General features: G+C 42.0%; 10 protein-coding genes and 2 long non-coding RNA genes across 15 annotated transcripts; 7 read left to right on the top strand and 5 right to left on the bottom strand.

Moving 5' to 3' along the window:
• Positions 1–18,782: 18,782 nt before the first annotated feature.
• On the bottom strand, positions 18,783–33,254 carry LOC105027526. Of its 2 annotated transcripts, none has more exons than XR_829298.2 (3): positions 33,141–33,254; positions 18,982–19,030; positions 18,783–18,817 (listed from the first exon to the last, which is right to left on the bottom strand). It is a non-coding gene; the product is annotated as an uncharacterized LOC105027526 (long non-coding RNA). The 2 variants fall into 2 exon arrangements; XR_004575926.1 differs by having other exon boundaries at positions 18,805–18,839.
• Positions 20,722–32,928, bottom strand: LOC117594710. The gene is made up of 2 exons (XR_004575927.1): positions 32,482–32,928; positions 20,722–21,340 (listed from the first exon to the last, which is right to left on the bottom strand). It is a non-coding gene; the product is annotated as an uncharacterized LOC117594710 (long non-coding RNA).
• A 27,273-nt stretch (positions 33,255–60,527) lies between the features above and the next one.
• On the top strand, positions 60,528–62,773 carry c7h17orf97 (chromosome 7 C17orf97 homolog). Its single transcript, XM_010899659.3, has 2 exons — positions 60,528–61,118; positions 61,786–62,773. Exons 1-2 carry the CDS (start codon positions 60,911–60,913, stop codon positions 62,199–62,201), a joined length of 624 nt encoding a protein of 207 aa, XP_010897961.2. The 5' UTR covers positions 60,528–60,910; the 3' UTR covers positions 62,202–62,773.
• Positions 62,774–74,361: 11,588 nt separating this feature from the next.
• LOC105027535 (apoptosis-inducing factor 3) lies at positions 74,362–95,073 on the top strand. Its single transcript, XM_034293069.1, has 18 exons — positions 74,362–74,421; positions 74,700–74,809; positions 75,321–75,430; positions 77,296–77,340; positions 77,479–77,560; positions 77,690–77,802; positions 85,424–85,510; positions 86,845–86,936; positions 87,068–87,198; positions 87,324–87,439; positions 87,540–87,611; positions 88,786–88,849; positions 88,978–89,054; positions 91,173–91,290; positions 91,663–91,761; positions 91,847–91,922; positions 92,048–92,152; positions 92,546–95,073. Exons 2-18 carry the CDS (start codon positions 74,701–74,703, stop codon positions 92,583–92,585), a joined length of 1,536 nt encoding a protein of 511 aa, XP_034148960.1. The 5' UTR covers positions 74,362–74,421; position 74,700; the 3' UTR covers positions 92,586–95,073.
• Positions 95,074–108,178: 13,105 nt separating this feature from the next.
• Positions 108,179–137,389, bottom strand: LOC105027536 (F-box only protein 40). The gene is made up of 7 exons (XM_020047904.2): positions 137,257–137,389; positions 133,444–133,495; positions 132,098–133,278; positions 130,280–130,566; positions 111,098–111,229; positions 110,670–111,018; positions 108,179–110,541 (listed from the first exon to the last, which is right to left on the bottom strand). The coding sequence occupies exons 2-7, from the start codon at positions 133,460–133,462 to the stop codon at positions 110,311–110,313; spliced, it is 2,199 nt and encodes a 732-aa protein (XP_019903463.2). The 5' UTR covers positions 133,463–133,495; positions 137,257–137,389; the 3' UTR covers positions 108,179–110,310.
• Positions 137,390–138,026: 637 nt separating this feature from the next.
• Positions 138,027–144,526, top strand: LOC105027528 (F-box only protein 40). Its single transcript, XM_010899660.3, has 9 exons — positions 138,027–138,090; positions 138,202–138,243; positions 138,868–139,495; positions 139,599–140,149; positions 140,700–140,882; positions 141,437–141,678; positions 142,115–142,246; positions 142,385–142,721; positions 142,844–144,526. The coding sequence occupies exons 2-9, from the start codon at positions 138,238–138,240 to the stop codon at positions 143,063–143,065; spliced, it is 2,301 nt and encodes a 766-aa protein (XP_010897962.2). The 5' UTR covers positions 138,027–138,090; positions 138,202–138,237; the 3' UTR covers positions 143,066–144,526.
• Positions 144,527–152,031: 7,505 nt separating this feature from the next.
• Positions 152,032–155,515, top strand: si:ch211-274p24.4 (neurofilament light polypeptide). The gene is made up of 4 exons (XM_010899661.3): positions 152,032–152,404; positions 152,921–153,095; positions 153,412–153,459; positions 154,180–155,515. The coding sequence occupies exons 2-4, from the start codon at positions 152,966–152,968 to the stop codon at positions 154,959–154,961; spliced, it is 960 nt and encodes a 319-aa protein (XP_010897963.1). The 5' UTR covers positions 152,032–152,404; positions 152,921–152,965; the 3' UTR covers positions 154,962–155,515.
• Positions 155,516–158,119: 2,604 nt separating this feature from the next.
• LOC105027531 (clustered mitochondria protein homolog) lies at positions 158,120–194,150 on the top strand. The gene is given in 32 exon segments (XM_029120677.2): positions 158,120–158,468; positions 159,041–159,153; positions 159,584–161,059; positions 161,528–161,691; positions 161,839–162,010; positions 162,232–162,372; positions 163,246–163,373; positions 163,766–163,920; positions 165,104–165,229; positions 165,395–165,542; positions 165,723–165,815; positions 166,050–166,268; positions 166,947–166,980; positions 166,983–167,121; positions 167,321–167,626; positions 167,842–167,996; positions 170,082–170,183; positions 172,999–173,099; positions 173,184–173,336; positions 173,412–173,474; positions 173,696–173,955; positions 177,759–177,843; positions 178,394–178,547; positions 178,664–178,803; positions 178,891–178,971; positions 179,063–179,188; positions 184,455–184,576; positions 185,478–185,571; positions 185,722–185,874; positions 191,905–191,978; positions 192,562–192,603; positions 192,821–194,150. Coding segments are annotated over 32 exon segments (5,451 nt in total). The 5' UTR covers positions 158,120–158,448; the 3' UTR covers positions 192,933–194,150.
• Positions 194,151–196,264: 2,114 nt separating this feature from the next.
• pafah1b1b (platelet-activating factor acetylhydrolase 1b, regulatory subunit 1b) lies at positions 196,265–213,668 on the top strand. The gene is made up of 11 exons (XM_013132162.4): positions 196,265–196,440; positions 203,994–204,177; positions 205,670–205,754; positions 205,862–205,936; positions 206,625–206,831; positions 207,259–207,427; positions 208,676–208,778; positions 208,919–209,147; positions 209,630–209,731; positions 209,901–210,057; positions 212,401–213,668. Exons 2-11 carry the CDS (start codon positions 204,146–204,148, stop codon positions 212,472–212,474), a joined length of 1,233 nt encoding a protein of 410 aa, XP_012987616.1. The 5' UTR covers positions 196,265–196,440; positions 203,994–204,145; the 3' UTR covers positions 212,475–213,668.
• Positions 213,669–219,571: 5,903 nt separating this feature from the next.
• Positions 219,572–232,448, top strand: mntb (MAX network transcriptional repressor b). Its single transcript, XM_013132157.4, has 5 exons — positions 219,572–219,900; positions 223,251–223,830; positions 224,196–224,349; positions 228,370–228,562; positions 229,531–232,448. The coding sequence occupies exons 1-5, from the start codon at positions 219,828–219,830 to the stop codon at positions 230,346–230,348; spliced, it is 1,818 nt and encodes a 605-aa protein (XP_012987611.3). The 5' UTR covers positions 219,572–219,827; the 3' UTR covers positions 230,349–232,448.
• A 260-nt stretch (positions 232,449–232,708) lies between these two features.
• Positions 232,709–261,226, bottom strand: sept4a (septin 4a). 2 transcript variants are annotated; one of them, XM_013132160.3, is made up of 13 exons: positions 260,901–261,226; positions 260,554–260,561; positions 258,981–259,379; positions 258,738–258,834; positions 255,141–255,227; positions 252,306–252,429; positions 252,029–252,163; positions 251,749–251,866; positions 251,480–251,581; positions 251,200–251,296; positions 238,206–238,368; positions 237,762–237,873; positions 232,709–233,171 (listed from the first exon to the last, which is right to left on the bottom strand). In XM_013132160.3, exons 1-13 carry the CDS (start codon positions 260,947–260,949, stop codon positions 233,103–233,105), a joined length of 1,560 nt encoding a protein of 519 aa, XP_012987614.2. In that variant the 5' UTR covers positions 260,950–261,226; the 3' UTR covers positions 232,709–233,102. The 2 variants fall into 2 exon arrangements, with proteins under 2 accessions (XP_012987614.2, XP_012987615.2); XM_013132161.4 differs by lacking the exon at positions 260,554–260,561.
• An 8,957-nt stretch (positions 261,227–270,183) lies between these two features.
• Positions 270,184–285,234, bottom strand: LOC105006774 (septin-5-like). 2 transcript variants are annotated; one of them, XM_020048492.2, is made up of 13 exons: positions 285,150–285,234; positions 284,857–284,877; positions 284,619–284,644; positions 283,990–284,229; positions 283,187–283,283; positions 282,954–283,040; positions 282,523–282,646; positions 280,392–280,526; positions 279,805–279,922; positions 279,349–279,450; positions 279,101–279,197; positions 270,649–270,794; positions 270,184–270,263 (listed from the first exon to the last, which is right to left on the bottom strand). In XM_020048492.2, exons 1-13 carry the CDS (start codon positions 285,163–285,165, stop codon positions 270,234–270,236), a joined length of 1,239 nt encoding a protein of 412 aa, XP_019904051.2. In that variant the 5' UTR covers positions 285,166–285,234; the 3' UTR covers positions 270,184–270,233. The 2 variants fall into 2 exon arrangements, with proteins under 2 accessions (XP_019904051.2, XP_019904052.2); XM_020048493.2 differs by lacking the exon at positions 270,184–270,263 and having other exon boundaries at positions 270,655–270,757.
• Between the last annotated feature and the right edge of the window lie 3,124 nt (positions 285,235–288,358).

Here is a 288,358-nt window from a genome sequence, read left to right as displayed (position 1 = left end):
CAATAAGGACTGCATGATTCCCGGGCTGTTTTTCTGAAAGGATACAGCAACTGGATCGAGGGATATGTGCACGACGTGGAAGGTAATGCACGGACGATCCCTGCTTTTTTTCTGAAATCAACATTAGTTAACGTTATACTTTTAAAGTTAGCTTGTTAGCTAGATAAAACAACAGGACGTGACAACATTACAAGCTGATGCTAAGCATTGTTAAGATAAATTAACCACACCAGACTGACTGTTATTTTGAGTGTTAACAATAAATTATTTTACCGACAGTCAAGAGACAGTCCGTGTGAGAGCTAAGTCTTTTCGCTCAAAGCGAAAAAACGAGGCACCTTACAACATTCAGGTATCATGACTGTGGATAAACTGCTCAGTTTGAGGAGTGGTGCCACTGCTAGAACAAATACGCTTACTAAACGTTCAAATGTTCATCTTGATCGTTCATATCAACAGTTCATCTTTCCCTGCTAGACTAAAAATAACATGTTATGTGCAGTTGATGTGATCTTTAGCTAAAAGTGTATTGGAACCATCAGTCAAAATAGCTTGTTTCCAAAGTGTCACTACAAAGCAAGGCAGGGTGCTACTGTTGGTTATTAAAATGATTAAATATTAAGTATAAGTTAATTTGTTTACAGGCATGGGTTGCTCAGTTCACATAGCGATGTTACGTAGGGTTGGGGAAGGTACTATTCAGGTCTCACAGGTAACACAGATGTTAAAAACGAATCAGTAATGTCCTCTACTGCGATGCACAAACCCAGTAAAATGGATGTTACTGTTTATACGTAGTTGTGTGCTTAACATGGTCTAGATTAGCAATGGTTATTATCATAAACAGGCACAGATCACGTCTTGTTTATATTTTGCTGTAAGACACTGCTACCCACGGCAGGACGTTAGCTGACCAGGCTAGTAAAAAGAGCAACAACTTGCTTAACGTTACCCCCGAATCAGCCCGTCGCTTGTTATAACTTAAAAAGGACGGGTGCGTGGCTAATCAAGTAATGTATATTTAGCCGGAAGGTTTAGCTAGCTATCTCTATGACAGTTAACGTAAATATGGCTAACGTTAGCATTGTAAACTAATGTTAATATCTTACCTTGAAATGGTGACCGGGATCTCTTCTTATTTTATGAATCCATTCACGGCAAAGTACAGGATCTTTGGGGAAACGATGGAAGGGTTTACCTGTATAGGATTTCTTTCTCTTTGAAGATGTACATTTGGGAACGCAACAATGCGGCGGCATTGTAGGTAACGTTATGACTGAAGTCTACAGATGGGCGGGCCAAAGTTACTTCCGTACCCCACAGCCTCGTTTTGGTTTAAAGGAAGTGCGGTAGGTGAATAAGGCGAATACAACGAATTACTTCTTCAAAGTCCTGCGACCGGCTTCTTCTCCACCTACACTCGTGACACTGCAACTGTAAGCTAGTGTATTAATTATTTAGTATAATAAGTATTTTGTCAAAACTACCCACCCTTAATAAAAGGATTTGGGTGAATTCTGACGTAATTTTCTGTTGTTATACGTTCTACAGGCTACGTCTCGGTCTCAGCGCTCCGTTTTTCCATTGAGTCAATGGCATCGTACCACCTTCACTCGTTCCATCTCTTTCCGTTCTGAGTCTTTGCTTCTCTGTACTGTTGCTTTATTTTCTTTATTTTTTCATGGATGTGTTTGTTAGATCGGATGAAAACCATTAAGAGAAGCCTGAAGCAAATGGTACACATCGTTATTCGAAATGGACAACATGCTGCGTTTTCACCGCACGCATTGTGCCAACCCGCAAACCTCGCCCTAATCCTATAGTCCGGGGCTTGGCACCAATTGTTGTGAGAGCCTGGGTAGTCGCCCACGCTGGCCCGTGTCAATGGAAACACAAAAATTTCTTGACATTTGGGTAAAACACCTGTGTTTGGTACCAGTGGAAACGAGGCATGGTGCAAGCCCCGGACGTTAGGACTTCAGGCGGGTTTGCGGTTGATGCGTTACATGATGTGAAAACTCTGCATGTTGCACTATTCGAATAGCGATATGTATCATTTGCGTAGTCTTAGGCATTTCATAATGGTTTTCATCTGATATAACAAAAAGATACCTGATAAAATAAAAATAAAACAATAGTACAAAGAAGCAAACTCACAATGGAAAGAGTTGGAACGACCCAATGCCATTGACTCAGTAATTTTTGGAGTGTGCCGCTACTTTCTAGCCAATTCTGTTCCAGCAATCCCTTTCTAGCCATCCAGCCAATTGCCTTCGGCGAGGTGGGTCTTCTTCTTTGGCTTGTTTTGTGAAAGCGCATTTTATATCTGAGTTATGGCTTTTTTTTTTTTGGAACAGATAATTATATTTTTCACATTATTATTCAGAACTTCATTCTCTGTTGGGCATTGGTGCAGAACTGCTTTCTGACCAGTGAGTAATTGCAAAATGAATTGCTGTCATTGTTTTTTTACTGAAAAAACCCTACCAAGTGTAGCTTTAAAAGTTGAAGGAATGGATAAAAAACTGTTGCTGCAGCTTACAACTATTATCATAATCAATTAATCCGGTGATTATTATTGCGATTATTCAATTAATACAATCAAAATGTAAGATTGAAAATGGATACATTTTGCTCTATGTACCTATCCAACCCACTCTCTTCCCTTTGCGTACATATACCACAGGTTTACACTTCACAATTTCGTGCTATGCATACACCAAAGTACTTTTTTGCGTGCAGTTCAGATGCGATCTCCTCCAATTAAGAACAATGGTGAATAAATGCGATATTCAAGTTTTACCTTTACCCTTTTACGTTCTTTCAAGAAAAACTGTTAATCTACGGCTTTTAAACGATTAGTCACTCTTCGGGAAATCCGTGCCTCGATGATGGTGACGTCAAATAGGTTCCAGTTGGTGCGTGTCAATGAAACGATTTTATTGACCACCATTATTATTAATGGGAGGAGATTGCGTCTCAACTGCACGCAAAAAAGGACTTTGGCGTATGCATAGAACAACATTGTGTGAACCTGTGTTATATGTACGCAAAAGGAAGAGAGTGGGTTGACCTATCACACAACATAACGGCTGTGGTAGGAGTAGCACCACTAAAACTGGTAGTAGTTTATTTACAGTCGAGCAGCGCATGCTAACAAAGTCTTCTCTAATGCAAAGTTCTTTAACGCATTGTTAGTAGTGCAGTAACATAAAGTTTGTAGTAGTATTACAAAACAGTTGGCCTGCTTTTGCATGTCTAGTTTGTTTATAGTAGAGGATGCTAACTAAATATTCTCCAAATAAGATATGTGGGTCATGCCATTAATGCACAACCCAACAAGCAATCAAGAGGAAACTTACTGCTTGATGCCAAACTAAGGAGCTCTATGAAAAGAAGGCAATTGTTTTTTACACAACTAATCAAAAATGTAATTAGTTTAATTATCTTATATCAACATTATTGATTTTTATAGATTAGAAGCTGCAGCCCTAAATTGAAATTTATGGAAATGTGTTTTAAATGTTGGGTTGCAAGTCAGCAAGATGAAAAAATCTGTAGTCCTGTCTCTGAGTAATACAGTAAACCATTATTGCTCTGCAGGCTCCCATTGTGGCAGCCAACATCTATCCACTTTGGAGGGGTTGGTCAAAAGCAGCAATAACATGTTGAAGTGATCTTGAGTGAAAATAATGTAATCTATTACATTATTTTCAATATTCTATAGTCTATATCCATAGTGATGTATAAATTGTAAACCATTTACATTTATTTTCATTCTCCATTTAATTCAAACATGTAATTAAAATGTAATTCTGATTCCTAAGTGGAGTTCTTTTATACAAAACCTTTATTATTTCAACTCCACAGAAGGAACAGTCACTGCTTACCACACTGCTCAGACAACTAGGAAGTTGCTAGTACACACGCGCAGTAAGGAAAAAGCATTCCACAGCCAACAACCCACAGTTGAGGCCACAGGCATCCAACCCATAAGGAATCTCTAGAGTGCAGAAAAAAAAAGGCAGCCCTGTCTGATATTTGGAGTTAAAGAGTTATTTTCAACTCAATTCAAAATTGACCTCAATCCTGCTTGACATTGTGAAAAGTTTCAACCTACAGGTTTTAACACTGTTGCACTAATCACATCCTTCCACACCTATTGTAAAGAATCAATGGGTCACAAGGACCTTGATTAAACAAACATTGTTTCCAAAATAGTTGGGACGGTGCGTAAAATGGAAATATAAACAGAATGTAAAGATGGGCAAATCATTTATCCCATTTATTTAATTGAAAATAGTACAAAGATAACATTTTAAATGTTGAAAATGAGAAATGTTATTGTTTTTGGAAAAATACATGCCCATTTTGAATTTGATGCCCATTTAGAGTTTGATGCCTAGTGTCCCAGCATCTTTTGAAAATGGGATTGTAGATGACTCATGTATGCTAGAATAGGGCTGGGGCAAAAGCCATCCTAATACAACTCTAGTAGCAGGCTTGGCAACATCCCTAGTCCTACTCCACAAAGCCATTGAAGTGCAACTTGCTACACCCTCTAGTCCTAAAACCTGCACACACTGAAAATGAACCAATTGGTGGCAGACAGATACATTCAAGAGACAAAACAATAGTATTCAAAAATGATATTAACCAAGACAGTGTCATTTTCTGTTGGGAATTCAGTCTGCTAACTGATACGAATACATATTAATTCTCCATATTCCAGGCTATTTCCTTGTAAGAAGACTGTTACACCAGGTCCTGGCAACCAATCGTGTCCTATGATGCCATCTAGTGTTTATTAAGTGCTACAAACATTTTGACTCCCATTTTGACTGATCTGGCTTAAAGGGGGCCAACTTTAATTCACCCCCCATACACTACATACTGTATAGCAATTGTTTGAGTCATGCCCACTTAACATTTGTCATTGACCTTACGAATCATCCCACATTATCAATTTCTTACTGAGCTCTTATAGCAAGCCTTTTTGTTAGTAAGGTGGAAGGAGCTGTGTGTCCAAGCATGTTTCCACACTTCCCATTAGCTCCAGAGTAAATGAAGCAGGACAGAAAGGAGTTCATGTAAGAACTAAATGATCAGAATGTTAAAAACATGAGTGTAATTTAGCAAGGTTAGTTTTTGTCACATTGAGATATAAATGCTATTGGAATGCTGACAGTTATATAGCACACATAAAGATTCTACAATCGACAGTCTCTCTCTGTATCTTTTGTGAGTCTCTTGCCATGTGGTTGGTCTATTTTGCATCTGGGTAATTCTACGAAACGATTGCCCATTTACTTTTGAAAAGTTTGGGCTTTAATGTACTTTGTTTGACAGAGTATAACCTTAAAGTTATTGGAAATGTATTGTGCCACATAAGGATGTCTATTTAAAATTATTATTAGAGATTATTGATAAAATAATGCATTTTTTAACATTTACTTTTTGAGTTCTTAAGGATTTTAGATGCCAATAATAATACTAACAATAAGGTTTCTCCTACCAGAGAACCCCTCATAATAGTCAATGACTATTTCTGTCAGAGTATTTATCATTATAGCTATAAAAATGTACAATCTAAATATATGCCAAATGATGGAGGCAGGGATAACGAGGGGATGGGAGACACCTGGTGGGGGTGAGACAAGACAACACAGGTGAACACAATCAGGATGTGACACTGAAGGTGTCTTCCAATTGTGGAAATGACTTATCAATCTAATAGTCCAATACCAGAATGTTTTTCAAGGGACATAAACAATCAAGCGTGTTTGGCACCCTCAATTTGTCGGTATCATCTCAAAGGCAAAGGAAGTAGTTTTCCTAGTTCCAGAAAATCTTTGTTCTTTGGGGAGTTACTTTAAAGTAAATTCGTCTTTAGTTGTGATTTTCAAGATGTGATTTCAGATGTTCATCTTTTGTGCCATCTTCATTCTTTTTTTTAAAGGCATCCTTGACATATACTGATAGGGGGTTTGATTTAATGCGCTAAAAACTTTAAGACCCAGTTGTTAGATTTGGCGTTGTGAAATAGGAGGCTATTTCACAGTAGCTACTAATTCCGAATCACCTCAATCCCACCCCAATGTGTCCATCCCCCTTAACTGCATTCACCATTAAAAAACCTGCAAATAAATGTATATACAGCTTTGGAAAAAATTATGAGGCCACTGCTAAATTATCAGTTTCTCTGGTTTTACTATGTGTTTGAGTAAAATGAACATTTTTGTTTTTTCATGGGAGAGTATTTTTTAAACAAATTATTCATATGCCTGTCTGGAAATATATATTTAAAAAGGAAAAGACAAGTGTAACTATCTATAAACTTTAAAATAGAATCACTACTTTTTTTACATTGACTATTAGACTCTTGACAATTATCCCTGGAGAAAGGTCAAAAGTAGGTTGACACCCCTACTTGTCACGATCCCTCCCCTGTGATATTGTGTGTGGATACCTGTTCCCCTTTCTGTCTGTGCCTCTGTTATGGTCGTCCTGGCAACCTATTAGGGGGCGTGGCGTCTACTCCGTGGTGTTGCCGGTGCCAGCTGATTCCCCTTGATGATCACGCACCTGTTCCCTATTCCACCACTCACCGGCAGCATTTAAGCGGTGCTTTGACGTCTCGTTCCCGCCGGATCGTTAGTCGTATCTCGTACGTCCTGCTCAGTAAGAAGTCCTGCCTGGTCCCACTTACCTGTTTGTTTCATATTCTGACTCTCCCTGTTCTCCGCTCCGTCACAGGATTCCGCATCTCCATTCACCTGCCTGGACTCTGCCTCGACGACCGGTTCATCTGCTGCATCCTGACCCACCTTCTCATTCCTGACTACCTGGACTCCTGGAATCACCTTCACTCCATCTCCCCTGCGTGCACTCTGTCCATTCTCCATTAACTCTCTCTAATAAATCACTCTTCACAATCTCTACTTGTCCTTGTCTGCTTTTGGGTTCCGCCTAGGCCCTGACACCTACTAATTATTGAGTTCAGGTGTTTCAGTCACACCGATTGCTCACAGGTGCATAAAATACAGCACACACTCTTAGAAATAAAGGTGCTATGCAGAACCATTTTGGGTTCTTCGGCTTGTCGCCTTAGGAGAACCCTATTTAGTTCCTTGTATAACATTTTATAAAGGTTCCACCTGGAACCCTTTCAGATGGTTCTACCAAGAACCCAAAATAAAGGGTTATACCTAGAACTGTCTGGGAAAGGTTCTGCCTAGAACCCTTATGAGAGGTTCTACAGAGAAACTTTCTATAGTGTGATGGTTTCCATAACCCTTTCACCTTCTAAGGGTGCTAAAAAGAACCCGCCCAAGGGGTTATACTAAAAACGCTGTTTCATCTAGCCTTTTATATTCCATGGGTTTCATCAATAACCCACCCAGTGCTCTAAAAATAAAATATTTTTAGGGTTTCACCTATAACCTTCGTCTTCTGAGAGTTCTACTAAGAACCATATTGTATTCTACAAGGCAAAATAATGTTATCTCATATATTATATATTATGGTCATCCATCGTTTTAACTATCTATGTTACAATTACCAATGTTTACTTGACATCAATAAAACAATCAAACAATACTTGATGATAATTATTTTATATACTTATCTTGGAACAATGATGGATAAGAAGGGGAAGACTCAATGATAAGCCAACAGAACATGAGAGGATGTGTAGGTCCCATGGAAACAGGTCAAAAGTGAGCATAGGCCCAGTGGAATCAGTTACTTGACCGGACACAAGCCAGGCACACCAGGCTGCCCTCAGCAGATTAAATTATGTAATCTCCAGCAATGGTGACATAGCACAGAGGGAAGAGAAAAAAAACTGTTAATAGCATCATGCCAAGGTCCACTTACTACACCAAATGAAGCCGGAAGCCATTCACAGAAAACAAAGTAATGCAGGGTACTTTGTTGGGAGCAGATTGAACAAGCCTGTCCTCTAACTCCTATACTAACAGCCTCCAATGGCACACAATCAGGTGCGGAACCCCACAGTTTTCTCATTAATATATTTAAATAATGTTGAAATACTTTTGAGTAAAAATAAATTCCTGTTTTATAACAGGTACAAAAATACTTTGATTACTGTAACTTTAATCCATAACACACCAAATGCACCACTTGAGGTGGTGTGACCACTGAAACTTGAGAAAAAAAGACAGGATCTCTTTTAATATTTGTTTTCACTTCTACTAGTTCAATGTTTTCCTGTTGTATTGTGGTGCTGTGCATCTGGGTTATGTTTTCGAGTGATATTTTTGTATATTAACTTGGGGCATCCATTTTGGCCACATTCAACAACAAAATTGGTTTCACTGTGTTCTGGTTTTAATAGGACAATGCGGACATTGATAATGCATTATACCATCTCACCAGAAAATACATTTGTGTTTTAAACCAAACCCTCTTGTTCAAGCCACTGGCACACCTTATTGTTTGTCCAGGCTGTATAGCCCATTTCTATCAAAAATGCAAGAAACAAATGCAACCATTAAAATAGTCCACCTTTCACCATAAAGTCCTTAGCTAAACTCAAACTTGCTGAAATAAGATATTAGATTTAGCTTGCCTACTGTAGATTTTCTGAAGATTCTGATCTTCTGTCACTTCAAGTCCAGCTTGTAGTATTTATTCATACAGAGATAGACAGGTGATCACACACTGGGCCCTTTCGAGAGATAAGCAGACTGTGTGTTAGATCTACATACTTTATACCATTAGAATAGAATTGATAGAATAGAATACCATGCAACACATTCAGCCAGTTTCCCAGACATGGATTAAGCCTAGTCCTAGACTAAAATAACAATTCAACAACAAATCTCTCCTGAAAAAACATTTTCAGTTTAGGACTAAGCTCAATCCATACCAATAGGCTCTGTGCACAAGCGTATGGACAAGGTTCCGCTTTAGCCAGATGTCGGCATGTCAGTTTCCGGTTTACTTAAGGCGATCACCCGCGTCGCACAAAATTTCAGTTTTTAGTAGATGTCTCCAAGACCTGCCTAAAATAAGCATTATTGATGTCCATTGAATTGTTGATGCCTGGTCCCCTGCTCCAACAAGCAAACGGAACAAGGGATTCAAACTCTACGTATCGAGTTATCTGCACAAGTAAGAGTGTAAGTAGTTTACTGTGGTGTAAGCTAGTTAGCGCTGTTTTTTTTTTTTTATTATTAGGCAGGACATAAAAATTCACCATAGCCTCAAAAACGACAAAAGAACGCTGGCTGAGCTGGAACGCTCTTCTAACCTGAATAAAGCTTAAAATTCCATAGTCTCAAAAAGCACCAAAACAGGTCTCCTCTTTTATTTTACTTCTGTAATCTCATTTCACAACGAAACTGAAAAATAACAACTGGCATAGGAAGTAAACATCTGGTCCAATATGATATTAATTGCGCTTAAACCTGCGTTACGTGGAAGTATATAAAAAATTGCCTTTTCTGACTATTTCTAATCTAGCATTTGAAGTCATTGAATGGCGCAAGCCATATTTTATTAAAAAGAGGACATTCTCCTGATTAAAATGATGCCCCGCTTGTACCTTGATAATTAAATGGGTCAGATACATTATATTTCATTTTTTTCCGTACAACAGCACCACTCATCTTGTTGTGAGTTTAGGTGTTTACTAATGAGGATTAGTAATAGAAAGTAAACCGGAAACTGCAATGCAGACTTCTAGACAAAAGCGGAAGTTCGTTACTACGCTGGTGCACAGAGCCTATTTGGTAGTGATTCTATTTTAAAATTTCAAAGCCATACCAGATCCTGGTACATTTTGTTTTGACACCCCAACTGAGTTAACCCTGAGTAAAGAACGTGCACGAGGAGATAAAAAGCCATCATCAATGGAACACAGATAACGTGATTCATCATGGAAACAGGAGAAAAAGGTCTTGGGCTCTGTACTTCTCCCCAGTGGAGTTATATTAATGAATGCACATGCAGAATATTAGTATATATTCAAGAAAAAAGCAATGCAGCAGCAAAAGAACGTGAGCTAGCATGGAAGAAAATTGCTGACCAAGACAATGTGTGAGTATTAATTGAAAAAAATGAAAAATCTCGTGTCTACTACTCATTAAACATTTATATCATGTGTGTGTGTGGGTGTAATATCAAGTTCAGAGTTTATTTTTCAAACGCACCGAATAACACAGCGTCATTCTGAACAGTGACATTCTTGTGACATGGCACACATCTACAGTTAAGCCCAAAAGTATTCATACCCATGCCAAATTTTGAGCTATGGTGACACAAAGGGTTCTTCGGGTTAGGGTTAGGTGACTGAAAATTATATAAACAAGTGACAAAACACTGTAAGCATTGTGCTGGAGACACAAATTAATAACGTAACTATTTCTGTTTTTAGCCATGACTTGCAGCTGACTAGTAACTGACTAGAGAACTACTGCTGTTCAGCTGCTCTCAGGTTATAGGTGATTAGAATGCTCACTCATGGTGGAAATTACAAGACCATTGTAAATGGTATATAAACTTGAATTTTCTCAAAAATTTGCAAACATTTCGAGGGGTATGAATAATGTTGGACATGGCATTTTTCGTAAAAATTTGAAAAAAACTGAAATAGCTATGTTATTCATTTGTATCTCCAGCACAATGTCTTACCGGCAGCAATTTTAAAGAGATTAGGATGGGAAATATGAACAATATGGGTAGAATTAATGAAAATTATAAATGTAATGTGAGTGTGATATGTCTGTGTTAAAATAATATTATAATGTACATTAAATGTACATAGAAAGACAAAGCATTAGGAATGTTAATGTGTGATCAATGTGATCATGGATCAGTGTTGCTGGTAGAGGAGCCTTATGGCCTGAGGGAAAAAACTGTCAACCGATCACTATCTGGTGGTGAGTTGGGTCAGGGGGTGGGGTAAGACTCTGGACAGACCGGAAAAACCCAAACGGGTAGTACGGGTGAACTGGGAATGTCTGGAGGAGGCCCCGTCCGAAAGATCTTCAACTCACACCTCCGGCGGAGCTTTTTTGGCATACCTGTGGAGGTTGGGGGCATTGAACCTGAGTGGTCGATGTTCAAAGCCTCCATTGCCGAAGCTGTGGCGGGGAGCTGTAGTCTAAAGGTCTTAAGTGCATCAAGGTGCGGTAACCCTCGAACACCCTGGTGGACACCGGTGGTCAGGGAAGCCGTCCGACTGAAGGAGGCCTTCCGGGATATGTTATCCCGGAGGACTCCGGAGACGGTTGCAGTGTACCTACAGACCCGAAGGGCTGCGACCTCTGCTGTGAAAGAGGCAAAACAGTGGGTGTGGGAGGAGTTTGGGGAAGCCATGGAGAATGACTTTCGGTCAGCACCAAGGTGCTTCTGGAAAACCATCCGCCACCTCAGGAGGGGAAAACGGGGAACTATCCAAGCTGTGTACAGTAAGGATGGGACACTGTTGACCTCAACTGAGGAGGTAATTGGGCGATGGAAGAAACACTTTGAGGAACTCCTAAATCCCACTAACACGCCCTCTTTAGTGGAGGCAGAGCTGGAGGCTGAAGGGGAAGCTTCGTCAATCTCCATGGCAAAAGTCACTGAGGTAGTCAAACAACTCCACAGTGGCAAAGCTCCAGGGATTGACGAGATCCGTCCAGAAATGTTGAAAGCTTTGGGTGTGGAGGGGATGTCTTGGATGACACGCCTCTTCAACATTGCGTGGGAGTCGGGGAAAGTGCCTAAGGAGTGGCAGACCAGGGTGGTTCCCCTGTTCAAAAATGGGGACCAGAGGGTGTGTGCCAATTACAGGGGTATCACACTTCTCAGCCTCCTTGGGAAAGTCTACTCAAAGGTACTGGAAAGGAGGGTTCGGCAGATAGTCAAACCTTAGATTGAAGAGGAACAATGCGGATTCCGTCCTGGTCGCAGAACAACCAACCAGCTCTTTACTCATGCAAGGATCCTGGAGGGAGCCTGGGAATATGCCCATCCAATCTACATGTGTTTTGTGGATCTGGAGAAGGCGTATGACAAGGTGTTGTCATAGCTGCAAGTCATGGCTATGACAACACCTTGACACGCCTCACAGCTTCTGGCACACTGTAATTTCAGAGAGGGGTCAACAAGGCCTATAGTGAACAGAAACCAATCCCACTGTGAGGCATGGTGGCCCACAGAGTGTGAGCTCTAAATGCACAGGGAATCTTGTGAAAATGTATGGCAACATGAATGCAGCATGTTATCAGAACATTTTGGCAGACAATTTGCATTCCTATGCACGAAAGCTGCACATGGGACACTCTTGGACTTTCCAGCACGACAATGACCCTAAGCACAAGGCCAAGTTGACCCTCCAGTGGTTACAGCAGAAAAAGGTGAAGGTTCTGTTGTGGCCATCACATTCTCCTGACCTTAATATCATCGAGCCACTCTGGGGAGATCTCAAACGTGCAGTTCATGCATGATGACCAAAGACTTTGCATGACCTGGAGGCATTTTGCCAATACAAATGGGAAGCTATACCACCTGCAAGAATTTGGGGCCTCATAGACAACTATTACAAAAGACTGCACACTGTCATTGATGCTAAAGGGGGGAATACATAGTACTAAGAACTAATGGTATGCAAACATTTGAACAGGAGTCAGTTTTTTGCCATATTTTATGATTGTGCCATTCTGTTAAAAGACGTGTGTTTTGCCTGCTCACTCATGTTTTCTTTACAAATGGTACATACAGCTCTGGCAAAAATTAAGAGACCACTGCACTTTTTCTTTCCTTTCCAAAAAAGTGGAAAGGAAGGTTTTTGAGTGAGGAACAGAAGGGTTAAAATTAAAAGACCAATGCAAATTGAACACTTCTGTTCTTCTCTCAAAACTTTCCTTTTCAGCCTTGGAAAAGAAAGAAAAAGGTGCAGTGGTCTCTCTTTTTTTTACCAATTCTCCAAGGTTATGCAAACTGTATATCTCACTAAAGCATACAAATTACATATGTTGGCTTAATTGAGGGGATTCAATATGTGTCTACATTTAAAAATGTCATTTAAAACATTGAAATATTTGAGGGAGAGCATAGCATAGCATAGCATCATCTTCCGCTTATCCGGGGCCGGGTCGCGGGGGCAGCAGTCTAAGCAGGGATGCCCAGACTTCCCTCTCCCCAGACACTTCCTCCAGCTCTTCCGGGGGGACACCGAGGCGTTCCCAGGCCAGCCGGGAGACATAGTCCCTCCAGCGTGTCCTAGGTCTTCCCCGGGGTCTCTTCCCGGTGGGACGGGACCGGAACACCTTCCCAGGAAGGCGTTCCGGAGGCATCCGAAACAGATGCCCAAGCCACCTCAGCTGACCCCTCTCGATGTGGAGGAGCAGCGGCTCTACTCTGAGCTCCTCCCGGGCGACCGAGCTTCTCACCCTATCTCTAAGGGATCGCCCAGCCACCCTGCGGAGAAAGCTCATTTCGGCCGCCTGTATCCGGGATCTTGTCCTTTCGGTCATGACCCAAAGCTCATGACCATAGGTGAGAGTAGGAATGTAGATTGACCGGTAAATCGAGAGCTTCGCCTTGCGGCTCAGCTCTTTCTTCACCACGACAGACCGATACATCGACCGCATTACTGCAGAAGCTGCACCGATCCGTCTGTCAATCTCCCGTTCCATCCTTCCCTCACTCGTGAACAGGACCCCTAGATACTTAAACTCCTCCACTTGAGGCAGGCACTCTCCACCAACCTGAAGTGGGCAAGCCAACCTTTTCCGACTGAGGACCATGGCCTCGGATTTGGAGGTACTGATTTTCATCCTCACCGCTTCACACTCGGCTGCAAACCGTCCAAGTGCATGCTGAAGGTCCTGGCTTGAAGGGGCCAACACGACAACATCATCCGCAAAGAGCAGAGACGAAATCGTGTGGTCCCCAAACCTGACACCCTCCGGCCCCTGGCTGCGCCTAGAAATTCTGTCCATAAAAATTACGAACAGAACCGGTGAGAAAGGGCAGCCCTGCCGGAGTCCAACATGCACAGGGAACAAGTCTGACTTACTGCCGGCAATGCAGACCAAGCTCCTGCTTCGGTCGTACAGGGACCTGACAGCCCTTAGCAAAGGACCCAGGACCCCATATTCCCGAAGCACTCTCCACAGGATGCAGCGTGGGACACAGTCGAATGCCTTCTCCAAATCCACAAAACACATGTGGACTGGTTGGGCAAACTCCCATGAACCCTCCATCACCCTGTAGAGGGTATAGAGCTGGTCCAGTGTTCCACGGCCTGGACGAAAACCACACTGTTCCTCCTGAATCCGAGGTTCTACTATCGGCTGTATTCTCCTCTCCAGAACCCTGGCATAGACTTTCCCGGGGAGGCTGAGAAGTGTGATCCCCCTATAGTTGTAACACACCCTCCGGTCCCCCTTCTTAAAAAGAGGGACCACCACCCCGGTCTGCCATCCCAGAGGCACTGTCCCCGACTGCCACGCGATGTTGCACAGGCGTGTCAACCAAGACAGCCCCACAACATCCAGAGACTTGAGGTACTCAGGGCGGATCTCATCCACCCCCGGTGCCTTGCCACCGAGGAGTTTCTTGACCACCTCTGTGACTTCAGCCCGGGTGATGGACGAGTCCACCTCTGAGCCCTCATCCTCTGCTTCCTCAATGGAAGACGTGACGGCGGGATTGAGGAGATCCTCGAAGTACTCCTTCCACCGCCCGACGACATCCCCAGTTGAGGTCAACAGCTGCCCACCTCTACTGTAAACAGCGTTGGTAGGGCACTGTTTCCCTCTCCTGAGGCGCCGGATGGTTTGCCAGAATCTCTTCGAGGCCAGCCGATAGTCCTTCTCCCTGGCCTCACCGAACTCCTCCCAGGCCCGAGTTTTTGCCTCCACAACCACCCGGGCTGCAGTCCGCTTGGCCTGTCGGTACCCGTCAGCTGCCTCTGGAGTCCCACAAGCCAACCAGGCCTGATAGGACTCCTTCTTCAGCTTGACAGCATCCCTTACTTCCGGTGTCCACCACCGGCTTCGGGGATTGCCGCCTCGACAGGCACCGGAGACCTTACGGCCACAGCTCCGAGCGGCCGCTTCGACAATGGCGGTGGAGAACATGGTCCACTCGGACTCAATATCTCTGCCGGAGGTGGGAGTTAAAGATCTCTCTGACAGGAGACTCGGCCAGACGTTCCCAGCAGACCCTTACAGTACGCTTGGGCCTGCCGAGTCTGTCCAGCTTCCTCCCCCGCCATCGGATCCAACTCACAACCAGGTGGTGATCAGTTGACAGCTCCGCCCCTCTCTTCACCCGAGTGTCCAAGACATGTGGCCGCAGGTCAGATGAAACGACAACAAAGTCGATCATCGACCTGCGGCCTAGGGTGTCCTGGTGCCACGTGCACTGATGGACACCCTTATGCTTGAACATGGTGTTCGTAATGGACAAACTGTGACTAGCACAGAAGTCCAATAACTGAACACCGCTCGGGTTCAGATCAGGGGGGCCGTTCCTCCCAATCACGCCCCTCCAGGTGTCACTGTCGTTGCCCAAGTGGGCGTTGAAGTCCCCCAGTAGAACGATAGAGTCCCCAGTCGGAGCACTTTCCAGCACCCCTCCCAGAGACTCCAAGAAGGTCGGGTACTCTGCACTGCCGTTCGGCCCGTAGGCACAAACAACAGTGAGAGACCTATCCCCGACCCGTAGGCGCAGGGAAACGACCCTCTCGTTCATCGGGGTAAACTCCAATACATGGCGGCAGAGCTGGGGAGCTATAAGCAAACCCACACCAGCCCGCCGCCTCTCACCATGGGCAACTCCAGAGTGGTGAAGAGTCCATCCTCTCTCAAGGAGTGTGGTTCCAGAGCCCAAGCCGTGCGTAGAGGTGATCCCGACTACCTCTAGTCGGAACCTCTCAACCTCACGCACTAACTCAGGCTCCTTCCCCGCCAGCGAGGTGACATTCCACGTCCCTAGAGCTAGTTTCCGTGTCCGGGGATCGGGTTGTCTAGGCCCCCGCCTTCGACTGCCTCCCGATCCTCTCTGCACCGGCCCCTTATGGTCCCTCCTGTGGGTGGTGAGCCCACGGGAGGGCGGCCCCATGTCGCTCGTTCGGGCTGGGCCCGGCCGGGCCCCATGGGGAAAGGCCCGGCCACCAGGCGCTCGCGAACGAGCCCCAACCCCGGGCCTGGCTCCAGGGTGGGGCCCCGGCTGCGCCATGCCGGGCGACATCACAGAACACATGATTTTTTTCTTCATTAAGGGGTTTTTGAAGGGAGAGGATTTTCTTAAACCCATGAATTCAACAATCCTTGAAGAACTCTTTCTTCCTAACAGGGTTTTTTGGACAAAAAGTATTCTAAATGGAACCATTTGAAACTTTTCAGAACACTTTCTTCAAACAAGGGTTTATCAGAAGCAAATGGTTCTGGGAAGAACCTTAACACTTCAAGAACAAGCCTTTTGGATCCCTTATTTCTAGGAGTGTAGCTCTATGAATTCTCCATCAAAAAACATTGGCAGTACAATGGGTTGTACTGAGGAGCTCAGTGATTTTAAAACGTGGCACTGTCATTGGATGCCACCTTTACCAGTCAATTTGAGAGATTTCATCCCTACCAAATTTCTGCCCCAGTCAGCTATAATTCAGAAGTGTCTAGGAGCAACAACAGTGCCACCATGAAGTGGAACTCACAGAACCTGTTGCATCACTCACCACAGAGTTCCAAACTGCCTCTGGAAGCAATATCAGCACAAGAACTGTGCATTGGGAGCTTCACAAAATGGGTTTCCATGTCCCAGCAGCTGTACGCAAGCCTCACATCAACATGCGCAATGTCAAGCATTGGCTGGAGTAGTGTAAAACACACCGCCACTGGACTCAGGAGCAGTGGAAGCGTTCTCTAGGGTGATGAATCACATTTCACTATCTGGCAGTCTGATAGATGAAACTCAGTTTGGCAGATGCCTGGAGAACACAACCTTCCGAAATGCATAGTGGGTACTGTAAAGTTTGGTGGAGGAGGTATGAGGTTGCAGGGGGAACTTGAGTGGCGAGCACAGATCCTTAACCTCAACCCCATTTGGATGAATTGGAACAGCGACTGTGAGTGAGACCTTCTCATCCATTATAGGTGCCTGACCTCACAAATGCTCTTTTAGGTGAATGGGCAAGAATTCCTACCGAGACATGATCTTGCGGAAAGCCTTCCTAGAAGAGGAAGGTTTTGGAATTGGATGTCCAACAAGCTCATGTAGATGGGATGTTCAGGTGTCCACATACTTTTGGCCATATACAGTAGTGCAAAATCTTTTCATATTTAATATCTCTATTTCTCAAAACAATCTATAATTATTTTCCACAACCGTTTTTTTGGCCACAGCATGTTGTTTGATTTAGTCGAGGTTAACCATGCAAATCAGTTCCTTGAGGACCGGTGAGCATTAAACCTCAACATACCTGTACAATTTACAAAATGTATACATAATGTTCGCAAGAAAGCTAGCTAGTTTTTCAATGGACACAAGTTTTACAAGAATCTACAATGTATTCCCGCCTCACTCATGGTCTGTAGACCAGTTAGATAGATATGGTAGCCAGTGCTATTCTGGCTGTGCTAGGTGAGATATGAATACATTACCTTTTTGGGCCACATGCATTTTTGCCAGACTGCGTAAGCAGAGCCAGCCAGGAAAACCAAATGTCTCTTACTGATTGACTGAGTGAATGACTGATTGACTGACTACCCACATAACCACCCACCCACACCCACGCAAGCGACCGGTTTTTGAGTCTCACCACAGTTCAGGATAGACAAAAACTTTGCTGGCTACAACCTTCAATGGCTACGTTATAGTAAGCCTAAAATAAATCTGTTTACGGTTATATTGCGACTATTTCTAGTGGAATTTTGGGGTACACATGTCTGCATGCTTTTTTGGGTAATAATCTATAGATCACAACCCCTTGAGCCGTGAAAGAGGAGGGGTTTCCACAATTCTCACTTTTCACTTCACAAAAGAGTCAGTGTCATTTACAAATGAAAGAAAAACAAACATTGTTCCATGAAATGAAATAGCTTTGGCTGTGTAAAGTTCATCTTCAGTCTCGCTAGCAATTGGTCAATTTTATGACTATTCCTATTAATAAGTAAATACCAGTAGGCTTATTACCGGCTAATAAAAGCCAAACAGTTCATAGGTGCTATTTTGTGGTGGAAGTAAACCTATTAAGAAACATTCCATATAGAAAATAAATATATTTTTGCTATGCAAAATGCATGTAGAATGTATGATGAATATGTGTCTAATACATTTTGTTTTCAAAAAACATTTAATGTATGAAAAGGTATTTCACCTTTTATTCTGAAATGCATTTAAAAATGTATACATACATTTAACTTTATTCAAATTACAATTCAGGTATCAACATGTATTTCACCTTTTATTTCTGAAATATGTGTCAAAATGTACAAGTACACTTTTTGTCTGAATGTATTTCTAAACAATGAATGTTCACAGTCCAAAATGACATTCATGTAAGACTTTTTTCACTTCACAGCAGAACTGAAAATGATGTTACCGTTATTTCAACAAGGAACTCAAACTGAGACCAAGATCTCTTTTACAGATAAACACAGGTGTTATTCCCTTACAGACCAGATGAACAAGGACAGGGACAACACGGGGGAGAGGGAGGTGTCAGCACAATGACAGCTGAAATCGTCAGGCATTGTCTCGATCTGCAACACAACCAGGAGGACTCTGGACAGGGACAGTAACAAGTCCCCCAAGCCAGGTACTCCGCAGATGTGGGCCAGGACTTCATGCCATCCTAAGTTCAAAACAGGAGGAGACTGGGAAAATATATATAAAAAATATATAAATATATATAGATATATTTATAGATATACATTTACAAAATGCATTTAATTTTGGGGTTACTAATATACATGTACTCTAACATACTGTAGCAACCTTGGTAAGACCATAACTTACCCTTTGGCAACAGGTGTCCCTGTTTGGTGCAGTGGTTAGCACACAAAACCTGGAACAACAAACATCGCATCGCATCATCTTCCGCTTAATCCGACAACAAACATTATGGGTTCAAAATGCGGCCTGCCAAATGTTACTTTTTTAAAATGCATTCAAAAATATATTTCCCAAATGTATTGTAAAATATATTTAGTATGTATTTTCCAGAGCCGGCCAACAACCCGCCAAGAAGAGCGAACGTCTCTGACTGACTGACTGGTTAAATAGCGTAATGGTTAGGGAAGCGGACCTGCCTACTATAGGTCTCGACTTTGTATCTCCTCACAGGCGAAGTCAAGTACTTATTATGACATGATAAACCTGATTCTCTTGTCTTTTCACTTGATGAAAAAGTTAGTTATCGTCACCTTTATAGATAGTTATTGTATAAATGTCATTCACGAATGAAAGACAAAAGTACGTTGTTTTGCCATGAAAGAAAAAATACTTTCTTTTACCATGAAATGAAATACCTTTGGCAGACTCGCTAGCAACTGCTCAATTCTTTTGACTATTCCAGTAATTAGTAGATACTGGTAAAGCTTATTATTGGTTAATACGCTGTTAAAATGGCCAGTGGCAAACGGCATACATAGACGCTATTTGTGGTGGGGTTAAACTTTAGTCAGTTTAACTATACCAATGCCATTCACAAATGGCCATATAACAGTTAACACGGCCAGTGGCAAAAGAGGATTTGTTCAGGATAGAGACAAGAGGCTATACGGACACTTGGCCAACATGCTCCATGGTGTAATGACACAGCCTTTCATGTGGGCAACTTGAGTTTGAATTTCAGGAGGACAACATTTTCTATTGTGGGCCGGCTGAACTATGCTTGCCTGGTTTCTTGTTTCCAGAGCTGTATATCCACTCTGTAATACCATGTATATCCACTCTGTAATACCAAATTACCCACTCTGATAATTTTTTAGTAAATGCTTAATAACGGTTGAGACTTGAGTTAAGATTCTACCAGCTGTATTTAGCACTAATTGAAGCCTATTTAGAGCTTTGCCACGTTTCATTGATATGTACAACTGTGTCGTCTGCATAGCAGTGAAATTTGATGTTTTTCAAGATTACATCACTGAGAGGCAGTATATACTGAAAACAAAAGTGGCCCCAAAACTGAGCCCTGAGAAATAGCATAGTATACCTTTGATTTGTCAGAGAACAATGTGATTTGGTACTCTCCTCTACATTCTAAAATGTTTTTCTCTTTACGCGTAGTTATACCTGTTGGTATAATGTGGTGTAATATATTGAAAGGGAAAAGTAGCTAACAACCACTAGCTAGCTTAGTTCATGCACACACACACACACACACACACACCTTATGCACGCAGCAGTGACAGGAATGATGAATGTTGAGCAGGCACATACATTTTTTTATAGGTAAACAAAATGATGTACAGCGGCACCAGGAAAGCTTTGAATTACACCATGTAGTTACTATAACATCTAGACCTACAGCATGTTTCTGGATACCAAGAGTGTGGTCATGTTTTTCGAATGCCATTGCAGCTTCAGAATTTTGCTCAGAAATGCAGAACCTTGCTCAGAAACATATATAGTAAGAGATTGAAATTGAATTAAAAAAGGTATTTAGAAGGAATGTATACCTTCAGGACCCTAAATAGTGAAGTTGTCCTTAAGGTCAACACCTGTTGTTAAGAAAGTACAAAGCAAGACAACCAATTGACTAACAATTCACTTTATTGTAAGGCATAAAGGCACTACAGTAAAAAAATAAAATGACAGCTATATCAGTTATACATAACGTGGCAGATTCACAACAGATCTGACATACTGTATTGTTTGATACCATACATTACACTATACCAAGTATATATATTCCTATATTCATCTATAAGCCAATTTGTCTCCAATGTTTGATTTGCTGGATGGAAAGATATAAGTATACAGTTATAGTACTAATATAAAAACTATAGTAAACACACTAATTCAAACCTAGAGGAATACATACGGAGGAATAATCATGTATGTGTGGGTAGGATGAATTTGGGCCAAACTCCCCCTCCTACTCCTTTTCTTTGTCTTCATGTTCTTCCTCCTCCTCTGCTTTTTATTCTCCCTTGGCGCCGGACAGAGCTGACCAGAGCAGTTCTTCAGCTGGCAGCTTTAGCGTGTTTACAGGAACATAAAGCTTGCCAGTGAAGAACTGCTGTGTGTCGGCCATTTAGGGCAAGAGTGAAGCACTGCGGTGCAGTGGCCATTAAGGGCGAAGTATACTGTAGGGTGAGTCAGCAGGAGTGCCTCATCCGCAGGGTCGGACAGTGAACTCTGACCTCATCGTCTTAAAGAAAGAAAGAGAGATACAGAGATGGTTTATTGTTTTTTCTTTGCCAACAGTGTGTGTGTTTTCACAGGTGCAAGATTGTGTAAGCGAATGGGTGTAAGAGAGTGGTTGTGAAACTACCAGGATCATACAGACTTCTAAAGAACAAGGAGAAAACTGGTTTTAATCAGTCAAATAAATAAGCATTGAAAAGATGTTGGCTCGTTACATAGAATGTAGATTAAGCTATAGGTTGAAAAATAAAACAAAATGTAATTAGACTGTAAACATTTCCAAAAAACTGCCTCTTCTTGCCCACTTGTTTTAAACAAAAATAAATCTCTGTAGCCCTTCAAAATCATTATTCACTCCAGTACTAGATTAAATGCAGAAAATATTAATCCTCTGTTACAAGGACAAGAAATTATTTTGCATATTATTTTTGTTTAAATAAGGAGAACCATTTTGTTGGAATTTTGTTACAAATTCAACAAAAAACAAATTCCTGAGATCCAAACAGATATATTGTATTTGAGGCCAGATACCTCAGATATGAAAAACATGATTGTTATTGTGTTTGTAAATGGTTTTTCCTAGCAATAGGGCACTTCTATGGTTTGTGGTATATTGGCAATATACCATGGCATGTGTTTTCTAACACCCCTAAACTATGGTATACATTTCCCACGTGTCTTATTCCCTAAATATATAGCATTGAGCAACATTTATCAAGGGCAATTTGGACAACAGAAGACATGATTTTTACTTTGTATTGCATTAATGTTTATTTAATGTTATATTGTATTTTTAAGAGCAAATAAACACTGCGTGTTAAAAAGCTTGAAACTACTTTCTCTGGAGGGCTAACACTTCTACATATCACTTTACATACACCGATCAGCCAAAACATTATGACCACCTGCCTAATATTGTGTAGGTCCCCATTTAACATCAAAACAGCCCTGACCCGTCGAGGCATGGACTCTACTAGACCTCTGAGGGTGTGCTGTGGTATCTGGCACCAAGACGTTAGCAGCAGATCTTTTAAGTACTGTAAGTTGCGAGGTGGGGTCTCTATGGATCAGACTTGTTTGTCCAGCACATCCCACAGATGCTCGATTGGATTGGGATCTGGGGAATTTGGAGGCCAAGTCAACATCTTGAACTTGTTGTTGTGTTCCTCAAACCATTCCTGAACCATTTCTGATTTGTGGCAGAAAGGCATTGGCCTCTTTCAGCAGGAAAGAGGCCAATGCCATTAGGGAACACTGTTGCCATGAAAGGGTGCACATGGTCTGCAGCAATGCTCAGGTAGGTGATATGTGCCACAGTAACATCCACATGAATGGCAGGACCCAAGGTTTCCCAGCAGAACATTGCCCAAAGCATCACACTGCCTCCGTCGACTTGCCTTTTTTCCATAGTGCATCCTGGTACCATGTGTTCTCCAGCTAAGCAACGCAAAAACACTCGGAAAACATGATTCATCAGACCAGGCCACCTTCTTCTATTGTTCTGTGGTCCAGTTCTAATGCTCAAGTGCCCATTGTAGGCGCTTTCGTCAGTGGACAGGGGTCAGCATGGGCACCCTGACTGGTCTACAGCTATGCAGCCTCATACACAACGAACTGCGATGCACAGCATTCAGCATTAACTTTTTCAGTAATTTGAGCTACAGTAGCTCGTCTGTTGGATCGGACCACACAGGCCAGCCTTCGCTCCCCACGTGCATCAGTGAGCTTTGGCTGCCCATGACCTTGTCGCTGGTTCACCGCTTTTCCTTCCTTGGACCACTTTTGATAGGTACTGACCACTGCAGACCGGGAACACCCCACAAGGGCTGCAGTTTTAGAGATGCTCTGACCCAGTCGTCTAGCCATCACAATTTGGCCCTTGACAAAGTCGCTGAGATCCATAGACTTGCCCATTTTTCCTGCTTCTAACACATCAACTTTGAGGACAGAATGTTCACTTGCTGCCTAATATAGCCCACCCACTGACAGGTGCCATGATAACGAGATTATCAGTGTTTTTTACTTCACCTGTCAGTGGTCATAATGTTATGGCTGATGGGTGTATCAGTGTTATTCACTTCACCTGTCAGTGGTCATAATGTTATGGCTGATCGGTGTATCAGTGTTATTCACTTTACCTGTCAGTGGTCGTAATGTTATGGCTGATCGGTGTATCAGTGTTATTTATTTCACCTGCCTGTGGTCATAATGTTATGGCTGATCGGTGTATCAGTGTTATTTATTTCACCTGCCTGTGGTCATAATGTTATGGCTGATCGGTGTATCAGTGTTATTTATTTCACCTGCCTGTGGTCATAATGTTATGGCTGATCGGTGTATACACCATTGCAAAACTGCTAGGGAAAATACTGGAAACAGTTCAGTTAGTATGAAATGGTATAAAAAAACTCCACTCAAGTAAAAAGGCCAAGCACATAGCCAATGAGAAGTGGTTTTTGCGCCTTTGATAAACTGCCGTGTGTCTCCATGGTGATGGGGGATTGTCTGTGACCTTAAAGCAGACCTAACAGTAAGTGTCAGGCACCAATGCGCCAGCTCCTTGTTGCGCATGTGCACAAACACCCAGACACACAAAGTTGATTCAACAAAAAAAAGTTGTAAGGCAACCAGGTACAATAGGCTTTATTCTGACTTTGCATGTGAACACCTTACAAAACAAATTCACAACTCTATTGCTTTGCACACACACAAGGGTGTAGCAGAAAATTATGGGCCCTGTACATAGGAGGCGTCTGAGGGCCCCTCCCTTCTTTATTCAAAATTCAAACATTTTCAAGGGCCCCTCTACATGTTAGGGCCATATTTACGGAGTACATATGAGGAGTGTACACTTTACATCCCCTTTCACAAGGCAAATTGTAATAATATACAGTGCAGTTACTATGTATTTGGACAGTGACACAAGTTTGGTTGTCTTTGCTCGGGACTCCAGCAATTTGGATTTGAATTATGATGGGCTTAAAATACAGACGGTCAGATTTAAGTGAAAGGTATTTGGATCCATTTCCGATGAACCATTTAGAAATAATAGCCCTTTTGTACAGCCCTGCATTTATGGGTACCAAAAGTATTTGGAAAACTGGTTTCCCAACACTCTCTCCAATTAAACAGATGTATTTGTTTGCATCATTAGTCCATTTACAAGAGTCAATATTTAGTCTTGATTATAGGCTTTGCATTTGCAGTCTGTTGCTGGTTAAGTGTCAATGCATTGCAAGCAAGCTATCATGATGCAGATGATTCAGAATAAATCAGAAAACATTTGGATTGCCAAAATCAACTGTTTGGTTAAATAGGAAGCAGAAATCACTGATTAGTTAAGCTACGTCAAATGCCCTGGTAGACCAAGGAAGACATCCACAGTGGATGACCAAAATGCTCATCATAATGGATGAAAACAACAAAGAACTGTCTGTCATATCAGGGACACTATTCAGCAGGTAGGTGTGGATTTCCCAAGCTGAACTAGAGACTGGACTGCAAGGGGCAAAAACATTAGTTGGAGTAAAAACATCGGGATGGCCTAGAAATACCAAAAATAAATTGCTGAGAAAAGGTCATTGTGGACATATCAAATACATTTTAACAAGTACGGTCTGCTTTGTTTTGGGCATGTACAACTGCCAATGGAACTGGCTCACTTGTCTTCATTGATGTAACTGCTGACAGCAGCTGTAGGATGAATTCTGAAGTGTACAGAAATATCTTGTTTAGGCGTACAGAAATATCTTGTTAAAGCAATCATGTTTTTTCAGGGTTAAAAAGTGATTTTTTCTTGAATGACCAAGTCAATCACCTGACCAGAATTCAATTAAGCATGCTTTTGACTGGCTGAAAACAAGACTGGTAAGACTAGCAAAAATGCCCTGGAACAAACAGAACAAACGATGGCTGCAGTACAGGCCTGACAGAGCATCAACCGGGTAGATTATTCATTTATTGCAAAGTTGCAAGAAAGTTCTTAACATGATAACTTTATTTAAAATTATGTCAATTTGTCAAGTTAATTTTGAGCCCTGTTGTCAACAGAAAGTGCAACAAAATTTTTATTTCTCAAAGAATACTTCCTATAATTTATTATCTATGAATATAGAATCTTCCTAAATTGCATATCATTTGTGTTAGGATTTTATTTCATGTTCATTGGTCCCTGCCTTGCTGCTTCAGACTGCGTCCTGCCGATTCAAGTTTGCAGTAGTAGGCCATAGGTTAAGCGTGAATGTGGGGCTAGCCCCTCTATCACAATGCAATGTATATTGTATGTGTGAAAATATTAATATGCATGCTCAGAATGTTAATGTGATCAATGTAGAACACACAAATTTGATGCCAAGTGGGGCTGATAGCCGGTAGCCCCATTTCATATTTCAGACCTGATTGGCTGTCTGTCTGTATGGCGGCAACATTAGTCGGCAAGAAGAGTGAGGGGGGTAGATTGTCTTACCTAGCTTGTTAGCTTCACAAACGCAAGATAACTTGATAAAATGTATAAAGTGTAATTCATATTTGAGCACTGGTTTGAAACCCTTAATTTGGAGGAGAAGCTTGAAGTAAAGCGACTTGGTACCCAGCAGCCACGGGATATTGTCATCACTCAAACTGCTGGTAAAAGTAACCGAGTGGTTTTTGAAGAAAAAGTGGCTAACGATTAGCATACAAAAGAAGGCACACTTCTGTTTTCCATGTCTGCTATTTGGTGGAGATTGTACTTGGTCCAGGATGGGTAACAAAGATTTGAAACATCTTTCTGAGAGGATTGCAAAACATGAGAGCAGCGGGAGTCATCTGGACAAAGCTGTGAAATTGGGCTGACTTGGAAGGGTAAATGTCCCAGCCCAAGTTGAGAGTGCATACAGGCGCTCCATTAAGAAGCATAACAAACAGGTGGAGGAAAACAGGAACGTTTTCAGTTGGATCATAACATGTATTAAACTGTGTGGAAAATGTGAAACCGCACTGCAGGGGCATGACGAGTCGGTGGACAACCTGAATCCTGGAATATTCAGATGCATTTTCCAGACTATGTGTGAGGGTGATTCGAGACCTCAGAGGCACTATGACACCCATCTTCAAAGGGACATCTAGCACTGTACAAAACGAATTGTTAGACTGTATGTATGAAGTGTACAGGGAGGAGATGGCCAAGCAAGTGGACAAGACTCCTGTCTCCTGTAAATCCCAAATGGTGGTTGTGTTGCCTGACAATACAGTAACAGAGAGGTTTTTGGAGTTTGTGGAAGTCAAAGATAAAACTGGACTCTGCCTCTCTAATAGCATCAAGGATGTGCTGGAACCACTGAAGCTGGGAGAAAAGCTGATCGCTCAGACTCATGATGGTGCCTGTAATGAGTGGAAATGTCCGAGAGGTACAGATGCTAATGAAAGAAACATACCCACATGCCCAGTTTGTTCACTTCTATGCCCACCAGCTGAACCTGACCTTGCAGCAACTTTGTTCAGCAAGGATGAGCATCCTGAAGGTGTTTTCTGCAGATTTAACTGCTTTTTGCCACCTTTTTTCCACTGTACGATGGAACTTTAAAACTAGAACTGTCAATGCGGTTTGGGAAAACTGCGCTGCGATACTCCTGTGTATGGAGGACATACACACACAACCAGAATGGGATGAGGCCACCACAAGTGAGGCATACGCCCTGTCAAAAACCCTGTCTGGGACCGAGCCTTTCTGCAGCTGCTGGAATTTCCTTTCTTCCTTATGCCAGAGGTTTATGTTTTATACAACACTCTGCAAGAATGGAGCATCGATGCATCTGGGATTAGCAGTGTGCTCACCCGTTTCAAGGAGAATGTCCAGCACATGCGGAAGCAAACTGATGAATGGGCTGCCACCGTTCACGATGAAACAGACGAGCAAGGCCGGCGAGTAACCAACCCAGCACCGGTGATGAAGGAGGCATGCGACACAGTCGTCCCGCCACACTGAGGTTCACACTGGTAAGACGGCCCTGTCTCTGTTAAGATCCATCCATGACAACAACCTAGAGGATGCTTTTGCTGAGACAGTCCCCTTCTCTTCAAGTGAGACCTTAGCCTTGGTGAGTGAAAACATGTTTTATCATCCTGCCTTTGTGGTGTTGGTCCGTCCATTGGTCATATATTTGTGCTGGATCGATTGATATAGATGGTGACGAGTGTCAGCGTCCATGCTTATGTATTAAGGTTGTTGTCATAGAATGGATCTGTACCCCTAAAATGTTTTTGCTTCGTTGTGGCCTTCAGTGGTGTTGAGCTCATTGCTGTTCCCGTATGGCCCTGTAGGCACATTAATCTGAGCTTGGTTGCATTCCTAATTTAGGTTTGTAAATGTGACAGTGGTAATTTTGGTAATGTTTGTGAGAGAGAAGGAGAGCAATTACACAAGGTCTCTCTCTCTCTCACTCTCCAGTATGTGTACTACAACACCTGGTAGAAGCAAGCCGCTCTGTCGTTAAAAGTGTTTTGTGGAGCCACGCTGTTTGTTGATATGTTAAATAAACACATCAGTAACAAGAGGGAGTTTTGTAGCTTTACTGGTATGTATCCTATATTTTGAAATGGTTTGTGCCCCACCAATTTTTTACATATAAAAATGCCACTGGGTCTGCATGACAGCCAAGCGGATGCCTGACAATCTGTCTTCAGGGCCCTTGATTGTACTGGACAGGAATTTAAATGCAGATACCCATTGGGTGATTGGGTGACTTATAACAACCGCATACCTAGAAACTAAGACAGGATTAATGAGTTAGTGTTTTGTTTAAAAGTGAAATGTTTGGTTGACTTAACTTGACTTGACTTTTTATTCATTTTTACAATTAGAAATGTGATGAAAGTAATATAAAAAAAATGTTTTAGTTTTTTATATCCAGAATGCACATAAATAATTAAACATGTTAATTAACAAAAGTATTTGGTTATGCTGTAACGCCGATAAATTACAACATTTGGAAGGAGGGATGTTTAAAAAATATATAAAGTATTGGGGTCAGTAAGTTTCAAACCCTCTGGCAAAAATGTTTAACGTTGAGCCCAGCTGGAGCTATGGGATGTATGGGAGTGAAAGGAAGAAAAACAGACAGGCCAGAACCTTTAATGCCGCAAACCGTGTCATAGCACGTAAAATTAGAAACCAAATCTATTTGTCTTGTGTCTATGAGTAATCCTGTGCTGACACATTGACAGTTTGTGCACTGTTATTTCTGAAATTCAGGAATAAATGTGTTTTAGAAAATTGTGTGGTTAGTTTAACTGACAATGCCAATATGAAAATCACATTGTTATTGATTGCGCTGGAAATCACTTATGGAATAGAGACTTCATTGAGTCTTTGTAGAAAAATATTTAAGAGGAATTCACCATATAGGGTATTCCAGAAAACTGCATTTATTACTTAGCAAGCTCTGGCAAAATAGATCTTGAGCAAATTCTGGGTTTTTTGTTTTTGTTGCCTGATCAGAAACCACAGCACCGAATTCTCTGAACCAAACATGCTACCTACTAAGTCAAGTGGATCTTATCCAATGAAAGTGAATAAACACAGACCTCTTCCACCAAATACTGTAGATTCTATTCCACCACAATGTCCTGTCCCTTTGCAGAAAATCCCATCAACATTACAGCCTGCATTGTAAAAATAGAACAAATGATTATATGACCACTAATAGGCCTTTTAGACCATTCAAAATAATGTATTTGTGAATGTTATAATTTTTCCACACAATCAATTATCAAACCCATATAGTTCCAATGTAAACCAAAACAGCTTTGCTTTGACTATACAAACTCTTCAGGAACCAAAAACTCAGCAACTCACAGGTTAAGAAAAGCCTTGTGTCTTCAGGGAACCCAGAATTTGTTGAGTCGTTTTTTGCAATACCCCCCTGATCTTCTCTATACCAATTAAAATATTTAAAATATAGGCTGTTATATTGGGAAGCATATTGAAATAATCTGCTGCCTTAACTTCTTTATTTTAAAATTGCATGCAGGAAATCTTTAGGAATTTAGATTTCAAGAACAACTTTTGGCTACATAATAAGGGAAATAAATGTTGTTCTTCATAAATGGTTCAGATTGATAGCTTTTTAAAAGTAATAGTCAAAAATATGGTTTCATGCAAATATATGTTATGTTTGACAGATAAAACAAGCTAGATATTGGCAGCTAACCAACATCACAAGTTCAAAATATCTTGTGAAATAATTTTGTCAACGTTTGCCTCCTGGGCGTTTTCACACTAAGTCATTGTTTTATTTCAAATACAATGTGCTGTACAAAGCCAAAACAAAACATGTCACTGAAGCTCCAGCTAGTTAAAAACTGCAAAAAAAAAACATTTGATAGGGACATATAAAGTGATGATAACTGTACTGTATGATTTCACATTTTGTGAAGAAAAAGTTTTTTTTCTGTCTTTTGCTTAACGCTGAAGACGTCACTGTAATTTAAAGGTTCAAATTCAATGTTGTCTACATTGCTCTTCCATTCTCACTGCCAACCTCCTTCACTGTCACCCATCTCTCAATCTTTCCCTTTCTTCCGTCTTCATTCCTCTAACCCTCTCTTTCCCCCTCACAACTTTCTCCTTGCCGTTTTCCTCCTCCCTCCCCCATTCAATCGGTCATATCAGAGATTCCTGCATTCCTGGCATTCCGGTTGCGTATGTTAGACATTCCATCCGTCTGCTGTGGCCTCTGTAGGCTGTGGCTCTTCCACTCCCTCAAATCTATCCTTCCCACTCTCACCCCATCCATCCCTCCATCCATCCAGCTGTACTGGCATGCAGAACCTCTCTTCATCTTCCCTTCCCATCAATCCTCTCCCCAGTCCACCAGTTTCCTTACTGTCATCCATCTTGTCTATCATTAACCCTCATATTGGCCAATATCTGCTCCTGCAGTGTTTTCTTGCTTTCACTCAGTTCTTGTTGTGTATCACTTCTCTGATTTTTCCAACCGTTTTAGCTTCCCCTCCTCCTCTCTCTAGGTCTCCATACTGGGTGAATCATCAGCCAGACAAGGCCACAGTACAGAGGAACAAGAAGACCTTGAGACAGTCAGTCAGACAGACAGACAGACAGAGGGAGAGTGACACACAGACAGACAGGCCAACATACAGGCAGACAGACTTGACTCAGGCCTTGACTCAGAAGTCCCTGACATACAAGCAAACTGTAACATTAATACTGTAAATACATGGAATTATGGAAGCTGTTGTTGAGCAGAGAGAGAACAGACTGACCCCTCAACAGTTGGTACACCTGGACTAACAAATACGCACACACGCGCACATACACGTCAGTGACGGCAGCAAAGTGCTTTGAGGTATTCAAAAATCTATTGTAAGGTGTTACAAAGCTAATAAAGGTGTTATAACCTGCTAATATAGGGTTTGTGAAGGTACAGTCTAAGCTCACTAGGATATCAGTGACCTACGTCAGTAAACAGTCAGTATGCAAATAAGGACACTTTGTACATGTACACACATGTTGACACACTGTGTGCCCTATTGAATAACTTAGTCAATGTAGGCCTACATTATGGCACATAACATAAGCGTGTTAAATATAGGCCTGCACAGCGTACACAGTTGTTGTGAGAACAAATTTGTGAAAACCAGACAGAGTAAAATAATAAGAATAATACAGTTGATTGAGCCTTTGTACTAAATTAGATCCCCCAAAGACTGTAAGATCAGGTTATGTGTGTCCATAGAATCACATTTATTAGCATCTTAAAGGCAAAACTGATCCTATATCGGCAGCCCTCCTTGTAAAGAGGCTTCATAAATATAGGGCCAGATCAGTGTTGACTCCAGGATGTGGCTGTGAGTGACCTAGGCTACAAGGCGACATACCCTTCATAGGCTAGACCATCTAACTCAACCCCACATCTAGAATGGGGTTAAGTAGCCTGTATTTTGCGACTGGAGCACCATCATAAATCTTAATAAAAAAGTACAGACTTGAAAATAAATTATGATACACATTTACACAAATGATTATCCCTCGTTTTGTTAGATGCTTAAATCTGTCTTTTTATGTAAAGACGAAGCTCCAGTCTACCCAGACTCGTGGGCGCTTAACTGTAGTGTATAACATTGGGTTAAAAGGCCATACACGATGTTTGCTGTACTAGTAACATATATACAAGCATAAATGACCAGAATAAATCTGCATTTAATGTTTCAAGTTCATGTTTAAATTTTAATTTCGACAAAATAGAACCGAGTAGCCATTCTGAGATATTCCCATTAAACTTTCTCTCCGGTCCGTCAATCAGTTTGTATTGACTTTCAGTCTCATATTCGCTTTAGACACTTGCAGTAGCCCCCCCCCTCTCCACCCCCGCCCACTCCCACCACCCTAAACCACCCTCGACTAGCTGATACTATTCCGGTCTCGTTCCGTGAGAGAAGAGGACCAGAAAACAAGTCTGGCTATTGTTTAAATTCAGTCTTGTAAACGTTACGTCCAGGATTGTACTGTGGCCCTGTAAATTAATTGTGTTATGCTACGCAATAGATGAGCCATTATAGCCAATATATAACGAACTAAATCGTTCGACACAAATCGACCTGGACAACTATAATGTGAGTGTGAAGTTTTACTCCGTGGCTGGGAGTTTTAGGCTAAAGTATATTTTAATCATGAAGGATAGTCTAAACTCTACCGGATCTTTATGATAACGTAGGATATGAACAATCTAGAGCACATGAAACGAAGGCTGTTCATCGATTTATATGTTGCTCAAGGTTTATCCTAGCCAGGAATGATGGGTGTTTCCCGGCTGAGGCCTCATTGAACTAATATGGGCATTACAATCACATGCAATAGGAATATTTTACCATAAGCCTACTACAAATGATATGCATGTAATAGTTATTTGGTTTCACACACATGGGTCAGATCGAAGCACGCCGATGAAATACTTAACACAAAAAGGCAGCTCGTGATTTTATAGAACACATTCCTGCCTGCGGTGAAACCCCAGATGAGCGATTATGTAAGATTATATCCGCCGACCGCTGGACGGAGAAATGGGACAAAGTCCTGGCACGGATCGAAGTGTGCGTACTTCTCAATTCTGAGAAAAGGCTTGGTTAACGCCGCATATTTTTACTTACTTTGGCTGTACTGACCGCGCGGTGGTTTCCAGAATGCCATACAGGTTGTCACGTCGCAAGCACAGGGCTGTTCGTGTGAGCGAATATCTATCTATGTGACTTTACCCAGTGTTCAGCAGTGACTTTTAGGTATGAGTGGATGACTGCGAGGCTCCCGACCCACCCCTATTCCCATGACACCAAAGATGGTTTATGATGGCACTCTTCAACTGCCAGGCACAATATAGCCTGTGTGACGTTGAAAATATTCCCTATAGCAACATGCTGTCGAATGCTGAGCTGCGGAATAAGCGGAGATAATAATTTAAGTAAATTGATAGAAACAATTGTATTACATCCAACGCGAGTTATTGCCTAATCGAATGCAGTTTATGCAAAGTCAATTTTAGGGCAAATTTCTGGCATAGACTAAGCTTTCATTTTGAAAAGTGGGCCATCAACTAGTTTTTCACTTGTAACCTGGTACTAACGGTCACGACCCGTAAACCGATACCGAGACCTAACTTTTCTAATCTTGGCCCCACCTTGGCCATCGATTTACGGTAAATCAGTCAGTTTCACCCCTCACCCAAACCCCACAGCAACGTTAAATATCATTCAACCTTCCACAAGCCAATAGTCCAATCATATTAAATCACATCAATATTGATATGCCTTACTTTTCGTGGTTTAAACACAGCGGATGAAAGTAGTGGTTGGTCGGCTTTTTAGGTCTCTTGTCCGAATACCCGTCTCTCACTCCCGGCTTCTCACTCGGATCAGCTGGTAGCGCAATGACGCAGTCTCTTTAAGATGGCCAATGAGAAACCCACGTCAAAGGACAGATTTGACTCAGCCCACGCCTCCCTTAGCATATAAATCCCTCTCTTAGCACACAGTATAATGTCTCACAATCTGACTAACGTCCAATTCAAAATAAAATCATTTGACAATCTAAATCCAATTACATATTTGGATCCAATTACATACGTTTTTGTGTTTGTGCATGCAATATATTGGCATTAAAAGTACAAGTGTGATTAAATATTTATATGTGAGCTGACGGCTTCAGTTTGACAGAACGGCACATACTTCAGAGGTCTAACCTAAGTGGCCCCTGGAGACATCAGCAGATGAAGGTGAACTTGTTAGCCTTTACACACACACAACATACAATCACACACAAACACAGAGAGATTGTAATGTCAGGGTGCCGCTGAGAGCTCTGTTCAAGTGGTGTTTCATTCTTTTTCATTCATCCTCACTCCTATTTTTAACTCTTATCTCTAATTTATTTTAATCGTCCTAATTTACCTTTTTTCAGACACTTTTGTCCAGAGTCATTAGGGGAAAGTGGCTTGCTCAATGGCACAAAAACATCATATGTTAAGTAATTTAGCAGACACTCATATTCCAAGTGACTTGGAATATGCCTGACTTAACTTTTCATCCAGCTCATTATTAGAGTCAGGTGTGCAAAATTAGGGTTGGAGTGAAAACCTTGTATAATTGGCCGGAGAATGTGTGAATTAATTGTATAATTGGTTGGAGAATGTGTGAATTAATTGTATAATTGGTTGGAGAATGTGTGAATTAATTGTATAATTGGCTTGAGAATGTGTGAATTCATCGTATAATTGATTGGAGAATGTGTGAATTCATTGTATAATTGGTTGGAGAATGTGTTAATTAATTATATAATTGGCTTGAGAATGTGTGAATTAATTGTATAATTGGCTGGAGCATGTGTGAATTCATCATATAATTGGTTGGAGAATATGTGAATTCATTGTATAATTGGTTGGAGAATGTGTGAATTCATCGTATAATTGATTGGGGAATGTGTAAATACATCGTATAATTGGTTGGAGAATGTGTGAATTCATCGTATAATTGATTGGGGAATGTGTAAATACATCGTATAATTGGCTGGAGAATGTGTGAATTCATTGTGGTAGGTGAGGGAGGTTTTAAAGAGGATTCATGTGTGTGCTGCCAAGAAAGAGTTTTAATTTTGCCACGCCTCAATATGAATCAGTGTTTGTTTCAAGTTAAAAAATGCATGCAAACATTACAAAACCATATGCTACAAAGGTTTTATGTACTGATCTATATTTCTTTTTATTTATTTATTTTGAAAGGCACCCCTGAAAACATGCTTGATGATGTGTTAAGTATCACCCTATATAAAATGTCATCAAGCAAATTAAGTTTTCAGGGTAGCCTTTATAAATAAATTAATAATAAAGCAGTTATTACCTTCTAAAAGGGGTAAGAGTGGAGGAAGAGAAGACATTTTACTGTGAATCAATGATCCATGCAGTACTGTATCCGGGTAGAGCTCTCTGCTGTGTCATCCGCTATCCCGCCTGATGGTGTGAACACAACTCAGTCTCCCTCACACCATTGATTCAGCCAACTACATTCCACATCACTCTTAATTCCCCTTCTTCCATTTTCCATTTCAGAAGTCTAAAATGGCTGAACAGCAAGTCCGTTGCCTGGACCGCATTCAGTCAACATAATCTTTCTTGAGGAAAGCAATTGAAATTGTGAATAAGGAAAAATCTAAGTTGTAAACATATACACTTTTCATACTATTTTCGTCCTCATTACGGTTTGGCTTGGAAACCTGTGCTATTCTTAGCCCAGGTGGGCCCAGATATGATGGCCTACAGATGGAACATAGCGCCCAGGAGCCAAACTTAGTGGTGGCTAGAAAGGTTAACTGTGTGTGTGTGTGCATGCATGTGTGTGTATGCGTGCGTGTCAGGCATTGGGGCAGAAATAGGATGGAAACACAGGCAGCAAGCTTATTTGTTTTTTGGATACCAATTAGCTGATCCCATGGTTATTATGAAGAGACATTATATATTGTCTGGATCTATTCCTGAATGCTAATTGACTAAAACTATGTTTTAGCTGGTATCATTTTCAAAATTGCAGTTCATGCCCTGAAAGCTGATTGGCTAAATGTTGAGGTATGTGACCATATACGATAGGAATGATAAAAACAATAAAATATATTTATCCAATTATGTTAGTAAACAGTTTATAGTATCATTTAAGGCATCATGAGAGTGTGTGATATATTACTAATATACACTAACATTCAAACATTTGGAAATGTCATGGTTTTCAAAAGAAAGCACAGTTTTTGTCCATTAAAATAACATGAAATTAATCAGAAATACAGTGTAGATATTGGTAATGTTGAGAATGACTACTGTAGCTGGAAATGGAATATCTACATTGGCAAACAGAGGCCCATTATCAGCAACCATCACTCCTGTGTTCCAATGGCACATTGTGTTTGCAAACCCAAATGTATAATTTTAAAAGTCTAATTAATCATTAGAAAACCATTCTGCAATTATGTTAGTACCACTGAAAAATGGTGTGCTGATTAAAGAAGCAATAAAACTGTCCTTCTTTAGTCTAGTTGAGTATCTGGAGCATCAGCAATTGTGGGTTTGATAACAGACTCAAAATGGCCAGAAACAAATAACTTCCTTCTGAAATTCATCAGTTTATTCTTGTTCTGAATAATGAAAGCTATTGCATGCTATTGCCAAGAAACTAAAGATCTAGAACAACGCTGTGTACTACACACTTCACAGAATGGAGCAAACTGGCTCTAACCAGAATAGAAAGAGGAATGGGAGGCCCCGGAGCACAACTGAGCAAGACAAATACATTAGTGTCTAGTTTGAGAAACAGACACTTCATAGGTCCCCAACTGGTCCTCAACTGGAGCATCATTAATTAGTACCCGGTAAACAACAATCAGGGTTGGGTAAGTTACTTTTAAATGTAATCCGTTACAGTTACAAGTTACCTGTCCACATTTGTAATCAGTAATGTAACTTTTTGATTACTCAAACTCAGTAACTAATCTAATTACTCTGAATTACTTTTGGATTAGATTAGTTTAATATTAAGAGGCATTAGAAAACAAATAGGAATTGCCTATAACCAATTGAACACCTTTTGAGGGATCAATCAATGTTAGAGTTTGCATAGCTGGCCAAAAATGGAATTTGCATTATACCTTACTGGTTATGTACAGTGCCTATGTAAAGGGTTTCTAAACCATTGCATTCTTTTTCAATATTATCGGGCTACATCTTTACACACACAAGGTCTGGCAGATATTCAATCATTCCAATTAATCCAATAACCCTTGTTCTTCCAGAATCTGACTTTTTATCTGAACATAATCCAAAATCTAAGGATGTGTTAACCTGTTCTGTTATTTGTGTTGTATTCATGTTTTCTATTGCTTCAAAACATAATTGAAAAATGTAAATTTGCCAAAAAGGGTATTGACATTATTGTAAATAAAAATCTGGATATCTGTAGCTTTTCGCCATGTTACAGCTATCTAACAAACAGTTGCCTAATCTTCTTAACAATTCCTGTCTGAGTTGTTCAGTGCAACCTACCTATCATTGTTCTGAGAAAGATGCGTCAAGTAGATAACTGTATCACATTTTATATGGGTCGGCTTATATTATCGTAGATATACTCTGTTTTTACCAGCCATCCAAACCAACCAAAACTGGAGAAAATTAAACTAGCGCTTCATCGGTCACTAATCAGTTTTTTCGCTCCCACCTTTGCGTGCATGATGATCTGAGTCGCGCAATTGTAATTTTGGTTCAAATAACAATGTTTTTAAAACATGAAATAAAAAAATCAAACACGCAAGGTGTCAAAATGATTTCTTTTTGGAATGAAATAATATTTTTTTGGTCTGGGGGTGCTTTGGTGCTGGTAAAGTGTGAGATTTGTAAATGGTAAAGGGGATCTTGAGAAAGGAAGGCTATCACTACATTTTGTAGTGCCATATCATACCCTGTGGACAAAGTTTTATTGGAGCCAATTTCCTCATACAACAGGACAATGACCCAAAGCACAGCTCCAAACTATGCAAGGACTATTTATGGAAGAAGCAGTCAGATGGTATTCTGTATGACGGTGAGGTGAGGGACAGCCCCATCATTTCCTGCTTTTCCCGGTTTTCCTTTCATCCACGAACACATCCCAGACTTATCATGTGTCTTGCCTCTGATTGTCACTCACACCAGGTCCTATTCAGTCTTTAGTATGTGTTTAAATGTTGCTCCTCTGCTCCCCTCATTTGTCGGTCATTGTTCCTTGTCTCCGTATGTTTCGTGTCAGTGGTGAGTGTTCTGTTTTCGTTTTGTTTAAGTCTTTATTTTCGATTCAGTCTGTGTAAGTGCTCTGTGTTATTTTCCATTAATTCACAACATTGACTGCCACTCTGCCTGCGCCTGGTTCCTCCATTCCACCACAACACCATCGTGACATTCTGTCTATAATAGAGTGGCCAGCACAGTCACTGGATCTCAACCCTATTTGTGTTGTTGTGGGAGCAGCTTGACCATATGATACATAAGAAGTGCCCATCAAGCCGATCCAACTTGTGGGAGGTGCTTCAGGAAGCATGGGGTGAAATCTCCTCAGATTACCGCAACAAATTGACAACTAGAATACCTAAGGCCTGCAAGGCTGAAACGATAATGTTAGAATACCATTTCAAATGTATCCCACTCCACAAAAGGGGTGAAGAAACATGTTAATCTAATGGAATGCAAAACATTATGAGGCCCTGGACAGGGACCCCCTTACATTTATTAAATTAATTGAATTAACTTCAGGGTAGATCTGCCTGCAAGACATGACTGGTTAAGTAAAACTCCCAACTCAACATGTCTCTCAGGAACCTAATTGGTAGCTTATCAGTCATGTAATATTACTACTGCTAAACTTAAATTTGATTGTCATTGAACAGTACAAGTACAGTACAACGAAATGCAGTTAGCATCTGACCAGAAGTGCAAATAGAGGAGGGCAGAAAATGTACAAGTATTAAGTATATGTATATTACAAGTGGAATGCGTAGATGTGCAATGAAGGCAAAGGCAGTACAAATGGCAATACTAAATATGCAATGAGGCAAATAGAGGAGGGCAGAAAATGTACAAGTATTAAGTATATTACCAGTGGAATGTGTAGATGAGCAATACTAAATGTGCAAAAGGCAAATAGAGAAGGGCAGAAAGTATTAAGTATAGTGTATGTTACGAATGGGATAATAGTTGTTCGGGTACAAATGGCCATTTCAAAATGGCATTCAAGATGTCCAAACGAGGCAAATGAAGGAGTGATCTATTAAGGTAGCTTGTGCACCCAAGATGCAGAGATAGCAGCAATGAGGTCCTGAGGTAGACATGCGTGTGTAACAACTGTAAAAATGCAAGCACAATGGCAATTCTAAATGTGCAAAGAGGCTAAATGAGTTATCAGCAAGGCAGTGTCAGAGTAGTACAAAGGGAATTGTGCAACAAGAACCTGAGAGTCGTGGGGTATGGTAAGTGATGGGTCACAGAGGTGACAGAGTTCTCTGGGTTACAGAGTTCAGCAGGGTTAAAGTAGATGGGAAACTGTTCCCATCTACTTTAGATGGAAACTGTTCCTGAGTCTGCTGGTGCGGGATCAAAGAGACCTGTACAGCCTGCCTGATGGAAGGAGGAAAACAGTTGGTGTTATGGATGTGAAGGATCCCTGATGATGCCGCATGCCCTTCACAAACAACCTTTCCGCTGGAGGTCTGCGATGGCAGGAAGCTGGGCTCCAGTGATGTGCTGGGCAATTTTTACCAACATGTTGCAGGGCCTTTTGGTCGGCAGCTGCTAAACCACACTGTGGCACAGTTTGTCAGAATGCTCTCGATTGTGCAGCGGTAGAAGTTCACAAGGATTTTGGTGGAAAGGTGGGCTTTCTTCAGCCTCCTCCAAAAGTACTGCACCTTTTTGACCTGGGCTGAAGTGTTGAGGAACCAGGAGAGGTCCTCGGAGATGTGGAAACCCAGGAATTTGAAGCTGGTCACATGCTCCACCTCAGTACCATCAATGAGGACTGGGGCAAGGCTGCAGCTTTTAGACTTCCTGTAATCCACAATGAGCTTCTTAACAAATGTTTTAAAAAGAAAGAGTATTACTTGTAAAACAAGGAACCAGGCAAGCCTAGTTCAGCCGGCCTACAATAGAATGTATTGATCATGGATGCCCTCTCAAGAATCGAACCCCGGACGCCAATGTGAAAGTCAGTGACGTTTACCATTACACCACCGAAATGCTCACTTGCTGAGTATTAGTATAACCTTGACATTATATAATTGTTACTCATTAACATCACGCCAAGTTTGAATATTTTGTTAGATAGTGTTAAACTGAGTAACGTTTCTTATTAAATTTACCCTCAACACAAATGGCATCTATGAACTTTCTGATTATTGCCACTGGCCGTTTTAACAGCTTACTAGCCATTCGTGAATGACATTGATACAATAACTACTGTATCAATATAGTTGACGATAATGGACTTATTCGTCAAGTAAAAAGACGATAAAATTGTGTAGCCAGCAAAACGTTTGTCCATCCTCAACAAATCCTGACATATCATTCAGAAAACCACCAGAAATAGTCGCAATATAACAGTAAACAGTTCATTTTAGGCTTCCCATAACGTAGCTACCTAAGGTTGTAGCCTGCAAAGTTTTTGTCTGTCCTGAACAAATCCTCTTTTGCCACTGGCCGTTTTAACAGCTAATTAACCATTCATGAATGACACAGATACATTATCTATCAATATAGGTGAAGATAACTAGTGATGGCCATTCAAGGCTTCATTAGCATTATTTTAGCAGCAGGATATTATGCTGGCAGCACTCAGATTTTCTTTATCACAACAAAAGCCATAATTGAAATATATACGGCAATATAGTTAACAATCTAGTCTGTGAAAAAGAACAAACAAAAATCACATTGGAATGGACATTAAACAAAAAACTTACAGACTAGATTATTTTTAAAAAGAAAATCTGAGTTAGCACTGCTAGCATAATATCCTACTGCTAGAACAACGGTAATGAAGCCTTGTACGTCCATCACTAACGATAACTGACTTCACAAGAGAATCGTGAGGCGTTTGTCTATCCTGAACAAATCCTAATATCTACCAGAACCGTTTTATGTTAGGCTTCCTATTACGTAGCTATGTTGGGTTGTAGCCAGCAAAGTTTTTGTCTGTCCTGAACCTCAGGCATAATGTGTTTCGACTGTTACAGGACGTGAATGCAGGACCTGTTGTTCCGGAGCCCGCGTCTCTAACCACTATGTTATTTAACAAGGGGTACTCAGTCAGTTAGTCCATCAGTCAGTCAGGCACTCACTCAGTCAGTAAGATACATTCGCACTTCCAGGCCGGCTCCACTTGGTTCGGCAAAAAAAGTATTCCCGAAAAATGCATTTATATAATTGAGCATAAAACAAAATGGGTGTGATAGTTGAACAAACCACAAAATGGAAAGTCCACTATTTAGTTACCAGTTAAATGTTTCTTTCTTAGTTAGTATAGAAATGTGTCCTAGTAGGTTTTCATTGGAATGTTTATGGTTAACAGATGTTTCTGTAAGGTTGGAATGCAGGGACAACAGAGCTGCTTTTAATGGCTTAGCCTGCTTGATCCTTGAGCTAATACCCCTGTGCCATCTCAAGAGCCCGGGGAGGTGTCACTTATTGATAAGGGGTATTTTCTACAGGTCTAGTTTTGTTTTCCTTAGGTCAGCTAACCAACCCCCACTACTTCAGTTTTAGAATATAACCAGAGTGAAGGGGGGGGAAAGGTTTCTTGCATTTTCCTCCTGAACTCTGCATGCTTCTCTGCTCTCGCAATCATCTCAAATCTCTGCAGAACTTTAAATTTATACTGTCCTTGTAACACTCTCTTTATACATTAAATTAATTTGTTACATTCATTGGTTGACTATTTGGAATTAATCAGAAACGGGTTAAAATCCAGTTCCACCATAGTCTGTTTAAATTGTTATTGTAGTCCAACAGTAATGAACATCCCGGTGAGGTGGGAGGGATCAGAATAACAGGCAGCTTCCTTTAGAGAGCCCAAATCACAATCATTTTTTTATGTACTGTATACAAAAAGGTCAACACATATTTTCACTCTGAATGAAGAAATAAACAAAAAACATGCAGATCATGTCAAAGTTGTTTCAAAAGGATGGTGATGAATAAAAGAACATGAAACCAGGCAAGCCTAGTTCAGCCGGCCCGCAATTGAAAGAGTTGCCTTCTTGAGATTCAAAAGGTCGCCCACATGAAAGGCTGTGTCGTTTACCACTGCACCACAGAGCTGAGCATTTGCATGGTGTCAGTATAGCCTTTTGTGTATATCCTGAACAAATTCTCTTTTGCCATTGGCCGTTTTAACAGTTAATTGGCCATTCGCAAATTACATTGATACTGTTAAACTGACTAAACGTTTCTTACTAAGTTAACCTCCACCACAAATAGCGTCTATGTATGCCGTTTGCCACTGGCCATTTTAACAGCATATTAGCCAGTAATAAGCTTTACCGGTATATACTAACTGCAGCAGTCGCTAGACTCCATTAAAGATTGTGTTAAACTGACTAACGTTTCTAATTACCTCCACCATAGCGTCCATGAACTGTATGGCTTTTGCCACTGGCCGTTTTAACAGCTTATTAGCCAGTAATAGGCTCTACTAACTTCCTAGGAATAATCATAAGAATTTAGCAATTTCTAGCAAGACTGAAGATTAACTTTTCCAGGCCAGAAACAGTCGCAATATAACCGTATACAGTTTAGGTTAAGGCTTACTATAATGTAACTACTATGTTGTAGCCAGCAAATGTTGCTGTCCTATAAGAAGACGTTGAATAGATGTCTTTCTGGTTGAAAAGACATTGAAATTATGCCTTTCAAATGATTTTGCTCAGTCTTTTGGACGTCTTGTGCCTCACTTTAATTTTGACCCATTATTGACTTGTTCTTTATTTGAAATGTTAGCCTATCCCTGATTTAGTGCACTACTTTACACCAGTGCACTACTTCTGACCTGATCAAAATGGTGTACTATATAGGGGCCAGGGTGTCAATTGGGATTCTCCCCTGGCCATGTTGACTATGATGAGAAAATATCCTAAAATATCCTGTGCTCACAGGTCTCACGCCACTCTGGTTTCACCTGCAGTTTCACATGGTTTCATTCTACCCTGACTGACTGGCTGAGAAGAGGCCATTGATATCTACGTTACTCTAAGATGGATAGGGCAGTAATGAAGATGTATGCAAGCTATAGCTCTGCAGACATGGAACACTTTGGAGGTGCTGAGACCGGGGAGTAGGTCTCCTTGACGGTTAGTTACAAATACGTATGATGTATATTTCTTTAAAGGTTCACGAAAGGTTGAGCAGGGTTTATGTAAATGTATGGTAATTCCTTGGTTTTGACTCAACCAGGCAGTGTTAGCTAATCACAGATTTGCTCAGAGAATGCAGAGGGAGCTGATTTTTTTACAATGTTTCCTGTATTCTGTGTTCTGTGTTTGCAAACATTGCCACTCATAGAGAAGCAGCTCAAAAAATGTATCCATGTACATGCAGCAAAAGAGTACTTTAATTTGATTTTAAGGCTTACATGAATGTCCTGCTTAACCTAAAGCTAGTGTCAATGCTTTTAGCATTCTAGCTAAAATTACTACATACAACATTTATATTTTAGTAACTTATTTATGTTAACAACTGTTCAAACAATAACAAAAGACAACAATCTATTTCTCTCTTTATCACTCTCTAACACACAAAAACAGCCAATTGGCCTACATAGGGCTGCTCCTCATTATCTTGTGTGATTGACTCTTTCAATTAAATAAGATGAAAATGTTTCCAATGTAATTTATTCCTTCTTGTGGTGAGTTCTTTTTAACATTTTCTTTTAATAAAAAGGGGCATTCTTTAATCCTTCCCTTTGGGGTTTCCCAATGATTTAATATTTTATTTTGATAAGGTCATTGTGCGTTGCCATTCTCAAATAAATTGTGATGAAGCTCTAGAGACAACTCCTATTAATATAGGAATTTGTTTCAATCGATAGAGGTGTACATAGGCTAATATGGACCTGAAAACAAGCTGTTGGATATATTTCTCCTTTAGGTAAGCTCTCCATCAGTAGCAAGTTAGCCATCTAGTACTAAGATGCCCACGCCAATTGACTGGGACAAGTATACAAAAAGCACTTGTTCTCTTGTTTATTGTCATACCAAGGGCATAACATGCTATAAAAATGGGAATTCCCGAAACCACATGTTGTATAAGGTCAGCTAAATTAACAAGCTAGCTGGCTGTTATCTTGTTAGCTCATACAGGCTTACTACAGTCATTCCTTCATTGAAAAGCTTAGCTGACATTGTGTTTTCACAAACTCTAGTCTGACATTGTGGAGACAAGTGTGTTCCTGACACTTTTTCCACAGGCCGTCAGAAGTTAAAGGCCATCTATGGTGGAAGTAAGTAGTCTGTCTTCAGCTATTTTAAAGGAAAGGTTTGTGACCCTGTGGCAATTTTTTTGATTATCTAGACTAATCCTAGACTGTGCAGAAATTCTTTTTTGGAATTGACAGACTAAGATTTTTCCTGCCGTCTCTCTCTAAGCTAAAATGGAACTGAACAGGGCAATCGATAGCGTCCGAAAATATATGATACATTCGGTTTTCCAAAATGGGAAGCCCACGGTGTATTGATATACACTCACCTAAAGGATTATTAGGAACACCATACTAATACTGTGTTTGACCCCCTTTCGCCTTCAGAACTGCCTTAATTCTATGTGGCATTGATTCAACAAGGTGCTGAAAACATTCTTTAGAAATGTTGGCCCATATTGATAGGATAGCATCTTGCAGTTGATGGAGATTTGTGGGATGCACATCCAGGGCACAAAGCTCCCGTTCCACCACATCCCAAATATGCTCTATTGGCTTGAGATCTGGTGACTGTGGGGGCCATTTCAGTACAGTGAACTCATTGTCATGTTCAAGAAACCAATTTGAAATGATTCAAGCTTTGTGACATGGTGCATTATCCTGCTGGAAGTAGCCATCAGAGGATGATGGTCATAAAGGGATGGACAGGGTCAGAAACAATGCTCAGGTAGGCCGTGGCATTTAAACGATGCCCAATTGGCACTAAGGGGCCTAAAGTGTGCCAAGAAAACATCCCCCACACCATTACACCACCACCACCAGCCTGCACAGTGGTAACAAGGCATGATGGATCCATGTTCTCATTCTGTTTATGCCAATTTCTGACTCTACCATCTGAATGTCTCAACAGAAATCGAGACTCATCAGACCAGGCAACATTCTTCCATTCTTCAACTGTCCAATTTTGGTGAGCTCGTGCAAATTGTAGCCTCTTTTTCCTATTTGTAGTGGAGATGAGTGGTACCCGGTGGGGTCTTCTGCTGTTGTAGCCCATCCGCCTCAAGGTTGTGTGTGTTGCGGCTTCACAAATGCTTTGCTGCATTCCTCGGTTGTAACGAGTGGTTATTTCAGTCAAAGTTGCTCTTCTATCAGCTTTAATCAGTCGGCCCATTCTCCTCTGACCTCTAGCATCAACAAAGCATTTTCACCCACAGGACTGCCGCATACTGGATGTTTTTCCCTTTTCACACCATTCTATGTAAACCCTAGAAATGGTTGTGCGTGAAAATCACAGTAACTGAGCAGATTGTGAAATACTCAGACCGGCCCGTCTGGCACCAACAACCATGCCACGCTCAAAATTGCTTAAATCACCTTTCTTTCCCATTCTGACATTCAGTTTGGAGTTCAGGAGATTGTCTTGACCAGGACCACACCCCTAAATGCATTGAAGCAACTGCTATGTGATTGGTTGATTAGATAATTGCATTCATGAGAAATTGAACGTGTTCCTAATAATCCTTTAGGTAAGTGGATACTGTAAAATCCAAGTTAATTGTTGACATCGGACAAATATATACACTGCTCAAAAAAATGTATGGGAACCTCCTAAGACCTGAGCTTTGTAATGTATGCATTTTTAATTTCTCTTAGCTATTTGGGATTGGTGGACCTGATAAGTATACTATCTAAACATGGTGCAGACAACTGTCCTCCAATAAGGACAATAGGTTTAAGTTAAGCAGAATGAAGTACATTGTGCAGGAAGCCTAAAACAGTGTCTTCATATGTAGACACAGGGTGTTGAAAATCAAAATCCTTACTGTCCATTATGTAATTTGTTGAGCATGAAATGATGTAACAACAGTCAATGGAAACCATAATCACCAGCTAATTGAGGGCTGGATTCAAACTCACACCAAAAATCAAAGTAAACTGTTGAAATCACAGGCTGTTCCAACTTGCATGAATTTCATCACGGCAACTCATAATGTGTCTCAGTAATGTGTATGGCCCCACGTGCCAGTATGCACTCCCAACAACATCAGGGCATGGTCCTGATGAGACAGCAGATGGTGTCTTGGGGGATCGCTTCCCAGACCTGGATCGGGGCATCAGTGAGCTCCTGGACAGAATGTGGCACTAATTGACAGCATTGTATGCATCAATACATGCATTTAGGTCTGGGGAACGTGAGGGCCAGTCAATGGCATCAATGCCTTCGTCATCCAGGAACTGCCTACACACTCTGGCTGCATGAGGCCAGGCATTGTCCTGCACCAAGAGGAACCCAAGGTACACTGCACTGGCGTCAGGTCTGACAATGGGTCTGAGAATTTCATCCTGTTACCTAACAGCAGTCAGGGTACTGTTGGCTAGCACGTGGAGGTCTGTGCGACCCTCCAAGGAAATGCCTCCCAAGACCATTACTGACTCACCACCAAAGCGGTCATGCTGGATGATGTTACAGGCAGCATAAAGTTCACCACGGCATCTCCAGACTCATTCACATCTGTCCCATGTGCTCAGTGTGAACGTGGTCTCATTTGTGATGTGAAGAGAACAGTGCCTTGATGCTGCGTTCATGGCTCAAAATTATGTATCAGAACATGCATGTTCTACATCCGAGTTATTGGGTAACATTTTATTTGAAGGGGTGTGCATAAGAGTGACATGACACAGTCATGATACTGTCATAACCATGACATGACACATCGAGGAATAATTTTGAATGTTTATGAATGTTGCCATTAGGTGTAATTTGTTTGAGTATGTCATTTTGTTATGCAAGGTTGACATTGTTTGGGATGTCTTTGTTATGACAACTTGACATTAACCGAGACAACATAACCTGCATAATGTCGTTTTTATGACAACTTGACATTAACTGAGACAAAATATTCTGTCAATGTCTTTGTTATGACAACTTGACATTAACTGAGACAACATAACCTGTCAGTGTCTTTTTTTTATGACAACATGACAGTAACCAAGACAACATAACCTGTCATAAACATGGGCCTAATTATCAAGCTTGAAAAAACTATTTAGCCAGTATTCTGTCTGCTATAAAAGGAATTTTGCTGATCCTGAGGCTGGTGCTCATACTCAGTATATTGAGCATGCATGGCAGAAATACAAGTTGGAAATATGGAGTCATAAACGTAATCACACTCCTGAGTCACTGAAGATTCACCTCAAAATTATAATGGCACCACTGGTTAGCCAATACGCCATTATAATGGTGTCTTGGGCATACTTTTACATGATGTGAAAAAACAAGTCAAGTTAATATCAAAGTTTTTTGCAGGAACATAGTTTGTACTGTAATTTTGTTAATGTTGATGCAGGACATCCATTCATGTAACTAGTGGTTTGCATGAACAATAGGCTAAGTAATATACATTTTTCAAGAGATAATATACATAATCCTGTTTGTTAATATGATTACAGTGCAGTAGCTATTATTAAAAGGTAGACTGGCTACTTGAGTCTTCAAATAGGTGTGACACATACAAAATGTATGGTCGCATTTGGGGTTGATACAGAATTTTGAAGGACACATTTATATTGAAGGACACTTTGACGTGGTCGTGTTGCGTTGGGACTGTTAACGCCATGTCTTTCTCATCATTTATCCTGTTTTCCTGGTCGGTAAAGTACAAATGTACACTGGTCTTTTCGATAAAGTTTTATAACCTGCCTGTTAAAGTGTATCTAGAGGGTTGGAAAAGCGTGGTAATTAACTATAACTACGACAGAGACCCATGTCTATGTAAAATGCCATTACGGTGGTGCATTCCTTTGGAATTTATTAATTTTTTCTTCGAAAACAACACTCCTGACAATATCCCTAGGATTAATATAATAGAATTTTGTAACTGTATTGTTTAGTAACTCTGCAATCGTTGCACTGTAAGGGTTAGCGATTAGTTCCTTGTAATTAGCTGGCTTTGGTTGGAGCTGGCTCCAGTTAGCTGTATGCTAGCTCCAGTCAAGTGTTTGTCAGTTCCAGGTAGCACTTTGCTAACTTGCTCAGCCATATTCTATTTGTGTTAACATGAAGGTAATTTGTTAAACTATCACTATCTAGCCTACTTTATAAATAATGTTTTCAATGTGATTATATTATGAATTGTTTATTACTTTGGCTATTGTTCATGCAAAGAGGTATTGTACATGAATGGATGTCCTGTATCAACCTAAACAAATTGCAGTACTGTGTTCTTGCAAAAAACAACATGAGTTTATGTATTGTGTCAACATGAACAAATGACACTACACTCTATTTCTTAATGCATTTGTAAACCATAAATAAAGTAAGGGTTATCATTGTTACTGCTTGTTCATGTCTTGTTCATCATTGTTCACTCAAGGTAACTACTGCATTTGTTAATGCTTGTTCATGTACCCTTATCGGAAAGTGTAACCAAAGTAGGATTGTTGAAAGTGTTTTTTTTTTTTTTTTTTAGGAAAACATTTGTTGTGCAAAAACAATATTTATATTTTTTTATTGATTTTGTTAAGATATTTAAAAGCATTTGGCAGACTTAATTACATCTTTTCGACAATATTTGACAAACTTAATGACAAGTCCAAATTGTACCACTGTACTTGAGGTCTAGAAACATATTAATGACACTGTTATGAAAGTCTTTGACAATGTTATAACACGTCATGACATCTTTATGACAAGTCCAAATTGTGCCACTTTACATGAGGTCAAGGAAAATATTAATGACACAATTATAATGGTCTCAAGACAACCAATGCCAAAACCAACCACACGACAGTTGTATTTAATGCTAACACATAAATCTAAATAGTTTCTTCAAGTTTGATAATCAGGCCTGCTATGACATGTTTATGACAGGTAATGGTTCTGACTAACTGTGCCACAGCATGGTTTGGTGTTTGCTCCGTAGCGGACTGGTAGGCCCTGCAACGGGTGATGGAAACCGCCCAGCACATTACTAGTACCCAGCTCCCGGCCATCATAGATCTCCAGCACAAGCAGTGTCTGCATAGAGTGTGTGGCATCATCAGGGACCCTTCACATCCATGCCACAAACTGCCCTCCTTCCATCAGGCAGGTGGTACAGGTCTCTTCATTCTCACACTAGCAGGCTCAGAAACACTTTCTTAGCAATCTGCTGTAACCATGCTGAATTCTGTGACCCATCACTAACCATATTACTATATGTGACCCATCACTAACCTTTGTACTACTGGACGCTGACACTGCTTTGCCAAGTCTGAAGCTTTCAGTTGTTACAGCTACATGTCTACTTAGGAACCTCATTGGTGCTATCCCTGCATTTCAGTTACACATGCTACCCTACTCCTTCAATTTCATTGTACTGTACTTGTTCAATTAGAATAAAGTTGAATCTAATCTAATGTTGTCGTGGTTAATGTCAAGTTGTCATTACAAAGACATTGACAGGATATTTTGTCTTAGTTAATGTCAAGTTGCCATAACAAAGACATTGACAGGATATTTTGTCTTAGTTAATGTCAAGTTGTCATAACAAAGACATCCCAAACAATGTCAACCTTGCATAAAAAATGACAGCCAAATGACACCTAATGACAACATTCATAAACGTTCATAATGATTCTTACATGTGTCATGTCATGGCTATGAGAGTATCATAACACTGTCATGTCACTCTTATGCACACCCCTTAAAAATAAAGTGTTACCAGTTATTGTCTGTGACAAGGTGATGTTAGGTGCTATGCTAGATAGTGGATCCATGGCCTGCACTATTAGTGATTTGGCAGAGACGAAGTTGTTAGATGCTAGAGTGATCAGAGTTAAAACCAGTTTAACTCTGATGATGTACTTGTCGCTTGTGGAGGACACTGCGTCAAGCCGAAGTCAGCTGTCAATGCTGAAATGGAAGTCTATGGCTGGAAGTTGGTGGTTCCTACCTTGGTGGTGCAGGGTCAACATGATGATCTAATTCTGGGGACAAATGGTATCAAGCACGTTCAATATGGAATGGTCTCTTAATTTTAACCCTACTGTTCCTCACTCAAAACCTTTTCAACTTTTTTGGAAAGGAAAGAAAAAAGGAGATCCCAAACAAGATTGGCACAGGCAGATGTAACTCAGCCACCTGTCTAGATCCTGGTCTAGTACCTAGTGAGGGGAATGCTAAAAAAAAATGATGTTGCAGTGTCTCCAGGCAGTGCAGTGATGATAGAGCCTAGCACCTTGAGATCAGCTCCAAGAGGGCTTCTGGCTGATGTGTTCCCATGTGTGGCATTGGAAGACTGAGCCTGCTCCGCGGCTTGCCACCGTGCCCAGCCCTGCTCCGCGGCCCACTGACACCCCGGGGGGGCTATGGGGCCCATGCCGGAGGGGGTCCTTATGGGGCCAGAGCCGGAGGGGGTCCCCAAGGAGCCACTGCCACCATGACCACCAGAGTGGTTGGGGGAGGGGTTCCTGCTGCCGCTGAGACCCTGCCATCCCCCCAGCTCCTGTCCCTGCATCCGGTCTCACTCCTGAGGAAGGGCCACCACCTCATCCTGGTTCCGGGGTGGGGCTGCGGTCTCTTCTTCCTGCTCCTCTGGCGGGGCTGCCACCTCTTCCTGCTCCCGAGGCGGGGCTGCCGCCTCCTCTCACACCTCCTATTCTGGAGCCTCCAGCTCCCCTAGAGCCCCTGACTCCTCCCGTTCCTGCTGCTCCCGCGGCGGGGCCGCTGCCTATTCCCTCTCCCGAGGTGGGGCCTGCCGCCACTTCTGGCTCCCGGTCTCCCTCCACCAACTCCCGGTCCCCCTCCACTGGCTCTTACTCTTCCTCCGTCGGCTCCTGCTCCTCCGCCGGCTCCATCTTCTGGTCCTTGCGCCAAGGCGGAGCCTCAACCTGCTCCAGTTCCCGGTCCCCATCCTGCGGTGGTGCCTCCGCCTTGGTGTCCTTCCCGCCCTCCCCTTTGGTGTTTTTTTTTGTGCAGCCGGGAGTCCGCATTTTGAGGGAGGGTACTGTTAGGTTCTGTTTTTGTTCTGTTTGGGTTTTGCCTTTCCTTTTTTAATGTAGCCCCCTCGTTGTGTCCCTATTTAAGTTCTTGTTTGCTGTCGATGTTGCCTGTACCTTGTTTCTGCTGTTTTGAGCCGTTTTGTTTTTCAACCAAATCTGTTCATTAAAATACATTTTTTTAAGCAACCTCTGCGCCTGTGTCCTGCTAACCCTGTCGCATCGTGATAGCAGCTAGTGTGTATTGATTTCTGGGCGGCTGAAGACTCCCGCAACAGGTCCATAGATGTTCTTGTGGTGACTGACCACTTTACCAAGCTTGCGCAAACCTTCCTTTGCAAAGATCTGTCAGCCAAGCAAGTAGCATGAGTTCTCTGGGATAAGTACTTCTGTGTGTAAGGATTTCCAGAAAGAATCCATAGTGACCAAGATGCAAACTTCGAGAGTAAGTTGATCAGTGAGATCCTTCGTATTTTAGGTGTAAAGAAGTCACAAACAACTTCCAGTCATCCAGTGTGAAATGGCTGTGTTGAGAGATTCAATAGGTCTCTTGGTAACATGATCTGGGCGTTGACCTCTTGCAGGATGCTATGGTGTTAGCTTAGGAGCATGCGGTCCAGCAGGTGAACTGCCAGGCGGAGATTTACAACAGAAAAGTAAAAGGGTCTGACATAACCACTGGTGACAGTGCTCCTGGCAAAAAAGTTAGAGGGTGGCAAGAGGAGAATTGCTGATAAATGGGAGTCCACAATTTACACTGTGGTTGACACAAATGCAGAGACGCACACATACAAGATACTTGACACTGTCACCAGATGAGAGAAAGTGGTTCACCGCAACCTGTTAATACTAGTTAATTTCCTCCCTGTTGATACCGGCAGTATGGCGTCTGTCCCAGCCTCATCCTTATCTCTTGCTCTGTCTTCGACGCCCAGTACTGGTGATGTATTGGAGGCGGCCCAAATGGGTTCTTTGCCGGCTCAGCGAGATAGAAACGCAGTATCAGGCAATGCAAGAGATACCAGTATTGATTTGGATAGTGAGGTGCATCCATGTGAGGAAAGACGGAGAGGGCACTATTCAAAGTTGTGCGAGGGATGATTCCTTACCTGATCAGATGCCTGTTGACGTATCTTCATAGGCCAGTTCACAAGCTAACCCTTAGCTTCAGGCGCTGCATAGATGCAGACCAGTCAGGGTGCCCCTGCTGATCCCTGTCCACTGCAGAAAGCACCTACAGTGGGCACTAGAGCATCAGAACTGGACCACGGAGCAATGGAAGAATGTGCCCTGGTCTGATGAATTACGTTTCTTTTAACATCACGTGTATAGCCAGGTGCATATGCATCGCTTACCAGGCAAAAATATGGCACCAGGATGCACTATGGGAAGGAGGCAAGCGGGCGGAGGCAGTGTGATGCTTTGGGCAATGTTCTGCTGGGAAACCTTGGGTCCTGACATTTATGTGGATGTTATTTTGGCACATATCACCTACCTAAGCATTGTTGTAGACCATCTGATCCCTTTCATGGCAACAGTGTTCCCTGATGGCATTGGCCTCTTTCAGCAGGATAATGCATCCTGTCACAAAGCAGAAATGGTTCAGGAATAGTTTGAGGAACACAACAACGAGTTCAAGGTGTTGACTTGGCCTCCAAATTCCCCATATCTTAATCCAATCAAGCATCTGTGGGATATGCTGGACAAACAAGTCTGATCCATGGAGGCCCCACCTCGCAACTTACAGGACTTAAAGGATCTGCTGCTAACATCTTGGTGCCAGATACCAGAGCACACCTTCAGAGGCCTAGTGGAGTCCATGCCTCGACGGGTCAGGGCTATTTTGGCTGCAAAAGGGGGACCAACACAATATTAGGCAGGTGGTAATGTTATGGCTGATCGGTGTATATCATGTCAAGACAAGACGCTGTGAATGACTCAGAGCGCAGTTTTAGGGCTGTTTCTAAGTCTATTTTTCTGAGCTTTAGGATGCTGGGTCCGATATGAGATGTTTCCCTCTGCCCATCATCTATTAGTACTTTTTGTGTTTTGTATATATATACACACACACACAGTGGGGAGAACAAGTATTTGATACACTGCCGATTTTGCAGGTTTTCCTACTTACAAAGCATTTAGAGGTCTGTAATTTTTATCATAGGTACTCTTCAATTGTGAGTGACGGAATCTAAAACAAAAATCCAGAAAATCACATTGTATGATTTTTAAATAATTAATTAGCATTTTATTGCATGACATAAGTATTTGATCACCTACCAACCAGTAAGAATTCTGTTTCTCACAGACCTGTTAGTTTTTCCTTTAAGAAGCCCTCCTGTTCTCCACTCATTACCTGTAATAACTGTTGGCGCAATTATTAGAAAATGGAAGAAGTTCAAGATGACGGTCAATCTCCCTCGGTCTGGGGCTCCATGCAAGATCTCACCTCGTGGGGCATCAATGATCATGAGGAAGGTGAGGGATCAGCCCAGAACTACACGGCAGGACCTGGTCAATGACCTGAAGAGAGCTGGGACACAGTCTCAAAGAAAACCATTAGTAACACACTAAGTAGTCATGGATGAAAATCCTGCAGCGCACGCAAGGTCCCCTTGCTCAAGCCAGCGCATGTCCAGACCCATCTGAAGTTTGCCAATGACCATCTGGATGATCCAGAGGAGGAATGGGAGAAGGTCATATGGTCTGATAAGACAAAAATTTAGCTTTTTGGTCTAAACTCCTCTCGCCGTGTTTGGAAGAAGAAGGATGAGTACAACCCCAAGAACACCATCCCAACCATGAAGCATGGAGGTGGAAACATCACTCTTTGGGGATGCTTTTCTGTAAAGGGGACAGGACGACTGCATCGTATTGAGGGGAGGATGGATGGGGCCATGTATCGCGAGACCTCGGCCAACAACCTCCTTCACTCAGTAAGAGCATTGAAGATGGGTCGTGGCTGGACTTCCAGCATGACAACGACCCGAAACACAAAGCCAGGGCAACTAAGGAGTGGCTCCGTAAGAAGCATCTCAAGGTCCTGGAGTGCCCTAGCCAGTCTCCAGACCTGAACCCAATAGAAAATCTTTGGAGGGAGCCGAAAGTCCGTATTGCCCAGCGACAGCCCCAAAACCTGAAGGATCTGGAGAAGGTCTGTATGGAGGAGTGGGCCAAAATCCCTGCTGCAGTGTGTGCAAACCTGGTCAAGAACTACAGGAAACATATGATCTCTGTAATTGCAAACAAACGTTTCTGTATCAAATATTAATTTCTGCTTTTCTGATGTATCAAATACTTATGTCATGCAAGAAAATGCAAATTAATTACTTAAAAATCATACAATGTGATTTTCTGGATTTTTTTTATTTATTCCGTCACTCACAAGTGAAGAATACCTATGATAAAAATTACAGACTTCTAAATGCTTTGTAAGTGGGAAAACCTGCAATATCGGCAGTGTATCAAATAACTCCTCACTGTATATACATACATACATACATACATACATACATACGCACACACACACACACACGTTCTGATAAAACCTTACTGTTATATATATATAAATACACTCACCTAAAGGATTCTTAGGAACACCTGTTCAATTTCTCATGAATGCAATTATCTAATCAACCAATCACATGGCAGTTGCTTCAATGCATTTAGGGGTGTGGTCCTGGTCAAGACAATCTCCTGAACTCCAAACTGAATGTCAGAATGGGAAAGAAAAGTGATTTAAGCAATTTTGAGCGTGGCATGGTTGTTGGTGCCAGACGGGCCGGTCTGAGTATTTCACAATCTGCTCAGTTACTGGGATTTTCAGGCACAAAAAGGGAAAAACATCCAGTATGTGGCAGTCCTGTGTGCGAAAATGCCTTGTTGATGCTAGAGGTCAGAGGAGAATGGGCCAATTGATTCAAGCTGATAGAAGAGCAACTTTGACTGAAATAACCACTTGTTACAACCGAGGTATGCAGCAAAGCATTTGTGAAGCCACAACACGCACAACTTTGAGGCGGATGGGCTACAACAGCAGAAGACCCCACCGGCTACCACTCATCTCCACTACAAATAGGAAAAAGAGGCTACAATTTGCACAAGCTCACCAAAATTGGACAGTTGAAGACTGGAAGAATGTTGCCTGGTCTGATGAGTCTCGATTTCTGTTGAGACATTCAGATGGTAGAGTCAGAATTTGGCGTAAACAGAATGAGAACATGGATCCATCATGCCTTGTTACTACTGTGCAGGCTGGTGGTGGTGGTGTAATGGTGTGGGGGATGTTTTCTTGGCACACTTTACGCCCCTTAGTGCCAATTGGGCATCGTTTAAATGCCACGGCCTACTTGAGCATTGTTTCTGACCATGTTCATCCCTTTATGACCACCATGTACCCATCCTCTGATGGCTACTTCCAGCAGGATAATGTACCATGTCACAAAGCTCGAATCATTTCAAATTGGTTTCTTGAACATGACAATGAGTTCACTGTACTGAAATGGCCCCCACAGTCACCAGATCTCAACCCAATAGAGCATCTTTGGGATGTGGTGGAATGGGAGCTTCGTGCCCTGGATGTGCATCCTACAAATCTCCATCAACTGCAAGATGCTATCCTATCAATATGGGCCAACATTTCTAAAGAATGTTTTCAGCACCTTGTTGAATCAATGCCACGTAGAATTAAGGCAGTTTTGAAGACGAAAGGGGGTCAAACACAGTATTAGTATGGTGTTCCTAACAATCCTTTAGGTGAGTGTATGTGCAGATGCAAGTGGAAACTTTTACACATTGTGATCTATTGTATTTCTTTAGTGTCTCCAGAACAAAAAGTGTCTTGCTGAAAGATATAAGAGCACAGAGACGGAAAGTTCCTCATCTCCTCGATTCTATCATCACACACATAATGTAATATTTGCAAAGAACACCAAACATTTTAACTAGGTTGTAACATTACTTTCCTGCAGGAAATGGAATCAAGGAGTGTCTCCTCGGACACATAACTTAGCTTATCATCTCAAGCAAACACTTTGGAGAAACCTTCCTAACACATATCTGTACTAATAAAATGAAAAGAAAATAAAAGAAACAAGAACATCAAATTATTTTCTCAGTCAAAGAATTGTTTCTCTCTCATCATCAACCTAGCAGTAACTTACATATTACGGCTAGAATTGCCATTCGTACTTGCATTTGCCTTCATTGCACATTTTCAGAAGTTACATGTACAGCTCCAGAAACAATTAAGAGACCACTGCACCTTTTTCTTTCCTTTCCAAAAAACTTGAAAAGGAATGTTTTGAGTGAGAAAAAGGTGGAGTGGTCTCTTAATGTTTTCCAGCGCTGTACTTGTCTAACTCGGGATCCTCATTGCTGCTATCCATGTATTTCATTTGCACATGCACCTTCAATTTGCCTTCATTGCATATTTATAATTGCCAGCTGTACTTGTATTTGCCTTCATTGCACATTTATACATGTTCTTAATTGTTTCACTTGTACATTTTCTGCATTCTTCTATTTTCACTTCTGGTTAGATTCTAACTGCATTTTGTTGTACTGTACTTGTACAATGACATTAACGAATGTTATATAATGTAGCTTTCATTTTATAGCTAACAAGCTACACGAAGCATCTAATGTATTTGGCCAGTAGAGAGGTTGTCATCTCTGTATCATTGTTCATACATTTTTCAAACTTCCGCTCTCGCCATCTAATAAATGCAAATTCCAGATTTACCCTAGTTATACTCTGTGATTTGTCTGATAATCTGTATATTTTCGTTTCTGTTGCGCTCAGTGTACAGCAACCCAAACAGGTTTTGTCGTTGGCCCCCACCGCACACACACGACCAAGGAAGTACACGCCCACGAACATCCCGATCTTCAACGTTTTACTTGAAACCATGGCAGTAGTGGGGCAGGGATTAGCGTCATGCTGGCAACATTAGAGATTCCGTAGCAACAATCAGACTTCCGGTTTTCGGATTTTGCCTTTAAAATAGAAGTCTGCGGTAAAAAGCGATTTTAATAATATTAAATGTATCGATTTTGACACTTTGCTTAGTGTATATTGTAAAAATGTACTCTAGGAAATGTTCAGGAGAGTGGGTAGAATAATTATATGCAAAGAAATCAAGGGGCACTGTGTATTTAAAATTGTTGCTGGCATTTTACTCCACCCATCCTAGATCCTATTGGCCACAATGTAACTCAATGGATATGAAATACATATTGCCCTATAGAAAAAAAACTATTCTATACGCCGCAGTGAATGTATTGTAGGAAATGTTCAGGAGACTCCATAGAATGATTATATGCAAAGAAATCAAGGGGCACTGTGTATTTGCAATTGTTGCTGGTGTTTTACTCCGCCCACCCCATTGGCCACAATGCAACTCAATGGATATGAAATACATATTGGCCTATAAAAAAAAACTGTTCAATACGCCGCGGTGAATGTATTGTAGGAAATGTCAAGGAAGGTGGATAGAGTAATTATATGCAAAGAAATCAAGGGGCACTCTGTATTTGCAATTGTTGCTGGTGTTTTACTCCGCCCACCCCATTGGCCACAATGCAACTCAATGGATATGAAATACATATTGGCCTATAAAAAAAAAAACTGTTCTATACGCCGCAGTGAATGTACTGTAGGAAATGTTCAGGAGACTCTATAGAATGATTATATGCAAAGAAATCAAGGGGCACTCTGTATTTGCAATTGTTGCTGGTGTTTTACTCCGCCCACCCCATTGGCCACAATGCAACTCAATGGATATGAAATACATATTGGCCTATAAAAAAAAAACTGTTCTATACGCCGCGGTGAATGTATTGTAGGAAATGTTCAGGAGACTCTATAGAATGATTATATGCAAAGAAATCAAGGGGCACTCTGTATTTGCAATTGTTGCTGGTGTTTTACTCCGCCCACCCCATTGGCCACAATGCAACTCAATGGATATAAAATTTATCTCCGTTTTTAAGTAATTCGTTGGTCTCTTTTATTTTGAAAAATTCCAGTTTTTCGTGACACGGAAGTGTTTCTTTAATGTTGCTCACAAGACCAGTCCTGACCATAGACATAATAAAGAGTAGACGCCGCATCGACCGCTACTACCTACTGGCGCTGACGAGCCGTGGGACCGCCATCTTGGACCGGTCCGCCACTCCACTCAATGTAATCTGTTTTGGCAGGTGAAACGAGCTGTCAGCGCATTTAATTAATCATACCTCAGTGAATACCTTTTTTTTGCTGCAAGGGTCATATATGTAGCTATGATACAGGACACATGGTTCGACGTATTTTAATATTCATAGTTTTAGATTCATCAAAACTGTGAACATAATCCCCAAAAAGGGAGAAAAACAGGAACATTTCCAGTTTGACTGTCATTCTGATTGAAACACCTAATGTGTAAATAGTGGCAGTAAAGTCAGAAATATATATTTCTCTCTCTCTCATTTCACAGCCCCCATCCCAACATACACACATGGGTCCCAGTCTAAAATAGCAGGATGAAATGAAAAGTGACAGTTTTTATTTAAACTGCACATTTACTTTGTTGAAACTCCCTTGAAAAGTCTGCAAACTTAATTAATGTAGCAATTTTCAAAACACAGTTACAAGTGCTTTTCAGAACCCAGAGGGAAAGAGATCAGGGCTAAGACAATCACAAACACAAGGACTTAATGTAAAGATAAATTTAATTATACACAAGCTCACAAACCCAGTGTATCCAACATTTGGATTCCTGGAGACACACACCATGAGGCTAGAGTTCATGAAACACAAACAGAGGTATTTACAGACCCACCAACACTTACAGCAGTATTCACATAGAATGTGACAGACCACTGTTTTCAGGCAGTTTTAAGCCATTGCTTTCAGTTTCAGTGTTACTCTTGTCAGAATGATGACAGATATGACATAAAGATACTATGTGTGATGAGTAAGGTTAAAGTACAGATATAAAGCTTAGAATTAGTTTTGGGATGCTGGAATTTAGGATTAAAGTCTTGAACTGTCATGGAACCACACACATGCACACGCTCTAAAACCCCTGAAAGAGGACAGTTCTTCCTCGTGCTCCCTTTCTGCAGTTCAAGAGAGGTGAGTTTGGTAATGTGGTGCAGCCTTATTTTGAGAAACACAAACACAACCAATGACAACAAGTCAGTCATTTTCAAAATTGTAATTAAAAGAACACCAACTCTACCTGACGCTCTGATTGAATTAAATAGGAACTCCAAGTGATCTTGGCTGAACCTGTAGGTGAGCACATACCGCTGAACTAAATAATAAGCTTGTTTGAAAACCATTCTACTATCAGATGTTCTGTTGCCTTTATTTTAAGTGGGGTGGGTATGAGACATGAGAGGTAACTTACTTTCGTTAGGGTGAATTACACGTGAATAATACACAGTGTTGGGCAAGTTACTTGGAAATTGCAGTGAGTTAAGCTATTAGTTACTCTGTCATGAATAAAGCTTCACTACACAAAAGCTACCACCCAGTCAAATGTAGCAAGCTAGGTAACACAAACACAGCAGTAGTTCATTACATAGGAAGCTACTTTAAGTTGTGCTAATTTCACATGACAAGAAAAGTAGCTTGTGTGGCCAAGCTACTTGGTAAATAAAGGAGTTACTACTACTGAAAAGTTACTTGATTCTGGAAATAGTGAAGCTACCACCAAAATACTAAGTTACTAGCTAAGCTAGTACTGCCCAACAATGATAATACCGTCTTTTATTTATGTAAATATATAATTAGCTGGCCAATGTTATACCAGTAATATTTGCTTTATTTCTACAATAGCATTTTTGAGTCAGTTGTAATCAAAGTCAGTGTTATAGAATATGACTTATCAAGTCTCAGTTCGCTGGGTGAACACCGGTGCCGGCTGGCAGTAAACATAGCCTAGCTAGCTGGATACGATTTCAGTACAGTAATATCAAAGATCCTTGCTCCTTCTCAACTCTCTGGTAATATTCTAGTCACAAAATACAACCAATAATACGGTAATGTTCAATCTTACTTGTGAAAAGTAATCCCCCGAGCCCTGCTTTCGATGGTCCCCCGATATGAGCAGGAGTATGCTCCACAGTGCTCTGGCATCGTTGCTTCTGCTGCTACGCAAATAGGAGTATGACCGGTCAAAGATGGCGGCCGTATTTCTCGCGCCCCAGCAGCCAATGCGGCGTCTGCTCTTTATTATGTCTATGGTCCTGACTGTCAGATACTTTTTTTTAACGTTAACTGATGATATAAGGAATATCATTGGATATTTTAAACGGAAAATCCTACATGTAAGTGTTAAAGGCAATGAAACTGAAAATGCCACTTCTACCATGTGTTTCCACTGTAGCTGTTTTAGGAAAGGTCGCAGGCAAGAGTGTACTGTTTACTGATTTTATGTCATGATTATCGTCATAATAATCCCAAATAAAAGTGTGTCTAAAATGCTGCTGGATTTGTAATTCCTAATTTTGCTAGCTGTGTAAATCCCTGTATGAGAGGATGAAAATTAATGTCGAGTTGGTGCACTGCGCGCACATTAATTATTTGGTGTGATGCATCGATAATCAGTACATTCGTGCATGTGTATGTGATCTTTATGTGATCTTTTACGTTACTGTAAAATAAGTTTACAGTAACGTCACATTGGACAGACTACCAAAACATGGGCTGCAGCCATGGTTTAGGGAGCGCAATCACCACGGCAGCTTGGGAAGTTTTGCTGTTTCCATGGAGACGCCTCTCTTGGCAGGAACATGCCTTGCCTTCGGACTCTGGTAGCCTATTGAAGAGCTCTTTCAAACACTTGAAGCATGGAGAACATCGAACGTCACAAAAAGCTTTATGTGGAAACAAGTATACTAATGTTTTGGCAAAAGCCGTTGAAAAATTGTCCCCGGAAAGATATCGTTTGAACAGTCTTTTTTGATACGCAGAAGTGAGATTTTATTGTTTTTTATTGGTCAATGACGACAAATCTGGCGTGATATTGCAAATAACAAGAGATATTATTTGTGTTTTTGGATAAATTCTATTTCTGCAAATTAATTCACGAAAATGTATAAGGTAATACATTTTAAATAGACGGATAAAGCCGTTTTAAAAAAATCAGCAATGAGCACACATTTCCTGTCCGTTAAGAAAGGACCCGGGGTAGTTGTAAACAACATGAGACCGGACGATAAACTCCGACTGCTGCATGCAGAGACCGAGACAACAGAAAAGCATAAGAAGAAAGACGTCAGCATCAAAAAGAAAATGAAGCAGACGAATATGTCAAAGAAGAGAGGGTATTCCGGCACTCCGAATTCAGAAGTCACAGGTTTGCCATTTAAATTACAAAAATTAAACGATTCACATTGAAGCTATTATCCATTCATTCATCATAATGATTGGAGACTTAACTAATTATAAATGTCACTTTAATGAGTAGACAGTTTTTACAAGTGGGCCATGTAATCCTTGCGGGAAGAATTGAATCCACAACCTTGATGTTGCACCCCCAAACTGGCAATTCTTCACCTAATCACTGAGCTAAAGTAAACAACATATTTTGTGGGGTCTGTGATATGGACAGTAATAAAGCCTTGTCTTGGACAAAATAAATCAATATCAATGGAGAATTACCAATACGTTTAATTTTTTAGTTCAGGACTAGGCTTAATTTGTGTTCTCAAATCCGACCCCATGTGTCCCTGTAGAAATTGCTGTCATTAGACATTAGTTTAAAATAAGTCATCTCAAATCTTACTCCAATCCTACACAGAATCATTAGTTAAGTTATCTATTATTATCTTTTTCATCCTACCTTTGACAGACTACTAGAAAACTGTGTCCCACTATTCCCTGGTCTCTCTAAAGTTGTGCACTATGGAAAAGTGGGGTAGAATTTGTGGTGTGTTTGATCGCTGGATCAATTGAGTTTTTTCAAGCTTGTGTAGCCTATTTTGCTGGGTAATCATCTGATCTTTTTCACTGATGTCCCACAGAGAAACCCCAGATTGCACCTCCCCTTAAAACCACCTCCACTTCAACACCACCCACTCAGGATTCAAGAGACCAGCCATCCAAGTTGAAAGGTCAGAGGAGTGGCAGGAAGAGCAGGAAATCGAAAGACATGACGAAATTGTCTTCTTTGGGGTCGGAGAAGAGCACTACCAGCAGCTTCAAAGGAGCTCCAGCCCCATCATCTGAAGGGGTCTCATCAGAGCACAGTGTCCAGGACATGGAGAGCCTGAGGTGGGAAGGCATGCTAGAGGACCCCCTGGCAGAGGAGAGGAGGCTGGAGGTGTACCGGGCTAACAGACGCCAGCGCTACTTGCTCCAGAGACAGGAGGTAAAAGCAGTTGGGAGCTCAGGTCATCCTGAGAGCAGAGACTTAGTGGGAACCAGAGAAACTGAATAGAATAGAACATGTGTTTGGCAATACATTATACTTTTTAATGTATGTGTACATACTTGTAATGTGTGTACTATTGTCGTGTAATGTGTTGTTGAACGTTGACCCACTGGAAAGTAGAAAAAGTAAAAGCAGAAAGTAAAAGCAGGAAGTGAAAACTGTGTACCCATATGATTTGTGCAGTGATTTGTTCAATCAGCTCTATTGACATTACAGAAAATACATTCCATTAAATGAGCCACATCTGTTACCCTGAATCAACATTTTGAAATGCCATGGACATGATTGCATTGCAATAACAGACAGCCATTAGTCAAATTGCCAAGGCTAGCATGACCAAGCCTATTCTATTCATTCCATTTTTATGACGGCAATAATTTTCCACTGCTGTGGATGGGCTTTAGCTACTTTCACCGCAGGACCAATGGCAAATCTTGCATTTACAGTTTTTACAGTATATGTGAATTTAGATTTTTTATTACTCATGTAGAACATTGGGCAAATGTTTTAAAACTCAGGAAATCCATTGGAAGTGTGAAAGTTTAATGAACCACTATATTATAGCAATATGTTGTTTATTCTTTAATTAAATCAATAATTATGACTTAAAAGTAAATGTAAATGTTTTATATCTCAGGAATCCAACTTGTCAAATAATGTTTGCCTTGAACAGAGTTAATGTTTTTTTTTCTACAAATTTCTCATCATTAAAATTTTTCAAGTACCATTAGTGTTATAAAATACAATACAATTTCCAATGACAAAATGCACTTAAACATTGCAACAAAGTTTATTGTAGTACCTAAAAAGATTATTTAGAGGGTGCTATAGGACAAAATAGCACAGTGTTGACTGGCAGCTTAATTACCACCAGAGTCACTTCCTGCCTGTTGGGTTTATTGGGATCCCCGTTAGCAATTGCACATGCAGTAACTATTCTTTGTGGGGTACATGTGAAAACATGTGACAGTGCAGAAAAGTTAATGAAAAGACAACATAGCATATTACTTACATAATATGATTTTTTTTTAATTACCAGGTTATTGTAAAGTTTTTATTTTTCATTTTTCCCCCACAAAGATTTCAGTTTGTTTTTCAATTGAATTGTTCACATTATAGGTCACATTAAAAGTGGAAAAAGTTCTGACATGAATTATCTTTGTCTCATTCTTTTACATCACAAAAACCTGGGATTTTAACATGGGTGCAGACTTTTTATATCCAATGTACTGTAAGGTCACTGTAATGTGTTGTTGAACATTGGTCATTACCTGGAACTAGGGTTCAGAACAGATGACAACAGATTATATTGTGATGTAAGATAGGAAACAATGGTCTGTCAATTAGAGGGAAAAGGGGGGAGAAAAAATTTAGAAAAAAGGAGGAAAATGTTTTGGAGAAAAGTTGAACGTTTTGGTTGAAATTGTATATGCCCAATAGTCTTGAATTATCATAATTTGCACCAAAAAAAGGAATATATATATATTTTCTCTCCATAAATTCAATGGTCCGTGTTTCGATACCTGCCTCAGTAGAGGATAATATTTTCGATACATTATATTGGTGTTGTAATGTTAGGAAATGTATCATCACCATAGTTTATCTGAATTTGGTGTGGCATAATGTATAGAATCATTTCAGTTCGGACTACACATGGTTGAAACAGGTCAATGTGTAAACCTAAAGACATTGTTAAGCAAGGGTGTTATGAAAGTATTATGCTGTGTATATATATATGGTGGTGGTAGGGGATTGTCCTCCCACCCCTCCAGGGAGGCTCAGGGCAGGGGACTGGCGCTGGAGTCTTGGTGCAGGGGACCGGCACTGGGGGTACCGGACAGGGAAACGTTACAGGGGGCTCCAGGCTGGGGACCGGTGCAGGAGCCCTGGTGCGTGGTCCCCAACTGTTGAAGGAGGAAGAGGCTCTTGTTCCTCTTCCTCCTTCAAAAGGACCACGTAAGCGGAGCCGGCCAAGAAAAGTGAATGTCTCTTACTAAGTGAGTGACTGACTACCCCTTGTTTAAAAATGTGTTGTTGTAAACTACTGTTATGAATGGTACTGAATTGTATCCAATACAGTTTTACAGACATGTTTTCACATGACTTCACATGCCCAGAACAAAACGCACAAGTTCACGTATGTTTTCCCCAAAACTTTCCTCCTGCCATCATTCTTGTACATGATAATATTTGTGTCACTATAACTTTTTTCTTGAAGTTTCTGCTGGCTCATTTTGGGTTTTAGACCATTCAGTTTTTGAGGTTCACAGCTATGTTTGGACCTAGCAGTCTAGCCTCTAATTGACACATCCACACATATCTCCTGGAGGATGTTCCTGTTCTGTCTGGACAGTTCAGTGTTTTTCTCTAACACTATGGTAGGCATTCTTTTGTCATCCACTGTAGAGATTTTCCTTGGTATACCACGTCATTTGACATTGCTAACCAGTCCTTTTTTTCAGTTTTTGGGTTTATTTATTCTGATTCATCTGTATTGTGATAGCCAGCATGACTTGTATTAAAATGTTGCCAGACACCAGAAAAGTTAATGCAAAGGCTAGAATCAAGATTTGACGTTGAAAGCTCTCATGTATGCACTCATGATACAAACAAGCACACCTGCCGAATAATAGACAGGTGTTAACACAATTGTCCAAATACTTTTGGTGCCCGTAAATGCGGGACTATATACAGTGGGGCAAAAAAGTATTTAGTCAGCCACCAATTGTTTAAGTGTACCTCTCTCAAAAGATGAGAGAGGCACACTTCAACTATGAGAGATACAATTTGTAAAAAAAATCCAGGAAATCACATTGTAGGATTTTTTATGAATTTATTGGTAAATTCCTCTGTAAAATAAGTATTTGTTCACCTACAAACAAGCAAGATTTCTGGCTCTCACAGACCTGTAACTTCTTCTTTAAGAGGCTCCTCTGTCCTCCACTCGTTACCTGTATTAATGGCACCTGTTTGAACTTGTTATCAATATAAAAGACACCTGTCCACAACCTCAAACAGTCACACCCCAAACTCCACTATGGCCAAGACCAAAGAGCTGTCAAAGGACACCAGAAACAAAATTGTAGACCTGCACCAGGCTGGGAAGACTGAATCTGCAATAGGTAAGCAGCTTGGTGTGAAGAAATCAACTGTGGGAGCAATTATAAGAAAATGGAAGACCACTGATAATCTCCCTCGATCCAGGGGGCTCCACGCAAGATCTCACCCCATGGGGTCAAAATGATCACAAGAACGGTGAGCAAAAATCCCAGAACCACACGGGGGGACCTAGTGAATTACCTGCAGAGTGCTGGGACCAAAGTAACAAAGGCTACCAACAGTAACACACTACGCCGCCAGACGTGTCCCCCTGCTTAAGCCAGTACATGTCCAGGCCCGTCTGAGGTTTGCTAGAGAGCATTTGGATGGTCCAGAAGAGGATTGGGAGAATGTCATATGGTCATCTCATCTTCATCCGCTTATCCGGTATCGGGTCGCGGGGGCAGTAGCTCCAGCAGGGGACCCCAAACTTCCCTTTCCCGAGCCACATTTGCCAGCTCTGACTGGGGCGTTCCCAGGCCAGTGTCGGAATATAATCTCTCCACCTAGTCCTGGGCCCACCCCGAGGTCTCCTCCCAGCTGGACGTGCCTGGGGGCATCCTTACCAGATGCCCGAACCACCTCAACTGGCTCCTTTCGATGTAAAGGAGCAGCGGCTCTACTCCGAGTTCCTCACGGATGGCTGAGCTTCTCACCCTATCCATAAGGGAGAAGCCAGCCACCCATTTCAGCCGCTTGTACTCGCGATCTCGTTCTTTCGGTCATGACCCAGCCTTCATGACCATAGGTGAGGGTAGGAACGAAAATTGACCGGTATATCGAGAGCTTTGCCCTCCAGCTCAGCTCTCTTTTCGTCACAACAGTGCGGTAAAGCGAATGCAATACCGCCCTCGCTGCTCCGATTCTCCGGCCAATATCGATGTCATATGGTCAGACTTTTTGGTAAAAACTCAACTCGTCGTGTTTGGTGGAGAAAGAATGCTGAGTTGCATCCAAAGAACACCATACCTACTGTGAAGCATGGGGGTGGAAACATCATGCTTTGGGGCTGTTTTTCTGCAAAGGGACCAGGACGACTAATCCATATAAATGAAAGAATGAATGGGGCCATGTATCGTGAGATTTTCAGTGAAAACCTCCTTCCATCAGCAAGGGCATTGAAGATGAAACGTGGCTGGGTCTTTTAGCATGACAGTGATTCCAAACACTCCGCCCGGGCAATGAAGGAGTGGCTTCATAAGAAGCATTTCAAGGTCCTGGAGTGGCCTAGCCAGTCACCAGATCTCAACCCCATAGAATAACTTTGGAGGGAGTTGAAAGTCTGTGTTGCCCAGCGACAGCCCCAAAACATCACTTATCTAGAGGAGATCTGCATGGTGGAATGTGCCAAAATACCAGCAACAGTGTGTGAAAACCTTGTGAAGACTTACAGAAAACATTTGACCTCTGTCATTGCCAACAAAGGGTATATAATAAAGTATTGAGATTAACTTTTGTTATTGACCAAATACTTATTTTCCACCATAATTTACCAATAAATTCATAAAATATCCTACAATGTGTCACGGTACGGTGAGCAGCAGTGCCACCGTTCCGTGCACTCGCAGTTCCCATTACTCCTGAACACATCCTGGACTTGTTTTGTGTCACATGTCTTTAATCATGCACACCAGGTCCCTCTCACATCATTTGTAAGTGTTTAAATGTTTCCCCTCTGCTCCCCGCATTTGTGGATTATTGTTGTTGTGTTTGACGTCGTCGTGTGTTTTGCCATTGAACGTAAGTTTCTTTAGAGCTATTGTGTACCATCGTTTTGCTGCTTCAGTCAGCTTTTTTCTTTTGTTGTTTGGTCGTGCTTGTTAATTGTTTATTAAAAGCTGAAAATCAACTGCATTCCGCCTGCGCCTGGTTCCTTGCTCCCGCAACACAGATGACACAATGTGATTTTCTGGATTTTTTTTCCTCATTTTGTTCTCTCATAGTTGAAGTGTACCTATGATGAAAATTACAGGCCTCTCTCATCTTGTGGGAGAACTTGCACAATTGGTGGCTGATTAAATACTTTTTTGCCCCACTGTACAAACTTCCCTGCTTAGACTGCTGCCACCGCAACCCGGCCCCGGGTAAGCGGAAGATGATGGATGGATGGATGGATGGATGTACAAACTTGCTGTTATTTCTAGACAGGGTACTTTAACCCCATCGTCACTTTATTATTTCCAATTCAAGGTGCTGGCTACTGAGCCAAAAAAACTAAACTTAAGTCACTGCCCAAAACCTAGTGACTGCAATGTAACTTACCTTGATTTTGCTTTTACTGTTTTTTTTTAAATATTATTTTGTAATCATTAACTAGGTTAAAACTAGTTGAAAAGTGAAGATTCTAATATTTTTGGTGTAGGTTCCACATGGGAAGGATTATGTACTGTGGCTGGAAATAGATTGAGCGGAACTTATCTAGAACTTACTCAGCCTTTTTTTAATATACATTTTTGTCCTTCTGCATGGACTAAGAACTGAAAATTCTAGCAAACAACTCAGAGTGGTGCTTCCAGGGAGAAATTGACAGGTTTTCACTGAAGAGCAGCCCGAACTACCTGGACTTCATTTCAAGAGAACAAAAGCTCTAAGCATTGCCTTCAGATAAGACAAACCTACTGATGATTAACAGACAGATAATTGAACAAGTAGAGGATTCTAAAAACCCGTCACAGTTCTTGGCACCCATGTCCATTTTGTTCATCAGTTTGATCTTACAATCAAAATTGGATTCATAATTAATGTAGAATTATTTTAAAGAAAAAATATTTTTCTAAAATATTATTGTCTCAAGAATCATTGGCACTACATGAAATTGAGCAAAAGTGAATGCAAAAATTAACAGCGCAAACAATTACTTATATTCTTGTCTCAAACATAAGGCGGAGCTCTATACTTTTACTTTCAATTAAATAATTTCTGAAACACAAAACATTTTATGGAGTTAAAGAGAGTATGATTGTGTCTGTAAAACATGGGTTTCAAACGTGTTGTATTACTAAATATGTATTTCTTGATACAAATTTCAATTTCATTTCAATTAAATGTTTGATTTCTCTCATTTTGAGTACTAGATCAAGCTGATGAACAACAACAAAATAATGTATACAGTAAGGGTTGTAGTAATATTGGAAAGCACTGTTTGTCCTCAACCATTATTTACTGTGAATTAATTTCTGGGGGAAATGTGTTTTAAATACACAGAAAACAAGACTAGTGCAATGTTTTTGTATACCTACCAGATGGGTCCAAAGTAACAAAAGTGTTCAATGTCTTATTCATAAAATTTTCAAATGCTTGTTTTTAAAAACATACTATGAGACTTAATTTCATGTTTCACATCGATGCTTTAAATAAGGCTATTGATTCAAGTTTTGCAAAACCCATGTCAACATTCACAGAAGTTTGCCCAATAATATTATTTTGACTAATCTCTCTCCATATAACTGTAAACAATAAAATTCAACACGTTTTTATAGGGATGTAAGGATTTGTCAATTACCATTTTCAGAGCATATTCACATGTAAAAAGACTAGAAACCTGTGAGGCGCCTGTTTTTCAAACTAGACTCTAATGTATTTGTCCTAATTCTCAGTTGTGCACTGGGGCCAACTCCTCTTTCTATTCTGATTAAAAGGAGGGAGCAGGAGGGAGTACACAGCATTTTGCAAGATCTTCAGTTTCTTGGCAATTTCTCGAATGGAAAAGCCTTAATTTCTCAGAACAATAAGATTTAAGACAAGGCACAGAGCTAAGGAACATTGTTTTAACTGTAAAAACAGAGAACAACAAAAGGAGAGGTACGGAGAATGTTTGTGTAACTTTTCTGAATATCTTGGGTGTGTTATACATGATAACACGAGAACTGAAGTTACCCGTCCTTAGACAACAGACTCTTTGCTTTCGTCGCACCATGATGCCACTGCGTCACATACAGCAAGGTGTTTGTCCATTTTGTGATAACTCTTGTTAGCATTTGAAAGGTATGACAGATTAAGAGGAACTAGCTAATCACCAATCCGGTCAATCCAGTGGTAGTTTCTCTTTGGGTATGCCGGTGGAATCGAGCAGTCGGGGTCAGGGGTTCCGTAGAAGGCTTCAGCGTTGGGTGTCTTCAATCACCGCTTGGTTGTAATCTTGTTTTGTAAATTCTTCTGACTGCTTGATAGTCACAGGTAGTCTGTCTGTTTTTATGCTGTGTTGAGGACGGTGTTAGCTTAAGGCGGGGCTTCAGGGTCTTACGTCAGTCGAACAGTCCGCAGTCACAGTCACAATCTAACCCGCTGACATTTTCCGGAAATAGTTCCAATCTAACAGAGTCATACTCTTTCAGCCCCTTGACAACTTTAAACAGTACATCTACCGTATTATGTGGGCCTTGTTTTGGCCCCAATTAAACACTTTTCGAAAGGTGCCCCATAATCTGGCATTAAAAACCATTTGATCAGTCACACCAGCCTTAAACTCATGGCCTTCGGGTAATTCATAAAATGCCACCTCCGGTAGCTCTGGGTTGAAGATGTATCCCCCGAACCGACCATCGTCCAGTTTCCATTCCTGTGTCAACATATCCTGGTGTAGTTGATAGATTCGGGTTAAACTCTGCATCGGTTTCTTCGGGGCTGGCATGTTGATTGCATCTCTGCGGTCCATTTGTAATTTCTTACCAAATCACTGAGCTACATTTAAGATATTAGCTTTCACCGGTGTTTCACCCAAAACATTGATCGCCACACAATCCGCCATGTTTTGTATTGTGTAGATAAGTTTGCTCAGGCAAGACTGAATGACCATCACCGATGTCTGTATGGTTTAAATACGGACATCAACCCATTAAACATGAAAGGTTAACAACCACCAGTTGTTGGCCATCTGATGCACCACTTGTCAGTAGATAAAATGGGGGGGGGGGGTTTATAGAATTGCCGAACACCATTAATTAAACACCAAACATCTTACCACTGACACAACACTTATTTATTGCCTGGGAATTTAACATTCCGGAACCCTAAGACACATTTGTTAAACATCAAACATAACCCACCTGTTATAACACTAGTCTGGTTTGCTCATCAGGCGTTGTAAAACATCAAACACTGACACATCAATGTAATCATTAATCACAAAGTCACCGGACATGCATACGTCACTCCTGAAGCCCTGCCCGAACACAGGAAGTCCATACGTCATACAGGAAGTCCCACCCTGCAAACCGGATGTCCCGCCCACCTGTCACATCGATCTGGAAGTCCCGCCCACCCGGATCATAAATCACCATTCTGACACATTCTACCCTACTGGTAGCGACTGGAGGGGCACATCAGCCCGCCATTCCGGAGGTAGTATTAGGGCCCCCCCCCATCAAGCCACTCCGGAGGTGGTGGCGGTAGGGGATCGTCCTCCCACCCCTCCAGGGAGGCTCAGGGCAGGGGACCGGCGCTGGAGTCTTGGTGCAGGGGACCAGCACTGGGGGTACCGGACAGGAAAACGTTACAAGGGGTTCCAGGCTGGGGACCAGGGCAGGAGCCCTGTTGAAGGAGGAAGAGGCTCTCGTTCCTCTTCCTCCTTCAACAGGACTGCGTAAGTGGCCAAGAAGAGTGAATGTCTTTTACTAAGTGAATGACTGACTGATTTACCCCTTATTTAATAGTGCAGTGGTTAGAGAAGCGAACCTGCAAACTACAGGTCTCGTGTCTGTATCTCCTCACAGTCTAAGCGAAGTATTCATTATGAATTGTTCCGTATAGACGAAACCTTCGCTGTCTATAACCGTTAGTATCCACATTATAGTAAGCCTAAAATAAAACAGTTTACGTCTATATTGTGACTGTTTCTGGTGGATTTTTAAGTACCCATCTGTGCATGCCTTTTGGGTCAGGATAGACAAAACTTAGCTGGCTACAAAATTCTGTAGTTTTTGTTATAGTAAGCCTTAACTTAAACTGTATACGGTCTCGCTAGCAATTGCTCAATTCTTATGATTATTCCTAGGAAGTTAGTAGATACTTGTATGCAGGGACGTCACTAGAAATTCATGGATAGCGGTGCTAAGCCTCATTTTCTGGGCATAATCTCCAAAACATATTTTCATCATGTACTTTTGTGTGCAAAATCTATCAAAATAAGATTATTTTTGGTCACGGTTGGCTAAAAGTATACCTGTCTCATAGTTTGTGTTAGACACTGATCTAATATGACTCATATTTTATCCAAATAAAGAAATTAAAGTCCACTCTGTCCTCATCCATCCAACACCAACAAAAGGCACACAAACAGCTGTACTATGTAGCCACAGTTCATAGTAAAGGAACATCTACATACATATTCAGTTTCTAAACGTGATTTATCTGAATCATTAAAACATTTAACATACGTAAAAAATGTAACATTTAATAACTATATCTCCTTTTCTTCTGAACAGAATATGTTGATATATGTTAACTTCAAACCCAAACAAACATGAATCTGTGCAGTTTTGCAACTGTGTTCCATTGAAACTGAAGAATTGAACGTAACTAATCTCGTAGAATTCCCTATTATTGGCAGTTGTGAAAAACATTCATCTGGTACTGAGTAATCATTTCATCAAGTCATCAATGTTTATGATGATTATTTGTGACATAAAAATGTTAGCTAGTATGTCATCAATGATCATTTTCGAAGTTTCTGTTATTGGCCACCTTACTATTTTGTAAGTTACAATATTATTGCTTTATATGTGTATTACAAGTGACAGATCATAGTCTTCTCTGAAGTGTCTACTAGAAAGTTGTGGCTAGCTGGTCTGTCATGCAAGTCGAATTTCATAAATTGCAACTTGTCTAAAACAAATTGCAATTTGTTTTGCAAATAGGCCTAATGACGTTCCTGCTAGTAAGCCTATTACTGGCTAATAAACTGTGAAAACGTCCAGTGGCAAAAGCCATACAGTTCATAGATACTATTTGAGGTGGATGTAAACTTAATAAGAAACATTAGTCAGTTTAACAGAATGCTCAATGGTGTCTAGCAACTGATGGACATGTAGTGTTGTGATGCATTGGTGAAAAACAGTGCCTTTAATGTGAAAGACCTGCCTTCTAATCTAGTGAGTACTTCGACTTTATTAATTTTATTTGCGGGCTGCAATAAAACTGTTTACGGCTATATTGCAACTATTTCTTGTGGATTTTAGATGTACGCAGCCGGCATGCTTTTTAGGTCAGGATAGACAAAAAAAAATAGCTGGCTACAACATTCAGTAGCTATGTTGTGGTAAGCCTAAATTAAAACTCTTTACGGTTATACAGTATTGCAACTATTTCTGGTAGGTTCCATGATTCTCTAGTCTTTTGACTTGATGAAAAAGTTAGTTGAAACGTTAGTCAGTTTAACTGTATCAATGTCATTCACGAATGGTCAATTAGCTGAATGTCATTCCTGAATGGCCAGTGGCAAAAGAGGATTTGTTCAGGATAGACACAACTTCGCTGGCTACAATCTTTTGTAGCTACTTTATGGGAAGCCTGAAATGAATTGTTTACTGTTATATTGCAACTGTTTCTGGTGAATTTTCAATTCATGTCTTAGGATTTCTTCAGGATAGACAAACACTTCGCTGGCTACACTATTCTCTCGTCATTTCACTTGATGAAAAAGTCGGTTATCGTCACCTATATTGATACAGTAGTTATTATATATCATTCATGTCATTCATGAAATTATTAAGAGAAATCAGGTTTAGAAACAGAATATGTATGTAGATGTTCATTTAATATTAACTGTAGGCCTAATTGACAAAAGTACATATTCAGTTTTTGTGCCTTTTGTTTGTGTTGGATGGGGTTAACTTTAATTTCTTTACTTGGATAGAATTTAAGTCATTAGATCAGTGTCTAACACAAACTATGAGACAGGTGTACTTTTAGCCAACCTTGACCAAAAATAACTTTATTTTGATAGATTTTACACCCGAGTTACTCTCAAAATACATGATGAAAATATGCTTAGGGGTGCCCAGACCCCCCAAACAAAGGCTTAGTCCCCCTATTCATGAATTTCTAGTGACGCCCCTGCCTTATGTTATGTTAGAAGTGCTCATCAAGCCAATCCAACTAGTGGGAGGTGCTTCAGGAAGCATGGGGTATAATCTCTTCAGATTACCTCAACAAATTGACAATTAGAATGTCAAAGGTCTGCATGTAATTGCTGCAAATGGTGGATTCTTTGACAAAAGGAACATTTGATGGACACAATTATTATTTCTATAAAAAAAAACATTATTTCTAACCTTTGCATGGTGATGTCTATTATTATGTTTTTCTGGTGAAACACATTTTCAAATTTCTTTACCCAAACATAAAACAACAATTTTCCAACGATGAATTAAATGAATGAGCAAGGTTTGCCTTGTCACCATGTCATGACCCCATTCATTATGAATGTTTAGTGCCTTGTCAGCCTTTCTCTATGCTGTTGTTGTGTCACACAGAAAGGCTCGCTATAGTCTAGTCCTACTCTTCAACCATCAATGAGGACTATACTCCACACAAAATCACAAATTCTAACAGATCTAGGCTAAATTAATTAATTAGTTAATATTTTTAGTTTTTGCAAAGATTTTTATGGAACATTATTTTGTATTGTTAAATAATCAACAATACGAGGGATGAAGGTGGGAGCACGCTCGATTGCCGGGGAAACGGACTCTTGTCCCATCACGATAGGTGCTTTCAGTTGATGCAAAGAATTCCTGTTAACACATTCTTTAAGGACTATCAAGGATTGTCGTAATTACTGTAGAATCGGGAAGATGTCTGCAAGGCTACGTGAGTACCATTTTCTGGTTAAATAAAGAGAGTGATAACCAAATTGTTGAATGAGGCTTGACTGGTGCATAAAAGCTGATGCATTTTCCGTTTGAATGTGTGGTTGTATTCATTCATCAACTCAGCTTCCATTTTGGAGGAAGCTGAGTTGTCAGCAAAAGGCATGTACAAACAAACACATATTGGTTAAATGGTTAAAAAAAATATGTAAGGTGTGTTTCATTACAGTTGGTAGCGAGTTGTTGTACACCGGCCTGGACGAAGCTTCTGAAGAGCTGACGGAGGTGGTGTGTCTGGAGTCCGATCTGCAGGATGGACAGTAAGAGAGAGGGTGGGGTAGGGAAAGTACATGGTTCAGAAAATATAGAGACGCAGATTCTTAAGCGCTCAGGGTTAGGGTAAATTCCACTTCAATTCCCATCAATTCAGGAGGTACACAAAAATACTTTCATGCTCTGTTATTCAGGAAACATTGAATTTGGAGTGGTTCCCGTTTGAAATGACCTGAATTTCAGTGAACCCCAGTCCTAACACCTGTAGCCCTGACACACATACACACACACAGCTGTTGTACATTGCACATGTGTGTGTGCACAGGATGATGGAAGTGGAGGTAGGACGTCACAATGTTCTATTGGCACGGAGTGAAGGCATGTACAGCGCCACTGGCAATCAGTGTACCCACTACGGAGCTCCCCTGAGCAGAGGTGAGGAAAGGCTGTCCCAGTGTAGGTTTGTGTGTATTGGGTTGAGTGTGTGGAAATGTGTGCTGGAGAGAGACATCAGATCTTGTCTTGTCCTTTATAAGGATGACAATAAAAGACTATACAAAAAAAGTTGCAAATGCTGAGCTATTGTACTGCATGCTCCATTGTTTTGTGTGCAATTGCTCAGAGTAAGATATATTTTTAAAAGGTCAAAGTATTGACACCTCTATTTTCAATACCTTTCAATACCTCACCTGGCAAATATAACAGCATTAAGGATAACTATCTCAGTATTTTCATCATTTACATGATTCAGAAATATTTGCTAATCTTTTACGAGAATGTAAATCATTTTGGACCAGACTACTGAACTGCAAGTCATGTGCTCAATCAGTGTATTGCCATGTTTTGTGGAGTGCAGCAGGAGAAGCTCCTGCATTACGGAATGTAAATGAGGACCATAGCAAGTGAAATAATTTGCTGTCATACTTGTTTATCTGTGTGTGTTTAGGGGTTCTTTCAGGGCACAATGTGCGCTGCCCGTGGCACGGTGCCTGCTTCAACATCCACACTGGAGACTTGGAGGAATACCCTGGCATGGACTGTCTACCCTGTCATAAGGTTGGAAAAGGGAGGGGGGACAAGATTGGTTAACTGTTTTACAAATGTAAAATGTTATTGGCTTTGGTTGACACTTATCAACATTGAAATTATATGTACAGTATCTAATTATTGGATAGGTTATTCTTTTTTTAGTTTATTTTTGGTTTAGAAAAAATATAATTTCCTAGCTTATATCACTGAGGTGGTATGAAATGTTGTTATATACAATTGTGCTCAGAAGTTTGCATACCATTGTTAATGTATTTACCATTTGTAAAGAAAACATGAGTGAGCTGGCAAAACACATTATTTTTTATGGGATTCACATTCAACTGTAGGTCATAACAGAATGGCACAATCATAAAACAAAAAACATGGCAACAAAGAAAATAATTAACTGACTCCTGTTCAAAAGTCTGCATACCTTTAGTTCTTAATACTGTGCATTGCCCCCTTTAGCATCAATGACAGCGTGCAGTCTTTTGTAATAGTTGTCAATGAGGCCCCAAATTCTTGCTGGTGGTATAGCTGCCCATTCGTCTTTGCAAAATGCCTCCAGGTCGTGCAAAGTCTTGGGTCATCTTGCATGAACCGCACATTTGAGATCTCCCCAAAGTGGCTTGATGATATTAAGGTCAGGAGACCGTGATAGCCACTCCAGACCCTTCACCTTTTTCTGCTGTATCCACTGGAGGGTCAACTTGGCCTTGTGCTTAGGGTCATTGTCGTGCTGGAAAGTCCAAGAGCGTCCCATGTGCAGCTTTCATGCAGAATAATGCAAATGGTCTGCCAGTATTTTCTGATAATTTTCACAAGATACCCTGTGCCTTTAGAGCTCACACAACCCCAAAACATCAGTGAGCCACCACCATGCTTCACAGTGGGGATGGTATTCTGTTCACTATAGGCCCTCCGCCTTGACCATAAAGCTCTATTTTGGTGTAATCCCTCCAAATTGCAGTTTGGGATGAAATCTTTCTTGGTCTACCTGACCTTGGCTTGGTATCAAGAGATCCCAGAATTTTCCACTTCTTAATAAGTGATTGAACAGTACTGACTGGCATTTGCAAGGCTTTAGATATCTTTTTATATCCTTTTTCATCTTTTCCATACATTACTTTGTTATGCATGTCTTTTGACAGTTTTTTTTTTGTTCCCCATTGCTCAGTATCTAGCCTGCTCAGTGCATCCACGTGAGAGCTAACAAACTCATTGACTATTTATAAACAGACACTAATTGCAATTTAAAAAGCCACAGGTGTGGGAAATTCACCTTGAATTGCCATTTTCACCTGTGTGTCACCTTGTGTGTCTATAACAAGGCCACGCATTCAACTTTTGATCAGGGACATTTGGGAGATTTCTGTTGTCATTATGATTTAAAAAGGAGCCAAACAACTATGTGTTAATAAATGGTTTCATATGATCACTATCCTTAAATAATTTTTTGCATGATCAGTCATATTTTCTAAATCAGTGCCAACATTTCACAATTTCTGCCAGGGTATGCAAACTTATGAGCACAACTGTATCAACATGCCAACATAATGTCTTTGATGCCATTGACACTAACTTGAAATTCAGTAAATGTTTTAATTGTTTGTTATATTCAACCTATCAATTTTGGTTTGTTGAAATGAATTTGGTCACCGATGGAACTATCCAAGCAAAAGTTAGGTGTAAAATGAATTAACATGATGACATAATCCAAAAATATTGTATGTTGAGAAACTTTTCAAATCAAAAGCATTTTCTGTGTATACAATGATACAGTAAATGATGACAAATAATGAAATAGCATAGTTTAAACTATATTTTGCTCTGTAGGGAGAGACGAACACAGGATGGCAGAATTCGATGACTTTGTTCTATATATTTTCCAGGTGAAAGTCGAAAACAACAAAGTGTATGTGTCCATAAACAAAAAGGTAATCAATAACAAATTTAAATTACAACAAAAATCTAAATTAAATACTGGAATATTAGAAAATGTATTTTAAGCATGCTGTATAGACACTGAAGGAGCAGAACAATTATTTAGGCTGTCATGTGGTTTATGTGAGTAGACAGTGAGACAGACCAAACGAATAAAGAAGATGGGCACCAGAGTACAAGGCGTCATGCACACCATCGTACTCCTTGGGGGAGGTGAGGAAGTGGCACTAAGACTTAAATGTCTCTGTATGTGCATGAGCCTTGTGTGTGGGGGTGTGTATATGCATTCTCATGGCTATACAGGAGAATGTGTGATGGTGTGCTCTCTTTTTGTAAGTACAGGGTCTGCTTCATTAGTGTGTGCGGAGACTCTGAGACAACAAAACTTTGGAGGCAGAATCATCATGGTAACCAGGGATGACCTTCTACCCTACGACAAAACACGACTTAGCAAGGTAGATTCACCTCCCTGTTTGGACGTACAATGCTTGCAGAAAGTACTCATACCCCACTTTCTCCAGACTTTGTTGCAGTACACAATGTATTTTTTATTTTAAAAAATATGCATGAGGACAAAGCAAAAATGTTTTTTACATTTTTACTTTTTTTAAATTAAAAAACCAGAATATCTCATGTATGTTAATATTCAGACATTTTAGTTTGAGTCACTTTGAGTCACTTGGCGATGCCTCTACCAGCTACACACCTGGGTTTGGCAGTTACTCTCATGGTTTACTGGTGTGTATGTTTCTGACCAAACTGTCAGAAACAGACTCCATGAGGGTGGAATGAAGAACCAGCATCCTCTAGTGGGACCTGTGCTCACAACCCAGAACAATGCTTTTGATTGGCATTCACCAGAGAACACCAACATTGGCAGATCTGCCATTGGCGCCACGTTCTCTTCACAGATGAGAGTTCACACTGCGCACATATGACAGACCTGAAAGAGTCTGGAGATGCTGTGGTGAACGTTATGCTGCCTGTAACATCAACCAGCATGACCAGTTTGGCGGTGGGTCAGCGATGGTCTGGGGAGGTATATCCTTTGAGGGTCGCACAGACCTCCTCATGCTAGCCAACGGTACCCTGACTGCTGTTAGGTACCGGGATGAAATCCAAAGACCCATCGTCAGATCTTACGCAGGTGCAGTGTACCCTGGGTTCCTCCTGGTGCAGGACAATGCCCTGCTTCATGTGGCCAGAGTGTGTAGGCAGTTCCTGAATGACAAAGGCATTGATGCCAGTGACTGGCCCTCACGTTTCCCAGACCTGAATCCAATTGAGAACCTCTGGAATGTTATATATCGGTGGATCTGACGCTGTCAATTAGCGCCACAGACTATCCAGGAGCTCACTGATGCCCTGATCCAGGTCTGGGAGGAGATCCTCCAGGACACCATCTGCTGTCTCATCAGGACCATGCCCTGATGTTGTTGGGAGTGCATACAGGCACGTGGGGCCATACACACTACTGAGTCACTTTATGAGTTGCTGGGATGAAATTCATGCAAGTTGGAAGAGCCTGTGATTTCAATTGTTTACTTTGATTTTTGGTGTGAGTTTGAATTCGGCCCTCAATTGGTTGATGATTTTGGTTTCCATTGACCGTTGTTATTTTGTTCTCAACGAATTGCACAATTTACAGTAAAGATATTGATCTTTAATATATTTCGTTCATCAAGACCCAATGTATGATTTAGGTGTTCCCTTAATTTTTTGAACAGAGTAATCAAAAGGACACAGGAACTCAATTTCATGTGTCAGATGTTCTGAATTATTTTACAGGAGATTTTTTATTTTATTTTTCAAAATGTGAAATTGTGTTTTCACTTTATCATCACAGGTTATGTAGACAGATGGCAAGATTGAAGTATATTTAATGAATTATAAATGAAATCTTAGAAACAATGAAATGTGGAGAAAGTTAAGAGGTCTGAATACTTTCCAAAGGCAATGTGCATAATTCTGACCTGAACAGGAAAATTCTTGTTCATGTTCTAACTCTGAAAACTGATGATTTTCTGGTATATTTTCCAAAATGCAGATAGGATTGTTTTGATGCCCATGTAGATGGGAACAATAACTACAGCAAACAAAGTTACTTGTTGAGAAATGCTTCTCCGTTGTTGAGGGTTGGCATTTCTGATTGTTCACTGTGTTTAATTCCAGGGACATTCATGGTTGTATATGTGCTAACAGGCTTGATGGGGCATGCACCTCCAATGTGCCTGTTACTTTTATGTTCAAATACATTTTGTAGTGCAACTGGGAGCAGGGTACTAAAATGCAATCATATAACGAAAAACTCACCATTCATAAACTGGTCATATTTGTATATCCAGTAAATTAGAATAATTTGACGGTAGAGATAAAACACAAAAACATCAGGGTATTTTTCATGGCAAAGTGTAGCTATATGGCAAAACGTTTGTGTACTAATGCTGGCAAACTCTTTAAAATGTTTACTTTTCTGCCATATTCACTCGACCATTCTAATAGCTACACATTGTACTATATTGTTGTACTGTATCCCACTGGCTTGGGTGGTTGTCCCACCTACAATTCTTGTTGGACATCCCATTCCAAAACCATGCCCATTAATATGAAGTTAGCCACCCCTTTGCAGCTATAACAGCCACAACTCTTCTGTGAAGGATTTTCACAAAATTTTGGAGCGTCTTGTTCCCCCATCAGCCAGAAGAGCATTTGTGAAGTCAGGCACTGATGTTGGACAAGAAAGCCTGGCTCGCAATCTCCATTCCAATTCATCCCAAAGGTGTCCAATGGGGTTGAGGTCAGGACTCTGTGCAGGCCACTCGAGTTCCTCCACACCACTCTCATCGAACCATGCCTTTATGGACCCCGCTTTGTGCACAGGGGCACAGTCATTCTGGAATAGGAAAGGGCCTTCTCCAAACTGTTGCCACAAAGTTGGAAGCACCCAACCTTCTTAAATATCTTTGTATCCTGTAGAATTAATATGACCCTTCGCTGGAACTAAGGAGCTTAGCCCAAACCCTGGAAAACAGCCCCAGACCATTAATCCTCCTCCATCAAACTTTTCAGTAGGCACTATACATTCTGGTAGGTAGCATTCTCCTGGCATCCACCGCACCCAGATTCGTCCATCAGACTGCAGAGAATGAGAATACGTTTCCACTGCTCCAGAGTTCAGTGGCAGCTTGCTTTACACCACTCCAGCTGATGCTTGATGTGAGGCTTGTGTACAGCTGCTAGGCTATGGAAGCCCATTTTAAGAAGCTCCCGTCGCACAGTTCTTGTGCTGATGTTGATGTTTGGATCTCTGCTGGGTTGTTTTTGCTCCCAGATGCTTCCACTTCATAAGTATAGCACATTCAGTTGACTGAGACAGATCTAGTAGGGCAGAAATTTCACAAACAGACTTGTGGCAAAGGTGGCGTCCTATGACAGTGAGCTCTTAAGTACGACCGACTATATCTCTGTCTATGGAAATGTCATGGTTATATGCTGGATTTTATGCACCTGTGAGCAATGGGTGTGGCTGAGACCCCTGAATCTAATAATTAGTAGGGGTACCACACACTTTTGGCCATATAGTGTATATACATTATCTCACAAAAGTGAGTACACCCCTCACTTTTTTGGAAATATTTGATTATATCTGTTGATGTGACCACACATGAACAGATATAAAATGACTCTTTGCTACAATGTAAAGTAGTGAGTGTACAGTTTGTATAACAGTGTAAATATGTTGTCCCCTCAAAATAACTCAACATTAATGTCTAAACCGCTGGCAACACAAGTGATTACACCCCTAAGTGAAAATGTCCAAAGGGGGCCCAATTAGCCATTTTCCCTCCCTGGTGTCACAAGGTCTCAGGTGTGAATGGGAAGCAAAGGGTGTTTTAAATTTGGTGTTATCGCTCTCATACTGGTCACTGGAAGTTCAATGTGGCACCTCATGGCCAAGAACTCTCTGAGATTCTGAAAAAAATAATTGTTGCTCTACATAAAGATAGCCTAAGTTATAAGAAGATTGCCAAGACCCTGAAACTGTGCTGCACCACGTTGGCCAAGACCATACAGCGGTTTAACAGGACAGGTTCCACTCAGAACAGGCCTCGCCCTTGGTCGACCAAAGAAGTTGAGTGCACATGCTCAGCGTCATATCCAGAGGTTGTGATTGGGAAATTGACATATGAGTGCTACCAGCATTGCTGCAGAGGTTGAAGGGGTGGGGGGTCAGTCTGTCAGTGCTCAGGCCATATGCCGCACACTGCATCAAATTGGTCTGCATGGCTGTCGTCCCAGAAGGAAGCCTCTTCTAAACATGATGCACAAGAAAGCCCACAAACAGTTTGCTGAAGACAAGCAGACTAAGGACTTGGATTACTGGAACCAGTGAGGGAACCTTGAATGTCAACGTGTACTGTGACATACTGAAGCAGAGCATGTTCCTCTACCTTCGGAGACTGGGCCGCAGGGCAGTATTCCAACATGATAACGACCCTAAACGAACCTCCAAGATGACCACTGCCTTGATAAAGAAGCTGAGGGTAAAGGTGATGGACTGGCCAAGCATGTCTCCAGACCTAAACCCTATTGAGCATCTGTGGGGCAACGGAAGGTGGAGGAGCGCAAGGTCTCTAACATCCACCAGCTCCATGATGTTGTCATGGAGGAGTGGAAGAGGACTCCAGTGACAACCTGTGAAGCTCTGGGGAACTCCATGCCCAAGAGGGTTAAGGCAGTGCTGGAAAATAATGGTGGCCACACAAAATATTGACAATTTGGGTCCAGTTTTGACATTTTCACTTAGGGGTGTACTCACTTTTTAGGCAGTTTAGACATTAATGGCTATGTGTTGAGTTATTTTGAGGGGACAGCAAATATACAAGCTTTACACTCACTACATTACATTGTAGAAAAGTGTCATTTCTTCAGTGTTGTCACATGAAAAGATATAATAAAATATTTCCCTCTCTTTTGTGAGATACTGTACAAATTTCTGAATCCAACTTGATGTTTTTCACAAGACCTTGTATATGCAGTCTTAAATTGAGAAACTCATCTCTCTTGAAACTCAGTTACTTGTGCGTTGCTCCTATTTTTTTATTGTATCTAAGATTTCAGGAAAACCATCAACTCGCTTATGTTTTCAAAGCAATTTCAGCTTACTGAGTAACAACAGTGAAAGCCCACTGCATTTCTTCAAATTCCCTTTTCAATGTGGCTGCACAACAATGAACAGCTGTATCATTGGCATTGAACTTAAGACCAACATTAGGCACATTTTTTAATTTTTTGTATAGTCATCATCATCATCATCTTCCGCTTATCCGGGGCCGGGTCGCGGGGGCAGCAGTCTAAGCAGGGATGCCCAGACTTCCCTCTCCCCAGACACTTCCTCCAGCTCTTCCGGGGGGACACCGAGGCGTTCCCAGGCCAGCCGGGAGACATAGTCCCTCCAGCGTGTCCTAGGTCTTCCCCGGGGTCTCTTCCCGGTGGGACGGGACCGGAACACCTTCCCAGGAAGGCGTTCCGGAGGCATCCGAAACAGATGCCCAAGCCACCTCAGCTGACCCCTCTCGATGTGGAGGAGCAGCGGCTCTACTCTGAGCTCCTCCCGGGTGACTGAGCTTCTCACCCTATCTCTAAGGGATCGCCCAGCCACCCTGTCTTCACCACGACAGACCGATACATCGACCGCATTACTGCAGAAGCTGCACCGATCCGTCTGTCAATCTCTCGTTCCATCCTTCCCTCACTCGTGAACAGGACCCCTAGATACTTAAACTCCTCCACTTGAGGCAGGCACTCTCCACCAACCTGAAGTGGGCAAGCCACCCTTTTCCGACTGAGGACCATGGCCTCGGATTTGGAGGTACTGATTTTCATCCCCACCGCTTCACACTCGGCTGCAAACCGTCCAAGTGCATGCTGAAGGTCCTGGCTTGAAGGGGCCAACACGACAACATCATCCGCAAAGAGCAGAGACGAAATCGTGTGGTCCCCAAACCTGACACCCTCCGGCCCCTGGCTGCGCCTAGAAATTCTGTCCATAAAAATTACGAACAGAACCGGTGAGAAAGGGCAGCCCTGCCGGAGTCCAACATGCACAGGGAACAAGTCTGACTTACTGCCGGCAATGCGGACCAAGCTCCTGCTTCGGTCGTACAGGGACCTGACAGCCCTTAGCAAAGGACCCAGGACCCCATATTCCCGAAGCACTCTCCACAGGATGCCGCGAGGGACACAGTCGAATGCCTTCTCCAAATCCACAAAACACATGTGGACTGGTTGGGCAAACTCCCATGAACCCTCCATCACCCCGTAGAGGGTATAGAGCTGGTCCAGTGTTCCACGGCCTGGACGAAAACCACACTGTTCCTCCTGAATCTGAGGTTCTACTATCGGCCGTATTCTCCTCTCCAGAACCCTGGCATAGACTTTCCCGGGGAGGTTGAGAAGTGTGATCCCCCTATAGTTGGAACACACCCTCCGGTCCCCCTTCTTATATCAACTGGGGATGTCGTCGGGCGGTGGAAGGAGTACTTCGAGGATCTCCTCAATCCCGCCGTCACGTCTTCCATTGAGGAAGCAGAGGATGATGGCTCAGAGGTGGACTCATCCATCACCCGGGCTGAAGTCACCGAGGTGGTTAAGAAACTCCTCGGTGGCAAGGCACCGGGGGTGGATGAGATCCGCCCTGAGTACCTCAAGTCTCTGGATGTTGTGGGGCTGTCTTGGCTGACACGCCTGTGCAACATCGCGTGGCAGTCGGGGACAGTGCCTCTGGGATGGCAGACCGGGGTGGTGGTCCCTCTTTTTGTATAGTATAAGTATTTAGTATAAGTGTTGTGCTCTGTGGCACTCCTGTCTGAGGAATGAGACGTTTCATTGCAATCAACTGGAGTCCATCAACCATGAGACTGCCTGACCTGATAATCCACTCTAGATCAATCTTTTCAACATGATGTTATGATCAACATTGTAAAATACCCAATAATAACCTTCAAAAACATTTTTGCTACAATAGTAGTGCTATGCTGCTTTCTGAATCCTGATTTTTACTTAGATAAAATGTTTCAACATTTCAGATAAAAATGTCTACAGTGAACACAAATATTAATCTGCCATGCCAGCTGCTTGAAGAGCACACTTCCCCAGCGTGCCAGTGTGACCATAGAAGGTGAGCATTTGCCCACTGCGGTCTGTTATGACGCTAACTGCAGGTCAGGTCAAAAGCCTGGAGATTAGCTTCTCCGAGACGGTTTCGGAAATGTTGTCCAAAAATTATGTAGTTGTGCAAACCCAGGTGGCTGGACTCATACGATATACGTGAATATGCTAGATATGGAGGTTTTGAGCTGTCGTAATTACACATGGTTTGCAGTTGTGAAGCGGGTTTGACATACTGTTAAATTCTCAAAAACTATTTTGGAGGCAGCTTATGGTAGAGAAATAAACATTCAGTTATTTGGCAATAGTTTTGCTACTCTTTCCCTAGTCATCATGCCAATTGAACATCTTCTTAAAAATGTTAGACATATGTGGCATTGTTTTTGGTGACAAAATGGCATCGGGATACAGATCAGAGCAATGCAGATTTAAGGGTATGAGTATGCCCACCTGGGGAATGAGTATGCTGCTGCAGTGTCAGGTGGACGGATGCTGAGAGACATTCTCAATAGAAGAGTGCACAACTTTCCAGAGAAATAAGCATTTAGTGTATTTGGAACACAGGACCAACACTTTACATTTATATGAGTTCATATTTCTTTAACCTACAGCTTTAATCTGTCTTGGAGCAGGTTCTCATAGCAAGTGCCCATAAATGTTTTTTCTCTTGTTTAAGCTTTGACACCTACTCAGGTAACCCAGGTTATCCTTACCATTGATCTATGGCGTTGGGGCAATGTTTATTAGTTTTTCCCCACAAAAATAAACAATCAATTTTAACATCATTCATAGGCAATCCTGCTCCAATCAGAATAATACAAATCATATAACAAATGTATGATATTTTCTGATGTCTGATAATTTGATTAATAACTTTTTTAATGCAGTTGTCCCCTCGTCCCTTAGGTGATGAATGTGGAGAGTGACACCATTCTGCTGAGGAGGATGGAGTTCTTCCAAGAGTATGACATTGAGGTGTGGCTCAGCAAAGAGGTGGGTACATTACAGCTGTATTTGTCTGTCTCCATTGTCCTCATTCTATTAGTCTTTACTGTACAACACGTCTACAGTTGGGTTCATTTACTTTCTTGGGAAAACGATTCTCAATGATCACACTGGATTTCAATTGTCTGATGTTGAAAATGTTCAATAAACTTAAAAAACATGAATTTTGCAATGGTTTACAACCTCTCAGGAACCCTCATGTCCTGTGTCAATGTGTGTTACTCTCATAGGCCCTGTCAATGTGTGTTACTCTCATAGGCCCTGTCAATGTGTGTTACTCTCATAGGCCCTGTCAATGTGTGTTACTCTCATAGGCCCTGTCAATGTGTGTTACTCTCATAGGCCATTTCAATGTGTGTTACTCTCATAGGCCCTGTCAATGTGTGTTACTCTCATAGGCCCTGTCAATGTGTGTTACTCTCATAGGCCCTGTCAATGTGTGTTACTCTCATAGGCCCTGTCAATGTGTGTTACTCTCATAGGCCCTGTCAATGTGTGTTACTCTCATAGGCCCTGTCAATGTGTGTTACTCTCATAGGCCCTGTCAATGTGTGTTACTCTCATAGGCCCTGTCAATGTGTGTTACTCTCATAGGCCCTGTCAATGTGTGTTACTCTCATAGGCCCTGTCAATGTGTGTTACTCTCATAGGCCCTGTCAATGTGTGTTACTCTCATAGGCCCTGTCAATGTGTGTTACTCTCATAGGCCCTGTCAATGTGTGTTACTCTCATAGGCCCTGTCAATGTGTGTTACTCTCATAGGCCCTGTCAATGTGTGTTACTCTCATAGGCCCTGTCAATGTGTGTTACTCTCATAGGCCCTGTCAATGTGTGTTACTCTCATAGGCCCTGTCAATGTGTGTTACTCTCATAGGCCCTGTCAATGTGTGTTACTCTCATAGGCCCTGTCAATGTGTGTTACTCTCATAGGCCCTGTCAATGTGTGTTACTCTCATAGGCCCTGTCAATGTGTGTTACTCTCATAGGCCATTTCAATGTGTGTTACTCTCATAGGCCCTGTCAATGTGTGTTACTCTAATAGGCCCTGTCAATGTGTGTTACTCTCATAGGCCCTGTCAATGTGTGTTACTCTCATAGGCCATTTCAATGTGTGTTACTCTCATAGGCCATTTCAATGTGTGTTACTCTCATAGGCCCTGTCAATGTGTGTTACTCTAATAGGCCCTGTCAATGTGTGTTACTCTCATAGGCCCTGTCAATGTGTGTTACTCTAATAGGCCCTGTCAATGTGTGTTACTCTCATAGGCCCTGTCAATGTGTGTTACTCTCATAGGCCCTGTCAATGTGTGTTACTCTAATAGGCCCTGTCAATGGACACAGAGAAGAAGACAGTAACATTTGATGACGGTTTAGTCCAGAGCTACGACCAGCTCCTCATATCCACAGGATGTAGGTGTGTACACACACCATTTACCCCAATATTTTCACCAGTCCACAACCTATCTGAACACCAAAGTTGTTCAGTTTGAAAGGGGAATGCTCATTCTACTGATTCTAATTCCCCATTCAAACCCTGGTGTATAGAGCAAAGGGTCTGGAGTGTCCAGGGAAAGACCTGCAGAACGTAATGATGCTGGAGACACCAGAAGATGCCAGACAGATCCATGCTGCCTGCATAGGCGCTCGTATCGTCATCGTGGGGACGTCCTTTGTCGGTATTTACGGGAGTGTGATAACGTATCCTAACCCACTGATCTTGGATCATCTACTGCATTTCAAATTGACCCCTTATGCAACAGCAGTGCACTTTTTGTAGACCGCTACATGTTGTTTTGTTCAGGCATGGAGGTGGCATCCTATATGACGGACAAGGCCACTAGCATCACAGTGATTGGCAGCAGTGAAATGCCCTACCAGAAGACACTTGGTCTTGAGATCGGCAAGGTCACCATGATGGTAAGCCCAGGGAATACCAGCCATTCTTGCTGTCGGTAGCTTTACCAGTCTTAGCTCAAACACCTCTCATCCTCTCCATTTTCCTATGGTGTGTTGACAGATGCTCTCACAGAAGGATATCAAGTTCTATATGAATGACAATGTGAAAGAGGTTCGCGGAAATAATGGCAAGGTACAGTAGAAAGACCTCCTTGTTGGTGTCCTGCCAGCTGTTATCTACATTTCTATAAAAGTTTGACTCAAAATCTTCAGCTGTTATTAACAAAGTACAGTCCATTCAGAAAGTAATCAGACCCTTCCACTTTTTCCACATTTTGTTACATTACTGTCCTATTCAAAAATGTATAAAAAGAAAAATCCTCATCAATTTTCACACAACACCCATAACGACCAAGACATTATTAATATTTTTTTCAAATGTATAACAAAACCAAAAAAACACATACATAAGTATTCAGACCACCTCACACAGTACTTGGTTGAGTTGATTACAGCCTCCAGTCTTCTTGGGTATGATGCCACAGTACAAGCTTGGCACACCAATTTGGGGACCCTCTCCCATACTTCTCTGCAGATCCACTCAAGGTCTGTCAGAACATCTATTTTCAGGTCTCTTCAGCGATATCCTATCAGGTTCAATTCCAAGCTCTGGCTGCGACACGCAAGGATATTCACAGACTTGACCTGAAGCTACTCTTTGCTGTCCGCATATAGATATGGGTGTGTCTTTCCAAATAATGACCAATCAATTCAACTTACCACAGGTAAAGCATCTAAAGGATGATTAATGGAAACAGGATGCACCTGAGCAAATGTTTTTGTAACATAGCAAAGGGTCTAAATACTTGAATACTGATATTTTAGTTTTTTCATACATTTGCAAAATTGCCTAAAGGCCTGTTTTTGATTGGTCATTATGATTATCGTTTGTTGATTGTAGAGGACAAAAATCTATTTTATCCATCTTAAAATAAGTGTACTTAAGGGGTTTGAATACTTTCTGAATGCATTGTATGGGACAAATTCGATTTATATACATTGGCTGGTCAGATTATTGGTGCTGTCCCAATGTGCTGAGAGCTATTGTTGAATTAGTTGTTTAAAGCATAATAGGAGAATGTTCAAGAGTCTTTGCCTTAACTTCTTTGTTCTTGATTTAGCCAAACAATTCTTCAACAATTAAGAATGTACCACCAAGTTCTACCACTGTAGAATAGTGGGCTGACAGCCATTTTTCTACAGTGGCTGTAAGCCCACTGGGAAACCTTGGTCTGACCAGCTGATGTATCAACATGTATGCGGTATTGCGGTGTCAGGTCATTCTGTGAATGTTTGTTTCTTTGTAGGTAAAAGAGGTTGTGCTGAAAAGTGGGACAGTCTTTCCTGCTGATGTTTTAATCGTTGGGATCGGTATGTAAATCACAATGATTTCATTTTCTATCCTAAATAAGCTCATAAAGACCTACTGTATGTCTGTTCTGATATCATCTCAGTCTCTCCTTTGACCAAGTAATTCTTCCCTCTGTCCCTCCCTCTAGGTGTGATCCCAAACGCAGAGTTCCTGCAGAGTACTCCCATAGTCATGGACTCTAGGAACTTTGTCATAGTGGACAAGGTGAGCTCCAATTAAACACATACCTATGGCATGTTGTTGTCAGGAGTTGGAGTCAGGCACAGGATGGTGATGAAAACAACAGGTTTATTTCCAACAACCCAATGCACTCTGGAGGAGAGTTAACCTCCCATACAAAAAAGGGCTGCTACAGCGCAGCTTACACAAACATAAGATGAGATAACAGAACACTTCCCAGATACAGATCAACAGCTATATGGCTGGTCTGAAGTTAAAACAGAACAGGTCATTTCTCTCACACATGACAGAGCATTCACAATACAGCACAAAGACAGGGGGAAACAGAGGGAACATTTATACATGTAATGACTGAGGAATGAGTACTAGGTTTGAGCAATGAAACAGTACAGTCCGGGGTGCGTTCAAAATGGATGGCGAACGCGGCGTCTAAAAGGCCGGCGATGTAGACCGCTGGAGCTGTGACAAGCCAGGGGAAGGATCAGCACCAGAGGGAGAAGTGACAGCTGTTGACCTATTTAGTCCCATAGACTGAGGGTAGCAGTATAATGTGTCTATGCACAAAGTTCCCTCTGTAAGTATTTGGACAGAAAATAATAGTTTCTTCTTTTGGGTCTATAATCCAAAAGTTCTCATTTTAAATTATAAATTATTTTAAAAAACAAGGTTGAAGTATAACATTCTGGGACAGATTGAATGTGGTTTTTCAGACCTGTGATTTTCCATTGAATTTGATTTTCTTTTGTCCATGACTTGTCTTAATCTGTGACTGGGAAATTATGGGATAATGTCCAAAGGATTTGATCATTTATGTCATATTTGGTCACATACCCTTGCATGTAATAACTGCCTGATGTCTGAGACCCATTGACCACACCATGCTTAGTTACTTTTCTGGTAATGCTCTTCAGACCGGTACTGTACTTAACTTCTTGTTGTTTGTTCTGAGGACTTTTTGTCTTCAATTGTTTCTGTAGAAAATGAATTTGGCCAATAAAGAACTCCCTAGTTTTTTTTCAAAGATTACTTTTATAGAACTGCCGACTTGGAGGTATTTTGTGGCCCTGCTGTTTCTGTACCTTTCTGTCCACCGTCTCTTGCTTGGCTGGTGAAGTCTTTTGTAGGCGGGTATGGCTGACACATCCACATCTACCTCTTGGAGTGTGATCCTGATCTGTCTGAAATTGTAGGTTTTTTCGGAATGGTCATCGACTGAATAGGTCTTCCTTGGTCTACCAGGTTGTTCGCCACTGCTGAAGGCTTTTTTTCTTCTTTTTAATTTGTAACAGTGAGAGACACATGGAATGGTCACAAAGAATGTGTTCAGGGCCCTTGAGGGCATTATATTAACAAAAACAGTTGGGTGAGGGGAGGAGATGGGGGATAAATCAAATTGAAAGGACAACCCCTTTTTTGGGGTGGCAGCTTCAACTCTGAGGCGGCATCTCTGTGGGGGTTTGGGGGGTGCTGGCGGTCCTAACTTTGGTGGCCCCTGCATCCTCCACCTCCAAGCCATCATCCTCCACCTCCAAGCCATCCTCCTCCACCTCCAACCATCCTCCTCCACCTTCAAGCCATCCTCCTCCACCTCCAAGCCATCCTCCTCCACCTCCAACCATCCTCCTCCACCTTCAAGCCATCCTCCTCCACCTCCAAGCCATCCTCCTCCACCTCCAAGCCATCCTCCTCCACCTTCAAGCCATCCTCCTCCACCTCCATCTTGCAGTGTTCTCTGGTTCCACATTTTCTTTTCGCCTCCGTCCCAAGCTGCTCCCTGGGAGGTCTAAAATGCCTCCACTGACGAGGTCCCAAGAGGAGGCAGGTGTATAGGGGTGGGGATGGCCCAGCTGGAGGCCCCTGGAAGATTCTAGAAGCTACCAGCTTTTTCTGTTTGGGGGCATTGGTGCATTTGTTAATTTGTGGGATGTGGTCACATTTGCAATCCCCCCCAGCAATCTAAGCCGCTTTCTCTGGTCCACATGTACTGCTGGATTATAGGGTTGGGTCTGGGCCTCCGCTCTTTCATGAAAAAACTCCCTACACTATCTTTTCCTTATTTTCGTCTCAATATAGCATAAAATGCCTGAAAAATGATATGCATTAAACAATATCAATAGAAATGTTGTTTTTCTCTCTATTCAGTACATGAGGACCAATGTTCCTGATGTGTTCTGTGGAGGAGACCTGGCAACCTTCCCCCTGACCATGGCCAAAAACCAGATGGTCAATATAGGTCACTGGCAGATGGCACAGGCACACGGTAAGTAGTGAGGCGACAGATAGTGAGGCGTATCAGTCCAGAGTCTGACCAGTGTACTGAAAGGTTGCTGATTTAAATCCCTGTGCTGCTGACAAGGTGAAACATCTGTAGTTGGCTTCTTAAAATAAGGAGCTTCAACTTAATTGCACCTGTAAGTCAGTTTGGTTAAGAGGGTCTAAATGACTCTAATGTAACTTGGGCTGATGTAACAAGTGCCTTACACTTTTGACTTCTAACATTTGCTTCAATTTGCCATTAGTCTTATAACATTTAATAATAATTAATAATCAATAATCTTTCCGATATTATCAAGAAAATGTAAACCTTTTAATGTTTCATTGAAGTATGCTGGTCTGTGCATGCTTTGTTTAGGAAGAATAGCTGCCCTAAACATGCTGGAAAAAAACACTGAGCTCAACTCAATACCTTACTATTGGACTGTACTGCTGGGGAAGAACATCCGATATGCAGGTATCCACTGTACACACCTGAACATACACACACACACACACACACACACACACACTGATAATGTATGTGTTTGTGTCCATTGCAGGCTATGGGGAAGGATACACTGACATAGTGATAAAAGGAAGAGTGGAAGAACAGAAGTTCCTGGCCTTTTATATTAAGTGAGTGTCCACTTTGCATGGCTTTGCATGTGTGGGTGAGCATGCCATGTATGTACGTCCGAGTATGTGTGTGTGTGTGTGCGTGCGTGCGTGTGTGCGTGTGTTAACCCTTTGTCTCTCCATAGGAATGGCGAGGTAATAGCAGCAGCCAGTCTGAACTATGACCCTGCTGTTTCTGCTGTAGCCGAGAGGTTGGCTACCGGAAATGTCATCACCAAGGAAGAGGCTGAGTATGTGGCTAAACCCCATCCTTGTCTCTTCCAATCACACTCTCACTGGAACATCATTATGTTCAACAGACAGGCAGTGAGAAAGCAAGGTGGCCAGGCAGCCATATACACAGGCAGGCTGGTGTACTAATGTGTAGAACAGCTTATCTTAAGTGAGTGTAATCTTTCATTTTATAATTTGATTTACTGATGTGGAAGGATAGGCAGAGGTGATTTAAAGTGGGCAGAGTTGCTTAAACATCAATCTGAGAGGCAGCTCTTCCTCTCAGGCTATAATCAGGGCAACAACGTATCCAGTAGGGCTACCATTCAGGCAGGCAGGCACAAAGACAGACAGAAAACACACATGCACACAGCAAATTTTAATGTTTATTTTCCCTATTTTTCTCCCAGATCAAATGACTTAAGCTGGCTTAAGATGAAACTGTCCTGAATATCCGTTCTCCCGCTCATGACTCGTCATCACTTCATCGCAGACAAACATAATCTCCCGCTCATGACTCGTCATCACTTCATCGCAGACAAACAGAATCTCCCACTCATGACTCGTCATCACTTCATCGCAGACAAACAGAATCTCCCGCTGTCCATCTCAGTTCCTCAGGCAAACCTCCTAATCCCTTCTTTACCACCTGTCGGAAAAGAATGACACGCAATGCTAAGTTGGGACTAGGGGTGAAGTGGGAGGTTATCGCATTTAAACCGCCAAAACAACATATACCTCTGACAAACAGATATTTTTTTGGGGGGGGGGGTTTACATTCATGAGGATGAGTTTTCTAGGTTTTCCATTTTGGGGAACGTTAAACAGTTGTGATGTCACCAATGTCCTCAAGTTGTGTCAACTTATCTCTCACGTCAACCTCCCGATAATGCAGGCACGACAGCAAAGTAGCGTCACGTTATTTAGTGTTCTACTGTCTGTGCTTATTTTAGGTTTCTGTGGAAGGCAGTTGCCGGGGTCACACGTGGTTGACAGTAATGGCAGGTTTGGCCATGCAGACGGACCAATGAGAACACTGTTTAGGGGATTAGATGGACAGAGGGCAACAGCCGCGGTCTTTGAGGCAGAGATGCTGAATTAGGCAAAGTGAACAAAACAGGCTGTGGTCAGGATAATTGACATGGACAAAAACACAACACAAAGAGACAACACCAAAACGCGTACAAAAGAACTGCTGCGCTGATTCTCTCTCTCTCTACTCTCTTTCTGTCCTTCCCTCTAACTTTAACTCTATCTCTCTTTGTCTCCCGCTGTCTTTGGTTCTGCTTGAAGATACATTCAAACGATTCATATCACTACAGAGATACACTGCCTTGCAAAAGTATTTAAACCCCTGACCAGTTCTCTCACTTTACTGAATTACAAATGTTACATTGACATTTTACTCAATATCATTTGATATTTTTATTTGATAACATTGACACTCAACATCAATTATTGGCAGGCTATTGTAAGAACATTGGTTTAGTGTTGGGAACTATTTATAAGAGCAATAAAAAAAGGCAATATACTGTATTGCTTGTGTATGTACTGTATTCAACCCCTGTGATGTGGAAGCTCCAAGTTTACAAAGAAATATCCCTAATGTGAACATAGTTACCCAACCTTTGGCCTCTGCCAAATTCTGCATAAAAAGCCATGGATCATTGGTCAAGCATTCTACAGAGGTTAAAGATATAGGAATACAAATGCATAATTAGGAAAAGAGTAAAAAAAATACAAGTGATTGGATATCTCAGTGAGCACAGTTGGATCAAACATCAGGAAGTAGAAGCAGGTTCTGCCCAAAAAAGGCTGTCCTTTAAAACTCAGCTCAAACAAAGAGTCTTGTTAGAGAATTCACAGAGATGCCAACATGCCTTTGAAGATTTTACACATTCAGTGGCTGGGTGTGAAGTAGTGGGTGCCTGATCAGTCATATCAAGAGCTTTGAAAGAAACTTGTCTGTATTGGAGGGTGGTAAAAGCTTGAGAGTGACCCAGATGCAATCTGGGAAAATATTTTTTTTTGTCAAATGAGACCAAGAGTTTTTTGGCCAAAGCTCAAAATGTTGTGTTTCCTGACCTAAAACCGCCCATGCCTTAATGCACACCATCCTTACAGTGAAGTATAGTGGTGTAAGCATCATGCTGTGGGCATGCTTCTCATTAGCATGGATTGGCCAGCTTGCTAAAATGTAAGTAAGAATGAATGTAAGTAAAAATGTAAGTAAGACTGGGAAATACTGCCAGAGAACATGGTTCAGTCCATGAATCTGTGATACCATTTGAAAATGTTGGTCAACAGTCATTGCCAAATCAAAGTGAACAACTTGACCCAAATCTGCCAAGATGAATGGACCAAAATCCCTCCAACACTGTATCAGTTTTTTCAAATAAAATATCAAACGGAAACAAAATTTACCATTTGTAATTCAGTAATACAGTATGAGTGAATTGGTCTCGTGTCTGAATACTTTTACAACGCAATGTATTTAGCTGGAATAGTTCTGCTCTTCATGAAGATAAGAGCTAAGTACAATCAGTCAGGTGTCATGGGGAAAAGATACAAAAGTAACAGACGAGAACCTCTTATTTTTTACACAAACTGACTTTGATGGCTAAGATGGAATATTAACATGTGGTTGTACATGGCATTTACCAAAGTGAATGTCAAATTTTACAAAATGTTTGGATTCAAAAAGTTCTCAGGAATTACAATATCCTAAACCGTCACTATCCCTGCGTATTCATCACTGTCTTCCTTTTTATTAGTTTAGCTGTATTTGCCAGTTGCCCTGTCATCCAGGGAAGGTAAGGTCTGCCACCCAATGATGGGTAGCAGGAGTGTTTCTGACAATGTGTGCCAAATGTGAAACTATTCCCTATTTAGTGTACCACTGTTGTCAAATCTGGGGTGGCCGGTTGCCTAGTAGTTTACTGGAAGGTTATGACTGAAATGTTGCTTTTTTAAATTACCAAGCTGACAAGGTCAAACATTTGTAATTGTGCCTTTTAGCAAGGAACTTAACGCTAATTATTGTATGTTGATCTGGAAAAGAGCTAAAACAACAGAAATGTAAACATGTAATATTAAATAGGGAATAGAGTGTAATTTTGGACTCAACCTGACTGCTCCTGGAACAGTGTAGGTTTCTATGTTAATAATAAATGTGGTTACCCAGCAATCATTTTCTGATTATATTATTTAAAATTTCATATAGTGTCAGTGTAACAAATGTAATCATGAAGCTCTTGCATTTTTTTTTTTTAAGAAAACACCACAGCCAGTGGTCCCAGTTGGTCTATTATTTATTCTGATGACAGACACAATAATCATCAGAATGTGAAGGGCAACATGTGTTAATGAATTTGGATATTAATCTGCAGCATGGAATCTGTATTAGCAGGGAGCCATTGTGAGGATTACAATCTAAAATGGTAGCTAACATACTTAACAATCTGAGCTACATATAAAAAGCACAGTCCAGGAAGCCCCTCATTCCTTAATGAGTACAGTACCAACATATTGTGTATATACAGCTACGGAAAAAATTAAGAGACCACTGCGCCTTTTTCCGTAGCTGTAGATACCTTTTGTCGAAAAGGAAGGTTTTGAGCGAGGAACAGAAGGGTTAAAATTAAGAGACTACTGCAATCAGTTGGGACAGGGGCAGTCTATTTTAAAGTCATGCTTTTACTTTAAAATAGACTGACAGTTTATTAAGGAAACAGGGATAGTGTGTGGGTGGTAAAGCCCCAGACTCTGTCTTACATTACTCAAATTCTGGTTCCAAGCTAATGATAGCATTGTGCTGGGTACAACAGCCTTGGGACAGGGCTGCATAGCATATGTTTAGCTAATTCTAATTAAATTAACCTAACGTATAATATATAATCCCGTTTCCAAAAAAAGTTCCAGTTTCCAACACTCTTCCTAAACTGGTTAGAATGGTCAATGTCCACTCTAACAAAGCTTCAGGGTAAATCTGCAGAGATGTGAGAACCTCTCAGAAGGACAACTTTTTCTGCAACATTCAATCAATCAGGTCTTCATGGCGGAGTGGCTAACTGGAAGCCACTTTGAGTAAAAGACATACAACCCTGTTTCCAAAAAGGTTGGGACAGCATAAAATGCTAATAAAAACAGAATGCAATGATGTTGAAATTATTTACTCCCTATATTTAATGAAAGATTGTACAAAGCCCATTTTGAATTTGCCAGCAACACGTTTCAAAAAAGTTGAAACGGGCATGTTTACTATTGTGTTGCAAATATTCAATGAGGAAGCCCTAAGGCTGAACAGTGTTTTTAAGTTTAGCCACTCAGTCATTGGTGCGTGAAAAGAGAAGTGTTTTTAACCTAAAAATTTATACATTTGGGGCACATCTAATATCTTCTGGTAGATTGTTCCAGTTTTGAGCAGCATTGCTGCTAAACTCAATTTGGCCATCTTTAGTTTGGATCTACTAGCTGTTACTGACTGGAAGCCAATGCAAAGATTTAAGAACCGGAGTGATGTGTTCTGTTCTCTTGGTCCTGGTTAACATTTTAGCAGCAGCATTCTGAATGAGCTGCAGCTGTTTTACAGTCTTTTTGGGGAGACCAGTTAAGAGGCCATTACAGTAGTCAACCCTACTAGAGATAAAAGCATGGATGAGCTTCTCTTGGTCTTTTTGGGACACCAAGCCCTTGATTCTGGATATGCTATTTAAAATGATAGAATGCTGTTTTGGTGACCGCCTTGATGTAACTGTTGAATGTAAGGTCTAAGTCTATCAGGACACCATACACACCTGGTCCCTGGTTTTTAGGGTCCATGAATCCAGCTCTTTACTAACAGTAGTTCTCTTACCTTTGTTGCCATACACAATAACCTCTGTTTTATCTTGGTTTAATTGTAGACAATTTTGATACATACAGGTATTTCTGTGCTCTATACAGTGACACAGTAGGTCTATTGAGCTGTTGTCATATGGTTCAAGAGCCCTATACAGTGGGGAGAACAAGTATTTGATACACTGCCGATTTTGCAGGTTTTCCCTTACAAAAGCATGTAGAAGTCTGTACATTTTATCATAGGTACTATTTAACTGTGAGTGATGGAATCTAAAACAAAAATCCAGAAAATCACATTGTATGATTTTTAAGTAATTAATTAGCATTTTATTGCATGAAATAAGTATTTGATACATCAGAAAAGCAGAACTTAATATTTGGTACAGAAACCTTTGTTTGCACTAACAGAGATCATACATTTCCTGTAGTTCTTGACCAGGTTTGCACACACTGCAGCAGGGATTTTGGCCCACTCCTCCATACAGACCTTCTCCAGATCCTTCAGGTTTCGGGCAATACGCTGGGCAATACGGACTTTCAGCTCCCTCCAAAGATTTTCTATTGGGTTCAGGTCTGGAGACTGGCTAGGCCACTCCAGGACCTTGAGATGCTTCTTACGGAGCCACTCCTTAGTTGACCTGGCTGTGTGTTTCAGGTCGTTGTCATGCAGGAAGACCCAGCCACGACCCATCTTCAATGCTCTTACTGAGGGAAGGAGGTTGTTGGCCAAGATCTTGCGATACATTGCCCCATCCATCCTCCCCTCAATACGGTGCAGTCGTCCTGTCACCTTTGCAAAAAAGCATCCCCAAAGAATGATGTTTCCACCTCCATGCTTCACTGTTGGGATGGTGTTCTTGGGGTTGTACTCATCCTTCTTCTTTGTGGAGTTTAGACCAAAAAGCTCTATTTTTGTCTCATCAGACCACATGACCTTCCCCCATTCCTCCTCTGGATCATCCAGATGGTCATTGGCAAACTTCGGACGGGCCTGGACATGCCCTGGCTTGAGCAGGGGGACCTTGCGTGCACTGCAGGATTTTAATCCATGACGGCGTAGTGTGTTACTAATGGTTTTCTTTGAGACTGTGTCCCAGCTCTCTTCAGGTCATTGACCAGGTCCTGCCGTGTAGTTCTGGGCTGATCCCTCACCTTCCTCATGATCATCGATGCCCCACCAGGTGAGATCTTGCATGGAGCCCCAGACCAAAGGTCCATTTTCTAATAACTTCGCCAATAGTTTTTTCCTTCTCGCCAAGCTGCTTGCCAATTTTCCTGTAGCCCATTCCAGCCTTGTGCAGGTCTACAATTTTATCCCTGATGTCCTTACACAGCTCTCTGGTCTTGGCCATTGTGGAGAGGTTGGAGTCTGCTTGATTGAGTGTGTGGACAGGTGTCTTTTATACAGGTAACAAGTTCAAACAGGTGCAGTTAATACAGGTAATGAGTGGAGAACAGGGGGGTTTCTTAAAGGAAAACTAACAGGTCTGTGAGAGTTGGAGTTCTTATTGGTTGGTAGGTGATCAAATACTTATGTCATGCAATAAAATGCAAATTAATTATTTAAAAATCATACAATGTGATTTTCTGGATTTTTGTTTTAGATTCCATCTCTCACAGTTGAAGTGTACCTATGATAAAATTTACAGTCCTCTACATTCTTTGTAAGTAGGAAAACCTGCAAAATCGTCAGTGTATCAAATACTTGTTATCCCCACTGTATATGAATATCATCTGAATAGCTATGGTAGTTAATATTGTTGTTCAGTAGAATTTGGCCCAGAGGTAGCATATAGAGATTGAACAGAAGTGGTCCGAGAACTGATCCCTGGGGAACTCTGCATCTCATAGCTACCCTATCAAATCCATGATAGCCAATGGTGACAAAGTAACTCCGGCCATCTAAATAAGATCTGAACAAATCAAGGACTGTCCCGGAGAGGCCAACCCAATTTCCCAGCTGTGTAGAAGTGTTCTATGATCTGCAGTGTCAAATAAAGCACTGAGATCTAATAGAACCAGATCTATATTCAGCTGTATATCATTTAAAACTTTTATTAGGGCCGTTTCAGTGCTGTGGTGAGGTCAGAAGCCTGATTGAAATTGGCTGAGTTGACTGAAGAAAACCTTCTCAATTATCTTGGTTAGAACATTTAGTGTTCTCCTTTTTAAAAGAAGCTTAATGGCAGCTGCTTTTAGAGATGTTGGGCAAATGACTGATTGCAGAGAGTCATTAACTACTTATTGTAGATCCATTGTTATAGAGTTCAAAATAGTAAAAAAAAAAAAGTCAGATGGCAATGTGTCGAGACAGTGTAAATGATGAAATTGAGATTTCCACCTATACTGCCATTGCCCGTTATAACTGCACTTTATGTGCACATTGTCAGGACATGCACAGTGAAGGTATTCTGTATAAAATAAACCTGGGAGATTGTGAGGAATTCATCAGAATGTAGATTGGAAGAAAGAATGTTTTCAGGCACAAGCCTTTCATGGAGAGGCTAAAACTCAAATATTGATATTCTCAGCTATACACATATCATATGGTTACCCAAACATGTCAACATTATCAGAAAAAAATTGGGGATTGATAGACATAAGTACTAGATCTGGGCAGTTATTTTAGTAAGTGGTGTCAAGCAGAGATGGGGACATGTCACACATGGTCAAGTCCAAGCAAGTCTCAAGTCTAAACCATCAAGTCTCGAGTCAAGTCTCAAGTCACAGTTCAGATAAATCAAGCAAGTCAAGTCAAGTCAAGGGTTCAACCTAAGCAAGTCAAGTCGAGTCCTTATAAGTTTCAAGTCAAGTCACAGTACTAAAGAGATGAACACACACACTGTCCTCTGTTTCTGACGTGCGCTCGGTGCGAAGCTCGATTTCAAAATCAAATATTTTTCTCCTCCGCGGTACAATTTTTTGGGGGGACGAAGCGGAGGGATCTTGAATCAGCCTGAAGGGGTTGTTTGCTATAACAACCGCCTCGTTATACCTTATCCCGCTTATTACATGGCTACCTACCAAATAAATCTATAATTTGACACAAAATATTGATTTCAAAAGGAATTTATTGATTTAAAAACGATTGTTTTGCTTCCTCTAAAGAAAATAGGACTCAGGTTAGAATCCTGCTGCGTCCATAGAAACGCGCTGTTTTTTATGGCAACGGCCTGTTATCAAGAAATAACACGCATTCTGCACTGGAATTCAGCCAATCCATGTAATAAGGGCTAATAATAACAACCTTATAAAATAATTAGTGACTGAAAAACTGCCTAATATGTAATTACGCAGTAATTATTCTTGTCTGTATGAGTAAAAAAAAAAAAACTCTTCGAAATGTTTAGGTGCTAGTAATCACATCGGCGCCTCATGTTAGCCTTTCATGCAGTAAAGTTAACTGTTATGGTGTAAGCACAATGCTTTTTAGTTTCCACACGCAGTCCACAAACACTTGAAAATGCGCACATTTAATACAGACATTATGGCCTACGTGTAATAATATACATGCCCGCTCATTTTAAGATGCCCATCAACATTAAAATTCATGCTATGCCACTGTTATAGTAAAATTCCCTTATATCTATTTACCAGACGTATTCAGTAATGATAATAGTCACATTTCTAACAAGGCCAAATTATGACAAACAAAAGATTAATTAATTATATTAGTAACTTAACCGTTATAGATCTTAGTGAAACTGAATATAAAGAGATTACTTTCTTACTTTTCCTTGTGGTTCTTAAAATGACGAATGAAATTTGACGTTGTTGCATATTTTGCATCTGGCAAATCTTTTTTATTCACACGGTCCAGTTCAAAGTCCTTGTATCCAAACGATACTAATTGTGGAGCTCGACTAACGTTACTGTCTGCCATGTTTGGCGCGGTTTGAATTGTGCAGCGTTAGTGCTGCTGATGTCACAACATATAAAATAATTTTATTGCTGTTTGTTTATTATAAGTTCACGTCATTGTCGAGTCTTCCACTTCAAGTCAAGTCAAGTCTCAAGTAACTTGTTCTCAATTCAAAGTCAAGTCATTTTCATACTTTAATCAAGTCCTGAAAAATGTGACTCGAGTCCCCCACCTCTGGTGTCAAGAGCCATTTCCAAGTGTCCCTTTACTTCAAATCTGTAAATTACATCATTTCACTGTTTGGTGTACATCTGTAATGTTTTTAATGCTATTTGTTTAGTATAGAAAACCATTTTCTACAATAAAAACAGAAACATTCTGATCCCCTTGACTTTCCATGGGACCTTCAGCCCTCCCCTGCCTGGGAAATCTGCTGAAGGGACAATCTAATTGGCTACTAGTCTTGTCAACCTAACCCAAAGCTATGCTACGGAACACTTGACGAAAATAGGACATCCATCGCGTAAATACGCATCCAGACTACCCGGACAATTGATATGTTTTATCAGTCATACATGATCAGATAACATTGCCAATAGGCTGGTTAAGGTTCTAAGAACTTAACAATTCATTTGGTACCGAACTGGATGCTTTGTCACAGGCACAGACCAAACCAGAGCTAACCTTGTAGGAGGAAAGTGTTCCACTTTCCAATAAAGATGTCGCCTCTCAGATGTCTGGATCGAGGCATCCAAAATATATGTCCTTATGATTGATGGAGTATCTGGCTTCATTGTTAATTAAACTTTAGACTCTGTTCGTCGGACAGCTCCTTTGTTTACAAGTGTCATGTCATCTTCTTCCGCTTATCCGGGGCCGGGTCGCGGGGGCAGCAGTCTAAGCAGGGATGCCCAGACTTCCCTCTCCCCAGACACTTCCTCTAGCTCTTCCGGGGGGACACCGAGGCGTTCCCAGGCCAGCCGGGAGACATAGTCCCTCCAGCGAGTCCTAGGTCTTCCCCGGGGTCTCCTCCCGGTGGGACGGGACCGGAACACCTTCCCAGGAAGGCGTTCCGGAGGCATCCGAAAAAGATGCCCAAGCCACCTCAGCTGACCCCTCTCGATGTGGAGGAGCAGCGGCTCTACTCTGAGCTCCTCCCGGGTGACCGAGCTTCTCACCCTATCTCTAAGGGATCGCCCGGCCACCCTGCGGAGAAAGCTCATTTCGGCCGCCTGTATCCGGGATCTTGTCCTTTCGGTAATGACCCAAAGCTCATGACCATAGGTGAGAGTAGGAACGTAGATTGACTGGTAAATCGAGAGCTTCGCCTTGCGGCTCAGCTCTTTCTTCACCACGACAGACCGATACATCGACTGCATTACTGCAGAAGCTGCACCGATCCGTCTGTCAATCTCCCGTTCCATCCTTCCCTCACTCGTGAACAAGACCCCTAGATACTTAAACTCCTCCACTTGAGGCAGGCACTTACAAGTGGAAGCTGTGAAGTCACGAGCTGTGGTCACGTGCTGGGGAGAGGAGGTGGGGTCATAAAACTCTGTATGCCCATAAAAGGTAGTCAGACCTATACCAGAGATTTTGTACTCTGCCGGAGAGGGGAGATAAGCAACTATGCAGCATATATGAAATGGAGAACCTTTCTAAGGTTCTAAGTACCCCAGATCTGGGGTACTTTATATTCAAGAGGTTTAAGATGTCAAACTGTTTCTTCAAGGGATTTTGATCAATGGTATTAAATTGTGACATACACTCACCTAAAGGATTATTAGGAACACCATACTAATACTGTGTTTGACCCCCTTTCGCCTTCAGAACTGCCTTAATTCTACATGGCATTGATTCAACAAGGTGCTGAAAGCATTCTTTAGAAATGTTGGCCCATATTGATAGGATAGCATCTTCCAGTTGATGGAGATTTGTGGGATGCACATCCAGGGCACGAAGCTCCCATTCCACCACATCCCAAAGATGCTCTATTGGGTTGAGATCTGGTGACTGTGGGGGCCATTTCAGTACAGTGAACTCATTGTCATGTTCAAGAAACCAATTTGAAATGATTTGAGCTTTGTGACATGGTGCATTATCCTGCTGGAAGTAGCCATCAGAGGATGGGTACATGGTGGTCATAAAGGGATGGACATGGTCAGAAACAATGCTCAGGTAGGCCGTGGCATTTAAACGATGCCCAATTGGCACTAAGGGGCATAAAGTGTGCCAAGAAAACATCCCCCACACCATTACACCACCACCACCAGCCTGCACAGTGGTAACAAGGCATGATGGATCCATGTTCTCATTCTGTTCACGCCAAATTCTGACTCTACCATCTGAATGTCTCAACAGAAATCGAGACTCATCAGACCAGGCAACATTCTTCCAGTCTTCAACTGTCCACTTTTGGTGAGCTCGTGCAAATTGTAGCCTCTTTTACCTATTTGTAGTGGAGATGAGTGGTACCCAGTGGGGTCTTCTGCTGTTGTAGCCCATCCGCCTCAAGGTTGTGCGTGTTGTGGCTTCACAAATGCTTTGCTGCATACCTCGGTTGTAACGAGTGGTTATTTCAGTCAAAGTTGCTCTTCTATCCGCTTGAATCAGTCGGCCCATTCTCCTCTGACCTCTAGCATCAACAAGGCATTTTTGCCCACAGGACTTCCGCATACTGGATGTTTTTCCCTTTTCACACTATTCTTTGTAAATCCTAGAAATGGTTGTGTGTGAAAATCCCAGTAACTGAGCAGATTGTGAAATACTCAGACCGGCCCGTCTGGCACCAACAACCATGCCACGCTCAAAATTGCTTACATCACCTTTCTTTCCCTACTAGAGATAATCTGAAAAAATCTCAAAAATAGCGAACCTTTCCTTTAAAGGTTAATTACAGTATGTGGTAACTTTAACAATATTTAATTGACCTTGCGTTTCTGGTGTGACGGTGTGAGTGCCACGGGTGCGTAAAGATGAGGCAGTGGAAAGAAAAACCAAACTCAGGTGAAGTTCAAAACTTTATATACAGCTCCGGAATAAATTAAGAGACCACTGGGGACAAATGGTATCAAGCACATTCTCCATGTGTCTAAGCATTGTGATAAATACTGGAAAGCTGTCTGAACCCCATGCTCTGCTGGTGATTCTGAATCTGAACAGTTCCTAACTACAGCTCCAGGAAAATATTAAGAGACCACTGCACCTTCTTTCTTGCCTCTCCAAAAAAGTTGAAAAGGAAAGTTTTTAATGAAGAACAGAGGCGTTCAATTTGGAATGGTCTCTTCATTTTAATCCTTCTGTTCCTCACTCAAAACCTTCCTTTTCGATTAAGATTAAGGTGCATTTTCTAGAGCTGTATATTCTCATTCTTTAGGCAATACAGGAAAAGTTCAGGAGATTGTCTTGACCAGGACCACACCCCTAAATGCATTGAAGCAACTGCCATTTGATTGGTTGATTAGATAATTGCATTAATGAGAAATTGAACAGGTGTTCCTAATAATCCTTTAGGTGAGTGTAATAACCAAATTATGTCTTGGTGGTCATAATGACGGTACAGTGTCATTGTTTGACTGTTTAGTTCTGATGGTCCATCTAAAACGTAAAAAAGAATTGCTCAAAAAACACACAAACTCATTACATTTCACAGTGGACATGAGTTCTGATGCTATCTGCTTTATTGGGTTTGTAAGCTTGTTGACCGTGACAAATAGAGTGCGGGTATTGTTGATATTCTTTTAGTTAATTCCCGATAAATGTTGCGGTCTGGCTCTGCGTAACTCATTGTTGAAGTTACCAAGGCTTTGTTTATAGATGTCATAGTGAATTTGAAGTTTAGTTTTCCTTACGTTCCGCTTTCCTACTTTCTCTTTTCAGGGCGCTTACCATCATGGTGATTCTCCATGGTGCTTTCTCTTTGCTCATAGTTTTCTTTACCTTTACCGGTGCAACACGATCCTTGCAGTCTCAAGAGCATGGAGGAGATATCAGGAGATGGACCGTTACACAAGGAGAGCTAGACAGGGCTGTAGAAGGGCATGAACCCAGCAGTAAGACCAGTATTTGTTCCTTTGTTTCGAGGAGGAACAGGAGGAACAGAACGGGCACTGCCAGAGCCCTACAAAATGACCTCCAGCAGGCTACTGGTGTGCATGTTTCTGACCAAACTGTCAGAAACAGACTCCATAAGGGTGGCATGAAGGACCGGCGTCATCTAGTGGGACCTGTGCACACAGCCCAGCAACATGCAGCTTGATCGACATGTACCAGTGAACACCAGAATTGTCAGATCCCCCATTGGCGCCCCATTCTCTTCACAGATGAGAGCAGGTTCACACTGAGCACATGTGACAGATGTGAAAGAGTCTGGAGATGCCGTGGTGAACGTCATTCTGCCTGCAACATCATCCAGCATGACCGATTTGGGTCAGTGATGGTCTGGGGAGGCATATTCTTGGAGGGTCGCACAGATGCCCACGTGCTAGCCAACGGTACCCTGACTGCTGTTAGGTACCCAGATCAAATCCTCTGACCCATCTTCAGACTTTACGATGGTGCAGTGGGCCCTGTGTTCCTCCTGGTGCAGGACAATGCCCGGCCTCATGTGGCCAGAGTGTGTAGGCAGTTCCTGGATGATGAAGTCATTGATGCCATTGACTGGCCCTCAAGTTCCCCAGACCTGAATCCAATTGAGAACCTCTGGGATGTATCAGTGCATCTGAATCCGTCAAGTAGCGCCACAGACTGTCCAGGAGCTCACTAATGCCTTGATCCAGGTCTGGGTGGAGATCCTCCAGGACACCAACTGCCATCTGTCAGGGAAATTTCTTACACTGATGTGTTCTTACTGATTAAAGGACTGAGTCCCCATGTTTGGATAAGTAAAGGAATGTAGGTAGAGTGGGGTCTGGTGTTTGTCTCAGGGAGACATCCTTGAACATCATCCTTGACCGGCACTAGTGGATTAGTTACTCGTAAATGAGTTAATCTGTATAACACTTTTAGGGACTATCCTTGGGTGTCCAGACATTGTGACTCCTAAAAGGTTGAAAAGGATTACCATGTGAATGTGTTTTATTGACATACATATTACCACATCCCTTTTTACCCTCCTTTAAATGATGATGCTTGTCCTGTTTTACTTTAGAGATTATTCATTGTTACTTTGTAACCTGTGTATTCTCTCCTTGCAAGAATAAACTGATTATTGTGCAAATTGAGTTTTCCTCTGTCTTACCTACCATTTTCGTAAATAGTTTGGACTTTAGAAATTGCCATCACACATCTCATCAGGAGCATGTCAAGATGTTGTCGGGAGTGCACACATAATATAGTATGCATTTCCAGAACTCAGGGATGATCAGTCTGGTCACTTCAATTTACATGTGTGTGCCTATATCAGTTATCATAAGCGTCCATAATGTGTAGGTCGTTTAACATGAACCATACAGTAAAATGGCAAGTGTTCCAGGGGCTTCACAGAATGTTACGAAACCCAGAACTCAGTGATGACTAGACAATGTCATGTGATCCTGGGCCTAACCAGACTGCTTTGAGTGACTCAGGAATATCAAGTCTGGTCACTTAGACTTACTTAATGTGTATGTGATTATCAGTAGCCTTACGAGCTCAAATATGAAGATGAATGAGGAGTGCCATAGTAATCTATATTCCAAAGTAATACAATTTATTCCAATCAAGTAATAGTTACAATACAAAATGTAGTTTCTTACTAACACGATTCAACATCATCCCAACTTGTCTAAAAGTCCACTCAGTAAACCATCAGACACACTATAGGACGAAGGTGTGCTAGGAGCTTCTGTAAACGATTGACTCCTAAATATGACTACAATACAACATGTTGGGAGGTCTCTTTAACAAGTACACACTCCTAAAAATTACTACAACACAATGTGTTGGGAGGTCTCTTTAACAATGACAAACTCAAATAACCTTTTAGAGACATGGCTATTTATCCTAAAGTCAGACATATCTAAAACACTCTCAAAAATAGTCATTGGCATTACTTTACCTCGGCAAACACAATGAACACAAAGGACAGGAACTGTCACACTTAATCAATGCAAAATTATTGAATGGATGGGGCGTTGCCACCAGTTGTCAGACATGCAACAAGGACAATAATTTCTACAATGTTCTTGTGAAGTTTGATCCATAACCCGGTACAGTACAATTTAAGCATACCAGACTATTGAGCCCTTTATGGGGAACAGGATAAATCCAAACACTACAGATAAATGTCCACAATATCATGCATTTAGTTACATTCCAGTTTGCTCAGAGTTTCACACCTCTCCATGTGAGCTCAGGAGGGTGGGTCCAGATCTTTAGAGAAGCAAATGTTACCCTTGGTGATTAACATTGGAGACTTGGTGGGTCCAGATCTTTAGAGAAGCAAATGTTACCCTTGGTGATTAACATTGGAGACTTGGTGGGTCCAGATCTTTAGAGAAGCAAATGTCATGCAGAACCCCTGATTATAATCACCAAGGGTGTGTTGGAGACCTGGTGGGGCCAGACGCGCCTCTTTTGTTGAATACAGTTCCACTTTTCCTCAACAGATATTTCTCATTACACTATAGTGTCTTATTTTAAAATACATTTTGAATTTAATTAGGAGTTTTTGCCACTGATCTACACACAAAAAAGCAATTAATTCAATGCAAAAAATAAAATCAGATTTTCTTTTTAAATGAATGACAAAATATAAAACACAGAACACAATTAATCGCGTAAGTATTCACACACTATGACACACCTGAATGAGCTTTGGTGCAACCAAATGTCTTAAGAAGTGTTATGGAATTTTTGAGAAATGTCTGTCTTTCCATTGGCCGATATGTAAATCTGTACTTTGATTGTTACACACGTCTGTATAATATCAGAGGATTATTAGGTATTTGGGCCATGTCCTCCTGCCTAGGAGAAGGATGTATTCTTTGTCGTCCTATACATGTATGAATGAGTTACTAGTTAAAGATGCCGAGAGGGGTCTGGTGTTTGAATAGGAGACATCCTTGACCGGCACAGATGGATTAGAGGGGTACTCGTAAATCTGTATAATTTAGTGTCTCTGTTGACTATCCAGACATTGTGTCTCCTCAGGAGTTGAGAAGGATAAGGTGGGGGGACAGCCCGCCCTTTGGGTAAACTCTTGTGACAAGACAGATGGCAGCATCTCACCACACCCCTTTTTCTATGTACGGATTGTTCATGTATGGAGTTAGAGACTCCTCAGACGATTATGTTGGTAAGCGGTTGACGCGTCTCTCATATTTGTATAATAGTTAATAAAACTGTTAGAATGTGCCAAGAGAACTTTGTCTCTGTTTCTTACTCTTTTAAGAGTGTCGATACATGGAATTTCCATCACAGAAGTAACATAATTAGTTCAATGGATTCTATCTGAGTGCAATCAAGGTATATCACATGATTTCAGGTTAAATAAACCTTTTTCTGGGAGGTCCATATCATGTCCTGGCACAGCAGGCCTGCACAGTCAAATCTATTTATTTATTTTTTAAAGAATATGACACAGTTGTGAATCTGTCTGGAACAGGCAGTCCTATCCGAGTGAGAAGTGGACTGGTCAGACTCTAACTCCTAGAGTTGCCGAAGGCCACAAATTCTAGGAGTTACAGTCTTCTACAGCTAAGGTGGGAGACACAGTGCATACTGCAACAATAGCCAGTGTGCTTCACGAAAGTGGCCTTTATGGTAGAGTGGCAAAAAGAAAATACCTCAAGCCACATCTCGACTAGAGTTTGCTAGCATGCTTATGGGAGACTCTGAGTCCATGTGGAAGTAGATTATTTGGTCTGGTGAGATCAAACTGAGCTTTTTGATCTTAACACAAAGTGCTGTGTTTGATGCAACCCTAACATCACACATTATCCTGAGAAAAACATACCTATAGTGAAGCAGGGGATGCTTCTCTAAATTAGTGCCTGGAAAGATTGTGAAGAAAGAAGGCAAAGTGGATGGAGCAAAGTACAGAGAAATCCTGGAACAAATCCTGCTGAAGTCTGGATGATACATGGGACTTGGGAGAAGATTCATCCCAAACATACAGCCAAAGCCCCACTGGCTTTAAAAACAAAAAAGTCAATGTCAAGGAGTAGCCCAGTCACAGCCCAGGTCTTAATCCAACTGAGAATGTGGAAAGAGTTGGAGATTGCTGTTCACCGAAGGTCCTCATCCAACTTGGAGAGCAATTTTGCTAAGAAGAATGGGCATAAATGGCTCTGTCCAGATGTGCAAACTGCTAGTCTTACTAAACTACCCATGGCTGTAATTGTTGCCAAAGGCCTCTACAAAATAATAGCTAAAGGGGGGTGATAACTTTTGAGAGCCATATATGTACAAAATATATAATGGATGAAAATACCTTTAAATTAAAGCTAACTGTTTGTACTTTAACCCAATATTCATTGTATCATTTAAAATCCAAAGCAATGGAGTACAGAACCAAAAAAACTAAATGTATATCACTGTCCAAAAATTTAAGGACTGCAATGTTCCTTGTTTCTTTTTCATTTGTTTCTCACTGGATTGACTTTTATGATAAATTATAATTAGTTATTATTAGCTTGGCACAAGCCTAGCCATATAAAACTATGTGGAACTTGGGAGTTTTAATCTGTGTGCAGAAACAAAGTGACCTAGTATAATCAGGCTAGTTCTAAGAGGCATTTTGTAAAATAGAGACTGATCTTTTTCTTTTGGAGACCGAATTATGAAGTAGGAAGAAAACTGTTCATGATGTCACCGTCCACAGACATATTGTTACGCTAACTTTGACCGATCTGTTAACCAAAACCCTAACCCCGGCTAATGTCCAACATTTCCGCCTCTTCAACAACCTTTAATTACATTCCTTGCCATAACCATAAGTCAAGCATGATGTTCACATACCAGCTCAACACACACACACACACTTGCTGAAGTACAACGCTGACCTTAGAAATGTTATACAAGACTGTGTCAAAAATATTCTGAATATTTGACAGTCTCTGTCATTCTCAAAATACTGTGCACAAAATAATTGTCCTGGTTGTGACTTTATTAATCAGCACTTCATAGGTAAAATCGGAGGTTTGTTTGAGAAACAGGCACATGGATACATATATGTCAATACTTAATTAGATTACAGATCACTACCTGGGTTCTCAATCTAAGGCACACGACGCCTGAGATAATTCCAAAAGCTTAAAGTAGATCAGTTTGCTATTCCACTCTCTTTGTCAATCCCTGCATGTCAGGCTAGCATACCACAGATTCTAAGAACATTACACAAGCCTAAAGCAGATCGCTTGCCTACAACATTTCTGTCAATGTTAAGACAAACCTGTCAACCATGACAATTTATTTGCACACAGAGTGACACCAACATCTCAACTGCATGAGGACCCCCGCAAGGCCTGACAGTAGGTAGCTTATTTTATAAGTTCATGAAGAACTATTCAAATTCTGCTTTTGGAACAGGGAGACTAGAGTGTTGCTCTTGCTTTCACTGCCTGTGTTAATTTTAATGTTGGCATTGTGAAGCATGAGCACACGCTCGGTCCTGGGCTCGATCTCGTAGTAGGGACACACTTTTAGGTGCTCTGACATGGAGGGGACACTGTTGTCAAAACACCATGCTTCTACTGGAGAGAATAGAGTACTGAACTCCCACACCTGGAGAGAAGAAAAGAGCAGAGAGGAGGAACAATATGGGAAAAGAAGAGGAAGGAGAAGAATAAATAAAAATATGATTACAGTGACAACAGTATTTTAGAGATTATATCCTTTCACGACCAGCTCACCACTTTCTTGGCCTTCCACTTGGCCAAGCCTGTCTTATAAAACTTTTTCTCCCAGAGGAGGGAAACCATCCCCCTCTCGTGAAGCAGAGAGGAACACACATCCCTCATGAGGCAGGAAACCAGGGCCAGTTGAAACAGTGAGAAGCTGTCCAGGAAGCTGGCAATGTAGCACAACACCTCATAGGGCAGACCACTCAAAGAATCCTCATCCTCTACTCCTCCTCCCCTCAACCTTTTCCTCCTGGGTTTGAGGACAGGTTCAGAAGCAGACCAGGATGTGGAGAGTTGAGTTTGCTCATTCAGAGAGGTTGCGATGGTGGGTCTCAGGCTGAAGCAACTAAGTTCCTGGCTTGTTTACAGGGTTGGATAGAGTTAATGTCAGGGTCATGGTGAGTGGTTCTGTATATTCCATCAGGGCGCTTACTTACTTGTAGGTAACAGTGGCAGTGTGCGTAGAAGGCTGGAACCTCTTCTGGCTGAAGGTGCAGCCGAGGTAGGCCAGAGGGCACCTCTGCTCAAACCAGCCACTTGCGCATGACTGTATGTCCGCGTGCACGTTCCTGAATGGTAATGATGAGGAAAACATCAACATGGTTAATAAAATGTGCATTTGTCCGTATTTTTCTCCCATCAGAACTGACCTCACAACTTCTTGTTTCACGGTAGGGGTGTCACGATATACCGGTATTCATGGTAACTGTGATATTTAAAAAATGAAATGTTGATATCATGTTAGGTATAAACATATGATAATACCGTATTAAGTTGTATTTTTCCCGAAACTCTTCTTGGTTTTTGTATAGTTTATTCTTGTCACAAATAGACAAACGATGCATGTACTTAAACTAGGAGTCTGGGGCTATACTGCCATTGCAATATACTCATTACCCCCATTAGTACCCCCGGGGGAGATCAACAAATACACGTAATTTTGTAGCTTATTCACTTGGAGAATATTATGATGTATTTTTCCAAATACTCCTCTCGGTTTTTCTATAGCTTTTTCATGTCATCTATGGACAATCGATGCTTGTGCTTAAACTGTTCCGAAAGGGCGATCCATTCATCGGCAGGATGGAACAGCAGAGTCCGGTAAAAGCAGGGGGGGGGTGTCTGCTTCATGGTAAACAACCTTTGGTGTCTGGATGTGGACTCTTCAGGATGCTCTCCTGATCTGGAGCGTCTTACGATTAAATGTCGCCCTTACTATCTACCCCGGGAGTTTACATCAGTCATTTTAACAGCTGTGTACACCCCCCCACCCAAGCCAACGCTGGGGCTGCGCTCTAAAAACTTTTTAGAGTTATCGATAGGCTTGAGTGTCTTTAGCATGGCACGGATACCACTGTTGACCCACGGTTTTTGATTTAACAGCTGTTAGCTGCTGCATTCAACTCTGGCAGCATGGACAATTATAAGAAATCCCGGTATGATCTCAGGAAGGCAATAAAAACTGCAAAAAGTCCATACAGAGTCAAAGTAGAATCTCTCTACCAGGAACTTGTGGAGTGGGCTGAGAACCATCACTGACTATAAAGGCAATACAGGTGGCGTGGGGTGAAGTTTCGGCTTCTCTCCCAGAGGAACTGAACTCTTTCTATGCTCGCTTTGAGAACCCTATCCTTGGCATGGATACTCAAATGGACCAGATTGACCTTTCCAAATGACCAGGTCAGACGTCTGTAAAGCCCTAAAAAGGATTAGCACCCCCAAGGCTCCTGGACCAGACAACATCTCAGGCCGTGTTCTCAAGGTCTGTGCTGACCAACTGGCTGATGTCTTTATTGATATCTTCAACCTATCGCTACATCGGTCAGTGGTCCCCACCTGCTTCAAAAAGTCCATCATTGTTCCTGTACCAAAAAAGCAAAAGGTCCTCTGAATGAATTACTACCGCCCTGTAGCACTCACACCAATCATCATGAGGAGCTTTGAGCGGCTAGTTAAAACACACATCACAGACACCATGCCTGCAACACTTGACCCGCTACAGTATGCCTACAGACAAAACAGATCCACAGAGGACGCCATCGCTCTGACCCTCCACTCCACACTCTCATCTGGACAAAAGGAAACACATATGTCAGAATGCTGTTCAATAACTATAGCTCAGCCTTCAACACCATTGTGCCCCACAAGATGGCGGTTAAGCTCAGGGATCTGGGTCTGGGTCCATGTGCAGATGGATCCTGAACTTCCTGACGGGCAGACCCTAGGTGGTGCGGATGGGCAATCCCACCTCCTCCTCACTGACTCTCAGTACTGGTTCCCCCCAGGGTTGTGTGCTGAGCCTGCTCCTATAATCACTTCACAGACGACTGCCTGGCAACTCACGTTTCGAACACCATCATTAAGTTTGACACCACCATCATAGGCCTGATCTCTGACAACGACGAGTCAGCCTATAGAGACGAGGTAAGGTCACTGACTTTGTGGTGTCAGGATAACAACCTCCAGCTCAATATCAGCAAAAGGAGATGATTGTTGATCACAGGAAGAAGCAGCGGGGAGACCATGCCCCCATACACATAAATGGGTCTGCAGTAGAGAGAGTTCACAACATCAGGTTCCTCTGGGTCAACATCAGTGATGACTTGACCTGGTCTCATTACACTAACGTCGTGGTGAAGATTTTCCTACGCCGATTAAGAAGATTTGGCATGGATTCTAGGATACTCACCAACTTCTACAGATGCACTATCAAGAGTATCCTGACCGGCTGTGTCACCACCTGGTATGGCAGCTGCACCCCCCCAACCGCAAAGCATTTCAGAGGGTGAATAAAACAGCAGAGAGCATCACAAGGTCTGACCTGCCGTTCCTGCCGGATCTCTACACAGAGAGGTGTAGGAGGAGGAGCAAACAAATCATTACAGATCCCAGACACCCATGCCACGGACTGTTTACCAAGCTGCCGTCAGGCAGAAGGTACAGGAGTATTCAGTCCAAAACAAACAGGCTACGGGACAGCTTCTTTCCACAGGCTCCAAGGCTGCTCAACTCAGGGACCCCTCTTCCCTTCCATCCATAGGCCATGCACACCTGTTTCTTTATATCATGCACATCTGCCACTTATATCATGCACCCCTGTCACTTTTACATTGCACTACGGTTGTATAGTTGTATTGTTATTAGTATTGATGTGTGTTTTGTATAGTGTTATTACTGATTGTGTTATCTTATTATTATTTTAAATTACAATTACTGTTACTTTTCAACTTTTAACTGCACTCTCAGGAGTAGGAAAACCAAGCATTTCATTGCTGTAACTTGTTATTGCAAATGACAAATAAACCTTTGAACTATGAACTTGAGTAGATATTTGCTTGAAATAAGCGAAACAATCTGCCACTGGAACAAGACTTGATAATCAATGCATATTTTGTAAAACCAAACAGTATTATCTAATATAAATTTAGCTTGTTAAGAAAAATTTACCTTATTTCAAGTATGGTTAGATTTTTAATCTGAAAACCAGATAAATATACTTGACATATTATTTGCTGTAGTGGCACTGATATGCAGAGGACATCTCTTTCCATCTCGATGATTCCTATTTGATTATTGCATCTCAATCAAGCTTGAGATCAGGTGGGACTGGGGTTAAGGTCAGATGTGGTCTATATAAGCCTCTTAAAGGTGGTGGGTTGTTGGTACTTGGTAATATTAATGACAATCCTAAAAATGGGAGCTGTGAAAGGGTTCTGTTTTGTTGTACTGATTGTTGTGAATGAGAAAGGTTGGTTCACATAATGTTTTGCTTGGTGTAATGGTATGTGTTTTGGATTGTTTTACATACTTGTAATGCTCCTTTGTCATTGCTTTTTGTACTGTGATTTCTTCTGTCAACTATCTCCTCAGTGTCTTGTTTTCGGTTTGGAGAGTCCCAGAAGTTAGATGGAATCTCTCTGAAGGGTCTTCAAGGTAAGCATTTCTTTTGGCCTGGTTTATCCCTTGTAGTGATGGCCTTTCAACCGCTGGATGCTGCTGTACCTTGGCTTAAGTTGCTTTACTCCTTAACGTTGAATTACCCTTTTAAACCAGGCCATGCTACTCAAGTTAAAATGAGTACTGCTTCCCAATACGTCAGTTCAATCAAAAGGCACTCACTAAATAAGCTAATATCTCAAAGGGATACAGCTGATGTTGAAGTGATGTATTATTCTTGATTCTGTAGTTGTTGTTTAGCTGGCAACACCAGCAGGAGTGCTAATTGTAACTAATGTCTCATATAAACTTGAATGCTCATTGAAATGAATCATTTTCAGGTAATATGTATTGGTGTAATGAGGGAGGGTGTGGCAACAGTGAATAACACCTTGTACCAAGGTGTGTATAATTATTAGGCAGCTCCATGACCTCAGGTAAAATTGGCCAAAAATTTGATTTAACTGGCTCTGAAAAGTAAATTGTAAAATGCCGTTCAGAAGGATGCAACACTCTTGAAATATCTAAACTATTGAGGCGTGACCACCGGACACTCAAACGTTTTGTTGTGAATAGTCAACTGGGGTGCAAAAAATGCATGGAGATGAAAAGACGCAATTTAACTGCAAAAGACTTGAGAAGAATTAAACATTAAGCTCCCAGGAACCCATTATTCTCCAGTGTCATCATATTCCAGAACTGCAACCTACCTGGAGTTTCCAGAAGTACAAGGTGTCAAGTGCTCAGAGACATGGCCAAGGTCAAGAAGGCTGAAAAAAGACCACTACTGAATAAGATTCCCATGTTGAAGCATATAGATTGGGCAAAGAAATACCTGAAGACAGATTTTTATGGACAGATGAAATGAGAGTGACTCTTGATGGACCAGATGGATGGGCCTGTGGCCATCAGGTGCCAGCAAGGTGGAGGAGGGATACTGGTATGGGCTGCTATCATTAAGGATGAGGTAGTTGGACCTTTTTGGATTGAAGATGGACTGAAACTCAACTCCCATACCTACTGCCAGTTTCTGGAAGATACCTTCTTCAAGCAGTGGTACAGGAAGAAGTCCTCAGCATTCAAGAAGGCCATGTTCTTTATGCAGGACAATGATCCATCACATGCATCCAAGTACTCCACTGCTTGGCTAGCAAGCAAGGGCCTCAAAGATACCTGAATAATGACCTGGCCCCCTTCCTTACCTGACTTAAATCCTATTCAATCAATCAAATTCATTTATAAAGCCCTTTTTACAACAGCAGTTGTCACAAATTGCTTTTACAGAGACATCCGGCCATACAAACCCCAAGGAGCAAACAACAGCAGTGTTGAATTTCAGTGGCTAGGAAAAACTCCCTAAGAAGGCCGAATTTTAGGAAGAAACCTAGAGAGGACCCAGGCTCAGAGGGGTGACCAGTCCTCTTCTGGCTGTGCCAGGTGAGATATTAAGAGTCCAATTGGAATAATTAATAAATGCATGTGGGCTGAATCCAGAGTCTATTTAAATTTAGACTAGGTCAGAAGTATGACCAGATGGACAAAGACAGGGACAGCAACGGGGCCCCAAACCAAGTACTCCGCAGGTGTGGACCAGGACCTAATATCCTCCTAAAATTTAAAGCAGAAGGAGACTGGGAAAATTGCATTCCTCATATTTCTCAACAACAATTTATAGTGGAGAAGGAGAACTTAGTGGGGAAGGAAAACTGACCCAATCCCCCAGCACAATAGTATAGCAGCTTAAGACCTTGGAACTGAGACGGGGGGGTCCGGCGACACTGTGGCCCTACCCGGGGGAGGCCCCGGACAGGGCCCAACAGGCAGGAAATCAATCCACCCACATTGCCAGGCATCAACCAAAGGGACACCCACCAACCGCAACCACCCTGAATGAAGGCTGAGTATTGCAAGCAGAGTACAGCCCAATTACAGAAGTGTGCCACAGAGAGACAACAACAAGCCCGTGACTCTTCCCCCGAAAGGCATTGGAGGGAGGGCATCCCAGTGGCGACGAGAGATTATCTGGCAAGACAGCAAGGGTGGACAGCATCAATCCTTTCTGCTCACCTTCACGCCCCTGGGCCAGGCTACACCTAATTATAAACCGTGCTGTAGAGATTCGTTTTTAGTAGACACTTGAAAGTTTGCACTGAGTTTGCATTTCTAACCTTAATTGGCAGATCATTCCACAGTAGTGGAGCTCTATGAGAAAAGGCCCTGCCTCCGGCTGTTTGTTTAGAAATTCTAGGTACAATTAAAAGGCCTGCATCTTGCGATTGTAGGTTACATGTAGGTATGTATGGCTGGATCATTTCAGCAAGGTAAGTAGGAGCAAGTCCATGTATTGATTTATAGGTTAACAGTAAAACCTTAAAATCAGCCCTAACCCTATTAAGAACTTATGGGCTCTTCTCAAATGTGAGATTTACAGTCAGGGAAGACAATACACCTCTATGAACAGCATTTGGGAGGCTGTGGTTGCTGCTTCAATGAAAGTTAATAGTAAACAGATCAAGAAACTGACAAACTGTATGGATGGAAGGCTTATGGAAGTTATTGAAAAGGGTGGCTATATCGGTCACTAAATATTTTGGAAAGGCCAGAAATGTTGTATAATCTTCATTTTGTGTTACTTATTTGTTGCACTTACTCTACAAATTGAGAATAAATAAGTGAGTTGGATAAATCATTTTTTTAATTCAGTTGTCTAATAATGGTGCACAGTTATGTATTTCCCTGAGAAAGATCAATACTAATTTTTTCTTTGTTAAACATTCAGGTTTGAGGTTCAATTATATTTTGGATTGACTGAGAGCATTGTGTTTGTTCAACAATGAAATAAATCTTGAGGAATATGATTTGACCAATAATTCTGCATGCAGTGTATTGTGCTCCTTGGAACAACTGTCTTTTTCCGGAGCAGCCTGTAGGTTTTTCTTTGTATCCCGAACAATTCTTCTGGCAGTTTTGGCTGAAATCTTTATTGGTCTACCTGACCTTGGCTTTGTATCAAGAGAGACACAAAACTGTACTGACTGGCATTTGCAAGGCTTTGGATATATTTTTATATCCTTATCCATCTTTATAAAGTTCCATTACCTTGTTACGCAGGTCTTTTGACAGTTCTTTTCTGCTCCCCATGGCTCAGTATCTAGCCTGCTCAGTACATACATGTGAGAGTTAACAAACTCATTTACTTTTTATACATAGACAATTATTGCAATTTAAAAAGCCACAGGTCTGGGAAATTCACCTTTAATTGCCATTTTCACCTTTGTGTGTGTGTGTGTGTCACCTTGTCTGTAACAAGGCCAAACATTCAAGGGTATGTAAACTTTTGATCAGGGCCATTTGGGTATTTTCTGTTATAATTATTATTTAAAAAGGAGCCAAACAACTATGTGATAATTAATGGCTTCATATGATCACTATCTTTAAATAAAATAAAGTGTTTTTGCATAATCGGTCATATTTTCAAAATCAATGCCAACATTTCACAATATCTGCCAGGGTATGGTAACTTATGAGTAGAACTGTAAGCTCATGGAATCCTGTCAAAATGCATGCTTGTTTATATTTAGATAACAAAAGACCATCTGTTTATCCGTACACAGGAAGTAACGTTCATTTAAACGCAACAGTAAATAGCCAAAGGGATTATGTGTATTCTGTTTGGGATGTCTATAAAGGTGAGGACAACCGGAAGTTTCTTTGAGATTGAGTGAGATGAGATTGTGGTTGTGTAAGGAAGACCTCATGAACAAGATTATCGAATGCTGCAATAAATTATTGAATTACTCTCTCCCTTGACAACCGGGTACACGATTCATGATTTCAACCACTATATGAAAAGACTGATTTCTAACATGGAATCCTTCATGGAAGCAGAAGAACGATATGAAAGAGGTAATGTTGAACCTTGATCCCACAACCCAAGTTAAATCAAGAGATGAACGGGAAGTAATGTCTTGTTTTTATGACAACAAAGTGAGTGGAGTGTATCAAAGAGTTTAATCGATGTTGGATGATATGGAAAGCAGGAAATGGGATTTAGAAAGGCTGGAACTGGTAATCTGGCATATCCTGTATCCGGTGGGCCAATGTACTTTGGGGCCAGTAGAATTTTTTTTTTTATCATGTAAATTAAGGGGAATAGTACAATAGTTATGCATATTTAAAGAAACAGCAAGGATGGTGTACGACCGATTGTGATGGGCCAATCTTGGCCAAAATGCCAGGGCCTACTTATCCACAGTTCATTATATGCTTAGAATTCCCGTGGTCAACAGACATCTGTATTAAAATTTTAGTCATTATTAGGATGTATTGACTGCTTAATAGCTAGTGAATAGAGTTTGCTGATCACCTCTGTGCTGAGTCTGGAGTACTTTGGATATTAAGAGAGGTTAGATAGAAGTGTGAAGGTGTACTGCCCACGGTGTGATGCCCTGAAGTGAAGAATAAAAATAGCTGTAAAATAGACTAGGTTAGCTTGACAGAGTTGTGGATTGAGCAAATGTCTGAGAGAACAGGAAGTCAAAATAGGAGGTAGCCCAGGTTGTATCTCTAAATGAAGATATTATACTTATTTCACCGATAGTGCCGGACACTAACTCTTAGGCCTTCCTAATCTACTTGTTCAGAAAAAATTATATAATACTTTTTTATAGCAAACCTGTTTTCTGTGTTGGGGCAAAATGCCCCCTCTCCTTTGGGGCAAAATGCCCCAGGGGGAATTTACCCCTGAGAATACATTGGCAAAATATAACAAAATTATAACAAAATGTGCTGAAATTAAAGAAAAGTTCAAGATATAACCTAATATAAGTACTTGTTTTGTTTAATATCTTGTTTACTGAGTGTATATTAACATCTAATATAATAGGCCTATCAATTGGCACTGATATTGAATGAATTGCTCAATATTATTGATTTTATGTTTTTACCTTAATACATTTGCACGGTTAACGAAATATATTATAGTCATCAAAAGTTATTTGAAATGACAAATGTTATACAGAGCCTTTTCCCTTTGGGTATTGGAATGTGCAATATTATGGTTAAATTGTTTTTTTTAAGTCAATGAAATACTTCTATCAAGATTGACTTATTTACATTGGTATAGATTACATTGATAGAATGATTCTGACACCTAAATATTGGAAATCTTAATGGGGGTAAAAAAAACAAAAAAAACAGGGGCATTCCCCAATAGTGGGGGAAAATGCCCCATTTACATAGTTTAGCATTGAATTAAGTTGTACTCAAATAGAAACATTCTGCCCAATATTGTTTTTGTAAATGTATTTGTCTGACTATAGTCAATATATTCATATAAAAATCTGAACTGACCTTGCTTTTTTGAGTCAGAAAATACTGATTTGCTTTAAGGGGGGCGTTTTCCCCGAATTTACATAAGGTGGCTCTATGTGTGTCCGCGCTTTTACAATGTATTGTATATGGATGATATTCTCATTGCTTCCAGGAAAGAAAATGAGTGTGTGCAGGACTCCATTGCACTTCTCACGCATCTTGCAAATCGTGGACAGAGCATCACTGTAACGATACCAGACGGAGGCAGGTGTGGTGGCTCCACTTGCGGTGTGCGCCGCACTGATTGACAACGGGGAAGTAGAAACGTGGTCAGACGTACAGGCTGGGGTCATACACAGAAGGCACCGATACAAACTGAGGTACAAGAGGGCTAAGCAGGTCTCCAGGTCAAAGGCAGGCAGAAGGTCAAAGTACTGTAATCCAACAAACAGGCAAAAGTACAGATAGGGACTAGACTGGGAATCAGAGTCAAAAGGTAGATCGGGCAGGAGCAGGTCGGTACACAAAATCCAAAACTGGAGCAATCCAAAAGAGGGCTTAGTAAAGATGCAGCGAACTAACAATCAATACCTCACAGTCAGAAGGCTGGGAGTGGAAGAACTAAATACTGGGAGAAAACAAACGAAACAGGTCAGTGACACAGATGATCAGTATTCTGGTGATTGTGAGGCGGGAAGAGTGATGCGTTCATGTGGAGTGGAACGTTGCAGTCTAGGAGGTGCGCCGGCCCCCGTGAGGAGTGACGTGAACAGGGCACAGACCTTACAATCACTCGCTAAACTACACTTCCGCTAGGAATCTGTCAATTACCTGGGATATATACAGCTCTGGAAAATAAATTGACCACTGCACCTTTTTCTTTCCTTCCCCAAAAAGTTGGAAAGGAAGGTTTTGAGTGTGGAACAGAGGGATTAAAATTAAGAGACCACTGCAAACTGAACGTTCTCAATATTTTCCAGAGCTGTATATTACAAGCTGGCTGTAGATTTTTATCCCCTGACAGGGGGAAATTGATCAAAGACATTGGGAGACCACGAAATAAGGTGGAAATGTTATCCTTTTTGGGACTTGTGAATTACTGTTGCAGGTGGTTGGCTAAATATGCAGTGTATGAATCAGAGAAACAATTAAACACGCTCCAGAATTCCTTCTCTGGATCATAGACTGTATAAATAATGGACGACGCCCTTTCGCTCTTTTCCATTGGTGAAAAATGAAGCCACCAGTGTCCTGATACGGCGCTGACATCTTGGACTTGCGTCTGCGCAGATAGCGATCTTGGGACCAGTTCTGCGCAGTAGTTATGCGCAGTAGCGAGAAGGAAGTAAAGCCGTAAAGCCGCGAAATCAACGGCCACCCCTGTGCCCCGCCCTCTCTCTCCCTCGCAGAATGCGCATACCGTAATCAATCGCAAGTCCAAGTACAGTACAACCTTTGCTTGTTAAACCTAGACGATATGTTATAGCCTAACTTACATCATGTTTAACCTTAATTTAGAATAGGCCTAATACAAAAATAATTGGTAACTTCTAGCTAACGATCACCTGCTAGCTATTAACATGGCTATTAACGAGGCTTGTTGTCTTTTAGCTAACGTTAGCTAGCCCATTACAGTTATTTACTAATTAAATAGCTTATAAATTTAACTTACCGAAAAAATCGATTGGAAATGCCAGATCGGTTAGCACAATGTACTGCAGAACAACCCATTATGTCCATGTGAAATTATATCAATTATAGAAATTTAGAGATTAAATGTAAAGTTCCAATCACCTCAGTCCTCCGAAGATTCAGTGGCTCCTCGGCTCAGATAACTGTCAATCACAGCTGTGAATCACGACGTCACACCACCGTTTTTAGAGCATTAAATAACTAACTAAAAACAAACTTATTTTAAAAACAAACTCTTGAATTTACATTAGCGAGATACAAACTACAGTAAATGACAGAAACCAGCTTCGGAAAAAATATATTTGAAGGGTAATTTAATTGTTTAGTTGGTCTCGCGTCCCATTGAATAACATGGGGAGGGCGGGGTTTATGACCTATACTGGGACCACTCACCAGGGGGCGATCGAGACGTTTTGGCTTCACTTTTCAGGGCTTGTGCGGCACGCTTGCTCTGGATTGATGACATGAAATGCCACATCAAATAGCGTATACCTTCTGTGCACTTCTCCAGCAATGGGCCTACCGAACAAGAACATAACATTTCATCTTTACGTGGCGGACAATAGAAGTGTCGCTTCAGCAGTGTTAACTCAGACTAGGGTTGCCACCTACAATGTGGAAAAATAAGGGACACCTTGCCGGCGGCCCCAAGCCTGAGAGACACAAAAGCTGAGGGGTTTGGGGGTCCTCCTCGATGAGGTTTTGAGTGTCAGACACTTAATTTCTTGCATTCTGGTGAATTGTTATGTATGTGCACTATTCTATGTTGATTTGTTAATTGTAAGATAAACGTGCCTGCCCCTGGAAGTCAAAGGCCCGTCTACTTTTGTTCTAGCGTCTGTACATATATCCAACCTGCATTAAAGCCGGGGGCGTAGGTTCTAATTTACATGAGTGGGACATGTTCCACATCAGACTGGCTTTAGGAGCACACGCAGGCCCTTTGCTTTGAGGTTCTTGCTGGATAGGTCTGGTTAAAGTAATAGAGTAGGGGCTACCATTGCAAATGTAATCTCTGGTTCATGGAAGTTTGGTAACCTAGTTGACATTAACTTAAGCTAATTACCTCCAGTAAAATATGAATGAGGTACATATTTATCTTACCTGAGTGTTTTTCTAAAAGCCATAAGGTGTAGTTAGGCTAACGTTACAGAGTTGGGGAGTAACGAATTACAAGTTACATTTACAAGTAATCTGTTACATGTAAGGGATTACAAAAAATCAGTGACTGTAATCCGATTACAGTCACTGAAAATCAATATTGTAATCAGATTACAGATACTTGTAAGATTACTTTTGGTTTACTTCGATTGAAAAAGAATAGGTGCACGAAATAATTATGACACGTTGTTTGTTTCAGTTTATTATTTAAAAACATCGTTATTTGAACCAAAATATGAATTTTGAGCCATCAAAGGTGGACGCACATAACCAGTTTTGTGACGGAATGTCTCCGGTTTTGGTTGGTTGGATTAATTCGATTATATTAGCCGAGTCATATAACATGTTATTTAGTTATCTACTTGACGCATAATTCTCAGAACAATGATAGGCAATAGGCCTACCTGGTGTAATCTTTTTCAAGTTTCAAGGTTTATTTGTCAAATGCACCAAACAACACAGCCAGGACGATCCTGAATAACTTTATAAAACATATGGAATTTAACACGACATTGAGGAGAAAAGGAGTGTTGGGAAGCACACTGCCAAAGGATGCCAAAGGATTTGACACGGCCACATCAACTCCGTCCATTCAGGTAGGCCATGTGATTCTGCTTGCTTTGCATCTCTGAAAATTTTGTTAATTGGTTATTATTGTCTTCTTACATTATTTACTTTAAGCTATGAGTGCAGGTTTATAATCACAGTTCATTTCTTTCATTTGCGTTTTGAAAATCTATCACTTTTGGCCATAATTGTTACGTTTGCGCGGGTAAATCTTATTTCTATGCGGGTTTTCACGACTGCAAATGTGCATTCGCGTGCCTGGGTCTTCTGCAACATTTTGACAATGTTGGTTGTGGAGCAAATCATCAGACTACTTCAGAATTATTTTGTGCGCTACGGATATCTTAATTTTTATATACAACAATGTCAATACACTTTGAGTAATTGATATTTATATCCATCGGCAATGTTTTGAAGCAATAGAAAACATGAAGAAAACACAAATAACAGAACAGGCATCATTAGATTTTGGGTTATGTTAAGATAAAAAGTCAGATTCAGGAATATCAAGGTTTATTGGATTAATTGGAATGACTGAATATCTGACAGACCTTTAGCGTGTAATGTAGAGATGTAGCCCAATCATATTGGGGTTCTAAACCATTGCTTTTTACTTCATTTCAAAATTTACTGTAGCCTTCACAACCCATAAGGTAAAATGAGAATTCCATTTTTGGCCAACTATGTAAACTCTAACATTAATTGATCCTGCAAAGGATGTTCAGTTGGTTATAGGCGATATTTGTTTTCCAATGCCTCTTAATGTTAAAGTAATCTAAATGTAATTCAAAGTAATCAGATTACGTTACTGAGTTTGAGTAATCAAAAATGTGGACAGGTACCTTGTAACTGTAACGGATTACATTTAAAAACTAACCTACCCAACCCTGGTTATATATGAATAATAGTTGCAATATATATTAGCTTGCTAGCTAACGTTATTTTGCTAGCTAGCAAACAGTCTACACTAGGTTCACCTCATTCACAGCTAGCACCATATGACACCAGCCAAGAAAAGACTGAATTTAGACAAACTAGCGTTTTTTTAATGCAATGACGATGTGAGTGGTACAGCTAGCTAGCTATGATACATTAGAAGATATAGCTAACTTACTAGCTTACTACTGTAGTTGATCTTTTGAAAAGTTGGCAAAAGTTGTAGTTCCCTACATAAGTAGCTGCAATTGACATTTCAACCTAATGTGGGTCTTATAGATCAAACATTGCCATCAGGTTATGCAGGTGTCAATGTAGATCAAGTTGTTCATGTAATATGTCCTGCATTTTGGCAGGATCAGATGGTGACTGTGAGAAGGTCTTTGTCATAGCAATGTTGTCTTTAAAGGTGGATAATGTCAATAAAAGTAGTTATGATATGTGTAGCCCATATCTTGAATGTTCATATATATTAGCAGAACCAGAAGGATGCTGAGTCCACCATAGGCGTCGCTTGGATTACAGTACATTTGGGGCTTAGCCCATCCACCCACCCCATCCGGGACAGAAAGTACAGGGTTTTGAATGTACATGCAGAAAATGTTGATGTACACGCTATTGGCCTACACGTCTACATTGTCATAATGCGTAATTGGAATTTTCAACAAATAGATCAGGGGCAATTTTTTTATTAATACACTTTTTGGTCAATTTGAGAGCCGGGGCTATAGCCCCGGACGCCCAGGCCTAACGATGCCACTGGAGTCAACCAGATCACACATCAGCCACACACATTGAAGTTCAGAGGTCTGTAGTAGCTCTTCACTAAGAGCACACATCATAGACAATATATAAACTCATATTAAATGAAATGTCAGAAGGCTGTATTTTGCGTGTTCGTTGTAGCAGAATCAATGAGGTGTTGTGTCCATCAGTGTACATACAGCATATGGCCAAAAGTATTTGGACACCCAACCATCACACCTATATGAGCTTGTTGGCCATCCCATTCCAAAACATGGCCATTTGCAATAACCTATATTTTTCTCCACTGGTGTTGCTATCCCGTGCTTGACCTCCATAAAAATGTTTTTTGTAATTTTATTTTTGATTGTGTGTTTCCATCTGGCTGTCACTGTCGGACTTCAGGATCGGCTTTCCATGCGTATATATATATATCACTTTGCAATTTTTCATCCCAGGGGGGTCCATGTAACAGTGTGCACCCTGGCCCTGCGTCACCACACTTCGCCAGTGCTTGTCCCCCTCACATTTTAAATCAAACCTACGCCCCTGATTGAAGCGGATGTTGATCCATCTGCCTCAACTGTTAAGTACTTTGGGTCAACTCCTGTTGTTTTTAAATGTGCTAAATAAATAAGTGACTTCACTTTCTACCAGGTGGGATATTGGTTACATTTCTCTCACACGTACACACACCGTTCGCGCGCGCGGAGGGCGGGTCTTCTGACTGGCAACTTGTGTATCTGGGTGTACCGCACCATAGACATAATAAAGAGTAGACGCCGCATTGGCTGCTGGGGCGCGAGAAATACGGCCGCCATCTTTGACCGGTCATACTCCTATTTGCGTAGCAGCAGAAGCAACGATGCCAGAGCACTGTGGAGCATACTCCTGCTCATATCGGCGGACCATCGAAAGCAGGGCTCGGGGGATTACTTTCCACAAGTAAGATTTAACATTACCGTATTATTGGTTGTATTTTGTGACTAGAATATTACCAGAGAGTTGAGAAGGAGCAAGGATCTTTGATATTACTGTACTGAAATCGTATCCAGCTAGCTAGGCTATGTTTACTGCACCAGCCGGTGTTCACCCAGCAAACTGAGACTTGATAAGTCATATTCTATAACAGGGGTGTCAAACCGGTTCCATGGAGGGCCGAGTGTCTGCAGGTCTTTGGGTTTTCCTTCAAATTGGTTCTCAGGTCAGACCTGAACAACCAGGTGGGGGTAGAAATTAACCAATTAGTGAACTAATTAATCAATCAGGTACAAGGTGAGAGCGAAAACCTGCAGACACTCGGCCCTCCGTGGAACCGGTTTGACACCTGTGTTCTATAACACTGACTTAGATTACAACTGACTCAAGAATGCTATTGTAGAAATAAAGCAAATATTACTGGTATAACATTGGCCAGCTAATTATATATTTATATAAATAAAAGACGGTATTATCATTGTTGGGCAGTACTAGCTTAGCTAGTAACTTAGTATTTTGGTGGTAGCTTCACTATTTCCAGAATCAAGTAACTTTTCAGTAGTAGTAACTCCTTTATTTACCAAGTAGCTTGGCCACACAAGCTACTTTTCTTGTCATGTGAAATTAGCACAACTTAAAGTAGCTTCCTATGTAATGAACTAGCCTACTGCTGTGTTTGTGTTACTTAGCTTGCTACATTTGACTGGGTGGTAGCTTTTGTGTAGTGAAGCTTTATTCATGACAGAGTAACTAATAGCTTAGCTCACTGCAATTTCCAAGTAACTAGCCCAACACTGTATTATCACGTGTAATTCACCCTAACAAAAGTAAGTTACCTCTCATGTCTCATACCCACCCCACTTAAAATAAAGGCAACAGAACATCTGATAGTATAATGGTTTTCAAACAAGCTTACTATTTAGTTCAGCTGTATGTGCTCACCTACAGGTTCAGCCAAGATCACTTGGAGCTCCTATTTAATTCAATCAAGAGCGTCAGGTAGGGTTGGTGTTCTTTTAATTACAATTTTGAAAATATACCTAATGAATATCTTTATGTCTTGTGAGTAATGTATGTATTGTGTGCCTGTTTTCCATATAAGGAGGCTGGAATAACAATCCATCGGCACTTCCAGGCCATCTTCCGCCGCCTGATGGTTCGATGTGGTGTCTCACCTGTGTAAAGCACTATATAAATATAATGTATTTTTTTAAAATTCCATCCATCATCTTCCGCTTATCCGGGGCCGGGTCGCGGGGGCAGCAGTCTAAGCAGGGATGCCCAGACTTCCCTCTCCCCAGACACTTCCTCTAGCTCTTCCGGGGGGACACCGAGGCGTTCCCAGGCCAGCCGGGAGACATAGTCCCTCCTGCGTGTCCTAGGTTTTCCCCGGGGTCTCCTTCCGGTGGGACGGGACCGGAACACCTTCCCAGGAAGGCGTTCCGGAGGCATCTGAAACAGATGCCCAAGCCACCTCAGCTGACCCCTCTCGATGTGGAGGAGCAGCGGCTCTACTCTGAGCTCCTCCCGGGTGACCGAGCTTCTCACCCAATCTCTAAGGGATCGCCCGGCCACCCTGCGGAGAAAGCTCATTTCGGCTGCCTGTATCCGGGATCTTGTCCTTTCGGTCATGACCCAAAGCTCATGAACATAGGTGAGAGTTCTAGGCGCAGCCAGGGGCCGGAGGGTGTCAGGTTTGGGGACCACACAATTTCGTCTCTGCTCTTTGCAGATGATGTTGTCGTGTTGGCCCCTTCTAACCAGGACCTTCAGCATGCACTGGGACGGTTTGCAGCCGAGTGTGAAGCGGTGGGGATGAGAATCATCTGTGCCGCGAGGGACACAGTCGAATGCCTTCTCCAAATCCACAAAACACATGTGGATTGGTTGGGCAAACTCCCATGAACCCTCCAACACCCTGTAGAGGGTATAGAGCTGGTCCAGTGTTCCACGGCCTGGACGAAAACCACACTTTTCCTCCTGAATCCGGGGTTCTACTATCGGCCGTATTCTCCTCTCCAGAACCCTGGCATAGACTTTCCCGGGGAAGCTGAGAAGTGTGATCCCCCTATAGTTGGAACACAACCTCCGGTTCCCCTTCTTAAAAAGAGGGACCACCACTCCGGTCTGCCATCCCAGAGGCACTATCCCCGACCGCCACGCGATGTTGCACAGGCGTGTCAGCCAAGACAGCCCCACAACATCCAGAGACTTGAGGTACTCAGGGCGGATCTCATCCACCCCCGGTGCCTTGCCTGTTTTTTTAAATTATTATTTTAATAAGGTGCTGAGTGCTGCAGAGAGGGTGATCCGCCAAGCTTCACAAATGCCAGCTCCTAAGGTGTCAACAGTCACAGACATCGTCCAGGAGGAGATTGGAACGGAGGATGTTTTTCTGCTTGGGGAACACATTGAGGAGACTCAGTTTGGCATCGACAACCATCATTCTGACTTGTTGTCATTGGTTGTGTCTGTGTTTCTCAAAATAAGGCGGCACCACATTACCAAACTCACCTCTCTTGAACTGCAGAAAGGGAGCACGAGGAAGAACTGTCCTCTTTCAGGGGTTTTAGAGCGTGTGCATGTGTGTGGTTCCACGACAATTCAAGACTTTAATCCTAAATTCCAGCATCCCAAAACTAATTCTAAGCTTTATATCTGTACTTTAACCTTACTCATCACACATAGTATCTTTATGTCATATCTGTCATTATTCTGACAAGATTAACACTGAAACTGAAAGCAATGGCGTAAAACTGCCTGAAAACAGTGGTCTGTCACATTTTATGTGAATACTGCTGTAAGTGTTGGTGGGTCTGTAAATACCTCTGTTTGTTTGTGTTTCATGAACTCTAGCCTCATGGTGTGTCTCCAGGAATCCAAATGTTGGTCTCCTTTGCCTTACACTGGGTTTGTGAGCTTGTGTATAATGAAATTTATCTTTGCATTATGTCCTTGTTATTGTCTTAGCCCTGATCTCTTTCCCTCTGGGTTCTGAAAAGCACTTGTAACTGTGTTTTGAAAATTGCTACATTAATTAAGTTTGCAGACTTTTCAAGGGAGTTTCAACAAAGTAAATGTGCAGTTTAAATAAAAACTGTCACTTTTCATTTCATCCTGCTATTTTAGACTGGGACCCATGAGTGTATGTTGGGATGGGGGCTGTGAAATGAGAGAGAGAGAAATATACATTTCTGACTTTACTGCCACTATTTACACATTAGGTGTTTCAATCAGAATGATAGTCAAACTGGAAATGTTCCTGTTTTTCTCCCTTTTTGGGGATTATGTTCACAGTTTTGATGAATATAAAACTATGAATATTAAAATACGCCGAACCATGTGTCCTGTATCATAGCTACATGTATGACCTTTGCAGCAAAAAAACCCGTGTGAAAATCAGTAAGGTATTCACTGAGGTATGATTAATTAAATGCGCTATTATAAGAAAAGCCTATACATACTTCTCAGCCAGGTGATTACATTCTGGTATGCAGTCTTAAACCTATGGTCCTACAAGGAGAGCCATGGTATGGACCTCCTACGCATGTCCTCCTGGTAACCCGAACAGCAGTTAAGCTCAGAAGTCAACCCCAGTGGATCCACGTGTGGAATTACATGTATATGAATGTATGTTCCACTGGAAGTTTCTCTGGAAGTATCTCTCTGTAGGTCACAGTCTGCCAGCCTCAGACCATTTGGCATGGGGGTTCTGGTGATCTGTGTAGACAGGCCCTTCAATGTATATACCAGCTAGCAACCATCTTTACAGTAAGTTTGATTTGCCAACAGGCAACACTTACTGCGATTCCCACAACTTCATGGAGAAACCATCCCCTTGAGAGGATAAGAAGCGCCCTCAAAGCCATACTATATGTTATATGGCTAACATATGGAATGCAACAGGTTCTTTTACCACTTGGATGATTGGAAAGGAAGTTTTGGAAGGTCAGCATATTAAGACATCCCTTGTCAAGTGACTAATGGTTGTTAGCTACAGTTACCCATTGCTTGCTTGCAAGCCTATACTCTGGTATCCCCCCCCCCCCAAAAAAAAATACTTTTCTGCAAGGATCCTATCTTTTTCTCTCATGTTATGAATAATGCATTGGTGCAGCTTTAGATGACTATGGGTTGCATTGAATTGTGGGGGATATCGACCCTGCAAGTGAATAAAGTTGTTCAGTCGTCCTGTGATCCGTTTTTGAAAGGGATCCCGTAAGTGGACGGGTGAGGGCTTAAAACAATGTTTTTGGACTGTAGCCTAGATTCTACAAAAGCGGTTTGAGTACCTGAAGTGTTTGGGGAATTCTCTGCGTTGGAAGGCGTGTCCGCAGAGGAAGGTGAAGGCAGAGCTAGTCTTGTTGTGTCTGCTCGTCACACCCTCTGCCTGCACCTGGAGGTGGAGCTGAAGAGGGCGGCCCGCCGTCACACTGGCCAATGAGGCGTTGCGGCCAAATGGAGTTGACTGGAAGGCGTAAGTCTGTGTTCCCGTGTCGTGAAGGAGGGCGTCAGTGGACTTTGACTCAGCGATCAGATGACCCCTGAGCTCCTTCTCCAGAGAGCACAAAAGACTGGCCTGGACGGTACATGGAGGAAGGTTGTCAAGGTTAGCAGATAGCCTAGCTTTTAGAGTGTATGGCAAGTCATTGAAAGGTCGCTAGTATGAATCCCTGTTCAAACTAGGTGAAACGTGTCTTTGTGCCCTTGAGCACCCTACATACACTCACCTAAAGGATTATTAAGAACACCATACTAATACTGTGTTTGACCCCCTTTCACCTTCAGAACTGCCTTAATTCTACATGGCATTGATTTAACAAGGTGCTGAAAACATTCTTTAGAAATGTTGGCCCATATTGATAGGATAGCATCTTGCTGTTGATGGAGATTTGTGGGAAGCTCCCGTTCCACCACATCCCAAAGATGCTCTATTGGGTTGAGATCTGGTGACTGTGGGGGCCATTTCAGTACAGTGAACTCATTGTCATGTTCAAGAAACCAATTTGAAATTATTTGAGCTTTGTGACATGGTGCATTATCCTGCTGGAAGTAGCCATCAGAGGATGGGTACATGGTGGTCATAAAGGGATGGACATGGTCAGAAACAATGCTCAGGTAGGCCATGGCATTTAAACGATGCCCAATTGGCACTAAGGGGCCTAAAGTGTGCCAAGAAAACATCCCCCACACCATTACACCATCACCACCAGCCTGCACAGTGGTAACAGGCATGATGAATCCATGTTCTCATTCTGTTTACGCCAAATTCTGACTCTACCATCTGAATGTCTCAACAGAAGTTGAGATTCATCAGACCAGGCAACATTCTTCCAGTCTTCAACTGTCCAATTTTGGTGAGCTCGTGCAAATTGTAGCCTCTTTTTCCTGTTTGGAGATGAGTGGTACCCGGTGGGGTCTTCTGCTGTTATAGCCCATCCGCCTCAAGGTTGTGTGTGTTGTGGCTTCACAAATGCTTTGCTGCATACCTCAGTTGTAACGAGTGGTTATTTCAGTCAAAGTTGCTCTTCTATCAGCTTGAATCAGTCGGCCCATTCTCCTCTGACCTCTAGCATCAACAAGGCATTTTCGCCCACAGGACTGCAGCATACTGGATGTTTTTCCCTTTTCACACCATTCTTTGTAAACCCTAGAAATGGTTGTGCGTGAAAATCCCAGTAACTGAGCAGATTGTGAAATACTCAGACCGGCCCGTCTGGCACCAACAACCATGCCACGCTCAAAATTGCTTAAATCACCTTTCTTTCCCATTCTGACATTCAGTTTGGAGTTCAGGAGATTGTCTTGACCAGGACCACACCCCTAAATGCATTGAAGCAACTGCCATGTGATTGGTTGATTAGATAATTGCATTAATGAGAAATTGAACAGGTGTTCCTAATAATCCCTTGTATATACCCTAAACTACAAGGGTTTGGGAGAGATGTGCACTGCTTGCTGAGCAAATCCTATCATTCTTTCTTTACGGCGGGATGAATAAGCTACAAAAGCACACCATTACATATCGTACCATTACAGGTAGCTATTGTGCTGCAGTCATGAATGACTGCTCTGGTTGAAGATATCTAACAATCTCTTTTAACTCCCACCTGCACCTCCTCCCAGATAGGCATGTCCTTTAGCTCCACCCCTAGGTCGCTGGTGTCCACAGCCACGTGCACCCTCTTCCAGTGGGACGGGTTCCTGATGCGTTTGTGCTTGGCTGTGAAGCTGCATGGAATCTTGAAGGTCCTCACTGTGACAATCTTCATGGGCTCCAACTGTCCATAGTAATATGCTTGCTTCTTCTCAGGTCCCGCCAGGCAGGCCACGCACTGGGGATCAGGGCGTTCATCTGAGTGTGTGTGCCGGGTGTTGTCCGAGTGTGTGCGTGCATTGGTGGGTATTTGTGTCCCGGCGGTGGTCTTGGACTGAGACTGATGTGACTCCTTCTCTCGACCTTTGATTTTTGACCCCGTCCCCTCGCTAGCCTCAGTTATCATGCAGCCTCCCTTCTCCATGTTGAACATACACTCCCAGTAACGGGAGCCTGTCTGGCTGTCTGACGGTATCAACCTCCCCCTGGCTAGCGCCTCCCTCTCCTCCTGGGTCGGCTCCCTCTCCTGCTTCTCTTCCTCTCCCCTCTCCCTCACCGCCTCCTGAATTTTCGTAGGGAGCGGTGCGTACCATCCTTGATCTACAGGAAACCCGCAGTCAACCCTGTTAGCTCTTTGAGCCTCCAGGGCCTCTCTCTTCTTCTTCTCCTCCTTCTTCATCCTCCACTTGTCCCTCCTCCTCTGCTCCTCCCACTCCTCCTCCTCCACCCTCTCAACAAGCTCTGGGAAGAGTTTCTTCATCTTCAGGGAATGGAACAGGTGGTCCTGGTCTCTCAGAGCCATGGACAGGTCCAGAGCCTCAACTTGTCCTCCTGCTAGCTCCTTCACAAGGTTCTCCTGCAGGGCCGCGTGCATGTGGGACTGTGCATCCTCAGCCGGCCAGCGGTTCCACTCCATGGAGCAGCACACCACACTCGCCGGACAGTCCTGCAGGTGAGCGGCCTGCCAGGAACGAGGCATGTTTAGCGGGCAGCCGAAGTCGGCATTGAGGCACGGCACCTTCTCATTGGGGCAGAGCAGTGCGTGCTCCTCCTGTTTGCACATGTGGAACAGGGCTCCACACATCAGACTGCAGGGGATGAGCGCACAGGACACGGAGATCTCCACGGGGGCTTTGCAGCGCCGGCTGAAACAGCTGTCGCAGTGGCGGTGACCAACATGGCGCGGGGGACGAGCTTTAGGGGAAGAAATGATACAGGGGGAAGGGGAGTGGGGACAGAGATACTAAGACGCAAAGAATTTAGGCAAATACTAAAAACTATGCAAAAACATCAACTATATTTTAACTCTTAATTCCATTTTAATATTTTTTTTAATGCAAAACACAATTCAGAACTTACCATATCCACAATGCATCATCAGTGTATCATATTATGCACGTAGGTGTATATCCTGAAATATGGGTAAACAATATCATAACACAATCTACTGTATTTATTTTCTGTCAACTTGTAGCCTATAAGTAGTGGTCAACAATAACAACAAATGAAAAGATTCTTATAAATCCACAGTTTTTCACTTAAAAGTATTGAAACTCGTCATACAATTAATCGTTGGATCGCTGTAAGGATGGCTATAGTGAGTTCCCACCGCATCCATCTGACCAATGAATTCCTTTTAGTGAGAGAAATACCATTGTACACTTGAGGAAGATAAATAATCCAAAGGTATACAGTGACTGTCAATTAAATGTTTTCATGACTAGTGCAGCTAGATATTGGTAAATGTGAAAATCAGGCACTAACAAACCATACAGCAATCTGACTGTGTCTGTATACTTTGGAGTCCTTAAAGTTCCTTAACTACATGGAATAGCTTTAATAAATCCCTCTAATCCACAGTTAATTACAACTGGCCCCAGGGAGTTTACCAGCTAACTTTGGGGTGAGCTGGTAAGTTGAGCTATTCACTCCATCAAAGTAAAATATAGTATTATTTTGAACAGATACTGTATATTTACATGGAGGGCATACATTTCTAAATGTTGGGCTTACATTTTACAGAAGGTATTTTATATCATGAGAACAAATGTTTAAAGTTTCTTCTGAAAATATCAGACCCCTTCACTTTCTCCACATATTGTTACGTTATGGACTTAATACATGGTAAAGATTTTGCCATCAATTTACATGCAATGCCCATATTAAACAAGAAAAGGAACCAGGCAAGCCTAGTTCGGCCGGCCCGCAAACAGAAGGGATGAATGGTGTTGTCCTCAATGGATTTGAACTGGGGTCTCCTATGTGAATGGCTGTGTTTAACCACCATGCAACACGTGCGCTGAGTGTTAGTCCATTGTTAAACCAAAACATGGCAGGTTCATTTCTTTAGAAAACAATGACAGCTTAATAGCCAACCTCTACGCTATGTGAACTACTATGTAAATTGAAAGCAATGGCTGAATCTCAAATCATGTACTACAAGTGCGTACATTGCGGATGATGGTGAAGTAATGTTTTGTATATAGTGAGCTAGTATGCCAGTATTGGGACCAATTGGGACAAACTACCTTGTCAGAAAATCATTTTTGTCGTGTTAACATCATGCTAAGTTTGAATATTTCGCAAGACACAATTAAGCATTGTGTTAAACTGACTAACGTTTCTTATTAAATTTACTCCCACCACAAATAACATCTTTGAACTTTCTTTTGCCACTGGCCATTTTAACAGCTTATTACCCAGTAATAGGTTTATAGTATCTACTGACTTACTACTTGGAATATTCAAAATAATTGAGCAATTGCTCGCAAGACTGAAAATGAACTTTATATTGCCAAAGCTGTTTCATTTCATGGCACAAACATGTTAGTTTTTCTTTCATTCGTGAATGACATTGATACAACAACTATCAATATAGGTGACGATAACAGACTTTTGTCAACTGAAAAGACGAGGGAATCGTGGAAACCTCACCTCTTTTACTGCACACAGGGTTGTGACCTATAGGGTAACATGGGGCAAGACTACAGTGGCCCGGAAATACAAAAAACAACCAATAATAAAAGTTCACACCCCCAATAAAAATACTCCCCACAATAGCGCAAAACACAACCAGTAATACAATGACACACCCCCAATAAAAATACTCCCCCAAAAAGTGCAAACCATGATCGCAAATACAATTACACACCCCGAATAAAAATACTCCGCCCAATAGTGCAAAACACAACCACTAATACAATGACACACTCCCAATACCATATACCTTCCCCAAACATAAACACAATCCCCCAAAATACGAATACAACATGAAGTCTATTGGGTGGAGTATTTTTATTGGGGCTCTGTAATTGTATTTGTGGATGTGTTTTGTGCTATTGGGGGTGAGTATTTATAAAGTAAAGGATTATAAAGTAAAATAAATGGCTACAGTTGACAGATTAATATGTATTTAATAACATTTATTTTTTAGGAACAGGGCATTTTTTTCAGCTACTGGGGTAATATGCCTCCCCATGGTGTTAGTTGCCCCCAGGGAGTCTCATCCCAATAGAAGATAATGCCTAAGGGTTTTTAAGAATTGGCCCTGTTTTTTTTTACACCACTTACATTTTCCTTACACGCCATTTCATACAGTTAAAGTAAACGTATTATCGTTTAAATAAGGCAATGTTTTAAATCCCAGCAGTCCTTAAAATGAGATGCAGAAGAAAAAGCTTTTATAGTTTGCATCGAAGGTATGATGATACAGAGGAAATTTGTAGTTGATTCGGACTAGTGTCAGACAGAGGAGGTGTTGAAAAAAGTGTGTTTTTTGTAAGAGTTACAAGGGGGGGGGGGTCTTACCCAAGGGGGTATATGGCCCCATGTTAGCCTATTAAGCATGCACGGATGCGTACTTCAAAAATCAACCAGAAATAGTCTTACTATAACATAGCTACAGAAGCTTATAGCCACTGAAGTGTTTGTCTATCCTAAACAAATCCTAATGCATAGTTTGTTTTGTCCGTGGTGAGGATCAAACACCGGTCACAATGCCAAGCCACATTCTGCACGTATTTCAACAGCATGGCTCCATGGGTAAAAGAGTCCAAGTGCTAAATTGGCCAGCCTGCAATCCAGACCTGTCACCTACATTATGAACCGAAAAATACTACAAAGGAGACTAATCCTATATCAAGCAAGAATGGGAAAACATTTCATTTTCAAAACTATAGCAATTGGTCTCCTCAGTTCCCAAATACGTACAGAGTATTGGTAAAAGAAGAGGTTAATCAACACAGTGGTAAACATGCCCCTGTCCCAGCATTTTAGAAATGTGTCCCTGGCTTTAAATACAAAATGGACATGTTTTTTTCCAAAAACAATACAATTTCAACATTTGATATGTTGTCTGTGTGCTGTTTTAAATTACATATAGGGATTAAAGTATTTGCACATCAATGCATTCTGTTTTTTGCATTTTACGCAGCATCCCAACTTTTTTGGAAATGGGGTTTTATGTCTTTTAGTCAAAGTGGCTTCCAGTTAGCCACTCCGCCATAAAGGCCTGATTGTATGAATGCTGAAGAAATGGTTGTCCTTCTGACAGGTTTTCACATCTCTGCAGAAAAACCGAGAAGCTCTGTTTGGTTCCAACCTTCTTCCATTTCACAATAATGCAGCCCACTGTGCTTCTGGAAATACTCCTTTTTGACAACCATTCCCAGATCTATCCCTCCACACTTCAGTCTATGAGGTCTACAGAGACTTCTGGAGAGTAGGTAGAGTACCTTGGACCTCATGGCTTGGTTTGGCTCTGGCATGCACTATAGACATGTTTGCCTTTCTAAATTTCCAATCAGTTTAATATGCCAGTGGTGGACTCCAAGACATCTTTGGAGGCGTCAAAGACATCAATAACTCCAAGACATCTTTGGAGGCATCAAAGACATCAAAAACCCCAAGACATCTTTGGAGACTCGTGGAGGATCAAATGACACACAATACTTGTGTACAATACATTTGCATAAACTGTGTGAAGAGCAATGTCAAAAAAAGCATATTATCAATTGCAGTTTGTAACACAACAAAATGTGGAGAAGGTGAAGGGCTCTGAATAAAAGGCACTGTAAATATTTGGTCACATGATTCGTTTCATGTAGCGTTCCCTAGAAACGTTGTGTGTCTGAACTAACCCCACCCTACTAATCTGAAAGAATGCTGTCTTACCGGTGGTATCAAAACTGAAGTCTTTCCTCTTGTTTCTATTATATCCTTTGAGGCTGAAGCAATAAGCTTTTGTGAAAACTATTCCAGTCAGTAAAATGGTCGGTCAGTCAGTCCTGAACGCACTACAGTCCTGGTTTACATACCTTACCATGGCACTGTTAAATATAGAGAGGCTGCATTTGGTTCTTCAGGGTCAAGGGGGACTCTGGAGTCATGTTACACTGGGATACAGAGAGAAGAAAAACCACAGGACAAATACAGAGGACATGCTGTTGATTTTATAATATGTTGCAAGGCATAATACTGTAGATTCAAAATGTATATCATTTTCCTTTGAGTTCTGTGTGTCTGCAGTGATCAGAGTTTGTGCTAGTTTTCTCATTGTGAAAACTGTCATGGGTAACATTGTCAGAGGGTATGTCCAAGATATGTTTAGGTTATCCGGCTGCGGAAATCGTAGCTTTACTTTCATTCAGGTTTATAAATATGCAGTCACTAGAATGCACCGTGTTGAATATGAAGGAGTGTTCCTAAGTTTCCCTCTGTCGCTCATTTCCCCAGGGGGCCTTTTTAACTGAGTTTTCAACTGATCCAGGGACAGCCCTGATAACCTGTGCATTTCTCTGAACATACTGGTTCAGATAATTAACTAAGTGTTAACTGGCCTAGGGTCAGCCCGTCTTTTTACCAAGAGCGTGTTTCTCAAAAGGCTGTGAAACATTTCTCAGTCAGCACATCAGTCTATTTATAACACTTACACATATGATCTTCAGAAAGGACAGACACCAAGTACAACCAGTGTAGAGTACAAGGGGACATGTTTTCCTCCTTCAGGTAATCTTGAGGAGTCTCTGGAGTTGTGTGATTGTTTCTTCGTTTTGATAGTTATGTACCTCAGTTATTCTTAAGTATAATTTAATTTTAAACTGTGCTTATTTTTCACAGGGATTTTATTTGAGCAACTTTAAACAGAATTATTTGATGATGGTAGGTTTACTTAAATTGCAGCTTAATTTGTGGCATGCTGAAGTACTAACGAAAACACAGCCAAACTAAACAGTGTCTAATATCTTTTAACAAACTGATGTATGTATTATATTTTTCTGGGGACAGTATGTGTACTTTTGTGAAGCAGCTGATTCTCTGTAAAAATGTGTGGCCTGCAAGTCTATTGATGTGTTTACAATCCATGTTTGGTGTACAGCGGAGATGAACCATTCTTTATTTAAATGCAAATGATTTGGCCATGACTTTGATATGTAAAATATGACAGATATTTTTTACGATGTTTTTTTTTCAAAATGTAAAATGGGGTTGGTATTTTTCACATTATTTTCCACTCAAAATGTTTTGCCACTCCATGTTAAAAACAATTTTAATGCTTTAATGAACAGATACGGTTTGGAGAGAGTTTCAGTGGAAATATCACTGAGTTGGATTCAAACACATGCTGCAGCAGTACATGTACCAGAGGCAGTGGCTTCCCTCAAATGCATATGACTGATACGGTCCAGGCGCCATGAAAATAAGCTGTGCTCAAAACTACACTGTAATTTTAAGCACAGCTTCACTATCTCTTACAACCTCCCATTCCACCCTTCACCTCCCCAGAGACGTCATATCCAGTCCTCTCGTCCCCCGCGCCATGTTGGTCACCGCCACTGCGACAGCTGTTTCAGCCGGCGCTGCAAGGCCCCCGTGGAGATCTCCGTGTCCTGCGCGCTCATCCCCTGCAGTCTGATGTGTGGAGCCCTGTTCCACATGTGCAAACAGGAGGAGCACGCACTGCTCTGCCCCAATGAGAAGGTGCCGTGCCTCAACGCCGACTTCGGCTGCCCGCTAAACATGCCTCGTTCCCGGCAGGCTGCTCACCTGCAGGACTGTCCGGCAAGCGTGGTGTGCTGCACCATGGATTGGATTCGCTGGCCGGCCGACGAGGCCTACGCAAACACGCACCCTGATGTCCACGCACCTGTGCACACCCTGCATGAGAACCTGCTGAAGGAGGAGAAGGAAAAAGAACAGCTGGATCTGGCCATGGCCCTGAATGACCAAAGACAACTGTACGCCCGATTGAAAATGAAGACCCTCTACCCAGAGATGACCATAAAGGAGGAAGGGGAGGAGGAGGAAGAGGCGGTGAAGAAAAAGCCGAAGAAAGAGGACTGGGCCACGGTGCGTCTAGGAGCTGTTACCCAGAATGCTGCGGATGAAGAGACGTCAAATCATATCCAATCTGGTAACAGGCTTTGTTGGGCAAACTCTATAAAAGCTATTATAACGGTATCGTGATTGTTAGTTTGTCATCTCTTCTCCCTGTCGTTCTACCTTGCTTCACTCAGATGCCCCAGAAACGGCGGTGACAGACCTTTCAGATTATTCTCTGGAGGAAGAGGAGGAGGAAGATGCGGGAGAGGTGGAATCGGCTGGAGCCATAAACCTTGAAAGATACAACCGATATGAGAGGATGTTTAGCATGGATAGAAGAGCCTGTGAACTGGCCCCTAAAATGGTGGCCAAGGGTAGAGAGGGGATGGAGTGGAGCCAGTGGATGGAGATGGAGAAGCAGTCGTGTATAGAGAAGAAGGAGAGGAGAGAGGCACTGGAAAGGGAAAAGGGAACTGGGCCAAAGGAGGATCCCAGTGTTTCAAGGGGTGCTCAGGCCAAATATACTCCGGAAGAGAGCACTCCCACGGGAATGGCCCCATGGCAAGCTGGTGTCCTGGAGCGCATGGCCAAGGAGGCCACACCCCAAGAGTATAACATGTACCTGGTGCACCACGGACGCATGCTACTCTCCTTCGGCCAGATAGATGCCTGCACGCCCCGGGAGAGAGACTTTGTCTACGGAAACATAGAGCCCATACCAGTTCAGTCACTGCACTCATTCAAGGTGAGCGAGGAAGTTAGAAATAGAGATTGGATGCAACTGTCTGGATTTCATATTTTCAAGAAGGCGTATTTCATTATATTGATGCACACACAGATATGTTCCACATTTTATTAATTTAGCAGATTCTCTTGTTCATAGCTCAGCTGGTACAGCATAGCAGTGCATCGCCAGGGGAAGTATGGAAACATATGAAAATTTATGCATTAATTACTGTAAGTCGCTCTGGGTGAGTTAGTTAACATTGAAGTAATTTCAGGAGTAGGGATTTAAGAGCGAATTGGATCTTAAGTTTAACATCCTACTCAAAGGTACGCCCCTCGCTTAGGGCAAGGTCCCAAACAATGCTGTGGGACATTGGGATTTTCTTAGACGAAAGGTAAAGTATGCCACCTACTGGCCCTCCAACTGGCTCTCCCATCCAGATACTAAACAAGACCAGCCCTGCTTAGCTTCAAGCCAGCAGGGAAATATAGGGTGGCTTTGCAAGTTGATGTAAATCAAGAAATATCAATGTATGTTACGTAATGTGTTATTAATCTTTCCCCTGCAGGTTCCTGACAGCTTCCGTGAGAAGCACCGCAGTGTCCACTACTATGACGCCTCACTCCGTGCTGAGAGTACCTGGGCCTGTGTAGACACATCTGACCTGGGGGCTGGAACAGAGAGCTGGTGGACAGACGAGACTGAGAGCACTCTTTTGGGCTATGCAGAGAGAGAAGTCATGGGGCATCAGGTTAGTTAAAGCTACAAGGGTTCACTGGGTCAAACCAGTGCCAGCGTTTGTTTCAATGTAATGCCAAACAGAAAAGAAAATGTTTTACAGCTATCGGGACAAACATATTAGTATCTGCATTTCACATGCTGGAAATAGTCAATAAAGATATTTTAGGTAATTTATCTAGGCATTTGAATCTCAAGTGTTGGGTTGAAAGCGGCAAGTCAAGGTCCCGGGTGTTAACATGTTCGTATGGGACAACCCGCTGATCACCAATCTGCTGATCTCTGACTGGATATGTCTCTCTAAGCCACAGGTGTCAAACCGGTTCCACAAAGGGCCGAGTGTCTGCAGGTTTTTGGTTTTTCCTATAAATTGGTTCCTAGTTCATACCTACACAAACAGGTGAGGGTAGAAACTAACCAATCAGTGACCTAATTAACCAATCAAGTACAAGGAGAGAGCAAAAACCTGCAGACACTCGGCCCTCCGTGGAACCGGTTTGACACCTCTGCTCTAAGCTGTTCACAAGTGAGCTCATTTGTCTTCCTCCCTGTCTTACTTGTTCAAAGATCAGTGAGACGTGTGGACAGGATGGACTGTATGTGGACATGGGGATGCAGACCTACTCTTTCAAGACAGCCCCATTCCAACGAGACACGACATTAGCAGACCTGACGAAAGACAAGCCTCTGAAGCTCCGCCTCCAGCTGCAAGCGGACAGCACATCCAGCCGCCACAACAAGGCTTGCTCTGCCTTCACCTTCCTCTGTGGACACTACTTCCAACGCAGGGAATTCCCCAAACACTTCAGGTACCCCAAACACCTTTAATGCAGATGGTTCTGCAAATAACTAATCAATTACCTGAATCTCTGTGATTTTGTTATTTATTTATTCAGGTGAATAAAATAAGACCCCGGTACAAATACAACTATAATGTACAATTTAAAGGTGTTACAGAGTTGTTGTTTTTTCACTTTATTTGCAATATCTATCTTCCACATGGAGGACAAATTCCATGTGTATCACCTTTAATCACCATAAACACCACACAGATTACATTGAGACACACAATCACATTGTAACTTTGAAAGTTAACTCTGAAAACCTCATCTGAATAAAAAATGTATTGTGGAGGGGCCCAAAGAAAATAACTTAGGGGCTTGTTTTTGCGCAGACCACTCTTGCAGTATTACCTCCATAATGGTTTCTGCATAATTTAATTGAGAAATTATTTTCATTATTCAGGAACGTGCACACAGACATTCAGACGTGTGTCAACGGCTGGTTTGAGCAGAGGTGTCCACTGGCCTACCTGGGCTGCACCTATAGCCAGAGAAGATTACAGCCCTTTAGACAACCTGCCACTGTCACATACAAGTAAGAACAACTCAACTCAGAACCAGTATTTACTCCAGAAATGTTGAGTCATTAAGTTCCCTTCTAATTAAAACTACTTTGAATTAAATACTTTGTAGTTCCATAGCCTAACTTTGACATCTAACCCGTCAATTCCAGCCAAGAACTGAGCATCTTCAACCTCCGACCCAACCTACCAGCCACTCTAGAGGAGGCACCAAACCCCCCAAAAGCCTTTAAGTCCCAGCCTGTCCCAAAACTCAGTAGGCGAAAGTCAAAAGGCGGAGGGGACGGGAATTCTCTGAGTGCTCTGCCCTATGAGGTGTTGTGCCATGTAGCCAGGTTCTTGGACAGCTTCTCTCTGTCTCAACTGGCCCTGGTTTCCCACCTCATGAGGGATGTGTGTTCCTCTCTGCTGCATGAGAGGGGGATGGTTACCCTCTTCTGGGAGAAGAAATGTTATTCAAAAGGCGTAGCCAAGTGGAAATCCAAAGCGGTAAGCGCACCAAAGGTTACAATGATAAAAATCTATTAAGTAAAATTTGAAGAAACGCCTACATCTGTTTCCAACACCTGTGGTTCTTTTCCCCATGTTTTTATCTTTCTCTCTGTCTCCAGGTGTGGCAGTTCAGTCATCTGTTCTCGACAGTGGATTCATGGCGTTTTATAGATGATGTACCGTCCATGTCGGAGCACCTGAAGACGTGTCCCTACTACCAAACCTGCGTGCCGCCAAAGCCAATGGCCCTGCCAAGCATGAGTCAAGTACAGGGCAGAAAACAAAAGAAGGACAACCAGCAGAGACAGAGCCTGGTTGCTCAGTTCATGGTCAACAGATAAGGGAAAATATAAAGTATGCTGATGTTACCTGTAAGTCTTCCCTCACCAGCCTCCTTTACTGACGGTCCACCCTTGGAGCACAAACAGAACAAATTAAACAGTTTGTCCTAAAACGCAATCTATTTCTCCCTGAAATTTTGAGAAATTGAGATTAATTGAAAAAGCATATTGTGAAGGAGAGCTGTAATGTTTTTTTTCACTTCATCATGAATTTGGTGTGTTTAATTAAATTCCTTCAAAATGCAATAAATTGTGTTGAATTGAATTACAGTAAGTTGGGATGAATTTAACAGAGACACATAATCAAACTATTATGCTAAGCAATACACTGTATAATTCTCACTCTGATTTATATGTAATACTACTAGGTTTCACACAGTCAAACATATTAAACTGTACAAACTGAACTACTGTGAGGTTAATATTTGAAAATGTGTTTTAACAAAATGCATTAGTACAGTAATATGAGATCTCTAAGTAAAATATTTAATTCCATGATTTTTGTCCTTAGCTAATGATCTTATCCAGAGCGACTTACAGTGCATTTGACTAATGAATGCTACAGTAGTAAAAACACATCACATTCTAATATTGAGTAGACAAACATTCCACATCACCTAAATTATGAATTTTATGGGCAAAAAGATAAGTAAAGCACACCTAAAGTAAATGTTTACTAGGTTTATGACTGACAGCAACAAAACTTCATATGCACGTTCTTTCTCTAAACATGGCACTTGACCTTAAATCCTCCAAGGAAACTTAGCTAGTAAAATAAGGGTATGAAGTAAACAAATAAAACAAACAATGGGCAATACTTTTTAAGAAGTATCAACACAATTATGTTGTTGTAAAAATGTTTAAGTAATTTTAGCCTGAAGTTCTGAACGTTACATTCAAGAGCCTATGTGGGATGTCGAAAGTACTACGCCACTATGTGCAGATAGCCTACTATAACCCCACTCTTTCTACAAACCTCACTGGCAGGAATTCAATTTGCAGTTCTCAAAATAGCACCACAGTTGCTATTAAATGATGGTGTTTTCGCCATCTGGTAAATTCTGTAAGTGAATGAGGTATTAGGTAGACCTAGTTGCTAATGTTCTAGAGAGTGTCTTTAAAGTAAGTGTTTATTATTCAAAACCTATACATTTCAAATAGATAACCTATGTAATTCTGGGTGATCCTGCTCTGAACCTAATATGCACTGCTGCTCATTGTGGACTGGTGACAAATATAGCCTCTTCAAAATGTATTCCTCCATCTTGACTTACAGCAAATGTATAACTTGTATTTTATAGATAATTACCAAAGTTTATGACTGGTGGATGATACCTTGTAATTGTAAAGGAGCTTCCATTGTCCTATCAAATCTGTACATTATGTACACTGTACCCTGAACATACAGTATAGTTGATTGGTCTTGAATGTTCTTCTCAATAAAAGTCTTATACCTTCAAAACGACTGCTTTGTTGCATTTTGGCATGCTGGAACTGCATTAAAGCCTTGATCAAACCTACAACGGCAATACAATGCACTGTGGTATGGAGGACCAAACCTGCTAAAATTAGAAATGAATGAATAAATAAATATATCAATAAATATATTTATACATAACAATATAATAAATGTATTAATTAATTATATTTCCCTATTTATTGAATTTTTTATCATTAATTTCTGTTTCTTTTTATTCATTTCCATAATCTTATATTTCTGTATATATTTATCTGTATTTATTTCCATATTTTTTATTTGTTTTAATTTATTTCCATATTATGTTTTCTGTATTTATTTGCATATTTTATTTCTGTATTTATTTATTTCCATGTTATTTTCTTTCTGTATTTATTTATTTCCATATTTCCTTGTCCTTAAGCTAATGAGGGGGCGGGATGTTGATATTTGAGAGTGGATACGACTTTGAACAGTGTAAATGTATGCCAGTTAGCCTAGAGTAAAACCGAGAGGGGTTTTTGGAAAGTGAGTACGCTACAAAAACGGTGAATCTTCACTTAAATTACAAGTGTGGTCCTAAACACTGGCACTGAAATGAACCCATTTCAATGCAAGTACTCCTGGGACAGACCTGCAAAGACACGCTGTTCTCGTAGCCTGTTTACTTTGCGAAAATGACATTGTGTTTTTTCAAAAACTCCTCTCAGTTTTTCGATACCTTAATCATGTTAGCTATGATTTGTAAGTAATTAATTAGCATTTTATTGCATGACAGAAGTATTTGATACATAAGAAAAGCGGAACTCAATATTTTGTACAGAAACCTTTGTTTGCAATTACAGAGATCATACGTTTCCTGTAGTTCTTGACCAGGTTTGCACACACTGCAGCAGGGATTTTGGCTCACTCCTCCATACAGACCTTCTCCAGATCCTTCTGGTTTCTGGACTGTCGCTGGGCAATACAGACTTTCAGCTCCCTCCAAAGATTTTCTATTGGGTTCAGTACTGGAGACTTCATACAGAGCCACTCCTTAGTTGCCCTGGCTTTGTGTTTCGGGTCGTTATCATGCTGGAAGACCCAGCCACGACCCATCTTCAATGCTCTTACTGAGGGAAGGAAGTTGTTGGCCAAGATCTCGCGATACATGGCCCCATCCATCCTCCCCTCAATACGGTGCAGTCATCCACCATGCTTCACGGTTGGGATGGTGTTCTTGGGATTGTACCCATCCTTCTTCTTCCTCCAAACATTGCGAGTGGAGTTTAGACTAAAAAGCTCTAATTTTGTCTCATCAGACCACATGACCTTCTCCCATTCCACCTCTGGATCATCATTGGCAAACTTCAGACGGGCCTGGCCATGTGCTGGCTTGAGCAGGGGGACCTTAATTTTTAATCCATGACGGCATAGTGTGTTACTAATGGTTTTCTTTGAGACTGTGGTCCCAGCTCTCTTCAGGTCATTGACCAGGTCCTGCCATGTAGTTCTGGGCTGATCCCTCACCTTCCTCATGGTCATTGATGGCCTACGGGGTGAGATCTTGCATGGAGCCCCAGACCGAGGGAGATTGACAGTCATCTTGAACTTCTTCCATTTTCTAATAATTGCACCAACAGTTGTTGCCTTCTCGCCAAGCTGCTTGCCTATTGTCCTGTAGCCCATCCCAACCTTGTGCAGGTCTTCAATTTTATCCCTGATGTTCTTACATAGCTCTCTGGTCTTGGCCATTGTGGAGAGGTTGGAGTCTGTTTGATTGAGTGTGTGGACAGGTGTCTTTTATACAGGTAACAAGTTCAAACAGGTGCAGTTAATACAAGTAATGAGTGGAAAACAGGAGGGATTCTTAAAGCAAAACTAACAGGTCTGTAAGAGATGGAATTCTTACTGGTTGGTAGGTGATAAAATACTTATGTCATGCAATAAAATGCTAATTAGTTATTAAAAAATCATACAATGTGATTTTCTGGATTTCTTTATTTATTTCATCTCTCACAGTTGAAGTTTACCTATGATGAAAATTACAGACCTTTACATGCTTTGTAAGTAGGAAAACCTGCAAAATCGGCAGTGTGACAAATACTTGTTCTCCCCACTATATACAGAAATATAAGATTATGGAAATGAATAAAAAGAAATAAATACCCCCTTAATGATGCGTAAGATTTTGAGTACCGTGACGTCGCCCGGTATGGCGCAGCCGGGGCCCCACCCTGGAGCCAGGCCCGGGGTTGGGGCTCATATGTGAGCCCCCATGGGGCCCGGCCAGGCTCAGCCCGAACGGGAGACATGGGGCCGCCTTCCCGTAGGCTCACCACCCACGGGAGGGACCATAAGGGGCCGGTGCGAAGAGGATCGGGCGGCAGTCGAAGGCAGGGGCCTAGACAACCCGATCTTTGGACACGGAAACTGGCTCTAGGGATGTGGAATGTCACCTCGCTGGCGGGGAAGGGGCCTGAGATTGTGCGTGAGGTGGAGAGGTTCCGATTAGAGGTAGTCGGGATCACCTCTACGTACGGCTTGGGCTCTGGAACCACACTCCTTGAGAGAGGATGGACTCTTCACCACTCTGGAGTTGCCCATGGTGAAAGGTGGCGGGCTGGTGTGGGTTTGCTTATAGCTCCCCAGCTCTGCCGCCATGTGTTGGAGTTTACCCCGGTGAACGAGAGGGTCGTTTCCCTGCGCCTACGGGTCGGGGATAGGTCTCTCACTGTTGTTTGTGCCTACGGGCCGAACGGCAGTACAGAGTACCCAACCTTCTTGGAGTCTCTGGGAGGGGTGCTGGAAAGTGCTCCGACTGGGGACTCTATCGTTCTACTGGGGGACTTCAACGCCCACGTGGGCAACGACAGTGACACCTGGAGGGGCGTGATTGGGAGGAACGGCCCCCCTGATCTGAACCCGAGTGGTGTTCAGTTATTGGACTTCTGTGCTAGTCACAGTTTGTCCATAACGAACACCATGTTCATGCATAAGGGTGTCCATCAGTGCATGTGGCACCAGGACACCCTAGGCCGCAGGTCGATGATCGACTTTGTTGTCGTCTCATCTGACCTGCGGCCGTATGTCTTGAACACTCGGGTGAAGAGAGGGGCGGAGCTGTCAACTGATCACCACCTGGTGGTGAGTTGGATCCGATGGCGGGGGAGGAAGCTGGACAGACTCGGGTCTCCTGTTAGAGAGATCTTTAACTCCCACCTCCGGCAGAGCTTCGACTGGATCCCGAGGGAAGCTGGAGATATTGAGTCCGAGTGGACCATGTTCTCCACCGCCATTGTCGAAGCGGCCTCTCTGAGCTGTGGCTGTAAGATCTCCGGTGCCTGTCGAGGCGGCAATCCCCGAACCCGGTGGTGGACACCGGAAGTAAGGGATGCCGTCAAGCTGAAGAAGGAGTCCTATCAGGCCTGGTTGGCTTGTGGGACTCCAGAGGCAGCTGACGGGTACCGACAGGCCAAGCGGGCTGCAGCCCGGGTGGTTGTGGAGGCAAAAACTCAGGCCTGGGAGGAGTTCGGTGAGGCCATGGAGAAGGACTATCAGCTGGCCTCGAAGAGATTCTGGCAAACCATCCGGCGCCTCAGGAGAGGGAAACAGTCCCCTACCAACGCTGTTTACAGTAGAGGTGGGCAGCTGTTGACCTCAACTGAGGATGTCGTCGGGCGGTGGAAGGAGTACTTCGAGGATCTCCTCAATCCCGCCGTCAAGTCTTCCATTGAGGAAGCAGAGGATGAGGGCTCAGAGGTGGACTTGTCCATCACCCGGGCTAATGTCACAGAGGTGGTCAAGAAACTCCTCGGTGGCAAGGCACCGGGGGTGGATGAGATCCGCCCTGAGTATCTCAAGTCTCTGGATGTTGTGGGGCTGTCTTGATTGACACACCTGTGCAACATCGCGTGGCGGTCGGGGACAGTGCCTCTGGGATGGCAGACCGGGGTGGTGGTCCCTCTTTTTAAGAAGGGGGACCGGAGGGTGTGTTCCAACTATAGGGGGATCACACTTCTCAGCCTCCCCGGGAAAGTCTATGCCAGGGTTCTGGAGAGGAGAATACGGCCGATAGTAGAACCTCGGATTCAGGAGGAACAGTGTGGTTTTCGTCCAGGCCGTGGAACACTGGACCAGCTCTATACCCTCTGGAAGGTTCATGGGAATTTGCCCAACCAATCCACATGTGTTTTGTGGATTTGGAGAAGGCATTCGACTGTGTCCCTCGCGGCATCTTGTGGAGGGTGCTTCGGGAATATGGGGTCCTGGGTCCTTTGCTAAGGGCTGTCAGGTCCCTGTACGACCGAAGCAGGAGCTTGGTCCGCATTGCCGGCAGTAAGTCAGACTTGTTCCCAGTGCATGTTGGACTCCGGCAGGGCTGCCCTTTGTCGCCGGTTCTGTTCGTAATTTTTATGGACAGAATTTCTAGGCGCAGCCAGGGGCCGGAGGGTGTCAGGTTTGGGGACCACACAATTTCATCTCTGCTCTTTGCGGATGATGTTGTCGTGTTGGCCCCTTCTAACCAGGACCTTCAGCATGCACTGGGACGGTTTGCAGCCGAGTGTGAAGCGGTGGGGATGAGAATCTGTACCTCCAAATCCGAGGCCATGGTCCTCAGTCGGAAAAGGGTGGCTTGCCCACTTCAGGTTGGTGGAGAGTGCCTGCCTCAAGTGGAAGAGTTTAAGTATCTAGGGGTCTTGTTCACGAGTGAGGGAAGGATGGAACGGGAGATTGACAGACGGATCGGTGCAGCTTCTGCAGTAATGCAGTCGATGTATCGGTCTGTCCTGGTGAAGAAAGAGCTGAGCCGCAAGGCGAAGCTCTCGATTTACCAGTCAATCTACGTTCCTACTCTCACCTATGGTCATGAGCTTTGGGTCATGACCGAAAGGACAAGATCCCGGATACAGGCGGCCGAAATGAGCTTTCTCCGCAGGGTGGCCGGGCGATCCCTTAGAGATAGGGTGAGAAGCTCGGTCACCCGGGAGGAGCTCAGAGTAGAGCCGCTGCTCCTCCACATCGAGAGGGCTCAGCTGAGGTGGCTTGGGCATCTGTTTCGGATGCCTCCGGAACGCCTGCTTTATACCAGCTCTTCCTGGGAAGGTGTTCCGGTCCCGTCCCACCGGGAGGAGACCCCGGGGAAGACCTAGGACACGCTGGAGGGACTATGTCTCCCGGCTGGCCTGGGAACGCCTCGGTGTCCCCCCGGAAGAGCTAGAGGAAGTGTCTGGGGAGAGAGAAGTCTGGGCATCCCTGCTTAGACTGCTGCCCCCGCGACCCAGCCCCGGATAAGCGGAAGATGATGGATGGATACAGAAATGAATGATCAAGGATTTAAATAATTTGGGAAATGGTGTTGATTAATAAAAAAATTTATGAGTAAATATATTTATTGATGCATTTATTCATTAATTTATTTGATCCTCCATACTGTAGAAGTTTATTTCAAATGGAATGCTGCGATTGGTTTGCAGCATTGCAGTGCAGAAGCAGTTGCAGAACTCTTGGTCTTATGTACGCGTTGGATTTATCAAATTCCTCGAGTTGTATGTGAAAGCAGGGTGGTAATAGCGCATAGTGAATGTCTATGGAGGTAGGTACTGCCAAAAGATTAAGCGTACACATTGTTAGGATCGTAATAAAATACATTAATAAATTGATATGATCGTAAAAAAAGTCTAACGTAAAACATGAAACATAAGCGTGAAATTAGATCTGTGAACGTACAAACACACTTTTATGACTTTTTACATGCGTTAGATTCCTACTTTACGACTCCATTTATTTGTTCAGCAATACTTTTTCTACATAAAAACTTTTGTCAGTAATCTGGCATCTGCAAAGATATGACCCGAACGTAGCTCTTCAAAACAGTAAAGCTAGCAAGTTGGATCGCTAGCCCAGTGCTGTACTAATGGGTTGCGAATACTGATTTTATGTTCAAAATAAAAGGCCATGGCTATTTCTTTAGACTAGGCTATCATGTGTTTAGTTATTAAGTGAAATGCTTGTGTGTGAAAATGACAAGGACACATAAACGTATGCACAAATAAAGAACAGTTGGATTGCACACATTTAAATAAGTTTTCACTATGCATGCATGAAAAGAGAAGAGACTTTTACATTTAAATCTTGCAGATACCTATTTCCGGCTTACCTAATTTCCCTATTCTTTACATTGCTTATGCTTGTTATATTAGCACTCCTCCCTGAAAGTATTTTTTTGTGAGGATGAGATAAAAGTTCAAAAACTCCAGATCGCTATGTTGTTCCGAATTTTAACTAGATTTGTACAAGCAAAACATTATTCCGTCATCGTAACAGCATGTTTGTACTTTCACAGATCTAATTTCACGCTTAAGTTTCATGTTTTACGTATTACTTTTTTTTACGATCATACCAATTTTCCTATGGATTTTCTTACGACCCCAAAAATACGTACATTTTACTTTTTGGCAGATATCTAACTCCATGAATGTCTAACTTTTTTTGTCCTTATACCAAACTTTTTCTTAGAAGAACATGCATATTATTTTGTTGATACACTAACTACAACATTAATAGTCCATATTTCAGAAAATGTATTGTGCAAACATATCACGTTTGACAGCCTGTAATGTAATATCCCTCTAAAATTAAAAGCTTGGAGTTTATTACAATTCTAAATAGTTAAGAAAGTATTGATAGACTCATTCAACAATGAGACCAATGACTGAGATCGCGTCAACAGGTTGGGGACTTACACCGACTGATTGATGAGCTTCGATCGGCTTTTAGAACAGGACTTTTGTAGCTACTTTCTTCTGGACCACGGGCAATACAGTCTATTTTTCCAGATTATAGGACCACGGACCAAAATGGACACCAAATAGCAGGATTTTATTTAAGTTGAAAGCCTGGTCATTTGTCTCCAGTAAGAACGATTTATTGATTTGTAGTGTTTAATACCATAACTGAAAATGGATTGTAATAAAGTTCATGTTATGTAACCTGCCTTCACAATCTTAGTTGAGAGAGGCACACTTTCCCGTCAAGTTCAACACTGGTAAATGCAAACATTTGCGTCAAATCTGGCGTACCGCACGATACGTGAGCCCCCTGGTCTGGGTATTGTTTTGGCTCACCGCTGGAGGGAAGTACACGACCACCTCAGCAGATTCCTGTCCTTGTCCAAGGTGCTGAAATAGCCAATTATCATGATTATTATAATCGTTAGTAAAACCGTATAGCGACAATAGTATATACATTGTCATAAGTATTGAAAACGTTGCCCATTTTACACCTTTGAACTGTACCAGCTATTTCATTAAGGATTGCACAAGTCAGTAGAGTTGCAAAAGAAAAATTAATCTGGAAAATATTTTCCTAAATCAAATTAATATTACACAGTACACCTATACTTTTTCCATGCATTTCTAACTAAAAGTCAAGGGCAAGCACGCGCTCGCTCAGCTCCTCCGCGGGTCGATACCGGGATAGGAAGAGGGAAGAAGGTGGGGGTTTCCGCATTTCATGCCCAATACTGCGCTCTGCACAACGCCCGTTCCGGTGAGGAACCTTCACGATGCTTTGTTATGGATACGGCCGTGGAGTCGCCACGGTTCGATACCGACCAATCAGAGCTGGTCGCTATTTGTTTTTTTAGAAATTACATCGCATCTCGGTGACAGCCGCACAACTACGTGATTACGAAAATGGTCAGAAACTACGACGGAGGACATCGGGTCAGTGTGGTTGTTCTAGCAATGTGATAATGTGCAGCCTAGTTGAGCGGCCTCGCCAGTATCTTCGTTTGTTGGATCAGAGGTCTATGAACAATCTCAGGGAATGCTGTGAAATGGAAGTCGTTTTGCCCTCCTGAGTTCTGAAAACGCGGTTTGATCCTCGATCACGTCACCACGGTAAGAATAAGCGTGTTATATCGTAACGTTGTTAATTAATCAGATTGTGAATGCCCGTAGACTGTGTGAAATTGGGACTCAGGCCAAAGCCTCATTTGGGTGCTGTCGCATATAACTCAGTAAGTACTTGTCATTTATATGCTCCAACACTGAGCTACAGTGAGCATTTTTAAAGGAAGGTGAGATTTTCCATTTATAATCATAATTAATCACACAGAGCATTCAGGACATAGCAAACCTCAATAAACTTTCAATGTTCCTTTTGCCCTTTCCCACCTTCAACTTTTATTGAAGTTGTCTCATGCCAAACATACTCCTTGTACATCTAGAACTGTAGCCTACACAGCAGTTTCAGAAAATGAGTGCTGACTTCTAATCAGTTTTGCAATGCAGATAACAGTGAATTTAAGGACATAGACAAAGGGGAGACCTAATCACAGATTGGCACCATGATGCTTGCACGTGGTCAGTGCCAGAGATAAATTGCTTGTCTGTTTCCTTTTCATCTCTCCATAGCTCCTCCCTGGCAGCTGCAGAGTCTGTGCAGAGGGTGTGATTACCATGGAGACAGTGAGGTTGGAGCAGCAGGTGGCTAGCGCTGAGAGGGGTGTGGCCTTTCTGAAACAGGAACACCTGGCCATGCTGACCGGCCTGCAGCTGGAGATCAGAAAACTGAGGAGGCGTTGCCAGGGTCAGTCTCACACCCACACACACACACATCCGTACACCCATGCATACACATCGGGGTGACAGGGTGGATTGGTGGTCAAGGAAAGGTTGCTGATTCAAATCCCCAAACGACAAGGTGTCCCTGCGGTTAACATGAATTGCTCCTAGGTCGTTACTATTAATTAATAATATGTTCTTAGCATAAATATCTGGTAAAATAACAGTAAACCACACATTGGTTTACTTCCTTATACACACACACACATCCTTCTAGACATTCAAATACATTTCTCCCTGTCTTCAACTGGTCTCCATACAGTGTCTCTCTTTCCTTGCAGAACTGTGCTGTGAGCTGGACACCAGGTACCCTGACAGAGCCAAAGACGGTGAGAAATAAAGACACAAATGAAACCACAATCATTTGGAGAGAACACTACAAGACAGATATACCAAAATCTTGAAAGTGAAAGAAACAACTTGACAGGAAAATATATAATGCAAATAATGCATGCATAACTGAATTGGGACAATACCCGGTAATCCTCAAAATCCAGAAAAAGAGCTGTTAAATATCACACTAAGAAATCAACATTCAGACATTCTGTAGCATAGCCCTCATCTACACAGAGATGAACCTGGAGAAGATACTCCTTAGCCAGCTAGTCCTGGGGCTCTGTACATCAAACCAAACAGACCCCACAGAGTCCCAGGAGAGAAGCAAAGTCAGACCCAACCAAATGATGAGAATACAAAAAGAACTAGAGAGCTAGATCTAGAGTGGACATGGGAGGAAGGAATCAACCAAGAAATAAAACAAATTAGCATGACATTTCACTGAAAAGAGTTTACACAGTGGCAGAATTCCTGACCACTGTAATGGACCCAAAGTTAAGGAAAACCTTGACTATGTACAGATTCAGTGTTAAAAGAGGCCGCCATAGGCAGACCTGAAGGAGCGAGACAAATTTAAAAAAAAGAAACAGAGAGGAGAAAGTAGGGTAAACCGAGACGCTAAAAGAAATATTAACAGCTGGACAGAAATAGATGAGGTAGAGGTCAGTCAGTTAGCTGTTCTTAACTGATGTGTGTTTGCATGACTTTCTCAGAGAAAGAAGCAGAGTTGGCTGCCCGTTGCCTGGCTGCGGAGCGACTCTTGGCCGAGCAGCAGTGTATGTTGGGAGTGGCTTGCATGAAGCTGCGTCAGCGGCAGGCACGGGCAGCAGCTTTGGGGAGGAGCCTTAAGCAGGAAGAACGCCACTTCCTGGATGAGCTGAAACGCCGTGGCCACAAGATCACCTCTCTGAGCCGCGAGCTGCAGCGTCAAAACTTTACCACCACTGCACTCTGCCAAGAGCTGCATGCTGCACAGCTCCTTCTCTACAAGCAGAGCCGAGGAGAGGCAGGACAGGCGAGGGAGGAGGTGAGGGCAGAAACAGAGGATGGAGAAACAGGGGAGGGAGAAACAGGGGAGGGAGAAACTGAGGAGGGAGAAAGAGAGGAGGGGGTGGCCACACCGCTCAGACTGTACCAGCAAAACCAGGGAGAGGGAGATGAAAATGGAGAAGATGAAGAGGAAGAAGATGAGGATGAGGAGGATGACGAGGACTGGCTTCTGTCCCCGCCTCCTCCATCCTCTCCCAGCCAGTTGGAGGGCAGACGCAGAGTGAGGGACGAGTGGGTCCGTGCGTGCGTTCCTCAGGAGGTGGTGACCTCCCCTCGGAGGGCGTGCCCCATGCCCGACCCTGCCTTTTTCCTCTACCCACTCAGACAACGGCTTCTGCCATGGAACAGACCAATCAGAGTTCAGGAACGGGAAGGTGGAGCAGACAGGAGGGGAGGAGGAGAGAGAGTGGACATGGGTGGAGTTGATGGAGAGACGGCACTGTGATGGGGGATTTGTCGGAAGGATGGTTTAGATTGAGGAGGAAGAGGAAAGTGGGAGACTGGGAGGAATGGTGGGGAGGAAATGAAAAACAGCTCTAGGAAGGCCCAATGAAGGAGAGTTCTATGAGGGAGGACATCTGGTTGGTCCATTAGCTGATTGACTGTTCAGTGGAGGAAAAACTGACAGGAATGAGAGGGAGAAATGGGAGAAGGAGAGGAAAGGGAAAGAAAGCAAGCAAGACCCTGTTCTAATATTTCCTTGGCCCATCCCCCTCAGATTTGAGGAACACTTGCTTCTAGGACTGAACCAAACTCATGAAAGTCAACATTTGTCTAGAATGGAAGTGTATCAATGACACAAGAACTGCTTTCTGTTTCCACCATGGTTGTCACACACCAGTCATTCTGTGTTTTGGCATATGCTGTATGTGTATCCACATTTCTGAAGTGAAAGATGAGAACCATGTTGGTTTATTTTTAGCTTATGTCTGATCATTTGACATTCATCTAAGTTTTAAAACCAGTGTTGTTGCTGTAACATTAAAGTTATGCAGCGATTTCTGGAAATGGCACGGTTGTTTATGCAAAGGTTATGAAGTGTCACTAAATGAACAACATATTCAGATTATTGAGATAACAGGTTCAACTTCAGCTTTTTTTCAGCCATAGCCAAGAATAAAGTCACAAAAACGGGTACTTATCTATTTAATGTATAAACTGTCTGGGATTCAATCTGAAAGGCATTATAGAGCAGAAGCCTGGATAGCAGATGATGTGCCTCTTAGCAATTTCACTGCCGTTTACGGAGATGGGGGTGCATGGCAAAACCTGTGGTTGACGGCTCTAGCACACACTTCTAAGTTGTCTAGTGTGCTGCTCTATAACGTGCCTTGGATTAAAATTTGCGTCTTTATATGATGGAAACGGTGCGTTATCCGTCCATCAAGTTGCATTAGATAGAGTTTAGCAGAAGAGTTGACACTTAGATTGTTCACTGGACGCGTTTTATTTATTCATATATTAAACCCAATTACAGTGAGTTCAGGAGTGATTTTCTTAGTGCCTCGAACATTTTAGAAATTGCGCTTTTTTAGAGATGTATTCTGTGATTTCTGGCCACTAGTTGTAAAAGTTGAGCCAAAACGGGTATATGAAAATTGTCTACTATGTCATGTATATGTTCCGCTATGAGCCCCATGTCATCAACACCCGATATAAAACTTGAAATTCCATGGTTAACTGAGTTATGATATTGATTAGATTAGATTATGCACACACTATATTAAGAATATATTACACATCCAGACCAAAATGGAAGGTTACATTATTTTTGTTATTCAGTGAAGTCCCTGATTGCATCTTTAATATTACTTTATGCTCACAACTCACTGCGCAGTGCATCTTATTCAACAATGGGTTTGGTTTACTGTGTTGCAGACAGACATAGCTTTACTGTATCTCTGTAGCCTTCTGTAGTCAGGTTTTAACAAATATTGTTGGCAGACAATGTTGAAACGCTGTATTTGTAAATTAACTTATCATATTGCACTTTATTAAACTCATTTGCTTGGCAAAAGGCCAAACGACAGTGTTCTAGGTTTCTGCATCAACATATTCATTGGTTACATTGTGTCCAACAGAATATTTATACTAGCTTAATACTCATGTTGGAAGCCTCGTCAACAGTTTCAACAGTCGGGCTTGAGTCCAAGACCGTTATACACAGTCCTCATTGAAACAATATGAACCCTACAGGGATGGTCATTCTTTTTTTAATAAAATATTACAATTATCTATATTGAAAACCCAATTGGTAATTATTGGTATCAAAGATATTCCAAATAAAGGACACAAACAAAAACATGATATATATATTTATTGTTTATTGAAGAAAATCGGTTTATTTAACAAACATTCTGATTTCATGTGTGCCAAAACGTGAACCCATTGGCATCTCCTTTAGCAGCAATAACTTGGAGTAAATGCTTACTATAGCCACTAACCAGTCTCTGACATCTTTTTTGGAGGATTTTTTGCCACTTTTTACCAAACCAAACAGTTACATTTTGGACTCATCTGTTCAGAGAATGGACTTCCTTAAAGTATCAGGGACTTATTCATACCCGGGACAGCAAGTGGGGTCATTTTTATATCTGGTGCAGAAGAAACGTCAGGACATCACTGAGAAAGGGTCTCAACCCTCTCATCTGGGACAGCTGATCGTTCCATGTATTTTATATATTCCAGAGCTAACCCACCTGATTCAATGTAACTAATTATTAAGCCCTTGACTAACTGAATACAATTTTAAAAATGCATTAAATATTATTCCTCTCGTGCTTTTTTGACAACAGGTAAATAAATTAAAAGCAAATGCATGCTTATTCGATCAGAGAGTTCAAGGCTAAAACAACTTTATGAAAACTATGGACTTCTCCAGGTAGGATTTTGAGAACCAATGTCACAGGGTTAGAGTAGTGTACCTCCAACACTGAGGAGTTCATACCAGCAAAAGCCACAAGATGGCCTCAGTCCCAGACTGGCACTGTATGAGAATGTGTGCTTTACCTTTAAATGTGATTCCCAACTCTTATGTTGACATGTATGCTATATCAACAACAATTAAATAAAAAATTTAAAGAGATAGACAAAGTTCTACATGAGGAATAAATGAATACTTTGTAGACTGCACACACTCAGTAAATGGTAAAGGTCCCAAGGACGTGTAGGGGACTAACACACAACATCATGACGTTATGGGGGACTTCCAAATTGCACATTTTTGTTTGCAATAAGCACAGCTTTGCACATCAAAGAAAGCTGCACATGAATGGATCCATATTCCGACCAGTTAAACGGAAAAAGGAAAGTTAATGATCATCAATTGTCTTCAATAGCAATTTCTTACACTATTGATGTCTTCTTTACCTAGTCAGATGCATTGAATAAGGTGTGAGGATGTCAACTCATTTATCTATAAATGGATATGTACCACCTACAAATGCGTTTTGGTCTCTTGCTCTCTTGCAGCAGTCCCATTCCAGAATGTTCCCACCATTCTTTTACAACTGCTGCTCAGAATGTTAATGTCACTGCAGCGCTACCATGGCAACCGCTTGAACTACAGCCCGCGTCTTCATGGTTGTTGTCTTTGTGTGTCTGTGTGCGTGTGTGTATTAGGAATTCTTTGTGTTAGTCCGGACCGTGAAATACAGATCATGGTCTTTCTGTTTTACCAGAAGGACCCAATATGGGCTGTCCTGCTGCTATTTAAAACAATTGTTAGCTGCAATCTATATCTGTCTCTCCCATTTTCTTCCCCTGTCCATCCCTTTTACAGATATAGGGTGTATGGAGCTCGTGCAGGAGTGTACAGGAAGTGGCATCATAGCTCTGCTTTGGACCAGTAGCCCTCGTGAGACGTCGCCCTCATGTGGAGCTAGACTGGTATCTATGACTGGTATCTATGATTGGTATCTAGACTGGTATCTATGACTGGTATCTATGACTGGTGTCTATGACTGGTATCTAGACTGGGGTCTATGAATGGTATTTATGAGTGTTTGGTTTGTCCTGATTGGAATCAGCGGAGACATGATCTACTCTCTCATGCACACAAACACATACATTTAGAGAGAGAGCGTGAAGGGCAGTGGAGGACAGAGCTTGGATCTGCAGCAGGAGATGGGAGTCACTAGTAGCCTGTGAAACTGAAGTGTCATGTTATAGCAAGGAGAGGAGCACAGGGAGAAGAGATTGAGTAGCAGAACTCTCTCTCTCTCTCTCTCTGAACCAGCCAGTGAAATCTGGACAGATTATTCTTTTCTGCTGGGACCCTGCTAGGACTTATCCCTTGATGTTTAAACAACAATTTGAACTCATTAATTTCTGCCTCACTCCTTTATTTTTGTTTTTGTACAGGTAAGTGTCAGTAGAAATTGCATAGTAATGGTGAAATTACCTTTTTTATTGTATTGAAGTACCAAGGACTGTTATGTTGTGAAGCTGTTGTTTGGTTGTTTGTCTGAAGTTTGGGGCAAAAGAAAAGACAAAACATTTAAATCTTTCCTCTCTCAACCTCAGGTCAGCTGTCCGTTATCCACACTCTTGGATTTCATCATCATTCCATGGCCATCATTTTCCGCTGGTCCGTGGTAGTTTGACCATCTCCAGGATAACGAGACACATAGGATCCGGTAATATTTCAGTTTATGGTAGTTGGATTATCTCAGCATGCCCTGCTCACTGAGCAGAACAGACTTTCTGTGATGTTGACAGCTGTCATCTGAACTAGACATGAAGATCCTCTGAGGTTTGTTTTGGGTTCTTCCCTCTCTTCGTTCACTCCACTTAGCAACTCTACTGAGTTTATACTTGTCAATGTCTCCTTAGACCAGGCTCTGAAATAATTGCTGCCTGCTAAATTTGAACATTTTATCAACTTATTATTATCTAGTGCATTTAAGATTTAATTTGAATATATTTCACTGTAACCTCATACCACTATATTGTCTTTCCTACTGAGGAGAAAATGCACAAGATTGTTCTTAATAACCACCATACAACAACAAACAGCTTATTTTCCTTTCCCTGTTGAACTTATGTGACCTTCAATCTTTATCCCAGACAGATATCTACTATCGCACTGTGTGGCTAAAAGCATTATGGGAAATATAGTAAATTGCTGTCAGACGCTTAGGCGCTACATTCAGCATAAACAGGAAGAGCAGGAAGTGGAAGAGGAGAGATCTCCCCTGCTATCAAAGGAGGGGAGCGAGTGCGACTCTCCGACCCCACCAGACCTGGACAATGATCTGAAAGTACTGATGACAAACTCCGTCCTAGAGAGAGACCACTTCCTGTTCCCAGACATTGTTTTGAGCAGCAACATAGGAGTTGGCATGGCAACGATGGGACCAACAGAGTATCTCCTGGTGATGGATGGAGAGGAGGAAAACAGACGAAGGGAGTACGACAGAAGGGATGATGGGACAGCCAAAAGACCAGAGGGGGAGGTTAAGAGAAGGCAACAACTATGCGCTACTGCTCAGACACAGACAGATGCAGAGACTCAAGTGTGGATGGAGGTACAGACACAGACAGAAGTACAGACAGTGGAGACACAGACAAGGACAGAGACAGACCATTACATAGTTATACAAACAGAAAAACAGACAGGAGTACAGACACAATCCCAGAGAGATATGCTGGCAGTGAAACTGACAGACACTGAGTTATGGACAGACATTGAAATCCAGACAAAGACTAAAATACTGACAGAAATACAGACACAGACAGAACAGAACCCTGGACAGATGGAACAAAGTACAGTCGCAATGGAATTCAGCAACATCAAAATGGAACATTACAGCGGACAGACAGAACAGATCACCGTCTGCATGGAACAAAACACTGTCCAGACCGAACAGTACATTGACCAGCCTGAACAGAACACCATCCAGATGGAATATAACACTTTCCTAACAGAACAGATCAATAGAGAGACAGAACACAACATTGAACACAAAGTTCTGTATGTAAACCTGACAACAAACAGCAGTACTCAGTCAAAACAGACCACCGACCAGGTACAATGTCCTGCAAAGACAGAACAGAACTCAGTCCCAACAGAACAGAAGAATAATCAAACAGAACAGAATGAAGACGAGAAAGAACTAAATTTAGACAAGACAAAAAAGCTGACAAAGAATGATTTGGATATTAAGAAGATAGAAGAGAGTCCAGGCCAGATAGACCTGAATGCTGTGCAGGCAGAGCGGAAGGTTGACCCGGTTGAAAAGGAAGAGCTGGGGTCTGAGAAAGAGGAGATTGGAGATCAAAGGGCAGAGTTGGCTGTGTTACAGGTGGAGAAGGACGAGGCCCGGGTGGAGGGCGGCGTGGCCAAGGCGGATCAAAGGGCAGAGCTGGCTGTGATACAGGTGGAGAAGGACGAGGCCCGGGTGGAGGAGGGCGTGGCCAAGGTGGATCCAGGTGTGGAACAAAGGGAACTGGCATTTGTCCAGCTGGAAGATGGAATGAAACAGAAGAACGTGACTCTATTTGTGGTGGACAAGCTTTTCCTGGCTCCTCCACACTTACCAGGTTGGTGTGCATATGTAAATAGAGGCAAAACCTTTTCTTGTTTAACGACGTGTTCATGGGAAGTGGAGATGTACCAGCAACAACTGGGTAAAGTCCACTGGAACAGCTCTCCAACTAGTAATTATTAGTCATCCATCATCCATGACCACAAAGTGACCTGCAAGCCGAACTGTTTCTGTCATCCATGAGATCTGACTTCGCTAACAGGCTGACCTACTAAGACAATGACCTTGACAACTGCATTATCTGCAGTTACATGTATTAATATCATATTTAAACTCTTGTTCAAGCTGTTTATGAGAATATTAGCTATACTTTAAGTTTAGGGTGTACACATCTTGTTGGCTGTCAGAAATTGCAATTCTCAGTTTCTTGAAAGCATCTCTTTTGTTCACCATCTTCCTCCTGCGTCATTCTCATCCAACATTCCCCTCATTCTTTCTCTCTCCTATTGTCCCCATCATTCAGTAGGGCACCCCAGTCTCAGCCAGAAGGTGGAGGACAAGGCGGAGGAGGAGGGGCCTGGGGCAGATCAGGTGGAGACGCTCAGCCTCCAGGAAGTGATCAATCGTCAGGAAGCGGGGTTTACTGTCAGAATCCAAGCACCTGGATCAGAGACCTTCAAACTGCAGGTACATGTAGCAACTCCATTTCTTACTCTTTTTTGCGCTCCTCTTTCACTTCCAATCTTTCGTCTCCATCTCTCTCACTTCGTCTCTCTCACTCTGTCTCTCTCACTCTGTCTCTCTCACTCCATATCTCTCACTCCGTCTCTCCAGGTGTCCGTTCAGATGTTGGTGGCAGAACTGCAGCAGGTGTTGATGGACCATGAAGTGACTTGCCACCGCACCTGTTTCTCCCTGCAGTTAGACGGCAAGGCACTGGACAGCCTCACAGAGCTACAATCCGTCCAGGACCTGCAAGAGGGGGCACTCATTAGGGTTGTGGAGGGTAAGAAAAACAGTCAAAACAAAGGGGCATCAAGGAAGAGGTGTCAAATGTGGGGTGTAAGGATAGCGGTTACGACAGTTAGTTTGGGCATTTTAAAGACATAAACATTTTACAGGCATGAAGGTAAACACCAGTTTGTACTGTATCTCCCAAGTGTCACCTTTCTGTTGTTATGATATACTATGTGGCAAAGATTGTTTCACACTAAGCTGTCATTGCAGAACCATATACAGTCCGTGATGCCCGTCTCCACCTGAGACACGTTCGCAATCTACTAAAGAGTCTGGACCCTACCGATGCCCACAATGGAGTCAACGGCAGCTCGCTGTCATACCTCAGCCTCTACATACAGGGAGACATGGGTAATATACAATCATTTTCTTGTTACTCAGCTTCCACACACAAGGGCACAAGGCTAATGTGTTGTTTTTCTTCTGATTCAGCTTCTACATACAAAGGGGAATATGGTTAATGTCATTTTGGTTTACCTTCTGACCACACATACCGTATGTGGGTAAGGTAGTTACATGGTGTTTGGAAGATAACGGGCAGAGAGTGCTTCTCCAATAGAATGTCATGAAAACTTCCCATGACATTGGTTGAAATCCAGGTTTTGCATTTAGCAGTACCAACTTAGCACATATTTGTCAGTACTATTGATTTGTGAAACCCTAAAACTGGTCTTTAGATTGGATATGTTTTGTAATGTTGTGTTAATCTCCTATCTCAGCCTCTGCATCTGATGACCTTCTTTAAAAGACCTTTCCTTGAGTGACAGAAGGAAATTCAGTGAAGTGCTTGCTCAATATCTGGAAGTAATCTGGGACCAAAGTCTGCCAAGAAATTTGTCGTCTTTGATTCCTTAGCAACTCTTTGGTTTTCAGCACTACAATGACCCCAAACACTCTGCAAAGGCAACTAAGACCTACTTGGAGTGGACGTCTGCAGATGGAACTCTGTTATATTGGCCACCTCAGAATTCCCATCTCAGCATAACTGCATTTGTGTGGGATCACTTTGACAAAGAAAATAATGAAAAGCAGCCAAAGTGAACTGAAGTTACTCCTGCAAAAATCCTGCATGGATTTTTCAAATGAACTGGTAAAATAAATGGCTTTAAACAGTTTTCACAGGTGGTCTAAGCCTTTTGCACTGTATTTCTCTCACTGTCAGTTGCATGACGGGTTCAAGAATTTAGATATTCTATTCCTTATCTCTCTAATGTGCCCCTATAGAGAATGTTGGTGGTAAAGGGAGGAGCGGAGAGAGAGAGTCAGTCAACCTCACCCCTCCTGACTATATCCTCCCTGGGAGTAAGGACAGACCACTCATACCTCTGCAGCCAATGAGAGAAGACTGGAAGGTATGACTGAAAGCTATGTTTGTAACACACGTTATTGCATCGGCTTGTTCCGAACAATTTATATATAACTTTATTTAATCCGGAATGTAAATTGACAACCAATTCTCATTAACAATGATGAGCCAAAGACATAAAGACTGCAAGATGTAAATACACTCAAAAACATCAAAACATTATGTACAAAGGAATAGGCACCTACAGAGGATCTAATGTCACAGAAAGTATGAATATGCTCTGTAACGTGTAAATGTCTCAACTAGAACCTAAACGATTGTCAGATTAAGGATACATGTCAGTTCTATTCTTTTTATTTACACAGTATCTGTAGCATTAATGAATACACCCCTTCTTTCTCAATTCTCTGGTTTCTGTGTGGATGTTGTTTTGAACAGCCGTGGCAATGCCTGCGGATCCTGACGGTGAGCAGCTGGAACCCTCCGCCAGGGAACAGGAAGATGCACGGAGACTTGATGTACCTTAACGCTGTTACTCTGGAGGACAGGGACCTCAGCATCACTGCCTCAACACGCGGATTCTACCTTAACCAGTACACATTCCTCCACCAAACATTCTAAAACTGTTGTTCACTATTGCTAATATTTCACAGACAAATACAACATTAACATAATGTCACTAACCTTTCCAGAATAGTGTTTTCTCAAGTTTCTAATCTCATACAGTATAGACATCTGAATCCATGTTTGTTTTGAAGATGAAGTGAAGGAAGAGAGATTACATTAAATAAAACAGCTAATCAACCTGTTTGGATTGATTAGCAAACCAGGACATATATTGCTGAGAGACGTCAATGTTCCTTAGCCAACCCACAAGAATGGAGTGGTCAGATCAGTGATCAATGAAAATAGCAGCACATCATAATCTTAAGATTTGCAGTGGCATAGACATGACCAGAACAGACTGAATACCAGAAAGAATACCGTACACCAGTGTTTCTTAATCCTGGTCCTTGGGACCCAAAGAGGTGCAGGTTTTTGTTTTTGCGCTAGCACTCAAACACTGGTTCCAAATGTTGCCCTAACCCATACCCACTTGATGGATGTAATTAACCCATCATCAAGCCTTTTATCTGAATCAGGTGCATGAGTGCTAGGTCAAAAACAAAAATGTGCACCCCTTTGGCCAGGACCAGTATTAAGAAGCACTGCCGTAGACATTAAGAAAACCAGCTAAATGTTTGGTAACCGGTTTTTCCAATGCTGCTGCTATACAGTAGTTGGTACAGTTGGGATCAGCTTGATCTCTCCTATTAAATAAAGAATGCACAATACCTGCTTTCAAAGCACTGAAAACCACTTTTGCAGGCAGACTGAAATGTTAAGAGATAGGGTTGAGGTGCTGAATTGGGATCTTCAGTTATGTAACTGTCTGTTGGTAGTCACAAAAATATGCAGGGGGCTAGGGTAAGAAGGAACTCTTGGGTGGTCTGGTCAAGTCAAACAAGCCTGAGTCTTTGTTTGCCAAGCCATTTGTTAAATGTTGTTCTTAGGATCGATTACTTCTGATTAGCCCAGATCAAATTTGAACCAGGTACTGAACCTGTATTTAAATCAGTTTATTTTGCCTGGCCAGTGGTATTATTGTTAAAACAAAAAACTTTGGGGATCAAGCTGATTCTATACCAATTTATGGAGGCCATTTCACTAACTAATTATTTCTCAAAATGGAGGGAGAACAGAACAACAAACCAAATTGACCTGTTTTGGTCTCAGGTCAACAGCCTTCAACTTCAACCCCAAGCCTGCAACTCCTAAGATCCTTTGCCATTCGCTGGTGGACCTTCTGTGTCAGGTTAGCCCTGCTTTCAAGAAGAACTTCAGCACTTTGCAGAAGAAGAGGTAAGTCATCACTTCCTGTGGTATATCAATAGTCTAAAATGGCAGGTCGTCTACCATATATTACAATTATTAAGCTGACTAGATGAAATTAAATCCCCGGTATTCTGAAGACACAGGGCGAGAAAGGCTCATGTTTACTGACAGTACCTCCTCTCCTGTTGCCAGGGTACTGCGACACCCCTATGAGAGGATAGCCACACCCTTCCAAGTGTACTGCTGGACCGCCCCTTTGAGAGACCACGCCCTTGACTGTATCAGAGCCGAAGAGACACACACCAGCCGCATGGGTCAGGATGAACAAACACCCGGACAGGTGACAGACTCACAGAGCAGCACACTTAAACACACACGCAGAGAAACACACATTGACCTATGAGACCAAAACAAATTCATTTCACTTACATACACAGAACACTTTACAAACATAGACATGTTAAGGGGGCAATCACTTTTCATCTCCATATGAAATATTTGACAATTAATCGTGGTACAGAATCGGGATTGGAATGATGAACTGCAGTCGAGTAGGGAACTCCCCAGGCGGAACCTTCCGGAGCGTCTACACAGAGAGAGGATGCTATTCAAGGTGAGACCACCCCCACCTACCCTAAGCAAGCTCCTTCTTGTGCAGGTTAGGTCTACAATGTTGATTATCCATGACTTGCTAGTTACCAACATTTCTGCCATTTTGTCCCATTCTGGAACTCTGAGGGATTATAATTGAATATCTGAGTGGACAACATATTTGATTATGAGAAACACACACCCATTCCACAATAATCCGCTGTACTCACCATCCACCTGCTCTTTCCCTCCACAGACCAACAGCGACTTTGTTGCTGCTGCGACTCTGGGTGCCATTGCGTGCGTGGACGGAAACATCATGCCGATAAACCCAGGGGAGGATCCTCGTAGTCAGATGTTCATCTGGAGCAACCTCTTCTTCAGTCTGGGCTTCGACGTGCGGGACCACTACCGCCCTCTGGGGGGCGACCACGCAGCACACACCGCCGCCACCTGTGACCTCAGAGGGGTGCAGGTCAGTCAAAAGATTTGTTACAATTCACTGCCCTTCTCCTTTTAACAGCCAATGCTTCCACTCAGTGAATGCTTTTAAATCTGCTGCCACGAAGGTGCAGATGCGCAGGTACCACAACCACCTGTGGGTTCGTGGTGTGCTTAAGTCAAAAAGGGAGGCAGACAAAATAGGAAGGGATTTTAATTTCCAATCAAAAAAGGTAATCCCTGGTCATCTGAGTGTTTGAATATCTGGAGAAGCCTTTGGCTTTATTGAAAAGATAAAGTGCTGTTGTAATATCTACCCAGCTGTGCCAGAAGAGAACTGGCCAGTCCTGGAGCCTGGGTCCCCTCAAGGTTTCTTTCTAGGTTCTTGTCTTTCTAGGACGTTTTTCCTTGCCATTGTCCTTCAACATCTTATTGCTTGCTCTCTCAGACAATTACTAATGTAAGAAAGATGTTATAAATACAATTGATTGATTTCATATTTTTAGTTCACTGAGACAAAAATAGATACCTATTCTTTGATCATTGAATTGGAATTCCAGTTGTCAATTGACTGCCTTCAAATAGAATTGAGCACAGACCTGTTGCATATTTAGCCATATTCTAACTTGCCGTTTCATATTCTGAATGGCGTTTACTTATTTGTAACAGCCAAACTCTCTCCCTCCCCCCTTTGTATATCTGTCTGTGTCAGGCTTATGCTAGGCTAGACACAGAGGGGCTATACACACTGGAACAGCCATTGTGGATTACCGTGGTTACAGGGTGACAGCTCAGACAATTGTTCCAGGAATCCTGGAAAAGGAGCAGGAACAGAGTGTTGTCTATGGATCTATAGACTATGGAAAGACTGTGCTCACACACACCAGGTAACACACTGGCACACACATCTATCCTCACATCCACACACTCTGGCAATATACAAATTTAAACAATGTGAATTGAAATTACATTTCTGTTTGTACTTACACTCCTACTACAAATCTCCATAAGGAACGTTTTTATGTTGATTCTATTAACTGTAAGTTGTTCCGGGTAAGACTAAAATAGAAAACATTTCAAATCTAGATTTTTGGAGCTGCTGGAAAGAACCTGTGAACCGTTGAGAATTCAACGACACCTGGTTCTCGACCACACCCACCTACCCATAGAACTTTGTTCCTCCACCCAGACCAAGGGCATTGTGGGTAACGACGGGCGACATTATATCATGGACCTGCTGCGCTCATTCCCTCCAGACCTCAACTTTCTATTCACAGAGGATAGGGAGGAGCTTTCTGAGGAGGGAGGGCAGCTCCTTGGTTACCCGCGACAACATCGACACGGTCTGGCCACTCTAAGGCCTGAGCTGCTGGAGGCCTTTGTACAGTACAGGTGAGGAAACTTCACAGACGACTGACAAGCATAGATAGACCTACAAAGATGGTATTGCAATTTATAACACTTAATGTGAAGCTGTGCTTGTAAAATCTTGAGAAATACTGTTACATAATCAGTGTTCAATTAAAGTAGACAGTGAATAAAGTGTCTATTTCAGTGTTGTTGTTGTTGTACTGTTGTAAAATGTCATTGTTACATTTGTGCTACAGATATGAGCTCTTTCTAAAGATGGTCTCATCAGGTTTGAAGAAACAGGAAAGAGACCCAGAGACCCAGGAAGATATAGGGGATGAAGAACTGAGCCTGACAATAGCGCCAGGCACACAGAAGGCTAAAGATGGCGTGGTAGCTGGAGGCTCCCATGGTGAGGATAGTAGAACTAGAAAGAGTTTGAAAGACCAGTAACGTTTAAAGGGGAATTTCACCATAGCTCACATACTAAATGTACTAATTAATGCTTTTAGTAGTGATAAAATGTGTTATAAAAACATCTCCTCCAAGCAAACTAAAATGAGGAAATTTGATTTTCAGGGTAGAATGAACTTCCTTACAATAACCTGATTGCATAAATGTGCACCCCCTCTTATAACTGGGGATGTGGCTGTGTTCAGAATTAACCAATCACATTCAAACTCATGTTAAATAGAAGTCATTACACATTTGCCATCATTTAAAGTGACTCTGATTAATCACAAATGAAGTTCAGCTGTTCTAGTAGGATTTTCCTGACATTTTCTTAGTTGCATCTCAGAGCAAAAGCCATGGTCCACAGAGAGCTTCCAAAGCATCAGAGGGATCTCATTATTGAAAGATCTCAGTCAGGAGAAGGGTACAAAAGATTTTCCAAAGCATTAGATATACCATGGAACACAGTGAAGACAGTCATCATCAAGTGGAGAAAATATGGCACAACAGAGACATTACCAAAGAACTGGACTTCCCTCCATAATTTATGAAAAGACGAGAAGAAAAGTGGTCATGGGGGCTTCCAAGAGGCCTACAGCAACATTAAAGGAACTGCAGGAATTTCTGGCAAGTACTGGCTGTGTGCTACATGTGACAACAATCTCCCGTATTATTTATATGAATGGGCTATGGGGTAGGGTGGCAAGACGGAAGCTTTTCTTACAACGAATTACATCAAGCCTTGCTGAAGTTTGCAAAAACAATCAAGTCTCCCAAAAGCACGTTGGAAAATGTGTTATGATCTGATGAAACCAAGGTTGGACCTTTTGGCCAAAATTCCAAAAGGTATGTTTAGTGCTGAAACAACACTACACATCACCCAAAGGACACCATACCCACAGTGAAGCATGGTGGTGGCAGCATCATGCTTTGAGGCTGTTTTTCTTAGTCAGGGTGGGGGGAATTATGAAATATCAAATACCAGGCAATTTTGGCACAAAACCTTCAGGCGTCCGTTAGAAAGCTGAAGATGAAGAGGAAGTTCACCTTTCAGCATGACAACAACCCAAAGCACACATCCAAATCCACAAAAGCATGGCTTCACCAGAAGAAGATTAACGTTTTGGAATGGCCCAGCCAGAGCCCACACCTGAATCCAACTGAACATCGGTGGGGTAATCTGAAGAGGTCTGTGCACAGGAGATGTCCTCAAAATCTGACAGATTTGGAGCGCTTTGCATAGAAGAGCGGACAAATATTGCCATGTCAAGATGTGCCATGCTAATAGACTCCTACTCAAAATGACTGAGTGCTGTAATAAAATCAAAAGGTGCTACAACAAAGTATTAGTTTAAGGGTGTGCATACTTATGCAACCAGGTTATTGTGAGGTTTTTATTAAAATAAAATTCCCCCTCAAAGATTTCAGTTTGTTTTTCGATTGAGTTGTTCATGTTATAGGTCACTTTAAAGGTGGAAAAAGTTCTGACATGATTTATTTTTGACATGATTTATACATTTTCTTGGGTGTAAACGGGTGTGTAAACTTTTTATATCTATTGTAGACAGGAAAAACTATACATGCACTTCTCAGTACCTCATTATTGTCTTTCTTAGCCTTTTCCTGTTCAATTTCGTTTTCAGATTTAAAATTGCTTCCAAAAAATATTAATATGACCTCAGTCTTGATAAATTTCAATCTGACTTTCTGGAGTATGTTGTTAAGCTTGCACATCCCGTTCCTACGCTTCTTCTGGCCAGTTATGTTTGAAACAAATCTCACTGACTAAAGAATCTGTCTCACATGATACACACTCCCAATGGTTTCCCCAGGGTTAAATTCTCCTTTAAAGTACTTGTTTACTATTGTACATTATAATGATAGGTACTTTCTCATCCTTGATTAATACTCATAAATAATAGACCAGGAAAAACTGTCATCTGTATTTATATTTTCTATTAACAGCTAACAACAAAATGTCAACTGCTGCTAGTTATGAGTGAAAATGACAGTATCTACTTTAACTTATCTTTACACCCATCAGATCTCCTCCGTAGAGATGTTTTGTCAGAGGCCTGTAAGACTGCTGGCTCAATAAATGACTCCTGCTTTGACATCCGGTTTAATCCTGACATCTGCTCTCCAGGTAAACACAGACAAACACACACATAAACACACACACACATGTGCACTCACAAACATATCAGAACAAGTACAGACACACACACCACCTTGATCCTTAGTTCTGACTTGGCTCCAAAAAACAAAAATATTGCTTTTTGAAAGTGTGGAAAACCCATGTGTGCAATTATAGATTGTTTTGTGTTCACCATAAAATCTTTATTTTATAAGAGCTAGTCTTTTTTAACTGACATAACTGGTTCATAGTTGCATATGTTGGCTTATTGGAAATCATGTATGTATAAAAAATGTATTAGTGCACGAGCCAAAATAAGTTGCATTTGTTAGTAGTAAATAACTGGGTACCAAATCAACTAATCCAGAGTGATCTTTAGGAAAGGGTTTGGATGGATCTCTAATAAATAGAGACAATAAACCTGGTCAGTTTGGTGTTACTCATACAGGTGAATGCAATGGAGAGCTCAGAAGACAACAAAAGAAGAGCACATCAGTCTGGGGAATGCTACACAACCATCTCAAAAGATGTGAGCTCCATCCGTCCACTATGGTGCAAAAACATTTCAAATGGAGAGCATTTAATATGACAGTAACTTCAGTAAGTGGGAAACCTTTCAGAATATATATATAGAGCCACAAGAAAATGCCAATCCAAGCATAACATCTGGAGATTTGCAGACCTTCAGTCATAAAGCTAAAGCTGAAGATATGTCTTCCAACAAGACAACTACCGAAAGCATTCAAGCAAATCTACCAAAGAATGGATCATGAGAAAGACCATCCAAAACACATTTTCTATGTTCAAGTCCTGACTAATCAAATCAAGATGGCGCGGCAGGACCTTAAGTGAGCAGTATATGTTATTCCTCAAACCTCACTCAATTGGCTGAGTTATGTAAGTAGGAGTGGGCATAAATCCCAAACAAAAAATGTCAGAGACTGATTCGTGGCTGTAGGTGACATTTACTCTAAGCTGTTGCTGCTAATGGAGGTGCTACAAGCAATTGTGTGAATGAGTACACATATTTTTGTTTTTGATAGATTTTGTAAAATTAACAATGAGAATGTCATATGTTTTTGTTTGTGTCCTTCAATTGGAATGTCTTCAGTAATAATTGGGGTTTACATAACGATTATTTGAGTTTATTTTTATATTTTATACAAAAATAATGACCACCCCTGTAGGGTTCAGAAACATTCAAGCAGCGCCGTATTTCTAAAATGTTCCTTACCCAAAAGCTTATTTCTCTATAGTTGTATTCAATATTGTGTTTACATCCCTGTTGGTGAGCCTTTCTCATTGGCCAAATTAATAAATTAATCTGACTGGTCTGACATCAGATAGCTCATTAAACAGCATAATCATTACACAATGCACCTTGTGCTGGGGACAATAAAAGGCCACTGAAAAGGTCTGGTTTTATCAAACAACATAATTTCACAGATGTCTCAAGATTTGAGGGAGCGTGTTATTGACATGCTGACTGTAGAAATGTCTTACAGAGCTGTTGCCAGAAAATCTAATAATTTCTCTACCTTAAGTCGCCTCAGATGTAGTTTTAGAGATTTTGGCAAAACATCCAACCATCCTCTTCAACTGCGCGATTGTCTGAGACAAGCCATCCAGTCAAGTAATTAAACTGTGGGTTTGCGCAACTAAATATTTTCTAAACATACTGTTAGATACCATCTCAGGAAGTCATCTGTATGCTTCTTGTCCTTACCAGGATCTTGACCATACTGACGTTTAGCATCAAAACCACCACCGGAGACATTGTGCTCATTACAATTGAATCACATTGAGTTTCTGGTATGGCGCTGTGTCAGTGAGCGGTTTCCTGATGTTAGTGTTGTGAATAGAGGACCCCACGGTGTCGGTGGAGCTATGGTACACAAAGTAATAAGCTAAGAAGTGTTTTATCAATGGCAATTTGAATGAACAGAGATATGCTGAAACAAGAACCTGAGGCCAATGGTAGTACCATTTGTCATGCCTCCATCGCCTCAAAGCCCAGTTCTTCCATGTTTAGGTTTCTCTCAATCAACATGTACAACACAACACCAATAACTAGCCAATAATTTTGCACACCTACTGAACAGGATTGGGACAACAGTCCACAGCCCACAATCAACAACCTGATCAATTCTATGCAAAGGGGATGTGACACAAAGCATGATTTGGTGGTCACACCAAATACAGACCGTTTCCCTGATCCAATACCCTTCCCTTTTCCCCCAAAGTATCTGTGACCAATAGATGCATATCTGTATTTCTAGTCATGTGAATTCCATAGTTGGCTGGATTGAAACGTACTGATATCCTTACATGAACCATGCGTTAGACATTCTGAAACGTGTCCTGTGTTGTGAGCTAGGTTGGTCCCGCAGTCTACGTCACTGCCTCCAGTGGACATGTGCTACCATGGTGGGTTGACATCTGACCTACTTCCAGGTGTAATACAGTTTTGGTACTCAAAATCTTTCAGCCATGATGAACACAGATTAAATTAACAGAAGGGATCTTTTCTTTTGTAAGAAAGGAGGCATTTCTTCCTTTACACAATGATAAACATGCTTGCAAATGAGAAACTGGAAATGTCAAACTGTTGTGAGAATTTTTTCACTTCTGGGTAACCAAGATTAGTCACCAAGGAGACTTAGTTCGCATGGCTAAGGAATTGTTGGCTCCTCTAACATTTTCTGAGCGCATCCAACTGCTGGTAGATGTCAGAGTTAGGGATGTTAGTAAAATAAAGTCAACAACACACGCACAAACAACTGCACACAAACTGTTTGACTGTCTGTCTGTCTGTCTGTTGTAGAGGTGCGTTTCCCAACAGAGTGTTCTGAGGAGGTTGAAAAACAGAGACAACTGTTAAAGGATGCTGCTGTCTTCCTGCTGGCAAATCAGATCCCTGCAGTGGTGAGATCTCAGCAAGACGTGCAAAAGCACAGTGTATATTGCACTACATAAACTCTATTTAACTGTGTCCATTAATGTTTGTAGCTGAGAGACTGTCTGGACCACACAGCCCTGCCCATGGACGGAATAAGCCTGACCTGGGTGCTTCACCAACGGGGTGTGAATGTACGGTACCTGGGCACACTGCTGGAGGTACTGGAAAACACAGTGGAGAGAGAGAGACTTAGTCACCTACAGGTGAGTACTCACGCACAGTACATGTACAGTACCTTTTGGTGATGCCTGCCTACTGTTGACACTGCTGACTTCCAGAGAGTGGCCGTCAGTGAAGTGATTACCAGGTGCGCCAAACACATCTTCAGAACCTATTTGCAGGTGAGAGGCTCTACACAGCAAACTGAACTTTGGAGTAGCACAGTTGATAGAGCATTGTTTTACATTGCTAGGACTGGGAGTTTGATTCCCACTGAGGAGTTTAGTACAGAATGAAACAAAGTATACAAATGTAACTCACATGTTCTGCTTGTCCAGTTTCTGTGACAGCAGTAGGCTACCTCCATAAATGTGTGTTTGTGTGTGCTTGTTCTTCTCCTAAGGCAGTGGAGCCCTCTGCTCTCTCTGCTGCGGTCAGTCACTTCCTGAACTGCTTCCTTGGCCCCTCCTCCCCCCTTTCTGACTCCGCCTCCTTCTTGCCACCCGATGAGCTGTTGACCCGCAAGAGGAGCCGGCGACGCCGTAGCCATGGAAACCGCGTCTCCATGGTGTCAGAGTCCACCTGGGCCAAGCTGACCCCCAGTGACCTCTGGTGCCTTGTCAGGACCGAGGCTCGGCAGTACTTCCAATACACTCTACACTGGTGTGTGTGTGTTTGTGCTTTGTAATGGCAATTTCTAAAGTCCAAACTATTTACGAAAATGGTAGGTAAGACAGAGGAAAACTCAAATGCACAATAATCAGTTTATTCTTGCAAGGAGAGAATACACAGGTTACAAAGTAACAATGAATAATTTCTAAAGTAAAACAGGACAAGCATCATCATTTAAAGGAGAGTAAAAAGGGGTGTGGTAATATGTGTGTCAATAAAACACATTCACATGGTAAACCTTTTCAACCTTTTAGGAGTCACAATGTCTGGACACCCAAGGATAGACCCTAAAAGTGTTATACAGATTAACTACGAGTAACTAATCCACTAGTGCCGGTCAAGGATGCTGTTCAAGGATGTTTCCCTGAGACAAACACCAGACCCCACTCTACCTACATTCCTTTACTTATCTAAACATGGGGACTCAGTCCTTTAATCAGTAAGAACACATCAGTGTAAGAAATTTCCCTGACAGCTTGTATTTGTCCTACTTCACATACAGCTCCGGAAAAATTTAGACCACGGCAAATTTAACTCTTCTGTTCCTCTCTCAAAACCTTCATTTTCATATTTTTTGGAAAGGCAAGAAAAAGGTGCAGAGGTCTCTTAATTTATTCCGGAGCTGTATGTATGTTCAGGTGCATATTACATTAAGGCCTGATCAGGGGCGACTAGTCATTAGGGGCACAGCCCCACCTGTTGTAAAAAGAAAGAACTGCAACAAAATTATGTTACTTTTATTTCTCTAAGATTACTTCCTATAATTTATTATCTATGAATATAGCATCTTCCTAAATTGCATATCATTTGTGTTAGGATTTTATTTCGTGTTCATTGGTCCCTGCCTTGCTGCTTCAGACTGCGTTCTGTCGATTCGAGTACACAGTAGTAGGACATAGGCTAAGCGTGAATGTGGGGCTAGCCCCTCTCTCACAATGCAATGTACATTGTAAGTGTGAAAATATGAATACACATGGTCAGAATGTTAGTGAGATCAATGTAGATCACACAAATTTCATGCCAAGTGGGGCTGTCAGCCAGTAGCCCCACTAAAGCGTCATTTCATATTTCAGAATTGATTGGCTGTCTGTCTGTCTGGCGCCAACATTAGTCGGCAAGAAGAGTGAGGAGGGTAGATTGTCTTAGCTAGCTTGTTAGCTTCACAAAAGCCAGATAATCTGAGAAAATGAATAAAGTGGATTTCGTACTCGAGCACCAGTTTGAAACCCTTAATTTGGAGGAGAAACTTGAAGTAAAGCGACTTGGTGCCCATCAGCCACAGGATATTGTCATCACTCAAACTGCTGGTAAAAGTAACCGCGGGTTTAACATGGAGTGGTTTTTGAAGAAAAAGTGCCTAACAATTAGCATACAAAAGAAGGCACTCTTCTGTTTTCCATGTCTTTTATTTGGTGGAGATGGTACTTGGTCGAGGATGGGTAACAAAGATTTGAAACATCTTTCTGAGAGGACTGCCAAACATGAGAGCAGCGGGTGTCATCTGGACAATGCTGTGAAATTGGGCTTACTTGGAAGGGTAAATGTCACAGCCCAAGTTAACAGTGCATACAGGCGCTCCTTTGAGCAGCATAACAAACAGGTGAAGTAAAACCGGTACATTCTCAGTCGGATCATAACATGTATTAAACTGAGTAGAAAATGTGAAACCGCACTGCGGGGGCACGACGAGTCGGTGGACACCCTGAATCTTGGATTATTCAGATGGATTTTCGTGACTATGTGTGAGGGCGATTCGAGACTTCAGAGGCACTACGACACTCAGCCCTTCTTCAAAGGGACATCTAGTACATTACAAAACAAACTGTTAGACTGTATGTATGAAGTGTACAGGGAGGAGATGGCCAAGCAAGTGGATGAGACATCATTTGTTGCAATACAGGCAGATGAGACAACTGATGTCTCCTGTAAATCCCAAATGGTGGTTGTGTTGTGATACATGTTGCCTGACAATACAGTGACAGAGAGGTTTTTGGAGTTTGTGGAAGTCAAAGATAAAACTGGACTCAGCCTCTCTAATAGCATCAAGGGTGTGCTGGAACCACTGAAGCTGGGAGAAAAGCTGATCGCTCAGACTTATGATGGTGCCTGTAATGACTGGAATTGTCCGATGGGTACAGATGCTAATGAAAGAAACATACCCACAGCTTGTTCACTGCTATGCTCACCAGCTGAACCTGACCTTGCAGCAACTTTGTTCAGCAAAGATGAGCATCCTGAAGGTGTTTTTTTGCTGATTTAACTGCTTTTGCCACCTTTTTCTCTGGCGCTCCTAAACGTGTTGCGGCACTTGCTGAGGCAACACAGAGATGCATACCAAGGCCACCCGCTGTACGATGGAACTTTAAAAGCAGAATTGTCAATGCAGTTTGGGAAAACCGTGTTGCACTGCACCTGTGTATGGAGGACATACGCACACAACCAAGATGGGATGAGGCCACCATAAATGAGGAATACGGCCTGTCAAAAAAATGCCCACCCGTTTCAAGGAGAATGTCCAGAATATGCGGAAGTAAGCCGATGAATGGGCTGCCACAGTTCACGATGGAACAGACGAGCCAGGCCAACGAGTAACCAACAAAGCAGGGGTGATGAAGGAGGCATGCGACACAGTCATCTCCCAAGTGGAGCAGAGGTTTTCACAAAGTGACCACCTGATCAAGCAGGTTGACAGCTCGCTCTTCCCACAAATTGTCCTGTCATTCCTTACATCTGAGCTTGACTGTGCAGTGAAACTATGGCCTCTAGGAAACGAGGAAAAGTTGAAGTCTGAGCTGACCACTCTGTACCGCCACACTGAGCTTCACAGTGGTAAGACGGCCCTGTCTCTGTTAAGATCCATCCATGAGAACAACCTAGGGGAGGCTTTTGCTGAGAGCGTCACTCTGCAGAAAATTATCATAACAACACCTATGATGACATCTGAGTCAGAGAGGAACTTTTCCACCTTGAAGAGGGCAAAAACCTTCACTCTCAATACCATGGGACAGCCGCGACTCAACACATTGGCCATGTTGTCCATCAAAAGCCAGCTGATTCAACAGCTACATGACTTAATTCCCAAACTAATTAAAAAGTTTGCCCAGAGGATGAACCGCCATGCCACATTTCTCTTTAAGTGAGCTCTCAGCCTTGGTGAGTGAAAGCATATTTTATCATTCTGCCTTTGTGGTGTTGGTCCGTACATTGGTCATATTTTTGTGCTGGATCGATTGATATAGATGGTGACAAGTGTCAGTGGGTCCATGGTTATCTATTAAGGTTGTTGTCATAGAATGGATCTTTATCCCTAAAAAGTTGTCTTTCCACCTTGTTGTGGCCTTCAGTGGTGTTGAGCTCATTGCTGTTCGCGTATGGCCCTGTAGGCACATTGGTTCTGAACTTTGTTTGCATTCCTAATTTAGGTTTGTAAATGTGACAGTGGTACTTTTACATGTGTGTGAGAGAGGAGAAGAGCAATTACACAAGAAAGTCTCTCTCTCTCTCTCCAGTATGTGTTCTACAACACCTGGTAGAAGCAAGCCGCTCTGTCGTTAAAAGTATTTTGTGGAGCCACGCTGTTTGTTGATGTGTTAAATAAACACAACCATATAAAAACGCCACTGGGCCTGATCATTGAAATGTGTCAATCAAAAACATTTTGCATATCCCAACTCAAGCCCATGTCTACAGGTTTTTCCCCAGTCTGGTCAGGTTAAGGATTCTAACCTGTAGATTGTAAAACGTACCTGCGCTGTGTACGTTATGTCTCTCTCTCTCTCCTTGTCCCTGTATAGTGACAGCATAGATGAGGCAGTAGAGCAATTCGGTCTACAGAAGATCTCCCTCCTGAGAGAGATGGCCGTTAAGACAGGCATCCAGGTCAAAAAGCAAGCCTTTCCACACCTCCATTCATCCCTGAATCCATCGCTTCATCTTACCCCATCTCTCTATCGATCTCTCCGTCATCAGTCCTTTTCTACATCAGTCCCTCCAGCCAACCCCCGTGTCCATCTATCTCTACATCTATCCATCCATCCACCCCATTCCTCCATCTGTCCATCCACCCCATTCCTCCATCTGTCCGTCCATCCACCCCATTCCTCCATCTGTCCGTCCCTCCACCCCATTCCTCCATCTGTCCGTCCATCCACCCCATTCCTCCATCTGTCCGTCCATCCACCCCATTCCTCCATCTGTCTGTCCCTCCACCCCATTCCTCCATCTGTCTGTCCATCCACCCCATTCCTCCATCTATCCATCCATCCACCCCATTGCTCCATCTGTCCATCCATCCACCCCATTCCTCCATCTGTCCATCCATCTAACCCTTTGATTCACCACCCTAACCGTCGTCTCCCAAGCCATCCACTCAGTCCATTATATAACGCCTTATTTTCCTGTCTTTCGACTCCCTCCATCCCTTCTCCAGGTTCAGCTGAGGGAGTATGTTTTTGAGTCCCGTCACAAGCCAGTGTTTGGGGAGGAGGATGTGGTCAACATGTTCCCGGTGGTAAAACACCTCTGCCTGACCACCTCAGATGCCACACAGCTTATACAGCACTCACAGGCTGCCATACAGCAGGGTGACTCACAAACACACACTCACCCACAAAATCACCACACGCAAACACAAGCACACATACAAATGCATGTTATGTATGCTATATTTTATCCATGCTGTGTGTGTGTGTGATCCCAGGTCTCCTGAAGGAAGGTTATGAATTGATAAGTCAGGCCCTTACCCTGTTCAGCAGTGTGTGTGGTGTCCTGCACCAGGACGTGTGTGTGTGTCTGCGTCTACTGGGAAGACTCTGCTACATCATGGGGGACTACAGGGAGGTAGACACATTTTCTCATATGAACTTATATAGGTTCTCAGTCCAGGTTCTTATATATACTTTGTGTGTGTCTGTGTGTTTTCCAAAGGCTCTAAGTCACCAAGAGAAGGCAGTGTTGCTCAGTGAGAGAGTGTTGGGGATTGAGCACCATCAAACCATTGAGGAATATGTGAGTCATTTTATGAGTTCTATTTCCCCATTGGGGCGATGGTGTTACTGGTGATTTATGTGGCAATCCTCCCTCCCTCACTTTGTGTCAGACTCACCTTTCTCTGTACTGCTTCGCTGGTGGTCAGCCAACCACGTCTCTGCATCTGCTGTACAGAGCTCGCTACCTCACACTCCTGGTCAACGGGGAGGACCACCCGCAAGTGGCGCTGCTGGACGTGAGTCAAGTCAAACACCATCTGTCTGCTTAGAGGACTGAAAGGGCTTCCAGCTTTTCCTCTGTTCATTTCCTAATTTCAGTGTTGAATATACAGTGGGTATAGAAAAGAATCACCCACCTTTAAAATAATCACATTTTGTTGCTTTGCAGCCGGAAATGAAGACAGACACAGTTTTTGTTTCTTTCAGCTGTATTTACTCAGTGCAACTTATAACATCCAAGTGAAAGATATAACACCGACAGGTCAGAAAAAAACAATCACTGAGTTGGAAAAAGGATCACCTCCTTGTGTCAGTATTTGAACCACCTTTTGCTTTAATTACAGCCTTTAGTCTGTTTGGATATGTCTCCACTAACTTTGCACATCTAGACGTTGCAATATTTGACCACTCTTCTTTGCAGAACTGCTCAAGTTCAGTTCAATTTGATGCTGACCGTTTGTGGACTGCTGTGATCTAGTCATTCCACAGATTTTCAATGGGGTTTAAGTCCGGGCTCTGACTAGGCCATGCAAGGACATTCACCTTTTTCTCCTTCAACCACAGTGTGGTCAGTTTTGCTGTGTGCTTTGGGTCATTGTCATGTTGGAAGGTAAATCTTCTTCCCATTGACAACTTTCTGACAGAGAACAGCAGATTGTCCTCAAGAATTTGACAGTATTTTGTCCCATCCATTTTCCCTTCTATCCTGACAAGTGCTCCAATCCCTGCTGCATAGAAACAACCCCATAACATGATATTAGCACCACCATGTTTTACTGTAGGAATGGTGTTATTTGGATGGTGAGCTGTGTTGGATTTTCGCCAGACATACCGTTTCCTGTTTAGGCCAAATAATTACACTTTAGTCTCAACTGACCATAACACCTTTTTCCACGTGGCCTTAGAATCTTCAAGCTGCGTTTTGGCAAAGCTCAGTCGTGACTGCATGTGGCCTTTCTTGAGGAGTGCCTTTTTTCTTGCAACCCTCCCATACAAGCCACATTTGTGGAGAATTTGTGATATTGTTGTCACATGCACACAATGACCACTCTTTTTCATGAATTCCTGCAACTGCTTCAGAGTTGCTGTAGGCCTCTTGGTCACCTCTCTGGCCAGTTTCCTCCTGGCTCTTTCATCCAGTTTGGAGCAACGTCTTGACCCAGGGAGGGTCTGTGTTGTACCAAATACCTTCCACTTCTTAATAATAGACTTCACTGTGCTTCTAGGCACTGATAAAGCCTTTGAATTATTTTTTTATCCATCTCCTGACTTGTGCCTGTGCACAACTTTTGACAATGCTTTGCCACGTTGATTGTTTTCTTCAGTTGCATTACCAAGGACTGAAATGCTTCAGGAAAAGCTTGTTTCATGCTGGGCTAATCAAAATGACCACAGGTGATCACAGTTGAAAGTCAATTGGCTTTGTGTGCTATTGAGAAGGTGATAAATTACATATTTTTTAGGAGGGGGGTGAAACTTTTTTTTATTTCTTTTTTTTTGGTATTATAGTTGGTATTATATCTTTCACTTGGATGTTTTTGTCCGTTTTCATTTCAGGCTGCAAAGCAACAACATTTTATTATTTTAAAGGGTGGTGATTCTTTTCTATACCCACTGTAGATGTCAGTGTTGAATACAGGTGTCAGTGTTGAATATAGGTGTCAGTGTTGAATATAGGTGTTGAATATAGCCAACAGTGTTGAATATAAGCATCAGTGTTAAATATAGGTGTTAGTAGGGAATATAAACATCAGTGTTGAATATAGACATCAGTGTTGAATATAGACATCAGTGTTGAATTTATGGTGTCAGTGATGAATATAGACATCAGTGTTGAATATAGACATCAGTGTTGAATATAGACATCAGTGTTGAATATAGGTGTCAGTGTTGAATATAGACATCAGTGTTGAATGTTGGTGTTAGTGGGGAATACATGCATCAGGGTGGATCAGTGGGGATATATATTGTGATAAGCAATATAGGCATTTGTGTTTTATATAGGTGTAACATGTGAGGGCAAGTGAGCACAACAGCAAAAAAAGGAATCCATGAAAATGAATAGCAAAATTAAGGAATCTTTATTTATAGTAAAAGGCTACCAAACATACGAAACACATAGCTGACAGCAAACAACAATCCCCAGTGCATACACACAAGTGAAGAACTGAATTAGTGTCCTTGGTGATTAGTAACAAGGACCAGGTGTGCTGGAGTGGGGGGCGTACAGTTCAGGACGACTGCCGGTGTTTCAGGCTGGTGGTTAGTACACCCGCCAGGCGGAGTGCCGGAGGGGAGGCTCCAGAGTGGTGATGTTACAAATGGAGTTCATAAGGAATACAGGTGTTAGTGGGGCAATATACAGTGCAGTCCATAAGAATTTGGACAGTGACACGCATTTTGTTGTTTTGGTTCTGTACTCCAGCACTTTAGGTTTGAAATACAATGGGGGGTTAAAGTATTGATTGTCAACTTTAACATGGGGTTATTTTCATTCATAACAGAAGGATTCAACAGCACAATATATTTTCATTTCCCTGACACCCTTATAGAGAGCGTTGTGAGTGCATACATTTATTTGAACTGGCTAGTCTAGTCTTGATTCTAGGCTTTGCCTTCTGAATCTGTTACTAGGACCAAAGAAGTGTCAATGCAAGTCAAGCTAGGCATCATGATGCAGATAAATCAGTATAAATCAAACAGAGATGTACAGTGGGGAGAACAAGTATTTGATATACTGCTGATTTTGCAGGTTTTCCTACTTACAAAGCATGTAGAGGTCTGTAATGTTTATCATAGGTACACTTCAACTGTGAGAGACAGAATCAAAAATCCAGAAAATCACATTGTATGATTTTTTAATAATTAATTTTCATTTTATTGCATGACATAAGTATTTGATCACCTACCAACCAGTAAGAATTACGGCTCTCACAGACCTGTTAGTTTTTCTTTAAGAAGCCCTCCTGTTCTCCACTCATTACCTTTATTAACTGCACCTGTTTGAACTCGTTACCTGTATAAAAGACACCTGTCCACACACACTCAATCAAACAGACTCCGACCTCTCTACAATGGCCAAGACCAGAGAGCTGTGTAAGGAAAATTGTAGACCTGCACAAGGCTGGGACGGGCAACAGGACAATAGGCAAGCAGCTTGGTGAGAAGGCAACAACTGTTGGCACAATTATTAGAAAATGGAAGAAGTTCAAGATGATGGTCAATCTCCCTCGGTCTGGGGCTCCACGCAAGATCTCACCTGGTGGGGCATCAATGATCATGAGGAAGGTGAGGGATCAGCCCAGAACTACATGGCAGGACCTGGTCAATGACCTGAAGAGAGCTGGGACCACAGTCTCAAAGAAAACCATTAGTAACACATTACGCTGTCATGGATTAAAATTCTGTAGCGCACGCAAGGTCCACCTGCTCAAGCCAGTGCATGTCCTAGCTTTTTGGTGTAAACTCCACTCGCTGTGTTTGGAGGAAGAAGAAGGATGTGTACAACATCCAGAACACCATCCCAACCATGAAGCATGGAGGTGGAAACATCATTCTTTGGGGATGCTTTTCTGCAAAGGGGACAGGACGACTGCACCGTATTGAGGGGAGGATGGATGGGGCCATGTATCGCGAGATCTTTGTAAACAACCTCCTTCCCTCAGTAAGAGCATTGAAGATGGGTCGTGGCTGTGTCTTCCAGCATGACAACGACCCGAAACACACAGCCAGGTCAACTAAGGAGTTGCTCCGTAAGAAGCATCTCAAGGTCCTGGAGTAGCTAAGCCAGTCTCCCGACCTGAACCCAATAGAAAATCTTTGGAGGGAGCTGAAAGTCTGTATTGCCCAGCGACAGCCCCGAAACCTGAAGGATCTGGAGAAGGTCTGTATGGAGGAGTGGGCCAAAATCCCACCTGCAGTGTGTGCAAACCTGGTCAAGAACTACAGGAAATGTATGATCTCTGTAATTGCAAACAAAGGTTTCTGTACCAAATATTAAGTTCTGCTTTTCTGATGCATCAAATACTTATGTCATACAATAAAATGCAAATGAATTACTTAAAAATCATACAATGTGATTTCCAGGATTTTTGTTTTGGATTCCGTCACTCACAATTGAGTTGGGTCTTCCAGCATGACATTTGAAAATTCATACTTCTACATCTTTGTACGTGGGAAAACCTGCAAAATCGGCAGTGTATCAAATAATTGTTCTCCCCACTATAGCTGAAACATTGGGCATGCCATAATCATCCGTTTGGTACATTATCACCATGACATCGTTAGGCCTGGGTGTCCACGGCTATAGGCCCGGGTCTTTTATGAATAGCCAGGTGGGAGGTGGGCTAAGCCCTTTATGTATTGTGATCCTAGATATACCTCTGCATTAACAAGAAAGAAAACAATGGTTAGCTCATCAGTGGCAATGACCTGTTAGACCAAGGAATCTCAAATGGATGACTAAAGAACACTCTCTATAATTAAGAAGAAAGCAACACAGAACTATCTTACAGATGAAGAACCCGCTACAGGAAGTAGCTGTGGATGTTTTAGCCATTGCCATTTGCAGTGGACTTCACCAGCCAAAGTACATATGCTGGCTGCATGTGAAAAAAACACCAGTTAGCATCAAAAACAGGACAGCCTAATAAATGCCAAAAAAGGTCTTGCGGACAGTTGAGACAAATATTATAATGAACCAATGTGTTTGCCAAACGAAAAGGAAAGTGAAAGAACAAAAGGATTTGGCATACCAACATATCTATGAAATAAGGTGAAAGAGGAGTTATACTTAGAGCATATATGGCTGCCACAGGATCTGGCTTGATTGTCTCCACAGATGATGTAAATGCTGACAGCAGCAGTAGAACAAATTGTGAAGTGTACAAAAACATATTGTCTGTTCAGATACAACCAAATGCCTCAAAACTCATTAGACAGCACTTAATCTTGCGAATGCTTAAAAACAATCAAGTACTAAATACGATGACAGAACCAATTATGTTAATATGTCCCATTATATTGGCCCCCCAAAATGGGCCGCATAAAAAGGGCTGTAATTCCTACAACATTCAAGGTTTATGGATAAAAAAATAAAAATGTAACCTATACCGACTGCATTTTACAGAGCCAAAACAAAAAAAAACTTGTCAGTAGGGAATATTGGGTTCAGAATTGTAGCAGTTTATTTACTGTGCATGTTAATTAACTTTGAATTGGCAAAATAAATAAAAGTTTACAGACTGAATATTGAGCAGTTCCTGTTTTGTTCGGTTCCTGTAGTGCATGTTGGGTCTGGTGCTCTATGGACTGCTGGATTATGACCTTTCTCTGAAGTTCCTGCTTAATGCCCTCACCTTATCCTCCAAATACCATGGCCCTGCATCCCTTAAATGCGCACACAGGTGAGCTGAAACCCTCAGACAGACACACAGGTGAGCTGAAACCCTCAGACAGACACACAGGTGAGCTGAAACCCTCAGACAGACACACAGGTGAGCTGAAACCCTCAGACAGATACACATGTGAGCTGAAACCCTCAGACAGACACACAGGTGAGCTGAAACCCTCAGACAGACACACAGGTGAGCTGAAACCCTCAGACAGACACACAGGTGAGCTGAAACCCTCAGACAGACACACAGGTGAGCTGAAACCCTCAGACAGACACACAGGTGAGCTGAAACTCTCAGACAGACACACAGGTGAGCTGAAACTCTCAGACGGACACACAGGTGAGCTGAAACCCTCAGACAGACACACAGGTGAGCTGAAACCCTCAGACAGACACACAGGTGAGCTGAAACCCTCAGACAGACACACAGGTGAGCTGAAACCCTCAGACAGACACACAGGTGAGCTGAAACCCTCAGACAGACACACAGGTGAGCTGAAACCCTCAGACAGACACACAGGTGAGCTGAAACCCTCAGACAGACACACAGGTGAGCTGAAACCCTCAGACAGACACACAGGTGAGCTGAAACTCTCAGACAGACACACAGGTGAGCTGAAACCCTCAGACAGACACACAGGTGAGCTGAAACCCTCAGACAGACACACAGGTGAGCTGAAACCCTCAGACAGACACACAGGTGAGCTGAAACTCTCAGACAGACACACAGGTGAGCTGAAACCCTCAGATAGACACACAGGTGAGCTGAAACCCTCAGACAGACACGTGATTTACACGCACAACGACACATACTTTCCATCAACCAGATTTGGTGCAATATGAAAAATAACCTTCCACCGCCACCTCCCTCTCTCCCTCTCTCTGTTTCTCTTTCCATGCCTCCTCATCAGTAATCACCTGTTGGCCTTGGTGTACGAGAGGAAGGGAGAGTTCCGTTCAGCTCTACAGCACGAGAAGCAGGCCTACTCCATATACAGGGACCAGGTTGGTGTTGGGTGAAACTGTTCCCTTACGTCTGTGATACTACGGGAATTATCACAGCAGTGTGGACATCCATTATTAAGGTGGGGTTTCTTCATGCTCTGTTGGGCTTAACCCAGATTCAGTGTACATTGTCACGTGTTGTAAACGCAGGTGGGGCAGAACCATGAGAGTGCCAGGGAGAGCTCAGAGTACCTGAAGAGTCTGACCCAGCAAGCTGTGACCCTGCAGAGAGCTCTGAACCGCATATATGGCGTCGGCGGTTCCAGCGCCTCCCTCACGCCACTCACAGCACACTTATGTCAGGTACCACAGCTGGCTACCACCACTAACTTGCAGAGACCGGTCATGTTTACTTTGGTGGAGGGGACAGGAGAGGACATTCAGCGACTTAAATAAAAGTTTGTCGAACAGAGGTCCAAAAGGACGGTGTTGTGAGTAGCCATGGTCGTGTGGTAACCCTTCTCTACCCTACATCACTATAGTATGTTTCGTCTTCATCTGTCTTGCCGTGATTCCCACTGTCAATAAAACTAAAGTAAGGAAAGGGCATGTTCGCTGTCCTCTAAAACAAAAATAGTCCACGTTTATGCAAATTCGACAATAACTGATCAGGGAAGGTACTGCTCTGCCATTTATTTTTCATTGACACCGTGCTGGATTGGCTGACAGTGAACAATCATTATTGGATTGATGTACACTACAGTTCAAAAGTTTGGGGTCACATAGAAATGTACTTGTTTTTTGAAAGAAAAGGTTTTTTTTTGTCCCTTAAAATAATATCAAATTGATCAGAAATACAGTGTAGACATTGTTAATGTTATAAATGACTATTGTAGCTGGAAACGGCTGATTGTTTATGGATTATCTACATAGACGTACAGAGGCCCATTATCAGCAACCATCAGTCCTGTGTTCCAATAGCACGTTGTGTTTCCTAATCCAAGTTTATCATTTTAAAAGGCTAATTGATCATTAGAAAACCATTTTGCGATTATGTTAGCACTGCTGAGAACTGCTGAGAACAGCATCAACGTTTGTGGGTTTGAATACAGGCTCAAAATGAACAGAAAAGAAGAACTTTCTTCCGAAACTCATCAGTTTATTCTTGTTCTGAAGGCTTTTCCAGCGAGGTGTTCAATGTGAAATACTCCCTTCACAGAACAGCGCAAACTTTACAATTAGGGTTGCTGGCCTTCTAAAAGACTGGCCAATGAAAAGAAGATGGGCAAAAGAACACAGACACTGGACAGAGGAAGAACTCTGCCTGGAAGGCCAGCATCCTGGAGTCACGTTTTCATTGTTGATGTTGAGACGGATGTTTTGCGGGTGCTATTTGATGAAGCTGCCAGTTGAGGACCTGTGAGGCATCTGTTTCTCAAACTATACACTCTGTTTTGTGCTCTTGTTTAGTCGTGCACTGGGGCCTCCCACTCTTTCTATTCTGGTTAAATCCAGTTTCGGCTGTTCTGTTCACCTACCTCATAAGCTAGCTCGATCACTTCCTTAAGCCAATGAGCCAGCCATTGTTTAGAGGATGCCTTACCCAGTGGTGAAATGCCGTAGCACACAAACAGCTGAGTTGCCACTCATCTCTTCGCAGTGCACACCACGTAGTGTGACAAAGACGCTCCTCCCTTTCTCCCCCAAAGGGAGAAGTAGAGAAAGCCCACAATTCCACTTTCTGCTGCAAATCAAAGACAATGACACTTAATAGCCCCTGACAGAGGCTCCAATGCTGCTGTCATTGGCCAAAAGAGCAGCACGATTGTCTGAGCAGCTGCCCTCTCATTGGCTGATACATTCAAATTCTCAGGCTGGTTGCCCAAGTACAGCAAAGGGTAAACCAATATGAGAAGAGCTATGGGGCAGAGCTCCATGAAATAGAACATGATGTTTCCATTTGTATGAAAGACAAAGAAAGCCTGTGTGGCAGTTTTATCATATTCCTGGTATCTCTTCTTAACAAAAACAAGTTTATTCCTAGTTTGAATAGGCTTTATGCCACTGCCTCCAGTGTATATACAGTGGGGAGAACAAGTATTTGATACACTGCCGATTTAGTATGTTTTCCCAATTACAAAGCATGTAGAAGTCTGTAATTTTTATAGGTACTATTCAACTGTGAGTGATGGAATCTAAAACAAAAATCCAGGAAATCACATTGTATGATTTTTTATTAATTAATTTGCATTTTATTGCATGAAATAAGTATTTGATACATCAGAAAAGCAGAACTTAATATTTGGTACAGAAACTTTTGTTTGCAATTACAGAGATCATACGTTTCCTGTAGTTCTTGACCAGGTTTGCACAGGTTTGACCAGGGATTTTGGCCCACTCCTCCATACAGACCATCTCCAGATCCTTCAGGTTTCGGAGCTGTCGCTGAGCAATACGGACTTTCAGCTCCCTCCAAAGATTTTCTATTGGGTTCAGGTCGGGAGACTGGCTAGGCCACTCCAGGACCTTTAGATGCTTCTTACGGAGCCACTCCTTAGTTGCCCTGGCTGTGTGTTTCGGGTCGTTGTCATGCTGGAAGACCCAGCCACGACCCATCTTCAATGCTCTTACTGAGGGAAGGAGGTTGTTGGCCAAGATCTCACGATACATGGCCCCATCCATCCTCCCCTCAATACGGTGCAGTCGTCCTGTCCCCTTTGCAGAAAAGCATCCCCAAAGAACTATGTTTCCACCTCCATGCTTCACGGATGGGATGGTGTTCTTGGGGTTGTACTCATCCTTCTTCTTCCTCCAAACATGGAGAGTGGAGTTTAGACCAAAAAGCTCTATTTTTGTCTCATCAGACCACATGACCTTCTCCCATTCCTCCTCTGGATCATCCAGATGGTCATTGGCAAACTTCAGACGGGCCTTGATATGCACTGGTTAGAGCAGGGGGACCTTGCGTGCGCTGCAAGTAGTTCTGGGCTGATCCCTCACCTTCCTCATGATCATTGATGCCCCACGAGGTGAGATCTTGCATGGAGCCCCAGACCGAGGGAGATTGACCGTCATCTTGAAAAATCTTCCATTTTCTAATAATTGCGCCAACAGTTGTTGCCTTCTCACCAAGCTGCTTGCCTATTGTCCTATAGCCCATCCCAGCCTTGTGCAGGTCTTACATTTTATCTCTGATGTCCTTACACAGCTCTCTGGTCTTGGCCATTGTGGAGAGGTTGGAGTCTGTTTGATTAAGTATGTGTGGACAGGTGATGAAATACTTACAGTGGGGCAAAAAAGTATTTAGTCAGCCACCAATTGTTCACTTTCTCCCACTTAAAAAGATGAGAGAGGCCTGCAGTTTTCATCATAGGTACACTTCAACTATGAAAGACAAAATGAGAAAACAATCACATTGTAGGATTTTTTATGAATTTATTGGTAAATTATGGTGGAAAATATATATTTGGTCAATAACAAAAGTTAATCTCAATACTTTGTTATATACCCTTTGTTGGCAATGACGGAGGTCAAACATTTCCTGTAAGTCTTCACAAGGTTTTCACACACTGTTCCTGGTATTTTGGCCCATTCCTCCATGCAGATCTCCTCTAGAGCAGTGATGTTTTGGGTCTGTCGCTGGGCAACACAGACTTTCAACTCCCTCCAAAGATTTTCTATGGGGTTGAGATCTGGTGACTGGCTAGGCCACTCCAGGACCTTGAAATGCTTCTTACGAAGCCACTCCTTCGTTGCCCGGGCGGTGTGTTTGGGATCATTGTCCTGCTAAAAGACCTAGCCACATTTCATCTTCAATGCCCTTGCTGATGGAAGGAGGTTTTCACTCAAAATCTCACGATACATGGCCCCATTCAATCTTTACTTTACACAGATCAGTCGTCCTGGTCCCTTTGCAGAAAAACAGCCCCAAAGCATGATGCTTCACAGTAGGTATGGTGTTCTTTGGATGCAACTCAGCATTCTTTCTCCTCCAAACACGACAAGTTGAGTTTTTACCAAAAAGTTATATTTTGGTTTTATCTGACCATATGACATTCTCCCAATCCTCTTCTGGACCATCCAAATGCTCTCTAGCAAACCTCAGACAGGCCTGGACATGTACTGGCTTAAGTAGGGGGACACGCCTGGCACTGCAGGATTTGAGTCCCTGGCGGCGTAGTGTGTTACTGATGGTAGCCTTTCTTACTTTGGTCCCAGCTCTCTGCAGGTCATTCACTAGGTCCCCCTGTGTGGTTCTGGGATTTTTTTGTGATCATTTTGACCCCACGGGGTGAGATCTTGTGTGGAGCCCCGGATCGAGGGAGATTATCAGTGGTCTTGTATGTCTTCCATTTTCTTATAATTGCTCCCACAGTTGATTTCTTCACACCAAGCTGCTTACCTATTGCAGATTCAGTCTTCCCAGCCTGGTGCAGGTCTACAATTTTGTTTCTGGTGTCCTTTGACAGCTCTTTGGTCTTGGCCATAGTGGAGTTTGGAGTGTGACTGTTTGAGGTCGTGGACAGGTGTCTTTTATACTGATAACAAGTTCAAACAGGTGCCATTAATACAGGTAACGAGTGCAGGACTAAGGAGCCTCTTAAAGAAGAAGTTACAGATCTGTGAGAGCCAGAAATGTTGCTTGTTTGTAGGTGACCAAATACTTATTTTCCTGAGGAATTAACCAATAAATTCATTAAAAATCCTACAATGTGATTGTCTGGATAGTTTTTTCCCATTTTGTCTCTCATAGTTGAAGTGTACATATGATGAAAATTACAGGTCTCTCTCATCTTTTTAAGTGGGAGAACTTGCACAATTGGTGGCTGACTAAATACTTTTTTGCCCCACAGTATGTCATGCAATAAAATGCTAATTAATTCATTTAAAATCATACAATGTTATTTTCTGGATTTTAGATTCCGTCTCTCACAGTTAAAGTGTACCTATGATAAAAATTACAGACCTCTACATGCTTTGTAAGTAGGAAAACCTTTAAAATCGGCAGTGTATCAAATACTTGTTCTCCCCACTGTAAACTGCTTCCTCATTCAGAACTTTTTGATCAAATAAAGCATAAAATGCCTTTAAAGGAGCTCTATGCAACTTAAAGCCACCTACTGGCAGTGCGTTGTATATCGGTTCTATTACTCCAATAGGAACTGACACTCTCATTACCAGCATACTGACCGGTCTGAAGCAGTGTCACCTCCAACCATCGATGCTGGAACAATGAACACAGACTTTAGTTTCAATTTAGGTTAATGTTGATGGGTCCTTTTCATAACGACAGAAAACAAAGTAAACGGCTAAACCAATCCAAACGTCATCTGTACTAACTATTGTGTTAGATGCATTGCCATATTTCAGAGATTCATTGATGGCTATGTAGGGAATATAAAATCATGATTGTGCTAGCTAGCGCTAGCTGGAACAAAAACATTTTACAGAAAGCACCAGGTTTTAACACTATTTTTCAGCAGGAAATGGAGTTAAAGAGTATCTGCTTGGACACAACTTAGCTCGTTAGCTTATTGTCTCGACCAAAGACTTTAGAGAAACCTTTCTAAAATGTATCTTCGCTCATACAAATAGAATAAACAAGAACATTGAATGATTTTCTACATAGTATAATTGTTTTTCTGTCATCATCAATCTTATAACTTACATATAGATTTCCTTGACTATATAGCCAACTAGCTAAATGAGGTGATGTAAAGTACTTATCAAGTAGAAACATCATCACTGTTCATACAAACTTCAGCTTCAAATGCTAAATGGACCCTTGCTTGTCTTATGTTCGCTTTGCTTCCATATATTTTCATTTCTGGAGCGTTCTGTGTAGGCTACATGAACCCAAATAAAGCTTGTCATTGGTCTCCACCTCACACACCTTCAAGGAAGTACACACCTACAAATGTCCCGGCCTTTTTTTTTTTTTTATTGCAACCATGGCACTGGGGATAGTGTCAGTCCCGACACTCTGCCAGAGACTGTTTCTTAACTTTAACAGTAAGGCCTATTATTGGATATTTTAAATGGAAAATGCTGCAAAGGGCACCTTTAAAAAAAAATAGATATACAAATACAATACAACCAGAAGTGTAAATGTGACTGAGGAGTAAGATTCACACATCTGTATATGCTTTAAAGGCATAAGGAAGCTGCACCCACAAAGTGAGAACTCATCAAAGGTACCTGGTGAAATGTAAGGTACTACTAGTAAAAGGAAAACAGACGCACTGTGGCTGTAGAATGGCAGGGGTGTCAATGAAAATGTGCTGTCAGTCAACTCACAGTACATTGTAAAATTATTTTTAAAAACTATTGCAAAACAAAATGTTGTGTGATTGGGGTACCGATGGAAAATATGCTGTTCTTTTTTCTGCCTAGTTCCCTGCTCCCAGCATACCCATGATTCTTCAGCAGCTCAACCTAACCTGTGGGATCATCCTGGTACCTCTCAGGTAAATAAAAACACACTCTCGTAGGAATCTTAATCCCAATCCTAAATCAAATTTAGTGTACAGGCTGAAACTGGAGTGAAGCATGGATCTAAGTGCGCATAATTTTGATATAACGTGAAGTAGATTTAAAAACATTTCAGTTTTACTCCAATTCCATTAAACAATAACGTAAACATAAGTTGTATCACTTGAATATGCCTGTTGAAAGGGTTACGCCACAGTAAGAACACTCTTTTTCTAAGGGGTGTAATTGTAAAACATTCTGACTGTATAGTCTAGCCTTTTTCATTTAATTTGATTTAATCCTATCTATCTCAATTTTCTATTTCATTTTGGTTAAATCTTCCTAAATGTCCAATATACATACATTCTAGCCTACAGGCTGTGTTGATTCCTGCAGGCTATGTGTTTTTGCAGCCGATAGCGTGTCATAAATTCATCACAATTAGGCTATAACCCTACTTTGAAATAATTGTTTAAATAACATTGCTTGGCTTCTTCAGGCTACATGCTCTGGAATTTTGATTTTGTCTAAACAAACACATGCATTGAGTGAATTTCGATTTTTTTTTCTTGGATAAAGGAAAGTGGGCATACCCAGGATTAACAATGCAAGCGGCCTCATGTGAGTGCGAACAGGCTTGCAAGCAAGCATGTTAGATAGTGCTAGTTATGAGAAGCCAATATAGTAAGCAGTTCTTACCTTTGATTGGACAATTACACAGCAACAATGCTTTGCATTTGCATGATGTTCAGCGTGGCTGTTTCTCTCTGTCTCTGCCTTCTACCTCGTATCCAATCCTCACCCCTCTCCCTCTTTCCTCCCCCTCTTCCACCTCCAGCACCAAGGACCTTGAGGATCTGAAGGCTCAGATACAGGGGAGGGGCCAGGCTCAGATTCAAGAACTGGAGAACCAGCTACTAGGACATAAGGACACAACACCGATAGAGTAACAGATAACAACAATCTTTTATTCTCTGGAGGTTTTACCACTGATTCAACATGTGGACCTCTGTAAAGATGTATTAGTAAATCACGGACACGTAAGACCTTATATTTGTCAGACTAAAATTTGGATAATAGGTCAGCAAAGAGTGAAACAGACGTCATGTGTCCTTTTACCATTGATGAATTAAAAAAAAAATAATACTGAATAAGGACCTTACTGATTCAACATGAACTGCAGCCTTGTAGTGCAGCTGAGCCGTATCCAACTGTGACTATAGAGACACCTGGGGTGTGTCCCAATGCGTTTAGTGTTTCCTTTCCTTATTACCTTGTGTCTTTGATTCCTAACATCTTACCTCTGATCTGAAAGCACTCTGAAAGAATTAGATTTAGTTAAGACTGTATGAATGAATGTTGATCAAAATAAGAAGGCATGCCTCATGAACACATAACAAGGAAATGTTTAACAAGATAAAGCTGAAAAGACACTCTTCAATCTCTGAACTATAACAGGCATGATTACATCTTGATACACATGTATTTAGTTTTACCAAGAAGCCCGAAAACAAAACTGATCCCTTGTGATGAAAAACCAACACACACAAAGGGCTTATGCATAAATACATTAAAAGGCTGACTTTGGTCAAAAAATGCAAAGAAACAGTCTGCATACCATGTCATTAAACTAAAATCTGCCAAGATGACTTTCATTGTGAGGTTTTGTATATCCTTTTAATAAAACAAATAAAAAAGGAATGCATTCTCCAGAGTGCAATTAATTAAGGCAAACCATAAACCCCAGACAGTGCCCCCCAAACCCCAGACAGTGCATGCCAATTTGATCAGACTCCATGGAACCCTGGGCTAATACGTGAACAGTATTCAAACCCTGGTCTTGCAATGACAAAACTAACTGTGAGGCAGTGACTTACCAGTGAGCCATTCAGGGCACTAAATATACATTTTCTTTAATGATTTTTTTTTACAATCTGTTCAGAAATAAGTTAATTTACCTTTCTTTGGGGCAATGCCTGTTTGCAGAGCTGAAGGAAAATAAAATTAGAAGACTATATTATGAAAATAAAATGTTTTCCATGAGTAACATTGGACTCATTGCAACCATTTTCAAGCCTTAACACCTACTTGTTTCTTGACTTCAGTATAAACTGATCCTGCGATACCGCATACAACCACTAGGAGGCATTCGTTTCATGCATTTCTATTTACTTTCCTTGTTTTTGAGAGAATGTACAATAGGATAAGCATTTTGTGAGAAATAAATAGCAAAATCGATTTGCATAACCTGTACATAAGTATTTGTATTAGTATATAATTTTAACCAGCAAGTATTTAGGCAAAAAAAAAAAAAGCCTCAGATATCACCATTATAGGTCAACTTGGAAACCAGTTAAAGGTGAAGTCCTCAATTAATAGTTAGGTGTTGTAAAAGTAGGGCTGTCAAGGCAAAAAGTGTTTTCAAAAACTGTGTACTATGTCATCTGTGTGCCAATTTATGTCCCATGTCTTCAAAACCACTGGCATTCAGATGTGGAATTACATAGCTAAGTTAAGTATGAAATAGTTTATTCTTATTAATGACCTACACATTAGACATCAAACCCAAAATGGATGGTTTGAACAATTATATAAATATTTGCCCCAGAATGCTTCTCAGAAAAAGTCCCAGAATGCATGTTTTGCGATTGGGTTGAGTAGTGACTAGTGTGGGTGGACTATATTGTTTCTTATAAAAAATTGATTTCAGCACCCAAAGAATAGCCTGCATTTTGAATACCCAGCATTTCCAAATGTTGTGTTTTTTGTATAAAAGTTGTCGTGTTTGTGTGCTGAAATCTTTTTGATAAGAACTCAAAGGAACATTATAAGATGGTCGTCTCTAGAGTCAGGTAAATTGATATGTACCATTTCTGTTTTGAGTGCAGTTTAGAGAATGTTCAAAACCACATATAATTGGCATAACTTGACCACCAAGTAGAAATGTAAAAAGTTATTTAGCATTTTGGTTAACTGTGATTTTGCCTCAATAACTCATGTTGAGAACAACTTCTCTAGTTTTAAACAGTAGGGTGAATTTGGGTAATCTGGGAAATGTTTTGCAATTTTGAATTATTTTATTTATTCCAATATCTGTCTAACACATTAGATCAACACATTATACCTTTATGAAATCCCTAAGAGGTTTTCTAACGACACCAGAGGAAATAATGTAGATATTATACCCAGAGGAGACATGTCACAGCTATTAGTGTCCTTTGTACCCAACAAAAATAATGTGCCTGAATTTGAGAATTTGGGACAGGTCACTTTGTAATCTGGGACACTTTTATGAGGCTTTTTAAAAAGCCTAAATCTCTTCATGTAAACCAAGATCAATATCCCTAATTTGTAAAAATAAAAAAAAATTAAAAGATGACAAGGATAGGAAGCTATCATAGTAGATAATATCATAGTATTCATAGAAATTGCTTTAATTCATAAACAAAGTTATTTTTTCATAAAGATACTCAGTAATATTTTTTTTTGTTGTTGCTTGAATTGATCACAAACATTATTTGACAACTAGCAACATTTATACCCTTAACATTAATCTTGTCAGAATTCTATGTCACTGACCTTTTCATGCAATTTCTGATTTAACATTAACCCTGTCCCAGCTGTTATGCTATGTAATAAAGCTATGTAAACTGTTATTGCACCTCTTATCTGGTAGGTTTGAGCAATTGCTAGCCAGGCTGAAGATTACACTGCCAAAGCTATTTCATTTCATGGCACAAAAACATTGGTTTTTCTTTCATTTGTGAAAGACATTGATACAATAACTATCAATTTAGGTGATGATAACTGACTTTTTCGTCAAGTGAAAAGACCAGAGAATCGTGGAAACCCTTACGATTTTACTGCCTAAGGGGTTTTTATAAATCCTATATTACCCCAGAAACCATGCACTTACGTGTACTTTGAAAATCCACCAGAAATAGTTGCAATATAACTGTAAAGTTTTATTTTGGCTTACTATAATGTAGCTACTGAAGGTTGTAGTCAGCGAAGTTTTTGTCTGTCCAGAACAAATCCTAAGGCATCATTTGTTTTTAATGTGTAAAGATTCAAACGCGGGACCTAGTGTTTGCAAGGCCGCTTCTCTTAACACTATGCTATTTAACAAGAGTCATTTTTTCATTCTTGGCCGGCTCCACTTACGCGGTCCGTCAAAAAATCTGCAAAGGACATTGCCCAATATATCGCATGGAAGAGGAGCTTTCCTTCAGCACCATTTCATTTAAACGGGGCGTGCGCGCCGCTCTATCACCGTCTGCGAAGCAACGCCAGTTCGTGCGCGTACCCGCGGTCAGGCGAATGCGGTACGGTCTGAAATCGAGGAGAAAACAAGATTGACCCAGCCTGGTGATCGGACATCTACCAAGCAGAAACAAACATTTTGTCCCATATTTTGATTACAGAACTAGGACTATGAGACCGATCATACACAGAAGGGTAAGTTGATTTGGTTTTATGTTTCTTTGCCCTTGTTTTACCATGAAATGAAGCGTTAGTGATAACGATGTGCCTGCAGTTTTTTTTTGCGCCTCCGGTCTCTGTCTCAAAATGGCGGAGAGGCCGTTACAGCAAAATCGCAGAGGTTGGACGTTTATTGTTGTATATTGCTATTTTGTCTCATTATGGTAGATTTATTTTATTTTATTCTGCCTTGTATCTTTTGGCAATGGCGTTAGAAATCTTATTTTTGGCACTGTGGTTAGTTCTTCTACACAGTGTTTACATGGGGCGCGTTAACTGCTAGCTAGCTAGCCCGCGTTCGTTTGCTGTAATAGCAATTAGCCCCAAGTCTTTTATGATTTGTCTAAAGGTCAAATGATAGAATGATAAATTGAAAACACAGCTCCACAGCTATAGTGTTAAGTTCTTTAATTCCTATAGTTACGTTGGGTGGTTGTCATGTTTGGCGAGGGGACTTTTGGCATGTTAGAAATGCCAAAACGAACCGCCTTTAATTTTGGTGTTAACTAACCAGCTGCTTTTCGTACTGAGTAGACAGTTAGCTGTTGGTGGTAACGGCTCGAAGGGCGTGTTGTTCCTTGCGGCAACTCCGTCCCCATCTTCATCAGTACCACAGACCGTAAATATATCTGTTTAGGTATCGTGTTCAAAATCCTTCAGTGCTAGATAGTGAATGCCGTTCCGTTAATTCATATACATTACATGTTAACGTGGCTACATCGTTGTAGCTGACCCAGCCAAGTTAGGTAATACATTACAACCGATTTCAGTCTTAGATTACCATGAAAGTTACAGTAGTACTTCCAATGCGATATTTAATCTTTCCAGAAAAGTACTGTTAGCAACTGTACCCCTAGCTAGCTATCTGTGTAATGTTCAACCCATGTTCGCTGATAGCGCTGTAGCTTAGCTAATGCTACGTAACGTTAAATGTGTTTGCTGTTTACGTTATCGTTAGCTAACTCATTTAAGTAACATGACAAAGCTACTATTTTGATTTGATTCATTTGGAATATCTCCAGACTCCAGGTCGATCGAGTCTAAAATGGACTGAATATCCCAAATAAATCACGTCTTTCCTGTGATAGATCAGAGCTTACTTGGTAGTACTACTTTACGTGTTAGCCATGCTGGCTAGCTGAACAGGGTGGAGTTTTCGCATTGAGGCTTCATCATAAATAACGTTGCACAGAGAGCCAACCAGAGGATCACGTTAAGGCCGGATACGCTACATGGCAAAATAATGTTAACTAGGTTTCTGTACACATTTTGGTTCAGAAAGCGCAAGCTTTCACGATTATTTTTTCTCGAAAACGTTTAATACGGTCTTCCGTATTGTAGACTTTTGGCAACAACGATGTAGCTTGGTCTAGATTGCTACTGTACGCGTTAGTTTTCACTGGGGTTCAGCCAATGCTGTTGTGACAGATGTTTTTTTAATTTTTTTATGTGGACTGAGAACCGTAGCAAATACCTCCCCTTTGTCAGTGAATTGCTTTGATTAGTCATCCTTCGAGACACATTTCCATTTGAATTCCTGGTTAAACATGAAATGAAAGCTACGGGGTAGCTGTCATCTAGCCAGTCATTTGTTCTGGCAATATAGATTTGGTAAATATACTGTAGAGTAACGTAATTCCAGACTGATATCATTACGGCATTTTCACAAATGCTAAATATATGCATGTTTGCATTTTTTCAACCCATGAAGGTCTGTAGTTATTTCACATTTTAATTTTGGAATCTTCATTGTTGAAATAAAAGACGACCCCAAAAGTAGACCATGAGCCACTTCTAGCTTTGACTGCACAAGGTTTAGTAGCCTGACCAAATTCTTATTACATTGCTAGGGCTTGGCAAAAACATATTTTTCTTTAACACAGACGTGCATATAATTCATATAGACTCTACTTATGTTCCTGGGGTTTGAATGTTTTCCCATTTTAGTGCAAATAAGAACTGAATCATCAAACTGTTTTAATAATCTTTACTCCAAGGGATATTCCAACACTTCACAAAAAAAGAATGGCTTTATTTAAACCTTAGTATGCTTTATTAATATATATTGTTGCCCTAATAAGTGCTTAGTATATTACACTATAAACAAATGTGCATATGATCTCACGGAATCTTAGTTTGAGATTCTGTTTATTGTAGTAGCATACCTGGGGTCTGTCAACCTCAAATCAAGTGTCCACTTTCTCAGTGCGTATGACTGCTACATAAGTAGGCTAGTCATTTGGTTAATGGGTTTTCACTGGGCCATTGTGGTCAAACATTTTAATATTGACCCCCACACAAACACTCTCAACCCCACCCATCTCTTTTGGTGGTATATCCTAATATATCAGTTTTATGTAAGTACTGGTGGATATGCATGGCAGTTGAGGGAAGTATGTTAAAGTAGTGCCACTAGGCTGTGTATAATCCCATCATTCTCAAATTCATTCATTCATGAAAGGAAACCACTTAATATTAGCCTCCCAAACCTCAGCCTGGAGAGTAGCTGGCAATGCTTGGTTGTTGGCTATTAAGGACTTTTCTGGCAGCAAGCGGTCTTCCACACATTGAATAGGATTGCAACCAAACCGGGTGACCTCAATGATGGACACTAATGGGATATTTTTCTCTACAGATAGAGGGAAGGGAATTTTTGTCATTTTGCGGAGGCCAAACTGACATTTGGCTTCTGCATTTGACCGAACCCACCTGAATTTTTATTTTTTAATGATCCTCTTGTTCTAACAACCTTTTGGTTACCAGTCAGATGCTCTAATCGCTTGGCTACCTAGTGCCCCATGGGGAACAGCGACTGAACGCAGGACAGAGACCGAGAGGGAGTGGGAAGGAAGCGAGCCACAGGACGTTTGTCACTCTTATAGAGTGGACAATGATGCCTGGATTTGGGGATAAGGTCTACTGTTGCTGTGGATGTTCTTTTGACCCCTATGCTTGGGACTTGTGTTATTTGTGCATTGTGAGGGTGTTATTGTTCACTAAAGGTTGTACAAGGATGCATGGCTGTTTGGAGACATTTTGTTTTGGCAGAGCATTAATCTGAAATACCAACAATTAGCATTTGTTTTTGGGCTGAAGATGCAGAACTAACTCTGACCTATAATAAGCTGTATTATGCCTGACAAGATCACAATCAGGAATTCTAACACTTTTCATGATTTTAAACACAACACCCCCCTCAAAAAAAAGAATAATTGTAATATGGGAGAGCGCAGTTTGTAACATGGTTCGTGATCTTTCATGATATCCATGGCTATAAACCTACTTCCCTATTGCACTCGTAGACTAATGTGTTTGGTCCGATGAGAATCCGATGTGAAGTTTTGTTTTACATGCATGTGGGAGACAAAGTTGTTGTTTCTGAGTTTTGGCTACACTGTTTCAGGAGACATGGTGCAGCATCAGCGTGTTTTAGTGTTTGTAGCTTGTATATTATATTCTATTTAAAAATTGGTGACATGGTAACTCTCCATGGCCAACGCTGTTGTAATCTGCCGTGAACCCAGCCTTCCCGAACTAACAGGTCTATGTGAGATAAAGACGTAGTCCCACATGCGTATCTAGCTGTCAGCACCTCTATGTGACGGGGCTTTGGTTGGATGAGATATCCGGAAATAGCTGTCTCTCGATAACCACTTTGTGACCTTGAATTTTTGTCCACCTAGAAAAATAGTGGATTGTCTTCAACTGCTCAAATATCGTTCATTGTTTGTCTGTTTATTTGTTACATTTCATAATTTTGGCGCAAGCCTGCTCCTTTTGAAAAAGAGGTCAGCGTAGAGCCTGACACATAAAAGCATTAAATGTAGTGTGCTATCTAGGGAATAGCTGGCCTTTCAGGGCGCTGATGTCCTGTGTTATATTTAATGTTTCCCCGGGCTAGAAGTATGTTGTTAGCTTGCGACAGTCAGAGTTTATGGAGAGTTCATTCTCCAGTGTCTAGACATGTCTGCACTGTTCAGCTTCAGTGCATGCGTGCATGCGTGCATGGGTGTGTACGGTCGTCACTCTCATTCGCGTCTCGTGCTTCCTAGCTCATTCAAGTAAACACGCCTGTTCTGGTCTTTTAAAACTCAACAGACATATGTTTCTGTTACTGTACCTGTAAGGATTTCAGGGTGAACAAAATATTTTCCCCCATAATCTTTTAACCCTAATCCTAAACAGAATCACTGACTGAGTAATTTTAGATCTTTCCCAGGTAAGCCACTGGTTAGGGTACTTGTGATCACTAACAAGATCCTATGTTTTCGACTGACTCATGGTCATCCATTATCGTGCCGCTTTAGAGTTAATTAAGCTGGGAGAAGAGAAGTGATCGGTTTGGGAAATGTGTGGCAAGGCAGTGCTGTCTCTGCAGTTCAAAGGCTTTTACTGTCCGTCTGACTGGGGACTTGAATAAATGAATAGTGAGGCTTTTAGCCAAGCACAATGGATGTATGGAAGTGTCAATTTAAACTATTTGTACGGAATGTCACACACTGAGATAGGGTTCAACTGACTGCTTCACAAGCACGGCTCAAAAGAATGGCAAATAGCTCATGGCTATACAGATAACTAACCTTCACAACCCTACAGTATTTGTCTCTGTACTGATGCTACAAAACCAGATCACATCCTTGAATAATGCATGAATTCAGAATCATGTACAGACGTTCAAAGAGTTTTTACTTATCCTTGCGGTCATTAATTTAGGTGTAAAAGAATAGCTTAAGCCAATTTAATTTTTGCATATACAGTGGATATAAAGTCTGCACACCCTTGTTAAAATGCTAGGTTTTGTGATGTAAAAGAATGAGACAAAGATAAATCATGTCAGAACTCTTTCCACTTTTAATGTGACCTATAACGTGAACAATTCAATTGAAAAACAAACTGAAATCTTTGAGGGGGGATTTTCTTTTAATAAAAAACTCACAATAACCTGGTTGCATAAGTGTGCACACCCTTAAACTAATAATTTTGTTGAAGCACTTTTTGGGTAGGAGTCTATTAGCATGGCACATCTTGACATGGCAATATTTGTCCACTCTTCTTTGCAAAAGTGCTCCATATCTGTCAGATTGCGAGGACATCTCCTGTGCACAGCCCTCTTCAGATCACCCCACAGATGTTCAATTGGATTCAGGTCTGTGCTCAGGCTGGGTCAATCCAAAACTTGCTTCTGGTGAAGCCATGCTTTTGTGGATTTGGATGTGTGTTTTGGGTCGTTGTCGTGCTGAAAGGTGAACCTCAGCTGTCTAACAGAAGCCTGAAGGTTTTGTGCCAAAATTGCCTGGTATTTGGTATTTCATAATTCCCTCCACCCTGACTAAGGCCCCGGTTCCAGCTGAAGAAAAACATCCCCAAAGCATGATGCTGCCACCACCATGCTTCACTGTGGGTATGTTGTTCTTTGGGTGATGTGTCGTGTTGCTTTTGCACCCAACATAACTTTTGGAATTATGGCCAAAAAGTTCAACCTTGGTTTCATCAGACCATAACACATTTTCCCACGTGCTTTTGGGAGACTTGATGTTAGTTTTTGCAAACTTGGATGTTTGCTTGGATGTTTTTTTTTGTAAGAAAAGACTTCGGTCTTGCCACCGTACCCCATAGCCCATTCATATGAAGAATACGAGAAATTGTTGTCACATGTAGCGCCCAGCCAGTACCTGCCAGAAATTCCTGCAGTTCCTTTAATGCTACTGTAGGCCTCTTGGAAGCCTCCCTGACCACTTTTCTTCTAGTCTTCTCATCAATTTTGGAGGGACGTCAAGTTCTTGGTAATGTCTCTGTTGTGCCATATTTTTTCCACTTGATGATGACTGTCTTCACTGTGTTCCATGGTGTATCAAATGCTTTGGAAATTCTTGTGTACCTTTCTCCTGACTGGTATCTTTCAACAATGAGATGCTTTGGAAGATGAGATGCAACTAAGTTGCAACTGAGAAAATGTCATAAATCCTACTAGAACAGCTGAACTTTATTTGTGATTAATCAGAGTCGCTTTAAATGGTGGCAGGTGTGTAATGACTTCTATTTAACATGAGTTTGAATGTGATTGGTTAATTCTGAACACAGCCACATCCCCAGTTATAAGAGGGTGTGCACTCTATGCAACCAGGTTATTGTAAGGTTTTAATTTTAAATTTTTCCCACTTGAAGATTTCAGTTTGTTTTTCAATTGAATTGTTCACATTATAGGTCACATTAAAAGTGGAAAACGTGCTGACATGATTTGTCTCATTCTTTTACATCACAAAAACCTGGCATTTTAACAGGGGTGTTCCGAGGCTTTTTATATCCACTGTAAGTCTTTAGTTTAACCTTTGCAACAGATCTTTTGTTGCATGAAGACCTTAATTGAAATATCAAAACCATATATTTGTAATAGAACAATATCCTCCATTTTGGCCTGTGATTTTAAGATTGCTGTCCATCATCACTGTCAACACTACCTAAGTAGCATTGTTAACTCCAGCGAGTGTTGACTTCACAACTTAAAAATAAGAAACAATAACAACCCCCCTCCCAGAAAGCAAAAGCAGTACGGAATGTGGAATTGTAACTAAAGTCCATGAAACCCTGAGGCACCCACACGTTCTTAGTTGTTTGCTGTATAGTGTAACTGTATCCACAACACACACCCAAGCCCTGGCAGAGCCGAGTGATTGTGACATGTAGGTGTCAGAGCTGCAGTGGGCTTTGTGATGATGTAATAGCTGAGAGGTCAGGCCGGTGCGGTTAGCAGTCCATTTGTCAGGGGCTGCAACCCACAGTTGTGGCGGGAACCTCACCGGTCACCTTCTCATGTCTTCTCATGCCTCGACAGGTGGATATATATTTTTTGGTCTCAGTCATTATTTCGCTCATCCAGTGTGCATTCAGCATCTCAACCTGACAGCAATCATGATGGCCGTTCTCTGCGACTAAACCTCTGCATGGTGTTTTCTGATGTTTGGTCTTTACTCTGGGAGCCTTTTTATTTTAGTTTTTCTGTCTTCTGTGCGATGTATTTGCTGTTGGGTTAATCCTATTAGCAGCCAGCGGGCTAGCCCCCTTCTCAGGTCTCACACTGCACTGTCAGCTGTCTGAATGACTGCTGGACACGCGCAATCGACTACAAACCCACACACACTCAAGAATGTCACACTGCCCCTCATAAACGCACGCGCAAAAACACACTGTTGGCGGTCTAGCCGGTAAGCAGCTTATCGCCACGGTGACCCCAGGTGCTGGTGGCCTTATGGATCGGGAAGGAATTGCCTTACTGCTGAACCTTTACGCTTGACTGGATCTCTGTGGCTGTGTGTTACTGGATTAGTCTGCCGCCGTATCAATGTGCCCAAAACCTGTTCCATGCCTGTCAGTCCCAATGTGCTCAGTGAGCCTTGCCGTTAGATATCAGTCATTGTTCAGATCACCAGGTTAAGTTTGCCTCTTATGACTTTTCTCCTCACAATAAACTAATTGAGTCTTTTTACTCTCTGTCTTTCCCCATTCTCGTCTTGCTCTGCGCGGAACTCCAGTTCTAGTCTCTGAGGGTCGAAGACCGAGCGACTGACTGAGGGATCTGAGGACCCCTCCCCCCTCGAGCCTCCACACCTCCCCCCTCCCCTGCCCCCCTTGCCCGCTCCCGCCCCGCCTCACCCCTGTCTCCCCCAGAGGGAGAGCCACCACCATGGTGCTGTCACAGAGGCAACGAGACGAACTGTAAGTACAGCATTGCAGCGCTCCACTGGTTAGTTTCAAAGATGAGAGGCATATTTGGAGTTATTGCGTTAGGCTCATTTATTTGCCTGAACAATCTATGAACATCGCATGGATTCATTTGAGGGGATCACATTATGGTTTTCACTGTACTTAATTTGTTGTTTAAAACAGACAGTGTTGTGTGTCATGAATCATTCGGATGGGGACTAGAAACCAAGGGGTTTTTTGGAGAGCGATAGAGAAGCCAGAGTTCAGTTGAAGTCACCAGGCAAGAGTGGAACCCCATTAAGAACTAACTCTGACCTACTGGGCAAAAACCCACAAGCAGCCTTTGCTCTGTGGAAACACATCGTCCTTCTGTTCCTACACACACACACATACAGTGCCATTCTCTCTTGCACACTCACACAGGTTACAATTATCCTGCAGCTATTTGACTGCTGATGATGTCACCTAAATTTAGAGCTGCTGCTCATAGAAAATGTAGCCTTTGAACTAGAACGGAACCAGCCTCCTGGCCGTCAAGTGTGTGTGGTGGGTTAGTCGGCCAGTCTGGCTTTCCGGAGTCCTGCAGCAGTCTGCTCGTTTCTGTGACGGCCAGAAACATTGTCTGATTCGATGTTTGCCATGGTTGTTGTAGAGGGAACCTAATTCACTGGACGAGTGTGTTTTAATATGAATAAAACAGTGTATTTCAACTATATAACCAATTGATGCTCCAAACTTTGTCATTTAATGAAACAAAAACTAATGGATAAATACTGATGATTACTGATGATCTGAGCTTTCAAAAAAGATATTCTGTGCTGAAGGTGTGAATCTGACCTCATTCCTGCCACATAAAATACCACAGAGGCGCCATCGTTACAGTACTAGCCAACGTTAGTGAATTGGCTAGGTACAATAGGTAGCTTAGCTAACAAACTAACGCTCTCTGCAATAGACCCCCAGCATCAACTGTCCTTTTCTAAATGGAATTCTACTAGTTAATTTTCTCCTTTCTTTCTGGCTTTGTTATCCAATGGTTTAGATATGCTGAGAACAGGTCAGATAATAAGAGTAGTATGACATTGAGAAGATGTCATTAACCTTTCTTGGTGTATGGGTGTAAGATCAAGCTCATCCTCAAACAAAGGTGTTTCTGGTTTAAAAAGGGTTTGAAAATGTTTGATGTTAGAACATTATGGGTTACATTCACTGCAGCACAGCATGTTCCAGACAAACAGGGCGTGGTCTCTTTCGGTCTTAAGATGGAACTAAAAGTACTCTTAAGGTGGAACTGCAGATACTGTTTAATGCGACCAAGAACACATTTAGCCAATCGAATCACAGGGCACTGCCAGTTGATACTGGAATGGTGGACTGAACAGAGAATCTTTACATTTCCTGTACTATGAAAACTCTGAAGGTTGTGTTATGTTTGTGGTAACAGGTCTGTTCCCTCTTACTGTTTCTCTTCACCTTGCTGTCTCTTCCTCTCACTCACTGTCAGAAACCGAGCGATAGGAGACTACCTTCGCTCCAACGGCTATGAAGAAGCCTACTCCACTTTTAAGAAAGAGGCGGAGATAGACATGGTATAAAACACAACCTTGCTCCATTATTACAACTGCTGTACTAACCTGTTCTAACCCTTACAGCTAACTTCAGTCACACTCTTTATGTTTCTGTTCCCCACACACAGAATGAAGAGTTAGATAAGAAGTATGCTGGTCTTTTGGAAAAGAAATGGACCTCGGTCATCAGATTACAGAAAAAGGTGTGGGCTGACAACACGTTCCTGGCGTTATGGTATTTCACATTCTGTGAAGTTGGTCTGTGTAAGAGTGAAAGGATTCACTGTTGGAGATCAGGAAACAGCCGACTGCACTTTGACCCCTTCCCACTTTACTGTGATCTTGCTCTTTTCCACACCTTTATCATCTCACTCTCTTTCCCCCGCGCTCGCCCCCCCCCCTGTCCCCCGCGCTCGCCCCCCCCCCTGTCCCCCGCGCTCGCCCCCCCCCGTCCCCCGCGCTCGCCCCCCCCCCCGTCCCCCGCGCTCGCCCCCCCCGTCCCCCGCGCTCGCCCCCCCCCGCGCTCGCGTCCCCCGTGCTCGCCCCGTCCCCCGCGCTCGCCCTCCCCCCGTCCCCCGCGCTCGCCCTCCCCCCGTCCCCCGCGCTCGCCGTCCCCCGCGCTCGCCCTCCCTCTGTCCCCCGCGCTCGCCCCGTCCCCTGTCCCCCGCGCTCGCCCCCCCCCTGTCCCCCGCGCTCGCCCCCCCCCCCTGTCCCCCACGCTCGCCCCCCCCCCTGTCCCCCGCGCTCGCCCCCCCCCCCCGGTCCCCCGCGCTCGCCCCCCCCCTGTCCCCCGCGCTCGCCCCCCCCCCCCGTCCCCCGCGCTCGCCCTCCCTCTGTCCCCCCATGTTTAGTGTATTATTTTTTTTGTCTCACCCTCTGTCTCTCTCTAAGGTAATGGAGCTGGAGTCCAAACTGAATGAGGCCAAGGAGGAGATGACTCACGGGGGTCCAGTTGCCCAGAAGAGGGACCCCAAGGAGTGGATCCCCCGCCCCCCTGAGAGATACGCCCTGAGCGGCCACCGTTCACCCGTCACACGGGTCATCTTCCACCCTGTGTTTTCTGTCATGGTCAGCGCCTCCGAGGATGCCACCATCAAGGTGTGTATGTGTCAAACTCTTGGTCTAAATCTACTGCCAAGTGTGCCACAAGCCTGAGTACTATAGGTCTGTCAGCTAGTACAAGAGACTGTCCCATTAGAGCTAAACTGCTTCCGTAACAGCAGCAATGCCCTTACCATTCAGGCTTTTCTCTTCGCTCTACCATCTCACTCTTTCTCTCTGTTTCTCTCATGTTCCCTGTATTCTCTCTCTCCCTGTTTTCTGCTGTGTCACTGACCATCCGCTGAAGATAGGGTGATGCTCTGGTAACCAGGGGCAACGCTGACAGAGCACGGAGAACCACACCCTGGGATACATGCAAATCTGTCTCTCTCCCTCCTTCTTTCCGCACACATGCACCCAGAGGAAGATTATGGTCATGTAGTGATGGGCAGTTTTTCACCTTGAGAGGGTTTTGTTTGTCTAGGTCTGGGACTATGAGGCAGGGGACTTTGAGCGGACACTGAAGGGCCACACAGACTCTGTGCAGGACATCTCCTTTGACCAAACGGGCAAGCTGCTGGCCTCCTGCTCCGCGGACATGACCATCAAGCTGTGGGACTTCCAGGGCTTCGAGTGCATCCGCACCATGCACGGTGAGGGGCCGCATCAGTGTCCCCCGTCCGCTTGGGTGTGTCGTGGGCTACCACAGCTTCACGCCGTTGCCCCACGTTTGCCTGCCCCCCCGGAACCAACTGAGCCGTTGTTTGGCCATATGTAGACATGTGTTCAATGTTTAAGTAAAGGTTTTCGAAGGTAGGAAACCAGGGTTGGAGGGTTTATATCATGTGATGGCTTGTTGGGCATACCAGCCCCCTCCCAGTACAGCTGCAGGTGGACTGGGTGTCGTTTTCTGTAATTATCTGTGGTGGATTTATTTTGTTTCTTTCCACTGTTGTTATAAAGACTAGTGGCTGGTTCAGCTGTCTGTGTAAAAAAGAAACAAATAAAAGAAACTGGTGGGATGTGGGTTAAGCCCGCTGCCACAACTGGGTTAGAAACAAACACCTTCAGTGCATCAATGAGTAAAAACATATCCTGGACAGACTGCTGGACAATGGGTAGGAGGTCACTCAGTTCATCAGTCAGAAACATTGGCTCTTTATGGCTGGCTCCGCTTACACGGTCCGGCAAAAATATATATTAAATGTGAATGTCATCATTAATAGGCCTGACATACATTGATGTTGTCAGAATTATTATAATTTTTGACCAGTTTATTTAAACACACAATGAATGCTTAAATCACATTTATTTTATAAAGCTCTTTTTACATCAGCAGTTATCACAAAGTGCTTCTACAGATACCCAGCCTAAAACTACAAAGAGGAGCAAGCAACAAGAGTTAATGTACAGTTGCTAGGAAAAACTCCCTAGTAGGGTCAAAATAAGGAAGAAAGCTAGAGAGGAACCAGATTCTGAGGCAGTCCTGATCTCTCAAAAAATGTTGACCACTGCACCTTTTTCTTTCCTTTCCAAAAAAGTCAAAAAGGAAGATTTTCAGTGAGCAACAGACGGGTTAAAATTAAGAGACCACTGCAAATTGAACGCTTCTGTTCCTCACTCAAAAGGAAAGAAAAAGGTGCAGTGGTCTCTTAATTTTTTCCAAAGTTATATTATCCTTTGACTACTCAACTAAAAAACTTAAATCTTGGATATCCTCCCAGTTGACCCAATCATTGACCAGTCAGCGGAATGGGACCAGACAGTTTCCTTACCTTATTAATACTACAGCAATAGAATGGTTTTGTTTGTTTGCTACAATGTTAACTTCAGTAATGGATATTTTGTGAAGTGGGACCGGTTCTTTGCCTTTCTGACGCCTGTGTTTCTGTCTGTTTCAGGTCATGACCACAATGTGTCGTCTGTAGCCATCATGCCCAATGGTGACCACATAGTGTCCGCTTCCAGAGATAAGACCATCAAGATGTGGGAGGTGGCCACTGGGTGAGGAGCACACTCATATATTACTTCACACTGATTTGATCTTTTGACCAATCAGATCAGCTTTGTAAAAGATCCCATGTGATTACCATTCAAACAGACGGGGTTGTGCTGGAGAGTGTTTGAGTGTTCTCTCTCTCCAGGTACTGCGTCAAGACCTTCACAGGCCACAGGGAGTGGGTCCGGATGGTCCGGCCTAACCAGGACGGCTCCCTGATCGCCAGCTGCTCCAATGATCAGACGGTTCGCGTGTGGGTGGCCGCCTCCAAGGAGTGCAAGGCGGAGCTGAGGGAACACGAACACGTGGTGGAGTGCATCGCCTGGGCCCCGGACACGGCTCACCCCACCATCCTGGAGGCCACCGGCTCAGAGGTCAGGAACACGTGGACACGTGTGTGTTTGTGGGGGGGGGGGGGGGGTTGCTGTATTCTACAGATATCCTCTGAGATATTTAGGACATCTGGAAGTCCTGCAACTGGGTTTTGAAATAAAACAAACAACAAAAGGGCTTTTACAACCCATTATTTTATAATCAGTTGGCTCTGGTAGTAGGCCAATAATATGTCTGGATTTTAACCAGAAACATGGAAGTGTCTCAAGTGTGAAACTGCACACTGTGTTGCTGTCTTTGTAGTTCTGTACGTATTCAAATAAAATGTTATTCACTCTATGCAGGTTTATCATGTAACGATGTGTACACGCTCTTATTTTGAAATGGCCTAGGTTTTACCTGGTCTTCTGAAGTGATGTTCTGGCAGGACCCATAACTTTTGTTTGTCATGACAAGAGTCTTTTCTCTTCTCCCTTTCTCTTCTTCCTCTTCTTTCTCCTCTTCTCTCTCCCTCTCTCTGTAGAGTAAGAAGAGCGGGAAGCCCGGTCCCTTCCTTCTCTCCGGTTCTAGAGATAAGACCATCAAGATGTGGGATATCAGCACTGGCATGTGCCTTATGACTCTAGTAAGTGTGTCATTTGCACGCTTGGCCCCGTTTTTGCCCAAACTAACTGTAAACTGAAGCATTTTGGTTGTTCAACCAATGTTTAAACACCTCCCCTTAATCATTCTGGAGAATATTCCCACCCCCACAGGTTGGAGGCATGCGTAACGTGTCCATGTCTGTCCTCTAGGTGGGTCATGATAACTGGGTGCGTGGTGTGCTGGTCCACCCTGGTGGTAGGTTCATTGTGAGCTGTGCTGACGATAAGACTCTAAGGATCTGGGACTACAAGAACAAGCGCTGCATGAAGACCCTGTATGCCCACGAACACTTCGTCACCTCTCTGGGTAAGAGCGCGTGTCTGTGCATGTCCTGTCATTGCTGTTACCGTGTTAACCGTCAACACCGTTGAGTCATTACTGCAGTGAAAGTGGCCCAGTCAAGCCAGATATGGGGCGTCATGTCATCAAACCATTCCCTTTCATGAGACATGATGGTGATATCCTTTTCTTTTTGGAACAGCATGCTACTTCTGGAGGTAGTTTTGAAGCTCCATTTCACCTGTCCGTATAAATGCCATGTCTGAAGTAGGAGTAACGTCCTTCAGTAGTCAACCAGAACTGTCAGTCAAATAATCTGATAATGAAGCAGATGCCCCCTCATTCTTCTAAGCAGTGTTGTCCACTCGTTGGCTATCTCCTTTTGAAAGGAACAAATCATGGTCTATGATTTACTGAAAACTGTCAGGTTTACCTCCTTGTAGCGAATTGATGAGGAAGCTTGGGGCATCTCTCATGCAAATGGCTAATAAATAAGTTTTGCATGTTTTATGAGCGAATATTGTGGATACAGTAAGCTCTAGTCCAGACCAGTATGTCACGGCTGTCTCGCAGTTTTCATTACGGACCTACCAATGTATTTAGTCTTGCTACCTTACAATTAACACACTGAATAAAAACAACCGGTATCATATCAATCTGCAATGTTTGTAGTTATCACGAAGATAAAACTGAAGAGTGAATGCCGGAGCAGAATTCTCTTATCTGAATGGGTAAAGCCGCTTCAGATGCAGCGGCTCTTTAAAATTGAGTAAAGGGTTATCTGTTGCCTGCTATTGACACGTTACTGTAGTGTAAGTATATTTTTTTATTCACAAATGTCTAAAGAAAATAGCATTTTTAATGATTTAATTCTACTGTATGATGAGGGTAACTGGTTATGCAACACACTTCGTGGTTGTCTTATCCTTTTGGGTCAACAAAGAACATCTTTGTCGGGGTTCTTTTCAAAGCCTAACCGAACGAAGTTTCTAAAGCTCAGATTATTTCCATGCATGTAAATGTTGCGTGTGAAACACCCATAATCATTATTCATAGCTCCTCTTTCTAATCGCTGAGCCAACAGAAAAATCTGTTCTGTCCCTGAGCAAGGCTTTTTTTCCATAATGGCCCTCATGGGAATTTGGTCCAGAACTGGCATTACACACGCCCTGTTCTACCAACTGAGCTACATGGTGACATGTCAGTAAAGAGAAGATAAAATCCAGAATTGTCTAATGAGAATATCACTTAATGAAAGAACAGCAAGCATCCAGAGGCAAAAAACACCAAAACTTGGGTTGCTATACATTTCCCCCAAATCATTGAGTGACATAATGAAAGCCCTGTTTTAATTTCTACGGCATTTTGTTTGTATGACAACTACAGTTTTCAAATATAAATGTACATGTCCTGTTTTTAAATGATCACTTCTCATAACTGCTTGGCAATCGTTTTGGCAAATGGCACAATATCCTAAATGTTTCGTAAGACCAGCCTAAACATGTATGTATAAATGGTTAAATTTCACTTCAGAAATATAAATGTGCTCATCATAGGTTTTTCTGAAGCTTCCAGGTGTTTCTGGTTACAGTGAATTTGTAACCATTGACTACTGCATGACCATCATCTGACACTTTTTCCACTGGCCCAAGTTGACCTATTGGCCAAATATATTCTGTCCCAAATACAATTTCCACTGGCCCAGACATTGGGTAATCTTTAAATGCATTAAGGTTTTGCATGTGTTCTTTATATTCAGCTATTAATTGCCTGTTTCATTGTCAGTAAAAGTCATATTCAATATGGGAAATTTGAAATTAATCATCCCAGCTGTAGTACTACTAGTAGTTGCTAGTATGTCCACTATGGAAGTTTTCATTTAGTTTACAATCTTAAAATGATAGATTACTAAATTAATACATTTTGTAAAACCAAATGGATTAATAAGTGCTTTTTGCTCTGGACAACTTGAGTGTTTGCTGTGTTGTGATTTGTGGGGAAGACGTAGTTCTTGGGGCAACCAAACCTACTTTATGTATAACATTCTGATTGTTGACTGACTTGCTCTTACTAGAAATTCACAGGACGTTAATGAGTCCTATGCTGCAAAGAAAACAAACACAGACAAATGAACAGTTTCACACTTGTTCTCTTTTATGCCAACACTCACATGCATATATAAGGAAGACTTATTGGAGACTTGTATCTGTATTATACCGACCAAACACACTGGAACCTACTATTTCAAAGGCTTTATAGGCATGGAAAACCATGTTATATTGACAATGGAAGTGAGAAAATAAAGTATAGTCAACAAAAAGAAACATACATACAAGGTTCCAAATCAGTTTTTTTCCTCTGTCCCCCCAGATATGCACCGGACCGCCCCCTATGTGGTGACTGGCAGCGTTGACCAGACGGTCAAAGTGTGGGAGTGTCGCTGAGTCATCGCCCTCTATACCACAGCCCTATGCCACCTACACAACCCTTCTCTGCTCCCCGAAATAGCAGCCCCTCCTATCCCACCCTCAAACAGCCCGCCCCCGCCCTGACTTTCTGACACTCACCTTAGCCCCGCCTCTTGCATTTGACACCATGGTTACCCAGGGTCTCCCCTCTGCCCCTCCCACCCCCATGCCCTGTTAAAATAAATATTGTCCTTTTATGTAAATTATTCTGGATGTAAAGTACGCTTAATAAATGTTACACTCTCACTGAACACACACACACACACACACATACCAACACATTATATCACACACAAACACAACATACTTTTTAAAGTATTCCCTGCATGTTAATTGGTGAATTCCCCCAAAACATGTGCTGTAAATTTGCCTAAATTCATATGCCACTGTTATGGCGTTTCAACGGGGACAAAATGGTTCCTGTGTCCAGGCTCAGTGAGGGCTAGGTAATTGTGACACTGCACGTAAACCAATCATGTCTGCACTTCCAGGGGGTTTAGTTCAGGTTTTTATTTTGTTTCTGCTGCCGTAGTCTGGCTCTTCTTGAGAGGGGTGTGTGGGCAGGTATGTGAAAGAAGGATGGGGGATTGTGACCGACAGGATGTTTTGGGGAAAAAGGTGTGTAATGAAATTTAGCTTGAAAGAACAGAAAATTAACATTTTGTCATTCTTCTAAGGTGTGTGCGCGCGTGTGGGTGGGTGTGTGCGCGTATGTGTGTGTGCGCGTGCAAAGCTTCTGTTTTTATACTCCCCTCTCTCTGATTGGTGACTGACTGGCTTCTACTAGATATTCACATGACCTTAAAGATTCATATGCTGCAAAAAAAAAAAAGCATACAAATGAACATTCACACTCATTCTCTATTTCACGCCATCACTCACGCGCATATATCGAGGAAGACCCATAGATGAACCGACCAAACGCACAGGGTCCTCTGCTGTGGTGTTTCCAGAGAGACCAGTGCCCGTCTGCTGTCTCTGCCTTGTTAACCCCCTCAGTAAGGGATCTCCTGCTTTCTGTGCTCGCTCTCTCACTCACACACTCAAACACACACACACACACACACACACTCAAACAGATTCACATACACGCACAGTAAAATTGTGTATCGATATATCTGGGTGTCATTGTTTGCAACATAATAAAAAAAACTAAAATCTGTAAATATATCACTGGCCTTGTCATTATTAAATTAACATTATACACTGAGCGAAAACACTATGACCACTGGACTAATATGCTGTTGGTCCTCCATGTATCATGCAACAGAGCTGAGGCATGGACTCCACTAGATCTCTGAAGGTGTACTGTGGTATCTGACACCAAGATGTTAGCAGCAGATCCTTCAAGACCTGTAAGTTGCGAGGTGGAGCCGCCATAGCTTGGACTTGTGGGGGAGGGTGGCCACGAATGAGGCCACTGCCATCAGGGAATACCATTACCATGAGGGAGTGTACCTGGTCTGCAACGATGTTTAGGTAGGAGCATGTCAAATGGATGTCCACATGAACGCCCCGGCCCCAGGGCATGGTCACACTTCCTCAACTGGTGTGTCGTCTTCCCACAGTGCATCCTGGTGCTATCACTTCCCCAGGTAAAAGGCTCACACATACACAACTTTCTATTGGATGTAATGAAAACGGGATTCATTCAACTAGGTGTCCTTCCATTGCTTTAAGGTTCAGTTCTGCTGCTTGTGTGCCAATTGTAGGTGCTTTCAACTGTGGACAGGAGTTACTGTGGCCACTGGCTGTTTTCTTCAGCTACACAGCCCAATACACAGCAGAGTGCAATGCATTGTGCATTATAACATTTCTCCTTTTACTATCCTTAAAATTTTCTGTAACTTGTGCTACAGTAGACCTGTCGGTTTGGACTGATAGCCTTTGTTGCCCTCACACATCGATGAGCCTTGGGCGCCCAACATCCTGTCGTCAGTTTGTGATTTCTCCCCCTCAGACCCCTGTCAGTAGGTACCACTACTGACCTGGAGCACCCCTCAAGCCTTGTCCTTTCAGAAATGCTCTGACCCAGTCTTCTGGCCATAACAATTTGGCCCTTGTCAAAGTCACTCAGGTCTTTACTGACTGACCATTTCTGCATCCGACATGTTGACTAAAATGACTGATTGTTCGCTTACCATCTAGTCTACCTTGTTAGGACATGATCAATGTTATTCGCTTCAGCTGTGAGTGGTCATAATGTTTTGGCCCAATCAAGGTACTGCCTGTGTCTTGTGATTTGACAATACATAGGACTCAAATCTAAGGTACCAGTCAAAAGTTTGGATACACCTACTCATTCTCATTTCTTAGTTTTACTATTTTGTGCATTGTAGTATAATAGTAAAGAAATCAAAATTATGAAATAATCATGTAGCAACCAAAAACCTGTTGAACACATCAAATACATTTCAGATTGTAGATTCTTCAAAATAGCCACTGTCTTGATGACAGTGTTGCACACTGCATTCTCTCAACCAGCTTTTAAGGTAGTCACTTGGAATAGTTTTAATTAACATGTGCCATGTTAAAATTATATTTGAGGATTTTCTTTAATGTGTTAGGGTGGGTACAGTGTACAGAAGACCATCTTTATGTCTGTACTGTAGTAGTCCCTATTATGTCAAGAACAGCTCAAATAAGGTAAGAGAAACACCAGTCCACCATTACTTTAAAATATGAAGGTCAATCAATCCACAAAATACCAAGAACTTTGAAAGGTTCTTCAAGTGCTGTTGCAAAAACCATCAAGCGCTCTGATGAAACTACCCCTCATGAGAAATTGGCAATTAATTGTATCAAAAATGTAAATGCATTTTGATTTGTTTAACACTTCTTTGGTTACAGCATGATTCCATTAGTGTTATTTGTATTTTTTGTCTTCACCATTATTCTACAATGTAGTAAAAATAAGTAATTTGGGTTTTGACTGGTAGGCTTACTGTACGTAGCAGCGAAGAGTTTGATTTGTAATCAAGTAGTGTACTTGTAGAGCAGTGTGTGGTAAATGGCGTTGCTAATACACATCAGATTAGGAAATAATTTCTGAAATCAATGAAGTAATAGCCAGTTGTTTAATAGACTCCACTTCTATTTGACTGTTAATTACAAATTAGTCTATATCACTGTTTCTTATGCTTTTCGACTCCCATACTTGCACAGCTCATGAAAGATGGTCTGGCTCTCACACAAATCTGCTTGGGGATAAGCAAGTTTAGGTCACTTTATTAATAATGCACCAAGCAGTGTTGGCTCTCTCACAGACACGCACCTGTTCACTCCGGTTCACTCCTTCACCCACCCACCCATTACTGTAGCCCTGAGGACCGTATCCTGGCAACAGTTACCACGACGGCTAAAACCCAGCGGCTAGGTAAAGAGTTATTGAACAATAATAAGGAAGAGAGTAGAATGAAAACGGGATCGCCGTCAAATGGAAGGAGAAGTGAGGCTGGATTGAAATGGAGGACAGAGGAGGGTGGATGAAGGGGTTGATTTAGAAAAGCATCCACGGAGTAATGCTTAAGTTTGTTAAATAAGCTGTAGTACAAAGTACACATCAATGGTCTAAAAACAACATTAACATCAGTAGTTCCTAGTTAACATGTAGCCTAATAATCAGCAGCAGCATCATGGTTGAGGGACACATGGTCATACCGTACGTGATTCAGTAGTACATCACGGTCCAATAGGTCGTGTCTCGAGAAAGAACACACCTACACACCGAGGCTGCCCTGAGTAACCGTTCCTCAAGAGAACCACTAGAGCAGAAATATTGGCCTACTTCAGCCTCCACACGCGCAACATGTCCGCACACACTCATGTTTGGACATCAAAGTAATGGACCACCAGTCCCAGAGACCGGAAATATCACATGCTTTGATCAGGGTATATCAGTTAAATTCATGATTATATTCATAGATTGGTTGTGAGTTTATTTTCGTAGTCCGATAAGCTTGCATGCATTGAACTAAAATCCCATATTTTAATGTTTTATAAGAATCCCTGTAGTTGCTTGCTGAGACATTAGCTTGGCTTCCACCCAAACAGGATGTCATTCGAAATGTACCATTATACCAGTAAACTTCTACAATCAAAGATTGTTCCTAATATGCAGTATACAAACTATTCACAAAACAGTTAATCACCCTTTTTGGGTACTTGGGGTGTCAGTAATTATCTCTGACACTTTAATATATGAATTGGGAATAGTATGTTCTTCAATAGAAGTTAGCAGTGGGGTCGTTAGACATGGGCTTCCGAGGATATTTATGAATTAGCCTCGGATCTCAAATGGAACCAAAATAATATATATATTTTTTTAAATAGCTGATCTATTCATCTATAATTCCAATCGCCCATTATGACAATGTAGCGTTTATATCGTAATTGTCCGCGTGTACATTCAAATCCCTGTACTTTCTGTCCCGGGCGGGGCGGGAGGGTGGGCTAAGCCCCGAATATATTGTGTTCCTAGCGACGCCTCTGGAAGTTAGAATAACAAAGCTGTAAAATCTCTATTTTTGTTTAATATGAGGGCTTCATCATAAATGATCCTCTTTTTTTTTTACACTGATTTATTTTACGAAATCATTTTATTAATGTTTTAGTTTCTAGTAGCAGTTGTCAATAATGTAAGTAGTTGGACGGTTTGCAGAGATACTGTACGTGAAAATAATGCCAGGGTTGACTGGAGATTTTTTAAATAAATGTCTGTTTTCTTTTGGACTGGTTGGATATCTTCTAAAAACTCAAGGACAATATGTACACAGGTATAACACATGAATAATACAGTGCAAATAAAAATGCATTATATAAAATAGGAATAAAATAAATTGATCAAAGTTTCAGTAATTAAGATTATTACAGCAAATTAAATGAATAACAAAAAATGCTTGTGATTACTTGCAGGTATGCAACCCTATAGTCATATAATATTTGCCCATAAGCAGAGGTTTAAAAAGTACAAAGTAAAAGTACTCAACTGGGTTTGGCTGTGTTCACTATTTTTGGGAAGTATCTAATTAAGATCTAAATAACCAGGTAAAGGGAGTTCAAAACTAACTAGTGATCAATTAAATAAAAAGGAAGAGTGTAAATGATCAATTAAGGACACTGATGAGTTATGAACTCTGTTTACATGGTCATTTTACCCTTCTTTAGGAACTTCCCAAAAGTGGTGAACACAGCTGAACCCAGTTGAGTACTTTTACTTTGTACTTTTCACACCTCTGCCCATAAGTTACAATGCAATTGTATTTAGAAAGAAATAGTGCCCTCTCCTGGTAGTAGGTAGAGGCAAAGTAAGAAGCCCAATCCCAAATCGTACCCTTAAACCTACACACTTATGGAGATCCTTCCTATCACTAGGCTACAAAAGAATCAACTCACTCAAGCAGTGAATCAAGGTGAATGTACAGTAAATCTTTAATCAGTTGGTCTTGAAATTTGCCAAACTAGACTGGTGTGTGATGCCCAAACACGTCTTCTACTGTCTCTCTCATCCTCTTCAATCTCCTGTATTTTCCCCTCTCTTGGATCTTGTACTCCTTCACCTTTTAAATTATCTTTCTTGCATGCTCTCTCTCTCTCTTTGTTCCCTTGCTGTTTCCCTATCAATGCTTCTCTCGCCAATTCATCTTGTTTTTTCTGTCTTTCTCTGCAGATCAAACAGTGATGCAGCACTTCTTACTGGGTCACTTATTGAGCGTGTGTGAGTCTCTGTGTGCTCGTGCCCGTTTCATTTTGTGTGGCTTTCTCTGAGGCCCATGTGCTCAGTGGGATGCTGAAACACGTTTTCTCACAAATGTATGTTGTGGGCTGTGTTGGTGTTGACGAGGAGGGGAAATGCAAGGTCAGAACATATCTACATTCATCAGATTTATCAGCACTTTGACTGCACTTAATATAGCAGTGGAATGTCTCCCTGAACTGATCATAGAGATTAATGCATGCATTTGGTGTTTGATTGCTCGTGCATGTGACAGCGTGTAGGGCAGCAGGAGCAGCCCATGCTCACTTCTGAGTTTCTGATTGGTTGAGACCGTCAGACTCTGTGATGAGAGATGAGGGTATTCCACTGGGCTCCATCCAATCAAATTCTGTTACCATGCAGGTGCACACATTGTACATAATGCACATACACACTCAAACACACAGTACAGGAGTCCACCACTCATTGACAGATGCATGCCCTCTCTCTCACACACACACACACACACACACAGGTTCCCATGCATTCGTTTGGTGTTTGTTCAATCTCTGAGCCATCCCTCAAAGCCAAAGAAATAAAGAATGGGGTGTGGGAGGTGAAAGAAAGCAGAATAATAATGAAGCGAATGTAGGAGATTGGAGTGAGAGTGAAATAGAAAGTAACTAGGAGAGACAGAAAGGGAAAGTAAAAAATAAAGTACATGAGATACAGAGAATGGTTCGCTATTACATAAGAAATACCCACAAACAATTAGCTTAGCACTAAAGCAATTACTCAACCATTTTAAGAAGTGAATGTGTGAAAAGAAATCCTCAGTGCTGCTTGTTACTGGTCATAGTGTTCGAGTGGAAGACCCGCCTCCTTCTCTGTCTGACTGACATGTTTAGTCCCGAGACAGCAGGACTGCTAGTCACGCTCTCGCCATGCAAATTAGCCGCGCTCGGGCCGAGCGGGTGCCCATGTGGACAGGCACCATGCCTTGTTGTTCTGTGCGTTCATTGGCCAGTTCTCGTCGACATATTTTAATGCGCTGCGGGCCAGGGTCTTGGATAAAACCGGGAGAGTACAGCAGAGTGTTTCGCGTGGACGTGATCTCTCTCTCTGGGATTTCACATGCCGCAACGCTTTAATGCGAATCAGTATAATAGCAAAACCGGACTGAAATGTTTTCATATTGGTAGATGCAACCACATCTGTGACTTATAGAGCGACAGTGTCTGGACTGTATTGTGTGCAAGTGGGATAACCCCTTTTATCAGGTCTGATGTCCTCTCCACACCATCGCTTAATATTTGCCGTGTTTTACGTCCGGCTGTAGTAACAGGGCGGGGTACAAGCGTGTAGGCGGGCCCTGACTGGTATGCTGTTCGCCTTGTTGTGTATTCCCCAGCTCGCATCGCCATCTTGTAGCAATCCCTCTTTTACGTATGTGAGAGAATTTATCCAAGGAATATAATTTGGCTCTTTTCCTTTACGAGGAGAGGAAGAGAGCAATATACAAAGTGCGTGTTCGGGTCAGCTGCGCTCTAGACAGTGCTCCCAGGGGGACCTCGACTGCGCTTTTTTTCTTCTGTCCCGGGCGACCGGGTAGCCTACCTTGAGGGGCGCGCGCGATGAGCATCGATACTCTTCTGGAGGCGGCCAGATATCTGGAATGGCAAGCCCAGCAACAACAGATCACACGTGGTAAGGCGGGGGTACCCAGGTGGGAACCGGTGGGGGCACCGTGGAAGAGATCAAATATTTGATAAGCTTTAATAGTAGGCTGTAATTTGGCTTCGTCGGTTTTGGTCCACACCTACATTAATCCCGAACAGCCATGTATTCGGATTCCCGCTAATCAGCCTAGATCCTGCGCGAAACATAGTTTAAATAGCCCATTCATTTAACCCTTATCGGTGATTTATGAACATAGCCTGCTCGACCATCTAGTTTGTTCATTGCTTTTATTTATAAGCCTACCTGCTTCAATACGGGAGCAGGAGGTATTTTTCCACCTAGGTTTCCGGGTTAAATCCCTGCTATATATAGCATTGCTGTTGCAGTTACTACTATGCGCGCTCTGTCAGTGGCTTACGCTTTCGTTCGACTGACATTGTTGCGCGCTCTGCACTACAGAACATTTCGGTATGTTTCGGGTTTGCTAAAGTATCCAGTGTTTTCTTGTTACGCTGTTACAAATATGGATCACCCTCTTGTTACGACGATACATTACTGCGTTACATTAACACAGCTATGATTTATTATTTTACGCTCTTTACAATTATAAACATGTATTCAGCTGAAAGGGTAGGAAGGTTATTTTAAGCGTTTTTTGCAATAATAGTGATTGCAGGTCTTTGTACAACACTACTGTTTGTCGTCGTTAGGGCGGTGGCAGGCAGCTGAAGAACCTGAGTAGGCAGGCTCTAGCTTTTACATAATGCTCTGACATTGATCAGCTATCTTATGACACTCTGGGGCGGGACACACTCACAACCCTACTCCCCCGTCTGCTGTAACTCTCTAAATACGACAGAGTCGTGGATTCGAAGCGTTAAATACGGCATGGGTGTCGGTTTGAAGTGGTTATTCACTGGATGTATTTAATCGATGGTTCATAATTATCGCCACATACCGGGAAGAAGGGTTTTTGTTTCACTATGGTGACGTGTCAGTTGATCCACACCCCCCTAGTGGCACATACAGACCGCGTGCCTATGAGGACCCGCCCACGACGACCACGTGCGCCTGAATCGCCCTTCATTCCTTTCCAGACCCCTCCCTCCCACCCAGCCCAGTGACTGGTGCGCGGGTCACAGTGGTGGTGGTCGGGGCGAGAGGGGCAGGGTAGTTGGACAACCCCCACTTGCGAGTTTTTTTTATCACCTCTCTTTCTCCATATCAATGCAGGATTAATGTGAATAATGTGATTTTCGTTTTCATGTTTTCGGTGCTGAACCTTTTTAAAGTGGAAGTTAAAGCGCAGGGATTCTCAGGGAAAACTGTGCTGTTTGGTTACCCCACCCACGCTGTCTCTTTTATAATAATCTCAAGGAACAGTGGGACCTTGCAAACTGAAGGCTGTTGCAATGCAGTGGTAGCCCTCTCTTCCTTCGCTGCCTCTCCCCTGCTGGTTTACAGGTAGCTGGCCTAGTTATAACGTCATTAAATTATGGACAGCATGGACTTTACTCCTGGTCTAGGAACCTCTTTCTTTGTGTGTGTGTGTTTGTGTGTGTGTGTGCGCGCATGTGCACGTGTGGTTAGGGAAATAATTACACAAATAATTACATTAATTCTTGGGGGTGCCCACATTGATTTCTCAATTCTTCAACAGTGCAGTGATTTGTTTTGTGAAGGGGATTGCCCATCCCGGGTAGTCTCCATCTGTAATAGGAAGCCTACAGTGTGTGTATGTGTGTTTTGTGTGTGTGTCAGGGACAGGTGTTCTTGCCCCTACATGAGGAAGGGTGTGTCTGTCAGCAACTAGAAACCCACAGTTAGGTTAGAAATGTGAGGGTATACACAATGTGTATTGATCTGAATATATTTGAACTCCTAGTGTATGTGTGTTTGCATGTGAGCGATATGTTTGGAACATCGAGTCAGTTAAATCACAGAATTGGATGGCAATACATGCATACATACATACACGCTACTTACAGAATGGGGATCATTGCGACGCAAATCTTATCAGCAAATAAGACTTTTCAGACTAGAATATTGTCTTAGCACAGTGCAACTAAATGCTTTTTTACCTCTGCTGCTAAGCAGTGTCTGCAATGCTGTTCCCCAAATGGGAGAACTGAATGCTGCTGGAAGTGGTGTTGACTCATACATCTGAAGCTAAAATCCTGATGCACCATGGCAAAGAATGGGACATTGCCCTGCACAAGGAAACATTGGTGTTAGGGATGGTTTTCTCATGTTGATGTGCGGTGTTAGGCAACATAATGGTTAGTTCTATTTTGGTCCCATCAGACCAAAGAATCTTCTTTCACTTTGTCTCAGAGTCTCCCACACACTTTCTGGCAAACTCCAGCCGACATTTGATGTGGGTTTTTTCTTTTTGCCACTCTCCCATGAAGGCTGCTTTTGTAAAGCACCCAGGCTATTGTTTCAGTATGCAGTGTCTCCCAGCTCAGCCATGGAAGACTGTAACCCCTTTAGAGTCGCCATAGGCCACTTGGTGGCCTCCATGACTTACCATTCTCGCCCGGTTACTCTGTTTTTGAGGATGCCCTATTCTAGACAGATTCCCAGTTTTTCCATATTCTCTCTGTCTTAATAATGGACATAAATGTGCTCCAGGGAATATTCAATGTTTTGGATTTTTTTTAAATATCCTGCCCCTGTTTGTTGCTTGTGAAGAACCTATTCTGGATTTTTCTTTGAATGTTCCTACATCATCATGATGTACTTAGTGTTAGGAATTGTACAAACCAACCAGGGGACATCACAGAGACAGGTGTATTTAACCTGAAATCAAGCAAAACACCTGTTGTAGGTTTTTCCCACTTTAACATGATTTCATGTTGTAGCACAATAAAATGTGGAATAGTCCAAGGGTGGTGAATACGTTTACGAGTCTCTGTGTGTTACCGTGGGGAAAACCTGGTGTTGCTTCCTCTTCTGTTTCTGACACAGCCGTGTAGACCCATTACAATCTCCTCAGGCCCTGCCCCATCAGCCTACCAGCGTATCACAGGCCTAGACCAAGGACTCTCTGGACACCGTTGGCCTTTGCTGCGAGCTCCCGCCCCTCCTTGACGACTGAATTGCCCAATCACATTACAGACCCTCCAGCCAATAAGACAGCAATTGCAGAGTTTCAGACAGACGCTATCGTTACTCCCCATCAGTCTGTCTACCTGTAAGATGACATCATGTGTCTGTGTGTGTGTGTGTGAGTGGGGGGGTTCGCTTTGTGTGTTCAACACTTCACCTGAGTTTTCTGTCTGTGAAACATTTTTGTACCATTTTACGAGATCTCCATTATGTCCCAACATTTGTGACCATCATATCTTTCTGTCATTCTCTTCCCTCTTCCACAGAGCAGGAACATCGCAGGGAAAAGGCAGAGCTTCACAGTCGGGAGGTGGACTCCAGACGACAAGAGGTCCTGACGTGTTCAGACCAGCCAATCAGATTCAGCCGTGTCACCTTGGGGAATGAGTCATCACAGGGTCTTCAGCAGCAGCCCCTTTCTCCACCCACTCTCCCCCCTCCCCCTGTATCCATCGCTGTCATCCCCATGGTACCTGTTGTCACGGCTACACCCTCGGTACCGCATCTCCCTGTCACCTCGCCGATCACTGCCACAGCAACCTCACTTCACCTCGGAGGTTCCCAGGTGATAAAGGGAGCCTCCTCCCCTTCTCAGCAGCAGCAGCCAATCCAACACCAACTGATAGCCCAGGTGAAAGCAGAACCTAACTCGGTGACCTCACAGATGAGTGGAAGCCCAAGCCAATTGCAACCTCCAATTCAGATTCCATACCCAACCTCCATTATTACCACCGCCATGGCCCAGCATGCCCTGCTCCCACAACAAGCAATGCCTGCTCAGCCACGCCCAAATGGAACCATCATGGATGACATGAGAAGCTTGGATGGAAAAAGGCGACCTGGAGGGTGAGAAAGAGCGGGAGGTCAAATCCGAAATCAGACACTTCTGGAGATCTGAGAGGATTTGATTGGGTTTATATTACACCTAGCCTATCAGATGTCAATGTTGAGCTGTTACCGTTTTACATAAACTGGTAAAATCTCTCAGATCTTCATTAGTGCGTAGGGTGTTGAGCTTAGGGGTGGATTTGGCATAATAATCAGTATTTATCTAGGATGCTAGTTGATTTGTAAATCAGCCAATCAACTGTGAAACACTGTTCAAAGATGAGAACATTCAGCTCAGTGTGAGTTTGTGACGCATAGTACAATCTGCAAGGTTGGTAGTGAAGTCAGTTTTTTATACAGATGTTGTAATCCGTGTTTTACAGTGCTGGGACCAGAGAGGTCCACAACAAACTCGAGAAAAACCGAAGAGCTCATCTGAAGGAATGTTTTGATACACTGAAGAAGAATGTTCCAAATGTAGATGAGAAAAAGACCTCTAACCTCAGTGTTCTACGCAGCGCCCTGCGTTACATACAGGTATGCTGTGTGTGTGTGTGTGTGTTTGTCTATGTGTGATGGATTTTATGTGTCTAATTTTGGGTTGCTGCATTTTTATGTTTTCCTATTTCCCATTCTTTTTACTTGCTCCCAAATATAAATCATAGGAAAAAAGCATTAGAATGACAAAAAATTACAGCACACACTGCAAAAGGAACAACCAAAATGAGAGAAAAATGCAGCGTTTATTGCCTAGTTACGCTACCATCTCCTTGTTCTCTCCATTCTACTCTTTCGCTGGGTGCTGGGCCACGTGAGCTCAGAGCACATGGCTAACGCAAGCTCGATGACGTCACCCCTTCCTCCCCCGCTTGGCTCCGCCTCTATCTTCCCTTTGCCCTCTTCCTCGAAGCAGCCTGAGAAGCACATGCTGCTCTCCCGCTGGCTCTGCCCTTTGCACATGCTCAGAGGAGCATTGGAGAAGACCGCCGTCTCCGCGGGAGTGAAGGGGGGCTGGAGAGGAGGGAGGCTGTCTCTACCTACGCCTCCTTATACTCCTCTGTTTCTATCATTCTCTATATGCTTTTGTCTGTCTTTTCTCACATGTTCACTTCCTTTCTTACGTCTGTCATTTCCTCCTAACATCTCCCTCTGTTCCACCTCCCGTCTCTGCCCTTTAGAATGCTTTGTAACCATAGAGACCAGATGAACATTGGTCAGCACACGGCATGATGTCCTTAAATGTGTGTGTGTGTGTGTGTGTGTGTGTGTGGGATTCTGCATAAAGTTAGCATGATTTGGAACACACCCCACGCACATTTCTCCTATTAACAGGGGGACAGTTGAGAACATGACAACGATGACGGCCAAGCCTTTTACAAAGACAGACACTGTGGTTTGTTTCGTGGACAGCATCTCCAGAGGCACGCCGGTCGTTGAGACTAGGACTTTAGGAAGGGCAGGCTGTCGACAGGAATCCTCTGTCATGGCAAGAGGCGTGGGGGTTGGGTGTCTAGGGAGAAAAGGGGTGTGAGATATATCGAAGCGGGGGGATGGAAGGAGAAATGGAGGAGGAGAGGGGGAGAGCTAGAGCAGTAGGCGGGAGAACAGCTAACAACGCAACTCCTTTAGATGGATGTACACCTTTTACACTGCCCAATCAGATCCCTCGTCACCTACCGTCACGCACCCACTCTACTGCAGGAACCCTCGTGGATGTGGTTGCCACAGTAACGGTGATGGGCGGCAGCTGTTGCCGTGGTGATTTGTTGGGGGACCCAGTCTGTTGTGTTAGAGACAAGGAGTGCTAATGAATAAACACAAGTAGAGCACGATAAAAGGCAGAAGCCAACTTAACACCACTCAATGGGATCAATGGCAAACGGTAGCAGTAAGCGTAGTGTATTTGGAGGTGGGGAGAGAAACTGGCCTAGCGTGTGGACTCTTGTCACGTGCTCCGCTGAGAGTAAACAGCTTGGCTCACTGAACTAAGTAGCCGGTAGTAGGATCATGTGATGTCCCAGCCCTCTCTCTCTCTCTCTCCCATTTTCAGCTCTCTCTTTAGTCTTCTCTCCATTTCGTATTAACTTCCTCTATTCTGCTCTAGTCCCTGTTTTTGCCAGTGTCTTGTGACCTTTTTATTCTATCCTCAAATTTCTAGATCTTTCTCTCCATTCTGTCATTTCTTCCTCACTCTCTCCCTCTCAGTTGTAATATGTGTACAGTTTTTCAACTTTGTGAGTGTGTGTCTGGGTTTTATTTCAAGCCTCTCTGTCAGCAGAGCACACCACTCAGTAACTAGGTCAGATGACCATTTGTCTGAGTCTCCCGCACCCTTCTCTTCCTCCCTCCCTCCCTCCTTCCCTAGCCCCCCCTCTCTAATGACTGTTCTGCTGTCCACTTTTCACGTAATCTGCAGAGCTTCTGTCTGTCGTGGAGTGGTATGACATGACACACACACTAGGTTGGTTTGGTATTGGGCTGCTGTGATTAGTTTCCGTGGTGTCGGTTTTTCGTGTGATATATTGCGCAAGGACATGGTGTGTGTATACCTTTCAAATGTTGTTTAATATGATACGTGTTGCGACAACAAGGGCAATTCTCAAAAAACTTTACATTGAACCAAAACATTCCGAAGTGTCATTTAAAAAAAATGACATTAGAAAATATACTATCGATTTAATGTTTTTGTCTGATTACCACAATATTCTCAAAATACTCAACCACTGCAGAACCACTTGTGTGTCATCGCATGTAGTTCATTTACCGCAACAACCTTCTAGGCTGAACATAGGTGATCTATTAATAGAGACGATCAGCAGTATCCTGTCGCAAACCATTTTAGTTCAGTCACATTACAACTTCTACAGTATCAGGCAAAGGTTTGGACTCCTACTCATTCAAGAGTATTTCTTCAGTTTTACAATTTTCCACCTTGCTGAATAATAGTGAAGACATCATAACAAAGAAACAACACACATAGAATCATGTAGTAACCAAAAAGTTTGAAACAAACAAAGGTAATTTAATCCGCAAACTTGTTCAGTGCTGTTGCAAAAAACATCAAGCACTATGATGAAACTGTCTCCCATGAGTACTGCTACAAGAAAGGATGAGCCCGAGTTAAATCTACTGCAGAGTATAAGTTCACCATAGTTAACAGCCTCAGAAATCAGCAGTTAACTGCACCTCAGATTGCAGCCCCAATAAATGCTTCACAGAGTCCAAGTAACAGACATCTCAACATCAACTTTTCAGAGGAACCTGCATGAATCTGGCCTTTCTGGTGGAATTGCTGCAAAGAAACCAACACTAAAGGACCCCAATGAGAAGAAAAGACTTGGGCCTATAAACCCTAGATATGGACGTTAGACCCGTGGAAATCTGTCCTTATGATTCCAACACCTTGGGTTAAGCTCAACAAAGAACCATGTCGATGATTGGAACATTATGTACAAGCAACTATAATATAAGTAATTTGTGGCACTCTATAACAATCTACACCGATCAGCCATAACATTATGACCACTGACAGGTGAAGTGAATAACACTGATAATCTTTTTATCCACCTGTCAGTGGGTGGGATATATTAGGCAGCAAGTGAACATTCTGTCCTCAAAGTTGATGTGTTAGATGCAGGAAAAATGGGCAAGTGTAAAGATCTGAGGGACTTTGACATTGGCCAAATTGAGATGGCTAGATGACTGGGTTAGAGCAGCCCTTTGTTGGGTGTTTCTGGTCTGCAGTGGTCAGTACCTATCAAAAGTGGTCCAAGGAAGGAAAATTGGTGAACTGGCGACAGGGTCATGGGCGACCAAGGCTCATTGATGCATGTGGGGAGCGAAGGCTGGCCCATGTCGTCTGATCCAACAGACGAGCTTCTCTAGCTCAAATTGCTGAAAAAGTTCATGCTGGTACTGATAGAAAGGTGTCAGAACAAACAGTACATTGTACTGCGTAGACACAGACCAGTCAGGGTGCCCGTGCTGACCCCTGCCGAAAGCACCTACAATGGGCACGTGGGCATCAGAACTGGACCCTGGAGCAATGGAAGAAGTTGGCCGTGTGTGTGTACACATATACAGCTCCGGAAAGAATTGAGACCACTGCAAATTTAAAAAATTTATCACTCAAAACTTTCCTTTTCACCTTTTTTGGAAAGGATAAAAAAAGGTGCAGTAGTCCAGAGCTTGTCTAAATATTTTAGTTTCTCAGGGTGCTGCCCCTATTTTGTTATATAGTTATTAATTAATGTAGTTTAACCATATTATTTGTATTCTTCACTTTTTTGTACTCAGTCATATATTTTATATGGACCCCCAGAACGATTACCTTCTAAAGAAATGTAACATCAATAGCCTCAAAATGATATCTTGCAGATGCTTTGTTGTAGGGTTAGTGATGTCAAACAAAACGGTTTCCTGAGATGGTTTCCTGCGGCAACCACAGGTGGATGTCTGTCTCACAGTGCTCCAGACTCTGAAGTGTGAGAAGTATGACCATGAGATATGTGTGTGTTTGGTTTTGTCCTACTCTCAGACTCTGTATGTCTCCTCCAGACTTTAAAGCGTAAGGAGAAGGAGTATGAGCACGAAATGGAGCGTCTAGCAAGAGAGAAAATCTCCACCCAGCAGAGACTGGCTGAGCTGAAGAATGAGCTGAGTCAGTGTATGGACGTAATGGAGATAGATAGGCTCCTCAGACAGACTGTCCAGCCAGAGGATGATCAGGCTTCTACTTCTACTGCTTCAGGTACTGTTGCACATATACATACATTTTACTTTCTCTCCTTGTGTGGTCCTAAACCATTATTCACATTCAAAATCTTAATTTCTGTAACTCTCAAAACACATACTTTTTTCCTTCAAGGTATCTTATGACACTACTGAGACACTTCTGAACTGATGAGAGGATACATATAGGTGTGAGGCAGAGGCTGAGAACCCCAGTGGGAAGAGGGGGTGTATAAGCCAAGTCTGTTACCACTTTTCTCTGAAATCCAATTATAACCCCAAATCTTACTGAAACCCCAAACATTGACTCTAAACTTAACCCTAATTGTCAATCATAACTGGGATTTTTCCCCTCATGGGGATTGGCCAAAGGTCCCCACAAGATTGAATTATACTTATTTTACTATCCTGGTGGGGATGGATTTTCAATCCAAGATAGTAAAATGTTCTAATATTATGTCCCAAGTCCTCTGAAGGTTGGCTCTCCCCTCATGCTCTGATTTAGGTCTTCTCCTTATCATACGTCGACAGAGCAGCAACGGGTCCAACCACATTCCCTGCTGCAGGGAGCTGGGTTATAGACAAAAACCCAAATACAAGTCCCAAATAACTCTCTTAGTGCATCTGACAAGGGCAATAGAAGATAGCATGGTCAAAATATTCCACAGTACAAAATCTGAGACCTTCCAATCGAGTCAGAGTATGAAAAGGATCAGAGTTTGAGCCGTGAGTCGTGATAACATTTGCAAGACGACGTTCCAGTTCAGCTTGACCCCTCGTTGGCCTTAAAAGGTGTTACCTTATAGTAAATTCAGGGGGTGCATGCGATAAGAGCGCTTACCTCATAATTTGTAGAGAACAGCATTTACACTCGCGTGCACACACAGATGTCTACATATTATCCAGTTTGTATTGTGTTGTTACATTCACCAATAATACATTCTATTTTCTCCTCTCTTCCTTGTTTCTTTTGTCTCTCTGTTTTAGAAGGGGAAGATAACTTTGACCAGGACATTGACGAAGACCTCTCCCTTCCTCCGCCCTCCTCCCTCCCCAAACCCCCACCTCCTATCCTGCAGACCCAGTCACTCCTCAGCCCTCACCTGTCTGTCACACACAAGTCCCTCCCCCAGTCTTCTGGGGTCCTGACCAGCCCCTCCCCATCGGGCCCCCCTCCCCCCCAGGCCATTGCACCCGCCCCCCCTCCCCACCCCTCTCACCCGCACCCCCATCCAGCCGTCCAAGTCTCGCCAACGGTGATTGCCCATGCCGCTGTCTCCCACACCTCCGTCATCCAGGCAGTCAATCACGTGCTCCCTGCCAGTCACAAACACCTGGCACACATTGCACCTTCCCCGGGTCCCACCTCCTCCACTCCTCAGCCAATCACAGCTGCCACCGCCCACCAGACAATCACGGCCCAGCCCATTGGACACATCACTGTGCACCCTGTGGCCCACCTGGGCGGCCCGCTGCCCCCCCACATGTACCCCCAGGGAGTGACAGTCTCCCAACCCACGGTGGTGGGGCACATCACCCACACTTTCACCCACCACACCCTACCCCACCAGGGCAACCTCCACCACGTCCAGGCGAGCCATGCCAGCGCTAATGGGCCCCCGGTAAACGGGGCAGCAATGCCCAGCCAGGGAGGCTCGTCCCTGGGGAAGCCCACAACCGTACTGGCCCACCACCACCACCATAACCACCACCATCCACAGCTGGTGGGCCAAACCACTGTCCTCAACCCAGTCACCATGGTGACCGTCCCACCCTTCCCTGTTAGCACACTCAAACTTGCTTGAGGGGGAGGTGCAGAGAGAGAGAAAACCTAAAGCATTGTTGAAAAAAAGGAGAGTGCGGGAGTGAGGGAGAGCGAGAGACCGAGGAAGAAAAAGGAGAGTGAGCGCCAAAGCATCAGGACTCACAACGTGAACGAGACGTGGGCAGAGACTAGAAATAAGAGGACTGCATCGCCCCGGTGGGCTCTGACACCACAGGATTCGGGACACCATCCAAACATTCCACCCACACGTCAACTCATGTCTGAGTTAGCACCCAAACGTCTCTCTGTTACCGATTCATTGCACTACCATGAGCCCTGGTCAAATTGACTGCACTGAATTGGAAAAAGGAGGGGGGGGTGGCTGACTTACAGTCATTAAAGGGGCTACAACCATTAAAGGTCCTATCCTGGACTCCTGAAATGATTCTGGAGGACATCCCGCTCCAGACAGAATCTGCTCTGGGTGGAAGTTTCCTGCAGACACAGGTCTAGAGTCAGCTCCGCTCGTAGTCCTAACCGGCTGAGCCGAGACCTGTGTATCAGCCTCTCGCATCGTCAATCCCAGCAGGCCATTGGTGACGGACCGTGGTGTTTTCTGCTGCAAAGACTAGAGTCTTATCTTCGTTCTTTCCTCTCCCTCTCTCCTTACTCATCTCTTCAGATGCACTAACACAAGCTGAAAATTCACACAGGCCTCAGAAGTCTTACCTGTTCCATCGTTCCTTCATTCATAAAACAGTACTAACAACAGCGTAGATAAGGACGGGGAGACAGAGAAAAGGGAAAGGTGTTCTCTCATCCCCTGCCCAACACCCCCCCCTGCTGGCCCTCTCCCATCATAGCCACGAAGAACCTTATCCTGGTGTTAAAACTAGAGATCGGCCCTGGTGGCTGGACCCCATAGCGTACCTGCTGTGTGCGTGTGTTTTTGCAAGAGAGTGTATGGCAAAAGAAAAGAAAGCACTCCTATATTTGTCTACGTGTGTTTGAGTGGCCGTCAGAAAGGTATTTAATTATTGTGCGAGCAAGAGAAAAGAAAGCACTATACCCCTCTTAGCCAGCCTAGGTTTGTCAGATTGATTGTTTGAGTCATCAGATGTGTACGTGAGCAATCTCGTATTGTTCTACTTGTTTCGGCTGTGGCTGTGTTTCTGTGCGTTTTTATATTTGACACCGTGGAGGTTAAACCCACTGTACCTGGTGCATGGTTCTATTTTTGTTGTAGCATTTTGACTGGTGCGTGCGTGTCTGTTTTGTATGAAGGAATTTGTGGGATATGTGTGTTTAATCAGTTATAACTGCTGCCTGTACTGTCTTCTGGGCAGGTATGTCACATGACATGTTACGTGACCGGAGTTTTCACCTTAATTTGAAGATTTTTACATCAAACTGCCCCTTTTCCCTTTGTATATCCAATTACCTAGCTCCATTGTCAATTTTGTTTTTTACATTTCTTTTAATAAACATTCAAATCTGGGTCATGTGATGTGGCCATACCATTAATGACATAGAACTGTGACAACCTCAATGTACGTAAACCTACACCTAAAGATCTGAGCGCGAGCAAAAAAAAAGCAGTGCATATGACGTCCTTCTGTGTTCCAGGTTTGCGTTTGTGCGTTGTGTGACAGGCTGCTGAGAGGTCGGCAGGGTACAAACACATCTTTATCACACTCTGATGTCCGATGTTCAGTTAGACTTTTCTAATATGTGTATGTATGGATGCATTTTTGTATACGTGTGATTGTATGCATGTTTTTGCATATATTTGTGTATTTTGTAGTTTTACCCTTGCTTGGTTTTGCATGTAGATTGCTGTTGAGTTTCCGTTGTTTTCTTGTATGTTTCTTTCCGGGACCATGAACAATATTGTATGATGTGGGCAGGATCATAGACCTCATGCTACAATGATATTATATACATATAAAACACAGATGTTTTCCCTATGGAGAAAGTTTAAGTTATATATTGCCTGTGCATTTTGGGCTGCCTTTTAGATCTAACTGTCCACTAAGTTTAAGATAATAACAGTACTATATGAACTATTGAGGAGAAAATGACAATGAAAATGAATGACAAAAATAATACTTAAGATTCTTAATAAATCTTATTACATTTACAACCCTCTTTGTGTTGTTTCATTCTTTCTGGAATTTCAATGGTCAAAATGTAATTTCGGAATTACCTAAATGCAATTGTCTTTTGACATGTTGGTGTCACTTTTGCACAATGAGAATGTAGTTTTTTCTCTTCTTTTAAACTATTCGGCTGAAGACAGACCCACATTTTACCATCCTTTTTCGAATACCCCAATCATTAGTAAAGTGTGAACAAGCACACAAATATATTCAGTTCGGTAAGGAATAAAGACTAGACTAGTAAAACAGAAAGATTTCTTTATTCAGGGTACTAGGTTCGGGTAAATTTTTACAATTACAGATACTCTTATTCAAACTGATTTAATGAAGCAATTATGGTTAAGTGCCCAGGTCAACTGCAGTGCTTGTTCAAGAGAATATGAACCAGCATCTTTTGGGTTTCAGGAACCAATACTTTAACCACTGAACTACCTTCCACCAAATAAACAAGGGGGTTAGAACAGAACAGTTTCAAATTCCAGAGAATTCCTGTCTGGCCTTCTCATCTCCATGGAGACCCTGAAAAGCTGATGCCCAGAAATTAAGTGACTGGTTTGAGGTGTCATGTTTCCTTACTTTCTCCCCTCCTTTCCCAGGTTTCCTTACGGAGGCCCAAGAGGATTGTGGGTAGTAAATCAATCTGGTTTCTGTCCGTGTCGCATCTGTTCTTGGATCCTCTCCAACACCTCCTGCATTCTCCTCAACTACACCGTTAAGTGTCAGAGAGAGGGGAAGAAATGTGAGAATGGAGAGAAGCAAGTGTGTGAGAGAGACAGGTTATAAGGAAGGAGAAATTAGGGACAGCAGGTAAAAATGGAGACATGAAAGACAGAGAGGGATAGGTTTGAGGAAGGAGTGTGTTAATGTGTTGTTTTTATGATATGAATAATATCACTCTAATCGTAGGCAACACGATCAATGGTGTAGATTTAGAGTGGGACAGAAGAGACATGTCCCTGCCCATAAATGTGAATAATATTAACATATTCATTGTTTTCCATTTCACAATCTGGTCCCTCCTCCTGACTGGATAGGTAGGGAAGCAGGTTTGTACCAGACTGCTGGGAAAGAAATCTTGGTTGAGATGATGGTAATCGTTTTATCAAGCCGCCCATGTTTTGAGATTATTGGCAATGTCTTTTGTATGTAGCGGGGGCTCTCTAGTGGTTGAAGGCTGCCTAGTGGTTTGAGGCCCCCTGGGGGTTGGGGGCCCTAAGTGACTGCTTATGTCTGATTATTGGTGACCTATAAATGTTAACTACTGTTCACTAGTGTTTCTGTATTGAAATCGGAAACATATTGACATTTTCAGCTAACTGGTTAGCAACGTGACAAAAAAATATGACCCCCTATTAGTCATCACGCCTGAAAATTCAAGCTCGGTCTGACCCATGCCCACTCATATCAGGCCCGTGCCCAGGCCCGACAAAATGCCTGATTACAAAAAGAAAGAATGACATTGTTACAGTGTGCATAATGAAAAAGTTAACAATGTGGATGTTGAATACAATTAGAAAGCAACAGTGGATATCTGGAAATGAAAATAAGTTAAAACTACATTTAAATAGCTTAAATATGCTGTTCGTAAATAATTAGGTTGCCAATTTTGAATGTTGTTTTAATAATTATTTATTTATTTGAACTAATGCTCATCACAACGGTCTATGGCCTGTTATTAACTTGTGCTATGCTCCTCGTGACCAGTCCTGTAATAAACCTGTTCAATTTATTTCTTTAGAACAGACTCATGGATTAATTTTCATACTGTTTGGGGTGTTTTGTTACTCTTCCAAAAAACTTGAAAAATATGAATAGACTGCTGTAACACGGTGAGAGCACCTGCTAACACACTTAATATGCACAATGCTTCATTTCCTTTTGATTTCAATAGATGCATGATTTTTATTTTAAATATTATTAAGTGTCATTTCACTTACCTAGTAAGAATTATGAGCATGGTAGGATCAGTTTATTGTGACTTTACACACCTATTTTGTAAGTCACCAGATTGCAATGTAATGTTTCTGGTAATGTACCAAACCCATTATTTAATTGAAAACCCATTATTTAATGAAATACACCCAAATCATTCTATTTCAATAATTTTATCTTCCCTTCTCTCCAGTTTACGGTGGAGAGAAACAGCTAACAAAAACTGCAGGAGTATGAACACTTGATATAATATCCAAGTATATTAAGAATTCTTGGTTCTGTGTAGTATTGTGAGGATTATTAGCCTGATTTTGTTCTGAAATAAACCTTTTTATTTTAACGATTGCCTTTTTGGCCCACAGGCCTACACCCAACGTTTACTTTGCTTTGTATCTTATGTCTTTATTATTATATTAATATTATTGTTAGGGCATGAAAGTGAGTCATCCATGCTTTTAAATACAATACATATTTTTATGTTTTAAATCAAACCACAAGGGAACTCTTAAATTAATTTAAAAAACAAGTAAAGTTGTTTACAAGTAAGTTAATGGGGCTTGCGTTTATGCTTTCGAAGTAAGTTTTAGCCTTTTTTTTTGGTACTGCAAACTTTGAACAATTATACGTTTTTAAAGTAGGAAAAGTCTTCGAAAGCTGATATCACATGTGTAAAAGTAGCAAAAGTTCCTGTTGGTATGGTTACTCCAGTCGCAGTATTTTATTTTTGGTAAAATACTTTCTCTTAATTTTTTTCTTCTTTGAATCAGTGAGAAGTATAGGTACATATAAGGACATTCATGTCCATGTGTGTCTGTTTCAGAATGTATATTCCATTGGAGCTGTTTTTGAAAAGTTGCAAAAAATCCTGTTGCTATGATTATTTCGGTTGCAGTATATCGAGGGTGGTAAGAGATATTTTCATGATTTTAATAGGTGATAAGAAACGTTACATAGATAATTGTGTAATTGTTTCTGATTAAAATAGCTGAGTAGACAAAGATAAAAAACATCTGCAAATATTACAGATAATTGTAACAAGTTGTGTGAAATTTTGTTACATTTGTTACTAAATTCACAAAGTTTTGTTCTGAATAATATATATTTTCATTTTTTTCAGAAAACAATAGCTGAAAATGTGAGGAATGTGAGTTGTAAATCTGATTAATACCAGAAAGATAACTAGCACGTGTACGGGGTAAATGCTACATACCCTTATAGCTGGCACTAACTTGCTCGGTAGAGACAAAGATTAGCTAAGACAGCTAAGAGAGAAAGAGTTTGGAAGTAATCGAACAATGTTCAAAACATTTCAAAACAACAGCACATGGATTCGGAATGATTGCGCTGGTCTACGAACGTTAGCTTCTTTGCGTCGGTTACAATTTACATTTGGACGTTTACTCAAGGGAATTGTAGCCTTACATTGGGTATTATATGTTGCTAAATAGTATGCACACTTTTGTAGATGTAATTGAAGCAAATGTTCTGAAATGTGTCACGTTGTTTAGATTAGATTTAAGCGGTTATCAAAATGGCGAGGTAGTGGAAGTCTACACAAAACAGACCTTATTTGTAGCGATTCTAAAATCCCATATGGGAAAAATGAACGATAAAATGCCAAAGGAACCAGTATCGCATTTTGCCACTAGGTTTTATGGGGATTATGACGCGTTGACTATTTTGGTTTTTAGGGTCTTGGATTTTGAGAAAAATTTTGCAATCATATTATCAAAGGTCAGTCAAAGAATAGCTAGCTAAGAGATGATCATGGACTTTAGGAAGTAACAGAGGGGGATCACGACCCATACACATCGATGGAGTTGACGTCTCCAACTTCAAGTTCCTTGGTGTGTTCATCAAAGATGACCTCACCTAGTCCAGGCAAGCAGACATGGTGGCAAAAACTGACCAAAAGCGCCTATACTTCCTGGGGATACTCAAGACATTGGGCATGTCTGCAAAACATTTACCCACTTCTTCAGGTGCACCATTGAGAGCATCCTCTCAGGCTGCATTACTGCCTGGTACGGCAGCTGCTCCGCTGCTGACCGCAAGGCCCTGCAGAGGGTGGTGAAATCAGCAGAGCGCATCATCGGCTGCCATCTCCCTTCTGTGCAAGGCATCTACCATACACAATGCCTTAGGAAAGCCCGGAACATCATAAAAGACTACAGACACCCAGGCTATGGTCTGTTCACTCAGCTGTCGTCTAGTAGATGTTACCGGAGCATCAGGATATACACTTACAGACTCAAACAGTTTTTACCCCCAGACCACAAGGCTCCTCAACCAGCAACACTGATCTATTGATCACATGAACACTTCATATGCTCTGGTCATTTTCTATGTACATTCATGTACAAAAGCATTTTTTTATGTATCCATTTATAGTCACTACAATACTTATATTTATAATAATAATATAATAATTTAAGATTTCTATTCATGTTGTCCATACTCCCAATTCTACATTACTTTAATTGCTTCCATAGAATCACACGGAGTCACTATTGTTATTAATATTTTGTATTTTTTGTTATTATTCTTACTTTTTATATTTCTCAAATACTACGTAAATGTCACGTGCCATGTCACAATAATTTCATTGTTCAGAATGACGCATTTTATTCGGTGCACTTGACAAATAAGACATTGGTTAGCTAAAATTCATTTGAATCCAATATTTACTAGCTAGTTAACATGTTACTGCATCTAAAATCAATTTGCTGATTATCTACTAATTATTTGCCTTCTTTAGAGGTGGTATCCTATTTTCAAGCCTTAGAGATGCACTTTCAACCAAATCTTCATAAGCTCCCATTGAAAAAGCAGTTGTACTGGACTGACAGCCCCAAAACGAACGTTGAACACAGTATTGTTACCTTAAGTGCAATCTAATATCTAAACATCATGCATTAATTTATCAGGTGAAAGTAAAAGTTGCTCCAACCAGCAGTACAGAGGAAAGATGATGTGGGTCACAGGTGAGATTTTTTAATGGTTTAACTAGTAACTATATTAGTGAAAGAGTTATAGTTGATCTGCCAATAAGTGTAGAAAGTTAGCAGATGTTAGCTTGAGATTTATTTTGGTAACTACATCACTCAATAGCAAGAATCTTACTCTAGCTACAATCTGTGAATAAACCTGAATCAGTTTTGTTGTTATGAGCGTGTTTTGCGTGCGTGCGCATGCGTACTTGCTCATCTGATTCAGACAGTGAAGTACTTGATGAATAGCTCATAAGTGGATTCCGGCTTCCTAGCTCAGGAACCCATCTTATATGGCTTGGGGTCCCCAGGAGAGGTTTGAGATGCACCACAGTAATATACATAAAGATGGGGTGTGTGTGCTGTCCTCACCTCCTCGTCCTTCTCCCAGATGAGCCTCTCGGTCTCCCCATCGACGGGTGATAGAGGGAGTGGAGTCAGGGGGAAGTCAACACCGCTTTCACTCCGGATTTTGTCACGCAGACTAACAAACAGAGCAGATCCACACACGTAAACAGAAGCATGGAATGGTTTAATTGTGGTTTCTTGTGCAACAGAACATGTCGTATGATAACCGTGCCAAACACAATGCATCCATTTCACATCTTCAGCCTTTAAAGTCGATTGTGTAATTAGTTCACACTCACATCGGTGTGTCTGTCAATTCTAGCATGTGGTCTGCGTGTTCGGATCTACTTCAGCAAGTCAGTGCTTGCTTGCACGTGTGTGCGAGTGTTTATATTTCAGAGTATGTGTGTTTCTGTGTGTGTCTCCCTATTTCAGTCTTTATGTGTACGTGCGTTTGCGGTTGCCAACCTGCGCTTCCTATCCTGCACCACCATCCGTGTCATGTTTTGTATACACTGGGCTCTGTAGTTCTCGTAGTGTGTCTCTCTGGTGACGTCCTTCAGGTCCTGCATGTGGGTCCTTACCAACATGTTCCTCAGCAGCAGGAAGTCGCTGTGGGCTGGGTTCTCCACTGACAACACAGTCATTAGTGTTTGTTTTCACCAAAATACATTTATCTCCGATTTAATCAAACATGCTTCACACTATTGATGCAGTAGCTGTTTTTACAGCGGGCAAATGAACAAACAGTAAGATATGTACTCTTTCTGCATGTATGATCTCACTATTTAGAATTAGAAGTGTTTGGGAACTGGATGAACATTATACACACACTGTGTAAACACTATTTATTAAGGGTTTGACTGTAATTGAAGGTGCACCATTCATAATACTTGCAAACAAAACATTTGTCTTTAGGACTTCCTCAGTTTACTTGGACTTTGATTTTTGTTCATATATATATATATATATATATATATATATATATATATATATATATATATATATATATATATATATATATATATACCAATCATCCATGACATTATGACCACCTAATATTGTGGACGTCCCCCTTTATCTGCCAAAACAGCCCTGACCCGTCGAGGCATGGACTCCAATAGACCTCTGAAAGTGTGTTGTGGTTTCTGGCACCAAAACATTAGCAGCAGATCCTTTAAGTCCTGTAAGTTGCGAGGTGGGGCCTCCATGGATCGGACCTGTTTGTCCAGCACATCCCACAGATGCTCGACTGGATTGAGATTGGAGGCCAAGTCAACACCTTGAACTTGTCGTTGTGTTCCTCAAACCATTCCTGAACCATCTTCCTGAAAGAGGCCAATGCCATCAGTGAATACTGTTGCCATGAAAGGGTGCAAATGGTCTGCAACAATGCTTAAGTAGGTGGTACGTGTCAAAGCAACATCCATGTGAATGGAAGGACCCAAGGTTTCCCAGCAGAACATTGCCCAAAGCATCACACTGCCTCCGCCGGCTTGCCTCCTTCCCATAGTGCATCCTGGTGCCATGTGTTATCAAGGTTAGCAGCGCACACGCACCTGGCTATCCAAGTGATGTAAAAGGAAATGTGATTCATCACACCAGGCCACCTTCTTCCATTGCTCTGTGGTCCAGTTCTGACGCTCACGTGCCCATTGTAGGCGCTTTCGGCAATGGACAGGGGTCAGCATGGGCACCCTGACTGGTCTGCGTCTACGCAGCCCCATGCACAACAAACTGTGTCCGTGTGTTCTGACACCTTTCTATCAGTACCAGCGTGACCTTTTCAGCAATTTGAGATACAGTAGCTCGTCTGTTGGATCGGACCACACGGGCCAGCCTTCGCTCCCCACGTGCATCAATGAGCCTTGGCCGCACATGACCCTGTTGCTTTTCCTTCTTTGGACCACTTTTGATGTGTACTGACCACTGCAGACTGGGAACACCCCACAAGGGCTGCAGATGCTCTGACCCAGCTGTCTAGCCATCACAATTTGGCCCTTGTCAAAGTCGCTCAGATCCTTAAGCTTGCCCATTTTTCCTGCTTCTAACACATCAACTTTGAGGACAGAATTTTCACCTGCCTAATAAATCCCACCCACTGACTGGTGCCATGGTGATGAGTGTAAGAATACAACAATGAACCAGATGGTGGAGTGGTTCTCAACGCAGAGTGTCGTTTTAATTCCAAAGGGCAGTTGTCAGGCCGGCAAAGGTCGATGCACAGGAGAGCCGACTAGTGAAGGTACAAAGGCTCAAAACAGGGTCAAGATTAGACAGGCAGGAAGACTGGTCGGTACACAGGCAAGTGAATAGTAAAGAAAACTCTCAAGAACGGCTTAGTATGTCGTGCAACACAACCAATACCTCACAAATAAACAGGAGCAACAAACTGAACTAAATAGGGAAAAACTAATGAGAACCAGGTGGGTGAACAGGTGATCAATATTCAGGTAATTGGGAACCGGGGAGTGAGCTGCGTTCATGGAGAACGGGAAGTGCGCTGTGTGATGGAGGCAGAGGATGTGAAGGTGAACTGGGTGTCGGAGATTATCAGTGTTATTCACTTCGCCTGTCAGTGGTCATAAAGTTATGGCTGATTGGTATATATATATATATACATACATACATATATATATATACAGTGGGGAGAACAAGTATTTGATACACTGCTGATTTTGCAGGTTTTCCCACTTACAAAGCATGTAGAAGTCTGTGCAATTTTTATCATAGGTACACTTCAACTGTGAGTGACGGAATCTAAAACAAAAATCCAGAAAATCCCATTGTATGATTTCTAAGTAATTAATTTGCATTTTATTGCATGATATAAGTATCTGATACATCAGAAAAGCAGAACTTAATATTTGGTACAGAAACCTTTGTTTGCAATTACAGAGATCATACGTTTCCTGTAGTTTTTGACCAGGTTTGCACACACTGCAGCAGGTACTCCTCCATACAGACCTTCTTCAGATCCTTCAGGTTTCGGAGCTGTCGCCGGGCAATACAGACTTTCAGCTCCCTCCAAAGATTTTCTATTGGGTTCAGGTCTGGAGACTGGCTAGGCCTGGCTACACCTTGAGATGCTTCTTCCGGAACCACTACTCTGCCCTGGCTGTGTGTTTCAGGTCGTTGTCATGCTGGAAGACCCAGCCACGACCCATCTTCAATGCTCTTACTGAGGGAAGGAGGTTGTTGGCCAAGATCTTGCGATACATGGCCCCATCCATCCTCCCCTCAATACGGTGCTGTCCCCTATGCAGAAAAGCATTCCCAAAGAATGATGTTTCCACCTCCATGCTTCACGGTTGGGATGGTGTTATTGGGGTTGTACTCATCCTTCTTCTTCCTCCAAACACGGCAAGTGGAGTTTAGACCAAAAAGCTCTATTTTTGTCTCATCAGACCACATGACCTTCTCCCATTCCTCCTCTGGATCATCCAGATGGTCATTGGCAAACTTCAGACGGGCCTGGACATGCACTGGCTTGAGCAGGGGGACCTTGCATGCACTGCAGGACTTTAATCCATGACGGCGTAGTGTGTTACTAATGGTTTTCTTTGAGACTGTGGTCCCAGCTCTCTTCAGATAATTGACCAGGTCCTGCCGTGTAGTTCTGGGCTGATCCCTCACCTTCCTCATGATCATTGATGCCCCAAGAGGTAAGATCTTGCATGCAGCCCCAGACCGAGGGAGACTGCAGTTAGTTAAATGCAGTTAGCATCTAACCAGAAGTGCAAATAGAATAGGCCAGGAAATGTACTAATATTAAGTGTATGTTACAAGTGGAATGTACAGATGTGCAACGAAGGCAAATACAGTACAAATGGCAATTCTGACTGTGCAATCAAGCAAGTTGGAGGTGTAAGGTATTCTGTGCAACTGAAATGCAGGGATAGCAGCAATGAGAGTCCCGAGGTAGACAAGTAATACAAGAGAGTAGTGCAACAAGGTCCCTGAGAGGCAGGTGGGTATGGTTAGTGATGGGTCACAGATTTCAGCAGGGTTAACGCAGACGGGAAGAAGCTGTTTCTGAGCCTGCTGATGCGGGAACAAAGAGACCAGTACTAGGGGTCGACCAATATGTTTTTTTCAGGCTCGATTCCTGTAACGATTATTAGCTTACATCACTCAGTATTTATGCAAGCATCTAATGAATGAATGGGATATATGATAATATTTCCTCTGTGACATGACATTTTCTTTACTAAATGATTGGAGAATCTATATGCCAATATGTTGTAGAGGTTTCTGTCACTTTCTAGTAAAGTTGACGTTTCTTTTGCTAAACCTAGCTACCATCATGTAAAAACAAACAAAACAAAAAAATACATTCATAGTTCAAATTGTATGAATGTGGGGATGTTGGGATGCCAACATTTGATAAATCCTTATAATTCTGTTATACATTCTTAAATTATTTTTCATGATTTTATACTTAATTACTGAAAATGACATTGCTTTACAATACAGAAAAAAATGTTATTAATCAGTTATGATAAGTTCTAATCCTATTTAATTTGTAACTGTTTAGCATATTTTTTTTAACTTAAAACACACATCACCATTAGTAGCGAGTCAAAACTGGAACTGAAACCGATCTGGCATAGAGGCAATAAATATGGTAGATTTGGGTCTGTGCTGGGCCTGTGCTGGCCCAAGTCTGTTTTAAATCTTTATTCCAGATCTGTAACGGCATTGGCCCGTTGCGCATCTAGACCCTGGGCCGGATCAGTTACACACATCCAGAGCAGATGTTGCAATACATCCGGCATGGATCTGGGGCGGATACTTTTTGTTATCTGGGTAACCACGCTATCAAGTGGCATTCGCCCTAACGTTACACAAAAATATCACTGCTTAATGACCTCAAACATTAGCGTTAGCTATCTTTTACTGCAACAAAGAGCATTAGCAGGGACTTTTACGTATCAGATGGGTTTGATTCATCATGTTTTGCACATTTTAGAGTGGCCTTTTATTGTGGCCAGCCTAAGGCACACCTGTGCAATAATCATGCTGTATAATCAGCATCTTGATATGCCACACCTGTGAGGTGGATGGATTATCTTGGCAAAGGAGAAAATCCATCCACTAACACAGATTTAGACAGATTTGTGAACAATATTTGATATTAGATCTTTGAGTTCAGCTCATGATAAATGGGGGCAAAAACCAAAACGTGTTGCGTTCATAATATTGTTCAATGTATTAAACGGGGGTCTGGAAAACAGACTTTGGAATGCAATTGTTTCTTCTAGTAGCTACACCAAAACATAAATTCTGGCATTTTCGGTGGAGCGTCATAGAACAAGATCATAATGAGGGCAATGTTTGTTGCAACTTCAGTTGAGATTATTGTGATGTTTATAGCAACGTCAGCATTCTTACCACTCTCAGCCATGCATCACTCTGCATTCTTCTTTCCCACATCTCTCACAAATATGATATACAGTGTTGATTGGCTATTTACTTGTGATGTATAACCAAACTGATAATTCTGCGGGCGGGACATTGAGCAACACAAACAGAAATCTTTCAGACATGCGGCTGCCAGAAAAGCGCATTTAAAACTATTAAAATATCAAAGTATTTTATCCTCAGTTATATCAGACAAATGAACGATTCCGATTATTGTAAAATGTATGAATATCAGACCCAATTATCGTCCAGGCTGATAATCGGTCGACCCCTAACCTATACCACCTGCCTAATGGCAGGAGGGCAAACAGTTTGTGGAATGGGTATGAAGGGTCTCTGATGATGCTACACACCCTGTACACACACTGCTTGCGCTGAAGGTCCATGATGGCTAGGAGATGGGCACCAGTGATGTGCTGGGTAGTTCTCACCAACGTTGTAGTGCCTTCCAGTCGGCCACAGAGCACCTGCCAAACCACACTATGGCACAGTTCATCAAAATTCTCTCCATTTTGCAGCGGTAGAAGTTCACAAGGATCTGGGAAGACAACCGTGCCTTCTTCAGCCTCCTCAAAAAGTACAGGCGCTATTGCACCTTTTTGACCAGGGGTCCAGAAGTTAAGGGTCCAGGAGAGGTCCTCAGAGATGTGGACACCCAGAAATGTCACGCTGGACAAATGATCCACCTCAGTGCCATTGATGAGAATTGAGACTGCAGCCTTTAGACATCCTGTAATCCACAATGAGCTCCTTGGTTTTCTTTGCATTGAGGGCCAGGTTGTTGTCAGCGCACCACGGCACCAGGCACTTGACATCCTCCCTGTAGGTTGACTCGTTATTGTCACTAATCAGATGTACCACCGTGGTGTCATTTAAGAACTGTGTACAGGAACACAGTTGTGGGTGAAGAGGGAGTACAAGGGGGGCTTAGCACGCAGCCTTGTGGAACACCAGTGTTCATGATCAGGGTGGAGGAGGTGAAGTTGTCTAACCTGTTGGTTAGGAAGTCCAAAGTCCAGTTGCAGAGAGAGGGGCTGATCCCCAGGTCACAGAGTTTGTTGACCAGCCTAGAGGGGGTGACCGTGTTGAATGCTGTGCAAAGGTCTATGAATAGCATTCTTACACAAGTGTTGGTTTTGTCCAGGTGGCTCTGGGCAGAGTAAAGCTGTGGAGATGGCGTACTGTAGACCTGTTCGATTGGTAGGCAGTGTTGGTGGGAGGCAGGTCTTAACGTGGGCCATAACTAGTCTTTTGAAGCACGTCATGATTATGGGGGTGAGTGTAACAAGTCGTAAGTAATTCAGGCTAGACTCTGTTGACTGGTTCGACACTGTACAATGGTTGCGGTCTTGAAGCACATTGGAACAACCACCTGGGCCAGTGACAGGTTGAAAATGTCAGTAAAGACATCCAACAGCTGCCCATCAAATAATCTGAGCACATGCCCGGGGACGCCATCCGGACCGGCAGAGACACATCTGCAATGGATATTCTGAGGAGGAGGAGGGGGGGGGGGGTGTCTCAGGGGAGTTCAGCTTTAATTACTGGCTCTTTGTAGTCCCTGTCGAAGCAGGCATAGAACCTGTTTAACTCGGTGAAGAAGACGTCGCTGGCTGTGGATGTAGGGTTCCTTGGCCAGTAGTCTGTGATGGCTTGGATGCCCTGCCACATGCATCTGGGTTCGGAGTTCTTATTGAAGTGCTTCTCAATCTGCAGTTGATGGTCATTTTTAGCCATCTTGATGCCCCTTTTCAGGTTGGCCCTGGATAAGCTGTAGGCCTCCGCATCTCCAGATCTGAAATACCAGCTAACTGCTACTTTCCTAAATCGTTCTTGGCTAGTGTGGAGCTGTGTTTTGGGTCATTGGCCTGTTGTAGTAGGAAACTGGCTCCAATCAAGTGCCGTCCACAGGGTATGACATGGCATTGCAAAGAGAGTTGTACCAAGACAAATTCCTATCAACTTGTTGACATGGCAATAAATTGAAGTGAAAATGGAGTGATCGACTTCCTTCTTCAAGATCCCTTTTGCCCTATACAAATCTCCCACTTTACCAGCACCAAAGCACCCCCAGACCATCACATTGCCTCCACCATGCTTGTCAGGTGGCGTCAAGAACTCCTCCAGCATCTTTTCATTTGGTCTGTGTCTCACAAATGTGAGACACTGGTTGGTTGGTTGATCGGTTTTTCCTGAGACGAACTGCATTGTGGGATTGTTGACGTGCTGTACCCTGCCTGCTGTTACCTACCTGGCTACCTGCCAAACTTTTTCGAATTTACTCGATATAAACTAATTGGTCAAAATTCTATTTTAGAGTTTTACCAACGCAATATTTATCTGTTGACCTCTTACCCAACTTTTCTACACCGGGACTCTTTTTGGACATAATTAACAGAACTACTCACCCCTGAACACCCGAGGCTAAGTATCATTACAATGCCTTTTCACTGTAATTGTTGTAGCAACAACACGGAGGAGAATGTTCGTCTTAAGTTAAAGATAGCAGAGTTAGAGGCTCGGCTTCTGACGCAAATGCCAGGCAAGGATTATGCTAGTGTAGAAATAGAAAAATCTGCGTCAGTGCCACCAGGTAGAAACGATAGTTTTGTTAGCCCCCCGGCACAGCTCATGCAGCCGGGCAATAACTTTCTCTTGGTCACTGGGAAGAAATGCCGTCGACCAGTTAAACCTGAATCGTTGCTAAAACCAACTGAGACTTTGAACAGGTTTTCCCCACTGGAGTCGGAGTCAAGACCCGAGCCGTCTTCGGAGGGGAATGGTCGGCAGGCATGTTCTACCGGTGGACTTGAAAAACTGAAAACTTTAGTCATTGGCGATTCCATCACACGCAGTATTAGACTAAAGAATCAGCCGGCGATCGTACATTGTTTACCGGGGGGCAGAGCCACCGACGTAGCCGCAAATCTGGGGTTGGTGCTAGCGAAGTCTAAAACTGGCAAGTATAGAGAGTACAGAGATATTGTTATCCACGTTGGCACCAACGATGTTAGGATGAAACAGTCAGAGGTTACGAAGCAGAACATAGCATCAGCGTGTAAATTAGCTAGAAAGATGTGTCGGCATCGAGTAATTGTTTCTGGCCCCCTCCCAGCTAGGGGTGGTGACGAGCTCTACAGCAGACTTGCGCAACTCAATCGCTGGCTGAAAACGGAGTTCTGGCCGTCGCAGGAGGTAGAGTTTGTAGATAACTGGCCTTCTTTTTGGGACTCTCCCAGAAATAGGGCCAGGCCTGATCTGCTGAGGAGCGACGGACTCCATCCTAGCTGGAGTGGTGCTCTTCTTTTGTCTAGGAACATTGACAGGAGTCTCACTCCTATAGCTTTAACATGAGATAGGGTGCAGGTCAGGCTGCAGGCTGTTAGCCAGCCTGCTAGCATAGTGGAGTCTGTCAATAGCATAGCCAGAGTAGTTAGTACAGCTTTACCTATTGCCACTGTGACTCGTTCCAGGCTGAGAAAAGTTAAACAAGGTAGTGCTAACAAAAACAACCTTATTAAGATAAAGCCTTCCTCCACCTCAGTCAAAAATAAAAATAATTGTATCACTTCGCATCTCAAAATGGGACTCCTAAATATTAGATCTCTTGCTCCAAAGGCAGTTGCGGTAAATGAATTAATCTCTGATCATAAACTAGATGCTATTGGTTTATGTGAAACGTGGCTAAAGCCTAAAGAATTCACTGCCTTAAATGAGGCCTCTCCTCCTGGCTATACTAGTGATCATATCCCTCGTGCATCCCGAAAAGGAGGGGGTGTCGCTAATATTTATGACAGTAAATATAAACTTACTCTCAAACATATCACAGAGTTTCATTCTTTCGAAGTTTTACTCATGAAAGTTAACCAGGCCGATAAATCATTTTACATAGCTACTATTTATAGGCCCCCCGGGCCATACACATTGTTCCTCAATGAGTTTCCAGAATTCTTGTCTAACCTTGTAGTCATGGCAGATAGTATTCTAATTTTTGGCGATTTCAATATCCATATGGAAAACCCCCATGATCCTCTTCAAAAAGCCTTTCAAGCCATAATCAACTCAATGGGTTTCATCCAACATGTCTCAGGTCCAACACATTGCCACAATCATACCTTAGATTTAGTCCTGTCACGAGAAATAGATATTGTAGATTTAATAATTTACCCCCAAAATCCTGGATTATCGGATCACTGTCTTATTACATTTACCGTTAAAACAAGAAATTCACTTGCCCCCCAAACAATGAGTTTCAAAAGCCGTACTATAAATTCTCGGATTACAAATAAATTCCTTGATATTCTTACTAGTTCGCTCTTAAATGACAGAGTAAATAAATCTGTAAACGATCAAATCGAGGATCTAAACTCAATACTGCGAAATACATTAGACATAGTTGCACCACTAAAAACTAAAGAAATACGCAACAAGAAACTTGCTCCTTGGTACACCGACAATACTAGAGCACTTAAGCAAGCCTCCAGAAAATTGGAGCGAAAGTGGCGCTCCACCAAGTTGGAAGTATTTAGACTAGCCTGGATAGACAGTACAGTACAATACCGAAAATCACTCACGTCTGCTCGATCAGCTTATTTCTCCAACCTGATTGAGGCGAACAAAAACAATCCAAAATTTCTCTTTGATACAGTTGCAAAGTTAACAAAAAAGCAAAGCTTAGCATGTGAAGTGGGTCTTCACTTTAGTTGTAATGAATACATGAACTACTTTGATGAAAAGATCGTCACCATTAGAAAACAAATAACTGAATCCCTAAATAGTTATGGTCCTAAAAATCTCGGTTGTCCGGAAAATTTCCGGAGCCTCCCTGATCAGGTGTCAATGGGGACAATTGAGTTTTTTGATACCGTATCGCTCGACACATTTACAAAATTTGTAATGAGTTCTAAACCCACAAACTCTCAGCTAGACCCGATTCCTACAAAATTACTTAAGGAGTTATTTCCTGTGCTAGGTCAGCCAATGCTGAACATAATAAATTGCTCCCTTTCCTCCGGATGCGTACCAAACTCACTAAAAATTGCGGAAATTAAGCCTCTTCTAAAAAAATCTAATCTAGATCCCGACATATTAAACAATTATAGGCCAATATCGAACCTCCCGTTCCTCTCAAAAATCTTAGAAAAATGTGTTTCCCAACAACTGAATGCCTTCCTAAAGACAAAAAACATTTATGAAATATTCCAGTCTGGTTTTAGATCCCATCATAGTACTGAGACTGCACTCGTGAAGGTAACAAATGACCTTCTAATGGCCTCAGACAAAGGTTCCGCATCCGTCCTGTTGCTTCTTGATCTTAGTGCTGCTTTTGACACTATTGATCACTCCCTTCTCTTAGAGAGACTGGAAACCAATATTGGACTACGTGGACATGTTCTAGCCTGGTTTAAATCTTATTTATCTGAAAGATATCAGTTCGTTAGTGTGGATGGCATATCCTCTGACAAGTCAAAGGTATGCTTTGGAGTTCCTCAAGGCTCGGTTCTGGGCCCATTACTTTTCTCACTATACATGCTCCCTCTGGGCGATGTAATCCGAAATCACAATATTAACTTTCACTGTTATGCTGATGACACACAGTTATATATTTCAATGAAGCATGGAGAAGCCCCTAAATTAGCTATTTTGGAAGCATGCGTTTCAGATATAAGGAAGTGGATGACAGAGAATTTCTTGCTCTTAAACTCAAATAAAACAGAAATGCTCCTTTTAGGACCCAAAAAACAAATAGCGTTGTTAGCAGATCTCACTGTGAACCTCGACGGCTGCATGGTCGTATCCCAAAAAACTGTAAAAAACCTTGGCGTTACCCTTGACCCTGACCTCTCCTTTGAAGAACATATAAAATATGTCTCAAGAGTTGCTTATTTTCATCTTCGAAACATCGCAAAAATTAGAAACTTCCTATCAAAAACTGATGCAGAAAAATTAATCCATGCTTTCGTTACTTCTAGATTAGATTACTGCAATGCTCTTATCTCTGGTTATCCAGACAAATTAATAAATAAACTTCAATTAGTGCTGCACACAGCTGCTAGAATCCTAACTAGAACAAAAAAATTTGAACACATTACTCCTGTCCTGGCATCCTTACATTGGCTGCCTGTTAGGGTTAGGGCTGATTTTAAGGTTTTACTCTTAACCTATAAATCAATACATGGACTTGCTCCTACTTACCTTGCTGAAATGATCCAGCCATACATACCTACACGTAACCTTAGATCGCAAGACGCAGGCCTTTTAATTGTACCTAGAATTTCTAAACAAACAATTGGCGGCAGGGCCTTTTCTCATAGAGCTCCACTCCTGTGGAATGATCTGCCAATTAAGGTTAGAAATGCAAATTCAGTGCAAACTTTCAAGTGTCTACTAAAAACTAATCTCTACAGCACGGTTTATAATTAGGTGTAGCCTGGCCCGGGGGCGTGAAGGTGACCAGTAGGCTTGATACTGTCCACCCTTGCTGTCTTGCCAGGTGGGCTCTCGTTGCCACTGGGATGCCCTCCCTCCAATGCCCTTCAGGGGAAGAGTCACTGGCTTGTTGTTGACTCTCTATTGCGCACTTGTGCAGTTGGGCTGTACGCTACTAGCAATACTCGGCCCTCATTCAGGGGGGTTGCGGTTGGTGGGTGTCCCTTTGGTTGATGCCTGGCAATGTGGTTGGATTGATTTCCTGCCTGTTGGGCCCTGTCCGGGGCCTCCCCCGGGTAGGGCCACAGTGTCACCGGACCCCCCCGTCTCAGTTTCCAAGGTGTTACGCTGCTATATTATTGTGCTGGGGGACATGAGGGATGTACTACTAACTTTTCTCAGTTTCCTCCAATTTTAAATTTTAGAAGGAGATGAGGTCCTGGTCCACACCTGCGGATTACCTGGTTTGGGGGGACCGTTGCTGTTCCTGTCCTTGTCCACTTGGTCATACTTCTGACCTAGTCTAAAATCAAATATACTCTGGATTTAGCCAAGAGAAATTTATTTATTATTCCAATTGGACTCTTAATATCTCACCCGGCACAGCCAGAAGAGGACTGGTCACCCCTCTGAGCCTGGGTCCTCTCTAGGTTTCTTCCTAAAATTCGACCTTCTTAGGGAGTTTTTCCTAGCCACTGAAATTCAACACTACTGTTGTTTGCTCCTTGGGGTTTAAGGCCGGGTGTCTCTGTAAAGCACTTTGTGACAACTGCTGTTGTAAAAAGCGCTTTATAAATAAATTTTGATTGATTGATTGATTGATGTTCTTTGTGATCTGAGCACCTCAAATGTAGATTTGTCTGTCCATAACACTTTTTCCAATGTTCCTCTTGTCCAGTGTCTGTGTTATTTTGCCCATCTTAATCTTTCCTTTTTACTGGCCAGTCTGAGATACGGCTCTTTCAATTGCTGATACTCCAGATACTCAACAAGTCTAAAGAAGGCCAGTTTCATTGCTTCTTTAAGCAGCACAACAGTTTTCAGCTGTGCTAACATAATTGCAAAAGGGTTTTCTAATGATCAATTAGCCTTCTAAAATTATACACTTGGATTATGCCATTGGAACACAGGAGTCATGGTTGCTGATAGTGAGCATCTGTACGCCTATGTAGATATTACATAAAAAATCAAGCGCTTCAATAGCCATTTATACAATTAAAAAGTCTGCAATATATTTCTGATAAATTTTGTGTTATTTTAATGGACAAAAATGTGCTTTTCTTTCGAAAACAAAGACAACAAAGTGACCCCGAACTTTTGAATGGTAGTGTATATTACACTTTTTATCCTATCCCAATCTGCTGATGTCTGAATCACAATGATGGCTTTGTCTTTTCTCAACAACTTTACAGCAGGTCTGGTAAAGTCAAACATCTAAACATGTTTTCTCATAAAGCACATCTAGCCAAGCAGTTCTGCTTCTTATTACACTGCTCACTCCAGGAGAACATTTCCAGAAAACTCAGCATTTCATTTTACAAGCTCAGTGTGTGTGTGTGTGTGTGTGTATTTGTGTGTGTGTGCGCGTGTATGTGTGTGTTCAACGTACCTTCCACCACACCCCAGGGGTAAAGGCGACCCCTAAACTTGCGTCCTTTACTCTCAAATTGGATGTTGCTGCCAATCACAGCAAATGGGATACTGTCCTAAGGATAGATTGATTGACAGAGAAGACAGAAGGAGAGAGAGAGATGGAGGCAAAGACATTTCCATGTTTAAGACACGTTTCCCACATGGGTGGGAACCATTAAATCCCAAACATGTTACATAATTTCACCACAGGGAAAAGAGTTACTTTTAAATACTGCACACCCCAGTTTAAGAATCACCTTGAGCAGCTGGTCCTGCCGTTTAAACTCTTCGTCTTCATCAGAGTCACAGTCTGGGAACTGGTAGATGTTGATGCCAAAATGCTCAATCTCCTCTCGGATCTACACCAGTGAACACAAACAGACAGACAACCATAATGAACCTCAACATTATGGTACAGGTCAGGCATATAAACCAACATTAGACTATGTAGGACATATTGCATGGGTGAAATTCTTGAAAAAGGAATAGGAGCAGAACATCACTGGTAGAGACACAAATGTCTCACCTTCATCTTTTTCCTGCAGACCTCAGTGGGGGTGAGGCTGTCAGCTTTGGCCAGAACTGGGATTATATTCACCTTCTCATGCAGAGCCCTCATGCATTCCACGTCTAAAGGCCTTAGACTGGAGTCCCACACACAGACGTAAATAGTGGAAAAGCAGGTTTGCTGTGAGATAACAGTATCTATCTTATTCTTGTACCCAAAATGATAGAAGAGAGATTCATTGTGTTGCAATGGGTGTGTGCGCACACGTGTGCATGCCTGTGTCTGCGTAGTGTCTTACCCATGTCCGAAGGGAGAGATGAAGTAGAGACAGCAGTGGACTCTGTTATCCTGGATGTTCTTTCTGTTCAAGCCACTCTCATCTCTGAAGTACTGCTCAAACTGTTGGTCAATGTAGTCCTCTAACTCCTTCCAGCTGTGGAGAACACACACACAACACCACTCAGAGGAAACTACACATCTTGTTGTCACACATGATAATAAAAGTACACTTTCCAAGATGATGCCAGCAAATCGTCATGTGATCGTTGTGTTTATAGACTACATTACCCATGTACCTCTCTGTGTTGTTGACAGCGTCCCCAAACCCTGGTGTGTCTACGATGGACAGTCTGAGCTTCACTCCTTTCTCCTCGATACCCACGGTGTGTTTAGTAATGTATATAGTCTGTGTGATCCGCTCTACACACACACCCAGTACACACACAGATGGAAGATATGTTCTCTAAAAAGACATTTTGTAAATCGGGTCTGGATAGTTACACTACAGACGAATCCTGGCAATCAGATAGATTTTAAGGAAGCACTACATGGACTTCTCTCTGAATTGCTACTGCTGTACATACCTACAGGTATGTTACGGTCACAACATGCCATGCCTCCTTATAGTACCTAAAACTTCTAAACAGCAGAAGGCAGTGCTTTCTCCCAAAAAGCTCCACTATTGTAGAATAATCTGCTGATTATTGTGAAATCTGGGGTTTATGAGTTCCGCTGCTAGGACTGTCCTCTAGCACAACACCTCACCACTCAGGAAAAGTGTCTCTGGACACCCTCTCAATACCTAGTTGTTATGTTGCAATATGTTACATCCCAGGGGTCTAGAGTCAGTCTGAATTCTATGCTGAGGTATTGTTTTGTTTTCTCTGGTGTCCTGTTAAATCTTAAGAGGACCTGAGGTCCCTGTCCAAAGACAACCTGGTGGTCCATGCAGCAGATCTGGATTCTGCCTAAACACTTCGAATACAATCAGTCTGTATTGATTGACCTGCTGACCATCTGAACTGACCACCATGTAAAATATCAATGTAGCCCAAAAAGATCATGTACTTTTACTTTCTTCTTCTGATAAAGCCAGAAGACAATGGCCACCCCTCAGAGTCTAACTACTCCATAGATTTCTTCTTAGGTTACGACCCTAACTCCCATCTACTGTGCATTCATTTCTTGAATATTTTTTTGCAGTTTGGGGTTTTAGACTGGGTATCTGTAACTGCTGATGTCAAAAGGGCTTTATAAAATACATTTAATTGACTGATTGGGTTCCTAACCTTTTTCACACAGGGAAAAAAATTCACATACAGGTGCAGGTGGAAAAGTTCATTTTTTCCGTAATTCTAATAAAATAAGTGACACCTTCATATATTCTAGATTCATTACACAATTTCAAGCCTTTTTTGTTTCAGTCTTCATGATTACAGCTTACAGCTCATGGAAATTTAAAATCTAGTATCTCAAAATATTAGTATAAAATATGTATAATACAGAAATGTCAACCTGAGAAAGGCTCTAATCAGCTAATTAACTCAAAAAACCTGCAAAGGTTTCCTAAGTATGTTAATTTAAGCACTCAATAGGGGCTTCTTTTGCACAAATTACTGCATCAATGCGGCATGGCATGGAAGCAATCAGAATGAGTTGGCTGGCCAATCAAGCACAGTAATACCATGGGCAGCAAACCAGTTACCAGTCGTTTTGGCACTGTGGGCAGGTGGCAATTCCTGCTAGAAAAGGAAATCAGCATCTCCATAAAGCTTGTCAGCCGATGGAAGCATGACCTTGATTTCTAAATGAAATGCAAAATTTACTTTCATCTGAAGAGAAAACTTTGGACCACTGAGCAACGGTCCAGTTAATTTTCCCCTTCGCCCAGATAAGACGCTTCTGACGTTGTCTCTGGTTCAGGAGTGGCTTGACACAAGGAATACAACACTTGTAGCCCATTTCCTGGACAGCCTCAGTCCACTCCTTGTGAACCTCCCCAAAGTTCTTGAATTGGCTTTGCTTGACAATCCTCTCAAGGCTGCGGTCCTCCCTGTTGATTGTGCATCTATTCCTAACACACCTTTCCCTTCCAGTCAACATTCCATGAATATGCTTTGATGCATGATATTCTGTGTCTTACCCTCATCATGGAGGGTGTCAACAAGTGTCTTCTGGACAACTGTCTAGTGAGCAGCCTTTGCCATGATTGTAGTTGAATGTGCCCTCGTGGCTCAGGGAGTTATTTTGCTGATTAGAGCTCTTTCTGGTCATCATTTCTGTATTGTAAATTTTTTACTCTAATATTTTGAGATACTGGACTTTTGATTTCCATGAGCTGTAAGCTGTAATCATCAAGATTGAAACAAAAAAGGCTTGAAATGTTTCGCTTTATGTGTAATGAAGCTAGAATATATGAAGGTGTCACTTTTTGATTTGAATTACTGAAAAACTTTTCCATTATTTTCACATTTTTGGAGATGCACCTGTATTTCCCCTATTTTACATCTCTTTCATTAAAATATATATTTTTTTACTCTTTAAATCAGGTAAGAGCCAGCACCACTCTGGAAGCATACTTGCCCAATTTTAAGGGCACATCCCCTTTGTTGGCGACACCTGCATTCTCCCATCTCTGGAGAGATACTCTGAAGCTCTACCAGAGGGGCCATTGAAAATTATTGATGTTTCGAAACTTTTTCCATTTCACAATGATGGAACGCACTGTGCTCAGCTTTCAGTGCTTCAGCAATTTATTTTTATTTTCCCCAGATCTATGCCTTCAAATTATTTTCCTTGGACTTCATGGCTTGGTTTTTGCTCTGACATGCACTGTGAAGTGTGGGGCCTTACATAGGCAATTGTGTGCCTTTCTAAATCATGTCAAGTTCTAGAGACATCTCAAAAGGACTTTGTAGTCCTTGAAGTGTCATTGCAAAGAGTCTGAATTTTCATGTACATATTAGTAATTTCAGTTATCTTTAATATATTGGCACAAATTTGCTTTGTCATTATGGGGTATTGTGTTTAGATGGATGGCAAATGTTTTTGTCTATAACACAACAAAATGTAACAAACGTAAAGGAGTCTGAATGTTTTCTGAAAGCACTGTACATGTGATTTTGACTTACCCTCCGCATTCAGCACTTTCCTGTCTTTATAGAGGTCTGTGAGGAACAGACTGTTGACCAGAGTGGATTTACCCAGGCCAGACTCTCCTAGACAGAAAGAAACAGAGAGGACAGATAGATAAAAAGTGAAAGAGGGGGGTCTAGCGATTGCTGAAACGTGTAATGCCATCGCATAGTGGTTAAAGACAGTGCCTCTCATGTGGAAGACCTAAGTTTGAATCTATTGAGAGCAACAACATTAATTATTTATGGTCGATTCCACAATTCTCTCGTCTTTTCACTTGATGAAAAAGTTAGTTATTGTTGCCTTTGTTGATAGTTATTGTATAAATATCATTCATGAATGAAAGAAAAAAGTATGTTGTTATGCCATGAAAGAAAAAATACGTTCTTAGACCATGAAATGAAATAGCTTTGGCCGACTCGCTAGCAATTGCTAAATTCTTATGACTATTCCAGTAAGTTAGTAGATACCAGTAAAGCTTATTACTGGCTAATACGCTGTTCAAACGGCCAGTTGTAAACGCAATACATAGTAAGAAACGTTAGTCAGTTTAACTGTATCAATGTCATTCACGAATGGCCATTTAACCATTAAAACGGTCAGTGGCAAAAGACAATTTGTTCAGGATAGAGAGAAGAGGCTATACTGACACCCAGCAACTGTACAGCTCTCTGGTGTAGTAGTTAATGACACAGCCTTTCACGCAGGTTACCCAGGCAACATTTTCTATTGCGGGCAGGCTGTACTAGGCTTGCCTGGTTTCTTGTTTCTTTGTTTCCATGTTTTGTTTTATGATTGTTCCATTCTCTTATGAACTACAGTTTAATGTGAATCTAATAAAAATGTTATGTGTGTTTTGCCTGCTCACTCAGGTTCTGACGGAACTGGTGTAACTGAGTCACATGCTTTTTCAGTTCTGCCCACGTTTTCTATAGGATTGAGGTCAGGGCTTTGTGATGGCCACTCTAATACCTTGACTTTGTTGTCCTTAAGCCATTTTGCCACAACTTTGGAAGTATGCTTGGGGTCACTGTACATTTGGAAGACCCATTTGCGACCAAGCTTTATCTTCCTGACTTATGTCTTGAGATGTTGCTTTAATATATCCACATAAGTTTACCATCTATTTTGTGAAGTGCATCAGTCCCTCTTGCAGCAAAGCACTCACACAACATGATGCTGCCACCCCCATGCTTCCGGGTTGAGATGGTGTTCTTTGGCTAGCAAGCCTCCCCCTTTTTCCTTCAAACATAACAATGGTCATTATGCGTCTCCTTTCTGAGCGGCATGAGGGCTGCATGTCCCCATGGTGTTTATACTTGCATATTATTGTTTGTACAGATGAACGTGGTACCTTCAGGTGTTTGGAAATTGCTGCCAAGGATGAACCAGACATGTGGAAGTCAACAATTATTTTGCCGGACCACGTAAGTGGAGCCGTCCTAGAAGAGCGATTGTCTCTTACTGACTGACTGAGTGCCTGCCTGACTGACTGACTGACTACCCCTTGTTAAATAGCGTAGTGGTTAAAGAGGCGGACTATGGAACAACAGGTCCCAACTTTGACAGACAAAAACTTTGTTGGCTACAACCTTCTGTTGCTACTAAAACCTAAAATATAAAATTTCTGGTGGCTTTGTTCAGGATAGACTAAAACTTCGCTGGGTACACGATTCTCTCGTCTTTTCACTTGATGAAAAAGTCAGTTATCGTCATCTATATTGATAGCTATTGTATTAATGTCATTCACAAATGGCTAATAAGCTGTTAAAATTGCCAGTTGCAAAAGCCATACAGTTCATAGATACAATTTGTTGTGGAGAGAAACTTAATTAGAAACGTTACTCAGTTTAACACAATCCTTTATGGTGTCTAGCAACAAATTGCTGGCTACTAAGCCTTAAAAACGGCCAGTGGGAAAAGGCTGGTTTCTTGTTTCTTGACTGATTTATTTTGATTTTCCCATGATGTCATGCAGGCACTGTGTTTGAAAGTAGGCTTTGAAATACATCCACAGGTACACCTCCAATTGACTCAAATTATGTTAATTTGCCTATCACAAGCTTCTAAAGCCATGCCATCAATTTCTGTAATTTTCTAATCTCTGTGAAGACACAGTCAACTTAGTGTATGTAAACCTCTGACCCACTGGAATTGTGATAAAGTGAATTAGAAGTGAAATAATCTTTCTATCTAAACAATTGTTGGAAAAATACTTGTGTCACACACCAAGTAGATGTCTTAACCGACAGGCCAAAACTATACACTCACCTAATGGATTATTAAGAACACCATACTAATACTGTGTTTGACCCCCTTTCACCTTCAGAACTGCCTTAATTCTACGTGGCATTGATTCAACAAGGTGCTGAAAGCATTCTTTAGAAATGTTGGCCCATATTGATGGGATAGCATCTTGCAGTTGATGGAGATTTGTGGGATGCACATCCAGGGCACGAAGCTCCCGTTCCACCAAATCCCAAAGATGCTCTATTGGGTTTAGATCTGGTGATTGTGGGGGCCATTTCAGTACAGTGAACTCATTGTCATGTTCAAGAAACCAATTTGAAATTATTCGAGCTTTGTGACATGGTGCATTATCCTGCTGGAAGTAGCCATCAGAGGATGGGTACATGGTGGTCATAAAGGGATGGACATGGTCAGAAACAATGCTCAGGTAGGCCGTGGCATTTAAACGATGCCCAATTGGCACTAAGAGGCCTAAAGTGTGCCAAGAAAACATCCCCCACACCATTACACCACCACCACCAGTATACACAGTGGTAACAAGGCATGATGGATCCATGTTCTCATTCTATTTACGGCAAAATCTGACTTTACCATCTGAATGTCTCAACAGAAATCGAGACTCATCAGACCAGGCAACATTCTTCCAGTCTTCAACTGTCCAATTTTGGTGAGCTCGTGCAAATTGTAGCCTCTTTTTCCTATTTGTAGTGGAGATGAGTGGTACCCGGTGGGGTCTTCTGCTGTTGTAGCCCATCCGCCTCAAGGTTGTGCGTGTTGTGGCTTCACAAATGCTTTGCTGCATTCCTCGGTTGTAACGAGTGGTTATTTCAGTCAAAGTTGCTCTTCTATCAGCTTGAATCAGTCAGCCCATTCTCCTCTGACCTCTAGCATCAACAAGGCATTTTCGCCCACAGGACTGCCGCATACTGGATGTTTTTCTCTTTTCACACCATTCTTTGTAAACCCTAGAAATGGTTGTGCGTGAAAATCCCAGTAACTGAGCAGATTGTGAAATACTCAGACCGGCCCGTCTGGCACCAACAACCATGCCACGCTCAAAATTGCTTAAATCACCTTTCTTTCCCATTCTGACATTCAGTTTGGAGTTCAGGAGATTGTCTTGACCAGGACCACACCCCTAAATGCATTGAAGCAACTGCCATGTGATTGGTTGATTAGATAATTGCATTAATGAGAAATTGAACAGGTGTGTTAACTTGAAATCTGTGAAATGGCTGAAAAAAAAGATTATTGTATGTAATCTTCAGACTTCAACTGTAAATAATTTGTTTTGAAAATCACAATCAGCTAGCTACAGTTTGCGCCAGAGACAGATGTCTCACCTGCTACCATAAGCGTGAAGGCGAAGCCCTTCTTCACGGACTTCCTGTGTACCTGGTTGGGCAGAGTGGCAAAGCCAACATACTCCTTGTCCATGTCCTATAGAGATTACAGAGAACACAAAATTCGAACACACCACCAACAATTGATCTATGTTGGCGATATTGATTTTGGAACATTTGTGCAACCATCAATCTAACTAAAAACAGACAAATGACACCCTGGGAACGCTTAAGGAAACACACCTCGGCAGAATCGTATGGGTCAAAGCGCCCCCATGGGCTCCGTGGTCGGGACTGAGGGGAGGAGTCCATGGACTGTGACCCAGAGGTCAGCTGGTGCATCCTCGGTTGCAGAGGCTCAAACTCTTCGTCCAGGAAGGCACAGCTTGGCCTAGGGGGGGCAGAGGGAGGGGGCCCACCAGGGCAGGGTCGGGGGAGAAATGGTGTCCCAGCAGGTGTGTGTCCGGGTCGCCCTACCCAGGGCCCGGTTGCCTCTGGTTCTCGGTCAATGACAGGTGCGTGGCATCCTGAGATTGCTTGTTGATCCCCAGATGCAACCTGGGAAGGGGGAACGGGCGGAAGTTCTCTCATGGCGTAGACTAGCTCAGTGTCCTCCCTGACCTCCATAGATAGGCTGGATAACTTGGGGAGAAGGATGAGAGGGACATAAAGCCAGATATCAACCAGGGCAGCAATTAGCCAAGATAATCTGACCAGTAACAAAAGACTGCAAGATTAAATCGCTGAGCTGGCAAGGTGAGACATCTGTGTTTGTCCCTGAGCAAGGCAGTTAACCCCTATTGCTTACCAGATTATTGGTTAAAAAAATAGCATGAACAACATACAAATCAGAACAGCAGAGGTAAACTAGGACATGCTGGACACCTAAGGTCTTTACTGTTAACATACATCTTGCTGTTTTAATTTAAAGGTCATGAACATATGTAAAGAAAATCTTTTTGAGTAAGGCCATTGACTCATAAGTATTCTACAACACCCAAGGTGCTTTTTCCAACCTATGATGGGTGTATTATGTCAGGCTAGCTACTGTCACTGCAAAAGGTTATACCATATCGGTACTAACTAAACAATAACAAGTATTGAATTCAATTGCACAGGGGCGGTGAAATGTAAAGGCTTGCCTTTATCCTTGCACGTGACCCTGAACTATGGTCCCGTTATGTCATTAAGGTCACTGTCTGAATCCTGTCATGGTACATGGGTTAGGAGAGCAGTGTGGAGCAGTAAGGCAGTTTGAGCCAGGCCTCTACCCTAACAGCTCTTGTACAATATCTCAATTCAGTATACTTTGGCATCTAAGATAAAGTACATATGTACAAACTCTCAGATTCCACACTAGGTATATCTACAGATATGGGAGATTCTACACAGTGTCCACCTGGTTACACTCTCCAGAGTCTTATTCCAGTTAGACCTCAAAATCCCCCTGGGACATTAGATTGTGTGTGGTCTCTAGGTATGGAAGGCCTTTGTAGAGTAAACTGATCAACAGGACTCTCCAGCTTGTGCCACACTAGCCAACCATATAATTGGGAAATGAATTCTGGCATTGTTGACTTAAATAGGAATGCCTAAACATTGTAATTATAAGGGCTCAATGTTCTAGATTCTGCCTGTCACCTCTAATTACCCACAACCGTCTGCTACAGGATTAACACTAGGCCACCTCTAATGCTGATCTCCAGTAAGAGGGTGGGGGGTTGGAGCACACACGCATGCACAGCCACACACAAACACAAACACTTTATAACGAATCTGAATATACAACAAATATAGGTGTATCCTGAATTCCTACCTGATCGTCTGAACAGGGTGCACAATATAGACCCGTGGAAAGGGTTGAAGAGTATAATGGAAAGACAAAAAGTTATGTTGAGTAAATAACTAGATTTTTGATTACTGTTAAACCATCAAAACACGGCTTTAATAATGAAGAATAGAAAATATGTATGCTCATCAAATGCACAAAACAAATCAACTCATAATGTAAGTCGGCCTGGATAAGAGCATCTACCAAATTACGTAAACATAAATTGATCCAACATTATGCAAGAACTACAAGTTAAAAAAATTTGTAGACTACGCTCTGTTCTGTAAAAACAATGAACAATATAAACGGAATAGACTGAACCTCGGAATTACCAGGTTTAATGTTGCTGCGAAACCTAACAGGCGACGACATGTGGTCCATGGTGCGGTGCGCTGTCAGCCCGTCATCAGACGCAAGGTTTTTCTTCCGTCGAAAATCACAACCCTGGCGTGCACAACTTACCTGAATGCTGCGTTTATGTAACAACAATGCAATCGTTCTGAAAACAATGAAAGCCTACTGTAGACTCGGGTCATTATATACACTATGATTGATATCGTGTCCGGCAAGGTACAGCCAGGTCCTACAGGGCAGCCAGAAAAACTTGCAGTGACGTATTTACATACTACACGAGCTTCTGATGCTGGTCTACTCTTAAAATTGTTAGATGCATTTGCGGCTTTTGTTGTTAGCGTTTCAGATTAATTTGAGCCAAATCGAATGTATGGTGAATCCTGTATTGTGTGCTTTTGGAGTCATTTTTATTGAATGCATGGCTGAACGATCAATACTCCATCCGCGTAACGTCTATATTTCCAAAGTGCTTGTATAGAGTACCACTCAAACGTTTGGACACACCTGTTCATTCAAGAGTATTTCTTTATTTTTACTATTTTCCACATTGTATAATAATAGCGAAGACATAAAATCTATGAAATAACACAAATGGAATCGTGTATGATCAAAATATATTCGTATTTTATGTTCTTCAAATTAGCCACCCTTTGCTTTGATCACAGCTTTGCACACTTTTGGCATTCTCTAAATTATCTCATGAGGTGCACACCTGGAATCCATTTCCAACATATGCTTGGAATCGAGTTCCCACATATGCAGAGTACTTGTTGGCTACTTTTCCTCCACTCTGCTGTCCAACTCATCCCTAACCATCTCAGCTGATTTGAGGTTGTGTGATTGTGGAATCACTCTCCTTCATCAGATAGCCCTTACAAAGCCAGAAGGTGTATTTAGGGTCAATATTCTGTTGAAAAATGAATGATAGTCCCACTAAGCACAAACCAAATGGGATTGCAAATTTCTGCAGACTGCTGTGGTAGCCATGCAGGTTAAATGTTCCTTCAATCCAAAAATCCAAAAACAGTGTCACCAGCAAAGCACCCCCACACCATCACTCCTCCTCCATGCTTCACATTGGGAATCACACATGCACAGATCATCCATTCATCAATTCTGGGTCTCACATAGACACAGCTGTTGCAGTCACTCTCATTATTTTCAAACAGCAATTTAAATTTGATTGGACAAATTATGCATATCAGAATGCTTTCATTGGCTTAGCAAAAACAAGGGACTACAATTTTCTCCCAATTTTCTTCTGCATAATTATCCTGTTTTTAGGAAATGTACAAATTATTTGAAATCATAATAATGTGAAACATTGGTATAATATCAAGTTAATATCAAGTCAAATATAAAAAAAAAACATTTACATTAAGTCATTTAGCAATTACTTTCTTTTATCCAAAGCAACTTACAAGTGAGGCTTACAACAATCATAGCGTTGTAGGTCATGGCTAGGGTTTGTCTAGGCATTTCTATGTGCCTGGGGGCCACAGTCAGAGTCTGACCAAAGTGGTGCCCTCAGGCATCTGGGCTCCACTTTTTATTGGCCCTAATTAGTGGCAGCCACCCCGTGTTGCCTCTAATTGGGGACCATATTTGAGTTGCCATTTTGGTAATTAATGTTTTGGATCACTGTTTGTGCCAGTAGCATTTTAGTTTGCGGTCTACTTATCCTTTTGTTGTTTTGGTTCATGTTGAGAAGTAATAAAAGGATTAAACGAAAAAGTTAATCAAGGATGTTTCCCTACTCTTGCTCTGCTCCACGTGTCCTGCCTCACCTGCAATGTGACAAGCATACAACTATTACAATACTACTAAATTATTGATTATTATTATTGGCTCACATTCATGGCAATATATATATATATATATATATATATATATATATATATATATCCATCCATCTTCTTCCGCTTATCAAGCCACCTCAGCTGACCCCTCTTGATGCGAAGGAGCAGCGGCTCTACTCTGAGCTCCTCCCGGGTGACCGAGCTTTTCACCCTATCTCTAAGGGATCACCCTGTGGAGAAAGCTAATTTCAGCCGCCTGTAACCAGGGATCTTGTCCTTTCGGTCATGACCCAAAGCTCATGACCATAGGTGAGAGTAGGAACGTAGATTGACCGGTAAATCGAGAGCTTCGCCTTCGACTCAGCTCTTTCTTCACCACGACAGACAGACACATCGACCGCATTACTGCAGAAGCTGCACCGATCCGTCTGTCAATCTCCTGTTCCATCCTTCCCTCACTCGTGAACAAGAACCCTAGATACTTAAACTCCTCCACTTGAGGCAGGCACTCTCCACCAACCCGAAGTGGGCAAGCCACCCTTTTCCGACTGAGGACCATGGCCTCGGATTTGGAGGTACTGATTCTCATCCCCACCGCTTCACACTCGGCTGCAAACCGTCCCAGTGCATGCAGAAGGTTCTGGTTTGATGGGGCCAACATGACAACATCATCCGCAAAGAGCAGAGGGTATAGAGCTGGTCCAGTGTTCCACGGCCCGGACAAAAACCACACTGTTCCTCCTGAATCCGAGGTTCTACTATCGGCCGTATTCTCCTCTCCAGTACCCTGGCATAGACTATCCCGGGGAGGCTGAGAAGTGTGATCCCCCTGTAGTTGGAACACACCCTCCGGTCTGCCATCCCAGAGGCACTGTCCCCGACCGCCACGCAATGTTGCACAGGCGTGTCAACCAAGACAGCCCCACAACATCCAGAGACTTGAGGTACTCAGGGCGGATCACATCCACACCGGTGCCTTGCCACCAAGGAGTTTCTTGACTACCTCTGTGACTTCAGCCCGGGTGATGAACGAGTCCACCTCTGAGCCCTCATCCTCTGCTTCCTCAATGGAAGACGTGACGGCGGGATTGAGGAGATCCTCGAAGTACTCCTTCCACCACCCGACGACATCCCCAGTTGAGGTCAACAGCTGCCCACCTCTACTGTAAACAGCATTGGTAGAGCACTGTTTCCCTCTCCTGAGGCGCCGGACGGTTTGCCAGAATCTCTTCGAGGCCAGCCGATAGTCCTTCTCCATGGCCTCACCGAACTCCTCCCAGGCCGAGTTTTTGACTCTACAACCACCCGGGCTGCAGTCCGCTTGGCCTGCCGGTACTCGTCAGCTGCCTCAGGAGTCCCACAAGCCAACCAGGCCTGATAGGACTCCTTCTTCAGCTTGACGGCATCCCTTACTTCCGGTGTCCACCACCGGGTTCGGGGATTGCCGCCTCGAAAACCCACACCAGTGTGGTTCCAGAGCCCAAGCCGTGCGTAGAGGTGATCCTGACTATCTCTAGTCGGAACCTCTCAACCTCACGCACGATCTCAAGCTCCTTCCCCGCCAGCGAGGTAACATTCCACGTCCCTAGAGCTAGTTTCCGTGTCCAGGGATCGGGTTGTCGAGGCCCCCGCCTTTGACTGCCGCCCGATCCTCTACGCACCGACCCCTTATGGTCCCTCCTGCAGGTGGTGAGCCCACGGGAAGGCGGCCCCATGTCGCTCCTTCGGGCTGAGTCCGGCCGGACCCCGTGGGGAAAGGTCTGGCCACCAGGTGCTCGCATACGAGCCCCAACCCCGGGCCTGGCTCCAGGGTGGGGCCCCGGCTGCGCCATACCGGGCGACGTCACGGTCCTCAAAATGTTTATCATCATTAAAGGGTTTTGAACCGCTCTTAGTCTGACCCGTCACCTAGGACCTGTTTGCCTTGGGAGACCCTACCAGGGGCATATAGCCCCAGACAACATAGTTCCTAGGGTCACTCGGGTACTCAAACCCTTCCACCACGTTAAGGTGGCAGTTCATGGAGGGGATATAAGCCACATTGTCTTGCACATATATATGTATGTATGTATATACATCTCTGGGAGAAGAAAAAAGAGACCACTGCAAAATTATCAGTTTCTCTGGTTTTATTATTCATAGTAATGTGTTTTATGCTATAAAATACTGACAACAATACTCCCAAATTCCAAATAAATATATAGTAATTTAGAGTACTTACTTGCAGAAAATAACAACTGGTCAAAATAACAAATAAAAACATTGTTTTCAGACCTCAAAGAAAAAAAAATCATATTCATTTTTCAACAACAAAATACTAATGTTTTAACTTAGGAAGAGTTCAGAAATCAGTATTTGGTGGAATAACCCAGATTTTTTATCACAACTTTCCGTCTTGGTATGCTCTCCACCAGTCTGTCACATTGCTGTTGAGTGACTTTATGTCACTCCTGGTAACAAAAATTCAAGTAGCTCGGCTTTGTTGGATGGCTTGTGACCATCCATCTTCCTCTTGATCAAATTCCAGAGGTTTTTATTGGGGTTCAGGTCTGGAGATTGGGCTGGCCATGACAGGGTCTTGATCTGGTGGTCCTCCATCCACACATTGATTGACCTGGCTGTGTGGCATGGAGCATTGTCCTGCTGGAAAAACCAATTCTCAGAGTTGGGGAACATTGTCAGAGCAGAAGAAAGCAGGTGTTCTTCCAGGATAACCTTGTACTTGGCTTGATTCATGCATTCTTCACAAAGACAAATCTGCCCGATTCCAGCTATGCTGAAGCATCCCCAGATCATCACTGATCTATCAAATTTCACAGTGGGTGCGAGACAATGTGGCTTGTAGGCCTCTCAAGGTCTCTGTCTAACCATTTGATGACCAGGTGTTGGGCAAAGCTGAAAATCCTTATTGTCTTTTGCAAACTTCACCCTGGCTCTTCTTTGCTTCTCATTGATGAAGGGCTTTTTTCTAGCTTTGCACGACTTCAGCCATGCCAATAGGAGCGTGTTTCAAACCGTACTCCCCATGCACTTCACCCCAGCTGCTGTTTGCCATTGTTTTTGTTGGTCACTTGATGTCATCCTACAGTTGTTGAGTGACATTCAAATGAGTTGATGGTCATCTTGGTCAGTGGACAGTCTTTTCGCCCTCTGCCAGTCTGTAGCTTTGTTGTCCTCAATGTCTGTTGCTCGACCTTGTCCTTATGAACCGCTGTCTTTGAGATTTTCAGGATGGAACCAACCTGACACTCACCGTATCCCTCTGCCAGTAAAGCCAGAATTTAACCCTTCTTTTCCTCACTCAAAGCTTTTCTTTTCAACTCTTTTGTCATGCTGAGTAGTTATTATTTTATTCAAATTACCTTTGAAGTACTACTTGCACTGTATTTGCCATCCAGCTGGTCCTATTGCAAGAGGATAGTGATGACCAGAGCAGTGGTTTTTATAATTTTCCTCATTAAATTTGATATGGTTCAGGTAATCACCTAATCCATACCTCATTAAGTAAAATGTGTTGGAATTTAACAGACACTGGAATGGAATGGCTGCCATACATGTAGAGATGCTGATTTTAGTAGAATTAGGAGTGGTCTCATAAATATATACAGAATATATATACACTCACCTAAAGGATTATTAGGAACACCATACTAATACTGTGTTTGTCCCCCCTTAATTCTATATGGCATTGATTCAACAAGGTGCTGAAAGCATTCTTTAGAAATTTTGCCCCATATTGATAGGATAGCATCTTGCAGTTGATGGAGATTTGTGGGATGCACATCCAGGGCACGAAGCTCCCGTTCCACCACATCCCAAAGATGCTCTATTGGGTGGAGATCTGGTGACTGTGGGGGCCATTTCAGTACAGTGAACTCATTGTCATGTTCAAGAAACCAATTTGAAATGATTCGAGCTTTGTGACATGGTGCATTATCCTGCTGGAAGTAGCCATCAGAGGATGGGTACATGGTGGTCATAAAGGGATGGACATGGTCAGAAACAATGCTCAGGTAGGCCGTGGCATTTAAACGATGCTCAATTGGCACTAAGTGGCCTAAAGTGTGCCAAGAAAACATCCCCCACACCATTACACTACCACCACCAGCCTGCACAGTGGTAACAAGGCATGATGGATCCATGTTCTCATTCTGTTTACACCAAATTCTGACTCTACCATCTGAATGTCTCAACAGAAATCGAGACTCATCAGACCAGGCAACAGTCTTCAACTATCCAATTTTGGTGAGCTCGTGCAAATTGTAGCCTCTTTTTCCTATTTGTAGTGGAGATGAGTGGTACCCGGTGGGGTCTTCTGCTGTTGTAGCCCATCCGCCTCAAGGTTGTGCGTGTTGTGGCTTCACAAATGCTTTGCTGCATACCTCGGTTGTAACAAGTGGTTATTTCAGTCAAAGTTGCTCTTCTATCAGCTTGAATCAGTCAGCCCATTCTCCTCTGACCTCTAGCATCAACAAGGCATTTTCGCCCACAGGACTGCTGCATACTGGATGTTTTTCCCTTTTCACACCATTCTTTGTAAACCCTAGAAATGGTTGTGCGTGAAAATCCCAGTAACTGAGCAGATTGTGAAATACTCAGACCGGCCCGTCTGGCACCAACAACCATGCCACGCTCAAAATTGCTTAAATCACCTTTCTTTCCCATTCTGACATTTATTTTGGAGTTCAGGAGATTGTCTTGACCAGGACCACACCCCTAAATGTATTGAAGCAACTGCCATTTGATTGGTTGATTAGATAATTGCATTAATGAGAAATTTAACAGGTGTTCCTAATAATCCTTTAGGTGAGTGTGTATATATATATATATATATATATATATATATATATATATATATATATATATACATACATACATATATATATATATATATATATAAAATATATATACTGTATATAAAACACAAACTAGTTTCCAAAAAAGTTGGGAAGCTGTGTAATATGTAATTAAAACAGTATGCAATGATGTTCCAATCATTTAAACACTATATTCCAAAGAAAATAGTACAAAGAAAATTTTTCAATTGTTGAAAATGAGAAAGGTTATTGATTTTAGAAAAATATATGCCCACATTAAATTTGATGCCAGCAACATGTTTTAAAAAAGATGGGACAGGGGCAACAAAAGACTAAAAAAGTTGTGTAATCCTAAAAAGAAATCTGGTGAAACATCTAACAACTTAATAGGATAATTGACAACAGGTTATTAACATGATTGGGTATGAAAAGAGCAGCCCAGAGAGGATGAGTCTTTCAGAAGTAAAAATGGGGAGAGGTTCACCACTCTGTGTAAGACTGCGCAGGCAAATGGTGCAACAATTTAAGAATAATGTTTCTCAATGTAAAAATTACAAAGAGTTTCATGATCTTATAATCTATGGTACATAATATCATTAAAAGATTCAGAGAATCCGGAGAAATCTCTGTATGCAAGGGTACAAGGCCGAAAACCAATAATGAATGGCTGTGATCTTTGGGCACTCAAGCAGTACTGGATTAAAAACAGACACGATTCTGTAGTGAAAATGACTGCATGGGCTCAGGAACACTTCCGAAAACACTTGTCTGTAGACACAGTATGTCACTGTATCTGCAAATGCATGTTAAATCTTAATCATGCAAAGAAGAAGACATATATAAACAAGATCCAGAAATGCTGTCCCTTTGTCTGGGCCCAAGCTAATTTAAGATCGACTGAGGCAAAGTGGAAAACTGTCCTGTGGTCTGACAAATCAAAATGTGAAATTATTTTTGGGAATCACCTTTGCCGCGTTCTCTGGACAAAAGAGGAGAGGGACCATTCGACTTGTTATCAGTGCACACTTGAAAAGCCGGAATCCATGATGGTATGGGGGTGCATTAGTGCACATGGCATGGGTGACTTGCACATCAGTGAAGGCACCACTAATGCTGAACAAATACAGGATTTGGAGTAACATATGCTGCCACCCAGATGACGTCTTTATCAGGAAAGGCCTTGCTTATTTCAGCAAGACAATGCCAAACCATATTCTGCATGTATCACAACATGGTGGCTCTGTAGTAAAAGAGTCCGGGTGCTAAACTGTCCTGCCTGCAGTCCAATCCTTTCACCCATTGAAAACATTTGTCGTGTTATGAAATGAAAAATACGACAAAGGAGACTCTGAACTGTTGAGCAGGTGAAATTCTATACCAAGCAGGAATAGGAAAGTATTTCACTTTCAAAACTACAGCAATTGTTCTCTTCAGTTTCTAAATGCTTACAGAGTTGTGTTATAAGAATAGGTAATGTAACACAATGTTAAACATGCCCCTGTCCCAGCTTTTTTTTATGTCTTTATGTATTTTTCCAAAAACAATACAATTTCTCAGTTTCAACATTTGATATGTTGCCTTTGTACTATTTTCAATTAAATACAGGGATAAATGATTAGTACATCATTGCATTCTGTTTTTATTTGCATTTTACACAGCCTCACAACCTTTTTGGGAAATGGGGTTGTATAATATTAAATACATAATATAACATAGATCAAACATCAAAATCACGCTGATAGTTAGAGGCCCTGTTATTTGTTGTGGCGGGACAGTGGGACCCGTGTATAGGCTATCGAGGGACCCTGGTATGGGTTATGGAAGAGGGGCCATAATATGGTTTGTGGAGGAGTCCTGGTAAGAGTTGAGATGGAGCTGGGGGGCCCTGATCTGGAATGGGTTGAGATGTAGCTGAGGGGCCCTGGTATGGGTTGAGGTGGAGCTGCTGAAGAGTCCGCATATTCAAGTGCTATTGTTCAATCTACAATTTGCATTCACAGTAGATTGTCCCAGGGGCCTCTGACCATTAGGGGACTCTGGGTGCTTTGTAGCCCAAGCCCCCAACTAGTCAGAGACCCCTTGGCCCAGGCCCCATTTGTCCAGTCTATAATTCAGCCCTGCCTTCAGTAGTGGTTTCTTTGCAGCAATTCGACCATAGAGGACTGATTGATGCGGTCTTCTCTGAACAGTTGATGCTGAGATGTTTTATCATAAAGCTTGATGGTTTTGCGACTGCACTTGCGACTGCACTTAAAGAAAGTCCTCAAAATTTTCCGCATTGATTGACCTTTATGTCTTAAATACTTTGATGTTAGGACAGCCAAAACGTGTGAAACCTTGTTTGGTCTCTCTAGTTTGAACTATCATGGTGGTATTGTTTTCTAGCTTGATCAGTTTAGATCTGTCCTTATTTGAATAAGTGAAACTCAAATGTGCAAAATCGAATTCCTGAACAGAGCAAACATGTAAATCTGTCTCTGTGCAAAGCAGTTGATCTTAATTGCTGTAGAGTAAATGAGAATGCCAATTCACCTTTTTTTTTTCTCACCATAAAAACGTCATAAATTGAAACAAGTTGATCTGACATCAGTAATTGCACACTGTAGTGTAGAAAGCAAACAGGGAAAGAAATATAAAAATTAGCTTGTGATTTTATTTGAATAACAGTGTATTGTGTATTTCACATCCTCCTGGGTCAGATTGTGGGATAGCAGAAGTCATTGTCCTAAAAGAAAATAAAGTTAATGGAGATTTGGCAAATTATTGAGAAAAAGGTTCAAGATCCTAAAAATCTAAATCTGATGAAATGTCTTGATGTCAACCTTTCATGTCAATAAAAGCTGCATTTGTGTGGTGTGTATACTTTTGAGATCACCTGTAATTGTAGAATCTTTATGTAATATTCAATAACTTGAGGAAACTGTCTATTTGGTTCAAGGAAATAAAGCTCTGATAGAAGCATATACTGTTGTGCGGGCCCTTATTTTTCCTTTTATTCAGGAATTTGAATATAGACCTATTACTCAATAGGTCTTTATTCAGTTTAAAGGAAAGCAATGAACTGAATAAAAAATTGTGTGTGTGTGTGTAACAGTGTGTGATGTCCCTACCTCATCAGTGTGTTGGTGCTTATACAGCCACTGTGATCTGTACCGCTCATAGTGTGTGTCATGAGTCATGTCCTTCAGGTCCTGCATGTGAGTCCTCACCAGCATGTTCCTTAGGTGGACAAAGTCACTGTGATCGGGGTTCTCCACTGCCAACGGACCAGAACACAAAAACAGTGCATACTATGGTGCAGTGATATTGACTGGATATTTATTCCCATACAGTGCAGCCCACAGGTATTTAGATGCTGACAAAAGTTTTAATGTTTTGACTCTGTACTTCATCACTTAGATTTGAAACGGAAAAATGACGATGAAATTACAGTGTAGACAGTCAGATTTAATTGAAGAGTTTTTACATCTATAAACCATGTAGATATTACAGCGCTTTTGTACATAGTCCCCCCAATTATATGCGACAAAAAGTAATTTGACAAATTCACAAAATTTTAAATAGTTGTCATATTAAGTAATTACAAATAATTTGTATTCAATGACTGCTTGAGGTCTGTGACCCTTAGAAAACACCAGATGCTGGGTATCTTCCCTGGTGACCCACACGTAAACTCATGCAAAACATACACTCGCCTAAAGGATTATTAGGAACACCTGTTAAATTTCTCATTAATGCAATTATCTAATCAACCAATCACATGGCAGTTGCCTCAATGCATTTAGGGGTGTGGTCCTGGTCAAGACAATCTCCTGAACTCCAAACTGAATGTCAGAATGGGAAAGAAAGGTGATTTAAGCAATTTTGAGCGTGGCATGGTTGTTGGTGCCAGGCGGGCCGGTCTGAGTATTTCACAATCTGCTCAGTTACTGGGATTTTCACGCACAACCATTTCTAGGGTGTACAAGGAATGGTGTGAAAAGGGAAAAACATCCAGTATGCGGCAGTCCTGTGGGTGAAAATGCCTTGTTGATGCTAGAGGTCAGAGGAGAATGGGCCGACTGATTCAAGCTGATAGAAGAGCAACTTTGACTGAAATAACCACTCGTTACAACCGAGGTATGCAGCAAAGCATTTGTGAAGCCACAACACGCACAACCTTGAGGCGGATGGGCTACAACAGCAGAAGACCCCACCGGGTACCACTCATCTCCAAATAAGAAAAAGAGGCTACAATTTGCACGAGCTCACCAAAATTGGACAGTTGAAGACTGGAAGAATGTTGCCTGGTCTGTTGAGTCTCGATTTCTGTTGAGACATTCAGATGGTAGAGTCAGAATTTGGCGTAAACAGAATGAGAACATGGATCCATCATGCCTTGTTACCACTGTGCAGGCTGGTGGTGGTGGTGTAATGGTGTGGGGGATGTTTTCTTGGCACACTTTAGGCCCCTTAGTGCCAATCGGGCATCGTTTAAATGCCAAGGCCTACCTGAGCATTGTTTCTGACCATGTCCATCCCTTTATGACCACCATGTACACATCCTCTGATGGTTACTTCCAGCAGGATAATGCACCATGTCACAAAGCTCGAATAATTTCAAATTGGTTTCTTGAACATGACAATGAGTTCACTGTACTGAAATGGCCCCCACAGTCACCAGATCTCCACCCAATAGAGCATCTTTGGGATGTGGTGGAACGGGAGCTTCGTGCCCTGGATGTGCATCCCACAAATCTCCATCAACTGCAAGATGCTATCCTATCAATATGGGCCAACATTTCGAAAGAATGCTTTCAGCACCTTGTTGAATCAGTGCCACGTAGAATTAAGGCAGTTCTGAAGGCGAAAGGGAGTCAAACACAGTATTAGTATGGCGTTCCTAATAATCCATTAGGTGAGTGTATATGCACATATATGTAGAGGATTTCTCAAAATATATTTACTTATGTGCCCTGCATGGCACATATTTTAACACTGAATATTATGTTTTAAAATAATGAAGAATATGAATATGCAGTACTTGAAGCATTTCTCATCAACTCATTATGGAATTAACCTTCAATACATTATTTTCCAGAGAATCTCCTTGTTACAGTGAGTTTAATTATCCTTGGCAAAATGGGGAGCTAACCAGCATAATCACCAGTCTAGGCCTTATTGCATTACATTAATTACTGTGAAAAGACAAATATTATCTTTTACAAACAAGAGCCAATTTGTAAATTATACAGTATGTATTTGCCATAATATTTATTAAATACATTGTAAATGCAAGTAAAGAAACAACTGGTTTGAGTCAGTCATCTTAATAAGGACCTTTATTCACATTATGGCATTGATTTTGAAAATATTACTGATCATGCAAAAGAAAAACTATTTCATTTAAGGATAGTGATCATATGAAGCCATTTATTATCACATAGTTGTTTGGCTCCTTTTAAAATCATTATAACAGAAATCACCAAAATGGCCCTGAGCAAAAGTTTACATAACTTTTAATGTTTGGCCTTGTTACAGACACAAGGAGACACACATAGGTAAACATGGGAAATAAATGTAAATTTCCCACACCTGTGGCTATTTAAATTGCAATTAGTGTCTGTGTATAAATAGTCAATGAGTGTTAGCTCTCACGTGGATGCACTGAGCAGGATAGAAACTGAGACATGGGGAGAAAAGCCATGTTTCGTTTTAAGATTGTGCCACTCTTATGACCTACAGTTGAGAATCCCAAAATAAATAAAATATGTAAAATTACTTCAAAGAAACGACAGCATTCCAAATTATTATGCAAATTAGATTTTACACAGATTTTTTAATATAAGTAATGCAAATGACAGTCAGTATACTTTAAGTCAGCAACCTACAGGGAATAAGCTGAATTTCATTGAACAAACCACCCAATGAAAACAGTATTTCTTCTAAAAATAAAAAACTCAAAATGCACTGTTCCAAATTATCATGCAAATAAAGAGTTGCAAAATATTCTATAGGTTGTAAAGAACTGAAAATGGCCATTTGTTGAACTTGCAGCATTAGGAGGTCATATTTACTGAAATCAAGATCTATTTCAATCAAACATCTTAACAGGGCAAGTTACATGTCACAGGACCCCTTCTTTGATATCACCTTCACAATTCTTGCATCCATTGAACTTGTGAGTTCATGGAGAGTTTCTGCTTGAATGTCTTTGCAGGATGTCAGAATAGCCTCCCAGAGCTGCTGTTTTGATGCAAACTGCCTCCCACCTTCATGGATCTTTTGCTTGAGGATGCTCCAAAGGTTCTCAGTTGGGTTGAGGTTAGGGGAGGATGGGGGCCACACCATGTGTTTCTCTCCTTTTATGCCCATAGCAGCCAATGACAGTGGTATTCTCTGCAGCATGAGATGGTGCATTGTCATGGATGAAGATGGATTTTCCTATAGAAGGCATGGTTCTTCTTTTTGTACCATGGAAGAAAGTGGTCAGTCAGAAACTCTATATACTTTGCTGAGGTCATTTTCACACCTTCAGGGACCCTAAAGGGGCCTACCAGCTCTCTCCCCATGATTCCAGCCCAAAACATGATTCCGCCACCTCCTTGCTGTTGTCGCAGTCTTATTGGGACATGGTGGCCATCCACCAACCATCCACTACTCCATCCATCTGGACCATCCGGGGTTGCATGGCACTCATCAGTAAACAAGACTGTTTGAAAATTAGTCTTCATGTATTTCTGGGCCCACTGCAACCTTTTCTGCTGAGCATTGGTTAGGAGTGGCCGAATAGTAGGTTTATGTACAACTGCAAGCCTCTGGAGGACCCTACACCTTCAGGTACCTGTTTGCTGCTTTGTAATGGCAGTTTGGCAGCTGCTCTTTTAATCCGATGGATTTGGCAGTCTGGCAGTAACCTTCCTCATTGTGCCTTTATCTACACAAACCCGTCTGTGCTCTGAATCAGCCACAAATCTCTTTACAGTACGATGATTACACTTACATTTTTGTGAAATATCTAATGTTTTCATACCTTGTCCAAGGCATTGCACTATTTGAAGCTTTTCCACAGCAGAGAGATTATTTTTCTTTCCCATATTGCTTGAAACCTGTGGCCTGCTTAATAATGAGGAACATCCTTCTTAAGTAGTGTGCTTTTAATTGGGCTCACCTGGTATACTAATTATCACAGGTGTTTGAGATTGATTTCGAAGTTTGATTGGAAAATTTAATATTTAATGTTTATGACACTTAATTCCAATTTGCATAATAATTTGGAACGCGGTGTAAACACGACAGGAAAAAATACAAATATGGACATATATCAGTTAGATGTAAATGCATATTACCAATTATTTAGTCATTTATGTAAATATATTTAAATAAATTCAAAGACATTAAAACATTTGAAAACTGCCAAAATCGAATATGTAAATATATGTATGAAATATATGGCCATACATTAGTAATACATATAATACATATATTATTTTATTTTCTTTAAATACAGACACATTACAAATAAGTTTTCAAAAAAGTATATGGCAATATATAATACTTCCCGTTTGTTTCATTCTTGACTTCAGTTTGGTCTTCAGCAAGTGAAACACATGCTTAATCAGAACCAGGTCAGGTAAATTTCTTGGGCAGTCAATATGGAGATAGAATTGCTTCTAAATTATTGCAAATGTGCAGATCACAATTTACAAATGTATATTACAATGTGTAAACAGAACATACAATTTAAAAATGGGCTCAATGCAAGTGAAACAGGCCATCCACAAACGTCTCAATCTGCAAATACAAAATACGATCCACAAATATATTTCACAATCTATTCTACTTGTACCTCAAAGGATTTTAAAACATGAAAAATGATTTGCCATTATCCCTCACCCCTTTGAACAGTAAATTCACTATTTCCGTTTCACATTATATTTGTGGATTGGTTCCTATTTGTTTGTATCATTTTGACTTAACTTTTGCGATGTTTTATACCAGAGGTGTCAAACCGGTTCCACGGAGGGCCGAGTGTCTGCAGGTTTTTGCTCTCTCCTTGTACTTGATTGGTTAATTAGGTCACTGATTGGTTAGTTTCTACCCTCACCTGTTTGTGTAGGTATGAACTAGGAACCAATTTATAGGAAAAACCAAAAACCTGCAGACACTCGGCCCTTTGTGGAACCGGTTTGACACCTGTGTTTTATACTATTATAATTGCACAAACGATTTGTACTTGCAATTCAATGAGGCTAATAGAGTTCTCTTCGCTAGTTCTTTATACGATCTTGGCCTGTGCTCCAGCCAATCAGGAACTTGCTTTTAGTCTTAAGTCAGGTCTTGGTTCGAGAGCTACGAAGTGTGATCTTCATTGAAGTCCCGGTGAAAACGAAAACTATGTAGAAAACTGGTAAGCTGTTTATAAAAACGTTATTGGAAAAAAATGCTTTATTTCTGCAGTAACCAACTAGCAATTTGTACGCTTGACTCAGATAATTGTTTTATCTGACTAAAATCTAGCGTTTTATCGCTACGCTATAGATAGTTAACCAGGTATATGCTTCATTACTAGAGTAGCGACACTGTAGTGCCACGATTTATTTATCCTTGCAGAAGTAGCTTGTTAGCTAGCCAGCTATCCAGCCATCCTATGTTGTGATAGTTTTACTTGTAGCTCTCACATAGTAATTTTATTGTTTCTTTATTTGCCTAGATAATAACGACAATTGCTTCTGGTTTAGATCTACGTTACACAATTACCTCAACCGAAGTTCAGACAACATAAAATGATGTCCTGACGCCTCAGCATCTTGTTGACACTAGGATCTACAGTGTGTTTAGTCTTCAAGCAAATGCAACACAATGCAGGAATATAAAATGTGCATTTATCCATCTTAAATAGATAAACTTCCCAGCTTCATTTGGACCACCTCATGACCTAGCTGATTTTTATGTATTTATATACCATACTGATTGTAGAGTACTCGTGTGGTTACGTTGTTTAAAATACAACCTAATGACATTTACAGTATGCATGGTTTACAGAATAGTATGCCAGAGGCTGGAGGACAAGCCAAGATGATGTAAAGAAAGCTAGTGAAGAGAACCCTATTAGCCCAAGCGTGCCGCACAAGCCCTGAAAAGTGAAGCCAAAACGTCTCGATCGCCCCCTGGTGAGTGGTCCCAGTATAGGTCATAAACCCCGCCCTCCCCATGTTATTCAATGGGACGCGAGACCAACTAAACAATTAAATTACCCTTCAAATATATTTTTTCCGAAGCTGGTTTCTGTCATTTACTGTAGTTTGTATCACGCTAATGTAAATTCAAGAGTTTGTTTTTAAAATAAGTTTGTTTTTAGTTAGTTATTTAATGCTCTAAAAACGGTGGTGTGACGTCGTGATTCACAGCTGTGATTGACAGCTGTGATTGACAGCTATCTGAGCCGAGGAGCCACTGAATCTTCGGAGGACTGAGGAGATTGGAACTTTACATTTAATCTCTAAATTTCTATAATTGATATAATTTCACACGGACATAATGGGTTGTTCTGCAGTACATTGTGCTAACCGATCTGGCATTTCCAATCGATCTTTGAATTTTTTTCGGTAAGTTAAATTTATAAGCTATTTAATTAGTAAATAAATGTAATGGGCTAGCTAACGTTAGCTAAAAGACAACAAGCCTCGTTAATAGCCATGTTAATAGCTAGCAGGTGATCGTTAGCTAGAAGTTACCAATTATTTTTGTATTAGGCCTATTCTAAATTAAGGTTAAACATGATGTAAGTTAGGCTATAACATATCGTCTAGGTTTAACAAGCAAAGGTTGTACTGTACTTGGACTTGCGATTGATTACGGTATGCGCATTCTGCGAGGGAGTGTGAGGGCGGGGCACAGGGGTGGGGCCGTTGATTTCGCGGCTTTACGGCTTTACTTCCTTCTCGCTACTGCGCATAACTACTGCGATCCCAAGATCGCTATCTGCGCAGACGCAAGTCCAAGATGTAAGCGCCGTATCAGGACACTGGTGGCTTCATTTTTCACCAATGGAAAAGAGCGAAAGGGCGTCGTCCATTATTTTTACAGTCTATGTATTAGCCTCATTGGATTGCAAGTACAAATCGTTTTAGCAAATCTAATGCGAAATGTTTGCGTCAAAATTCTTTAAAGAAACAGGAACCAATCCACAAACAGTTTGCTATCCACAAATACGATACGTTCCACAAACTCAAATATCACTCACAAATACCTCTTCACCTGATGAAAATAGTTTGCATATTGTGAATTCCGACTGCGGATCGTATTTCATGTTTACAGATTGTGAAGTGTTTGTTTGTGAATTTTAAACTTGTTTGTTTGAAGATTCTGAATTACATTTGTGGACTGCGCTTCCTATTTACAGGTATGTTTGTTTGTAGAATTTGTGCAATTAGATTTTATGTAGTATAAAACATTGCAAAACTTGAGTCAAAATGTTACCAACAAATAGGAACCAATCCACAAATATCATGTGATCCGCAAATAGTGAATTTACTGTTCAAATGTGAGGGACAATTGCAAATAATTTTTCATATATGCAAATCCTTGCATTTGGGTACAGGTAGAATTTATTTTATTTATGGGTGGCTAAATATATTTGTGGATCATATTTTGTATTTGCAGATCATGAGACATTTGTTTGTGGATATTACATTCATTTGTAAATTGTATTTTCTGTTTACACATTGCAATATACATTTGTAAATTGTGATCTGCACATCGGCAATAATTTAGAAGCAATTCCATCTCTATAAGTTAAGAATATTACACTTTTTAGCCCTGAAAAACCTCTGCTTCAACTTTGCTTCAACAATATGTTTGGGGTCAAGGTTGTGCTGTCCAATGAAGTTTAAGGCATTTGGTTGTATCTAAGCAGAAAAGATGATAGTGTCTACTACTGTTGTCAGCAATAACATAATCAATGAAGACAAATGAGCACGTTCTAAAAGTAGCCATACATGCACAAAACATATCCGCTCCACCTTATTTGAGAGATAAGTTAGAATTATAGTTAATGACATAACCTGTTTTTTTTTCTTCATTACAGTGAACATGTTTTGGTCATCCACTGTAGGTCTTCCTAGATGCTAATTTGCCATGAGCTAACCAGATGTTTCTTTCTTTTATTTTAATTTATCCACATCATTGACACTTGCATTGACACTTTGTCCTCATGTTGTCAGACATGAGCAATTGACTCCAAATGCAAAAACAGAACCTAGAATCAACTGTTGAGATACTGACAGCTCTTTCGCACATGTACCAATGACATTGACAGCTGCATAGCCAACTCTCCAAATACTTTTGCTACCTTTATATGGTGGGCACTATGTACAAATAACTTTGTTATTTCTAAATGGTTCATCCGAACAGATGAAAATCAAATTAAAGCTGTACCCCAGCATAGGCTGTACTGTGCCAGGGTACAGAGACTAAACACCAGAACGGTCAAAATATCTTTGGACTGCACTGTATGCAGTGTGTTTGTGTTTGTGTGGGTGTGTTTGCGTCCATCTGCATGTGTGTTTGTAATCACTGCACCTTCCACCACGCCCCAGGGGTAGACACGGACACGGACCTTGCGGCCGTTTATGTCCACCACTTTGTTACTGCCAATCACCGCAAACGGAACACTCTTCTGACAGAGGGAATGAGAGGATGAGACAATAATGAGAGATAAAACGAAGTGTCTAGAACAATGGCCTGAAATGGCAACATCACCTATAGGAAATCTGCACTACAGGGCAAAGAATATGTTACTATCGTCATAGACCACTGTCTGCCATTACCTTGATCTCTATGTCCTGCCTCCTGAACTCCTCGTCCTCATCAGATTCACAGTCTGGGAACTGATAGATCTTCAACATATATTCATCAATCTCACTTAGGATCTATGGGAGGGGATATAAGGGGAGAGAGAGAGAGGGATAGAGGATTCTAAGCCTCTGCCTGCGGTGCACATTTGCTGCAGCATGGGTTTGAATTCAGACTACTGCCATTTCATCACACTCTCTTTTCCACTTTCTCTCCTCTGTCAAAAAAAACACAAAATACCCCCAACATGTATTATTTTAAAAGAATAATATGATGCAAAGGCCTGAACCTCTTGGCCTCATCAATCAATCTGACATTAAGTAATGAAAGGTCACATTTTGTCAGACAGAAATAGACAGTTGGTGAGAAAGGTGACAACTCTCCAGATCCTAGTTAGTGGAACTTCCTGATGTCCCCCAACTCTTTCTCACCCTGTTCTTTTTCTTGTTGACCTCGTCACGTGTGAGACAGTCCGCTTTGGCCAGGACAGGGATGATGTTGACCTTGTCCTGCAGAGCCTGCATACACTCTACATCCAATGGCCGCAGACTGAGGATGCCAACAGACAGAGTGACAGATGGACAGGCAGTGAGACTGACACTGTGGATACACCACATATGCAATCCCTTGTGGATAGATGGCAAAAATCTATCAAAGCCTACAGAGAAATAGCTGATCTGGTTCCTGGTTTTGAGTTTTCATCATTGATCATTTAGATGATTCAGTATTTGTTGAAAGTGGTGCTTAACCCGGGAAGGTGTTTTTAAACCTGTGATTGGATGATAAACAGTTTCAACTAAATTTCACAGCCACAAAGTAAAGACGTAATGGTTCCATCTGAGTTTTTTTACCTCTTCCTTTTGCATAGTGGTAATTGCAAAAGTTAACCCCATTTGTTCAAGTAAAACTGTAAATGACCATACTGTGCGAGAAATGTATGCGCATCTTTTGGAAGGTAAGCGTGTTGCACACATGCTGTATGAGGTATAACTGTGCGCACGTGTATGCGGTATCGTACCCGTGTCCAAACGGAGAGATGAAGTACAGACAGCAGTGGACTCGGTTATCCCGGATGTGTCTCCTTTCTAGGCCGACCTCTTCCTTGCGGTACTGCTCAAATTGACAGTCGATGTAGTCTGAGATGCCTTTATAGCTGTGGCAGCGCACACACACCCACACAGAAATGCACATCCACACACACCCACACAGAAATGCACATCCACACACACCCACACAGAAATGCACATCCACACACACACCCACACAGAAATGCAAATCCACACACACCCACACAGAAATGCAAATCCACACACACCCACATAGAAATGCACATCCACACACACCCACACAGAAAAGCAAATCCACACACACCCACACAGAAATGCACATCCACACACACACCCACACAGAAATGCAAATCCACACACACCCACATAGAAATGCACATCCACACACACCCACACAGAAATGCACATCCACACACACCCACATAGAAATGCACATCCACACACACCCACACAGAAATGCACATCCACACACACCCACACAGAAAAGCAAATCCACACACACCCACACACACAGAAATGCACATCCACACACACACCCACACAGAAATGCACATCCACACACACCCACATAGAAATGCAAATCCACACATACCCACATAGAAATGCAAATCCACACATACCCACATAGAAATGCAAATCCACACACACCCACATAGAAACGCAAATCCACACACACCCACACAGAAATGCAAATCCACACATACCCACATAGAAATGCAAATCCACACACACCCACATAGAAACGCAAATCCACACACACCCACTTAGAAATGCACATCCATACACACCCACACAGAAATGCACATCCACACATCCACCCACACAGAAATGCACATCCACCCACACAGAAATGCACATCCACCCACACAGAAATGCACATCCACCCACACAGAAATGCACACACACCCACACAGAAATGCACACACACCCACACAGAAATGCACACACACCCACACAGAAATGCACATCCACACACACCCACACAGAAATGCACACACACCCACACAGAAATGCACATCCACCCACACAGAAATGCACATCCAAACACACACAGAAATGCACATCCACACAGAAATGCACATTCACACACACAAAGGGGATGAAGTGTAAGCTCAGTTCCATATATAAGAGACACACATACAAACGTTTGCATACCCTTGGAGAATTGATAATATATGTACCATTTGTAAAGAAAACATGAGTGACCAGGCAAAATACGTTGTTTATTTCTTATGGGATTCACATTCAACTGTAGGTCACAACAGAATGGCACAATCATTAAACAAAACATCTCGTTGTATTGTGCTCCTTGAAACAACCACACTGTCTTTTTCCAGAGTAGCCTGTATTTCTCCTGAGGTTACCTGTGAGTTTTTCTTTGTATCCCAAACAATTCTTCTAGCAGTTTTGGCTGAAATCTTTCTTGGTCTACCTGACCTTGGCTTGGTATCAAGAGATCCCTGAATTTTCCACTTCTTAATAAGAGATTGAACAGTACTGACTGGCATTTGCAAGGCTTTGGATATATTTTTATATCCTTTTCCATCTTTATAAAGTTCCATTATCTTGTTACACAGATCTTTTGACAGTTCTTTTCTACTCCCCATGGCTCAGTATCTAGCCTGCTCAGTGCATCCGTGTGAGAGCTCATTGACTATTTAACACAGGCACTAATTGCAATTTAAAAAGCTTCATGTCTGGGAAATTCACCTTTAAATGCCATTTTCACCTGTGTGTGTCACCTTGTGTGTCTGTAACAAGGCCAAACATTCCAGGGTATGTAAACTTTTGATCACTTCTTTTATCATTATGATTTGAAAAGGAGCAAAACAACTATGTGTTAAAGAATGCCTTCATATGATCACTGTCCTTAAAAAAAAGATATTTGTTTTGCATAATCAGTCATATTTTCTAAATCGATGCCAAAATGTCACAATTTCTGCCAGGGTATGCAAACCTATGAGCACAACTGTATAATCCTAGTGAAGGACTTTATGAGCACAATACCATGTCATTTTGAGACATGGCTTTCTAGGTAGTTCCTTGTGTAATGTAGCTGTGACTCATGGGAGATGTGCATGCCTGTATTGGTTGTTCAGGGTGTCTCCGTAGCCCTGTGTGTCCACTAAGTTCAGTTTGAGCTTCACTCCCTTTTCCTCGATACACACTGTTTTCTGGGTGATGCCCACAGTCTGGCTCAACCTCCCTGGACAGCACACACAGACACACTTACGCATGGTTATTGGCTCACTGCACTGCAAAAAATGCTTCTTCAAAAATATGCTTACAAAATTTAAAAGAAAAATCCTTAAAGGCTGGAAATGGCCAACAGAGTTGTATCTGAATTAGTTTTCAGAATGTTCTGCCTTGTTACAAGCATAATTCTTCTCATTACATTGGTAGATTTATTTTGCTGATTTTATTGGCTGGGTGGTTCCAGGACAGACAAGCTATTGCACAGAATACAACTTGATGCAACAGCAATACAGGTTACACAGTTTTTTTGGGCTTACCCTCTGCATTCAGAACCTTCCGGTCTTTGTAGAGGTCTGTGAGGAAAAGACTGTTGACCAGAGTGGATTTACCCAGACCAGATTCTCCTATACAGAGAGAGGAGACAAAGAGGGAGAGAGAAAGAAAACAGGAGAATAAGGGAGAGGATGTCCTGCCTAGTCTCAGACCTTGATCTTGCCCCTGCTAAATAATTCTCATGAGGGTAAATAAACTGTGACTGCCCTGTCCTCACCTATAACCATCAGAGTGAACTCAAAGCCCTTCTTCACTGAGTTCCTGTGTATTTGATTGGGCAGAGTGGCGAAGCCTACATACTCCTTGTCCCAGTTCTGCAGGGGTTGACCACAAGACAATAGGCCAACATTAAGCCAAGACAAGCACAAAATACACCGTTCCCACTACTTATGAGCGGGATATACTGTACTTACTGTGCATAAAACAGTATTTATGTTCTCAATCCACAGTGGGGTTATAAACAGTTATGACATCATGAGAAAATCCCCACATGAGCTACCAGTTTTTAAAGACTGACGTTTCACCTACAAATTGTATATCTTGGTTTGGACTATTCATCAGCAAAATCAAACTCAACATAGCTGGTAATGTGAGCTTTCAATACCAGCTCTCGAGCGCTCTCTCTCTTTGCCTAAATGTCTAAGTAAAATGTGTAACTTGTGACATTGAGCCACTAAGAGTGCAATTAACTACACAAACTGGGTATATTTAAACAAATAAAAAAGACAGTTGACTGTGGGGTACTTTTGTCAAGAGTATTATTGACAAAGGCTGGTCAAAATGCTGATTTTTTATGCTAATCAATGACATCCCTGTCACTAGATCTAAACCCAACTGAATACTTATGGAAGATTCTGGAGCTGCAGTCTTCAAAAACACTGAGTTATGTAATTTATTGTGGAAGAACAGTGTCACATCTCTCTATGCTGAGGCACATTAAAGCTATTCTGGAGGCTCATGGTAGCCCAAAGCTCTTTCAAGACACAATATTTTATTTTCTTTGGCATTTCCTTACATTACCTCAGTAGCATAGGGGTCAAGGGGACCCCAGGGGCTCTTGGGTCGTGTGAAGCGATTCGAGTTCCCCTTGGTGAGTGTGGCCAGGTAACAGTGTTCTGAGAAAGGGCAGCAGTAGGTAATGTTTCCGGGCATCGACCCAGTGGCCTGCTGGGAGGAACGGTTGAAGATTTCCTGGGGAAACTCCCTTAGGATACTTTCCAGACCCAAGTCCCCTGTTTCAGCTCTGGTCAGTGTGCCGACCTGGACAAGAAACAAAAGAGAAAAAGATAGAGGGATAATGGGGGCGAACATTCAGAGAGGGGGAGTGATGGATGAATTGAGTGGGAAGAATTAAGGAAGAGAGGGAGTGATGGAGGGAGACTTACTCCAAGTGCCATTTCTGCTACTGGATGCCAGTGCAAAGCATTAGGACAGCAGACCTTACTGTAAAATTCCAGTCCTGTAGCTTGCAGTGTGGGGCAAAATATATTGATCTGCCCTTGACCATGTTATATAAACCATGGTCAACATATATAAACCATGTTGACCATGTTATATAAATAAATATATATGAGTATAAAATACTAAAAGCACCAATGACCTATCATGTCTTTTCTCTTCTTGAGTAAACACATCCTACAGTAACCTACCTCTCCATCTGAAGGCATTGCAGGTACTGTGGCAGATGACAGTTACGGACCCATTACCAGGATTACATGGAAGGAAGTATGATTACGGCAGTGCAATTTAAACAATACTAACAGCCACCGCCAGAGGGCAGTATACGTGTATTATTACCTGTTGAACTTGACATCAAATGCATTGACTAATGAAGTTTCCACAAAATCTCTGTCACATACAGGTAAAAAAAGCAGCTCGGTAGCCTACCTGAATCATCTGTCTGTGTGCCTGTGGTTTGGACGAAATGTTTAGGTTGTTTATATGGTTAACAAAATGTATTACCTTGCTAGCTAAAGTGACAACGTTCTCTAAAAGTTTTTAGCTAGCTAGTTAAACAACTAACGACACAGAAACAGGAAAGTTGCATACAAAAAACAATCTAGTGCAGACAATTACAGTACATAGTAGCTGATGTTTGGAATAGCTGTACAAAATATATCTACAGTTACTTTGTGGTTATGGGGTTCGCTTATTATAATAGTTTTTTTAAATCATTTTACCTCGTTCATCGTACATTGTCTTTCTGTTGTTTTCAACCGTTAAAACCTCAGTGCGTTCTAGAACCAACACACCTCAGTGCGTTTAAAAAACAACACACCAACAATTAATTAGGTTTAAGTATACATTTATTCCAGTCAAAATATGTACTGTAATAACAAAACATTACATTAACGATGTCAGGATGAAAGCTAAAATAGACTCAATTAAGTCCAAGACCTGCGATTAACAAAATACATTTTTTAAACCTGGCATTTCAGAGTAGATTTGTTTATGTGCATACAGCAGTCTGTACGAATCACTATCACAACACACCTCCGCCAAGAAACGCAGGTCTGAAAGTTAGTGGTTTTCATGGCATGGGCACATAAACCATTTACGGGGACCCTTTTGGCTTCACGGCTCCAACTTGACAACCAGTGGGCAAAAATCACAGAATGCAACCTTAGCGGGTGAAGGACAGGTTTGTGTCATCCTCAATGATGTGAGGTCTCTTCATCACAACCAGGAAAGGTAAACAAAGATATGGTGGCCTGCATATTACCTTGTCAAACTTAGACCACGTCCAGAATCAGGTACATTCTAAGTTGAAACCCACATTCATTTACATGTCTTTTGCTTGCAAATACTCTAACATGCTATTATGAACCGTGTGGATTATATTTTAGCTTGCAATAGAATAATTTGCTATAACACTGAAAATTACAGCACTGTAATTTATCTATTCTCTATACAGTGGTTCTCAAACATTTTACACCAAGGACAACTTCAGAAAACATTTAACAGAATATATATCCAGAGATGGGCAAAGATACATCAAAATGTATTTTAAAATAAGATACCTTAAAATTAAGTGTATTTAGTATCAAAACAAACAACCTGTATCAAAAACTATTATATTTTTGTATTTTAAATATAACAGGGAGCATGACCTTCCATCTATCAGCCTATTTGATCCATCCCTTCACCAGTACACGGACTCATTTGATTAAGTAGACAATGTTTAACAGCTTTTCTCTGCCTAATGAGTCATGTGATAAATCTGACATATGCAACCAGTTAACAGATAGAATATTCACATATCCCTGTGATCACCCAGAAGTAACCAACAGTTTAATGTTTAACAGTTTGCTAATGACTCGATTGTATCCTAATTGAGTTACTAGGTGTTTGGTAATGAAGGGCCTACTAATTTGCATCAGCAGCACTCAATGACAAACAAGTCATTCATAAGAAGACAACTGATGGCACCTTTATTTATAGCAACTAGTTTCTAAGTAGTTATTCATTTGATTGTTAATCATAAATATAAATTGTGTAAGGCAGTCATTCAAGGCAGTGGTATGCAAAATCATGATCCTACTAAACAGCTACTTCAATTAGGGTACAATATCGTATCTTGTCTCCTATCTTCGTGCACAACCGACGAAAACCTAACATTGGCTGAAAATAGCAAGCGAACGTTAACTGTGAGGGCTGCAACCCGAGTCAAAAAGTTAGCTAGAACTTAAAGTAAATTTGTAAACTCTTTAGCCTAGGCTACTCAAACGAACATCAAACATGAACTATTAAAAAGTGTTGCAATTTATGCACACGAACAAAATACGATGGAAAGCTGGCAGCCTACACGTTTCTCATCTTGACCTTCGGGTATGGATTCATTTTCTGTTCTGAGCTCAACAAGTCTGGGGCAATTATTGAGTATGCACCAATCAGAAGCAGCATTTTTATGATGTCATCAGGTAGACCTCTCACGAAGTATTTTACAGTATTTTTAAACTACAAAATACAAAACACTAAAGTATTTTGATACAAAATATGAAGCCATTTTCATCAACCCTATCAAATACAAATTACAAAATCCTATTTTGTATTGAAATACATATTTTAAATACATGTATCATGAATACTGCCCGTCCCTGTATACTGTATAACCACAAAAGGTAGTATCGCATACCACCAGTGGTACGCGTGTCATCATGAGAACCACTGCTCTATTATACATATTCAGCCAAATAGTTACCTGCTGATAGCCAACTGATCACTGGAATAGGCCAGAAACTGCCAGCGGAGAAGCAATAAAATGGCTGTGTTCACAGTTAGGAAATATTTCTTCTCTACTATAAATATTTAGCCAGTTACCCACTGGTAAACTTTTTACCAGTGGCCCAAATATCATATTGGAACTTGCCTTTCATATTTAACAATATATATATATATTTTTCAAGATAAATAAAAGTTGCTATATTTCAGCTTTAACTAGATGGGTTATCAAATGCCTATGGAAAAAGCTTGCTTAGATTTTTAGAAAGCTAACGTTAGAATACAGTAAGACTATAGCTTGATCAGATTATCTGATCCAACCGTAAAACACATTCCCGTTTTCAATTTTAGTAAGTAGTGCACAGGGGTATTGAGTTTCACTGCCTTGGCTTCCTAGCTTAAAATGAGTGGTAAATGGGATTTATTATTTAAAATTAGCATGCGCATTATTTAAAGTTAGCATGCACATGTGAACATAAGCATCCATTTAATTATAGGTAGAAAACATAATATGCAAATATTATATTTTAGGTCATTTAGCGCTGCACTCGAATACATTTCAATTAGAGCTTTTTTTTCTATTTGTGGTCATCATGCGTGCTTGAGGTTGGTGGAGCGGGGGAACGACGACGACTTTAAGCTTTGATGAGAATTGTTGCTTTGCAACGCAGCTCTACGCAGTTGTTTGTTTGGCTCCGACTCGTATGTGGAAACATAACAGTATTATTATTTTAATTGTGGTGAAAACCGAGACAGTTTGGTAGTGAATGTAAGGACCCGGGACACCCAGCTTGAAACCGGGACAATCCCGGGCAAACCAGAGATTTGCCCTGGTCACCATACCGCAGGGTCCCTGAATCTTGTATATTGCATATTAGTTATTGTTCTATTATCCCTGCAGTTATGCACAAACACATATACTTGGTCATAAAATTAGAATATAATAAAAAACTTGATTCATTTCAGTAATTCTATTCAAAAAGTGAAACTTTTTATATTATATTCATTCATTACACACAGACTGATATATTTCAAATGTTTATTTATTTTAATTGTGATGATTATAACTGACAACTAATGAAAATCCCAAATTCAGTATCTGAAAATTAGAATATTACTTAAGACCAATACAAAAAAAGGATTTTTAGAAATGTTGGCCAAATGAAAA

This window comes from Esox lucius, chromosome 7 (assembly GCF_011004845.1).
Source record: "Esox lucius isolate fEsoLuc1 chromosome 7, fEsoLuc1.pri, whole genome shotgun sequence".
NCBI classification, from domain to species: Eukaryota; Metazoa; Chordata; class Actinopteri; order Esociformes; family Esocidae; genus Esox; species Esox lucius.
Note: the sequence above shows the minus strand (reverse complement) of the source record. Positions and strands in the feature narration are given on the sequence as shown.

Excerpts from the sequence above, each read along its gene's own strand:
- c7h17orf97 (XM_010899659.3), top strand. The coding sequence starts at position 60,911 with ATGAGCACACATTTCCTGTCCGTTAAGAAAGGACCCGGGGTAGTTGTA. Across the intron at positions 61,119-61,785 it reads TCCGAATTCAGAAGTCACAG|AGAAACCCCAGATTGCACCT; the intron begins GTTTGCCATTTA and ends GATGTCCCACAG.
- LOC105027535 (XM_034293069.1), top strand. The coding sequence starts at position 74,701 with ATGATGGAAGTGGAGGTAGGACGTCACAATGTTCTATTGGCACGGAGT. Across the intron at positions 75,431-77,295 it reads ACTGTCTACCCTGTCATAAG|GTGAAAGTCGAAAACAACAA; the intron begins GTTGGAAAAGGG and ends TATATTTTCCAG. Across the intron at positions 85,511-86,844 it reads AGGTGTGGCTCAGCAAAGAG|GCCCTGTCAATGGACACAGA; the intron begins GTGGGTACATTA and ends TTACTCTAATAG.
- LOC105027536 (XM_020047904.2), bottom strand. Across the intron at positions 111,019-111,097 it reads ACTGCCACTGTTACCTACAA|CCAGGAACTTAGTTGCTTCA; the intron begins GTAAGTAAGCGC and ends CCTGTAAACAAG. Across the intron at positions 110,542-110,669 it reads AGTGGAAGGCCAAGAAAGTG|GTGTGGGAGTTCAGTACTCT; the intron begins GTGAGCTGGTCG and ends TCTTCTCTCCAG.
- LOC105027528 (XM_010899660.3), top strand. Across the intron at positions 140,150-140,699 it reads AGTCACTGCACTCATTCAAG|GTTCCTGACAGCTTCCGTGA; the intron begins GTGAGCGAGGAA and ends TTTCCCCTGCAG. Across the intron at positions 140,883-141,436 it reads GAGAAGTCATGGGGCATCAG|ATCAGTGAGACGTGTGGACA; the intron begins GTTAGTTAAAGC and ends ACTTGTTCAAAG.
- si:ch211-274p24.4 (XM_010899661.3), top strand. The coding sequence starts at position 152,966 with ATGGAGACAGTGAGGTTGGAGCAGCAGGTGGCTAGCGCTGAGAGGGGT. Across the intron at positions 153,096-153,411 it reads ACTGAGGAGGCGTTGCCAGG|AACTGTGCTGTGAGCTGGAC; the intron begins GTCAGTCTCACA and ends CTTTCCTTGCAG. Across the intron at positions 153,460-154,179 it reads CCCTGACAGAGCCAAAGACG|AGAAAGAAGCAGAGTTGGCT; the intron begins GTGAGAAATAAA and ends TGACTTTCTCAG.
- pafah1b1b (XM_013132162.4), top strand. The coding sequence starts at position 204,146 with ATGGTGCTGTCACAGAGGCAACGAGACGAACT. Across the intron at positions 206,832-207,258 it reads CCGAGGATGCCACCATCAAG|GTCTGGGACTATGAGGCAGG; the intron begins GTGTGTATGTGT and ends TTGTTTGTCTAG. Across the intron at positions 208,779-208,918 it reads ATGTGGGAGGTGGCCACTGG|GTACTGCGTCAAGACCTTCA; the intron begins GTGAGGAGCACA and ends CTCTCTCTCCAG.
- mntb (XM_013132157.4), top strand. The coding sequence starts at position 219,828 with ATGAGCATCGATACTCTTCTGGAGGCGGCCAGATATCTGGAATGGCAA. Across the intron at positions 219,901-223,250 it reads GCAACAACAGATCACACGTG|AGCAGGAACATCGCAGGGAA; the intron begins GTAAGGCGGGGG and ends CCTCTTCCACAG. Across the intron at positions 224,350-228,369 it reads GCGCCCTGCGTTACATACAG|ACTTTAAAGCGTAAGGAGAA; the intron begins GTATGCTGTGTG and ends TGTCTCCTCCAG.
- sept4a (XM_013132160.3), bottom strand. The coding sequence starts at position 260,949 with ATGGACCACATGTCGTCGCCTGTTAGGTTTCGCAGCAACATTAAACCT. Across the intron at positions 255,228-258,737 it reads CTTCACGCTTATGGTAGCAG|GAGAGTCTGGCCTGGGTAAA; the intron begins GTGAGACATCTG and ends CTTTCTGTCTAG. Across the intron at positions 251,297-251,479 it reads GGCAGGACCAGCTGCTCAAG|GACAGTATCCCATTTGCTGT; the intron begins GTGATTCTTAAA and ends ATCTATCCTTAG.
- LOC105006774 (XM_020048492.2), bottom strand. Across the intron at positions 284,230-284,618 it reads CAATGCCTTCAGATGGAGAG|GTCGGCACACTGACCAGAGC; the intron begins GTAGGTTACTGT and ends TTTCTTGTCCAG. Across the intron at positions 270,795-279,100 it reads CCCCTGGGGCGTGGTGGAAG|TGGAGAACCCCGATCACAGT; the intron begins GTGCAGTGATTA and ends GTCCGTTGGCAG.